Raw genomic sequence first — 288,358 nt, 5'->3', positions numbered from 1 at the left:
TACCATGAAAAGCTACAACATTTTTGACCATTCTTCCTAAATCAGGGAATTAGCTTTTTACAGGATTCCAGTACATATAACTTCCAGTTCTTCTGTTAAAAGACCTAGGGACGTAAGCTGACATTTGGAAAATGCCTGACACACAAAATTTGGGTTCTGACACCAAACTCAATTATAGGCCAAAAAAAAAAAGTTGTGCTAAGAAGGCAGAAAACCCACAGGGTTACCTGAGTTGTAAAGTCTTCAGAAAGAAGATGGTACATACCTTCTGCCTTATTTCCCTTCAGGTGTGATGAGAGCAAGTATATAGTCCTTTTATACCAGCCTAGTGGTCCAGGAATTGGGAGATAGGGTTTTAAAACCCTCCAGTCTCACTTTCTTCCCAGAAAAACGCCACTGACACCAGACTAGCCATTGGCAAGGGTGTGTCTTCTCCGCTTCAAACTGAGCAATAGGGAAAGTGTCAAGACTTGTAAGTTGTGGAAAAAGACAGGAGACCAGCAAGAACTAGCTTTTGGTGGTGGGTTTTGTTGTTGTTGTTTTGTACTTTAGTGTTTTAGTAAAAGAGTAAAGAAAAAGGGTTTCTGGTTCATGTTTCGGTTTTTCTTTCCTAGCTGAGCATCTTAACCATGAGCAGGCTCCTTCTTTGTTCTTGAAGACAGAGAAGACTTTCCAAGATAGTGATAAAAATGAGCAATAAAAGGGATTGGTGCCATGCCTTAAGTCACACACCAGCAGAATGATCCAGAGCATACTGAAGTCAGCCTAAACCCCAGGGTAGGTGTCCCCCAGCTCCCTCCAAGGGCAGTGTCTGAGCCAATGTCACACATTGGCCTGACTTCAGCTGTGAGAGACTGAGATAGCCCAGATCAGAATGTACCCTTCATGCACAGGTCCTCTTCATTTTGTTATTCCTTATGCTTTTAAGTGTATATCATTAAGCAGTGAGTCTCCAGAGAGCTGTAGTTAGTCTTTTTTTATTTTTTTCTTCGTTAAATTAAATTGTCTCCTAACTGCTGTATCGTGAAATTACACAGCACCACAAAATACAGAACTAGTTTGTGGGATACACATTTTTCAGAAAAAAAAATATTAAGAAATAAGTAGAGGTGTAATCATTTTCAGTCTCGCTGACTAATGATGGTACTGTCCTTTCCCAAGGGCACTTGTCACCTATTCTAATTCTCTGACACTTTGCATGCAAACCCAAACCGCTAAAATCTATGGGAAATGGAAACATCCTGACAAGGCCAAATTGAGCTCACCTAGGTTGTCAATGATTTTTTCACCTTTATTAATTCTGTGTGAATCTTCCTGGGTGTGCAGTGGAATATCAAACAAAGGCAGGGCAACATGGAGTGATGCAATGCCAGCGATGCAAGTGCCTACCCCCTGGAGAAAAGCCCTGGAGTTAGACACCTTGCAACACAACAGGGGGGTTAAGGACCTGGGAGTGGGACCTACATCAACCCCGAACTAAGAGCAGAGCCATCGTGCAAGTCAGTGGGTGAATGCTTAAGACACGGGTGTACTTCATACCCCACTGAAAAATAACCAGCTAACCTCCCTCTTTACACCCTACTCCAAAAGTTCATTTGAAGTTTCTTTAACTTTTCATTGTAATCCTTCAATGTGCTGACATGCAAAAGAAGGAGGATTTTTATGAGGATTCACCACAGAAACTATCCATGACTGTTATATAGTCATTTAGGAAGCTGGACTTCGGTCTTCTCTTTACTGTACCACATGGCATCTCCATATTCATATTTTGGAAAATTTAAAACTTACTAATTTGCCTTTCAGATTTCTCCTAATTAAAAATTAATATGTTTTAAAAATCAGCTCTCTTACACTTCTCTAATTAAATTTCCACAGGATATTTTTTGGTGGGAGAATTCAATTAGGTTTTAATTTTAGTAATCAAAAAAGCACTGGTGCTTTGAGTATTTGATTTTTAATTTAAAAATTTGACATGGCATTCCAATTAAAATGTTCAACAGTTGCATTGTAGCATAAAAAGTCTATTACATCTGGTAATCAGGAGAATCCAATGACCATAAAAAATGCAAACAGTATTTCAAGAACCCTCAGGTAATAACCATATTTAGCAAACACTAAACACTTCAATTACAGCTGCCTATAGCAACTGTGATCACTCAGCAGCCATGGTAGCGAGTGAAAGCAACTCTTTACCTATCCCACCTTTAGATAAGGTTGAAGCTTGGAAATATCACCTAAACTCGGATTCTGGAAATACAACCAGGCCTGTCAGTGGCAATATCAAAAATGAAATATTGACTCTGCTTCCCTATTCATGCAGGCTCCATTTTCTTGCCTTTTAGGCAAGACTCATGTAGTGTCTTCTTTATAAAAGATATAGACTGCAGCTTGATAATCTGAGGTATTACTGTACTCTCTTTCTTATCTTCTTTTGTTACTTGCCCCCAGATTTAAGTCTGCAAAGAAGTAGATCTCTCAGAAGGGTCCTGACACCCCTTAGGAAAAGAAGATAATCTGTTTCCATTTTGCAGACTTAAACCCTAAGCATATGACCCACCCCCACCCCCCCCAAAAAAAAAAAAAGGAAAAAAACTAGAAAGACACATTCCCATTCTAATAAGAGGGAACTTCTTAACTTCTTAAGAATTAAAACACTACATATATGAAGAATGAAGAAGGAAAATGGATCATGAATAGTCAAAGCAAATTAACAGTACCACCAAAAAAAAAAAAAAAAAACCTTCAGTTTTCAGCAAGTAGGTCTTTTATATAAAAACTATACTGGTACTATACTTACTATACTTGTGTCCAGCACAAGCTGGGCTTGCTGTAATTGTATAAAGAGCAACCCAAAGACTGCTTTGGTCCCTAAGGGCCTAGTCATTGTCATAATGGATCACAATTGGCTCCATCTAGTCTACTGACCTGCCTCTGACAATGACAAATGCCACTGAAAGATTCCAATATTGTCATTGCTCCCAACAAATTGCATGACATTTCAGAAGAATTGTATCTATCTGTCTCAGCTTTCATATGTCTTCCACTGCTAAATAACATAATATTCCCGTGTTAAATTTTTCTGTTTTCCTTTAAATGTCAATTTTGCCATGGACTCATCATCAATCACATGATTATTACAGATTGTTTTTGGAGCTCCTTTTCTACACATGACATTGCATGGTACAGACAAGAAGGACAGAGGTCAGATGCACCTGCATACTTAAACTTGTGCTTAAGTACTATGCTGCAGTGAGGCAAAAAACATTGGTGAAATTTTTTTCAAGATGGTCTATTTTTTGTCTAAAGAATGATATCACCCACTGAGAGAGAAATTGTGCTTCAAACATGATGACAGGTGAATTCAGAATCCAGCCTTGTACCATAGCAGGACTGGGATGACATTTGAGTGATGACGTTTGTGGGTTTGGCTTTGTTGAAGATGCCTGCTTTATGAGGGAAATGAGGAAAAAAGTTAGATTATCTCATTGGTGGTTAAAAGAGGGAATTCAAAGGAAAAAAAATGAAATTGAGAATAATTAAGATGAAAACAAGAGAAAAATGAACTCAGGGACCAGTAGGCAAAACTTCTCGACATTTCTCTGCCAAATAATGAACATGCCAGGAACAGGCCTGGGGAAGCTGGAGAGAAGCAAGGATAGTAAGAAGGCAACATTTGCTTTTATCAGGTCCAAAACGTGCTTGAAATAAAGGGGCTTCTTGAAAACCAATAGGCCCAGGGATGACTAAGGTATGAGACAAGAAATGAAAGCAAAACAGAATGAATGGAATTTTAATTAAAATAAATATATAAAGTAAGCTCAATGCTTGCCAGAATTTGCTTTCAGGCTGGGATGACTTCTCTGAAGTCAACACAGTTACACCAGAGTGGAACCGTTACATGTAGACATGACAAACATACAGCAAAGCCAATGTGTAATAAGAGCACAGGAGCACCCCAGCTTTAGCTCAGGTATCTGCAGGCAAGACAACACACATGCTGGCAGCCGTAACTACAGGTCACCAGCAAGCAGACCAAGGTTAGGTCTACTAAAGATGCCAGTGAGGACTTGTGGAGGTAATGAGAGCTGAAAAGTGAAGGTGGAAATGGCAGGTTCAGAATCAAAATCCTATGGAGATAGCTACAGTAGGATTGCTCAAGCAATGCACACCTTGGTGTCACTCCATCATCTAAGTGGAATCTTCGTACACTGGTGCCAGTTTCTACTTATTACCATGCTACATCTGATGGCAGCCACTGGGGATGACAGGCAAAAGTTTCCCCAGGCCCTGCTCTTGGCACCTGAGCAAACCAGACCAAAATTAGCGATCTGTGGCATGCTGGAGGAGCAGCTCTTTCTCCGTGCTCACACAACCTCTGTAGAAGACAGAGAAAAAGAGCAGCTGTCATTTTAAGGAATGAATATGAAAAGGGATAAGCTTAAAAAGCTAACTCAAAATTTAATAACAAACAAGAAAAAAGCCACCAAGAAGATTAAACAAAAGTTGAAAACAGGCTTAAAAATAAAGGAGCAAGCAAAGGAATCATTTACAAACCAAATGAAGAGGGGAATAGATGAGATAAACTCTGAATATTAATGAGCAACCAGAGGAAGGGGAAAAAGAAACTAAAATAGGTCTATTTTACCACAGGCAAAATAATGTACAATGTTTCAATCTCCCCAGTTAAATTACTGAATAAAAAGGAACCTTAGTACAATATCAGTGTGTAAATCTCTCTCCAAACCACCCACATGCTGACTGCTGCTAGAGACAAATAGGTACAATAACGGGTAGAAGGCAAAATGCCATTGCCTCAAATGCAGCAAGGTTTTCCTTCTGTGGCTGGTAAAGGAAGTATTTTAATAAGCACAAAACAGCAAAACTAAAGCAGCAGAAATGATCAGCAAAACAATTTTAAAGAAAGGAAGAATGCATGCACTAGCCCAACCCTGTCTGAGAACTTGAATGCATAGGAAAGCTGCTAAATAGTGTTGCCAAAATGTTTTAATATTTCCAGCTGGGAAACTCTGAGTTTTCTGATGGGACAACCTCACACATAGATGACACTGAGAGGTGGTTGTTGTATTCAGAGTCCAGCTAAGAAGTCAGACTTTCCCGCAAGAATGTTGCAGAGAGTCTCTGAGAGAAAATGTACTTATGGAAATTAATAATAATAATAATAATAATAAATTTAAAAAGTCATTTTTGCCCCTTTCATTGTTTTGTAGCTGTTGTTTTGGTTGGGCTACATTATTTTAGGGTATCCTGAGGACTGCAGTTCTCCTGAGAGTTGCTCTTGTTTGAAACAATGGCCTGTCTCATTTGTCGTGGGGCTAGAGCAAACCTTCAGCTACACAGCTGAAGTGCTCATGAGGCATTCTACAGTTCTGCATTTTATATCCTCAGGGCACCATACACACTAATAAGACAGGGCAGGAGAAGAACCTATGTGGAAAGCCTTTGATGCCTTGTGCTGAGACTCCATATGCAATCTGATATGTTAATCGCGGCATTATCCATTATAAATAAAGGAGGAAGAAGTGTATCACTTCTACTGTCATGCATGTTTAGTTTCCTGGAAGAGATTGTCCACTTTGAGTTCTTTTCCTGGCTCACTGGGTCCTATCAGTGCAATGCTAAGTCTCACTGGGCCATCTACTGATTCCTCACCATGGGAGAGTGTATCTCATTTCCCTGCTGGCAGAACAGTGCTGTAGAAATAAAAATAATGTCATCAGAGACTGTCTGCTGGCCTCTTCCATTCAAAGATCTTCCTGTTGCAAAAAAAAATGTGCCTTCACATTGCCAGGATATCCTTTACTATTGCCCTACAACACAACAGAGATGAGTTCAAAGCTTTGAAGTTCATGTGTCCTCTCCTGAACACAAATTCTGCAGCCTGAACTGGATGAGAGATGACATATGCTATTAAACTGACTCTGACTTTTTTTTTCTTGTTGCTTTCCAAAGATAATACTCATGAAAGGTGACAGATGGACATCTAGGAAAAAAAAAAAAAAAAAAAAACAGAGACTAGACCTACAGTGGAATTTCCCCAGCTTCTGATAACCAAGGTCTGGCCTTGGTGAGCTCTGTTTTCTTGTGGTTCTGCAAAGCCATGAGTCTTACCAGTAATGCAAGCTTACCAACAAGTAACTCTTACCAACAAGTTTAGTCATTTTTATTTGGGATCCTGCCATTTTAGTGGGCATTGGAGTCAGGTTAATGAGAACTTGTGCAGCTGTCATCCAGGGCTGGAAGTTCTCACACTCAGACAAGGTACTCTTAAATATTGAGGCACATCCTGTATTAATATATGTTAGACTGAGAAATACAAGGCAAGTAATAAAGAAAATAATCCTGCAGATGATAAGGGAGCAATCAGCATGTATTGTGTAGTGCAGAAGAAATACTTTTTTTTTTTTTTTCAAATTATCTTGTGATGACTGGCTCCAATGAGAGACCTTCTAGCTCAAGGGAATTTCAAATTAGCAATGTCAGTTAAACTCTAAGAGCTTTTTCTCCTGGGAATAAACATCTGTTTTGTTTATCTCCAGCCAACAGCTAATAGTACAATAATGATCCAATCCCCAGATCCCTTTGCCTGGAAACTGATACCTTAATCTCTGCAGTGCAAGTCTTATCAGTCTTTGCTCCTATGCAGTTTGAACATTTCCTTTATATCCATGATGTTCCCTGCAATGAAAGACTGTCTCAGATTCTGCTATCTTTGCCATGAATTTCTTTTTCCTGACCCCACTTACTCCTTTTTCACAAATATCTCCTTTGAACTATTTCCTAGATTTTCCACATTTTCTTCTGGCCCCTGTATGACTGTTACTGAAGCCCAGTGCTATTGTTTTAATTTTGCTCAAGTTCCTCTGTTGTTAGTTTTCTCACAGACTGGTGTTACCTTTTATTCAGACAATCAAGTTCTGCTGTTACCGTACCTTTACCCAACTGCAATCAACAGAGATGTGTAAAGCAAGCATAAAATGGACATTTCTTTTGAATCTCAAACTGCATTGATCTTCTCCGTGCTATCAGTTAGATCCGGTAGCACCTTAATGAAAGAGAAAATCTATGTTCCCAAATGTGCTCCTGTGGTATCCCTAGGAGGTACAAGCAAGCCCCAGGCCTAATTTCTTTAGACTAATAGTCCAGCCAAGCTGGGTAGAGACCAGGTTCCAGCCGCATTTAGGTGATCTTTAGCAGAACTGAATTAAAGCTTTCTGTTGAGGTTTGTCCACCACATACATCAGAACATAGAAATCATTTTGTGAAACAGCGAAAGCTCAGACAACACAAGGAAAGCCACTATTAAAATGAATTAACCTATCAGCAAATATCCTCCATTCTTCCCTCTGCATGCACAGACCTAGCTGCTACCTTACCCTGTACACCTCACACAGCTTTAATTCTACCCTTTAATTCCCTTACATAGACAACCCATCTCCTATCTACCCTCCTTCTGCATGCTCAGATGTTGCAGCTGTTTGATCTGATAATGATGCACAGGGAAGAAATAGGCTCATTTTGGATGCATAGGAATGAGCCTGATGAAAGCTTGCCTTTCTCGGGATACCTCAGCAGTTTAATTGTTTTACAGGAACACCATTAATTTGACCCTCCAATCAGAGTTGGCTTGGCAGACAAGATAAGATTAGATCTGAATTTCATTTAACCTTTTCCAGGTTATTGCTTGATGTGAGCACAACATGTATTTCTGTAGTCAGTGGTCTTTCAGAGCATCTCTGTAACTACCACATAGCAAATTTCACTGTTTGTAATGAGTAACAAGGAATGTCTTCCCTATTTATGCAGTCATTGTTTGTTAGAAAAATTTGATTTTTCTAGTACATACATCTCAGTAATAATATTACGTAACGATCAGGAGATGTGGCCACATTTGCCCCCACAATATGCTACCCTTCCATTTATAACATATGCCTGTCCCTGAAAACTGAAGTTCACTGAAGCCTAATTTTATCTAAAATATAGCAGAATGAGCAGAGGCTATAATGAACGCATAAAGCTTTGCAGAGACCACGAATGAGTCACACACCAGACAGTGACATTGTCCAGGAATGCAGATAACTGCATGGTAAAAGGTTGTAGAGCATTCCGCCTTGTTTTGCTTCCAAAGGAAATGAACTCAGAAATGAGTTGGGAGCACAGAGACTGCCAACCAGATGCAAAACTTACTCAAGATTTCCTTAAAATGAAAAAGAAGGCCCAGCATCCCTGACCAGGTAAATGCCATTTCTAACTGCACCTTTATCATACTTATGGTTAGTCAGAGGTCAGGATGTTGGGACCAAAGATTTTCTCTTGTTTAAGGAGGAGGGAACTGAAGAGGGAAACATGTACACTTTTTTGTTTGTTTGTTTTGTTTTGTTTTGTTTCTGTACGATGGAAAAGTAAATCCACCACACTCTTTATTATAATTGGTTCCATATCAGTTTGCCTGAGGAGAAACAGCTCTGTCAGAGTGTGTAGTTTACCAGTGCTGAGCTTGAAATTTTTAAATTATTTTCTTCTGCCTTGTGAAGAAAAAATAAATAAAGTGTGCTGCTGGATGTTGATTTGGCCCAAAATCTGGCTCCAAACAACCCTTCGCAAAATACAGGAAAAGCAGGAATAGTTTGGGAATTTCAACATTCCTCACTCTCCCTGTCCTCTCCTCCTTGTTTTTCAGTTCATCATTTACAGCCCAGTTATTGCTGATTTGAGCCCAGAGAAACCTGACTAGAAACCAGCTCTGAGTAAAAGTGAACCTGACTGGTTTATTTCTACAGCCGAGCCTGGGAGAACAGCAAAGAATATAAAGCAACCCAGCTAATAGAAAACAAATCATCCATTTAAAGTCCTTTCTGTTTTAGTAACTGCAAGTGTTCCTCATCAGTAACACGGATGAGCGTTTTCCTTTTAATCGCCCTACATCCTTGCAGTGATTTGGCAAACTCAGAGGTGATCCTGGGCTTGCTCCAGGTTTCTCTGTCATCCACACCTCTTGCAATTGCTATAAAATGCCACCAGTTTCAATTTCAAGTAGAGAGAAATCCAAACTTACTCTAACACTGGAGAAGAGGATATAATGAAGGCCTGCCTGGCTGTGTTTTAGCCAGCTCGAGATGCTTGGCCTCAGTGGGCTTGCTCAGACCTATAATGGGATTAAGTTCCTATTTACACAACGCAGACAGAGCCCGTAGATATCCAAGCTGTCTCTGAATGAGCTGCCTGAGAAACTGGAATTAGGCTGAGGAAGGGGAAAGCAGCCTCCGGTGGGTGAGCACCAACCCAGCCTGGATGCTCCTGGCAATCAGGAGCTGCTGTTGCAACCTCTGCACAGCTCTGCTCTGTGATGCAGGCAGGCACCGAGCCCCCGCTCCCTGCCTTGTGATCCCCACCAAGGTCACTGGGAACCAACAGTTTAAATTGGGCTCCAATCAGACAGCAGGTCAGCACAAAAGCCAACCAGCAGATTTCCTGCCCAGTGCCTTATCCACAGGCCTTTCCTCCTGTGGACCCTGTACAACCCCACTGTTGAAGACATTTTGCTGAAATGCTTTGCGCCATCCAAATAAGCACAGCTTGACACGTGTTTGGTAGGGGTGTGGGCAGGGAAGGACTCAGGAGGGAAATGGTGGGTGGTGGAGGAAATGGAAAAAACAAGGCAACGCTGGGAGGATTCGGGGGCATAAACATTACACGAGACCCAAGGTCTGCTGGGCAGGGAGCGAGGTGTTGTGGATCCCTGATGGGTCACTGGAGTTGTGGCGATTCACCTGGCCTGCTTGTCCTGCCCCAGCTCACTGCAGCCCAGTGGCACTTGCTGGGATGATGTAGCTTTGATCAGGGGGATGCCACGCTGGCAGAGCAACAAAGACACACATGTTGGGTCCTGTGCTGCTGCCCTGCCATGAAATATTGCACCGCTCTGACAGTTGCATGGTTTTTCTCATTTCTTGGTGACTCAGGAATGAAAATGTGGTCTACCACATGCATTGTATAAAACTCACATAGGAAAATGTTCCCTCACAGGGGAATCGTAACCCTCAGTTCCCCTTCAAGCACCACTGGGCAAGGTCTGGATGCAGCTTTAAGTCAGTGGAAGGTGGTGTAAGAGTGTGGAGGCAGAGGGGTTAAAATCCCTCATTCCAAAGTTAGAGTGTTGAATTCAGTTCTTGCCTTGGACTAGTGCAGAGCTTCTTTGTGAACCCAGCTGTATGCATGCCCCTGATCACTCAGCAGAGGTATCTGAAAGTCCACTGTGACCTAATTACAGAAATCGATTTGCCTGAGCCATGGTGGTTCAATGGGCTATTTTTTCTTGTGCCTATGGACTCCATAAGGCTTGAAGAGCTCCAGTTCAGCTCTGCCACAGCACAGGGAGCTGGGAAGCAGCCAGGAGGCCACTTTTCAGGCTGCTAGGCCTGAACAAGGCCCCAGCACAGTGTGAGGAAGTGAATGAATTACAAGCACTTTTTCCTATAGTGAGGGGAACTTTCCTCTGAGCTTACTGGAGTTCGCAGCTGCATGGCATGGACAGCAGAGGGATCTGGTGCCCTATCCCACCTGTGTGTCTATCTGTACACTAAGGCCCACCTGAGAGATGATTTATCAGCAAGGTTTTGACATTCGTGCCTTGGGCATACAGGAAACAATGCTCCTTACTTCTCCAACAAGCGGGACACAGAGGGTCAGGTGGCAACTGAAGTGTCTGGACCACATTCCTGCCCCGTTTCTGAGATAGCACGACTGCTCCAGCGGGCCTGCCTTGATGTTGGCTATGTCTTCCAATTCTGTCCCTCCTGCATGTTTCTCTTTCTGGCAAACATCATCACCTTTTTCTGTCAAAACTTAAAAGCAAAAATGGTTTGTCTATCACTTTGTAGAATCAAACTTAAAATGTGAGTTTCTGGAGCATCTTCCCCAAATGCACAGTCCTGCCCCATTCACACAGCCCCCACTAACTCCGTCAAGCAATTTAGTTGTAAATTTAAGACTTCTGCAAGCTTCCAACTCTGTATCCACTCAATCAATGTCCTGTGGGAGAAGAATGTCAATAACAAGCATTAAGGTTAGATTTGTAAAGATTGCTTTGAAGCTGGTTGAAAAAATGGAGTTTTGAAAGAATTCCAAAATCTTTCCCCCATAACTTGTCCCCCAGCCATGGACTTTAATGCAACCACTATACATTTTCTGGGAAGACTGTTTCTTTCTGTAAATGTCCCCCTGCCTTTTGCTCAAACCTTCTTGTTTAAGCTTGACTCTCCATATACTTCGCATGGCACAGTATAATCCCTACCCTCTAGGAGAAAGGAGGCAATACAGTTGGACAGAAGCAGATGTGATTTGGATGGGAGCTCCAGCCTGAGGTGGCTATTTGATTTGGATATTTTCCTCTATTGTCATGATTTCCTTTTGGACAACATACTTTGTGATATATCTGAGTCTTTCCTCTCGGGGAAAAAAGCAATGCATTATGGGGTGCATACTCTAATTAAGAAAGAAATAGCTCACAGACACAAATAGATCACTAAGTAACTGGTAAATTCCATGGTAGAAGACAGTTAAAATTTCCAGGTGTAAAATTATTTGGGGCTTTGGATATTTATTTTTTCTAGAATTCTTTCATGGCAAATAGAAAAATGGAAATGTAAGCCTCATTTTTGTAAAAGAAGAGTTTTAGGAGAAAGAGAAAGAAAGAAAGAAAGAAAGAAAGAAAGAAAGAAAGAAAGAAAGAAAGAAAGAAAGAAAGAAAGAAAGAAAGAAAGAAAGAAAGAAAGAAAGAGAGAAAAGAAAAAGAAAGAAAGAAAGAAAGAAAGAAAGAGAAAGAAAAAGAAAAAGAAAGAAAGAGAAAGAAAAAGAAAGAGAAAGAAAAAGAAAGAAAGAAAGAAAGAAAGAAAGAAAGAAAGAAAGAAAGAAAGAAAGAAAGAAAGAAAGAAAGAAAAAGAAAGAGAAAGAAAGAAAGAAAGAAAGAAAGAAAAAGAAAGGAAGGAAAGGAAGAAAAAGGAAGAAAGAAAGGAAGAAAGAAAGGAAGAAAGAAAGGAAGAAAGAAAGGAAGAAAGAAAGGAAGAAAGAAAGAAAGAAAGGAAGAAAGAAAGAAAGAAAGAAAGAAAGAAAGAAAGAAAGAAAGAAAGAAAGAAAGAAAGAAAGAAAGAAAAAGAAAGGAAGGAAGGAAGGAAGGAAGGAAGGAAGGAAGGAAGGAAGGAAGGAAGGAAGGAAGGAAGGAAGGAAGGAAGGAAGGAAGGAAGGAAGGAAGGAAGGAAGGAAGGAAGGAAGGAAGGAAGGAAGGAAGGAAGAAAAAAGGCAATCCTAATAGTTCCTTAGATGGCAAATCAAGAAATATCTAACTTTCTGCACAAGTGAATAAGAACAATTTTGTGAAGAGACTGTATTGAAATGATAATGTCAGTGATACAATGAAACTGTTGCCTACTTCAAAACAGAATCTGGGAGGTGCAGTGGATAAAAGGGATTATATACTATAGTTGTAAATGTAGCCTGCATCTCAGGTATTTGCCAGTAGTAGAGGAAGTAATTGATACATTGAAATGCAGTAATACAAGTCTGAAATTAAATCAGCTTATACCTCCTGATGGAGTAAGCAAAAGAAGTGTACTTTCTTCATAGATAGGAAAACGAACCAGAATTTCTCATGAAGCATATTCCATTTCTGCTCTGGGAGTGGTGCCAGATCAGCCTGGGCCCTCTCATGTGTTCATTTGCTCCTTTGCAATCCGGCCCGGGGTGCCCACTGAACAGCAGGGTGCTGACAACGTGTTGGACATGGGCAGTATCGAGTAAAGTGCAATACCTGGAGGTTGTATAGGCGGGGAGTGAACTGCAGGCAGGTTTAAAGTAAATACATTCAGAGCACAGACTAGCAAACCTTTCTAAATGTTAGTATCAGATTTTTTTAACAAATTAAAAGTCAGGCATGATTGAAGGTTGTTTGTTTGTTTGTTTGTTTGTTTGTTTTTTCCCTAAAAACAAAAATTTGGAATTAAAACAAGAATTCTAGCAATTTATTTAATTCTAAATGAAAATAATCCTCATTTATTTCCCTTTGCAGTAATTATAGCTGGAAAGTTCAAGTATTGGGCCGACAGAGAAGAACCTCCAAGTGAAATTTATTAGGATCAGGCTGTAAACAGAAGCGAGACAGACTAATCTATTTTCATTTCCCAAACAGAGAAACACCAAACTCTGGTCATCTGGCAGAGAGAATGGAAAGTAATGGAAATGGAAAGTACATTTGAGTTGTAATTGAATAACTCATTATCTATATTATTGGCAAGTAAACCTAGTGTTTTGGGGCTCTTTTGTTTTTTTAGTATACATTTAAAACTGACAACATCCCCTGAAAGATCAAAACTATCATTGTGTTCTATCCCAGGTGCAGTTCAGCAACAGAGACTCCACAAAACACAGATGTGTTTCACTGCAGCAAAGTCAGTGAGACATAAGTGCTTTGCTGAACCAGAGCCATAACCGGGCCAGAGTCAGAGACCAATCAGCCTCACGTCCTGGAGCACTTCCACAGTTCGTAGAAATCCCCTTCCCAGCTGTAATGTTACCTGCCCTGGCAGAGAGGTACACAAATCCTTCAGGGATTATGTGGAAAGGTGTTTCCACAGAAGGTCTGTTTCCTCCTTTGTGCTGACTGCACGTGAAGCTGATGTTGCAGTTCTTGTGTTCTCCTGCTTCTTTGTGATCTTTGTAATTTGTGCATAAATTATTTGTTTTATGGAGCTGTAGCATATGGCAGCAAAGAATCACTCTGTTATCAGGAACTCCCAGGTGACATAAAGAAAATGAATAACTAATTTGTTGATCTTCATGACTGCTATGAACATGTGAGCACTCTCCCATACCCAATCCTTGTTCTTACATGAGTGTACATTTCCTTCCAAAGAAAATAGTTGGGAAAAGAACTGTCAGATCCAGGGTAAAATATCAGTCAAAGGACTGGCTGAGGGTGATCATTTTAGAGGTCATTTCTATTGTCCTTATTCTTTGTAGCAAGAAAGACTGTACTATTTCAATTACAAAATGGGAAAAGGAATAAATCATACAAGCAACTGAATATCCATCTCCAGATTATTTTATCTTATTGTACAACAAATAGAAGATACCAACTACAAAGTTCACATACAGTTGTGGACAGTAGTTTAGAAGATGAGTTTAGCTTTCATACTGTAGGAAGTTGGTCAAACTCAGATGTAAAACTTAGTCCAAATCTGAAAACACAAGCAGGTTTGAAATCTCCCTTCAATTCAGTTTGGACTAAACTTTTATTAGATCTGAACAGGTAAATGCTTTTGTCTGTCCAATATATTCACCAAAGATCCATTTTGCCTATAAACCAAGCTTACATTTAACTGTTACATAATTTAGAGCAGAATTCATCAGCTACATCATGTCAGTTCTCTGGTGTCAGGTTGCTGCTAAACTGCTGGTACAGGTGCTGGGTGGATAACAGTCACACAAGATAGTGAAAAATGTTACTGGGGATATTTACTTCTAACTGGCTATTTAAAAAAAAAAAATGCTGTGCACAACTATTTAGTATTTATTTACTGCCAAAAATATGGTACGTTAGTATCAGAGTGTTCCCTGACCCCAAATGATTGCAGTATAACAGACAGACACAAGGGAGACATCATAGGCTGGAAAATCCAGTGGAAGTCTTGTATCAGTAGATTTTATTTTTGGTTTAATTATCAACTTTCTTCTTGTGAGTCTTGCAGGACTGCCCTAAGAGTGTCATGAAGGACGTATCATGGTGACTGTTTTTATAATGCCAAATGCCTAATAAACTGCTGTCATGTGATGGAAAAATACCGCATGGGGGATTGGTTCCCTTCAGCATTAATACTTTAACACAAGGGATATGAGCATGAAAACACTAATTTCTGCTTAAGAGCTGCTTATTTCATCACCTGAACCTCCAATCACTGAAGTACGACATGATAACATTTTTCCCAGTAGTCAATTGTGATGTCGAAAGAGGAGGATTATGACCTCAAGAGGGAATCAGCAGCAAGAAAATTTTCTTAAACCAAAAAACTGCTTCTTTATGCAAATAGCATCCAGTAATAAACATGAGCAGAAATATATGTTCCAGTTGGTAATCTGCACCTTTGATCCTACTCTATTCCCATGGTCTCTTAATATTGGTTATGTCTTTTCCTCGTTAGCAGAATGGAAGTAATTGCCCTTGTTGAAATGGGATCATAAAAACAGGGATCTTGAGAATTCACATTCATAAATCTAAGTATTGGCATGCAAATATTTAAAAGCAAATATTTACTTAATCAGCACTGTAAACCCTCCCCATCACATAAACATCAGTCATCTGTAATGATAGCTCAACAGAAGTACAGCAGGATCCACACCTAGCAGTCCCTCACAGCAGGTAAGTTTATTAAATGGGCAAAGTGTGGTATTCACTTTAAAATGTCCCCTTGAATTCCAGGACGTAATATATCATCTTAGACAAGGCCCAGACCTAGGGGTGTAGATCTGGTCTTCAGTCCCTGCTCATCCCCTTTCAATTTGTCTCTGACTTCCAGTCCAGTCTCACTTCCCTGTCTGTGGAACAGCCAGTTTTCCTATTTCCACATCCTGTAATGAGTTTTATTCCCTGGCTACCTGCATGAGGTGGCGAAGTGCCCGACCCTTCAGTACAATCAGCCAGAGCTATGTGCCGGAGCAGCTGTGCTGAATCCAAGGGGCAGTGGTTCCTCCTCTGATATGCTTTTTGCTGAAAGAATAATGATTCAGAATTTCTTCTGAGAAGGGCCAGAGCATCACAAAGGGGTTTTGAACCAGGGAAAAACACTTGCTTTGCCCATAGCAGTGAGAGTGCTCTCTGGTTCAGGAGGAGAAGACATTGCTTAAAGGAAAGACTGAACAAGGAATTACAGAACAGGCTCTTGGCCTGGAATGATTTTATCAGGTCAGGGCCTCAGTTCATCAGGAGGAATTTCTACACAATAAGCAGAAGTATCGTGAGGGCCTCCTCAATTTAGGATGCTAGCATAGCTTTGATGTTCACCAAGTCCTAGAAACTTGGTATTGACAAGGAATGTCTTGAACTCTGAGAACAAAAGTGTGAGCTGAATTTTCTTTCAGACTTTCTAACCCTAACTTCCATTCTAACACTAGGATGAAGCTTATCCTGATTTAGGATGCAAAAATAACTGGTTTTGGTAAAGAATTTTCCCTAGGACTTTGCATGAAATTAAGGTTTATACATGGAGGTTCATTTTTATGAAGCTCCACTTGGTGCTTTGTAATTTAAATTGACATACTCCTCGGGGGCTGTTAGCGGTAAAAATAAATTAACTGACAGAATTGCAATAGTAGCAGTGTTGTAACTGCGATGGTTCAAGAATATATTATTCTCAGCCTATGCTTCATTCTCTTCAGACTCGAAATAAGGTTTATGTGCCTGAAAGAGGTTGTTTTTTGTTTGTTTTGTTTTGTTTTGTTTTCCAGCAAGATAATATTTGTCCTCACAAACCTGGCCCTGGCTATTTGACATTCTCCCCACAGTGTGCAGGGGCTGCAAGATCTGGCTGCCTCCAGCATTAAGCAGCTAGACACAGTGACCTCAAGGGTTGGACCTGTGCTCCCATGGCCATCTTCATTATAGCTCGGCTACTTCAGTGGTTTCTTGGTCCTTTCTGCTCTCTTTCCCTTTGCTTTGGCTGTATAAACCTCTGACCCTGAAGATCGTAAGCACAATGCAGTGGTTTCCAGTGCTCAGAGATAATCACTGCTGTCAAAAATACTCAGGACAAGCCACAAGTTATTACTAGTCAATACACTGATTGGTGTTGCTTTTGGCTACTGTGAAAGCCAGGTCATGGAGTGGGGCTGTCCACAAAGCCTGTTCCTATGCTCTTTCGTAAGTGGGTAAAAAGAACTTGCAGCGTAATAGGTTAGAAGTGTTCCTGGAAGACCAGAAAACAAGAAAAAGAAGAAAAGAAAAAAAAAGGAATTATATCTTTTGTGAAAAGATTAAAATTTGTAGAGGCTTTCTGAATATAGTTTGAACATGGAGAAAATAGAGAAGGAAAGAAGGAAAGAAGGAAAGGAAGGAAGGAAGGAGGGAAGGAAGGAAGGAAGGAAGGAAGGAAGGAAGGAAGGAAGGAAGGAAGGAAGGAAGGAAGGAAGGAAGGAAGGAAGGAAAGAAAGAAAGAAAGAAAGAAAGAAAGAAAGAAAGAAAGAAAGAAAGAAAGAAAGAAAGAAAGAAAGAAAGAAAGAAAGAGAAAGAAAGAGAGAGAGAGAAAAAAGAAAGAAAGAAAGAAAGAAAGAAAGAAAGAAAGAAAGAAAGAAAGAAAGAAAAGAAAAAGAAAGAAAGAAAGAAAGAAAGAAAGAAAGAAAGAAAGAAAGAAAGAAAGAAAGAAAGAAAGAAAGAAAGAAAGAAAGAAAGAAAGAAAGAAAGAAAGAAAGAAAGAAAGAAAGAAAGAAAGAAAGAAAGAAAGAAAGAAAGAGAAAGAAAGGAAGGAAGGAAGGGAGAAAGAAAGGAAGGAAGGAAGGAAGGAAGGAAGGAAGGAAGGAAGAAAGAAAAAGAAAGGAAGGAAGGAAGGAAGGAAGGAAGGAAGGAAGGAAGGAAGGAAGGAAGGAAGGAAGGAAGGAAGGAAGGAAGGAAGGAAGGAAGGAAGGAAAAAGAAAAGAATCAGCAAAAATAGAAAAATGCAGGCCTATGAAAGAGTGCCATGATCATTCCTGGTGAAAACTATTAGAGTACGGTTTGCGCAGATACTGAACAACCTCATGCTGGTTGCTCTGAAATATTTGAAGATTGAATTCTGTCAGGTCAATATAAGAAATGCATTTTCTGCAGTGCGGCTGTGCTTTCAATACAATGTCAACACTTACAGTAATAGGCAGCAAAATGCTACATCCACGTCTAACTTCGTATTGCCATTTCATATTTGAGTTAAAATGTGTAAGATATTTTATTGCATGCCACAAGTGAGGGACATAGTTTCTGCAGCATGTAGCAAATTCCCTCTTAGATGTAATGCAACCTACTAACCCCTATTTGCATTTTATGTGTGGTTAAAAGCCAAAGAAAACAAACAAACAAATAAAAAATTAATGTCTCATTCTCTCTGCCTGCCATGTAGAGGTTTTCAAACACCAGAACCTGAACTCCTGTAACCAGAAGCACGCACAGCAGGCGTGGTAAAATGGGAGTCCCTGTCTGCACAGTGAGGTTGTTCTGACAGAAAAGGATAGATCTTCCCTTCAAACGTGGGTGATAGAGAGGCTGCTGAACAAAAGTGAAGATGAACCAAATGAATTTTAAACTCTGACATTTACAAAGCTATTTTCAAGACAAAAATGAATAGGCTTCATGTGTCGAAAGACTTGCTGTCACCTGTGTCAAGCTTAAAAGTCCGTGTCACATCCCTTTCTTCTTAAGAAAGATGCCTGATTCTAAGTCCTAGCTTGATCTCACCCGTCCACAAATACAGGAAAGGCTTTATAAGACAGGTTCTTCTTATTCTGAAAAATAAAAACAGAATGTCAGCAGTTTTTATTATTATAGCTCTAGGGAACTAAATTGGAATTTTTTAAGGTAAAGGCATCAGACCATTAAAGCGTATCTGTTTATGGTTATAGAAAATGGAATAGAAGATCTTTAGCATATACTGTATTCATAGTGTCATCAAAACGTTCATTTCAGGTCTGGAAGGTTTATTAAGTTGTTTTTATGGGTTGAAGGTGCAGACACGGGTTTCAGAAACAAGGTCATTTCAGGAGCCAAACTGCTCTGTGAGAGGACAGAGAAACTACAAAACTGTTTTTTAACATGTTATTTAATTGCACTTAATGTGTCTCTTGCCACATATTAGTGACTCAGAGAGATGTCTTTTTTCATGGAAATAAATTCACACAGTACTCCCAAATATAGTTAGCACTTTTCAGCAAATCTATGACTTATTCAATAGGGAGCTCATTTATCTTCCTATTCAAAAAAAAAAAAAAAAAGTAAGAGGATCTCATTTTCCTTTTTTTTTTTCTCTTTTGTTTGAGCCTTTGTATTCAATACTGGAGAGCAGGGAATTAGTAGGTCAGGAAATGGAGTCAGAGCTACAAATTAATCAATCATGCCCCATGTCCTGATATTGCAACACACAGACTGATGTCACTGGGAATTGATGAATGCCACATCTGCATGTAAAACTCATAGGCAATGTCAGGAACTCGTTCCGCAGCTATTTGGTGGTTACCGTTGAGTCTGATTGATAACATCTTCTCACTGCTTCATTCTGCAGCCCCTCATGCTCTGCGAAGGAAGGGAACTGATTCCTGACACTCTGCCCTTGCTAAGACATGGGGGCTCCATCTTTTTCTTGCAAATTCCTTCAAGGTTTGGTCCAAGACAAAAACAACGAAATAACAACAAAAAACATTTAAGACCTAAATTTTGACAAAATTCATCAGTGTTTGCTCAGACACTTTTGTTCAGACACATCTCTCATCTCTCCTCTGCTCAAGGTTCCTAAGAGCCTGTTGGGATCCACATACCACAGGAGGTGATTAATGCTTTGCTTGCTTTGTCTGAAGAGCATTCAGTAAGAGCAAACCAAGAACAAAGGACCACACACACTAAACCGCTAGACATACCACTAGAGAGGCATTCACTACAAAACTTTTATCACTTTAAGAGGAGGAGTGAGTTAAAAACAAATTAAAATTGTAAATAAATAAATAAGTAAATAAATAAATACCCTACTTCACTACTTCAGCAAAAATAAGGTTCAATCTAAAGTTATGCCAAAAATGAAAATTAAAGGAAAAGGTTTGGAAAAAAAAAATCTGACTGATAATTTCAGATTTGCCTTAGTACAGCAACATTTTCTGTTAATGGGAAGAGAGAGGATCAAATGCTGAAAAAAATAAATAAATAAATTATGAATTCATAAAAATCCCGTTGTCATTCTGCTGATGAGTGCTGCAAGCAGGGACCTGAGCATGGTGATGCTGTGAGCAGCTAGACCAAGAGCCTTGCTCTTTGTGCCAGAACATGCAGCCTCCCAGCAGAGAGCTCAGAACTTTCACACTCCAGACATGAGACCTTCATCTGATTGCCCAGCCAAACACATACATTAAAATGTATTTTTTTTTTAAATACATTTTAAATTGTGCAATGAAGCTATCCTCATCACAGGGTGGATTCACGTGTGTTCACATGGTGAGGCTCTGAGTGCAGGTCAGTTCGTGTCACCAGACGCTACCCGTATATCCAGACACTGGGGAGAGCCACAGTGTATGACAAATGTTTTCCATAGCACTGTAAGGAAATTTGGGTACAAAAGACCAGCCGTGAGCTCACAGGAATTATTACAACATGCAGTGCATTCATTACATGTATCCAATGAGCTCTTAGGGAAAATGTCAATCAGGAGCATGTTCAGAAGTATTAATGAGAAGAGCACCAAATCTTAAAGTCCAAATATTTGCTACTCACGAGCATGATGTCTGCTGGAATCCAGAGCAGCTTTGCATACGATACCCAAGTCTACAGCAAAATTAGCAAACATGCTTTGAAGGGCAGGTTTGGGGGGAGAGGTCCCTCATGGGAATTGAGTGCTGTGACATGTCTGTGGTTCTGATCTGAATGAATTTTATATGAGAAATAACTTTAATTTTAATTACTGCTTTTCCAAACTAATTTTAAACATTTCTCCAAAATGCACAGGCTGCTACAGAGACTCATGTGCATAATGAACATCTGTAGTAAAACTGCTTTATTATGGGTTGTTTGATGCAGTTTATTGCATACCCATTGGTTTTTGGAATGGCATTAGTGAGCAGCACTTTGAAGATGGATGCTGAATTTTGCTGTGGCAAATTAGTGTCAACCAAGAACATATTAGCAAATAAAAGAGTGCATCTGCTCCAAACAATGTTTTCGCTTTGTATCGTGATTGAAAGACTGTAATAAAGAAATGATACATATACTGTATCCCCCAAACTACATTAAAAAGCAGTTGCAAGTGATCAGTAACGCAGCAGGATAGACAACTGTGTTACATGTAAGCAGGTTTTGGTGGCAGGACCCCAAGCAGTTCTCCTTGTGTTTATGAGGAGAACACCATGCTTACTACCCAAACAGTTCAGTGGCGGGCATTCCCTGTCTCCCCTGCCAATACCTTTTTGTTTTAGCTATCTCCCATCTGTCCCTGTTTCCTGGATATCTCTTTGTCTGTGTTTGTCCCCCTTCCCTCCCCTCTAGTTTAATATCAATTCCAGACCAGGACACATATATACTCCCTTGATGATCATTACAGTAAAACTTCAAGAAAAATCTTTCTGAGATACGGATAGCAACATATGGGGACAGTTTGCTTTATGTCTCATTTTTCATATTAATGCGGTTATTTTATAGGAGTGCATCTCATCTCCTGTCTGACTAATGCCTGAGTTGTGTCTCATTCAAATGAGAGGTTCCTCAGGTTCACTTAAAGCTTTATCATGCATCAGATGTTGTGGTGAATATTCACTTAACATTGCTCAGTAGTGAGTAAGCTCCTTTCCTTAATTTCCTGAATTTTGCCATCTTGCAGGCAGTTCAGCTAAAACTGAAATGTTGTGATATATACACAAATTTACTTTTTTCTTAGAAGGAAATCGTGGTTCAAGTCACTCATGCGGTTTAGGTTTTCCTATGGCTGGAGAGACACTAATGCACAATGCCCACAGTCACTTGGCAGGCTCCTTGTGGGTGTCAAAAATGTTCTTGGCTTCAACTAAACATCTGAGCAAGTACATTTCCTTGAGGGCAGCACGACACAGCAAAAATGTCCAGTGCAACCACTCAGGACAGATAATATTTTAAAATGGGGATGTTGCAATGAAATTTCTGTTTCGAATTACTGGAGTAGAGGGAATAATGGAGGATGAATAGGGAGGGAGAGGAATTGTCCATTAGGAATTTGGAAAACAAAGGCTTCTTTTTTCTTTAAAATTCTCACTTTAAGTTGCTGCATTTTCAAATGCAAGTTCATTTATAAGAATAAAAAAGTCCATCAAAAAGATTAGTTAGAAATTCAGGTGAAATATCTCAAAGCCATTCACATGAAATGTTTTGATGAATCACATCTAAACCATCCATATGAAATGTTTCAATGAATCACATCTGGTTTTGGGAACATGATTTTGGGTTAAAAACATTTGCAAGATTTCCATTTTGTCTTGCCTTGAATTTGGGATATTTGTTTTATGTTAAATTTTCTTGGAAGCGGAAAGTGGGTTTGTACCCAAATCTATGCCCAAAACCCAGTTCACACTATGAATATTTCATGCCTGTAAGAAGTGGAGCCTTGCCAGCAAAGTATATCCAGGAAAACTGAATGCTGGAATGAATGCACAGAGGAATGTTAGGAGGATTACAAGTATAATTAATGAGGGTCAATTCATATATTAGTTTGTGCATTGTGAATCATTCCTCATACAAAGTTCGCAATATTACTCCAGCAGCTCACATGCTAAGGGATTAGAGTTAGGAAGTTTTACATCTTGACTCCCAGCTCTGATCACAAACATGACATCTCCACAGCTGTGTAAAGCTGGCGGCTGACAGGTTCAGTATGGCCACTTGGTTGCACAAAAGCTGGCCACCCAGGGTTGCATCCTGCCACCTCTGAGTCACCAAGACAGGCTGGCTGAAATAGGGCTTCTTGTGCAAGTGCACAGCAGTGATCAGTCATGGACACATCCCAAGAGTCAGACTCTGCACCATGATGAAACTTCAGTGCTCAGAGCGAAACTTACGTAGGAGTTAGCTACCCAAAATGACAGTACTCAAACCTCTTGTCTAGCCCCCTCTCCTAGCAGAGAGTAGTTTGCCAGCTTTATTAGTAACGGCAAAGGCTGGGTCTTTGTTCTAGGTACCTACAGCCTGGTACTTGGGGCACACTGGAGAACAGATGTGTTTTTAAATCTCTTATGATTGAAGAAGACAAAGAATGCAAATGGCCCACCTTCTGGTAACTCCCAGAGCAACAGGCTCTAGCATAAAGAGTTAACTATTACCTCCTCTTTCTCTGAAAGTTCTTCAGAAGAGTCAATCACCTAAAACAACCAGCTTGGCATCTAAATGAGGAGAGGACTGAATTTACATCCCAGCTTTTCATATGCTTTGAACCTAGATGTAGACATCCAAATCCTGGAAAACGTTGGATTTCAGACACATTCATCATTTCTGACCGGTTAATAAAGGCACCTAGAACACCATGAGAGGTAAGGAGAGGGGTAGTAGAGTAGAGCAATCCTCAGAATAAAGTTTGTATGCTTCTGTGTGTGTGAACCTGGCATTATGCACAATACAAATATGAATAATACAAATAGTAGCTAGAATGTGGAAGCAGACACCCAGCTGCTGGTTCTTCACGGTGTGCTTAGAGGTCCCTGGCATGGGATAAGCTCCCCACTGGTTAACTATTCTCTCCTACTGATGAAGAGTCCTTTTCAGGTCTCCTCCTGTGTAGTGCCCTGCTCATATTTTCTCATGCTTTTCTTTCTTTTTAACCCGGGGAGAGGCTGGGAGCCAACATATCATATTTTCATCAGCAGAATAAAAGCTGCCATGTGGCTAGTGAAGGGTTAAAGAAAAGCAAACACCCCCCTCAAGATGTTCCTTAAAAAAACAGTGTAGATAAGCACATTGAAAGCTCAGACAGCCGGCCTTCTGTTAAGTATGTGACAGAAATTTCCCATCTCGAGGTAAGGAAGATAGAGGCACTGTTAAATTATGTTTCCCGTGAGTGTTGCTAAGGCATACTTACACATATTATATGAGGTAGAAAATTAGTACTTTGAATTGTTATGGTTACGTTTGCAGTAAAGTGTAAGTGTTTGCAGTTTTTCAGAAGTTTGCCTATGGTTTGTCATGCAGTTCACCCACTGAGAAGAAAATTTACTTGCTGTAAAATAGCGAAACCGATTGACGGCTACAAGGGAACGATTACAAACTCTACCCAGCATCCTGGTTCTGGGAGAGCTGATTATTCTAGAGATGAAAAGACTAAAATGACAGCTCCAGGCTTCACATTTATCTACTATTTACCTTTAAAAAGATTTAGGCCTGATCCTCACTGCACACTCAGCAAGGCTAATGGACTCCTTGCACACACCAGCATCTGTCTCTCCCCCTCAGGGGTGTGAATCTGATTGTGAATTTGGGCTTAGCGCTGTGATGTGCCCAGGACAACACTGGGGTGTCTGTGACAAAGCTAAGTCTCTGTAGCAATGGTGGAAAATATGTGCTATTTGGGGCTCAGAATTTGTTAGATGTAAATGTACCTGCATATATACATATGTATGTTATGTGTGTGCATCTATACTTATATATGCACATGCATATGTAAATATAACAGTGATATATATATATATATATATATGTGATATACTTAAATTAGGTAGCCCCACAGCCATAAGGACTGTGAAAGAGACTGCGCTCTAGCAGCTTTGGGCAATGATGATATGAGTTCTTTCCCTCTCTCCTCTCTCTCTCTCTCACAGATAAATAAGTTAGGCACCTACCTTAGACTGGCTGAGCACAACCTGATAGCATGTGCGAGGGATTTTGAATAGGATAATCAGCTCTCATGCATGCAATAAATTACATGCTTTTACTCTATCTATGCAGCACATATGTCAGGAAAAAAAAAAAATCAAATGAAAATCTCTGAGAGAAAGTGTTTCCTTTTTGTCCACATGTCAGAACCTGGTATCCCCATCTTCATTCTGACACAAATATGACTGACTCAGGAGGCCTAAATTTCTCCAAAGGCCTTGACACTTCTCTAGCACTGAAGGAACCGTAGCCACACAAACTCCTTTCCATTACTACTCCTCTTACAGGTCCCTCTTCCCTGCAAAGGAAGGAAACAAGCATAGAAGCTGTTACCTACATACCTGAGGGATGACTAAGTCTTTTACCTTGGTACTGACCAACCATGAATGCTACCATCATCACACCATAACATAGAGGGGGCAGAGAAAAAAAAAAAAAAAGGAATTAATGTCTGGGACACAGAAGAGAGCTGAATGTATGTCAGCCTAAAGACCAATGTCCCATTCTTCCCCTATTGCACTCCTAAGCAATGTCATTTTAATGTCTTGGGGGGGGTGTCAGGTAACATGCGGCATAGGTTTGATGTGCCCATGTGTGTGAGAATAATTCGCCATTAAATTCCCATAAAATCTGCAGTGCCACCATTGTGTGGTTGAAGTTTGGCAACTTCATGCAGATATATACCAAAACTGTCAAGACAAAACAAGATCTTTCAAATCCATGTAACTTTTTTTTCTTTACTAGCTCTGTGTTTTTATCCCTGATGAAGATGCTGATCATACATTTCAGCTAAGCATTTAGTAAAAGATTCTTCACTTCTTGTTCCCTTGCCTTCCTGTTGCAATATCTTCTGAAGCAATTGCTTCAAAGGGAAATTTATTTTCAGTGTTCCTATTACAGGAACTAGTTTGTTAAAAGCTGTAAATGATTTTGTATGGAACATCAACCTAGTCGACATTTGCTCTTTGAAGATGATCTGCACATCTCAGTGATGGGACAAGATGAGTACCATGGACTAAACATATAGAGAAAAAAAATAAAAAAGTAACACTTACTTGATCTCATTTTCTAAGGATCTTTGACTTTTAATTAGCAACTGTAGGGCAAAGATGGAACTGCTGAGTTTGTCTGATTCTTGCTAGATACTAAACACTCTACTGAGTATCACAAGACCCAGTGTCTTCCCCATCAAATGCTGAAAATACTTAGAACATGTTGCTCAATGGAGGAAATTCACTTACAGGAGAAGCAAGGTTAGAAGTCAGTACCTTATTTCCATATTAACTTCCTTTTGTGGCAGTTGTGAGTGAGCAGACCCAGAGGAGCAGAGATGAGGGGAACTGACTGAGTGCCAAGCACTTTTCCTTCCCAGGTTGCTTCCTTCTAAGCAAGCTACTAGTTCACCTCTAAACCCATCACCTGCCACACAAACGGTCAGCTCATTAAGGCTTGTACTACAAACACCGAATGCTTACATTTAATCAGTGGTTGTTTTTTTTTTTTAACGACAAGGGCGGTTGGCTGGATTGCCATGCCCAGTGCTCTGAAGCTGTGCCGTTAGTTAAAAACAAAGGTCACCGTTCTCTCTTTGTTGTCCGCTAATATGATTTTGAATATTACTGCTTTCCAGCTATTACTATTTACACTGGGTGATTGGCTAGACTCATTAAAGTGAATGAATGCCAGGAGATGACATCATTTACACTTAATTGTCTTGTTTATCAGCAAAGTCTATATGGTTGTTTTAATAAAGGGCAGAGGAAGACAAAGGCTACATTTGCATTCTCTAAGGAGTCTTTGACAAGGGTGTAGGATGCTGTTGACATTTATTGTTTGCAAATGAGATAATCAAATAATGTTTTGTTTTGCAACTGTTGATTTTCTTTCAGTAAGTTATACTTTTTTCATTATTGTTATTATTCCTGGATATTAACAAACAGACACTCAGTTTCAGTTTTCTAGCAGACTCTTTCCAGGATTCAGAACAATTGACACGTGTTCAGCTTGCTTGGACTCCTCTTGCTTCCAAACGTACGATGAAGCACTAAGGCACCAACTTTGCTGTATCTAGCACAAAAGATTAAATGTAGGAATAAAGCTATTGGCATTTGTTAATCAGGGTTTACCAGCTTCAAAAGTCAGATGGTCAATATTTTCCGGGGGGGTGGTCCATTTTTCCTTTTAAGATTTCCAGACAATACAAATTAAGCGTGCAACACATTGCTAATTTTACACTTTTTTTTTTTCATCCCATATGTGATTAAAATACAAATGGTTTGATGGGCTCATATGTGCAGACGCCATAATCCTTCCTTATGTGACCTCACAGCAGAACTATGTCAGCTCTGGCTGCCAAATCTCCCACTCCGGAGCTTCCCTATTATGTCTCATTCACAGTTCATCTTTTTTCCTTATTTTCTACCCTCATACTCCCTTGAGGGTGCAGCTGTGCTAACTGCTTTTTGCATTTACGCATTCAGCCCAAAGTGTTAACTTCTTCCACGCTAAAGCCACTCATGCCATTGCCATCTATGGAGCCTTCTTATTTGATTTTTAATTCTGTCTTAAAAGAGTTATTTTGTGGTCAAAGGCACATCAGCCCATTTTCCTTTCCATAATGAGGAGGAAAGTGCCTGGCCTTCTCCAGAGAAGGTCTGTGGAACGTCCAGCCTTTTGGGTCACTGAGCGTCCTGACTAGCTGTCATGCATCCACTAAGAGGTTGCTGCTTGATAAGGAAAACTGGAAATAAATGCACACAAGAGAAAGAAGAAAATAGAGGCATGGAAGTCCATCTTAGGCTTCCACAGTAGGTGATTTGAAAAGCAGTAGCGCCTAGGTCAGATCAGTTTATTGTGTCTTAAGCAGTGCTTGGTATCAAAACCATCAGTAGAAGGACGACCTTCCACTAGGTATTTATGGAGCAACTTGCCACAAGACAATGGCTTTTTCGTTTCCATTCCATTAAGTTCTTTCTAATTCCATTAACAATTGTCTGGAGTAAATCCTTTGCGCCCTATCCAAACTTCTCAATGAATTTATTTTAATTTCTGATATAAGGGAGAAGCGGTTTTCTTTCATATTACAATGGGGAAAATGATCTGAGTGGTTAGGAGTGATAATTTCAATTAATAAAATCCAGTCTCTGAAAGGGACTAGTCCAAGGCTTTTTTTTTTTTTTTTCCTCTGCTTTGCTGAGAAACCTGAGGCACCAATAGTAGTATAGCTGCTGGTTAGATCCATGCCTATATCTAATGTAGGTAAAAATGTACTAGTTAAAAGCAGTGCTCATGACAATAGTATAGATGACATTTTCTATTCAGTTGTCAATAATCACTTTGGACTTGACTCTCTGCTCCAATTTTACACTGATTTAGCTTCAGTGGAGTTACACTGACATGGAGTCCATGTGACACAGCAAAAATCAATTCTTGCATTTGCAACAGGACCTAAGCTCAACCACAGGTATCTATTCATATAATTTTCTTTCCGATTAAAGAACAAACAGAACATGCCTAACAAAAAGTACTGTGTGGTTTGTACCTGGTAATTAAAACCAACTGCAGGAATACCTAAGAACTATTCCCAGTGGGCCCCTATATTTGGGGTGATCTTAAAATAGCCCATCATTTCTTAGCTAGTATTATGAAACAGTAGCAAGAAAAATAAGCAGAGTATTGCTTTACTTTTGTCTAATTACTCTGGCAGATGAAGGTGTGAAATGATTAGCCAGTAACATATGGGCTTGAGCTTGGACAGGTTCCCAGTGAGAATTCTATTTATTCCAGGCATATTTTATCATTTAATTTAAGGGTTTTAATCCGTGGGTGAGCCTCTGCCTGCCGTTCTCTCACTTGCTTTCTCACGCTTATCAAATATATTCCTAATCTTAATCATGCTTTCTTGTGCTTACATGCAAACAGTGTAAATAACCCCCTGGCCTGATGCTGATGACACTGGTGGTGGGGAGTCGCATGGTGATGTGGAGCCTGATCTTCATATGACAGCCATAAAACTGAGAAATTGCTGTTTGGGTACAATAAGGAGGGTTTCACAATGCTCATGATATCTCTCAGTCCCATAATGAAAAGAGGGTGTCCTTTGCTTCCCCTCAGAAACACATTCTTCGGTGCTGTGAATGGGGCTGTATCGCTGTTGCTTTACTTGAACACAGAAGCAGCCTCTTAGCTTGCTAAGTATAGGCAGCATTGGAAGGCACACCCACACAAATACCATTTTTTCCACTTCTAATTTAGTAGCAACATTCCCCAGTTAGCTATATTTAGCTTGCATTTGAGGTGCCTAAAATACTTGCATTAAAACAAGCGTGTGTGTATTCTCTTCATCCAGCCAGTCAAGACCACAAACAGAATTGCATCGTTTGTAGTAATAATGAACAACTTTGCATGTGCTCATTCATTTAATACCTGCGTTCTCTGGCTGTGTTTGCTGGAGCTCTGTAGCCAGCAGATAACAATGTACAGCGCAAAGAGACATTTCAGTTTTCGAATGTGGGAAACTTAATCCCTAATCTGGATGCTCCAAATTGCCACTTAGACATGTAAATGTCAATTTTATGCACGTAAGTGCCAATTTGAGTGTCCAAATGCATGACTTGGACATCACATTAAGGCACCCGTTGGGTCGTATCGCTTGTTTTATCTATCTGAGTGCATATTATGCGCTGTAAGTAATTATGCTCTGTTCCATACAAGTAAATCAATTCATTCAAGTACCTTTCCAGAAGAAAGTGATTTCAGCACAGCAGAAAATGTTAAAAACAAGCAGCTGGCAATGCATCAGTGTCACACTCACCTAGGCGCCCCTTCCACTCCCCATCAGCACCACGCAAATTGCTGGTGCCTGAGAGCTTCCATTTACCACAATTTCTAAAAAGTATCCTAATCTGAGCACAGCCATTTGGGAGCCCTGTTCTTGCTGCTGTATGTGCTCTGCCTGCTGAGATCCCCCAGCTCAGTGGATTATTTGGGGCACATCCAAGGAGGCAAGGTGGGAGCTGCACCGTGCCTGGGACAGCCAGCAAGCCTGCACTGTCAGGGAATCCAGGCCTTGCTCACTCCACACATGCCAGGATGCTAATGGACATCTTAAAATAGGATTTTTTCCCCCCTTCCCCCTTCAAAATAGTCTTTAAACGGCCTTGAGAAAATGAGAGCAGATAATACCCACCATGCTTTTCCCAGAGACTCCTTAAAATGCTGAAGGCAGAGAGGTGCATGCAGAGGCCACTTTAACCCCAGCCTTTTCTGAGCAACAATGTCTAATATCTCTTTCACATCACAGCAGAGATTGTAAAATGAGGTATAATTTGCAGCTTTAAGAGGGTGAGGAAAAGAGCAGCCAAAAACTGGAAGCTCATTCTCTTCCCAGACGAGAACTGCACAATGTGTTACCTGTTTATTTTCTTCACTCTTTGCCTGACCAAAATGACTGTTTTAAAATTTCCGAGGAAAGAAAAGAACCACCTGGAAATTGCCCCCGAAACAAGCCCATACTGTTTGTCTGGGGATTTGCCTGAGCTTTAATAGACATTTCCTTTGTCTCGGTTGCTTTTTGTAGGCATGCCATTGTAAAATCACAGTTCCTACAGGCACCCTCACAAAGAAAGTCAATATGGCTAATGAGAAATATTACCCAGTGTATGCCAGGCTGCTTCCAATGACAGATGCAAATGCTGCAAACCCTCACAGCTTTGCAAGGGGTGCAATTGACCTTAGCATAAGAAATACTTTCTGTCCCCTTCCTGGGCAGGAAGGACTTGGGAACGCCTGAAAGTGGGAGACCTCTGCCCGCTGTTAATGCTGCCTGAGCTCCTACAGATGCTTTGAACCCCAGACCACACATGGACTGAAAGTGCCCAGTTCTTGGAGTCTATCATGCTTATGCCCAGCTTGCTATTCCTCTCATGAAGTAGACCTAGCCAAAATTCACTCTAATTTCGTATTGCATTCTGGGCCTGATCCTGGAAAAGCACCACATCTTATGTAACGTTACACCTGTCCTGAATGGAGCGAGGAAATGAGCCAGGCAAAGGGGTGAGAGGACTCCCTTGCAATAGGACCAGCACAGAGGCAAGAAAACTGTGTCAACTACAGCTCAATGAACACAGGAATGATCTGCCAATCTATATATTTTGGTGGGGGGGGCCACAGTGATTAGCATCTCTTCATGATCTAGTTCCCAAGCTCCTTTAGCAATGTCCAGACAAAGATAAACCCATACACAGCAAAATTGTAGCTGCATATGCATGTGTGGTTAACTGCTATAAGCACAAATACAAAAGAATTAAATTTCATGTGAATGCTAGTCAGCCAATAAACCTTTGCATCACCTAAATTTCATTTCCTTTTAAACAAACCAAAAAGAAAAAGATAATAAAAGTGAGCAACCATTCCCCAGTCCTGCTCTACTTTCTATCCTTCCTTAGAGATTCAGGGCCTTGGCTCATTAAAGCTATTTTCCTTGCATGTGCTCCCCCATTGCAGAAATAGGATCAATACAGTACATATTACATGACCCATAAGAACAAGCAGTTCAAACTCTCTTTACCAGACATTTGTGGCAACCAATTTTTAGATCGATACTCTGTGGAAGAATACTTGTAAAACAATATACTGAAAAGTTACAGGTGTTTTGATTTTCTCATGGAAAAGATAGAGTGAATATATTTACCTAGCAGCCTCTTCTCTACCCAACATTCACTTCTGATATAAAACTGCAGAAACTTTCTTCACTGCAAACAGAAATTAAATGATCCATATACACTGACACTGCAATGCCAAAGACACTGCGCAATTCTCCCTACTGTCTTACAAGAAACATTAGAGAAGTTTCACCCAGTTTCTACACTAACTCTACTATGCCATTCTACAGAACATGAAATAAAATCAGAAGTCTACGATTGCTGGGGTGGGGAAAGGTTTCCTCCTCTTCCTGTTGCTAATACTTATTGAGATGTGGATAAGCAGATGGGGCATGTTAGCAAAAGAAGTCAGAAAAAGAACGTGCACATTTTATCAGCACAGCAAAGTGTCAGCCTTCTACAAAGTGTAAATCACCTTCTTTTCCCTATAAATTTGTGCCTTTGGGGAGGATAGTGTAGTAAGAAAGCATGCTTCCTGCTCCGCGGCAGTTCAAAGGCTTAGTGCAATCTGTGAAAGTTGTCCTCTACTGTCTACTTGTTGAAATAAGGTTTAGATTAGAGGCCAGCCTCAGGAGTCTTCAACACTGAAACAAATGGCCATCAGCCCTCAGAGAGACTTTCCCACAAAGTTTTATTACTTTTATTACTTTTTGTTCAGAGATTAACTCTGAACACTTACAAATAGAGGTCTGATTATGCAAAAAATTAACTTAGCTGTTCCGGTTTTAATAACAGGATTGATATTGGCACTTCATGAAGGAATTTAGGAATGTGACATTGTCTGACAGATTTACTTAAGCATAGCAGAAAATTTGCTAGTTCCTGTTATTTCTACAAGGCTTGACTGGGGAAGCTATGAACACTAATGGGAAGCTATGACACAAAATTGACATTATAATGCTTTCCAATAGTCTTGAGAGAAACAGGCAGTCAGGGTTGTCATACGTAAATGTATAGAAAAGCATGAAGTTAAACATGGAACATATGTGCAAGGTTTTCAAATGTACAAATGAATGCCAGTACAAGTCTCAGGGGCTAAAGCCACTATTCCCTTTGGAAAAACTGGACTACTCATTAACTTATTCAAGGCCAAAAATCAGTCATTGGATAAATTAAATTAAACTCACTTGAAATGGAATTAAAATGATGGAAAACTGCTGAATATAGTTTTTGTAACAATTAGAGTTGCTCTATGAAAATTAATGAAAAGCTCCATCTTAATCAAGTCTTAGTCCTGTCAGCATCCCTCTTTGTCGTTCTCTATTGTCATTTAAATAGCTAATCTTCCTCTTTTCCATGCCACAGTCTCTACCCTCCATATCAGCTAGTGTTGGTTTGCCTCCAAGTTCCATGACAGTTAATTAAACAGTTTGGAAAACCAGCTGATTTAGGCTTCCTGTGGCTGAAGGAAAGCAGATACACTCATCAGGAAGAGAAAACATGTAAAAGAATCGACGTGCTATTTTTATAAAACTATAGAAGGTAGAGCTCAAAACAGCCTCTTAGGTCCGCTAGTTCATCTCTCCAGAATTGTTTCCAACAGGAATAGTTTTTATGGTTTTAAGTAATCTAGTTTTAAGAATCCTAAGTAATGAGGCTTTCATAACGTTGCCAATTTATACTGATTACTCCTTTCATAAAATACATCCACAAACTCTTCTCCTTTTTACTATTTTTTTCTTTTTGCTGCTGTTGCAAATAGCATAAATAATAATTATTATTTTAGATAACATAAATATATAATATAAATAACTTCAAGCTGTGTGAAATATAAACATTTTGCTGGGTAAAAACATGCTTTCATATGTGTGCATAGGAGATTTCTGAGATATCCATCAACATATGTCACACCTCATAGATTCTTTAGCTTTCCCTCAATGAATGCCATTAACATATTCAGAGGCAGCTTTATCAAGAGAGAAGAACCAATTGCATGAATGACCAAATTAACTTGAATATCTCTAGGCTTCTGTAGCAAACTAATCTGTTCTGACCTGCTACTGAGAGGCCTGGATAAAAGTAAAGCTATGCCCATGCTGACAACATATTGTCTAAGTTATATGCATCCCCAGGCTAGTAAAATGGTCTTCTCTTTTCAGGTACTAGTGTAAAGAAAAGGATGATGGAAGGAGGGACTGAGTCATCCCAATAATAGCAAAAGATCTTCCTTAATCTTTTTCCCAAAATTCCAAGAAGAAGAAAAACCTTATAACTTAGTTTTAAAAGATCTTAAAATTTACAAATTCACATGCAAAAATATATATCAACCTTTATAAACTGGTTTTTGTGCCTTCCTGGCAGGGGAGCAGAGCACAGGATCCACGATTCCTAGCAAGGCATCAGCCTCTGAACTGTGAAAGGTAGCACGTGAAAAGTGCTCCCTTTCGCACTAGAAAGAGAAAAAGATGGGAAGTCTTTGCTCTTCCTGTAATAAATATAGCAGGACATAAAAAGGCATAGAGGTGAGAAAGCTGCACATTGAACACAGCCAGTGTGTGTGTGCAGACACACACCTACCCCAGCTGCTCTTTAAAGCACAGCAATAGCTGCTGGAAGGTTCAACAACCACCTGGAGAAATGCTGCCTTTCTTTTTTTTTTTTTTTCCAGTTAACAACACAAGTTTTGCTTTTCAACTAGAGAAACTGTTAGCTGCCATAAATCAGGACTTGCAGGAATGAATGGACAGCCAGCCAGTTTTGTTGCACAGAATTACCATGAGGAATACTCAGCTATCGTTGCATTGGGAATTGCAACACAGTAATGCAGTAAAACCCACCAGTTGATGCCTGCCTACATTATCCTCATCAGGCAGTTTTGGTGTTACACCCACTTCTCTTATTTGTCACTTGCTTTGTTTGTTTAAACTTGGAGGAGAGACCACTCTTTGCGTACAGTTTATATTTACTATATTTGTGTCTAGAAGTCCCTAGACAGTGTTCTCACACAGCTAAAGGATAATGGCAAAAGCAAATGAATACTGCAACCATCATCTACCCCAAACAAAAATCCAGCCCCTTCACTGTGCTTACACTTTGTCAGAACTGTGTTGCAAACATTAAGCCCAAGAGGCCTCTCCTGATTACAGAAGAGTATTTTTATTCAGCAGTGAAACTGGTATCAGCTCAGCTCCAAGGAAGTCATGAAGTCTCTCCCAGTAAAGATAACTGCTGCAAAGTCCTCAGGATTAGAAAGGACTGATTCATCCTCACTGCTCCTACTCACGCCACCCCAAAGGACACGTACTGATAGCAACTTACATCTTCCCAAAGACATAGAGATTATTCAATAGAAAGTCCAAGAAGTGAATTTTCTTAATGAGGACTATGTGCATTGAAACAAATGACCCAATTCTTTGAAAGACACAGGACAGGGACGAATTGGGCATTATACTTATTTTTCTAAACCAGGGAATGCAACAAGGCGTATTAAAGAAAATTCATTTTTGCAATGTCATAAAGGCTCAGTTTTTCAGCTGGGTGCAGTCTTGCTTTTTGCAGCCATGATTTTTCATCTTCAGACACTGTGCCTGTAATCTGGTGCCAATAGAAAGAGTAAATTAATGCCTGTTTGCTTTGTAGGTACAAGTGATCAATTAGGACAAATGGAGACCAACCCTGTAAAATTATTTTTCTTGTTTTAAGTGTGGATTCCAAAAAATATTTCTCAAAGAGCTCGGGGGGGTGGGTGTCAGTCATGTTCTTAGCTATTTCCACCTTTCCCAACACCATGATATCTCTGTTGTCTTCTGTTATTTTCTATCAGATTTTCTTTCACGCTGTCACTTTTATTTATTTATTTATTTATTTGCTTTCCCGCTAAGCTTTTTGCCCTGGCTATAAAAAATTAAAACACAGCTTTTTTTCATCACAGAGGCAATGCTGGTCCCAAGAACGGACATGTTACATTACTGTTTATCCTAAACGTATCTCACAATCTGAAAAATATTACATGGCTTTGCGTATTTTGTTCCAATGAATCCTTGTGATTTTTCCCTTAGAAGTCTTTTATGTATCAAATTGATTTGTTATGCTTCAAAGATATGATTACAAATCCCTGAAAACTAACCAGTGAATATCAGTAATTTGAATCTATGAAGCACATCAGTCAATACATTCACTCAGAAAACCCTGTGACATGCTCATTAGAATGCTTCATTTTTATCCGCTTCCTTCCAGATCAATATTTATAGTATCATTCAAACATTTATTATCATGGAACAGCAATGCTCAGGACCCAAAGAAGAGGAAGCAGAAAGCACCAGCTGCAGAGAGTGGGTTTAACTGCCTGCAGGTCTCTGAGCTTTCAGTCAGTTGTGGCTTTGCTTGGAGCTAAGACTGGAAGGCCGAGGTCTTTCCATACACAGCCACAGCAGAGTGTCTTGAATCCAGGTAAAAAAGCCTTTCTTGGTAATTTAATCATCGCAGGCAGGTTACACTCATGTGGTGCTGGTGGGAAAGGAGAGCTGCCCAGCTCTTCCCCATCACATCTGCATCTGATCTGCAGACTTTCCCTGGTGCCCCGAGATTTTCCTTCCTTCCCTGAATTTTCCTATACCTTAGCATCTCAAAGCTATTCTGGAACATTCAACTGCTCATCCAAATGACAGCCCTGCATGGCACAAAGCTGGGGGGAGAGGAGTGCGCGAGGGAGCACAGCACACTACAGGATGCGCAGTCACCGCTGCACCCTGGTAGGATGCCGCACCCTCACCACTGCTCGCTTCACAGCTCCAGCGTAAATGGGAGAGATGCTCTCATGTGAGCATTTCTCCAGGTTCCCTTCCAGATAATCCTTTATTCATGCTGCCTGTATGCGAAACTCCTGGCCTGGGAAACTTCAGTTGGAAAGATTAAACATTGGCGAAGTCGTGAGTATCTGAAAACAGGATCTAACAAGAGGAAGCACCAGGCAACCTTAATAGGCTGCGCTACCAGCCTCGCCTATAACATATCTCTGTGTTTATGGAGTAAGTAACATATAATTACGATGAGTGATTCAGTCTGCTAACTAGCCAGAGCTGTCAGAACTTGGCTGTCTGCACAGTTGACGGAAAGAGGATCGTAATAATTTCTAAATGTGACCGATAATGTGGTTTACATTTTTCACATTGTTAGCTCATGCACATTGGGATTTCTGGCTGGTAGGGAATAGATAACATTTCTATTACTTTTGCCTGGTTTTATCTCAGTTCTTAGCAGTTGGTTTGCTTTGGACAAGTGGTATTAGCAGCATCCTGGCATTCTTTCTGTGTCTGGCACTTTTCTGTTTTTATTCCTGGACAGTACACCAAGGAAATGTAATCTGGCATGTGCTCTTTGCCTTTTTCTGAGCCAAGTTAACCCATCAGTGTATGTCGAAATAGAGATACTTGCAATATTCATAGCTGTTGCTGCTAAAGAACTGAAGTAGATGCCAATGTTCAAAGAGCTTATAGTCACAAAGGAGGTGGGAAGAATCTCTTTTATTTGATTTCTGATGTGCATGCAACTGCAAACAAACATCCCCAAACTCTAATGGTTCTTGGAGTCCCTGCCCCCCACTTCAATATCCTTCCATGGGCAAAGATTAAGTATTGCAAGAGAATTCACCTATTTTAAGGCAGTTTCCTGGTCTTCAAGGGAGTTAGAAGAGCTTCAAGGCTGCTTTAGCTGATGGAATACTCTTCTCTGTTACCAGAGAAGGAATAAATTTAGCTCCATTGCTTCACCTAACAGTCTGAATATGGCAGGAACTTGGAGAAGAGGCACCATTCAGCTGACATAGCTCTGTCTTTGCTCTGTTCAAGATGTATTTTGAGGAGACTGGTCTTTCAAGACCCTTCTTCCTGTGAGTGAGGCTTAACTCGGAAGCAAGCCCAGACCTTCACTTGAAATAATTTTCAAGACATTTTCTTATTTGTGGCATTAAATATGTTATTTCTGAAGGATGACTCCAGGAAAGCAAATCATTATTTTTATACACAGACCTAGCAGAGCACAGAAACACAGGAGCACCAGACTGAAAGGGTCTTCAGTGCTCCAGCCACAGCTGTGCCACATCATGCACTCCATTTCAAAACCACACCAAGCCCTAACTTAGATTTTCTCTCTCTTCAGTCTGTAACCAGGAGACTGTTTCAGAATCTGTTTGCTGAGCTGGCAATCTGCTGTCTCCTGATCCCAAAGTCTGTTTCCATATGACTTATACCAAGAAAGTCATTCAGATTAAAAAGCTATTTTTTCTCCTAATGCTGAGCCCATAAATGCATCTGCATAGCAGTCATCATCACTCCAGTGTCACTGAGCTAAACAATCCAAGTATTTTGGTCTCCTCTTCTAAAATATGCCCTGCTTTCCCACTGCTGTTGGGAAAACTTCTCTGTGCCTATTGCAGACAGAAAACATCTGTCCTGAAGGTGACCAGTGCTGTACAGTGTCCTCGGATAAGGTACAAGAGCTTTGCTTGTGCTTCCACCTCTCTGCTGGAAACATTTCTGCCCTTACATCTTGGGAGTGCATTTGACAACCCCGCAGCTGCATTATGGCAATATTCTATTCTGTGGTGATCCCAAGATCAGCTAAATCCTTTTTTTTTTTTTTTTTTTCCCTACAGTCATTTCCAAATGATAAGCTGCTAATGTATAGCAGAATTACTATTGCCATATGCACAACATTGATCTCTTTTCTCAGGCCAGCCTTTTTTTGGTCTGCCAGTCCAATCCCCTCTATCAACAGTGCCTCCCAGCACCTTATCATCAGCACGATGCATTTGATATTAGTTAATTTCCTAGTAGTTCTGCCAAGCTCCTTAATGAAAATAGGGAACAGAATCAGTGCCAGACCTTATCCTTGAGGAACTCTGATAATGACCTCTTTTCAGCCTAATATTTCCCCTTTAACTCTATCTGTTGCCATCTCCCTGGAAGCCAGGTCTTTTTCTTTGTGAATCCCCATTATATTCATTTTATTCATAGTTTCCACATGATGGTACAATTGATACCTTCCCTAATTCCAGACAGACAAGATTTATCATTTCTACAATATCATTATCTTACTATAGAAAGCCATTGGTTAGTCTGATATGAGATACTTTTTGATAAAATCATGGTGCATTATAATCCCATTTTCCTTTAACCTCTCCCTTTTAGATTCCTTCCAAATCTGTTTCAAAATTATGACCCAGTACTCAGATTAGGCATACCCAGGTTATTTTCCATTCTCTCTCTCTCGATATCAACACTATAGTTGCTGCTGTTGGTTACCTGGTGCCTTCCTGCATCCATTAGGCTTGTTCAGGTTATTTGTACTGAAAGGCTACCACATGTGAGCTCTTCCACCTTGCTGGGGTGGGATGGAGAATATCTGTCCTTTCTGCCTCTCCCTTCCCAAGTACTACACTTCAGCAAATGTATGGCCTCATTCAGAAATGCAATTTTTATCTCATTATATTTGCTTGGTGAGGTTTATTTGGCCCATTTTCTATTTTTCTCTACAGCCAGATTTTCTTTGTACACAGCACTGGATGCACTGACCATGACCACCTCATATACGCATCCTTCCAAGGCCAGAAGTACATACAGTTTATGCTATTTTATTAGGAACTGTTCTGCCTACAGTTTCATTTCTGATCCTGGAAGGTCTGGTGGTATCACTCAGAATATTTTAGATAAATTAAGGATTGAGAGTCATTAAAAGAAGAATGTATGCAACTGTAGATTTGTTTTAAATGTTCAGTCCATATAAAATAGTGTAAGCAGTTAGAAATGCCAGAAGTCACTAGAGATGAAAGACGGCCAGGTTTCCTACATCTGGACTGGCTGTAGGAGGAGGCCAAGCGAGCTGAAGGTAGTTTGGTGCTGGAGATGGCAAAGCAGCCGTGGGGCCAGGCCGCCCCTAAGTGTGCAGGGCCACCACTGCTCTAAGAGCCAAGAGGTGGAAGCTACCTGCTCCTCTCCACACTTCTTCAGCACCCACAATAACAGCAATATCCTTAGATAAACAGCATTAGAGGTTCTTCATAACCCTCCATCACTGCTCCACCTCTTTATCTCACCAGTTTTTCCCATTAGTGGAAGAGGTGACATTTCCTGCTCTGACCTACACATACACGTGTGAAGAAATATAACATTGATTTTTTTTTCAAATTCACACACACAGATACATACATATACATTTATGTTGTAATTCAGCTAGTAAAATCATTCACTGTAAATTTACTTTAATATGCCTTATTTAAACCTCTCTTAAGCACTGTATCTTAATTCTTTTTCAAACTATTTCAGAACTTTTTAGTTGCTTTTTTTTTTTTTGAGAAAAAAATATCTTAGTAAACACTAATTGGAGAAGCCTGCCTTATCAGAGAAAAAATAGTTCTGATGGGGAATAATTCTTCTCCAATAGATTTTTTACTGTCAGACCAGTAAAAATGAGTTAAATGCAATTTTGACTCATCCATAATAATCTGCTTATAGCTATGATGGTTATTTCTGTTTTCCACAGAAACAATCACTTGCTAGATAGAATGATCCTGTAATCTTAATTTATCTTTATCACATATTTTTTTGTTTAAATGCTAGCAGTCAGCTGACTGCAGTAAATATCCCAGTCAGAACAAAGGTGCAAATAATCAATACAGCTGTTCCATTTACACCAATAATGGCACATAGTAAGATTTATAGCACTTAGTATAAAGGAGCTGCGCTACTCAATTGATTACTGTTCAATAGCTGACATACATTTGAGTTTCACTTGTCTGTAAATATGACAAGATGCTAACTATTCATGAAGAATGACTGAATGTACCAACTACATCCTCTCATAGTTTTTCACTCCTGTTTTTTTATGACATCCTCTATGGGAAAGAATACCTTCCTTTCCTTCCATAGGAAGAGATTTCAATTAGCTGGCTGCCTACATCCATAAACATTCCCTCCGCACACCAAAGACAGGCTTAATTTTAATTCAAACCCAGATGTATTCTTTGCAAGAGAAAGAATCATAGCTCATGACTGCAAAATTTGCCTCAGCTGTCTAAAAATGCTCAGAACATTAAGGGCTTTATTATCTAAATGCTGATATGATTATCAATACTTTAATCGGAGGAAAAGAAATAGTGTTGCTGTTTGGAAGCTGAGTATACTTCGTGGAGAAAATTTATGATGAAGAGAGCACCGAGAGCAGGGCCCTACCAAAAGGGAAGACAATTGTTTGTGAATGAAGCAACTTTTTAATGAACTCTCTTTTGACATCAAGAGCTACATTACATTATTTGGACTTGATCTTGAAGGTCTTTTCCAACCTGGATGATTCTGTGATTACCAACCCATCATTGTCTCTAAAAATTAGGTTAGTAGGAATCTAAGGAGTGCTTCTAGGAATAGTGAACTTGTTCCCCAGCTTTGCATGTGCTGTTTGTTAAAGGTGTCAGATCCAAGAACATTTTCTTTATAAACCCCAGCAAGGTAAAGTGAGGTAAGATGAGCAGCCATTCTAGGATGGCGGGCTGACAAGAAACCACTGTTATGTGTTTTCATATGCTTTTATTTGCTATCAGCTGGTGAACTACAGTACATAAATGCTGGGACAAGGGTGAAAATCACCAATATATCCCTTCTATTTAAATCTCTAAAATAATTGACTATACATCGGGATGGGCATGATGCACATTGATGAGGTACTCATGATGTTCCTCACTTCTTTTAAGGGTAACCCTTCTACTCTTCTCTCTACCCTGAGACAAGTTGCTCTTCACAGTTTCTCTGCACTTGTAAAAAGCAAATTAAGGTACTTATTATCCTTAGTTAGCTTTGAAAATCTTGGCTCAAGGCTCTCCACTGATCTCTGGTGCAGCACGATAAAATTACATTGCAGTCTGCAGTGGTAGTGGTAAAAAAGGGTGGCAAAAGATGAGCCAGTGCATTTGGCTAACCTGATGACCTGCCCCACGGCAGAGCTGAGCAGTGTGCTCACAGCTGCCAGCCCTTCATGGGCTGAGAAAAAAATGGATGAAAGAAGTTGATATTTTTTTATTTGCTTTTCATAGCTTTATTATCTCAAGTCTGCAAATAAGACTTTCATGTGTCTTCCTGCTGTTCCTCACCCAGCACACACAGCTCACAGGGAGGGTAGGAAGCCAAAAAAAAAAAGAAAAAAGAAAAAAGAAAGAAAGAATAGCACAGCCTGCTTGCAAGCTGTTAAACAGGTTAAACACTCCAGAAAAAAGTGCAGTCAACTCACGCCTGTGTTCTTATCAGCAAAATCCACCGTGTGACAGGACATGGGCTTGGTGATGGCTTGAATTACAGCCTCACTGCTGCTCCTGAGTCTACAGTAATCAGCTTGTATCATCTAATGGTTGATTTTGCCTTCGCAAAATACCCTTTGAGTAGGAGACAGGTGTCCAAATTTTTATCCAATCCAAGCTGTGGCAGCGCATCTAGGTGTGCACAGCAGCAGAACCATAAGGATGCTGAAAAGTGTTTTGCCAGAAGTCACAGGTGCCCAAGCAAATTGCCTGGGGATTTTGGTGGAGGTAAGCAAGAGGAGGTGGCAGAGAGATAAATGTCCTCTTGGCATCACACACCAGAAATTACACCGAAGTTTCAAGAGATGTTTTAAATTGTGTCCTGAATCCCAGTTCCACAGAGATGGAACTGGTGAGCCATGGTCTCACCATGGCTCTGTCAAAGTCCAGGAAAAGGGGACAGTGGCAGTCCAGCAGGCAAGAATAAGGGTGTGAGTCCACCCAGCTAAGCTTGTCAGTCTTCCCATGCTTTCTTTACATTTGACAGAGAAAAAGAGTCTCATCCAGCATGTAATTCATCTCACTGTATTCACATTGTTACCAGTGATATTCTCTGATTGCTTTAAAAAGCTGAAATATACCCAGAAATAAAGAAACCTAATTTAGATGGCACCCAAATGGTAGGAAATGTCAGACTTCTGCTCAGCCGCATTTTTTCCTTCTGAACAAAAAAGTGCTATTGAAAATGTGTATGGTCTAAAAAAGACCAGCAATGAGCATGAGGTTAAAGCTGCAAGGACAACTGGATGGTATATCTTCACTTAAATTTGCAAGCATTTGAATTTGTAGCTAAAAATCCCTTTTATTTTAAAATAGGCTTATTTGTTTGATTTCGTGAATGACTGTTCCCATGGTTCCTTTATCCATTGCCTGTCACGTACTGTCAGTGGGGGTATGAGCCTTTGCCTTCAGCACAGGCTGCTCCTATTTGCATTATGGGAGCTAATTAACGAGGAGGAAAGTGCTACTTTTCCAAAAGTGGGATGGATAGGTCCAGGTGTCCTGTCCAGATGCAAGGCCAAAGTGTGGGTTGAAATGAGAAGTCCGCCTCAGCCAAGCTCTTCCTGTCCTCCATTGATACCTGTAGGTGCGCTGGCATGAGGGGGTGACAGAAATAGATTACGGGATTTGAACAGGGCCAGTGGTGAGAGGACAAATGTGTTCCCTCCTCCAGAAACAAATATTTACTGTTCTGCCTGGACAGGGTGTTTAAAAAGAACACATTTGGAGGCTTGAGATGGAGCTCCTTTATCCTTGACAAATCAACCTTCTCATCAGGGTCTGTCCTGAGCAAGCAGGCACGTGCACATACACACATGCGTGTGCACACACACACACACACACACACTCTCACAACAGGAGATTTAATGCAAAACTTGTCTTTTAAGATCCTCAATCTAGAATCCCTCGACTCAGAATTTTTTTAATCCATCTCTTCCTGTTCTCAACTCTCAGAAGATCCTGCTTGTGTAAATGCTGCTACTCTGTGTGCTGAAAGCAAATAAGAATACTTGCATGAAATGTTTGGAAAAAAAAAAACACAACACGCTTCACCTATGGGTATAAAATGAAACAGCGCTGCTTCATAGCTTTCCTGGGCTTTTATAGCAGCAAGCAGTAATGGTCAACAGAGTATCACAAAGGAAGAAAATAATCCTGTGACATCGGGAAGCCGGAGGCACAGAATTATCAGAGCCCTCAGTCTCAATCTGCCATGCTTTTGCCAGAGAGAGATTAACCTGCCTCTGATCGCAGCTTTGGAAAGCTTGGCATGGCTTTTGGATTAACCAGATCCCACTGCGAACATAACAGGCACCAATCATACAACAGCAAATTATTTTCTGTGAAGTTATGTGGCCATTCAACTCCAGGCCCAGCTTGTGCTGCCAGAGCACTTAGACCTTCTCAGAGGCCAGGGCCTGAGCCTAATGCAATCTGTGTGATTCTAAACTGAATTTCTCCAGAAAGATGCATCTGATGATTGCTGTCTGCCTCTTCACAGGCTAGTGAGCCTGATTAGCACGAAGGCAGGGGGGCAGAGGAAGAGCCTCCCAACCCAGAATGTATTTATTCCCAAGTGAAGCACCATGGCTGACAAGAGCTCTCAGAAATGTAAAGGTTTATTGCCTCATAATGGAATAAAAGGATTAATTTAGAATAGGTCTGTAGCCCCTTGTAAAATATTTCATTTTAATAATTTATACTAATGGAATATACAATCTAGGGAGGGTCACATGGGTTGCTTCTGGGCAATTGTTGACGAGGCAAATGTGGCTGGGGAGACCTGAGCTGGACTCACGTTGGCTTGTCCCTGGTGGAGTTGTAGAATGCTGAAGAGAGTAAGAACAATCGAACAAGCAGCAGACAAAGCCTTTAATTCATCTGCTCCTCCTGTCGCTGCAGAGCGCTCATCAGATGGCAGAGCTGATCAGCTCAGCAGGTGCCTAAAAGATGCACGAGACAAAAAAAAACAAGCTTTTATCTCTGTAATACGTAATGAATCCTAATTTTCCCCTTCTAGCATTAAAAAAATAATAATAAATCACTTTCTTGTGTGAGCACAGAGATCAGTAGCAGCAATGATCTCTGCTCCAAGAGGCATGCAGAGGTTTGGGAGTCACAGAGGCTGTGTGTCTGAGTCTCACGCACACGGCTCAAACAAGTTAGCTGTGATAGGCAAGAATTATGCAGTCTGTTCATAAAGAGGGTTGTATTTCTTTCCACACATGCACTGTAAGTCTGCTATCTCTCTTTATCCATCTGAACTGTTTATGACGAATATTTCTGATGCTCAGCCCTGTCCAAAATCTGAAAAAGGACTTTGGGAGCTCAGCATTGTGCAGGGGCACTTAACTGAGAGATCTGCAGAAAATCTTCAGTTGTTTCATCTGTGTCTTGTTTTATAAATCCCTCTGCACTTTGGCAGTATCATGCAGAGTCCAATGTCTCAGCAAGACATTTCCCTCAGCCCTTTGGTATGAGTACTAAGTCCAAGTAAGAAAAGGCATCTCATAAATATTTTTCAGCTATTTCTGATTTTCTGAATCAGAGCCAAGAGAACCTGTGCTCACTTTTGTTCTTATTGAAAAAAAAATTACACAGAAATCCTAATTGTTCAGTTCTGTTTCATCCGACAGTGCAGACAAACATGGCACTTTGTCCTACCTTTGCCTCATTTTTAAACATTAAAACTTGACCTCTGCTTACTGCCTACTTCACCAGCTTTGCTTTCGTTAAGCTGCAAACATTTTTCTTTCATAACAATTTACATATGTAATTACTACAAGTACTTCAGGAATTGTTTGCTAAAGGCTCTATGTAAATACTAATTATCAGTAATTAAAAATCCACAGCTACTAGGAAGATACTGATAGGGAGAAAATACTGCTTAGGAAGCAACTAACATTTGTCTAGGCAAAATTAAACATCAAATAACTTTCTATCTATGCAATTATATAATGTGACTCATCACCTGCTGCATAAATGAAAGTGCAAATGGGAGAAAGGTGTCTGCCTGCGTGCACACACACATCCACACACACACACATCCCAGCTGCTCACAAACTGCGCGTCTTCAGCATTGCAAAAGTCGTTTCATGTCAGGAGCAGAGACCATTTCGAGGTCTCACATTACAGTTTCAGAAACATAACAGCTGCCTGAACGCTGTCTATGGCGTGCTGAAGTCGGTGCTTCCAGGCTGATGATATGCAAACTTAACTCTCCAGGTCATAAAATGCACTGGGATTCTTTCTTGTGCCAAGTAAGTGAGAAAAATATCCTGTGTAAACAGTAGAAATAAAATGCAGGAGCAAATGACATCTGCCCATATATCTGTGGTGGATTTTTACCCTCCTTTGTATTTTCCTTGATGTATTTTCTCATTGCTAATGAATTTGTTTCCTTATTAACTGTGGTTCAGCACCCATGTACTCAAAGTTGAATTTGGGCCCATCTACAAACGTCAAAGGGCATTTTGCCACTGTTGTACGTGGAATTATATTTTCATTTCAGTGATTTATTACAGATTTCAGCAGGCTTTGAATCAGCCTTGGTCCATCTAAAATTAATCAACTTTCTGAGCCTGATGGGAAAAGCAAACGGGTAATCTAAGTGCATTATACAGCAACCCCAAAGTTTGCTCTCCACCGTACCGCTCCTGATGGCAGGGGAGAAAACCCATTAAGCACACGGGCAGGCAAAGGGGGCAGCCATTTTATGCAGGGCACAAAATAGATTTCTGCTCTCTGAGCACAGGCTCCAGCTCGCTCAAACCCACCACTGCACTGGGGGCACAAAACCAACTGCAGTGCTCACCTCTGACAGGAAAAGGACACAGCTGTAGGCCCACGTTTCTTCTCATAACTCCTGGTCTTGGCTACAGTGTCAGCGGGAGTGAAACACTACCGGCACCACAGGCCGAGCTGCCTTCAGGATTCATTTCCCAGCACATTTCTGTTCGCTGCCGTGGAGCTTGTTTTTCCCTGTCTTGCTCTGCCATCTTAGGCCTGGAATCAATACAGGGAAACACTTCAATTATCTCTGGATCAGGCCCTCAGACTGTATTGTGGTTGAGGCTTTGAAAATTGCTGTTATCAAAACTATTAGCAGACTTGCCTGTGCTATTTTGAGCTGGACTGAAAAGGGCATGATGGGACACTGAGCCACTCATAAACCGCGAGTCAGACGGGAATAGCAGGAGTTTCACTGTCAGGGTTTGACTTTCAACTTTCACTTGGTTTTGTCCACAAGCAGCCACCATGTGCCCTCCAGGTGAGCTGCTAGACCCAAGGTCACCCAGGCCTTAGGCCAATGTGTGGCAGAAAAGAGCTGTCCTTTGGGCAAATTTGGACCTTGTCTTGATCTGGTTTGCTCCTGGCAAGAGGACACTACCAGCCCAATGCTGGGGGCTTTTCCCTCCTGGGATGTGAGGCCTGCACCACGCCAGCTCATGGGGCAGCTCCAGTAAACCCATCACTGGCCCATCTACCACCTACAGGTAATGGGGGAAAAGAAATCCAACCCCTGTGGCTCTGCATTTGCTTCTGCATCTCCCTCGCCTTGGGCCTAGAGTACACACCAAGCATGGGAACAGCATCAGGAAAAGCTTATCTGTCATACGGCTCCCTGAACCACAGTTTTATAACCTACAAGTGGTACTGGCTTCCTCACATCTGACAGTAACTAATGCTTTCGATCAATATTTTGTTAATTCACAGCATTTCCTCAGTCTTAGCTTGGCATTTTCATTCTTCCCTTCCTGCTTTCACTCCATTTTTTTTTCTCTTTTGCTTCAACAAAGCATGAAATCATTGTTTGTCAAAAGATAATCTGCTTGCTGCTGTATCTGGTTGTAACTAATGATATTTTCTTCAGTCTTCTAGATTGCTGGGGAGACATGCAACTGTACTGTAACTAATTTAAGATCAGTCAACCCAACTGCTGTGCTTGCAGGTTACGATTAGGGGCATGCCAATCAGAATCCCATGGTCCTGTTTTGCTTAGCTTCAGTTCCTGACGAAGGTAAGTGAAGCTGTCCCAAACAGAGAGACACACCCCCTGCCTCTCCCCAGCCCAGGCTGGTGTGCCATGGATAAAGAACACAGTGACAAACAAGGCATAATTTAAGCATTTAGTTACCTGCCTGCTTCATCTAGACCTCCTCACAAAATGGACATGGAGGTTCAGACACCAAAGCAAAGGCTACAAAAGGCAGCATGCTGCAGTAGGTGGAGGGGATTTATCTGTGGGGACCAGAAATAAATGTTTGGGGCAGGAATAGAAAGGGAAGACCCTTTGCAAGGATTTTTGCTTGGGGCTGGATGGAAGGATTACATCCATGCATGGCTTAGCCTCAACTCTCCCCACAGGTAGGTCCCTCACTTCCCAAACACAACCAGGTCATTCTTTTAGGGGAGAAAGAGAAGCCCCATACTCATCTTGCTCTCCAACTCACGGGCTAAAGCCCAGGCTAATACACAGGGCATGGGAGATGAGCTCAAACTCTGTCCTGCCTGAGAGTATCAGCACCTGCAGCATCCAGATACAGGTGGGCCAGCAGGCTGAGGGGAATTTGAAGAAGGGATGAAGAGTATTTTTTATCACCCCAACTGAAGCAATTCAATTCTTCGTGGAACATAAAAACATTCATTACGTATGTAAACAATGCATAACTCTGTGTGTTAACTGTTAGCAGCTGCAGCAAGGAAGAGAAGATCTGGCATCTGCTCAGTGCGTACAGCACCACAGAGTGGTGTGAGTGACTTAAAGAAAAAAAACATATGTGTGCTTCCAAGAACAAGAGTGAGATGAAAGTGTTTGTCATCCTCTAGTGAGTGGTGTGTCATGGTAATGGCTCCTGAAAGAAATCATTGCTGAGATCTGCATGACAGTGTATCACTCAGGACTGTGGAAGAGTGGCATACACAGGAAGAAAAAGAAAAGTAGCAAGCTATCAGTGTTTTATAGTGGCATCCATCATACGCTACAGGAACTGTAACTACATCTGGTGAAATGTTGTCACCAAAGCATACCTCAGAAAGCGGTCAAATCACGGGGGACTAACTGCTCGTCAGCACACCCAGGGTGAGGATCCCCCCTCCAGCCCAAATCTGGGGCCACCTGCTCTTGGTAGGGCAGGACATAGACCTGGGCTCCAGGTGTTGTTCCCTCCTACTCTCTTTCCCCTCCTTCACCTGATCTCTTCAGGTGATTCCAACTTCATATTTGCAGCCCTCCTCCAACTCACTTCTATTTGTTTTTCCTTTGCTCTAATGTGGAAAGTAAGCGGGCTTTGAAACCTCATGAATTGCTGGTTGTCCTCTGATCATGTTGAGCTGGGATGCCAATGTGCACCACTTACAATACTGGGAGAGATCAGAAAAGCACCCCAAAATGTGGACTGTTTATTCCAAGCTCTCATTGCTAAAACTAAGCTGGAAGCACAACAAAACCAGGTTCTCACAACAAAGATTATGAGAGAGATTTCTGTATTTCCAGCTTCTTAACGGACTATAAAAAACAAGAGTTCAGCCTCTCCTGTGGCTTCAGAGCATCAGTGTCCAGGTCTGCCAGAGACCTGGGCAATCTGAATAAGCAAGGGGAGAGAATTAATGAAGCTAAAACTGTTCTGAATCTAATTTTATATTCAACACACTACTAGCTTTCCATGTTTTGGCAAGGAGTGCTGTGTGTGTGTGCATGTGTATTTGTGTACACTTATGTGTGTTTACCTTGCAGTGGTTTCACTTGTGGTGGGAATTGTAAATGTGCTTGCTCATTCCTCATAGTTTCACTGTGCAAGACGAATGCAATTGATTTAGAAGGAAAAAGCCTTGCCAAGGACAGTAGTAGTGGCTTTGTGCTAAGTAAATTTAATACAGTATGCTTTAGCCAACAGCTGCAGCTTTGGAAAGAAGTGATTCACCTTCTCCCAAAATAACCATGAGAAGCTAAGTAGCTGGCTGAGAAGCTAGTTTGTGCACAAAAAGAAGTGAAGGCCCACAGTGGTAGCTAATCAGATCAAACAGCTATCAAAAATCATGGCCAGCTGAACGGGTGAGCCCCAGGAGGGAGGAGGAGAAAGGGGAAGAGACGAAAAGTTGTAGGAGTGGTTTTCTCTGTATATTGGATATATGCTCTTTTATTCTGGGAAAGAGAAAATGAAATAAAAGTGTCAGAGACTGCTGGCTCTAGATATTAAAATATTTAAAGAAATAATCATTATGATATTATTCCAGAAAGTATTATTTCATCTAGCAGAGGTTAATATATTTCATGGATTCTAAGGCCTGAAAAGGCTATTAGGATCACCTAGATTAAGTTTAATATAATTCAGGTTCAGAAAGAGATGCAGAGAACTATTCTGCCAGGCATGTCTGGAGACATGAAGTTATTTTATGACTCCAACAGCTTCCCTGAAGCAGTGAGGTCTGTTCTGCAGGACTGTCCTGACCCCTTTCAAGCAGAAGCCAGGCTTTGCTAAGGATGAACAGCACCTCCTCAAACCTCACCTATTTTCTTGCAGCATGCAGGGGGCCTCCTTTCCTCTCATCTCCCCCACCCACCTCCAGGCCAGGTGGTTTTTGGACCAGTCACCACCAAGCAGAGTCCTCTGCAATCACTGTCCCACGCAGCCCTTGCCATTTCTTCTCCCCGTTGACCCCTCCGGAGGCTGCGAGGGGCTGCAGAGCAGCTGGGCTGGCTCTCCCGCGGCTCCATCACACACAGCCGCCAGATAACTGAGCTGGATAGCACTGGTGGGTGGTCTGCCTGCAACCTGCGGCTCCTCGCAGCACGGAGCCAGATACGCGCTTCAAAAGGCGGTTGTGTAGGAAGCTGCCCCCGCCGCTACCCGCTGCAGAGATGGGTAGATAGGACGCAAGCCCTATCCTCCCCTGGGCTCCAGCACCTCCCCTGAGGCTGTAGGGATGCACTGGGTATTTTTATTTCCACACCAAGCTTACCCTGTTCACCTCGGGCTTAAACAGAGGAGTGTGTATGTTTTCCAAATTTACTTTCAGGGCTGTTTGTTCTCTAAACCTGTCCCTGTTTTGGTAGAAGAGAAAAAGGGTTACAAAAAAAGATGTGGCTGGGAAACTTGCCCCGGTTTATAAGTGGGAAAAAAAAAAAAAAGTAAATATACAAACAGAAAGAATCACTTTTATTTTCACCACAAAAGATGTTTCGCCATTCTTTTTCCCCAGCAGGTCGTTGCATTTACTACACAGACTACAGATTGCATTTACTACACCAAGCTGCAGGTACTGCGGGTCTCTGCTCTTCTTCCTTTTGCCTTGGGGCAACACAGAAAGAGCAAAGGAGAGACAGCAAGGCCACTTCTGAGCCTTCTGTGTTTGTGTCTCACCCCTGTGAGAGAGCTCAGGTGACTTTGTTCTCCAGCTTCATTTGTATGCTTGGAGCCAATCCTGCCATGGATCTAAAAACCAATCATTCCTATTGATTTCATTGTGAATTTGCCATGTGGAACAGCAGTCATAGGAGAAAAGGTTGTCTTATAGGTAGAGCACACAAAAACAAGACCAAAAAAACAACCCACAACCCAAGAATAAAAGAACCCAGAACTCTCCTTTGCTCTAAATAAGCATCTTGGCATGTTAAAATTACCTTTGAGCACCTCCCACTGAATATTAAAAGAAAGCCTTGTTTTTGTCACCAAAGCTGAAAAATGTTATCATTTAACAATGGACTGTGGGCATTGTTGGTGTTATAATATATCTCATTTCAAATCATAACAGATGAATGATCTCTAAACTGTAGGTTCAAATGAGATAATACTCTATGATGTTTTCCTTTGCAACACAAATCTACATAACTAGCACAGTACAAATACAATCCTGGATGGTATAAAAGCTTAAAATACTATTTTAAATCCTACAAGTATGGCTGGCACTCAAATTGACAGCTCAATGCTCTGTCAGTTCCCACTGCCAATCTCATTATGGAAGTAAATGGCTTTATCTTATTTTATCCTGTTCTATACATGATGCACTTAAAGGGACTTTAAAAATCTAGTAAATGGAAATATATGGTACAATGAACAGTTAAAAATGTCAATTGAATTAGTTGGTTTTGTGATATCTTTTCAGCATACAATGTGAACACAGATGCTGCCTTTTATAGAGGTTTATGCATACGAGGAACCTGAAGTGGAACAAATGAGATTTGAATTTTATTATTCTTTTATAGCATTGCATTGCAGATAGCTTTTTTTTAATTAGCTCCTATCTCAACACCTTTGGCAACTCTAAATAATTCAGAGAATCCTGTCTTCTGTTGTTGTTGCTGTTGCGGCAGTTTCTTTCGCAGAGAAGTGGTCCTCGTGAATGGCAGGAAGCTTATCTATCACCTAGTTTAATAACGAGCCTCCAATTACACAATTAATCGCACAGGGAGTGTGTTATGACCCACTCAGGTTCTTAAATCAGCCACTGGATGCATGGAGTGACCAATCTATCCCAAACCCTAGGAGGTGCCCAGATTGCTAAAAGTTTGCTCCACTTCCCTTGAGATTTCCTGCACGCTCCACCAAGCGGCAGGCACACAGACGTCGGTTTAACAGAGCAGGACTGGGGGAGCCAGGTCCCCGTAACCCCGCTCAGGTCACATACAGAGGACAGGAGGGAGCCCGTGCCACCACACAGCTTCATGAACCTGTTGCTGCCTCCTGCCCTGGTGCTACACCCTTAGCAGTAAAACGAGAGCGGGATATAAAACAGGCACGAAACCCATCGCTCCCAGGACTTCAAAGCACCGGGTGGTATTTCAGTTCAAAATAAATAAACAAATGCACATAGACAGAAGCTGATGTTTATGCTATGCTGCACAGTGTGTGCGTGTGTTGGGGGGGGGGGCGGGGAGAAGTCTGCCCAGCTCAATTTCTAGATAGCACATCTTTGCACAACTTCTTTGTTGAAAAACTTCAGGGACACGGTGTCTTACAAGGATTCCCTCGGGCTCCCAGCCTCTCCCTCGCTTCACAATGTGTGGGCAGGATACAGCTGTTCAGCTTCACTGCATGGTCTTCTCATCCAAACTGTTCACATAATGCAAAAATTACGTCCCTCAAGGCACTATGGAAATTCACATCCTAACACAGTTTCAAATGCCTATTTATTTCACAGCCTAGTGCAAATATTACATCTGCTATGGAGTCCACTGTTTCAAATGATACCACAGTGCCTCAGATTAAGTCTGTGGAATTTCTTTTGTACCTAAAAGGGACAAGGAATTCTTTATTCTTTGCAGAAAGAAAGAAAAAAAAAAAAAAACACGCTGACATCATTTTCGTTCTGGTTTCTTTCAAGGAAAATCCAAAGTTGAGGAAATTTCTGAATTGCATGGAATATTATTCTGAGAGCTTGGCCCAGCTCTACCAAAAGGAGGATTTGGGGTTAGGTATTGCACTATAGTCTGCTCACCTGCTGCAGCTGAGCAGCCTCCCACATCCAGAGGAGAAACAGAAAGGATTTCTGCTGCTCTACATCACAGAAATGCAACACGATATGAAATGTTTATAGGCCTGGATTTGAGAAATTTCGAACTTAAGCTTTCAGCGATGACATTAGCTTGAAAAAAAAATAGCCTTTTGGTATGTTTTTGGCATTCATTTCAAGCCTGGGAAGCAAGCAGAGCAGAATGAGCTCTGCTCAGGGGACCTCAGGAACCTCAGTCCAGTATCAGCCTTGGCCCAGATCCTTGTGTGGCCCCAGGGCAGTCACACAAGGCCACAGCCACAAATGAAGGGGCTCGCGTGTGCTCCCAGTGACACCGAGAGCTTAGCTGAGCCCTGGTTTTAGGGGGCGATGAGGCACCTCACAGCTAGGAGTTAGGTGGTGTCCAAGTCTGTCCACAGTTCTGATGCTGCTTTCTTTAGGACACCTAAGTGTTGCCGTTGCCAAAGGCAACATGTTTGGCTAACTTTGGGAGAAAACTACACAGGAAGCAGTCAGAAAGGGGGCTACAGCTTGTCAGGATGAATTGCTCGGGTAGGTAAAAGCATATTTTCTGCACTACATAAGTTCATCGGACAGTGCTAAGATGGCTGCCTCTGTGGCATTTCCCCCACATCCATGTGACACTCACATTTCCTGCTAGGCACAGCTACAAACCTTCACGACTTCTGGAAACTTCATCCTGAAGCTGGGGAAACAAAGGGAGACAGCCAAAACTGGGACGAGCCTCACCTCTGTTTGCTCCTTACCCCCAGCAGTGTTGTTCATATGCGTCCTTCATGTAGCCACTGTGGAAGGAAAAACACACTTGCCAGGCTAAGAAATAGGGAGTATGGGAAAAAAAAATGCAATCACAAATCAAAGGTACATGAAACGGTCAACAAATAGCCCTGGCACAGGCACCCTGTGTTAAGCCCAGAATTTAATTCAATCCAACAGGAAAAGAAAAAAAAAAAAAAGTGGGGGGGGGTGGTAGGGAAGAGGATAAGAGGCTGGCATTCTGGCAGCATCTGCCTCTTCACAGGACAGCAGGTGCTGCCAAAATATTAGGCTCTCTCATCTGCTTTCCTCTTTGCTTTTGTGATGGGGGGAGTTAAATCCTATAGTTGCAAGTGAATAAATGTGCCAAGGCTCCTTCGTGATAATTGGTGATTTTCTGGATCTCCTTTTCTGAACATGTCCTGTCCCCAGATGCCCATTGTCACTCCAGGTAGGTCCTGCAGGTTCTGCTTCTGTGGTGCTTTCCCTGCTACAAGTTTCATTTCCACTCCAGGTCTGTCTTTTCTTCAGGCTCCAGCTGTAGTTCAGAGGTTCACTGGTTGCTCACCTGAACTACCTTTTAATAGCGGTTGTTGTACCTGATGCCCAGTGCTCTGTGAATGGCTGCTTCACCTCTGCACCCATCGAGTGTTCTTGATGGCAAAGAGTGAGTATGAAACAGCAGCCCTGGGTTAGACCTGGAAAAGGAACTTGGACATCATGATACAGCATAGAACGTAGGTACCTGGTTTGCAAGGAGTTGGAAAAACTTAAGGATTCACAGAAACACAGCACACTGCTGGAGGTCAGCCATTAGCAAGCACTGCTGTGAGGTGAGCAAGGCACCACACTTCTACCAGGCAGAAGTACCTAGCCTCTGAGCTGGGGTTGGGACACCCATGTGACTTAAATCCTCCTCTTCTTTAAATGTCCAAGTCATGCATTTAAGGTCACAGGAAACAGCATGGATATTTCATGCTATTGCCTACCTTGTGGTTAAGTCATGGCACAGGAGGACAAGTAAGAGGAACCCCAAGCCTGGTGCCTAGGGCAACCAGTTAAAAAGGGGGAAACTGAATTTCCAGCTCCTGTGTTATGAATTTTCTAATGATTTTCTAATGTAAAGGACAAGGACTACGGCAGAAGCCTTCCCTCTCCCATATGACAGGCTTTCTCACTTGCCCAGAGTTGTGCTCTCTTTGGCTTGCTCTTGAGGTAGTCCCATAACTGTTTCCTACCTGGCTGCAAAGTTTCCTAGCATCAGCATGTTGTGCGAAAAGTGGTTTTGAATGCACTTGGCTCTCCCTGGCAGTGTGGTAGGTGTGTTCTGAGCATGTTTAGTGAACCAAGGCCTGCAGGGCAGGAGATTTTGGAACTGAGAAGTCTCTACCTGTAAGTCCAAACACACACAGGTAGGAGGTAGACACCCTCTTCTCTTGGCCAGGATGCCAGTACTCCCACTCTGGAGTACACCAGCAGCAAAGGCATCTATAAAAGGACACTTACCTTGTTTTAGGGTATGTCAGGTTCTGAGCTTCTAAGGTAGAGATTTGCTGGTTCACTCGGTTTGAGAGAGGCTCTAGAGAGGCTCTTCCTCCAGAGTAGTCAGAACGTGATCACAGACATGGTGCACGCTTTGTGAAGAGGCTGGAGAAGGCGCTGTAGACAGACTTCTCCATGGGAAGTCTGAATAAAAAGTGGTACACTGTGAGGAGGATACTGCTTAGAACAACCCATATCAGATGTTAGCCATAAAATTCCCCTGCCCTGCAACTTGCCAGCTGATTCCTAGGATCCTGTGATGGGGTTTGACATTTGCTGCTCTGCTCCAGCCCTCAGCAAGGAGAGAAGTTTTTCTGCTGGCCAAGAGCCCCTCTGGAAATGCAGGCAGCTTCCCTTTTGACTTCCTTTCCCTGGTTCCCTGCCCTGTGTTTTTTGGCAGCAGAAGTGGCAACTTTGAAGCAAGAGGTGGGAATGAACTTTTAAAAGGTAGGCACACAGTTCCAGCCACATTAGCAGCTGGCTATTTCAGAGAGCTTATTAAAAGAGAGGGGCCTCAGCAGCAAGGGATACATTAACAGCTACAGGGTACTTGCAGTGCAGAGAGAGCAGCCTGTTCTTTATTTATCAGCTGCCACGCTGGTAACTAGCTTTGGCAGAGTGGCAGACTAAGTCAGGAGTCTGGGGAACAAAAGAGGCAGATTTCTTTCTGCAGTGTTTAGATTCTGCATTTGCAGCCCATCTTGCTAAAGACACAAAGAGCAGAGAGATTATGGCTGTGATAATCTACAGTGATGCGAGGTCTGGGGAAGCTGGATTCCAGTTCAGCTGGGGCGAGGGAGGTGATGCTGAAAAGTGTTTGGATAGCAAATACAGTGCCCAATTTTACTGCAAGCGCACAGGGCTAGAGCGAGACAATGAGCCATAAAGTAGTGACAGGTACTGTGGAGGGGACAGCACAGGAATAAGGACTTTTAACAGCTCTGGGTGCTTGGGGCACACCCAGCTTTTCTGAACCCATTCAGCATAGCTTCTAACACGATTATCATAGGCACATTTTCAAGCCAATGTTATGTCAGGAGCACTCAGTATATGGAGCTCTTTGGAAAATTGGCTCCTACTTTTTGGCAGTAATTGAAAGCTGAGCTCTTAGGAAAATGGGAGGTCTAAATGCTTGGATGACATTTCTCAACTTTGCTCACAAATAGGAGAACCTGTAAGTCACAAAGGCAATGCCATCAGCCTTCCTTTAAGGACATAAGCCTCAGACTGACTATTATTAAATCCGTTCTTCTATTTCCTACTCATGAGAACTCTAAATACAAAGTTAGCAGAGTGACAGACCGCTAAAGCATTCAGATTCTAACATCCCCTGCTTTAATACACAGCTATATCTAAACAGAAAAAGCACTGATGTGCATGTAGGTAACCGTATGTGCAGTGCATGCCTGCTCCTTTAAAAGAAAGTAAACGCAAGGCAGTTATCTCCATCAGATTTTATTATGTGACATAGGATGAACAATTACATACTGTGCAATAAGCTAAGTGAGGTTTTAATCGCTGCCGCATTTATGGATGGTTTATCTTGACCTTTCATAGCCTTAAAAACTAATAACTGAAGCAAAACGAAGTTTACCAGCTCCTCTCAGAAACTAGCCATGTGAGCATAATCAAATCCCAGGCATTAGTAAAGCCTGGATTCCTGAGCTGGTGAGGAACTGAGTCACCTCCCATGTCAGATGAGAGCACAGTAGCAATGTTTTTATGGTTAAGGCCAAATCATCACCTGAAGTAAATTGCACAGGATTTTCAGCTTTCATTGTCTGCATACTTCATTTATAGGACAATCACAACTGGTGTGATATCCCTAAGGAAGATATTTTAAGATATGCAATGTAACTAAGAGTAGTTATAATTGAAATAATGCTGGATTAGATAAATGTTTTGCTGAAAAGGGAGGTCTGTGTCTCACACAGATACCAATTATATGGAAATATGCTGCTAGGCAAAGAGATTTGATGAGGTCCATGGGCAGGTTAGTAGCAGAGCTGTGAACAAAACCCAAAGTCCCACCTTTTTCTCCTTAGTCATTATACCACCATGGCTTTCCGGAGGGGTGAATGAAATGACAAAGTATGAGAGAGAGTATTTAATGCAGTTTTCAAATTCACATTTTTCACCTCATGCCCTGAAGACATGCCGTTGTTGGGACTCTCATATAGATTTGCTCCATTCCAGAGAATTTGCAGAAAGAGTTGCCTTCCCTTCCCATGTCCTTTGCATGACATTGATTTACAGACTGTCAGGCTTCCTGCAATCAAGTTGTGCTTTGCAACCCCAATGAATCCAGAAGGTGATCATTTCAGGTAAAGAAATAAAGAAGCAGTACCACTAAGGTAACTAATGAAATCTCTTTTTTTCACCATAGCTATGTTTGTAAACATAGGAATGCAAAGTTTCCCGATTTCAGCTTATTTCAGAAATGAAGGAAACAAGATACTCTGACTCTCTTTTTCCTTTTTTAGTCTCCAAGAGGGAAGGCACATTTGCAAACCTTGCCTGCAGCAAGCCCTGTCTACCTATGGTCTACTTCAGAAGCGTGGCTTTTCAAGGCCTCTCGTAGGCTACCTCATTCCAGGCTTGGTGACAAAATTGCCTACAGCAACACTTAGCCATTTTATTTGCCACCCTCAGCTGCAAATGCAAAGGAGCAGACATGCCTCAGATTAGACTTGCCACAAACATTCGGAGAAGTTAATTGTTATGATCCGACCCACAAAAGAGAGAGAAAATGCACATATCCGATGAGTTTGCCAGCATCGCTCCTTGCAGCTGCACAGCTGTCCTTCACACATGAAAGAAGTGGGACTGGCTACCAAACATCTCTTTCAGTTTTTCCTTCTGTACAGCCACGTTCAGGTTTCTCCAAACCGCAGCCGTGCATGACATTACAGCTGCCTGGGCCAGGTTCTCGGCAGTTGTAACCCAACCTGGCTCCCGGCTCCTGGATTTCAAACGCCTTTTCCACCCACTGAAGAATCCGTCTGCAAGTTGAAAGGACTTCCACCTCCTCCCTTCCCCGCCCGCCACACAAACATACACACGCACATCCACATGCATGGTAAATGGAATGAGTCCAAAAAGTTTTTCTCAACTCTGGTAGCATTTTTTTTTTTTAACTAACTTGGAAAGAAAACCTTGAACGCTTTCCAATGCAAGTGTTCCTGGGGCAAGAGGGCTGAATGTAAACAATAGCTAAGGCTTGGTTCTGCAAGAGCTTTTAACGTGGACTCCTAAGTCAAACATCTCTTCTTCCTCCTCTTCTTTACCTCCTACAGCTAATGTGTACTGTACACACTTGTGCATCGCTCCATCAGACACTCCTCACAGCTGCCAGGTCAGTAAGCACATAGCTTCTGCCAGGGAAGTACAAATGTGCTGGTCTGACATTTTTGATAATGATTTTCCCCCAGTGACTGGTGGGAAGATAGCCATTTTCCCTAGTTTGTGTGGTTTGCTGAGGAACAGGTAAGAGAAGCCAGAGAAGCATCTCCTCTTCGACTATGTGGACATGCAAAGTGCTGGGAAAACCAAAGAGAAAGGATCCTATCTTGCAGTAATTAGGGCGGGGGCTGGGGGTGGGGGGGAGAGAAATAGAAACTTTGGTCTCTGTTTCATAGTTTCTCTGGGCCTTGAAGTGGTCAAATCAAAGAGCTTCTGATTTTCAGAGTAGTACAATGGCAGCCCTCTCAGATCAAACATCATTACAGTGGGAGCGATCGCACGATAGGATGCTGGGCAAAGGGGTAAAAAGATAACCAAGGCTTCTGTTTTGATTTGCTGAAGAAAGTTAATCACCAGAGTAGGATCTGATGAAGTCTCTTGGTTGTATAGACCTACCCTTACTCTGCAAATAGTGTAACTTTCCACTAGAGGAGCTCCTGTTGGGCTGGCTGAGATGAACATGCCTTGAAGATTCCAGGCAAAGACCATGAACTTCAGCTACTCCATCAGCTGCTGCAAATTCAGAGCATCTCTGAGCATTTAGCGAGCTCTGTGTGACTTCCCGATAACCATTCCCAATGTGAACCCATACAGAGCCACCTTCTGAGCTCACACAGGTCTGGGGGCCAATATGATCCCATCCCAACATATGTACAGTGTTCAGCAGATGGGGCCTCTCGGTGCCCTTGCAAGACAAACCACAGTAAGACCATTAATGAGACATTATCTTTTAAACTAATCTCCCCATTACAAATTTGTTGGGGATGGGCTATTGATGTATTTTAAATAACCGTATTACCTGAATATTTTCTGGGTAAATAAAACTCATGCAAAGTTAGTAGCTTTGATTTCATCGTTCTCCTGCCTCTTTTCCCCTTTGCAAGGTTTTAGCACTTCTTGGCATATAGGTTGCTGTAGTTGCAAAACTTTTGTCGATTTTTTTTTTATTGGTTGATCAATTGGATTTGAAGGACCATGAGCTCATACAATCATTTAGGCTGGAAAAGACCTCCGAGATCATCTAGTCCAACCTTAAATGTAAGGCTGCTGGATGAAAAATGTGCTCGTTTGACTAGATAGAGTTGTGAAATACACTAATGATCCCCAAAGACTGGGGTGAATCCTATTTTCATATAAAAGTAACTCCACCTGCGGAAAAGAAGATGGCCTGTTGGAAACTCCAGCCATCTGCAAGGCTGGCTTTATATATGACTATTTCCTTTCTTCAGTAAGCAACACAAGGATTGCCAGATCCAGCAATTCAGCATCTTCTTGTAAAGTGTGCACCAAATTTGTAACATACCACAGTCTGACTTTATTAGATTAATTAAAGAAACCTATTAATTTCCAAGTAAATGAAGAATATTTTTAATCATTGCCTGTGAACCACTTAGCACATTAACTTGTCCCTCTGAAGTCATTTACTTAAGTGTGCCCTCAGTTTGCTTAATCCATAACTGGTCAATAGTATATTAATATTACAGTCTCATTTTGGATCTAAGCATGTCTGAGCCTATTAAACTGTCACCCTGGATTTACTTGCAGGAAAAAATTATCTGCATTCAGAGATAGAGGGAGAAAAGTATTAAAGTGAATCAAGCACTAATGAAATTAATCATAATCATTGTAAGTACTTTCAACTGCTATCACCCAGTGGGAGATGCTGTTACAGGAAAGTCTTCCCACTCTATTTTTTTTATGGCTGAGCTGTGGAGCATACTTCAGCTTTTGTTTGTTCCAAAGAGACCGATAACGCTATTGTGATTCTTTGGAATCATTCCGATTTTTTTTACTGAGAATCAACCTTAGAGACAACCTTGAAATACAAGCCACTTCATGCAAAGCTTGTTCTACTGAACTAGTTTAATGTAGGTCAGACCTACTGTAGTTTGTGTTATAATTCATTCAAACTGTGAGACTCCATCTCTTGCTGTTTACTTTTACTGCACTGCTTGTGAACCTAATATATATAATTTACGGGGGCAAGACAATAGGAAAGAGCAAGTCAGGAGAAAAATGATCTATTTCCCTGCAGTGTAAGATACATTTAGATATAAGGAGCCAGATCCTGAGCTGAGTAAATCAGAATAGGTATATTAAAGCCAATAAAGCTGTGCTGATTTATAATAGTGCTGTAAAATTATTCTTTACAGCACTACTCTTAATTCATGCAAAAATTTATTAATCCTTTAATAATACTTGAATTTTAAAAATGCTTTTTTTCTACTCTTAGAAATGCTGGGGTCTGTAATGGCAAGACACTAATCCATATCCTGATTTATACTTCATGAAACTTTTGAAGGGTTCCCCCATATTTCTTCTTTGAATTCCTCAGTTGTCTAGAAACTCTGGTGTTGTATGGATTAAACAGTTGACAGAAACCTCTGATGAAGAGAAACATGACAATGGGATAGACAAAAAATAGTAGCAGATCAAAAGCAGTTATCTCTAAAAACAAATTCTGTGCTATCCACAATTAAGCATAATTTGACATTTTAAAAATATTTGATCAGTGTTTTGGCTTACCGAACTGCTTAAGGGGCACTGTGATGTGTAAATTAAATTCAAATGAAGGTTAAATATAGTTCTTTGGGAAAGACTGCACGGTTTAAATTACCTAATTATTTGGACAAAATCTGTTCTCCTGTAATTAAATGTATACAAAAGAATATGTCTTTTTACTAAGTACATTTGGAGAGGAGATGTTTATCAGCAAATGGTTACTTCCTCTTGAAGATTGTAGAGATACTGTCATCACTCAGAACCGTGTAAGGAGTGAAGTTAGTTTATACATTTATTAGAGCTCTGCTGAGGTTGGATGGAATTGAGACAGAGCACTCCTGTATTTTCCTGTATGCAGCCCTCCTGCAGCTTCTGCAAATCTTTTTAACACATGCTTTGCTTTAAGTCTCTTCCTTGAGTTCATAACTATACAGGAAGGCATGTGCCAGTGCAGTGTGTCCGATGTGAAAAGAGCCGATCATTCATCTGATTCATGTCTGCTACGATGCAGGATCGCTCCTTGCAGCACCCGGGACCAGATTTCTGCCTTGCATCCAGCTCAACCCCTCTCAGCCTGCAAGGATTCCCAGGCTTCAAAAGAACGACTGCTGGAGTGAGTTACGGCCCCGTGTGAGTAAGAGGATGAGAGTCTGGCTCACTGGGGTTTGTTTAGTCTATTTTTAAATGTGTTGAGTGAAGGAATTTCTACATCTTTCTGAGGGAGACTCCTCCTGAGCCTAGCAGATGTCAACAGCAGGATACCTCTTCCATGGTATTGGGCATAAACTTTCTCTTAGTCTTGTCCATTTCTCTTCGTTATGTTCTCTTTTACTTTACTGCATCTCCACCTATATTTGCGCCCTTCAGTTTTCTGCTTCTTTCTACAGAGCCCACAAACTGTAGCTTTTTCATTCCATCTTTGGTATCACTCCATCTGGCTCCTTTCTGCTTTGGGAGGGCACCCTTTTCACCCATTTCTGCCTCACTCCAATTTGCCAACTCAGTTCAAATCTGTTGTATGTGGATGACAGACAGAAATGTCAGCCCTGCTTAGAGCTCTATGCCATCAATTTAATATGGCAATACAGGCATAATGCACTTAGATTGCTCAATTCCTGCTCATAAACCAAAGTCTTGCTCTCCAAAGCAAAGGAATTTAAGTCAGCACAGTATGCCTAAGCTTTACAATACCATTCACTGCAGGAGATATGTGACACGGAACAGAGGATTCTAAGAGAAAATAATAAGTAAGGTTGTAGTGCTTAAATTCAGAAATATCCAATATATACCTGGAACAAAGCAAGTATTTGTAGTTTCCCAGGCTGGAAGAAAAGCATCGCTTTGCATGTCTGGTCCCCAGCTGTACTGTCATAATTGCACTACGAAAGAAATTGCATGTTCATTAGAAGAAGTGCACTGGTGCACAAAACTTGTGTCTGGTGGACCCAGACCATCTGAACTGCATCTGGGAGGAATTGTTTGGGTTTGAGACATGTCAAGGAGGGATTTTCAGTGTGAGTGGGAAGTTAAAGGCAGCTTATCAAACTGTCCCACAAGTTATTTTACAGTCCACTCTCTTTATTCAAATTAATTCTGCAGAACATGAGATTACTAACGGAAAAGGAAAAGAAAAAGAGAAGACGGAAAAAAAAAGAAATAGATTTATTGCTAATAGTCATAAAGGGAAACCATAAATCTACTGGGGCTGTGCAGTGAGTCTCATAGTGAGTAAGAACACATGTAATCAATATGAATGTATTCATTTTTATTTTCTCTCAGCCACAATCAATATGCATGGTATCTCACTGCTAAGTAGGAAGGCACAGATTTTGCCCCAGTGAGTTTACAATAATTCAGCAAAACTCCCGCTGAGTTTTGATTGAATAATAAGTTTGGCTCTGGCTAGACAAAAAGCAGAGGCAGGCAGGCAATAAGCTGACGGGGAGCAAAACTAGGAGCCAGCACTTCTAGGGAAGAGCCGGGTACAGGAAGGGAAAGGGAGGCACTGAGGAATGGCTGCGAAGAACAAAGAGAGAAGTGCTGCCATAGTTTCTCTGGATGGTGGAAAAGCTCCCTCACACAGAGCAGAAGGAAGCTGTCCCCAGCCATTGCTGCAATCTTAAAAAAAAAAAAAAAAAAAAAAAAAAAAAAGATTCAAAGGTGACCTTTGCAGCACTGCAGGAAGGAGTTGCTGTCACGCCAGGAGCTGACCTCCACAGAGCTTCAGCCTCCACGTGACTCCTCCAAATATTCCTTTACTGTGTCATTATTAAATGTGCCCATAACGTCCCATGGTTACGTGTACCCAAAGGGCATCAAACAGTACTGACGGAACTGCCAACAGCCAGGAGGAGGCTCAGCCCGCAGGGAAGCCTGGAAGAGAGCTGGCTCCTGCTGCTGGTCCCCGGGCAAACGTCTCCATGAGCGGGCATGCACGGACGGGGCCAAGCCGCTCCGCTCCCTGCCACCAACCCTGCTGAGCAAGCAGCCTGTTGCACTCTCCACTGACTTTTAATTTGCAAATAGCCTTAAAGCATTGCAGAAAACAGCATGGGATTTTTTTTTATTTTTTATTTTTTTATGATGGTAACAAAGACTTGAATGTCTGTGTAATGCCTGTAATGTAATCACTGAACAACCAAAGAGTACACAAAGTGTCACACAGAAACAAAGGAAGGGGTCATCCTGACCAGAGCAGAGAAGGAAATCAGAAAGAAATGTTCATTTTTATATTCATATATTCATATTGAATGAATGAATTGAATTCATATTGAAATATTCATATTGAATGACGCTTCTGTACTATCGTGCTTGGACACTGAACCTACCTGGGGCACTAACAATAATCCACAAATAACCAAAGCAGTTTAATGTGTTCCTGAGCTTACCTGCCAGAGCAGGGACTGTGTCCTTCTGTCCACGCAAGCAGGCAGCCTGCAAACCAGTCAAAGGGCATTCAGGTATCCAACTTTCACTGACATTCAGGAGAGCTGACCATTTAGCTGCACTTTACCCTTTGAAGACACACACTCAAGCACACACTACTCTGTGTGCAAAGCAAGTTTCTCAATCGTCCTCTCTCTTTTCCTGTGAGAAGTCCCAGAAAAATCCCCCTGGATGAGCTCTCCAGGACTAATGTCTGTGCACTGCTTACCTATTCACTTCCAAGTCTGGTGAGACTCCAGGCACTCCACTGTGTCCTGTCACACCTTCAGTTTGTTAGCCTCCTAATGAAAAGACCTAATTCCTTCTCTGAGCACATTTGACTGGCAGGGAGGCTTGGCTAATGGTGCTGTGCAAATAAAGAAGACAGTTATTACTGTGATTATGAGTGTTACATTAATAATAACCAGGAACTGTGGTCAGGTATTTCAGATATAGAGGAAATGAGAGAAAATACCTAATTTAAAAACAGGTTAAAGAAGCAACTACTTTTCATGAACTAAAGAGAGATTTGCATGTGAAACAGAACATGTTGAGCTCTGAGAAAAAATAGCTATTAGCATTAACTCCAATTTAAAACTGATTTAATTTTGCCATGCATTTTAGCCCAGAGAACATTGGCTTCCTGCAGGCTCATGAATTGCTCATGGGAATACGTGCAGGAAGGGAATGTTGAGCTCATACATTTGGTGTCCGCATCCGGCGAGAACGACACTACTCTGGACTGAGTGGAGGATCCAAGGAGAGAGCTCCTCTCCTGTGCCGGAGAGACCAATGACAGGGAATAAGTAAAAGGCAAGTTAAGGATGGTCTTCCTCTCCTGCATTCTCACAAGTTTCAGCAGTCAGGTTTTCATCTCCCTGAAAGAGCTGCAGATGCATTTAGACTAATGTGTTGATGGTCCCATTAAAGGATCTGTCCCGTATGACCCTGTCTCACCTGTTTTGTTTGTGTATCTGTACTTTTGACCGACCCTCAATGTCCAATTGCAGTGAGGTCCCCATTTTAACCATGTGATGTATGTAACAAAAATCAAACTCCCTTTTGCCTTTTTTATTTCAGTGAGCAGCCCCAGCATTTGTGTTAAAAGAAACAGGAAAGAATTATTTTTTATTCACTTTCTCAAAGCTATTTATGTTACTACAGACCTCAAGCATCTCCCCTCTCCCATTTTCAGCCTCAGGACTGAAGACTACTAAGATCAATCACATAATTTCCATCCAACTGACACTGGAGCAAGCAGATGACTTGCAGAAGGACAAGGGAGTGCCAAGCCACAGCGCCAGCCAGAGGCCAAATTAATGGGCTGCTCACCTTCCTTCGCTCTTGAGCTATGGTGTACCTGTGCAGCAGGGCCAGATGCAGCCATATTTCACACACAAGAGTAAGGGGAAAAGCAGTAGTGTAAGCCCCACCTGTAGTCCTGGGTACAGTTCTCCACGGCGGAGATACCAGGGTAGCTGCCAGGTAGAGTTAGGTCCAATTTCACTCAACAAGGAGGGCTTTGGACGGTAGTGATGCAGTTATCTCCTCACAAGTGAGTTGCAGGCCCCAAGTATTTAAAACGTGACATGGCAAATACTTTTCAAATAGCTATCTGTTCACAACAGCTTGCTTGCAAAGTAAGAGGCAATATCTTTCTCCAGTGAATGATTCCTTTTAAGTCATGCACCAAGCCCTAAGCCAAAAATAAAAAAAAAGAAAAAGAAAAAATAGCCCACATGCCATGGAAAACTTCTTACCAGCTGCAAGGGGCTACGTGTAAGGTCCTTGCCAAACAGCAAGCTAATGCAATCACTGCATATTAAGGACCAATCCAGACTACCCCATTCCTTCAAATCCCCAACACACCAAAAAGATGCAAGTCAGAGAAATGCTGCTGTGTCCAAATTAAACATGTCTGGGGAAAAAAATGCAACAGCAAACATATCAAATCAACCATTTATTGTATTGACTTGTTTATTGTTTTTAATTCTGATGCTCATCCAAAAACCTCATTGTAATCTATCTATACCCTAAACACTGCCTGACATATTTTTCCAGAGAAAACCAGGAAGCTCATTAGCTTTCTTTAGAAGATACAAATCTGCAGCTCAACATAAACTTCAAGAAAACATACTTGATTTCTTGTACTGGAAGGTAATTTTTGCAAAACTAATAGCAGAGTAGTTGATACATCTTCAAGACTGTTGTTTGCTCACAGTCTGTGCATGGGACACCCCAAATATCTGAATGTAGCTCTACTTCATCTCCTCTGCAAAACCTTGGAGGAAAAACATACAGGAAGTGGTGGAAAAGGAAGATAAAATTATATAGAGTAGCAAGAAAAGCATAGGAATTACTTCAATTAAACAGGCAAATTAAAAATAATTAAATAAATAAAAAGTTAGTGTAGGTTCTTCATATTTTTACTGTTGGATAAAGTTTTAACAGTGGCAATTCGGCGCTTGTACAAAAGCATCTGCACAAACAGCTGCATTTCCCTTGTGTAAAACATGCTGCATGCAGCAGCGAATTTGCTTGAACTGGCTTTCACAGGCAGCCTGTTCTAACAAAGGAATGGTTAATGATTTCTGCTAAATAATGGAAAGCTTCAGAAACATGGCAGTGTAGGATGCGCCCTTCTCTCCCTTTGTCTAGGAGCACATCTGAAACCTTGCACAACCTCGAATCTCATCTTGGGGGAGCATAATGGACAGGCCATGAAGAGAAACCTTTATTCACTTTGCATAGATGTGGAGTAGACCACATGGTTTATCTTTTTATTTATTATTATTCTTCTATGAGTATTTGTGTTAAAAAAATAATAATATGCCTATCAAAAAGATTTACGTGTAATTGTCTTGATGCTCATCTTGAAACTGATGTTGGGTGGCATACCAGTGTGTTCAATTTAAGTTTCTATATAGGGCAGCACCCAGTAGAAGCTACTAAAAACTGAAAAACGTGTACATTATTCAGTTTCTCTGTTGTTTCTTCTTTTTTTTCCCTTTCTTCCTTTTTTCCTTTCTTCCTTTTTTCCTTATTTCCTTTTTTTTTTCTTTCGTTCTTTATTGTTATTTCCTTCTGCAGAGAAAAGGTGGAACATTTCTGGACTTGATTAAGACCAGTTGGTGGAGATTTATTGGAAAGTGTTGCCCTGTGGTTTTGGTATTAACCTCTTAGATCACGGCAAGTGACTTTTGAAGTTGGCTGGGGGCTGGAGGAAACTTCTTCAGTGAGCGACCTACCACACCTGCCTCCTTCCACAGTGGAGCTGTAGGGGGAGGAGAAAAGTGGGAAGGTCACTCTGTTCTGCCGGCCACATCATGCAATAAATATTAACCAGTGATGATTATTGAATGCAAAGAAATAAATAATAAAGAGCTCTTACAAGCCTTACAGTTTGTATGTATGTTGCTAGATGATTAAAGAAAAGCAAGTTTGGGACGAATGATTTTGCCAAATGAAATTTCACTCATTTCCTTTCTAGCTGGGTTGCAAACAAACTGAAATGATTTAGGGCTTTATCTGCCCTTACTTCTCCCTTTCCTTCTGACTCCTCCTGATCCCTTCCAGCATCCCGGTAGCCCTGTTCCTGGAACCATGCTGCCAGGTCCCCCACCAGCAGCAACTGGATTTCCTCCCTCCTGGGTGGTGCACAGAGCATCAGCACTTTCACAGTGGGAGTGTGCAGCAGTGCCACTTCTGCTGGAAGGGGACATGAAAGCGAGTCCTCTCCGTCCCACCAGCCAGGTGAAGGGGGACTTGCACAAGTTGTCCCACAAGGTGAAACCTGGCTGCTGCCACTGGAACTGAAAGAGCACATTAAGCCTGTGGTGTTTCAATTTCCCTGATTAAATTTCCCTATTAAAACAAAAAGAGAAAGAAAAGAAAAAAAAAAAAAGAAAAAGAAAAACGAAAAGGAAAAGGGAAAGGGAAAGAAAAAAAGAAAAAGAAAAAGAAAAAGAAAAAGAAAAAGAAAAAGAAAAAGAAAAAGAAAAAGAAAAAGAAAAAGAAAAAGAAAAAGAAAAAGAAAAAGAAAAAGAAAAAGAAAAAGAAAAAGAAAAAGAAAAAGAAAAAGAAAAAGAAAAAGAAAAAGAAAAAGAAAAAGAAAAAGAAAAAGAAAAAGAAAAAGAAAAAGAAAAAGAAAAAGAAAAAGAAAAAGAAAAAGAAAAAGAAAAAGAAAAAGAAAAAGAAAAAGAAAAAGAAAAAGAAAAAGAAAAAGAAAAAGAAAAAGAAAAAGAAAAAGAAAAAGAAAAAGAAAAAGAAAAAGAAAAAGAAAAAGAAAAAGAAAAAGAAAAAGAAAAAGAAAAAGAAAAAGAAAAAGAAAAAGAAAAAGAAAAAGAAAAAGAAAAAGAAAGAAAAAGAAAAAGAAAAAGAAAAAGAAAAAGAAAAAGAAAAAAGAAAAAGAAAAAAAAAAGAAAAAGAAAAAAAAAGAAAAAGAGGTTGGGATCAGACCATGGACTTCATCCCAGAGGGCACATTCTTTCCAGGCAAGGAGCAAAAAGACCTGCAGCTTTACTTTTACCATTATTAGGACAAGGGCAAATTGACAAAATTCACATCTTTGTTCAGTTTCAGGTAATGAATGTGCAATAAGATGCATGTTTAATTGACAAATCGTCTAATTCTATTACTTTTAATGCTGGAACAAACAATCAAAGAAACTATTTGTAAGCATCTAGAAGATAACGAGGAGATGAGTTACAGCCAGCATGGATTTGTCAAGAACAAATTGTGTCGCACTAATGTAATTTCCTTCCCCCACAAGATAATAGACCTTTCGGACATGGAAGAAGCAGTAAGTGTCATATATCTTGACCCTAGTAAGGTTTCTGACACTGTCTCATATAACATTCTGATAAATAAGAGAAGAAAATGTGGACTAGGGGAAACTAGTAAAGAGTGCGTATAAAACTGGTTAGAAAGCCGTACTGAAGAAAATAATTACCAATGGTTTGCTGTCAAAGGCTGCATCAAGTGGACTGCACAGAGGTCTCTCCTGGCCTGATAATTCACTGCTAATGAACTGGATGATAGAAGAGAACGTGGTGTTATCACATTGCACATTGCTGGGAAGGGTTCCACATCTACTGCAGAACAGGAGAAGCACTGCAGAGGGTCTTGACTGTTCTGAAATAGTCTCAAAAAATAGGATTCAAGTCAAGCGAGTCAGCAATAGTTTGTTATATGAATTAAGAATAATTGGCTTGGTACTACTTTGTAGGTAAAGATCTGGGTGCTACAGTTGGTCAAAAGATGAACACAAAGGTGTAAGAAAAATAGAAGTTTTTCCTTTACTCAATACCTGCAAGACCTCAAGGTATTATATCCAGACTACGTTTTGCACAACTAACTCTAAGGAACATGTAGGCCAATGAGGTCCAAAGAAGAGCAACATGAATGACCAGAAATCTGGACATTTATGAGAAAGAGGTAGACTTGTATAGTGTAGGGAGAAAAAAAGACTAATGCAAAACACAACAGGGATCTTTGAATTTGTAAATGATTTTTTTAAAGAGGCACCAGTCTCTTCTCTGTAACCTTGCTACACAGGACAAGAAAGAAATGGTTTATAATTCAGCAAAACTGTTTTTGGTTAGGAAAAAATTTCCAGCACGATACAGAGCTGAACAATCAAACAGACTCCTTTGGGATGCTGTAGAGGAGATATCACTGAGAGAAGATACATGTACAACTTGATGTTTTCCTGCAGTGGGGAATGGACTAGGTGACCTCCCAACCCACTTTTCTATAATCCCATGAATTCCATGAACACTACAATCCATCTATGTTTAATAAATTAAACTGTAAAGGAGAAAAATAATCTCCTAGACCCAGAGCTAGGCCTGAAAACACTAAACATGTTGTAGTAATAGGCCATAAATTTGCTTCCATTCCCTAAGGAGATTTTATAGCCACAAAGACTAACATACCAGAAGCCTCCTCTAATAGTCAAGTAACTCCAGCACACTGGCAGGTTCTTTGATTCATATTCTGAAAGAAGTAGTTTATGTTTATAGAAACAAATTGGTTGCATCAGAAATACAGGTTAGGTCAATCTTCTGAGCTCTATATGTCTCCAAAATGTCTCTTTGTAAATCTTCATGTGTCTCGAACAGCAAACACACAACTCCAGACCATTATTAAAGGGCACTTTGAATTATTTTCATCCTATTCCAATACTCACTGCTTCTCACTATAACATTCAAATACCCTACCACCAGAACGAAGACAAGCATAAAGCAGACAAGATGCAGTACAGCCTCAGCAGCTATTTGGAAAACACCACAAAACTGTACCTTTCTTCAGTGTCAGGCATCCATATTTTATAAAAAGCAGAAAGCACTTCATCTGTTAGTCAATGGAAGGGACCCTGAGAGGTTTCCTTTTGTCATCATGAGTATGACAGAAAGAAACTTTCTAATTAAAATATTCCCAAGAAAGTGTGGTTTCACAGAAAGAAGCAATTATTGCTGTAAAATGTTATTCCAGTAAAGCAATCCAAGTTATCAACCAAGGTGTTAATTTTCTTTTTGCATCACCAGACAGATTCCACAATCCAGTTTCAGATAAATGCCTAGGTTTTATTCTTTTTCACTTGGGCTCACTATGACGTTACAGGGGAATGAGCCCTCTTTTGCTCATTTTGATGTGCAAAACCTGATGGAGGGAAAACAGAAGACACCAACCACTTTTTGTCAGGAGTGAAACTCAACAATTCACTCAATGAGACTGAGTTTAAGAGAAAAAAAGGTCAGAATGAACCTCCCTTGTAAAATCCTGCCCCCCAGAAGCTCATGGGGTTCATACAAGCTGCATTTGTTCAGAGCAGTCCCAAGAGGACAATGCAAGTCCTGTTTTACTACCACGGGATATGAGGTGGTATCAAATAATGAACCCAAGCATTTCCTTTCTGAACTCAGCCCAAAGCACTTTTAAAGTTTTAAAGTTTTCTAATATAAAATAATACACCGTGAAGTGGAAATCTTTCTGATATTTTGTCATTTTAAGCTGTGGTAATATATTTTCCTTTGGAAAATATAACACTGTGCTCATTGTGTGCTTTTTGTTTTCTGTTTAATCTGTGATGCATATCTGAATGGAATTTTTGCCTATAATTCTATAAAATTTACTCTGAAGTGCTGCTTATGCTCTACTGATCACAATTCTGTTTTAAGGATTGGCTCTTATTTTTTAATCTTCTTTTCACTGCCCTTTTGTTGTATTACAATATGAGGAGTAAGAGGGAAGGAATTTTTGCACATTTAACACTTTGTTTCCCTTTTACTTCTGTCTAGGGCTATGAGGCTCTTGCCACCTCACATGAACAAACAGGAAATTATACCACTGAAATGACAGACTTGCATAAATCTGATAGACACACACACTTCTAGATAATTTTGTTTTCCAAAAATTTCAAGAGTTATCTGCTATGTTTCAGTTGTGACAGTTATGGCAAATGTTATAAAAGAAGGAGGCTAGACCTTCAGCTGGTGTAAATCTACCTAACTGAAATCTTGAGTTATGGTTTACATACCTGTATGTCAGGCCAGACTTAATGATGGTGCTAAGACCATAACCTCTGGCCATTGCCCTCTAACAGCTGCTGGTTCTAATGAGCTTATCAAAATGACATTGATTGACGAAGCCCCACGTCATTTCATTCAGCTTCTGCAGGAAATGGCTTGATTTGTTTTCCGTCCAAATGAAGCCTACAATCTCATCGGGACCATAAACTGGAAAGTATGACAATTACACCAAGGCTAAATTTGACCCTGCACTTACAATCACTTAGCAGCTTCCCAGGTGCAAAAGTATAGGATTTCATTAGCTGCTAAGAAGATCGTGTTCCCTATGGAAGTTTAACTGTTTATACAGTCTGTTGAAGCTGCCTCAACTGGGGACACTTTAAAAGCTCAGAAGTCGTAGGAAATGCCGTGCTTCATCCATCTTGAATAAAGTAAACCTTTAATCATCTCAGGCAGAAAAGTGATGTTCAAAGATGCCACAGAAGAAGGGACTGGCATGGACTTTGAGCTCCTCTGTGTCTAAACCCAGAGCCCTTGTGATGTGCAGAGAAGGTGAAGAAAGACTGGGAACTAAGAGGAAAGGTGACTGAGGTAAGGATAGGTTGGGGAAAGTAATCTCAGAAAGAGTTGTGAGCTTCAAGTGGGGCATTTCATGGGCAGAGTTAATGCCTGGAAGCTCCTTGCTGCTCCATACGTGGGACGAGAACAAAACAGATGTCTGAAGTCCCCTGCCAGAAGTAAACGTAGGACATCTGAAGTCCCTCTGCCTTTGAAGTAAACATGGCTTTAAACATGAATACATAAAACAGAGCACAGCTATTTATAGGAAATCAAATGTAAATGAAAAGGGACTGGACCTCTATGAAACAGCAAGAAAACAAAGAACACAAAGCAAACAAACGTGAATGTAAGGAAAACACACCATTTGTAAGATGGTCATTAACCATGCTTTGTACTTCTGAACGCCCTTCGTTTGCTGGCCTCAGTCTGCAAACATTAGGATTTGCCTGCAGAGACATTGTGGTGGTATACAATTTGTTTGTTCTGCTGCCACTTCTGTCTCTGATTATCCTTCTGCTGTATCAAGGCACAACTCTATGGATGTAGTGTGGTGTAATGTGTGTGTATGCAGAACAAAACAAGGACTGTCCCAGAGCATGCCCATTCATAAGCAAACGGGCTCTATCTGTGCAACGTACAGAAGGCACATCCACACCCAGCACTGCAACACAGCACCAACCCCACAAGCTGACTAATGACAAACTCCAGTTACCAACCACCACACCAGCACCAAATCCTGCTTCACACAGGTTTTCCTAGAGACCATCCCTCATGAGCATCCATCAAGCTGCCTGGGGAATCTGGGAAGATCTGCCCCAAACCCTCCTGCTGGGAGCTGCCAAGTTCTGCAAAGCTCTACGTCCTGTGTTTGCGTCTTTTCAAAAAGTCTGGGCTCTGTGCCTAGTGCTGTGGGTCTGAGATGGTGGAGAGCTCTCCCAGCCTCCAGTTCCCCACTTGTGCAGAGACACCATATTAATTACTTTCTGAGCATTAGGAGCTACTGTGAGGATTACTGGTACATAACTGCACTGGGAAAGAACAATTCTAAGTGATACCGGAAGGAAAACCTTCTTTTATTTGTGTTGGCAGGGTTTTGTTGTTGTTGTTGTTTTGTTTTGTTTTTTGTTTGTTTTTCTCCTTTTGTGCCTATAAGAAGGGCTCAGATATCCTGTTTTTGTAAAAAGCAGTTTGAAGAAATCAAGTATTGGTATCATGGTACGGTCAATCCCAACAGGTCACAAAAGCCTTGTCACTTTACATTACATACCCTGATGAGACACAAGCTGAAAGATCTGTATCTACATGGTTTCATGGGTGGTAAGAGGGTCACAATTAAAAGTAGACCATCTCCCTGCAAGACAGCAGGTTCTCCCAGGAGATAATCAGGATTTTCTTCCTGAAAGAGTCAGCGGATCACTCTGGTTAACAGCCCAACACACACAGGAAAAAAACAGGGACACATTTTTCAGATTTGATCGCTGTGAGAGATCAGGAAAAATCAGAGGACTTAGGAGACTGGATGCACGGGAACCTATATTCTGATATTTCTATTTTGCCACTACCTTTATATTTGTGCTTCCTCTCCAACAGTGATGGATTCATTACGCTGTACCACCTGCTTTAGGCATTCTGCAGCTGCCACAGCAGAAAATGGACAGATATTACATTGTCACAGAACTTACCCAGCTATTGCTTACTGCTTCCTTCCTACAAAGGGGAAGACGATAGACTCGTTTCCCCCAGCACATATCTTACATTGAGATGGTGCTTTGTTAATAAGCCAAACCCAGTATTTTAACAACTGCAAGGTGAAGGGTTGAAGCAGTAATATGCCTTAGGGTCATGTGGCACACGGTCATATTTTAATTATCACTGCCTGAGGCTATCTCCACAGGTATGTTTCCTTCCTGCATAAAACATGAAGCCGGGAGTGATTTCAAAACACCCTGTCAAATAGTCTGTGACTCCAACAGGATGTACACAGTATTAGACTTTAATCCAAGGGCAAATTTTATTTCAGTATTTTATCTCGGAGGCTCAGAGGGGCAAGAGAAAGAAACACTTGTCTGTTGGTAAACTAATAATGTTTAGCAACACAAGGTGTATCATATGTTCTAGAGATCTTTCATTTCCTTAATAAATATCCAAGCATAGCAAGCTCTCAACACCAATATCCTTTCAATAAAAGGTAACCTTATATGGTCACTACATGATACATGATTTATAAGATGTCATGTTAAAGTAAACTCAAACTCACCAAACACACTGAAGGAAGGAAATGGTTGTCTGGCTCCATATGGCGTTTTCATGTTTCTATTAAAACCAGACTATTCAAACGCTGTGGATACCGACACAGGTTTTAGCTCTAAAGGAAGGATAAAGAGAGTCTTATCCATACCATCTGTATCAATAGCATAAAATTTGCTGGCAGCACATGAATGTGGTTAAAACATTTAGGGTCACCTTACTGACGGGGATTAAAAAGACTTTGCTCCCGCAGACTAGTTTTGCACAAAGAGCTATCCTGAAAGTGAATCACTGAAACCCTTTGCTAGCCAAATATCATGGGGGAAAAAAGAAAAAAAAAAAAAGAAAGAAAGAAAAAAAAAAAGCATAGAGACAACCTCCTTAGGATATAGCATTGCAGAAACTGAAACCTAATCTTTGTTAGCATACCTGACACTTAAATTCAGGGCCCAGATTTTTGTGAAGTCATGCTCTCAGCTGTTCGGACTACAGATATTGTGCTGCTATTGCAAACGTCTTCAATCTACATAGTTATCATATTAAATAAATAAAAGGTTACTTATTTATTATGGATGACCAAAAAAAAAAAAAATCTAGGGCACTGAAATCGTTTTTTTCCCCTGGCTGTTCCCTCTGTTCTCATTCCCTGGTGGATCCTACAAGGCATGCTACTGCAACAGGCCACTTCTGGGAGTCCCAGGCTCAGCTTCTGCCAGTCTCCTCCCAGAAATCAGCAGAAGAAACCTTATGTAAATGAAGGAGGTGCCTGAATTATATTTTTCCTTCCCTATAGGGGGCAACCCTTCACCACAGCAGTGATTGAGGGGCCACAGAAAGTCTCAGATCAGGCCCTGGAACATGCTGCATCACAGCAGAGTAAATGAAATCAAGGAGGGGAACAGATTTCAGTGCACGTCACAGCAGGTCATTGCATCTGCTTGGTAGCGTACTGCATGAAGTTCACATAGTTGCCTTTTAAGCTATTTTTGAAATCGCTCCCAAACCATGCTGTTGTAAAGCCCAGCCGAGCTGAGAATCTGCAATAAACTCAGTGAAGTACTAGACCTCCTGTCTTTTGCAGGGGGACTCATCCCACATATTTTCAAGGTGGCCTTCCACACAGCACCTCAAGTTACACTAACATTTTCAAGCATTCCTATTTGCTTAGAGATTAATGTATTTGTCATGTACTTTTGACTCCACAAGAGTTTTGGCTCATTCACTTCAATAGATTAGTCTTTAGCCTTGGTCATTAGCCTTTTGTGCCTACTACTACTTCTACTTTATTAACACAAGCACCTTCAAGAACTTCTGTTAATGAGAATGGCGAAGACCCAGAAAATGCTCTTGATTCTTCGAACCTCACATCATATTACAAGGCTAATAATGTCACTGCTCCATTAAAATTTTAAGTATTACGGCCTTCAGAGCCAGCAGCACTTAACGACTTAAACACCTCCTCCTCCCCTTTTTTCTTCCTACATCAAACACTATAGTATGTGGCAGCTTTTCTTTGAGCAGAAAACGCCATCCATGTTTCTAGTGTGTAATGATCCAAATGGTTTCCATTTACCTTTCCACAAACAGGACAAGTTACATGCTCACTCAGAGCTCACTCAGAAGGCAACACATCTCCATTCTCACTGTTATCTATAGCACAGAGGCAGGGGAGCTGAGTGTATGTTGATGTATGAGCTGCAGCAGGCCCAGTAAAACTAGCTGCCTTCTTACTATATTATATTACAGGACTTCCAGCTTTTTAGTTCCTACACCATTGTACAAATCTTTAGAGTTTCAGCAAGAAGTTGGAAGAGACTCTGAGATGTATCTTAAGCATCTCCAATTTTGATAGTGCAGTATCTGAAGTGAGACCCCAACAGGGTGATTTAAGGGAATGGAGGTCAGCGCATGGAACATATCATAAAACCAATGAGGAGAGCTGGAAGTATCCCCAGTGTGGTTCACAGCATGCAGGGGGAGTCAGAAGGTCAGTGAACAGAGCTATGTGTGGAGCTGGAGCTGCCTGGTGCTGGCAATAGGAAATGCTGAGTACAGGGTATATCTGAGCTCCTGCTGTTTATCAGGAGCATTGGTATCCCTGTCCGCAGGATTAGGATACATACCTGGGAACTAGGACAGCTTTTATTCAAACTCCTCGGAAGACCACAGGCCATAGAAAAGTCCTCCTGTTACAGATGAGTCCTCAGGCCAAGCACAGGATTCCTGGGCTAAAAAACATCAAGCAAGAGGGCCCTGGGCTGTAATTCATGGATTAAAGGCAGGAAAAACTGATCTCACTCAAGTGACAGAAATTTAACACTGGTGAAGATGTGGCCCTGAGTCTTCCTAACTAGGTTTGTGAAAGGGTGTACCAGGAGCTAGGGCACATACTGGCATGTTAACGTTGAAATCTCTATGACTGGGTGAGCCTAGGTCTGCTTCAATTGCCAGCATAATTTCCTTTTTTTTTTTTTTTTAAATTACCCTGTGTTCTGACTGATGGGGCCGCTGCTACAGAGATGGGCATTTTAGGTGGGCATTGGTTTTTCAGGCTAACTGCTGTGGTTTGTTGCTGCTGTTTTGTCTATAGGCTTCTTTTCTATTCTTGTGCAAGAATATTTTCCCTTCTTTTTTAAACAAGAGGCATACGTGGGGCAACAGAAATCTCTACGAGCTGCTGACAGGGTCCTTTATCACTTGTTCTGGACAGGACATGAGTGTGCTGTGAGCTACATTTGCAGCCACACTCACCCACCCATTATGTAAGTTAGACTAATAAATTTCAGCACAAATGAATATGTTCATCTGAACTTCACACCAATTTCATCGCAATGACACAGAAATGAAGTGACAAAGGCGCCTGCCAGCAGTCTCAAGCACAGGGTAACAGTATGCACAAGCATTTGGAAGAGTTTTTAAAGAATAGTATTATTCCTTAGCTTATTATCTTGCTGTTTACTACATTGGAACCAAGATCAAAATGCTTTAGTGTTTACTGAAGCAGCATATATGGTATCTAACAGCATGTTATTTTGTGCACACTGTTTAACATTCTTTATTGCTCCAACTCATAAGGTTTATTTGAAATCAGTGGAGGAATTCATCCCATCTACTATTTACTCAGCTATTATCAGCTACTGCAAAAGTGTCATTCGGAGGGGAATAAACACCAGTTATTTACAAGCTTTTGCAAGCATGCAAACTCCTGACAGAAAATTACATTTTTAAGATCCATTATTATTTATGGCACGTGTATGTCCCTAAATACAGTTGCATTCTGCATATATGTTGCTCCAGAGCTAACCCTGAGAAGAACCATATCTACCTGGTTTTACTGTGCATTCCGATTGTTTAATGCTTGATTCAACCCCCCCTTTTCCTCTTGTAGCAAAACCCCTTTTTGCTACCCTTGTAGCAAAACCCCTTTTTGTTTGCTGGTAGCTACAACGAACATGGAGCTGATGGAGGATTACACTCTACCTAATGTTTTGATCAAATCTTAGCCATGTCAATGGGAAATCTTCCTGTCAGAGGGGAAGACTGAGCATGGAAAAATACTCCCAAAAGCCAACTCTTCTAGACCAGATTCATAAAATATTTGGTGAAGGCTGGTCAGGAATAATTTAGAGCCCATTTACACAGTGACTGAGAGGAGAGGTTCCCACTCAGTGGAAGATGAGCCACTTGACATGGGGACACTGCTTGACTCGATCTGAGCCACAGACAAATGCTCACCTGCAGGAAATTCCTGACTGCCAACGCAGTGAAAGAAACTCTTAAAAATTCTCAAGTTAAATATGGGAACTTCTGACCTCAGTGCTCTATATTTTCCCTATATTTCCACTTATTCTACCTGACTTTTTAAGTTTGCATTTTCCTCCTCCACCTTTGTGAATTTTTTCCTGGTCTTGCTACCCAGCTAGAGACAACTGTGCATTTATAGCTAGTGATTGCTTCAGATAAGCAATTTAAGTGTAAATGTTTAGCACAGCTTCGTGTTTCATCTTCCCAGAACCTTGGTGACATCTAGTCTGGAATACGTGGTTTGCATCATGCCTCTGTATGCGTACTCCTTGGTTTGATTATCTGAACTCTCAGAGAAAATAAATGCCAAGAGCTATGTACCTTTGCTAACTAGCATTCTTGTGCTGGTTTTGCATAATCAAGCAGCACCTTTCATCCAATAATGTATTTAAAATATCTTTTAGACAAAGCTCAATTTGATGAGGCTGACTCTGCAGCAGCAGGGAACATGCATGGTACATTGGGCATTAGAGTAATGGTTTAGATCTCTCTACAGCATGTAGCACACATAAGCTTTGAAGCATAAAAATCATAAATGATTAACCTACTTGATTTCACATAAATGACAGAAATATGCTCTTCATGGTTTATTTTAATGTCTAAAAACAAAGGCATTATGTCACCATGTGATGGGGTCTTTTTATGATCTTCAGCTATGCCAGTCCATTTTGTTTTAATTGCCAATTTTTCACTGTATTAATTGCTAATTATTATATATTTGTATACGTGACACCTCAATTATCATCATGTGATCATAACTGTTTGGACTGGATATTGTGTTATCTCCATGAGCTATTTTCATTATAAGCTAGGAAGCCTTAAAAATTTAGCATCCAAGCATTTCTCTTTTTTTGGAATAAAAAAACTTTTCAGATAAAAAAACAAACTCACTAAAACATCCGTTTTGCAAGAAAACAACAAGCGCCTTTGTAAGAAAATCTAAAACAGTATTTGTTAACTTTTCATTAAAGCAACTGTTCAAATCAAAATTTGAACGATTCAAATTATGTTTCAGATCATAATCAGATACAATATTACTAACAGAAAAAAAAATAAAAAACACAGTAAAATAAAAGGTTAATGCATGCCAATATAAACATTTCCTATAGCAATAAAAAAAAAAATAAATTACCACCCACTTCCCAAGAACTTCTCTGAGATGTACAAGTATCTTAAAATAAAGCAGTGCATATTTTTATATTTACCCGTTTTAAAAGTGGTCAAGAAGCTTCAGGTCGAGGAGCTTCAGGTAATGTTTGAAAAGAGGAGCAATCTTATGGACTGATGTTTTTCACAGGAACTACTGGCTTGTAAGACATGTCAGGAGTACACTACAGGTTGGGCTCAAAAAGGAAACAGAATTTGTGTTTTTTTGTTTGTTTGTTGGTTTTGTTTGGTTTGTTGTTTTTTTTTTTTCAACTTGACTACATAGTTCTCACATTGCAATAAAATTAATTTCAGAGAACAATGAAATTCCTGAGGAATTTTTGAAGCTTTACTGCAGTTGATCTTAATCCCAGTTGCAAATTGGATTCAGTGACTACAGGAATGCTGAAGCTAAACTGACCATTTAAGGCCTAGTTTTAAACACCTGTGTATGGTTCATTAGTTCATCTCCCTGCCAGGCCAGAAAACAGGTTGAAGATGGCCAAGAAAATCATGGGACTCTGGAGATAACCCAAAGATGGCCTAGTGTCACAAACACATGAACTCACCAAGACAAACTACAGCAGCGTCGCCTACAAGACAAGTTTACTCATACATAGGACCCGAGGGAACGGCATGGAGCTGGGACAGGGGAGTCTCAGGATGGGTGTTAGGGAAAGGTTCTGCAGCCAGGGGGTGGTCAGGCACTGGGACAGGCTCCCCAGGGACATGGTCACAGCACTGAGCCTGCTGGCACTCAAGCAGCGTTTGGACACCGCTCTCAGACACAGGGTCTAGTTTTGGGTGGTCCTGTGTGGAGCCAGGAGTTGGACTTGATGACCCTTGTGGGTCCCTGCCAACTCGGGATATTCTGTGATTCTATGATTCTATTATATGGTGGTGTACCTGAGCCTCATCTGGAGGCATAATCTAAAACACACAACTCTCCTGCAAAATAAGAGGCAAAGATAAATTCCTCCACTTTGTTTAAAATGCTGTTGTTCTTGACCTCTGGGATACAGAAAGATTTATATAAATAAAATTTCTATTTCTGCTTGCTTCCCTGTCCTGGAGAAATATGTATAAATAAGAGATCAAAGATCCTGCACAAACATTAAACATAAAGCTGACAGGCTGCAAAAGCAGAGCTTCTTCCTCAGTGTCTCAGAGAACGGTGACTAAGTAAGCCCCTGGGACTTGGCAGAGCTGCTTCCTCCACTATGCCCTGTGAGAGGGGCCCTTTTTAATTTTATTTTCCTTTCAGTGGTACCTTTGAAAATATAAATATGTCAGAATGGTTAGGTGGTAAATGGTTTGTATTAGTTGCTGCAAGATATTTTTGCAGCCTATTTGGAAACACACAAGCTATCTGCTACCTGATCTTGTCATCTTTATGGAGGCTGCTTAAATCCCACAGAGAAGACAGTGGACTGCAAAACTTTGGCTTTGGCTAGCCCCACAGAAAACACACCAAACTTTTTATTTGTTTGTTTTTAAGTTAAAATATATTCCGTCAGTCAACATGACTTTTCCTGGTTTATTTTATTTTGTTTGAACCTCTCATCGGTTACCTCCTGATATCCCAGCCAGCTGTGCAGATTCAACTGAGCAAATAAGGTCCGGTAGGAAGTTATTGATGGCTTTATCAGTATGAAATAGTCACAATGCATCACCTGCATGCTTAGGAGTGTAATGTTGACAATAAATATGATAATAGTTGTCACACATCAGTGAGAGAAATGTTGAGCTTCCAAAGTGCTGAATAAATTGCATTTCCTTTTATTTATTCAGTGCAATACATGGCACAAAGATGGTAGAACCAACCATCCATTTTGACATGTTTACAAGGCTTTTAAATCATGAAATGGATTATTGCAGTGCTGAAAATATTTGGCAAATGCATTTTATGCACAGCACATTCTGCTTGAAGAGGCAGGCTTTTTAATTTACATTTGTTAGAAGTGCCTGTGAGGAAGAAGGATTGTATGTCAAAGAAGCTACACGTCTGGTACTAAGCACAGTAACCTGCACTGTTGCACCCATGCTTCTTCAGACACAGCCACAGAGCAAAGCAGAGAGGATATAAAAGAGTTAATTTTGGACACCCAGCTCAACCTACAGGGGGATTCAGGTGCCACAGCTGTAGAGTGCTACAACAACTTCCTTAGGTATCAGAGCTACAGGACAGCCATCCCATCTCACAGCACCTTTCTGGGGCAGCAGTTGCAAGGTAGACAGCCACAGGCACCTACAACACCACCATATTCCTTTGTCAGGGCAACAGTCCTACCCTGGGTGTCTAAGGTTCGATACAGATGGAGTGAATCCCTTTGCAGTATCTCTGCCCAGCACTTGGGATCCTATCCCTTACAGGGCTGCAGTTCTTTAAATGCTTCTGCCTGAAAACTCACTGAATCCCACTGGTGTTATTTGTGGCAAAATCTGCTGAGCAGTCTCTAAAAAAATAGTTTTCCTTCAACCATTTCTTTTTCCCTTCAATTTCTGGATCAAATAAACCAGATCTTCAGCAGCTGTAAGTCAAACCCATTTCATTTCTGCTGGTTTAGAGCAGCTGATGGTGTGGTCAAAGCTTCTAAATCAGCATTTTCGTTTTATTTACTTTTTGCTCCCCTAAATATGGTGTTCAGCCATGGGAGCAGTTAACTTAAATGTGAATTGTTTGAGGAATTAAGAGGCAGAAAACAAACCTAATAAGAAACAAAGGGAACATTGTAAGCTCTTGGAAGACTTCAGTTGTACTTACAGGCTAAGTAACAGTGGCAATCTGCCAGCCAGAAAGCTGTGGGTTTACAGAAGTCCCTTGGTTTTATTTGGAACAAAAAGTAAAATAATTAAAAAAAAATCAGAGCACCTTACAACAGGGGGAAATAAATTCAATATGAAATGGAATGAAAAAGGACTGAAATCCCTAAAACTCAGTTTAACAAATGAACCGAGAGAGGTAGAATGTTAGGGAGATAGGTCAAAAATTATAAAAATAGCTAGTTCTTCATTCCTGTAAACCAGAAATTAAAAACCAGCATAAATTTAATATTTTCCGAGTTTAGGCATGGTACTGTTCACATTGAATTAGGCATGTATGCATTATTAACACACAAACTACATTAAAGTAAAGTGAATGGTCTGAATTAAAATCCAGGAATGCCTGGCAGTAATATATCTTCACATCAAGGAAAGAAGTGAGCAGAAACCTTTCCACAGGTTTCAAGTTCTGCTTAATAGCATTACATCCTTTGAATTTCAGGGCACACTAAAATGAATTTCTCTTCTAAGTATCTTTGAGATTATGACTATTTGCTTGGCCTTAGCTTTTAAGGAAAAGAGAAATACTACCAAGAGAGTTACTTAAGGCAATCTTAGAAACTACAGGCCATTGGCAGGACAGAGAAGAGGGGCTCTGAGCAAAGCCAGTGGCTGCTGAAGACCTTTCTTCCACTGACTCTTGATGCAGCAAGCAGTGAACATTTGAAAAAGCAATGTTGCACAGCCTGTGTACTCTGCTGCCTGTGCACAGCAGGCCCTTACACTAAACGGTCCCAAGAGAATACTGTTTGTGCACATATTGTGCACATATTGTGCAAGTTTGAGATTTAGTGGGCTATATGAAGGTGCAGGGAACAATTCCCTTGTCCCCCTTTTTCTCCACGTTCGCTCTGCTGCATGTGCTAGGATGCAGCCTGCGCTTCACTGCCTTTCTGTAGTCTATTCAGCTACTGATCCAGAACCAGAAAATTTTGTTACCACTACAGGAAAAATTTCCAGAAATGTGCTGATAAGAAGAGATTTTTTTCATCCCTAATGCAGAGTGTGACAGTAACATTCAAGAGACACCATGGAAAAATCTTTTAAAGCAGGAATGTGCTAAATAATGGAATTAGATCCAAGAACTGTTTTCACGGGTTTCCAAAAGAATAGAAGCATATTTAATTATGTCATCTGCTTGTATGTGCATAAATTTGTCTGCCTTTTCTGCACATTAAACTTGCTAGGCACCTTCAAGTAACTATGTCTGGATGGCAGGGATATCAAAGATATGCTTCTGCAGCTATGACGAACACAGGTACCTAGGTAAAGAAAGATCCCTTTTATGCTTCCACTGAAGAAATGACAGAAAGATAAACGAAACCCTTATTAAACAATAGAGGATGAACAAGGGAAAATGGTTTTAGTTATGCTCCAATGACAAAAGTTGTTTCTGTAGGTGATCATCTTGAAAAACAGTGGAGAATCCAGCACAACACTGCAGGAAACCATACTTTATCCATTCATCTCATGGCACTGCTTATTGTCTACTCAGAGAAATGTCCTTAAACTAATTTAGAACATTGCACAGGGGAGCTATTTTGCAAGTTTCAGTCTACTGAAACAATAGCAACACACTCTTGGAAAACACAGAAACCACAATCTGTTATTCACATACCGATCTTCAGATTTTCTGTGTTTGCTTGCTGTACCCAGATATAAAGTTTACCGTTGCCCCTTTTGGAGTAAACTAGCATAATTTCAGGAAAATGGATACAACTCCACTTGCCTACATTAAGCAAGGCTCTGAGCTTCAGTTTGAGATATTTGGCAAGCAACCACTCGAAGCAGTATTAGCAGAAGGTCCTTGACCTACTGGAGCTCATGTATTAGTGGCTTCTTTTGCTTTAAAATTTAAATTATGTATATTATTTATATTTTATTCTTAATTTAAATTATTAAAAATACCCCTGAAATAAAGAACAATTTGACAAAAATAAATAAGAGCAACCAGCATTGCTGATAAAGTATATAGGAAACATTCTGCATTCTGCCTCTCTCCTAGCATATTCCCCTGAGGGCAAGGGCGATGGCTGTCCTTCTAAACCCTAGTTTCTCCTGAACAGCTTCTTGCAGCAACAGAGAATCAATTCCTTATGTGCAGTTTCTTCAAGTTTTGATTTAACACAGATGCCTGATTTTCCATTGTTTTAAATTCTTCTTCCCCCTTGGACACATTTTTCTTTTCCTTGCCTTCTATGGTATATCTTGAAGGATCTTCTCTCTTTTTTTTTTTTTTTTTTTCAGTAGCTTTATCCCATTGCTTAATTCATTGCTTTTTTCAAGTCACATTAAACTTTTCCATCACCTGTCTGTCCAGGTTCTTTGACAAGACAGCGATAACCACCTGAGGGAGTCTAGATATCTGGATATATATTGTGCTGCCTCAGGTAGGAACTTGAAGATGTCTTGAGGTTCCTTCCAGCTTTACATTTCTGACATTTCCATTATCCTTCTTTCCTTGGCCCTGTTGTATTTTATTTGGCCATAGATGACATGACATCAAATTCAGCAAAGCTCTTAAGTACATGTCCACATTCATCCTGTTTAGAAAAACAATCAGGAATAAACTTGGATCCCACTGGAATGACTTCCCAAGAACCTAGGTAAAGCCTTTTCTCCCAGTTCCCCCTTTTCCTCCTGTTGCTTCAGAGCATCTCTCATCCCCATATCAGTTTGTGTGTCATACCTTCCAATCTTGTTCACAGCCACTTTCTACCTCCTCCTTTTCCTTAGACCTCCTCTCCAAGTCCCAGAATTATGTTTTTACCCTGAATTACTTCACTTACGTTCTCATTATCCAGGCTCTGTTGTGCCCGTACTCAGAACCTACAGGTGAGGGATTAGTGAGGATTAATGCAGTTCCAGCTGTGCAATTTCTACCAAGCTGCACTTTCAGCTTTCTCGCTCCTCCACTGCTCCTAACAACAGGTTTGGTTGTTAGTGCCCAAGAAGAGAAAGGAGCTGAAGAGATCTTCAAGCCAAATGTAAGCAAAGACTATGAAGGCCAAGAAAGGGGCAGGAAAAAACTGAGGACCAAAAACCAAAGACTGTGGTATAGGTTTCCCTGTACGGCTGCAGTAAAAAAGCAATCTTCTGTAGTTACCTGCTTCTGTCTCAAGTGATGTGTGGCAATGTTTTTTTCTTTTCTTTTAAAGCATTTAACATGATAGGAACCCAAATCTAGTAATAGTAAATAATATTCCTGTCCTAAGCCATTACATAATAAGTATGTCACCCCAGAATATGTTTTTATGGTTCATTTTGAGATGTCTGGCAATAAGATTTATAATTTAAAAGGTAGAGATGGGAATGGCACTATTGATCATTGTTATAATAACGAGGCTTGTGCTTGCAGGTTAAATCGTTTTGTGCTAGGGAACAAAGACTTACTGAAGAAGAACCTCTATTGCCAGCATAAACACAAGGACATTACACTGACGCCAGGAAGGACTGAAATCTGGAAATACTTTTCAGAATTCGTGGGTTAATTTTGCTGCACCTGTGGGTTTAAGCTTTCAGTTTTAAATTATTATCATTAGATTCTTTTTGTGTGTGTTTTTTCTTTATCTGAGATGAACAATTAGTGATCCTTCCATCTAGCAAAAATGGGCTCGTAATAGCAAAATATCAGGAAGATGATAACATGTTATAGTAAGTGACTGATTTACCCTTCTTCATGTGGGCCAATTGCTTGTAATTAAAGATTGCCACTTTAGCGCAAAGGTCAAAGACTAGGGCTTGTACAATCATTTTCTAAAGAAATTCTGAAGAGATGGGAGAATGGGCTCTCTGCTCCCTCCATCATTTTGTTCTGCCTCTGCATTATTAGCAAAGCTTGTGGCTAAAATGCATGATTTGCATGCACACAAGGAGCTTAATTCTGAACTCAGTTACGGATTTGTTATTACATCCAGAGTGAATAAAAGCTGCTTTATGTAACCAAAGTTTGAACTGAGTCCTGAGGGCCAGTCCTTCAAGATGCTCCTCATATGCATTTAAATTAAGCTGACTTGTTTGCAACTGAAGACAATAGTACAGACAGGGTCATATAGAATTGGCTGCACAATTGATGCTAAAGTGCCAAGTATTCTGCTTGGTTTCAGCCCTTACCTGCAGGAATTACTCACTACCATACCTACAAGGAAACTAACTCTGAGGCACAGCTCACAGTATCCTGGCCTTTGCTTAGCATTGTGTCAAAATTATTTGCTGATGTTGTCAACGCTATCCCATGCTGATGGGAGTAAAGAGGGATGGTATTTAGGAATATAACTCTTTGAAACCATCAGCTCAGTGTGCAGCAGCAGAAAAAAATAAAAATAAAAAAATGGCAACTTGGGCATCTTGAAGCAGGTTATTGAGAACAAGACAAAGGGAATCATTTTTCTTGGGTTGGAACCACATCTTGAGGACCAGTTGCTGGTCTAGTCCTGCATCTCCAGAAGGGTATAATGGAGTTAAGGAAAAGGTACAGACAGGCAGATAAATGATCAAGGGAGTAGAGCATCCTCATGAAGAGAGATGAAAAAAGCTGGGATTCTGGTTTGGGGAGGGGAAAGCCAAGGGATGTAATCAAGGTTGTCAAAGTCTTGAAGGTATAAAACTGAAGGATAAGCTGAATGCAGAACTCATTCACCCATATCTGCAGTATGAGGGATAGGGGTCATTCAGTGAAACTAATGGTATCAGTTTAAAAGAGGTGAAAGAAAGCAAGTACTTCTTTGCACTGGGGTAGTGAAGTTGTGGAACCTGCTGACACAGGAGGTTGTGGAGGCTGAGAGTATCTGCAGGGTCAGAGAGGGATTAGACATATTCATGTACGGCAGGTCCAGGAGTGGATACAAAAAGCTCCAGGCAAGGACATACAAACAGAACAAACCTGGATGCTGGTAGAGCGGGGGGCAGACCGCAGAAGGTAGCAGACGCCAGTGCTCATCCTATACAGCATCTCCAGCCTGCACTGCTGGAGGGACAGCCTTGGGCGAGATGAACTGCAGCTCAGATCTATTTCTTATGTACTTAAAAATCAACTCAAAAGGCATATGGACAGCAGTCTTAGAAATCAAAATTTTTAGCTAGAGAGGAAGCAATAACTGCCAAAGTCAGTCTGAGTCAGGGCAAGAAATGCAAAGGAAAACAAACTGTTCTTGCTATTCTTAACAACGAAGAAACTCTACAGAAATTTAAATGGAGTGGTTTATCCTGAGGATTATTGTATCAGCCACAAATGTGACAGTGTATAATAAGTCCCATAAAAAGGATGGTGTTTCCAGAAGATGCAGTACTACCATAGGAAGCACTGGTTAAACCCTCCTACAGCTCTCCTCAACCTTAGGTATAAAAAAAAAATAAAAATATGAAAAAGGTTAAAAAAAAGTTACTTCAGTGGGTATAACAGGGAATGGAGAGTCTAAATTAGGGGATGAAAACAAAGTAGTGTTGGTCAGCCAAACAAAGCCTGAGAGGTGAGATAATTTGTTCTCTGTAAACATATTAGTGAGGTAAATGTCAGAGGAGGAAGATGAGGTAATTAAGCTAAAGGAAAATGTTGTCACAAAAACTAATGAGCAGACTAACCAGAAATATCCTCCAGCTGGATTTGCTAATCTTCAGAAGAGTTCAATTCTGGAAGAGCTTTCTGTTTGGAGCAGAAGGGGGAAAAGAAGTAGTTTTAAACTGGTCCTTGATCAGCTAGTGAAAGGAATAACACACAGGGGTGGTCTGCAATAGCAGAAGACTGGACTTGATGACCCAAGAGACCCCTTCCATTGCTCTCTGTGTCCCTTAATTGTTGAGCACAGACATCAAATAAGAGTGGTGAGCCCTCTGGGATTCCTTGTGTCAGGGACCTTGAGGAAGGGGAGGAGCAGCTGCCCATTATTTTGCACAGCCCCACCATCAGGTCAGCAGCACTTCATGATCAGCAGTGTCAAAGGCGACAGACTAATCATGCATGAGGCTTTGAATGGCTCTACCTATTGCAAGCTAAAATGGGGCTCGTTAGCAGTAGACTAGCACAGAGGATGTGGTGTGGATGGAGGACAGCAAAAGCACTGGACATCACATTGTATTCTTTTTCTAGACCCAAGGTCACAAATCTTATTGAAAATCTGTACTGTATTTTCCACTGGCTATTTCACTGTTGTCCTTTCTATTGTTTTGGGATTTTCTTCATTCAAAACCTTCTATCTATTCAGTGCTTTCTCTTTCTCTATTCTCCTCTGCCTGAACCCCCTGTCCCCCCTTTTTATCCCTACCAGCTCTGCATCCAGAGGTAAGCAGAGATGCACTGAAGCAGCCACGTCCTGTTTTGGTTCACAAACTTCCTAAGCCTTACATGTCAAGAAACAGAGAGAAACAGGTGGGGAATCTGCTGTGGAAGTACTTTAAGCTCACATTGCTAAAAACAGAAAGCAAAATATATGGAATATTGGCAATATTTAAAATGGTAATAATTAAAACTTCACTGCTGTCTCCTGTGTTCTGCATCCCCTTTACAGGAAACCAGAGTTAATAAAGTTACCTCGAATATGGAAGTTCCCATATTTCCAAGTCACTGAACGTAGTCCTTTGATTACTGCTGTTTAAATACATTCTAATGTAGACCATTTAAAATCGACGGGACCATTATCAATTTAATCCACCCAATAGTACTTTGAACACCAAGGTGATAGAGAATAACAAAAAGGCCTCTAATTAATTTTAGGAGTCTATGAAATCTGTTTAATATTACATTATATTAAGAAATATATAAGAAATCTATTTAATATTGTATTACAACATTATATATTTAATAGGATAGCCAAAATTTGAAAAGACAAATTTTCACTGATAATGTGTCAGCCTTTCCAATATTCCTGTGACCTGTTACAGTCCCAAGAATGACATCTGCCCAAGTCTGTCTAAGGTGTCACTCCAAACAGAAGATGTGCAGAAGATATTCCAGCTGACTAAGTCATTCCTCTGCAGTCCTATCTGCAAGGCCATTTCTGCTCCACACCTCCCAGGCAGGAAATGAACAGCCTAAGGAATGATGTAATGTATCTATCACTGATGCAACCTGTCAAAACAAATGGAGGGCTGAAAGTTTGCATCTGGTGCCATCATTGCTATTCAGACTGTGTGCATGCGGTCAGAAAAGAAATGGAGCAAGTATTGACATGTAAAGATTGTGAGTACCTCCAGCCCCTAATAAAAAAATGGTATTAGCAAAGGTGTTGGTAGATGTATGGATCTAAAAATGGAAAAGCCTTGTACAGTGTGCGAGTATAGCAGATACTGGAAAACTACCAAGAGGGTAGAAGGGCTAATTCTTTTGCCTGACTTCATAAATGAACAGATCTGTGATGCAGCTGTTTTCAGCTCCCTGTCTCCCCGTCAAATTGTAAAACCAAAGTTGTCATACCTTTAGGGATAAGGAGAATAACAGCCTTTTAAACTCTACTCAAAGTGTCAGGGCCTTCCCCCCCTATTCACCCCCCACCCACCCTACCTTTAAATCAACACTAAAAGGTTCACTGATTTCCAGGGTAATAGGTATTTGCTCTTATTTGAATGTGACATTAACATGGATATACTGTTCTCAGGAGAACTGACTGCTATGGGCCAGAGCTGGCCATTGATTTCACACCAAATTCTCCATTGATCAGGCATGGTAGGAAGTCTATTCATTGAATTGATAGCAGGATATAGCTATACAGTATTTGTTTTCCTTTTAATATACAGCTTCAACAGCAAGCCATGCATGAATTTAATAAAAGAAGATAATAATCTATCCATTCTAGGAGCTATAGTCTGAAACTGGGTGGTTATCAGACCTGCCCTCACTGCTATAAATCATGTCAAATAAGAGACTCATTTTAGCTTTGCGAATGAAAAGAATTCTCCTTTTTTCAATATATGGAATCTGTGCTTTCTTCTCACTCACATTCAGTAAATCAGTAATTGTATTCAGTTATGGTTTATCAATGTAAAACCGTCAACAGAAGAGAATCAGACCTATTGTACTGCTAGACACCAAGCATTTGAGGGCAACAAAGTAGCTCTAAATAGTGCATAAAGGTATTCGTAGGATCTGTTGCAATCATCCTCAGTTGTTCAGTATACTCCTTCAGTTGTTTCTTCATGTTTAAGATTGGAGATTTTGTTAAGGTCATCTTACAAAACAATAGAAGAAGATGCTTTGAATATGCTAATGCCTCCCACAGAAGGAGAGCAGACACTGGTAATAGAGAAAATGGGCTGATGTAAAAGCCACTGACAACTATAAGGAAAACTGAATGGGCGGTAACAATTGTTAGCAGACTGCTGTGTCCACAGTTCAATCTGGGAATAGATCTTCAGAACTCATTTTCTGCTAGACACATGCTTGTAAATGATGGAAGATAGGCTGCGTGAATTGCACTGATAGTGCTTTCCAGAAGAAATGATCTGTACTTTTAAACATAGGTGGAAAGTTACATTTGAGATGCAGAAGTGGTGCAAATTCAACTCTTACTCCATTCGCTAAGCATCAGTAAAGCCGAGAAAGGGACACTGGGTGCAGAATAGCATAAATGAGATCAAATGCTGGACTGGCACATGTGAAGAGTGCTGCCTGGCAGACAGCATTCTCATTTCATAGCACAACAGCACGGCACAGCTGTTCCTACTACCAAAAATTAAAACATCAGAGTTTTGGTAAATTACATCATTTCATTTTTCTCCTTTACCAACTCATGTGGAAAGAATTAAAGATTTGCTTTCTACTTTACCTTTACCCAGCAAGTGTGATGCAGGTTTGCATAATGAAACTCTCAGAATAATACTGAATGGCATCAGACAGATGTTAAAAGTTAACTGCGGAGCTTTAAAGGCTGCTTGCTCTTATCCTAGGGCATGGCACTCCAGAAACTCTACAGTAACAAAAGTAGCTTGGAAACCTGATTATGAGCTTTGCTGAGCTATCTAAAGTAACCTATGAGCAAGGTAAAGGAATAAAAGTCTTTCTAACTTTCTCTTAATCATGGAGTTTTAGTAATCCTTCACAATTATTTCAAACCATAAAAGAAACGTTTGAGGAAAAAATTCAAACTCACTCACAGATTCATATATTCCCTCACCTTTAGCAGATGACTACTGTTGGTTACATGCAGTGCATTCCCCTAGTCAGCAAAAAGCACAGGACAAGATGTTAACAGCCTAAAAAGAAGGAACAAGAAGTGAACAGAAATGATACAGGATGGCAGAGCACAGGACACTGGGACAAACTAACCAGTTTCAGTGCTGTTCATCCTCACCTGGAGTAACTCCAAGAATAGCTGAGACGTTGGAAAAGGTGAGGTAGGGCTCTTTGAAAAACATTTAATTGAAGGAAACAGTAGAGGCAACGGAAGTACTGCCCCAAAGCTGAATGGCTGGGTAGAGCAGAGAAGAGGTCAACAGCATCGTGGGTGATAGCACAACTTGGAGAGTCTGAAAGATGAAAGGACAGCAAGGGAAAATCCTCTAAGTGAGATATAAGGTAGAAAAGACCCTCGAGACAAAGGGGAACAAAAAAAAAAAAAAAAAAGGAAAGAAAGAAAGAAAAAAAAAACCAAAATATTTCTTAGTACAGAATAGAAAACCAGTTGCTGTAGGAATAAAAATGCTTGTTTGAGACCAATACGTATCAGCAGCACCTATGGTTACCATTGTTTGCCAGACAAAATCAAAAGACATTTGTAAAACTACCTGTGTCCTAACTTATGTAAGAGCTTTAATCTATACAGCTCTAAGTGCTACTTTTTCAAAGACTCCTAGTGTTTGAGGCTGGAAGGGATCATTACATGACTTGACTATCCCATTAAGTTTTATCGAGTTACTAAGCCAAATATCTAGTGACTGTGTAAGAAATAACTTGTACTCAGCTAAAACAGAAATTCTCAAAAGATCTCTTACCTTGGACTCAAAACCTTGGGAAATGGAAAATCTGTCTGTCCTGGGGGCATATTCTAACATTTAATCATTCTGACAGTTAAAAAATTACCCTTAATCTAAATTCATCTAACTACAGTTTCCAGCAATTGATTCTTCTCAGGCTTGTCTCAGATTGGCTAAAGAGTTCTTTAGTATCTTAACTTTCTCCTTGTGAAGGTACTTAAACACTGCAATGAAGTCATCTTTATCCTACTCTAATAAGATTCAGCTCTTGAAGATCCATTATTATAGGTAGGTTTGACTGGAAATGAGACCTGTGTTTTGTTAAGTGTTCAGAATTCAGGTATTTTTCCGCTACTATGAAGTAAAACAGGATCTCTGTCAGTCACACACTCCCTCTGTCACTCTAAAAGAAGGATTTTTTTCTTATTCCCAAATTATGGATTAACTGTTTGATAGCATTAGAACTACCAGGAATATCTACATCCCTAAAATCTTCCATTTACCATACTTTCCCTTTGATGACTGTCATTGAAGATGAGCTGTCTGTGCACAAAACTGACAATGTATTTTTTAGCTTTGCAAAAACATATCACTCTCTCCTTTTGCCAAATAAAGGGATTGAGGTACAATGTGATAATGTACCAGTGGCAGGAATTTAATAGTAATCCTCCAATCCATTTGGCCTCTTGCAACACATTAACATCGCTGGTTCCTCCAAATCTCTTCCTCATTAGTCCTCTTTCTCTCTTCCTGTTTTGTATGCTGACATGTGCCATTGTTCTTTACCAAGTGCTACTAAGTTCTTCTGTGGAGCAGTTGTAAAATGGTTATAGTTAAGGGCTAGTTCTAAGGGAACAAAGGAACTAAGATTAAGATAAAAATCTGGAATTTAGATATGCATCTTCTATGAACATCAGTGGGAATGCAATGAGATGGTTGAAATATTCTGAATTTCCAGTTTTCAGTGGATTTTCTTCCCCCAAGAGTATGATTTTGCCTGAAAAAAGAACTTCAGTATTTCTAAAATGACATAGGAGTGCAGAATATTAGACTGTTTCAGCAGCTTATTAATTCCTTATTATTTTCAAAATAACAGTTCTTATCATAATGTTGATTCTATTAAATTCTGATAAGCTTTCAGAAGAGTTTGAAAAATTCCCACCAGTTTATTTTCTGAATTTTTCAGAATGTTTCAGAATTCCTTCTGCAACTCAATGCCAACAGAGAATCATTAAAATAAATACATCTGCACAACTGTTCTAAACACAGAAACAGAGCAGGAACCTAATTCTTCTTCTCATGGATTTCAGCAAATTCAACTCTTAATCATTTTTTTCAAATTAATGTACCAAAATATTAGGATGACTAAATATCAAATGACTTCATTATTGACCTTTAAACAAGAGTGCAGAATGGGAAATTAAACCACACAATGGGAACTGATAAACATCAAAATGTCTTTTTAAAAAAAGAAGTATTTTTTCTGTTGATAATTGAGGTGACTTATGAGCCCTGAACAAAAAACAAGCTAATGCCTAAAAGCTGTTCTTACTCACTTGGCAAAATGACCCAGAATAATAAACAAATCACAATATTTTCAGTGCTGTGACACTTCACTGGGGGAAAAAAATAAAGGAAAAAAAAAAAGAAAGGAAAGGAAAATGTTAAGTGTATTAATACCCATATTTTATACCTAGTGAAAAAGTCATACATACTTAGGCAGGAGAAATATCTCTTCATTTCAGATTTGGGTTCATACTCAAATGCAAAACAATTTATTCTCTAGAATTTGGTTCCAAACCATCAATATTAAAAGTAAAACAAACTAACCTTATTGAAGACATACAGGCAAAATCATTTGAAACCCTGTTTCTCCTCAATACTCTGTCCCAGACATTAGCACTACTAGAAATCACAGTACCCAGCGGCATCAAAGAAATAGACAGAAAGAAAAAGTTTATAGACAGAAAAACATAAGATCCCTCCAGAAACAAGAGACAGGGAACAGAAAGAAATTGTAGATGCAAAAACCTTGGCCCATGTCAGCAGATGCTGAGAACCAGAAGCAGTTTTCAGGGGTATGATGGAGAACAAGCTGAGGGCGATGTGTTTACCAGCTAGATTTTTGCTTTCTCCCTGCACTACAAACTAGGATAAATTTCTGTAAACATCATTAAAAAGCATAGAAATTGTACGATTGAAACTTGAACACTACCTTTTACTACTAGTCTTTTTCTATCTATTGCTATATTGGTTATGGTTAAACCAGGAAGGCACAGTTCTGGATCCATGCTGTTGTTGACTTCAGTTGGTGCAGAACCTAACCAAAAAGGCTGGACTTTAGAAGTTCTTAGTACCCTAAATAAAATACATCAGTATTTAACATGTCCCATTTCCAATGAGAGTTTGGCACCTTTGAATATCATCCTTGCCATTTATCTGTATCTTTGTAATGCAAAATTTCTTTTAAAAACCTAGTCCAATAAAAAAAAAGGGGGGGGGGGGGGGGGGATCGGTGAGAGTTAAATGATACTTCAAAATGAATGTTTAGAGGAATTTATAATCCTGCCACACATTGTCATATGTAATTCTCTATATCCTGGGCAGCTATGGCTCACCACAAGCAGGTCTTCTGCTGCCTGACAAGGGTTTTCTGTCCCAAAAACTCTTCCTTTCCTGAGCTGTCTGGGCTTTAGAGACTACTTGTGTATGGCAAAAGGAGTACAGCTCCTTTTTTTTTTTAATTATTATTATTTTTGTTCTCTGGGGACACAAGAAGAGTCTCCTGTCTCATGCTTCTCATGAGAAAAAAAATAAATAAATTGAAAACAAAATCTTGCTTTGTCAAAAAGGGCTATGAAGAACTCTATCTTGTTTCCTATCTGTGCAGTATAGAGAATTCTTCTACTCAAAAATTAGAAACTCTTCCCTAGTTCTGCTAACTTGTAGCTCTTGTATGCTAGCAGAGTTCAGTCCAGCAGGAGTTATTAAGAGTTGATATAAAACAGAATCTTAGGATCCTTAGTGAAATATAATTCCTATTAGTGAAATATAATTTTCCCACTGTGTAACTGTTTTCCCCAAAGAAAGCATCTATTTTATCAAAATAATTGCTGGATAATACCAACCAGTGTCCACATTTCATAATTCACGGTATATGCGCTGAACTCAAGTATTCAGTAATCTCAGGAGAGCACCTTATCCATCTTCTGCTTCTCATGTGTTGGGTCATTTTTATGATTGATAAATCTCATTCCTCAACATTTCTGTATCGTATAAAACCTTTCATCCCAGCCCCCTGCTTTCTTCCTGAGAAATTAGCACAGCATACACTTCTTGCAAGGAAGGACACCTAATATTCCTTTAAATGTCACTGAGATGGAGTTAAGGTTTTGCAACATAAGACCTATGGGATTATAGCTGGCCACATCAAACTCTTAGCTTTTATTTTTTCTTATTTTTTTTCCTTAGTTTTCTGCTGCTTGCAGAGAATGCAATTAAGCAAGTAGTGGGGTACTTCAGCTTATGTAAAAAATACGCCAAATAATGGAGTTGCTCAAAAACTTCTCTGAAAGTCTTATGTCCCAACAGCTATAGCTTATGAACAACAACTACTGCATAAGTTTCTTACATGAAAACAGGAACATCATTTTTCCAAGTGACCATCACACAAAACAACTTTACAGTCTATCAGGTCTGTTTCTCAGCAAAAGCATCCTGGTCAGACTACATTAATTTAACTGCTAATGAAGGCAGCAGTCTGTGGATCAGCATGTGCTAAGAGAGGAGAAAAATGGAGAAAATAAACGAAAAATACTTGAAGAAGAAACTTGTTAGTGTGGATTTTTTTTAGAGTGCCTCCTTTTAATTATTCTTACAGAAAGCAATCAGGTTTAGACTCATCTTTTGTACTCTACCTATATTAAGTCTTTCATTTTCCTCACTGACTTAAAGCAATGTTCTTTATTCTTCCCACTTCAAATGAAATATCCACATCATTTGTTAATGCAGGTTGTTGGTTGTCAAAGCTTGTAAGGGTCCTTCAGTTTTGGGCAACTCACTTACAGAGCCTTAGGCTTCAATCCATGAGATGTAATAAGGCAAACTGTAATATACAAGCCATGAACAGACTCATATCTATGGAAAAAAGGTTTCACTTTCTAATGCTCATATAGCTCAGGGTAAATTCAGCTAAAATCCCGTCCGACTCTGACATAGCATGAAAGTAATTCTTATTCATTGGAAATTAGATGGTAGAAGGAAAAAAAAATCCTTATTTTATATCAATATAAGAGTTTCCTCCAAAGTGGTTTTCATTTTTGTCCTGGGGGAAAGGAAGGGAATGAGTTTTAGGGGGATCCTATTCCATGATTTTTTCTTTGGGCATTCAAGTTACTAAGTTTTTTTTCTGTAATTTAGGGAAGGGGAAAATTGTTCCATGAGTGTTTTACCTTACTTTACACCCTGATCTCAAAGGATAAACTAGTGTTCATGGTTTACTATTTCTGCTTCTACTTTCGTATTACAAATCTATGGACAGAGGTTTCATGAACACTGAGTCTCATACATACTGATAAAGAATTCAGCCTTAAATTCACTTCTATGTCATTATTTCTGTGTGCTTTTTAACCTACTGTTCAAAGAAATACTAACCTTCTCCTAGTCACCAGTGCTAACGTACAAATTAAATCCAGGTTCCTGTTACCTGAGTTGAAAAAAGGCAATTTCTCACTGTCAATTTTCATAACAAATTATTTTTCTAATTTTTCTTGAATAAATATTGATCTTTTAATTGCCGTGTTCTTAAATCTCCCTATTGTGATTTATTTCTCATATCATGTATTATACTCTGCCCTTAAATGTCCCAAGCCATCACAAAGACTTGCCTGGTTGTTCAGCAAGAAAAGAAATTCCCCAGAAAATCAGTTCTTCCCAGATGTCTCGACAGTATGCTGCTGTCCCACATTGCATCCAACATAGAAGAAAGACACATTGTCCCTTATATTACAGAATAGACAGTAAAACATAGGTTTCTAAAATCAGAAATAAATCTAAGATAACTTTAAAGTCCCATAGCTTTGAATTATCTAGACAAAAGAATGCCAACGCTTAAATGTTGATGAACTGGGAAAAGATTTGGGTTTAAGGAAGTTTCAAGGAACTAGTTTCAAAGCATACAGCAAGTAGTAAAACTGGTTGAAAAACATACTTGCTATTATATTTCCAGAAAAAGAAAAAAAATACATTTATTGGAAATTAATCAGTCTTGACCAAACTCTCTTGACTCTAACTGAAATTCACTCGAAAGAGAGTCCTGCCAAACCTAGGATAGCCTTGTCAGTAATGAATTAATAAAATGACGTGGACGGCAACACCCTGAGTTAGGAGTATGACTGTACTGAGCGGTGAAGTGAGCCACCCCAGCTTTTTTGGGAGCCATTCCACTTTGTTACACAGCCAGATACCCACCATCCACAGCCAGCAGCTGCCTCCATAGCCCTGCCACAACAGCTCTGACCTGGGCCAGCAGAGATGTGTGTTTGACTTTATTCTAAATCCAAAAGAGCAGAGACCTGGTCCTGCCTCTTCACCGCCATTTAAAGAGCCATTATCACCACCTGAAGACATGACATAAAGTAAGGTTTTGTTTTCAAAAAGAATTTTTAAGCAATAGCAGCATCTTCTCAACAGCAAACTGAACTCACAGTCAAGAAGTGCATGGGAAAATATGGCTGTGAGCTCAGAGAATACTCCTCAGTGGTAAGACACACACATATCTGTGAAATACTATGAATATTCCCCAAAATCAAGCGCTACAGCAGGAGAGAGTGGGCTACACCCTGCTGGATTCATTCACATGAATAATCCCAGGTCTGTCCATGTGGCTGTTTGTGTCAATAAGACAAACAAGTTTCGGCCTGTCCTGAATATTGTTCACTACAGATTGCAACAGAGAAGATGTAATTATGTAAGTGAGAGAAAGGCAGCAGGAGCAATTCCTAAAGGCAGGACATCATTAAGATTTCACAACAGGCTTGTTTTCCCAAGGGATCCAGAGGAAACTAGAGCCATGGATTTCCTGAGGCCAGACTCTATGTTTGGATTCATACATCCAAGTGCATTCTTAATTACTGCATGCACTTAAGCATAAAGTTCCTTGGGAAGTGAACCAGAGTCAAAACAGGTCCTAAAAGCATGTCCAGTCTACCACCCTACACAACCTGAAGCATGCACTGGAAAAGAAAATCCCAGCATTTAGAATGGCCAGCACTGGAGATTTGCCACACACATTTTCTCCAGATAATAGACAAATAAATGTGTGCACTGCAAGGGGAAGCAGTTGCTGCATACCTTCAGGACCAGGGCACTGCCAATGAGAAGAATCAAGTCTGCAGGTCTTGAAACAAGTCAAGAGACATTAAGAGTGAAAGCAATCAGAGTTGGTCTAAGAGCTTACCACATCCAGGAGGAACAGAAAAAGGTACAGGCTGTGCTTGGGTTCCCATTCATTATAAGATGAAGAGTAAACAAAATACTTCGTTTTGTCTCAACATTATGGCAAATTCTATATTGCAGGTTGGCATTGGCACTCAAAGTTAGCTCCTCACATCTCTGGGTGAGAAAAGTTAACGTATACACTCAGTCCAGGTCTGGGCTGGGTTTATTTTTTTCTTTTTTTCTAGTGAAAACTGATTTAGACATTTAGAAAAATCACATGGTGACTGGCTCTAATTAAAGAGAATGCTTTAGAACTTACTCCTTGAAGAAGGAAACTTCCTGCTGGAAATAAACCTTGAGCAAAATTGCTGTGTTGCATGTCTATGTTGTGGTAACTAAAATTGATCATAATCACAACGTAACACTACCACAATGCCAACCGAGTTGCTTTGCAATAGGCAAATCAATGTTGTACCTTTGTATGAAACTGTGCTATATAGCTTTATAAACACACACACCACACATATATATAAGACAAATACAGTCCAGGAGCTAGAGCCCAGTTCTGGTGTGATAAAGAGAGAGCAGCTCTCTTTGGATTTAATGTGGCAAAACTCTGTGTGTGAATCTTGCTTAGCTCTGTAAGGTGGTACTACTATTTCTGAATTGCTCCACTTCAAATTTTAATCAAATCCACTCCTTTGTGACTATAATACACTGCTTCATAAATAATGAAGCTTAATGAACAGAATTAAAAGTTGATTAATTGTAAGCACAGTTAAACACAGAAATGCTTTGCTTCTTTGCCATAAAATCTGTCTACTGTAAAAACTTGTCACTTTCTGTACTCTCTGTCTTTGGATTTTTAAACATTTGAACTGCCTACAGTTCAAATACACTTCCATTTTTGTCCTCCTTGGCCCTTCCACATCACAGGCAGTGAGCAGATAAATGGCTGAGGAAGCTAAAATATTTACAAAGGATGATAAAGATCAACTTTGCAGGAAAAAATGTTGAAAAAAAAAAGCATGTAGGAAATTTTATGCAGGGGTGTGTTTACATACATTTGTGTCTGATTTAATCTCTCTTCAGTGGCCTTACCTGGACCCTGTTCTTCTCCTGGTCCTATAAGCACCAATGCATCCAAAGTTTCCACAGAAGCTTATTGAGCAGACCTCTCTCTCAAAAATAGCTGTTCTGAGACATCTGAGTGTACGTACATGCCTAGAGGCAGAAGAGTTGAAGTTAGGCAAATGCTACCAAAGCCCTCTTATATACTTAAGAATCCTCATCTTCAAAATACTAGCCCTTGAATGCTAACTACATTTGACCATTTAAAAATGATATTTAAAGTTCCTAAGTCACACAGCCAATCAGGAAAAGGGCTATTTTTCCTTTATAGACAGAAATCAGCAATTGTATGTTCTACTGTCTTTTTTTCAGGAGAGAAATAAGATTGCCCAAATAATTTCAGTGTCCAGGCATCAAACAGAGAACTATTCATTTTAAGTAAACTATTTTTATTATTCTTAACAGATCTTCACACATAGTCAAAAAGATTCAAAAGGATTCAAAAATATCCAAAAACGTAACCAGTAGAATTAAATAGTTTTAAGTTTAAAATGATATATTAAAATAGACATTGCTGAGATGTTTTGTATCTCATTTATGTACTTCTCAAAGCTGTGAAAATAGATGATATGAAGCCTTACCAAAAACTTAAATGTAGCGTGCCAAGTGAAAAATAATAGTGATTAGCTTAACAGCATCTTCAGTATGTATCTTTCATAACACATGATGTATTGAGAGTGTGTTTTACTCGGGCTACAGAATTAAACTAGTAGGAGGTCTAGTTTGAATTAATATCCAGGTTCACTGGGAAATATTGATAGACTTAAGTATGATTCCCAGTAATATGCGCTTCTATACATCTACAGTTTGGTCGATAGGGAAAATGAGCTGCCTACACTAAACATATACAGTATTCTTGAAACATTTTAAAGATGTTTTGAAGAAATCACAATACAACATTTGCTTTCATAAATCCAGACCTCAGTTCACGTGGCGCATGAAATCGCTGTGATTTTCCTTACTGTGTGCTGTATCTTTACGAGTCTTGGAGGTGCCTGTCATTTTTAAAGACAGATTCAATGGTATGCGCTGCATTGTCTCCTGCAAATTTGCTTTTGTTCTTGTTTTGTTGCTTTTATCTCTGATATATGTTATGCATCTCCCAGGAGAGGGGGGCTTTCAGGGCAGCGAGGACAAACAGACCACACTGGTGGCAATACTGAGGCTATCCAACAAATGTCATGCAGTTCCCACATCATTGACAAGGATATCCACCTACAGCACCATGTATTTCTAGGTAACATGAATCCATCTGTCATGAAACAAACCTAGAGTGACCATGAAGGCTGATAGATTGCACGTTGACCCTCAACCACCACAGAAGAGCGGGAGCCCTTGCAGCCCGGGAGTAGGCTGCAGTCCAATCATTGGTAGCTCTTTCCTGCAAACTGTCCAGGCTTCCTCTTCCCTTTGCTCTCTGACCTCAGTAGCACATTCTGAAGCTATGAACTTGAGGATTTAGCTACACAGCTCTGAAACCTGATTACCTCTGAAGGTTGGTTACATCGCCACAACAGTGCTGAAATCCATCTTTCCATCCCAGAGATCACATTCCTTTCACAGTTCAAATACCGAATATTAACACCCACCCACCTACGGGCACTGAATAGCAAAAGGGCTTAAAAATCAGACCCCTAAATTGAGATGGAAACAGCAGCAGCCATTACTCCGTAAAACACTTTTAATCGTCTAATTATCGGGAACAAAAGAACACAGGGATAGCACTGAGCTCTCGTCAGCCCGAGTGCCAGGTTGGAGTCAATCTGCAGCTATAGAGAAATACTGCAAATTTGCTCTAACAAAATGTCCTGCTTGCCATTAGACAGCCTGGCTGAGTGTTTCCTGTTCGGTTCCTGTCCTTACACTTGTGAATGCCATTGTTATTTGGTGAAGAAAAAAAAATGAATTCATGTTAAGTGCACAAGTGAAATGACAAGCATCTCACTGTTCTCTAAAAACCCTCCCTGATTGCATGTCGCTCACTTTAAATTCTGATTAAAAGAGGGCATTGAGAATCTCAGCTGGGAATGCAAAAGGATAAATAGACTTATCATCAGCTAGATTTTGCACAAACTACCAGGCTGGGTAGCATTCATTTCAGAGCAAAGTACTGAGGACCACCACTACCCAGATGTTAGTGTACGGTCTCACATAGCATTCTTTACAGCAAAGCATTATTTATTTTTATTTTTTTAAAGAAAACCCACCTCTCATGCAAATTAAAGTTGTCTGTAAAAAACTAATGGCAATATCACCACACAGCAGTAGGGACAGCTTCATATATACCCTTGAGATAGTGAAACAACAATAAACAAGGGAAACTGAGAAGTGTAGTCAGTACTGAGAGGCTAAAAGCAGAAAGACAATGTGAGTCCTGTCTTGGCATAACTTTGAAAATATCTTGTTAAAGCTTGGAGTTAGACACTAAAGAGCAATGGAGGACCAACTGTGGACAAAAGAGGAAAAAGTAGGACACAGACATGCTAATAATCAGTGTGACTGGGCATCTGCCATTTTTCATTTTCAGATGGTTTGGAGAAGATGACATCATTTATCTACAGAGACCAAAATGCAAGCCTTCAATGTGGTGAAGGCCAACATGAGAAGATTCATCAGCCAATATGAGCTTGGCCAAAAACTGAAAATAAACCTGCTATTGAACAAGTGTTAATCATGACTGAGGTGCAAAAGTAAATACTGAATGACTACAGAGGGCTTTGAAGGTGAGAAGAAATGCAGATTATCTTCTTAAATGTTCAGATCATGCAACAATGCTTAAGCAGTTTGTTACTAAAGGGTAGAATAAGGCTCTCCAGGATGCCATTAATTGTTATTGTTATCCTGGAGCAAGTGCTTCTACATATTCACTTGATCTCAATCTCTTTCTATGCATTATGTTACTACATTGACACCCCAGCTGTATTTGGTGTTCATTGTCATTTTCTTGTAGTGAGCTAATGACACTACTATAAAACAACTAGCAGCTGGTGGCACAGTACAAATAACTATTATTCAACATGAATTATGAATAGCATGGAAGCACTAAAGAAAACTTCTTGAAATACATGTGATAATGCATCCTAACTCTTTTCCCCTTCCCAGCTGCTAACTCATCTCTGAATGCTGCTGTAGTTCAGATGCGTCTCCACAATGTGTGTACATAGCACTCTGGAACAGTTCACTGAAGCACCAGCATGACGATACACCACCTCAAAAGATTGATATTTCTCACTCTGCTTAGTCTGTGTGCCACTGGAGCTTTTTGTTAATATTGCACCTGCTCGTATTTGGGAGTAGGTCCGTATCTCAAGCACCTTTTCAACCTAAAACTATAGAATCCCCTAGACTATTCCAGAGTCAAAAGTAAGGGAGCCATTTGGGGTTGCCCCACACAAACAGGCCCACCAAGGAAACACTGGCAGAACCTGAGGCATTGGCCTTTGAGCAGGATGAGAAGGGAAATCTAAATCCACCATTGCCATGGAAGCAGGCATGAGAAACGACAGGCACGTTAGAGTACAGTCACAACTGATCTCTTGAGATTGGTTTCAGAAGAGCTTTGGTTAGCGTTGTGGGATTCACTCTACTGTACTACATTTGCCATTCAAAGGTAAGAATGGGCATTTGAAGAGGGGGAGAGCCCCATCTGCTTTTATGTTGGCAAACGCCACAGAGAGGAGTAAAGAAAACCTTGTCTGTATAAACTGTTGAACAAGGATGTGTTTAATTTCAGTAGCTACTAATGATATTTAGGGAAAACTAAATGCACCTACCTATTTGTAGCATGCCATCAGGTCTTTACACCTGGCAATTTCTTTGAAAGGCTTTAGGTTTGCATTTTGTAAAATAAATAAATAAATAAATAAACAAACAAATAAATAAGGTTCCCACGCAATTTACAGTTTGTTAACCTCTAGACAATGGGCTTTTCATGATGCATAGGGTTTTTCGTTCTTTTTTTTAAATGACATTCTGTTTTAGAAAGATGGAGAGAATTCAGGGAAAAAAGCACTTTATTGATACAGTCAGAATACAGCCTCAGTTAAGTCTTCAAAATGGAGCCTTTAAGTTATACACTAAGGCCTTCAGCCTGCAAGGACTTCATGTATATACTTGTCTTTATGCACTGCAGTTAGCCCCACTGATGTCACCGCAATTACTTTCATAGATATAGTTAGTTATCTTCCATTTCTCTCAATGGATCATAGCCTGCACGTGTACACAAATACTGCATCACAATCTCACTTACATATACAAATGGTAAAACAATTCCCTGTTCACACATTTATATACCCAGCTCAGATGAGCAAAGATTTGATTCAAGAAAAGCCAAGAGTGAATGGGGTCTTTTACAAGTGTACATCTTCCAAACAGAAATCAACTTATAATTGAAGTTGAAATGAGAACTGCTATTCAATTTGATAGCACATAGAGGGTTTCCTAGGAGAAAAAAGGTTTTTTTGGGTTTGTTTCTTTGTTTTCCAGATAACCAGGTATAGAATTACCTCCCATGACAGTTCTCTCGAGCAGAGATTCAGTAAGCAGCTATAGAGGAGGCATGCTACTTTCATCTGCAGATACAGGACCTTCCTGAAGGCAGAACGAAGTATGGGTGCCCCCCATTCCCCAAGACGTCAGTATGAGCTCAGAAACCTTCATAAAACAAAGCAAAGCTTGATTACCACATAGATAACACCAGGCTACCACTGACTTTAATACAGTTTTTGTTATTTTTACTGGACCGCTGGGGTACCCAGAAGTCAGGGAATTTCAATACCCACACATCCTCATTGAATATTAATGCCAGAACCATAACAATAGTGGCTAATAATGAAGCTTTTCACTGCCATGTGAATTACACATCAATATTAATGAAGCCTTTGTTAACATTCAGTGTTCTTCCCTCTCTGTGTCTCTGCCAGGATTTTGGACTGTTTTATGCCAACAACACAGACTTAGATGTCAACCCTGAGTGGGTCCCAGACACTCAGAAAGGGCTTGCTTTTGCAAACATACATTTAAATTAAGAAGTATGCCATATAAAGGTTGCTTTAAATTGATGGTTGCTTAGTTTTTTTCCGCATATACATGGCAGATATGGCTTTATATGTTTGCATATCCTAAAAGTAACACACAGAGGACTGTCTTTTTATCTCAAAATGTTATTACAACAGCCTTTGTACACAAAGTCTGACACAACCATTTACAATCATTTATGATTCTCGTTCTTCCCAGAATCAGACGTATCAAGAAAAGGCAGTGGTTCAGTGATGAGAAATGAAGACAAGTAGTTTTCAGTTCTGTAACAAGTCCATGATACAGATCACTAAGCAAGTTCACCCTGAATTCTGCTCTTCTGCACAGGAAATTGTTCCAGTGCTTTGAACCTTCATATGAAATTTAAATGTAATTGCCAGAAGCATTACCTTATTAATAAAAGTAGAAAAGCATCATTACTAATTATCGTGAGCTTCATTTGCATTTTCTAAACATTTACATTATCTAATCTAACTATGTAACAGATGCTTGCATGATTTCTAACTCAGCTCTTTTCCAAAATGAATATACGACACCAGTAAATAATAAGGGTTGCTTTGGACTACTCCTGTCAGATGCAGTGTCTTACTCAAAAAGGAATTTCATCAGCCACAGAAGCAGTCCATTTTTAATGAATACCAAACCACTAACTTCATTTCAGTACAGCTGATCAACCTTGTTGAATGCTGTATCAACTGATCCCATTTCAATAGTAGATCCTTCAAGATATCTGCAACAAATTACCTCTTTGAAAGAAAGATCCAATTGATTTGCACTAATCTAATTTAGAGGAGGCTAGAATAAAATCATACTGGGACTTAATCTCATCTGAATACAAACAGTACAAAAATGCTGCTGATAAGTAGCTGATGTAATGCTCTAACACACCATGGGGCTGATGTACCAATCCTGCTCCCATTGAGGAGAGCACTCTGCAATTCCCAATGGTGCCACTCAGATTAAGACTTGAAATTGCATGTTTAGCATAGAATATCTGGAACTTAATATCACAAGATAAAGAAGGGAAAGAGAGGAGAGGAGAGAAAAAGCAGACTATTCTTTGCAACAGTTGTCACGAAAGGGACACGGGTGCATTGAACACAGCATATCCAGTCAGTCCAAAGAGAATATTCTCCCACTATATTTAGCATTGGTGCAGCCTCACCTTGAGTATTGTGTGCAGCTCTGGGCTCCACACTATAGAAGGGGTGTTAAGGCCCTTGGAAAGTGTCCAGAAAAGGGCAACAAGCTGGTAAGAGGGCAGGAAGGCACGTCCTGTGAGGAGAGGCTGAGGACACTGGGGCTGTCCAGGCTGGAGAGGAGGAGGCTGAGAGGCGGCCTCACTGCTCTGCACCTACCTGAGGAGGGGGAGAGGGAAGTGCCAGTCGCTGCTCCTAGTCAGCTATGGCAGGAACAGCACAAATCATAATGCCCTTAATAACATGCTTTAACTTTTGGTTAGCCCTAAAGTGGTCAGGCAGTTGGAATTGATCATCTCTGTAGCTCCCTTCCAACTGAATCATTCTATTCTATTCTATTCTGTTCTGTTCTATTCTATTCTATTCTAATCACCAACTCCCATCTAGATCCGCAATACACAGCACCAAGCCTTTGGCGAGATAATGTCCAGGAAGAAATCAAAGCTCTACTCCTCACAGTCTAGCAAAGGAGCCATAAGTAGTGCAAGGAACCAAACCTAACAAATCACAGGTGGTTCTTAAGCTTATTGTTGCAAGCTTAAGGTGAGAGTGATCTGATGTCATTACTAGCAATCATCAAAAGCAAATGAAACAAATGAAACCACTTTTCCTTCCTTTAAAATAAGCCCTCCAGATTTTGGTAGACAGGCAGCTGAATTTCAACAAAACCACCATTTTGACCCGTGCCATCAAGTCCACTGCAGAAAAGAATGGAACCAATTTTACGGCACAGAATAGGATGCTCTAAAAGCCTATATCAGGAGTAACTGGACTTTGAGTCAACAGATTTCATTTACAGACTTTTATTTGCTGATTTACTGCGTAGATTTAGGGTAATTCAACCCACCATCTCACTGTATCTGTAAAATGGTGATAACAATCCCACCTCCCGTGGAAGCTCTAGGTTAAACTTACTAATATTTGCAAAACACTCTGAGGTGCTGCAATACAGGCAGTAATATGAATATAAAACATCACTATACTGCCGCTATTATATTTAAATTCATCAGCTTCAATCAGAAATATACTTATCTAAGGGGAAATACAATAATTCCTCCTTATTCTACGCTACATAAATAACTATGTAATTATAAGGGAGCAATTATAAATGAAAATAATTGTAGCAAACTTGGAGAACTTAGAACTTGCAATAAATTCTGGTCATCTGGGACAGGAAACAAGAATAAATGGATGAAAAGACAAATAGATACAGGGATGCATACATAATCAAATTATGCAAGTGGAAAGGATCTTTGGATCCAACCTCCAACCACAAAAAAAATTTTTTTTTGTGATTGACTTTCTGGTTGTTCACTGTTCTGTTACTTCCATAAAATATGCCAAGAAAACAAAATTAAGTTGGTAATATCTGCAAGTCTGGGGACAGAGTGTGTGAAACCATTAACCACTGAAATCCTCTTCCAACTCTAAGCACACATATTCCCCCAGACCTTTGCAAATAAATGTCTCAGCTATCCTATTTCTATGTTTGGACTCCATTGTCCCTAAGTTAGTGTAAAGTTTCCTGGATGACCTGAAATCTTAAACTATGTTTCACGTCAAATCCCTGGAATGAAGCAAAATAGTAGATTAGCTTTCTACACAGACAAGAAGAAGAATGGAAACAAAAACCCTCATCTCTACAGCTCAAAAATGAAAAGCTATAACATTTGTCATTACTATGGCTGCAATTCAGTTAGTTTTCCTGAGTGGGAAGTCAATATGGTCTCTGACAACAGGCACTGTTTTGGCATTAACAGCTGTCCAAAACCAATTCCAGTTATAAGCTCTTCATAAATGTCTGTCTTCCTGGAGTGCTCACATTTGAAATCTGTATTTTACCTTCAACGTGATTTCAGTAGCTGTTTGGAAGTATACACTCAACAGACCAACTTCCTGCTTTTATTCAGTATTCATGTATTTGAAATACGCTACTGGAGAAAAAAGGATTTGTGTATTAAAGTGTTTACCTTATTTTCATTTCTATTTTCATTGCCTCATATAGAAAGCAGAATTTCCTGATAAACAATCCCCAACATGGGCTAAAACAATTCCCACTTATTATTCACAGCAGAGGTAAAACAGGATTTCAAAGGCTAAAAGATGCCCTCAATTTGCATCCTGCTTCATTTGTCAGTAAATCTGTTTGCTGTTGGGAAGGCGTTTGCCATTCTGTTCTATTAGTCATTCCGTTAAAGCAAGGCTTGTAATTAACACTTGTGATAATTAGGCGTTGGTTTGGTTTGGTTAGGAATCAACCTCTGAGTTTTAATTAAATCTCAGGAATTGACAAAAAAGGATATGGGTTTTTGTTTAGCCAAATGATTAAGCGGTATTTTCTTTATCATCTTTTTGTAGAAGCCATACTATTTTCTACCCTAACCAAGCAGGGATGTTTCATTGTGGGTTTAAATGAGCAGTTTACTAATAATTACTATTTCTCTATTTAATGTTAATAAGAAACTCATTCTAAAAACAAATCACTAACCTCACACAGAATGCTTCCCTCAACGGACGCATTATCTTTATGACAACGCTAGGTCAGCCAACAATACCATATATTACACATGACTTATTCTTTATTGGAAGATAGGGAAAAAATATCCTCACACTGAGTTAAAGCTATCCCAGTAAACCTGTTACGTGAACATTTTGTCCACCAGCAAACAGACAACCCAACCTGCCATGACAGATTCCAATTACAAGAAAATATATATCTTAAACAAATGAAACCCTTGTGTATCTAATGGTGCAATACAATAATTACAAAGACGATTGGACCATCTGTGCATCAGATTTATGGCCTTATCATGTACAGTCAGACCTTCCTAAAGTAGCTTGTCAAAGGAGTAGAACTTAAAAGGAAAGAGCTGTATGTGTGGCTACATTTTTAAGTAGCTTCTAAACAAACAAAGACATTGTCTTGCTGATCAGTTTTCAGAAGATGAAAAATCTAGGTCAAAACTGATACGGAGCTAAGAATCTGGTATTGAAACCATTTTTTATCTGGCAAAAAACTGGTGGGAAAAGATGAGTGGCAGGGATGAGGGGATGCACCCTGCAGGCTTTCTAAGAATACCCTGCAGGACGGCCTAGGGGCTCCAAGCATCGCCTCTCTTGTGGGTGAGCATGCCCTGGGGAAACTATCATCCATAGAAGAGGGGCTGAAGGAGACAGAGAAACAGAGAAGATAGTTGATTTGGAGTTGTTGTTGTCATTGGTGTGGTTGGAGGAGCTGGAGTTTAGGAAAAGCCCAAATATCTCCTGATCACTGACTGCAAGGGGGAACCTGGCTACAGGTGACTCACATTATGGAATGAGCAATGTGGGGAGCAAGGTTTTGTTTGAACAAAGTAATAGTATGGCGTAGATTACTTCCTAGGACCCAGCCCAGGTCTTTGTTCTCAAGCAGAACGTTCTTGGGAGCTGCACAAGTGCAAGCAGAATTAAAAATCTCAAAATACATTTTGAAAAAGTCACCAAGCTGCACCTTGCTTCCAGAATTTGGCCAGGACAGGCAGCATTTTATACTCAAGGTTTTTCTTTTTAAACTCCAAAGGCAGTAGAATACTCATTGCTTTAGTGCAAGAACATTATAAAACAATGGGCTGCTGCAAGAAGTGGTATACACAAGGTCCTTCCTGAGAGATGTAACTTGCCCAATTAAGAGCTAGCTTGGAAATCTGTATTTCAAAACCAACCAGTGCCACATGGAGGAAAGCCAGAGCAGCAGAGCCCGTCAAGCCCTTACAGCAAGTTCATGCTCCAAGATTCATTACAGTGCCTCTCTAAATGGCATTATGGTGAAGACAAGGAGCCCGCATAGAAAGCTGAGGAAAAGATATTCTTCAGATGGGCTATTCTGCAGCATCGAGGAGTCTTGTTCTCTTCCCTCACCTTCCCCTCCCCCCCCGAAAGAAGAGATTAAATAGTGATGTTTCAAATGCATACTACTGTTTCTTGTTAAGTAATTTTAACTCAGAAGTTATAAATATGCCAATGGATTAAGGGACGCATGGGACAGCAGAACAATGAAAGCTAATCTGTGCACAGAAAAATGAATAAAGGCAGTTTAAATTCATTGGAAAAAGATAAAGCAAGCAGAACCATCCCAGCCTCCATTGCAAATGGTTTATAGATGCATAATGAGCATAACTATTAGAGGGAGACAAGTTTTTAGAAAACTCAGTTGAGTTTGCTGTAAACTCCTTTTACTTCTCTCAGTACAGTTATCAATGAAATGGAGCTTTGAAAGAGGAGAAAAAGAGAGGAGACTGTGAGAAAACTAGGAGCAGAGGAAAAGAGCTAATACTGAGAAATAAAATAAAAGCAAGGAAAATATAGGAAAATCGAAATACCAAGAAAATGTACAGAAAAGCAGATAAGAAATTGGAGATAAGAATGAGGGAACAGAAGTCAGAGTCAGAGATAAAGCATGAAAAATAGAGAAAAAGGTAGAAAAGGGTTGAATAAGATAGGAGAAGACAAAGTCCAAAACGCTACACTAAGGCTGACAGTACTCCCCCCTCCCCCCCAAAAAATATCCAACCATAAAATCATAATAGAGGGAGGGAGGGAGGGAGGGAGGGAGGGAGGAAAAAGGAAATTTAAAAAAGAAGTTACAAGCATCACACCCAGAAAATGCCATCTTTCTTCAGCATGCAAATCCTGTTTTGCATAGGCACACTGAGGCAACCAGCAGTGAGGAGGCTTGCCAGTGTCTTGCAGTAGTGCAAAAAATGAGACTTTTTGCTAACAAGTCCCAGTCCAGCTGCTGCCAGCCTGCCTTTGGCTGGGACTTGCCAAGACGATATCATTCTACGACAAACTCTTATCTAAAAGCGAAAGGGACAACCACCAGTTGCTATGTGAAAATGAACCCACCCAAAGGTGGAAATGACTTAATGCTTTCTAACTTCAGGCTGGTCATGAGCTAAGCAATAGCCTTACTCAAGAAGAAAAATGAAATAAATGCCAACATTTTGTAATACGTAGAATCTATTTTCTCACCTGCCCTCTCCAGTAAGGAAACTGAATTCCAGGAATTTAACTTCGGGTACAGGTATTTGTCATTCTTCTTTGCTGCACTCAAGGGCTCGATGCTGAGGACAGATGGGTTTCACCAACTGTTCCTTACTGTCACAAAGCTAGCTTGGATTTCTGAGCTTGCCCCCTCAATTAGACAGCCATAGTCTTCCTCATGGATGAGGTCATTTTCTTAATCATCTTTTTATCTAAAGGACAAGCCTCTTTTATTATGTATGAGAAAATAAGACGCCCTGAAAAACCACAGGAGGCTGACAGAAGTGGGTGGCTTTTATATTAGATGAAGTCCCACATACAAAATAAACCTCCCACTGACTGTACCAGGAGCAGGACTTCAGCTAAGGTTCATCTCTGCTTTACCTTTTTTATCTCCCACTTCCTCCTTTGTGTTTGATACTCAGATGCCCAATACAGCTAAACCTCAAATGACATCTTTGCTCTATAGCCACATTGAGATACATACATGCAGAGAGAGACAAAAGAAAAAGCCCTATACACATTAGGGGAGTTTTGTGTATACTGCATAAGAACTGCAGCATGGTATCCCCCTAAGGTCCTGTGCAAAAGGTGATGAATTCAATGAGACTTTTTTGCTTGCCTTTGAAGTGCTTTCAGATGAAGCTTTAGAAGAACTGTAACATTGCCAGCTCTGCATGCTCAGTGTACCTACAGCAAGAGACAGTAACTTTTCCATCTCTGAGTTTGTCTTAACTTTCATACAAAGCAGAGGGGAAGCAATTACAATCTTGAAATCAAGCATAGGGTAGTGCCACACATGCCACCATTTGGGTCTTTTCAAACAGAGGCACGTGAAAATGGATATTAAAATATTTTCGAGGTGTTTTCCTGTCAATCACATTCCAACCTGTTTTTGGTTAAGAATCTGAAATGTTTAATTAATATAATTTTTTTCACTCCCAATTGGAGAGAAATCTTTAGAAACATGAGCTAATCATGGAATGCATTTCCAGAAGGCAAAAAGACTTGAAATGACTGATATTTTAATAGCTCCTTTGTTTAAAGTCAGCTGCAAGAATTTTTGTGGCTTTAATACTAAATAATACTATGGAGAAATGACAGCCCTTTTCCCTTTCTCCTCGTATGGGTTCCAGGCCACAGCTTATCGCTGCAGAGGCTGCAGAAATGGGGGCATTTTTTAACTTGCTTTTAGGGACCAGTAGGGCAGAAAGATGCTATCGGTGTAAGAAGTGAGCAGAGCCTTGGCGCCAGTCCTCAGCTGTGCCCAATAGCACTGACTAGGAGACCAAAAAGATTAGGGGAAAAGTTCTGTCTGCAGGGAGCAAAGAGAAAAGGGTGGGGAAACCAAGTCAGAGATGTCTCCCTCAGCATCTCCCTGCCTTCTGAAATATCTGTTTCTAGCCTCAGTCCAGGAACAAACACAGGAACAAACCTACAGGAACAAACCCACAGCACGTGGTTCTTTGCTACTTGAAGACCAACTGGAAGGCAGTACTGTGTTCTGGCTAAGGTTGAGGTGACATCCATCACCTCACTTGTCAGAAATCGGCTGAAATTGCTGGATGGGCATGTGGATACAGTGGGGTAGGATGAATGGAGCAGAATTTTCCCACTCTGGGAACAAGTTTTAGACAGAAAGCTTCATAAAGCAAAGCAAAAAATCGTAAATTAATATTTAAAAAAATATAGAAGTATCTCTGAGGATATAGTCTTTGGACCATGTTGTAACTTTTTCTTCCTAGCTATTATTTCTTAAACTGGAGTTAAGGGTTGATGCACCCACTTCACACCAGCTAGGCATAGCAGCTGTTCTCTTCAGCTATGTCAGTTCGTTTAACAGAAGATACTAACTTTTTATATGTACCTTGTCTCACCACCATGATCAAAGTATTTTTTCTTTGGGTATTCTTATTTTTTTTTCAATGTTCTGACAAAATAACTTAAAATATCATGATCAGTTTATATTTCAAAGCCAAAAGTTATTCCAAAAAAAAGTCATACTAGAGTAACTTCACAAATCTGTAAAATTTTCCCAAAATACTCTTAAAACAGGATGCCTTCTAATAGCCACTGCTTTCTGATATGGAATGAATTGACATAAAAAACAATCAAACATTAAAACAAGCAATTTCAACAAAGGGATTTTTTGTCTGAATAGAGAAGGAAGTGGAGAAGGATGGAAAGAAATCCTGCATCATCCTGGGAAGTAACAAAAGGAAAGGAAAAGAGAAAGGAGGAATCTCCAAATCTTGTGCTTGTCCAAGGGAAAAGCACATAAAGCATACATGTTAATGAATAACCAGATGTTTCTAAAAGCCAGGAAATCTACTCTTCCCCTTGGCCAATTTCAAATTAGCATGAACTCCTTTTCTTGCTCCCAGTTCATCAGTGAACACTGGATACTCAGATGCTTTCTTTATTTGTGCCTCCTGCAATGCTCACTAAATCCAAGGAAAGTCTTTGCACAGTTTGGTTTTGGAGCAGTCTCTTAAGCGTAGCAATGCTGTGGTTAACGCAACACTTCAGTTTGCTCTGAGACGTGACACCAGATTTTCCATTACAATAAGCTTTCCCAATTGTCTTTCTTGTGGCAATTTTAATTATATACAGAATAAACTGTTCTTTTAGCTATTGAGCCAATGTTTCAGAAGATTCAAAACAGTATCCGGTATTCAGTCAGTCAGTTACTCTTCTAAATTAACGTCAGAGACTGATCAAATGATCACCCTACCATTTTTTGTTTATTTAACTATAGACTTTGGCAGGCCTGCCTGTGTTAAGTTCACTTATCCCTAAGTGTTTTCAGATCAGAGCTTCTATTTATCATGAGACAGCAGTCTGAGGAATTAGTATCTTCTTCGTGGTGTTCAGCAGACAAGATGGGTCTGTAGTATAACATGTCAGAGAACTACAAAGTCCCTTTGGACAACCTTCTGTGAGAATTAGATCCTTCGGATAGCTTGACAAGCGTTGTTGCTTTTTCTTTTGTTCCTCCTGTTGTCCTCTATGGCAGGTAGAAAATGAGCAATTAAAAGGATCTTATGTCTTCCTGTATTCAATAAAAAGAGATGTGTAAGAGGCTGTCATTGTGTCAACCCATTTCTTCATCACTGCCTTAAAGACGTGCTTTCTCATCTCCCACCCCAGCCATTAAAGGGGCAGAAACTAATTTCCTGCACAATTTCTTTGGCCAGGCCTAAGCGGCTTAAAGAGCAGTCCTGCAAATGTGCTCAGAAAGAAGTTCCATAGCTTCTGCCTAGAAAGGAGTTCAAATAAATTAGAGCTCATTGAGCATTATTACAGCTTGTTGCCTATGGTATTTCCTCCCCCCAGGGTAAAGGAAATAATCTTGATTAATGACACCCAAAAAAATCATTTTTCTCTTTAATTCACTAATTGGTTAATCTTTTGTGACATCAAAGAAGGCTGCAGCATTTGCAAAAAATGGTCAATGCAAAAGCCAGATTTCCTGTGCATTTTCCATGTGTGCTTTGTTTCCTGATGTAATTTCTAACTGAAAAGGAATGAAAAATTGAAATCTCCAGTTTACATGAGAAATGGCAGTTTTGAGCTCCCTATCAGACACCTCATTTTCTGTACATTAGTCACAATCAGACAGACAAGGCTCTGTCTTGTTGAGCTACATTTAGTAGTCTGTCTGAACTGCAAATTTAGATGACATCCAAATTACACAGACTCAGCCAGTAGGTTACACTAATGCAAACTAGGAGAAAAAGAATCAAGACTATTGATTTTTTTGGTCCTTTCTCTGTCATATTCCCTTAAAGGCATTTACCAAGGCTTTTAAGATCTTCAGCATTTTCACAAAGGAAAAAATTACGTGCAAATAAGAGTGCCTTAATCTATTCTTCCCTGCTTGGATTGTTCTTTCTGTACAGTCATTATGTGTTTTTTACGCTGCTGCTGCAGTTTACTTGATCCACTTTCATGCACCATGTGGTCAATATATATGTTGAAGAGTAACTGTGGAAAAGCACATCTCTTGCACCTGCCTATGATAATCAAAATCTTGTTTGTTAATTCCCTGCAATCCAAACACATCACACATCTCTCTGCTCTTTCTTGCAGCTGTTTCAGCAATTTGATGTCAGATTCTGCAGAAAGCTCTTCTGACCACATTTTCATTCGCAGACAACCTGATTTTTTGCAATAAATATTTACAGGGGCGTTGTTAGAACCTCACAAATGTGAAAAGCAAAGACTACAGATTCTACTGACAAATAGAGCTGATTTTCAAAGTATTGAACCTTCACAACTCTGTCAAAGCCAAACATCCCTGTCCCTCTGACTACTCAGGCTAACATGACTACTGAAGACACACATAGCTCTACTGAACTCATACGGTAACATAATTAGCTGATGTGAATGGCTGAACTCCACTGTAGGCAACAAAAGTATGTATTATTTTTTGCCTACCAGTCTCTGCAGAGGAGCCATAGCCAATATCCAGCTCAACATAACTGTATATTACTGAGAAACTCTCAGACAACACAGTCCTTGGAGCAGTCAGCGCAGTTCAGTTCAGGAACGACAGGTAGCACAATCAGCCAAAGACTTAAGTTTCCAGATGCTATGAAAAGTAATAGAAATAATAACAGCTTCAGAGAGTTTAAGTGCTTCCTTCTTTGAACCAGCTACCCACCGAGAGAATTAGGAAGAGCTTTTTTCTATCTGATCTCACTAAGCAGCTGTATAAGCTTTTTTAGGCATAGTTAGCAAACTACAAACTCATTAGCCACTACATATGGTACTGTCACTTTCCATGAAATCTGAAGCTCACATACTTTCCTTTTAGGCTGTGCACATGCTTCCTGTCGGAGCTGAATGTATGTGCCATCAGGCAGTAATATGCCCCTTATGCGTTACCATTTGTGTTTGTTTGACTTTATTTTTCATAGGCTCCTAGGCTTCTGACATTATTTCAGCCTTCAAACTTACATGCCCTCTGCTTTTTTTCCTGCATCTAGGGAAAGAAATTGATACATTTGCCCTTTTTTCCTTTTTTTTTTTTTTTTTTTGATATGCCCACTAGGACTCCATCTTCCATCTTCTGTTCCCCCTCATATGTTATTAATTCAGACATAAACTGAAGTTCATGCTGGTTTTTGGTGCCTTTTTTTTTTTTTTTTTTACCCTTGCCAATTGCAGGGTTTGAGGTAAGTGAGTTTCTCACAAGCAGGTAAACTGGCCAAATGCTTTCCTAGTCCTTTTTTTTTTTTTTCCCTCCGCGAAGGTAAATCCCCCTTCAAAGCACTAAGAAAGGTCTCAGTTATTATTCCAAGCCAGTTTACCATGTTTTTCTTCCCCACATAAAACACAGAGCCATTTCCACTCTTCAGACTCACATTTTCCCTATCATTGATTTTTTTTTCCCCTGACATTTCTGTACTATTATTTTGCTACTTGGCTACCTCTTTGCTAACTCTAATGGAACAGAATTGAAGCAAAGCCCCAAAATTCCTCGATGTTTGTCCCTCTTCCTTCCTTCTTTTGCATCTATCTTCAAGAGTCTTTTAAAAATTTTCCATTCCCACTGATTTTTTTCTTCTAGATCTCATTCAAATCACACAAATAGCCTGTTTAAAGTAACTGTAAATTTTGCTGGCTTCTTATCTTCCTTTTTAATCAAAACTTCAAGTTTATACCATTACTATGGGCTCATGTCATCTCAGAATCACCGCAAGATAATGCAAAGATTGAATTGAATTTGAATAAGCCCTAAAAATTAATTAAAATTACAGAAGCATTCAGTCATCCTCTGAACTTTTTTTTGAACTTCTTTTTGTCTTTCCCAATATGTTTAGTCTGTGTATTTCCAATAGAAGAGAATTTGAGCAGTTGGAGAAGACACATGAAGAGAAAAGGGATGTTTAAGTAACTAGAAATGGAAAAGATGTGGCAGCTCCAGCATATTTGACTGGAGAAAGAATGAAAAAAAAAGAAGTTGCCTGCCTACAGTAACATTAGCATTCAGAGGACTACAGTAAGACCACTAGTTTGAGTTCTTGAATTAAAACATAATGTACAGAACTACTACTTGCCACTGCCACCCTGGGAATTACTTAAGAGACTGGAAACAATGCTGCCATGGTGAAAAGCAAATCAGCTGGCAACAGGACTTCATAGAAACACAATTTAGTAGATCTGGACTGCCACACTATGGAGAAATTAGAAGTAAACCTGCTTGGATAGGGGATACCCTACCACTTGTCATAGAGATAGCAAGTGTCACAAACGGAAAAAGAAGGCATTTAATGAGCTGCTGATAAGGATGATAGTATTTTCTAGAGCACCATTTTGGGAGAGAGGATAAGCCGCAGAGAGGATGGTCAGCAAATCCATTTCACTTCCAACTTAACACACTGCTAGCCATAAATGGTACGGACGGCTACTGCATAGGACTTGGATACTACCTATATCTGCTTAGCACCAAAGTCAGTGATAAAACTACATTTCAATACCACAAGGTCTCAGTTTAACTCCTGCTGAATCATGAAAAAAAAATGCCTCAATTCTTCAGTTCCTATAATAGTTCTTCAGCACTCACAGAATATCCCATTTTACACCTTCAAAGCTCTTTGGAAAAAATAACTATATACTGATATGGATGTTCTCTGGAGACAATTAAACGTTATTATCTTCTTTCTAAAGGTGGAGACACCAAGACACAGAAAGGTGAAGTGACTCTCTATGTGCCAGAAGTTTTAAAGTTATCACAGCTGAAGAACCCAAGTGTCCAGAAAACTAGTTTAATTGCACATAATACACGTCCCAACACCACCAAAAAAAAAAAAAAAAGGCATAATTTGGGGGTTATTTTGAGGCTTTCAGAAAAAGAGCTAACCATAAGCAGAATTTACAAATTATTCCTTGCAAATTTTAGAGATTGTATGCAAAATCTAGTTCTGAAGCAAACAGCATAAGTCTTAGTTTCCGTTGTTTATATGTAACAGGAATTAACTTGCCATGACTGAATGGGGGCAGGAAGAACAATGGAAACTTGTGAATGGAATATTATGTTTTAGATGTCCAAATGTGACAACTAAGTCTTCTGATGACACTAATTGATTAGCTACAGATCTGTACAAGAGACCCCTATTTCATGGAGTATACCAAGTCTCTGAATGGAACATCAGCCAAATTAAACACCAGACTTACAAAAAATGTATATGATCGATACTATATATACTGTGGTATCTTGTGTGTGTCACTAAAATAATAGTTATTCATACTAAATTAAAAAAAAAAAAAGTTCTCTTCATTTTCTAAGGTGAAATAAAATCTGTAACTAAGTAAACATTCACATTTACACTTGATGGATGACCTTTAGTATTAAGCAGAGGTCACCTGAATCACATTATCCATATTTGAATGGTTATATAGGACTTACTTCACACAGAGATCCCCAGGGTAATTATTTCATATCAGAACTAGGAAAGTTTAGTATCTGTATGCAGTATGTATTTACACTTCATGCCAATGCATTAAATAAAATTCTATCATATTCTGTCTTTGTATTTTCTTCTTTTCAAAGACATACAGTACGTGATCAGATTACCAATTCCTTCATAGTCTGAAAGGCCCTGTCCTGCTATTGTTAAAACAACTATGAAAAGGTTGGGAAAAAAATGGAAAAAAAAAAGTCAATAAAGAAACTGAAATTGTTTTAGAAGAGTGTACAACATCCTCTACAACCACTTTGTCATAAGTGAACAGGCAAAAAAAAAGTATGAGAAAATGCACTATTATACCATTAATGGACACACATACTTACATATACATGAAAAATGGTAGAAAACTTTAATGAAAACATTAGTTAAGAGAAACATCTGAGAATGATTTAAAGGCCAAGTTCAAACCCTTAGAAGCCAAAGGATATTTTTCAAAGTAACTTACACAACACTCCAAGATGTACTCAGCACAAAAAGAGGAAAACGCAAATTGAATAGCCTGAAACAGAGGGTGTTAAAGTCCTAATCAAGGGATTTAAATTCCACTGCTAGAGCCAAACCAAAAGGCCTAAGACTGACTTTGAATCCGGAGCGTTTGAAATCTAGATCCAGACACATTTGACTTCTGTGGCTAATGTGGACTCAGACTTGTTACAAGAGCTAGAAATTGCCTTGAGCTTCAACTAAGGAGGCTGGCATGAGTTTCCTTTCAAAATTTTGACACCTGAATATCCTGAAACCACACAGGAAATTATTCATAACAAAGCAGAGATGGTTAAAATATAAGAATCTCTCATCAAAACTCTGAGAAAGCATCTTCCTATGAAACTTTATGGACAGGAAAAAATGTCTACTGTGAGAAATACTGAGATAAATATAGCATTTTCACATTTTCCAAATACTTTCTACATTTCTTTCAGGCAGGAAGTAGTAAAACAGTGGTCAGGAGTTTCCTTCTCCCTTCTTTCTGTTCCAGTTTTCTCACCAGTTTTCAGAAATGTCCACATGGAAATAAGTTTTTTAAAATTAATTATTTTTTTTCTAGATTTTTTAACTCCTTTTCCAAAGGAAATTAAAGAGAAAAATAGAAAAAAAATAATAACAATAAAAAAGAAGGAATGCAGAAAAACCTACTCTGTTCAAAACATGCTTATCCTGTTCACACAAAGACACTGAGCTTTGCATGGTGGCCATGCACAGCCACAAATCTGCTTCAATCCTCTCAAATTTTGGCAAGTGTTTAGCAATTGGGTCACAGCTTTTAGCAAAGGCAGTCTGCAGAGAAGGGGACAGTGGGTCTAGAGGCCCTGCAGGGCCTAATGCAGCCGAGCCATTTAGAAGGGCAGGGAACAGATTGCTGCTGCAGTGCTTCTACTACTTCAAAATGTAGGTGGTAACATGTAAAACATGCAAAGTCCCCGTAAAAACAGAATTCACCTGAGGAAAGGCCATATTCCAAAATGCAGCTGCTTCCACTGTACAGTAGCAGAAGCAAGGCATTCCAGGCTTTGGAATCCAAATATCCTTTCCAACTTCATTCCAGCTGTTGTGTGCTTCAGAAAAACAGAAGTCCATTTGGCAAAGGGCTGGTAGGATCTGTTCCAGAGAGATGGGAAATGGGAATAGAAAAGGTGCTGAGGGTCAGGACAGAGGTATGTTCACAATGTTGACATTTGCACAGTGCTTGCCAGCATTGTGCCTGTTCTAAGCCAATACCATTAATCATTCACTCAACTCACTTGAAAAAATTACAAATAAAAATAATTAAATAGTGTCAAGGCTTTGTGTTTTTGTACCACAATCCACAAGCTTTGACCTTCATGTGCATATTACATGCAGACCATGCCTGCTTAAATAAAGTTTTGTAGCAGACAGAACATCTGTTAGGTCTATTTCATATTCATGTTTAAGATGGGATTAGTCTCTAGGCTTTGTCAAATAATGAAGAAAAACAAAAAGGAAGAAAGAAATTAAAATCTTAATTCCCCTTTGATTTTGTGAAACAATTTGAATCTGAGCTAATTAGTACAAATGCTTATAGGAAATTCTGTAAGATCTTTGCTTGAAATCTTCCAACCTTTCTGAGATTAACAACCCATCTATAGCATAAGCCCCTTCAGAAATGCAGCACATGTACGACTCCGCAGAATTACAAGGAAAGGTACTTTGAAGTCCAAGCGCTTATGTGGTGTTAGCTGGTACAGCTGTGTTGGAAGTAACATTGTTAGGCCCATTTTGCACCAGACTAGGAGCCAGCACCAGCTAAAATATTTTATGTATGTTTTTTTATTGGTGTGCAGAAAGCATTATAGCACTGTGTTTAGAAGTGATGCTGAATTAGGGACCCCCTGATTTTAAAATAATAGCCTTGTAGCTTCAAACTGCTAGTCAGAACTGCTAGTCAGTGCCTTAACACCCCCTCTGAAGGCTTCACATGGCTGAGGGCCTAGAGCAGAAGAATGCCTGACAGCTCAGCGGCCACTTCAAAGCTGGTAGCAGGAAGCCAAGTGACAGGTGAGCCACTGACCATCACTCAGAGCCCGCACAGGTGGCCAAACTTGGGTGAGAAGCTGAGGAGTGTAGGTGCCAGGTAAATTGTATGGGCTCCCTGGAGGACTGGGTCTGCAGCAGGGCTGGGAGCATGTGTTGGCAATGTTGAGCTTAAAGGTAGCCCGGGTGAATACTGACTGACATGTTACCAGGAAAGACACAGAATATTGGAAGCGTGAGACTGGAAAAAATGCCTCAGAAAGAGACACACAGGTAAGAAAGACCGCACCCAGCTGACCAGGTAGCTCACACAGGGAGGAGGGTCCAGAGAGCTGAGGGAGAGGAGGAGTGAGCCGTCCTCAATCCACAGATGAATGAAAGGGTTGACACAGCGCTTCTTCATCGTCCCCAGTACAATTCCATTTCCCACCCACTGGGAACCATCTCCAGGTCAGCTCCACAAGGCTAGACAGGTTTCCTGTGTGAGGTTCCTAGTTTGCTAAACTGTGGGATACCAAGAAAAGAGAATCAAGCAGAAATGGAAAGAAAGCCATCGTTTTACACCCCCTCCAAGCATCCTCCATACTATACCCCAAGAGGCAGGGCCAGTTCCCATACAAGCACAGATCTATGCAACAAAACAGATTTTCACTTGCATAATCATTTGCATGGCAGGACTTACAGCTTCTGCTGCATGCAGAGCACTGGAGTCAAGTTCTTTTCCAAGCTCTCCTCTCCCTACTTAAAACCAGGCTGGATATTCCCCAGTAATGGCTTTTACAGCAAGCACGCAACAGCCAATTTGGAAGGGTCACTTCACTAGTGGGGAAACAGATGGGAGCGGGCAATTATCAGCGGAGAAATACCGCACGTAGACAAATATCTACTGCTAGGATGACACCAGCAGAGCTCCTGTAAGAGTTAATCGCGCCCCTTTGCCTTCTAGACTGTGTTGCAAAGGTTCATAAAATAGTGGGTGTAAATTATTTGCAATTTCAAAGGGCTTTTGATAGGATCCCTCACTGGAGATTATCAAAGGGAACAAATAAGCATGGGATAAAGAGCAAGTCATGTTAAGGATTAAATCCCAGTTAAATAATAGGAAACAAAGAGTTATAACTAATGGGTTTTTCCCAGAATAAAGAGAAGTTAATAAGAGGACACCCTTCAGAGCATTACAAAAACTATTATGGTTCAATATAGTTATTAATAACTAAGGAGCAGGGCTGTGGGGTCACAGCATATGCCTGAGACAAGAATAACCTGGGATCTTGTCTGCTGCATTTTTTGTTGTGTGTGTCTGGGTTTTTTTTTGTTGTTGTTGTTGTTTTGTTTTGTTTTGTTTTTTGTTTTTTTTTTATACCCCCGAAGCACCCTGTGAAATCAATGGGAAAGTGCGATCATGGCTCATGAAAACCAGCTCCCATTCTCAGACCTCTGTAAATAGCCAGTCATACTGGGACAGGCTGTAAATCAGTAAAAGCAGCTCCTGAATACTGTTGCTCTAATAGCTAACAGCTTATCTGTATTTCAAAATATCTCTGGCTAGATAGTGATAAATGGGGTGTCATAGCTGCTTGGGAAAGCATAGCTGGGATGCTATAAACCACAGTGCGAACATTACGTCAACAAGCACGATGCAATAATTGGATGCAACTAACTTTGATCAATGATTAAACTTAACATAAGAAAAGTTAGAGCTTGGGGGCATTGTTTGTTTTTCGATGCATTAGGAATTGATTATTTAAATCAAAAAGACTCGTTTGTTTCTCTTTTCTGGTCCCGCTGACAATGGGAAGGCAGGGCTCTGCAGGGCTCTTGTAACCAGATACTTCGCAGCACTCCTTGTCTAGCACTTTAGGCGATTGATTTTTTCCTTTCTTTTCTTTCACATACCTAAAGCTACTTTGAAGGCAGCAACCTCCCTTACTCTGTCCTCCTGCTATTCCCAACCTTCTGCCCTGCAGAGACAGAAAAGCTGCAACAGCTGCTTGCCGCAAATAACTCTTCACATACACTAATTTTAGTGTAGAAAGAGCAAAGTAGCTGGGCAAGACAAGCTAGGCGTGACCTCGGATGTCACGGGCCCTGTCAAGAATAACACCAAAGAAATGTGCTCCTGCACATCGACCCCTACACACACAATCACAGATTGGGGAGCACCAAGAGGAAGAATCCAACTCACAATCGGTCTGAAAACTAATCTAAATTAGAAGCAGGTTAATACAGCAGTCCACAACCAAGAGAAAAAACAGAAGCAAGGCACAGTATTCTGACTTCATCAGCAAAAGGAAACGAAAGAATTTTAATGGGAGGATTCCCAGAAGCACTGACTGGTGCCTAAGTCCTGTTTACATCCGTGATAAAAACATCAGCTCCCACCAACCATTTCTAATATCTTGCCCTTGGGATATCATTTGTAATGTGTCCCTGTTATTTAGAAACAACACTTTCTAGAGAAAATACTGCCCACTTAAACCCACAAGTCTGGGTCAACAGGCAGAGTAAATCATTGTTGCTTCCCTACAGTTCTAGCAAACAGCATCTGAAAATAGAGAAAAAAGTCACATTTTTGAAGCAATTTCTCTGAATTTCTATAATACTGGTGGTAACTATAGTTTAATCGAATGTCTTTAAAAGTATGTTTTTAAAAGTTAACTACAGGATTCAGAATCACATAGGTAGTAATATATTGATATACATGCCTGTTGACTTCAGCACATTTTTTGAATCAGATTGCACTATTTTTGACAGTTATTAATTTTAAATGACAGAGAGAGGCTTTAACCTGGAGTGCCTAGAGATGACTGTTTATAGTTTTCAGTGATTTTTTTTTTCTACTGAAAAGGACTGATGAGAGCTTGAATTCTGGAATGCTAGACAGGGATTATACTTTTAGCTGTGCAAATAGGCTTATGATACTTGAATAGTATCAGCACAAAAACAGAGCTGTTCTCTTTGTAAAAGCTTTTAATATACAGCACCAAAGGTGAAAACCTTAATTGATTATCCTATCTTGTATCTTGTGTTCCAACCAACTGTTGGAAATAAATTGAAAAGAAACAAAAGACATTCACCAGAAACAAGAGATCCTGGGAATTGTATGATAAGATTTTTTTTCACCTTCGAGCAGAAAGTTGCAGCAGCAAAGCTTCCCTTTCCGTGTCATGCTATATGTTGCTGCTGCTAACCTTGGCTAGTCCAATTCCACATGTGCTGTTGCACTAAATAAGAATCTGGCCTTCACATTAACAATTTATTCAGATCGCTTCACTAACCAAGCGACCATTACGTATACACAAATCAGCAGAAGAGTCACACAGAATTAGGAAATGTCTTCTATTGATCAAAACAAAGCAAGCCAAGGCAATTCCAGAATAAATCACCAAGAACGTGCTGCATTTTCCACAAGCACCGATCTTCACCTGCATTTAAAAAAGTTGAAAGGTTCGTTCCTTCAGTTTACCTAAAATATTTTAAACATGAAAGAGACTGCAAGATGTTTGCAAAGCAAAGCTCCTCTCTGTGGGGATGGATTTCAGTAACTCCTATTTCACGAGCAGTTACATTGACGGGGGAAGCTGAAACTATCGGAAGAAGTAGCTGCAATAGCCCAGGAATATAAAACTGAAATAGCTATTTGGAAAGACAGAAAAAATTTAGGAAGTGGAGTTGGAGGCATTAAAAATTCATACGCTCCAGCACTTTAACTCTGATGTATTTGAAGCACTGAAACAGTTAAGGTATTTCACCGAGGCACAAAATAACCTCATTATCATTTCTAATACAGATCAATACTCTACACTGCCCTTTGAAAAATACAGCGTTGCTGGTCCGCACATTTATTGTGATCCTTGCATTAGCTCACTAACATTAAAGCTTTTGCATAAGCCCTTTGCTAGCCTCTAGAACATGCCTCTTTTCCCCCGCCCCCCTCATTTGATCAGCATATTCCTGTATCAAATTGTAAGGGAAACAAAATGCAAATCAATACCAAACGTATTGATTATTTCTTTTCCTTTCTTCCTTGTGACATTTTGTCAGGTGGGTTTCTCCGCTCCTTGGGGCTGCCTGGTGGCATTAGAGGGCTGCTCCAGTCAAGACTAATGGCACAGGCTCTGTCCCAGGTGGATGCCGGGTATTGTTTGAAGTAACTGATTGGTGTGAGAGCCCTCTAGCTCCCTCTCCCCAGCATGTGGTCCAAAGCACAACATATGCTTCCTGCTTGCTAGATTTGTCTCCAATAATAAAAACAGGGTTTCTTTTCAATTTTAGTCTTGTGCCCAATTTATCAAGCAAAATAACATCAAGGCTTCAAAAGGCTGGGTTCATAATCTGGTTCTGCATTGGATTAGTGGGAAGCACAGTGAATAGAGAATTACCGAGATAACATCTTTGGTTATACCATGAAAAATATATGTATGTGTGTACGTGCATGTGGGGTACGTGCATGTGTTTGTGAATTCTGACTCATTATGAGGGCTTCTCCTGCACAGAGCTGGGAATTGCAACCTGCAGCTCTCTAAAATGAGCTTAAAAAAAATAATAATGCAGGGGGAGGAGAATTGAAGTCACAGTAATGCTGAGATTCTGATATTTGTTCTTTTCATTGTAAATGCTGATAACATACGTTAGCTCCCTGGGGCCTGGGGGGATGCAATTGTTTGGTGATGTTTCATTCATGCTGCTATAGGTCTTTAAACACAGAACGGGAAGGAAAAGGGGCCCAGCTTTCTTGCTGGTTTTTGTTTGTTGTTTTTTGTTTGTTGGCTTTTTTTTTTAGAAGCTTGAACCATGAGAATAAAAACCTACCCTCTCAATTAACACAATGGCCCAATTTAAAGAATATTGTCATTGTTTGCTCAAACAGTAATGAACAATGCTACAGATAAATTTAGCATTCCTCCTGACATTATATTATAATAAATAAGGCAATAATGGAAAAAGCAAACTTACTCATATTAGAATATAGCATGCAAAATATTTATCTAGGATTTTCTTGAGAAAAACAGATTAAACTTCTAATAAAAGCCATTGTTTGGTGTAAGCAGTAAAGATGCACATAACTAACACAAGATGTATTTTATTTCAAGTTGTCTAGAAATCTCTCTAAATACTTTGTATTTAGATCAGAAAAAAAAATGCTTTTATTGATAGAATGAATTTGGGACCAATTAGACTTCTTTTTCTTCAGTAGAGCACGCAATTAAACGTATTGCTTCAGGGGAAGTTTTAATGCTGGGTGCACATTAGGTGAGGTAATGCCAAGCCAAACGCTTTCCAAGCTGCTCAAGGAACATGCTGACTTCACTGGCACTCGACTGCACAAGTATCTCAGTCTTCCAATGCAGCCACATTTGGTTTGACTGAATGAAAGCTGGAACCAGCCCTAGACATTCACTAAGCTCAATTTTAGCATGCAAGGATACCAGACATAGCTCCTGCAGAGCATCAGGCTATTCAATGGTTTATGCTTCACATGCCATATGATCTGTCTCTGTTTGAATATCTGATTTACTCTGTATCAGTCACCCTGAGTGATAAAACTTTACCATCCCTATTGTTCTTACACAGAGAACTGACCCACACGTGCCCACACATGCTTTCAGAATGGCCCCATTTAAATGTAGACTGGGATTTTCTGTGCAAAGAGACTTACAGAGTCTTTGCTAAGAATTATATTTTACTTCTTTTTTCTCTAAGAAATAAGAGGTCTCCCTTGTTTTTCTTAAAGATTTTCTCAACTGCTTCTGTTGTAGTTTAACCCAGCAGGCAGCTCAGCACCACACAGCCACTCACTCAGTCTCCCCAGCTGGGATGGGAGAGAGAATCAGAAAGGTAAATGTGTGAGAAATCACGGGCTGAGACACAGACAGTTCACTAGGTAAAGCAAAAGCCACGCATGCAAACAAAGCAAGACAAGGAATTTGTTCACTGCTTCCCATCAGCAGGCAGGCGTCAGCCACACCCTGGACAGCAGGGCTCAGCATGCAGAACGGTTCCTGGGGAAGACAAACGCCATCGCTTTGAACGTACCCCCCTTTCCCCTTTCTTTACCCCAGGCTTTATCGCTGAGCATGACGCCATGTGGTGTGGGATGTCCCTTTGGGCAGCCTGGGCCAGCTGTGCTGGCTGTGTCCCCTGGCAGCCCCTGGTGCACCCCAGTCCCCTTGCTGGCTGGGCAGCATGAGGAGTAGGAGAGTCCTTGGCTCTGTGTGAGCCCTGCTCTGCAACAACTAAAACATCAGTTAGCACCACTGTTTGCATCAAAAATCCAAAGCACAGCCTCTTATTAGCCTCTACAAAGAAAATTAATTCTGTCCCAGCCAAAATGATGACAGTATCTGATAAAGAAATGACTTCCAGGTAAATGAGGAAAGTCTTAACTTGGAGACCAACCATTTTTTGACAAGCGGACATGAAGATCTGAAAGCTCCAGCTTTAACATCCCTCTCAATAAACACTTCAATCTCATCATAAGACTGAGGATAAACACTAGGCCATTTGACAAGCTGTGGTGATGCTTTTGCTAAGTTTCAGAAAAAGTCCAGAAAAAGTCAAAATTCTGGATTTTTTGGAACATTACTCGGAGTCATACAGGGCATTATCATTCACTTTCATCCACTTTAAGAACTGGCACTACACACCTTTGGGAGCAGACTTAACCTGCTGCGAAAGGTTAAAGCTGCATTTAGGTAGGTGGAGCAGTAACAGCTCTGACCAGCAATACAGCTGGTATTTGGGTACTGGATACCTTCCTGCTGCATCCCAAAAGATGACAGCACCCACCAGAATGTTCCTGCAGATATTATTCATTTCTCAGATTTTTCTAATGGCCTGTTTTTGCCTGTGTCCAATGAGCTTGACTTGCTCAAATGCATGCCTGTTTTTTTCTCTCAACCAGAAATCTTCACCAAAATTAAAAATAAGTATATATATATATATATATTTAAAAAAAAAAAAGGAAAAAATGGTAAGAGAAGAGCTCATTGTGCAATGAATGGCTTTGACTGAATGGCTTTGTATTCATGACTGTTTTACAGAAAATGGGCCTTAGTCGTGAGGCCAAGTTAAACTGTAGTTGCAGAGGAAAGGCATTATCCTTACTAACCATCCCTGCTCAGGCAACTGCAAGCAGCCTCCGGGTACTCTCACTACGCAAAGCTGTTGCTTTGTGCCACTGTAAGAGAAGAGAGCAGAGCTGACAGGGCAAGGTCCAGCTCAACATGACACAAAATAATCCAGTCTGCAGTGGGGTAATATAGAGATGCAGGTGGATATAAAGGAGGTTGCAACTGCAAAAGGCTTAATATTTCTGAGTGTAGTCCCGTATACATCTTGCAAAGAGAAATACTGTGATTACATTTCTGTATCGTATATAAATAACTGCACTTCATCCCAACATATCTTCTAGGAAAGGCAGGCAAAAAGTACAAATTTGCAGATGCACAATCAGATGGGAATACTACACACTGAATACAAATATTCTGCTTTGTCTGCTTTGTTTACATTTAAAAATAATGCAGAGTAAACATTACAGTGGCTGAGTTTTGAACACACCATGTGATCTATATCCAAGCTATGCTTGGGGAAAGGTTGTTTATCACATTCATCTCAAATGCAGTAGAGCAATATCCAGAAACACAACCCAGTCTAAAGCAAAGCACTACAAAGAACAGCATTCTTGTCTTTTAAGTCTCCTCTGTTCATACATGCATCACGCAGAATCATGCATCAGAGACAGGGTCAGAGAGAAATTTTATGGGGGCAACATGAATTATTTGTTCATTTCCCATGAAATCTAGAGTATTGTATTAAAACCTATGGGATATGGCAACTCCACTGGAAACAATTACCACTGCATGATTTGAGATATGCATTATATTTAGTTAATATGATTATTTGTTCCCAAAGATCAGCAAGAGGAGAGAGAATGACCCCTGCATGAAGGAATTTATGGTACAATAGCTATTTTCCATGATTCTCAAGCACATAAAATTCCCACTGAGTATGATAATGCTCCATGTATTTAGGATGCACTTAGGGATTCAACATAGGTTTATTACATGCTGTAACTCTAGGAATAAGAGTTATTTTGTGGAGTGTTGCAGGCACTACAGGTTTATATTACTGAATATTCCAAACATTTGTATGATAAATGGACAAGAGTCTATTTATTCTATAGCCTTTTAAAGGGGTGGTTTAATCACAAGTAATACATACTAATTGCCCTGTTTACATTAATACACCTTTCACTTTGTACCACAGAAGCTGCAGAAACCAGAAAACTCAGGTTATAGAATGGAAAAAAGTCAAACTGAAATATATATATGTGTATGTATGTATATATATATATATACACACACAAATAAATACACAACATCTGTGGACTGAAGGAGCTAAGGGAAGAATGGAGGGAGTTCCAAATTCGGTCTGGTCACTCTACATACTACTTGACACTGTGAAGATTCACGATAATCGTCTTTTGTAATGGAAAGGCAATCCAGATGAAAAGTAAAGATGTATACATGCTACGTGATAAGAGAGGAAGTCATTTTTGCTATTCCCCTTTTTTTAGGCAGGTACATTTACTTTAATCTGCCAGTGGATATCTTCATTGTTCTGTAGATTAAATGTAATAGAGAAAAACCATGTACCCCCTCAAATCCCTGGACATTTGACAATATTTTTTTAGAATAAAATATAATTTTAGTACCAAGACTGCACCCCCAATAACTTTTGAAAATGAGGAAAAATGTGGTTTCATTTTGCATACAAATGCACACAGCACAGAATTCATTAACCACTAAGAAGAAAAAAACATTCTTTCCACCATTTCAAATACTAATAAGCTTTCCTTAATTTCTCTGAGATAATATTAGTCAAAAAAATGGAATATAAATGTTAATAAGACAACTGATGTCTCCAAAGCTTTGTTAAACACAATAGCCTGGGAAATTATAATTTATTTTAGATTTGATGAATCTGGTGAACACAGGCACACTAGGGAGAAGTTGCAGTCTTTAACTTGCAAGCCACATGGCAATATTTTGAGTCTGCCTCATCCTTTAAAGGAACAGATGCATGTCCTTCTTTATGTGCAGTAAAAATATTTCCCCAAAGCTTTACTGATCACAGAAAACACTGAAATTACCAATTTAACTGGTAAGAAAGAATGTCATTGCATAAGGGAGACAGTTCAGCAGAAGTTTTCCTCCCTTGCTGTAACTGGCCTGTTAATCCTTCAGGACTAGGCTGTGTGGCTCCAGCCAGGGGGCCAGGAGCAGGCTGGCAGTAAGCATGTTTTCAGCAAGACTTGGGATTGCCATCAGGGAGCAGGAAGGTGAAGAGGGGTTGCTTCTGCTCCCAGACCCATACTAGTTCCCAGTCTTCCTATGTCCTCATGCCTCAACTCCCTACACTGCTGTTTTGATGCTGATACAGAGAAGAATAGGTGACATCTTCTCATTTCTTGTGCTTGGCACAAGCCCTGGACGACAAGATGAAACAAGTACAAGGAGTCCTCTTCACCTCTGACATCTCTGAGAAGTGGAAATACTTCACAGAGGCAGTGTCCAGGGGAACTGTTGATGCCAAACTTCATGGGTCTCCTAAAATGCAGGGGTGAACTGAGATATTTTCAGCTACTCTAAATTTGAAGTTTTATTTTGCTAAGACAGACAAAAATGCATATTCTTGCCCACCACAAGAGCAGAGTCTGAAATTACTGATTCAAAGCATCAGTTTTCTAGAGCTTCTTGGTTATGTTTTTAAGATATACGTAACGTTTAATAAGGTCATCAACAAAGGGAAGAGATCTACTAATAGGAAAACACAAAGAAACAGGCCACTTTAATAACTGATTACCCTTCCAACTCTGCCTGAAATATTGCTGGAATCTCTTCTCTTTCCTACAGTGGGGAAGTTGCAGCTGAGACTGGTTTGAGATAGTGGTAATGGATATTATAACCAAGTGCAGATATTTAATGGATGCCACCTGTTCCCAGCTATAAGGGAGTCATAAGATACAGTATTAGGGTTCCAACTGCATTCAGTGTTTGCTGTGGTTTGGGTGTCTGGTACAACAATATCATGCCAAAGGATCCTGGCACCACTATGTTGCTTTCTTCAAAACCCATGGACCATAACAACCTAAATGAAATTATGAAATAAGTACAGAAGTCAGTTATCCTCATCACACAGAAAGCTGCTGTTTCTACGTGCTGACGCACAGAGCAGAATATAGGGTGAGATTTGGGCCACAAGAATTCCATTAGAACTTGGACTTCAGTGTAAATTAGAAGTTAGTGTCTCTGACAGTGCATGCTTCTCAGAACCATCCAGCATCCATAAGTATCTGAATTCTGGAATATAGATTTCCCTGGGTATCTAAATACAGGTGTTTTCATGCCCAAGCAGCTAGATGCTTTAGTTTAATAAGCAACAGGATTCAGAGGTAAAGCAGGGAGGTGACCAGATGAACCCCTTGAAGGGCCTGATCCATCAGGCATGCTTAGACCAAGCTCAGCAAACACTGGCAGTGCTGTACTCAACACAAAGCACTGCATCTCAACACTGATTACAATTTTTCCTCTGGAGACTGTGTATATTCAAAATGCATGAGCAGGCTCAGGTGTCATGGCTGGAAAACACAACTTCTTTTCCTGAACCCTCTCACTGCACTGCCCTCAAAACAGTGCCTATACAAACAGACTCTCTTGCTTCCTTTCACTCTTGAACTCTATTCTGCACAGTTTCAAAAGGATGGGTAGAGGTTGCCTCACAGCCAGGCCTGTAAAACGGTAAATGGAGTCCTCTCTTTGGCCCTTTTCATGCCAGCAAATGAACAGCACAAAGTCTCCACTTTCTGAGTAACTGCATTAAGCACCAGGCCGCCTACAAGGTTATTTCTGTTTACTGACTGTAGAAGGAGCACCAAATGCCTAAAACTGGCTCAAAAACTTTCTTCAGAGGGAGAGGGAGGTCAGAGAGGAGTCTGTCTGTCTGGTAATTTTCCAGTGAAACAGTTATGGTGACTGTCCCTTGAACATCACAATTTAATTTCTGCAAGCGGGGATGACAGAGGCTATTCTAAAGCTCAAAGAAACGTGGCTGGCACCAACCAATTCACTATCCTCGAATCAAATCTAATTTACTTCTCCAAAAAGGAGCATTCATTTTGAGTAATGATGCATGGATGCATCTGTAACCATGAAGGTGTTCAATCAAGGCAAAGCCAGAGGTAGCTAATCCACCTCAGAAGAGCGGCGGTGTAAACCTGTCAGTCACAAGATGCACCAGCTACAGCTACTAAGGGTAACAAATCTGAATTAACAGCCAAATGCTCCAGCTCACTCATATGGTGCCAGAGTTTGATCCACTGCTAATTCCAGGGCTTTTTCAAAGTTAATATATGGGGGAAAAGGTTGTGGACTGGGACGCAGGGGGATTTGGAAGGGATTGAGAGCCCCAGATGGAATTTTGCTGAGTCCTGATCAGAGAGGCATTGCCAACACTTTATGTCAAAGTTATAGAGGACAAAATAGATTTGCGGCTATGCTGAAGGAACGTGATTGATGAACGCAACTATGAGAAGCTAGAATAACACAGGGAGGTCACTGGAAGTCTTTGCAATAACTCCAGTGAGGCCAGGATCAGTTAGCAACCATAAAATTGTGTCCATCATAGTGCTGATCAGCAGTTATTTATTTTTATCTACATCTAAAGCTTCACTTTATATTAAACAAATGTCACTTAAAAGTACTCCAAAAACAGAGAAAAGCCAAAGGAACTAAAAAAAACACAATGCAGACAAATATGCCAAATTAATTCCAGGTGGAGGTGATGTATTCTTTGATACGTGAGAAGTAATCACTATTAGGCAGAGAAAAATAGAAGAAAAGACACCAAAGATCTTGGGATCTTCCCAGAACAGAGAGAATACAGTATAATCAAAAGAACGTACAGGCAGGTGCAGAAATCAGAATTCTGGTGTGTGAAATTATTAATAGGACAATCATGTCTACATCATTATTGTCTGCAAACTTTGGCCAAGAAAAGAGCTCTACTGTTTCAGAAGATTTGTACAAAGAGACAGTGGCCCTATCCAAACAGTTTATCATCCACGTAGACAAAGTGAATGGAGAAAAGAAAATGTTATCTTTACTTTGAAAATGAGAACACTATAGATTTTTTTGTTGTTGTTTTGCCATAGATGACATAGGAAGTTTGCAGAGAAGCTGGGATTTAACCCCTATTACATTCCTCATTTCCCAACAGAGCATTCCTCCTTCTCACACACGTGTTCAAAATCATAGTTCTTGTGGAAACAGAATTACAGGAATGGAAGAGACCACAGAATGACGACAGAAGATTTGTTAGAAGTACATACTCCACATACGCCTAGTATAATACTCATACTATTACCGTTCAAAAATTGTTTCTAATGTGTAGCCTGAAATTTCCTTACTTCAGTACAAGTGCATCAATTATTGTTTATTGCTATCAGACAAGAAGAGATCATTTCCTTCCTCTCCTCCCTCCAGCAGAAGGGGTTTTATGTATTTGAAGACTATTAGCCTATCCCCATTGGACTTTTCTTCTGTAGACTAAACAATCCCTATTCATTCAATTTTTAATCATACTGTCTAGCTTGCTAATTGCTGTTTTCTGGATTTCTTCCAGTTTATCCCCTACTCAGCTGTAGCAGAGAGCACAGAACTGAACAAAGTCCTGAAGCTAAGGCCTTCTGAGCACATCTCCAGAGCAACAACAAAACCACTCAATTCCCCTTCACAGAGGAGGAAGCTGCACAACTGTTCTTTCTGTTAAAGAAAGTTAGGAAACAAGGTGGTGTTTAAGGCCAGCTTTTCTTGTACAGGATGCCTGCCTTTAGCTTAGGTCAAAGAGCAGCCTGCAACAAGCTAGATATAAAGCCAGCCCTGGCGGCTTCACTGAGAGCCGAAGCTTAGTAGATTGGAGAGCCATCATACCCACACAGCTATATTCCTTCCAGCACCCTGAAAGAGCTGCAGAGTAGCACACTGTGCTGTGTAAACGCGCCAGCATTTTGGAGGTTAAGAGCTGTGCAACACCTCAGTTTATGAGCTTTAGTAACCCAAAGCTGATACACAACTGATGGAGAGAGAGGGAAGTGAACAAGAGACAAAATCTAATGCTGGGTTCAGGAAGAAGCTGCAACATTCAAGCATATGGCTTTAATATCACTGGTAACTCCCAAGCCTTGTTTCTCATACGTTAAACAAATAAAAACAACATTAATGGCCCAGCACAACTTCAAAGCTCTTAGTCAAAATCTGTTAGCACATGTTCACTTCCCCCTAATAACACACGCATGCAAAACGTGAACGTTTGCTTTCACTGAAATTTTATTGTATTTTAAATTTGGTGAGAGCAACAAAATACACAGAGGCTGTGTAACCTACATGGAGTCTCTGAGCGTTTAACGACTCTGTCCATGAGTACTGCAGGACCCAATTCTACTGCCTTTTATTCGCCTTTGAATCACAGGCTAAATTTGAGAAGGGACCTCTAGAGGTCATCTGATCCAACCAAAGTAGGTCCAATTCTGTTCAGGTTGCTGAAGGGATCATTCAGGCAACTTTGAGTATCTCCAAGGATTGGGATTCCACAACCCCTTGCATTTATTCAAAAGTATTCCTGTTGGTTTCAAAGGGTCTTGCTGGCTAAAATATTGCTGGATACCCACAGCAGAATCTGATGTAGCCCTCTTATGTTACAAGCAGCGTCCTGGTCTGCAGCTGCGCCTCTCTTTGAATAAAAGAAGTTCACCTTTATGTGTAAGGGCCAGATGATGAACTCTCTGTTCCCACAGCAGACATTTCAATGCAGTCAGTGAATTTCTTCTGGGGAGTATCTGGCTGTTAACAGCAGCAAAACAGACACACTTTGGCTGCTAATGGTTAAAGGAAAAAATACAATGTGTGATGTAGCATGTGGGGAAAAAAAAATACACAACACAATGAATTAGTGAAACAATTGCTTTTGTTGTGATTCTAGAGATAGAAAGCACGAACGAAAAGCCAGTCGAAACATACCTAGGCCACAACTAGCAGCAGTAATCTTGGAGGAGTACAGTAATTCCAGTGTCCATAGTTCAAGCAATTTCAGAAATCATTCCAGCTTTACTTTTTCCTCACTAATTTCCTCCATACTCAGTGCCAGCAGTCCTCGTTTTTATACCATCCCATACAGCAATTTTCATCAGCAAATCTCAAAACATATTATAGAAGTGCTCATTAGCATGAGAGTTCCTCTTTCAAAATCTACCAAGATCAATGAAAAGTACCCCTGCTGATGTCTCCCAGCTTGTTTCAGTTCTGCTAACTAGCAAGAGATCTACTCTATCTAACATCCAGAGGGTGTAAAATACTCACTCCTTGCCCAAGCACTAGAAAATTTATAGTTTGCAATGTAATTTGACTGTTGATGGAGCAATATGGAACAGCCCAGTGAATGTCGAAATAAGGCTGAACGTTACTTTTCTGCTAAGACAGTCAGAGAGCCCTTACAAAGTCATCTGCCCATACTGGCAGCAAAAAAACTTTGAAATATCAAGGTCAAAAGATATCTCTATCTTTCACTGTTGTCATTCTAATGGGGTGCCAGTTAGTCCAGTATCTTCAAGATTGGCTCCGAAGGACAAGTCTGGGTCCTTTATTTAAGAAATCAGCCATCTTAACTGGACCAGACTTCCAAAGAATTCATTACCTTTAGATTCTGAGCATTTGCAGAACACCCCAGCTTTGGCCCAGGAAAAAATGTACAGCGTCACTGTATTTGATAGAAATGGTCAATAGTCCCTTTAACATAGAGGGTACATTCTCCATTATCAGAGGTGTCTAGTATCAGTTGGCATTTTGAATAATTACAGAGCTTGCCACCAGCCTCAGCTGTGCACAGCTCTGGACTTTTGCGCAACTTTTATCTTACAACCACTGTTCTCTGCTCTGCAGCAAACCGTCTAGGCAGTAAGTGGCCAAGATTTCCATTACCTGGGAATTGGTTCAATATTTATAGATTTAGCTAGAAAAGCAGAAATACAGAGGGAAATTGCTGGGGAAAAAATAGACAAGCAAATCTTGATTAAACCAGTATTAACCAGCTCCCAGGCAGGGATCTAGGAGCAAAGATATTCTTAATCAACGGTCATCTCTTCCTAATCCTAGTTAAAAGTGTCTTCTCATGTTTACATACTGAGCAAAAAGCAAAAAATTGCACAGATAATTTGGATAAACTGAAGTAGTGGATTTCTGTGTAACGCTAACTGCTTTAGTCAATTCATACAAAAATTAGTTTGAGCTAATCACTCTGCAGCAAGGGTTGCATGAAATTAAGCTGACAAGTTATTTTTTTTTTGTTTGTGGTGCTACCCCCCCCCATTTTTCTCCCTTCTAGACGAAAGGGGATCCCTAAGCATCCTGGGTATTGTCAGCCTTTTTAAACACTGTGCACAAATATGAAGTTTGGAAAGTAGAGAATTTCTAGAAGACAGACCTGCATGTATACAAGACTATTATGTCCAAGAGCAACATGCCAACCAGCTGGTCTAAACAAAGATGGCTAAAAAGTATGTTTAAGGGGATTTTTTTTAATGGGAAACAAGACCAGGCGCTTCTTAAAACAAAAAGCTCTAGCAAATGAATCAGTTAGAAAATTAATCTAAAGTTGAAAGTATCTATTTACTATAACGTATAGAAACATAAAACAGTTCTGTTTTCCTGAGTTGCTTTTTTTTTTTCATTCACAAAGTATTCCAAAGCTAAAGCAATACTTTTGTCCTTGTCCACTGTAAATCTCTGCATGTATCAAAGTAGTGGTTCACAATACAAATACAGGGCTCAAAGCCGAAATGGTTCTTATGGGCTTAAATGGAGCTTATAGATAGCTCAGGCCTCTGTATGGAGCAATGGTAACAAAGCCAACGATGAGGAAAACAACACAGTGAAAATAGTGTTTTCCCAGCAGGCATCATTTCCCTGGATTTCTCTTTCACTTGCTGCACCAGGCCAGTACAAGAGGCTGTATTCATGCCATCAACTGGTAGCCAGTCCTCTGGAGAGTGCAGGGAAGAAAAACCAACCAACCAACAACATCTCTGGTTTCCTTCTACATTTTCCCAATCTACTTGAACATTAGCATAAACATCTCTTGATCATGTTTTAGCCCATAGCCAGACAGGCTGTTACTGCTCTTTGTGGATAGTTAGAAAGCATTCTTCCTACTTGTTTTTCATTTCTCAGTAATGCTGTGAAGATACAGTGAAAACCAGCGAAGATGCAGGATGATCAGGCACTGGGACAGGCTCCCCAGGACAGTGGTCATAGCACTCAGCCTGATGGAGTTCAAAAAGCATTTGGACACCGCTCTCAGACATGTGGTCTCATTTTGGGGTGGTCCTGTGTGGAGCCAGGTGTTGGACTCGATTTTTGTACGTCCCTTCCAATTCAGGATATTCCGTGATTCTACCGTTCTACGAAAACCTTCTGTATCCACTTCCTTGACTCTGTATATGAATTCTCTCTGGCCCTGTTTACTTTGTAATTGTGTTTACCTCCACACGTGTTACAGCCATTACATTTTGCAATATCATGAAAAGCAAACTGACTGCATGCCATCATTCATCAGTTCAGTATTGACTCTGAATAAAATACCACAACACGCAATGCTATTTGTAGAAACCTAACTTCAATTTGTGCACGCAAGTATCCACACTGGTTGTGACACTATCCAGTCAGACAAAGGAAACAACACCGTATGATCTATGTGGCAAATCACCACTAATGAAACAGAAGTGCCAAATCTGTCCTACCAACAAAACCATACCTCTTTGATGCACTTCCAAAATAACATGTTTATAATCATCTTCTGTCAAAAACCTAACTATGTTTAAATAACAAGCATTGTTCAAGTAAATTACCTTCTTCTTTTTGATATTGTTCCAGCAAAAAAGCAGGACTCAAATTATTTGAATGGATTATTCCTGGTGCATTATTTGTACTACCTAAGTGCTATCTGTTTGCAAATGAAATAGGTAAGATCTTAACATGATTGCAGTATTCTTGAGTCTAGCCAGTAATCATAGTTTGATTCCTTTGTAAATGTAATACTTTTTTTAACATTTATATTCTTTTCTTATGACACATTTTAAAAATATACCTGTTTTTATTTCTTCAGAGGTAGAGGAATAACTCATTTTCCTTCAGGCAGACCTCAGGAACCTCTTCTGCTGTTCCAAGCACCCACATTCATCAAAGAGCTTAAAGTCTCAATCAAGCAGACTCGAACAATACTCTGATCACTGAATGGAAACTGCCTTTTGTCTACTGCACTAATCAAGATACACCAGCCTGGAAGTCATTCCCATTGCAGACAGTTTGGAAGAGTTGCTCCTGATTTACACCTGTGTAAGTAAGATCAGAACCAGGCCTTTCCTTCTGAGCTATTTTCTTATGTACGTAAGGCTTGATTCGGGAATGAAATTAAAAATATATATAAGTATGCAGGAAGTGAAAGAAATCCCTAGACCCACTTCTGAAGAGCAATGCAGACTTCTTAAAGGGAAAGCTCTGTATGTATCTGTGCCATCGATGGCAGCACTGCATTTTGAATCAACTCCCATTTTCCCCTTAATTGTTCTGTCAACCTGTTTGGGATCTCATCTACCTTCCTCATTACGGCCTTCAGAGGGAGGGCTCCTACCACACTGAGAGTCAAGAGCAGATCATGTCCCTCATTTAGACCCAACACATCTTTCCACAGCCCACTAATTGCATGGCAGCTCAGGCTCATTTGTCTTCCTGGATCGTTAAAATTCATCACCATGCTCTGTGAGCTCTCACTCCTGCCCTTGGATGGGCAGCTGTAGATTATTTAGCCAGACCAATCCCTAATGTTTTTAACTAGGAACTGACCCCAGCACCTGAGCACCTGCTGGGCTCTTAGTCTCTGTCATGTTAAAAGAGTGCACAGAAGGACCCGAGCCATCAAAAGCATCCTGCTGCATTACATTAAATATTGATAAAAAATATGCAAATTGTTTATTGATCTTCTCCAGGAAGGGCTGAGATAATGAGAGAGGGACTGTTTGAGATGATGCTTGGGATTTTTAACTTTAAAAAAAAAAAAAAGACAGCGTTGTTGATAGCTGAAGTTAATGAGGTCTTTTGGTTCACTCGGTATTTCAGACCTTACCACTGGTTTGAAGATAAAAAAGATCAATGCACCTTTATTGTGCATCACTGCCAGCAAGCGCCCTGAAAAGGGCAGGAGTATTTGTACAGGTGCAGTGCCAGCACTGCTTACTAACTTTACCTGTACTGCCCTGGTTAATGTTAGACTACTCTAAATTGTCTTATCCTTCGTTGTATTTGTCTTCCAAGGCAGATATGCATCAAAAGTTGATGCTCATGCTGTCTCCAACTTATTAGCAGCTCAGTATATAATTAATACCCAGAGACTAGTTGTTTTGAATTTCCCCTTTGCTCAGAGCATTAACTGCGTTATGTATGCTTCCTACCCTTTGCATGATTGATGTGTGACAGGTTTTACTGTCTTTCTGGTTCCTTTATCCTCATGGTGGAAATTTCTTCACACTCAACATCCTTAGCCTTTTTGTTTCCTTTCTATCTCTTTCTCAAATTTTTGGGTGCTGTCTGATGCCTCTGGGCAGGAAGCAACAAGAAACCCAAAGCAGCTGGGCCAGAGCATGGTTGCCCCAATACCATCCATTTAAGACCATCCATTTAAGACCATTCCACCAAGACCATCCATTTAAAACCATAAATCTGCAACGTGTTTTACCTGCAGGATGCTGCTTCTGTGCCTCCATCAAGCCTAATTCCAGACAGAAACACTGTGGATGTGGCTGCAAGCAGCCTCCCTCAGCCATTGGGCCCCCATTAAACAAATTCCTGGAGCATCTGCAGCTTGTCCAGGAAACAGCAAGAGGCAGGTCATGAGGGTTTGCCAACACACAGTCCAGGCTGCAATGACTGTCTGTCCAGACTGGCACTGATTTGAAAGAGAGCTTGCTTTACCAAAGCAGCCAAAGCTTCAAATTCTCACTGCAATTATTTAAACTTCATTAGGATTTGGATAACACTGTCTAGGCAGAGATTAGTACTGTGGTTGGAGCTGTACAAATTCATATTAAGTAGCAGTCTTTGCCCCAGAGAGCTTACTGTTCTTAGATGAACAGAGAGGATACAGATGTGATTTGAATATGAAAGAGTGTTTGGTAGGAGGGAAAAGGACTACACTTTGTCTTTCTTTTCTTTCCCCTTAATAACCTGTACCTTACAACACCAAAAAAGGATGTGAATGCAAGCAAAAGCATGGAGAAGTAGGGTGACTTGCTGTAAATCACAACTGATTAGTGGTAAGACTACAAGTGTAACCCAAATCTCATGGGTCGCTTTCTGCTGCAGTGGTCCCTGGGCCACCAGTGTCCCCTTGGGCAGTTATGTGGGCACCAACAACATGGGATGCCATCCTGACCTGTACTCCTAAAAGCAAGCCTATTTTGTTAATGCTACTAGTTGGTATTTCCACACACAAAAAAAATAATAAATAAAATAGAATGTATTTTCTGAGAAAGGTCCTTCCAACACAAAGAGAAAACAATAAATAGTGGTGGACAAACAATGTCAAGAAAAGGGACAACACCTGGAGACAATGCACCTAAATGGCATGTTCAGAAAAGTCTTGGATTTGTCATGCCCAAGTTCAGATCCCTCCTGTGTCAGATTCAGAGTAACCTTGAATTAAAACCTGGCTGTAGTTTGGTCCAGGGGCCTGATCCAGGACCTACAGTGTACTCAATACACCTGCTACATGTAAATGCAGCTCTACAAATACTACTAACTCACCTGACAATCAGCAATGTGAAAGCAAATACTTCTACACCATCATATTTTTGTTTAAAACTTCTAAAGATTTGAATATATGAAATCTTGACTATACAGTCTCAAGTATTTTCTCAAGTATATTCAAGTATATAATCGCATTCTATCCCTAGAAGCAGTTACATCCCAGCACTATTAGGAAAAAAATTTAGGAGCAATTACTAAATATATCCTAATCCATACACTGAATATATTCTGAGATTTTTTTTTACCATTCAACATCAATTAAGAATATAGGAGAAATGATTTTAATAGAGCTTTGCTTTCTCAAGGGAAAATACTCCACTGAGAGCTTGAAGAAGTTGATTTTCCAGGTCAAATCAGAAAAATAGAAATAAACAATTATTCAAAATTTGATGGAAGAACAAAGTGATTGATGGACTATACTTCCCTCTGTACAATTACTAGACTGATGCCATACTATTGTGTATGTCAGGGTACAACAGACCTGAATTATTAATTGCTCAATGATTCCCATTCTGAATGATACACTCCCTCAGTGCTTCACTGAATGTATATTCTGTACATGTAAAACAAGAGCAAAGGCATTGCTGCATTCCCAGATAAACATAAGCATTGCTGGGTCTGACAGCATTTCGCTGCCCCCACCAACAGAAAGAGCCAACCAATTTAGAATTGCTAAGCAGCAGGGAAAACATTTTTTCCCCTTCTATTTCACACCAGAGTATTTAATTATGAATTTATGCAAACAAAAATTTCAGAGCTCTCACTGCTCCAACAGTCTCTTGCCTGAGGTGCTTTCAAGCCCACAACTGCAGAACAGAGGGGGCGGAGTAGAGCCCCAGCATTTCAGACAATCAGCTTTGAATGCATGTTACAGCCTGTTTAGTTGCAGGGCCCTATTCATTTTCTGTGTTTCAAACAAGAGTCATTTGCTTGAACGCTGCTTTCTTGAAAAAATAAAAATAAATCCATTTATTCAAAGAAATGAAAACATATGAAAACAAGAACAAAAGCTAAATGCAAGTAGGAAACAACAGAAGGAAGCTGTTACATGTGACCAAGGAAATCATAATTTTTTCTCTACTGGCTGCATCAAAACTGAAAACACAGACAAAGAACCTCTTAGTTACACTTCTGTAGGCTGAGAATAAAACCAATAAAGTCGTGGTATCTTCTTCGGTAATAAACCCAGAATAGGCCCAAGATATCTTTGTGTTTCTTTACCATAGTAAATATATTTGCAGTTCAAACCCTGATTCCCATTTAAACAAAGGCCACTGTAAACATTTCAGGTGATGCAAACAGACCTCAAGGTAGGAACAAATCCTATTTACATCTTCTAAATAACCCCTTTGAACAGGTATAAAGTGGACTTCATGACGACAGAAATCAGACCTTAAGTTCTGAAAGCAGAAGGCGAAGTCCACACTAATACATAGCAATGACCAATATTTTAAAGAGATGCTTTTAAATTAAATCTTCCAGATACTCTTCCAGGTTACAGTTTATCTTCACAGGTGGTTTAGGTTTTTCAGGTGCTGGTCACACACCATGCAACAGGCTGTAGAGGAGCACACCAACTTCACCTGCACATCTGTTTGGGCAGAGGTGAGCCTATTTAAGAGAGGATTTCATCCCTGTTTGGAACAAATCCTTCAAACCTTCTAGAAAACAGACAAGCTCCAAGTGTGTACACCAAGCAGGACTGTCTCACTGGCTGCCCAGATACCACTGACGGGCAGCAGTGGGAGCGCTTTGCTGACAAGGCCGGAGCCACAGGCCCCAGTGGGCCACAGGCCATCTGTGGGGTTGGCGGTTGCCCTCTGGGAGCCCTGCCCCAGCACCAGAGGTCCTGCACTCACCAGGAGGCCCCTACTCTGAGATGGTCTCTCAGGAACGACAACTCAAAGCTATGAGCCACGTGAATCCCAGGAAACAAAAGTCATAGGAGTCCCCCTAAAGAGCTGCTAATATCTATGAACTTAGGAAACTCCCAGAGCTTGGATGATTTCTTAACTCGAAACAAGACAGTCTGAAAGGAGGTCGGAAGCCCAGCTGCAGCACAGCTCCAGGATTGGCAGCTAGCAGTCTGGGCTTTCAGGCCCGCAAACCTTTTAGGTCTCTCTGAGACAGACCTGAGCTGCTACCAGTTGTGTATGGGAGCTAAGGAACTGGCTCCCAGCCTCCTCAGCTCTCAGCTGGGTGGTCAAGCTAGCAGGAAAACAAATGTTATCAAAACTCTTCCTGTGCTCCTCCATCTCTATAGATTACTTCAAATTTGACCAACAGGAATTTTCAGGCGGAAAGGATTCTCTTGGAAAACATCCAGTCGAGCCCAATTTCCAGTTCCCTCAAGAAACATCTATCTCCAGCAAACACAGCCTCAGACACACCTGAAAGCAGAAAGTGAATGCTACTGAAAAGGCATTCCTTTCTCAGGATTCCCACACTGCTAGAGAATTAGTGAGAAAACAAACCATATTTGACAGATATTAATCACATCATTTAATACACACACACCAGGTGTACTGGAGATGAAATGGCAGAAGAAATGAATAAATTGTTTTCAAGTGTGCTTTTCACACTAGAAAATCCTGTAGCATATGTGTTGTTGTTGTTGTTCTTTTAATAATAGTTAGTCATTCTTTCATCAATGAATTTTAAGTTAATATTCTGATGTCAGTTCTTTGGAAAGAAGAAAAAAGGTTTGTTCGGGAATGACAAAATACTGCTCAGAGAAGAGCAGTGATAACACACCTGCAATCTGCTTTGAAAAATCACCTACAGCCCACAAATAAAGCTCTTGAGAACAGAGCAAAATATAGCCAGTATCACCTTTAATAGCAGGCAGCATTCCCATATCAAACACTTTCTCATCACCCCAGCAGTCCACAAGGAGCATTGCTTATCAGGGTCAACCCAGAACTGCAGGCCAACTTTGGGTTACCAGCAAGGATGTCAGAAGCCACAGCACAGGATCTGAGGCACTGTGCATTAGCTCCCCAACAGCAGGTGGTTTTGCAGCACTCCAGTCTAGGCAACTTATTAGGGAAAAAGAAAAGGAACAAAAAAAAGTTACGGTGTGAATATTCCTCCCCCTGAGGAGACCTTTCTTGACTCCCTGGCTGAGCACCAGCCCATCTGTTTGTTTTTGTATTTGCAGGTAAGCATGGCAACAACTGGAGTGAGGTCACTGAAGAAACGTTTAGGTTAATGTAATCATTTCATCCCTTTGAAATACAGCATGTCTTGCCAGCAAGGCCACACACTGGAGAGACAAGATATTTGTTTAAGAGCGAGGGACCTTGCTCTTCTCTTCACTTCTGCTTGTTTTGTATTAATGCATCTCAGTACATTTCTGTGTTTGAAGGAAATTTCTAGAGACAGGCAGAGGCCCAGTGATGCCAAGACCCAATAAAATCTATACCAGCAATACAGGTGATTGAAGAAGTGTGCATGCAGGAGAAAGAGAGCTCTGCCACCTTCCCCAGCTGCAGTTACCAAGAGGAGAAAGCGATCTGGCTGATCCAATCCTTGACCTCCAATAGCTCCAGATCAGCATCAGTTCCCACCTAAGTCCCTGACTACACCATCCACGGTCACAAAGACAGGGTTGGCCCTGTCCAGCCTCAGTCTCCAGCACCTGTACCACACTGCACCTGCACCATACCTGCTCACAGGCACTCTGCCGCCCCATAGCCAGCAGAGCACAGAGGAACTCGCTCAGGTGTGACCTAGAAGCAGCAACAACCCCGAGCTCTCAGAGCTGGACTTTATCTATTTATAGGCAGATGCAACCTGCATCAAAACCAAAGGGAGAAGGACTTAGGAACTATGCAGGAGAATGATGGATCCTACTTTTGTTACTTGGATTTCCACTGTAATCTAGCAGGCAGCTTCAACACTCAGAACAGTGGAAGTAATGTACATAGTCTTCATTGCACTGTCCAGAAGAAACATATGTTATTTATTGACCGGGAAATAGAAAATTGAAGCATACCAACTCTCTTAATACTGCAAGGACATGATTTGATAACCAATGAAGTTTTTTTTTTTCATTATCTTTAATAAGTTTTAACAATCCAGATCCATAGAATTACTTCTTTATTAAATCTATGACAGAGCTATAAGCTATTTAGCAATAGTACTGGTAGTGCTGTTTATTCAGGATACATATCAACTGCTAAACACTTTTTTCTTTTCTCTCGCCTTCCTCTTCTGTTACTTTCATATTTGTTGTCAACAGATCTTTTTTGTATCTATAACCCTGTAATTCAACAAGTCAAAACACTGATTAGAATCAGAAACTAAGATTTTAATGATAAGCATATTTCCTGTTTAATAAAAAGCAATTGAGCCTTTATTTGAAATATATATACATATATATAAATCACATTAAAGTTCAAAACAAACATCGCCTTCATTATAGACACTGATAAAACCACCCGTGATTTTCAGTGGCACCCAGATTCAGATTTAATGATCAAGCTGATAACCATGCAAGAGAAGAGTATCAGGATTTGTACTGGAAATTCAAGCTGACGCTCTGGCGTTAACTCATGCTGTGGTGCTTTTTGAAAGGGAGGGGAAGGAGCAGCTCTTCTCAAAAAGATGAGTTCATACTGAAGTGTCAACCCGTATTTTCCTGTCCTTCCTTTACGTGGTTTTATTAAACATTGCTTGAATATGTTCCAAGGTGCTTAAATATTTAAAAAGGGGCAATTCCTTGCATTAGGCAGAGTTTAATCAAAATTATTCCATTTCAGAGGGACAATGCCTTTACTCATGCAAAGTCTGCAAGACTTGTTTTAGTGAGAACTCATTGCTTTTCAAGGGAAAAAAAAAAAAAAGGCCAGCTTGTATTGCCTGTTGGTTTATATCCAGTGATCCTTAAAATAACAGAAAATGTATTTTTCAAATGCTCAATTTCCACCAGAAACTAGGCTTGCCAATACGGAAAATAAAACGTGAGCTCTTGATCTTGCAAGATCTAGAGACCTTGAATATATGTTTTATTTTGATATTGCCATGAGTTGCTTAAATGCATAATGCTGATGAGATTGTTTGTCTGATTTTAATGCAGGTAATGTACTCGGAGCTCAGTGATCCAAGAGAAAATTTCCCAGCAGGCCACACTTGACAAGCAGGTGTCACTCAATCATGCACGTTTTCACCTCCCTGAGAGGACAGATGGTCCCAGCCTACTTAGCAATTCCATCCTCTGTTGGCAGCCCCCTCTCCAATGCAGTGCCGTAATAAAGATGCTCTGAGATTTGTGCTAATCTGTGGTCTTTGGGGTAAACTGTAAACAAAGTGTGTAGAGTTATCGTTTCTCATTATGAGCTGGACCTCTTATCTTCTTCTCTGCCTATAGCATATAGATATCTTTAATAGCCTATACCCCTGGACTCAGCTTTCATGGAGATTAGTTTCTATCATTTTAAGCACCACAGAATTACTTTGTCTGCAGAGACTTGACCTAATCTGTTTGAGGCTTTTACTATAAAGACAGTAAGACTGCCTTTTTTCTCCAAATTAGGAGAACAATGACTTAAATTGGCAATAGCTCCTGTTGCTGAATTTTATGCATATGCATGCATTATACTTGCTGATTTCCTGCTCTAAGATAGAAGAGGTAGCGTTATTTCTCTCATCATCATTTGGCAACAAGAACAGCAAGGACTGGGAGGGGAGGAAATAAAAAATCCTTACAGCTGAACACAATGTTGAGGGGGGTTATTTGTCGATTCTGTTTTTCACTGCTGTGATACATTTCCACTGCATCCAATTCCCCCTGTGTAGAACGAAGATTATCTTCTCCTCACAATCTGACAAGTGCAGAAGGGGAAAAAACAGACAGAAAGAAGGGAGCGTGTGCAAGAGTTCCCAGAGTCAAGTCTGTGCCTCCTATAATTTGTGCCATTAGGGAATTTTCCAGGACTTTCTACATGCAGAAAGGAAAAAAGAGGTCAAAGGTTCAGAGTCCTCATAACACTATTCAAAGCAAAGCCAGAGCTGCTTCCAGCACCACCATGTGCCACAGAATGAGGTTGGGAGGATATTACATCATTAAAATGAATTATCCAAACGCATGCCTCTATCACAATTTTAAGTCCCTTAATCTCACCCTTCACTTGTAACAGAGATTACATGAAAAATGATGAGCATCGTACTTCAGCTTTGGCCTGTGCCAGACACCTGAAGGGAAGGGTCTAAGAAAGATTTACAGTAATTTTAATGTGTTTTGGATCCAGTGAGAGCGCTTGGATGGACAGAACTCGATGTAAAAGGGATTTTGTCCACAGCTTAACTCTGAGAAGGAAAAGGAGGATTTTAACCTGTTGAAGCCAGAAGAAAGAACTAAACAAGATTTAAATTGTGTCATTTCAGAATTTCTTGGGTTTGTCATTCTTAGTCACCAATCTTGAAACTCATACACATTCCTGGAAAAGAAGAATACTTTTACGTATGATTTTGCCAAAGGTAAAAATAAATACCAAATACGAGTTGAGAAGAATCAGCTGACACACAGTGGAGTTGATTAGATGACGGGAGACGTCACCACACAACTATAGGAAGCGTTTTCTTGCTTTCTTAGCACCTACATAAGCACTACATTATTCCTCTTGGGGTAATGGAGGCTTGCAGACCTCACGCAAGCTAGTTCTTACCAACCAGCAGGACTAGAGTGCTAGAAACAGCCAAGAGGGCACCACTTAACTGACTTCATCCTCATCGCCGACCCCAAGCCATTAAAAGACTATCAAGCAAGATAGAGATGGAAATGGAAGATTTAAAATAAAAATCTGATTAAACATCCTGTATTAATGTCTGACTCAGCCCAGTGATCAGTAGGACATCGTACACCCCAGTGCCTATCTTCAGAGTTGAAAATCGGTGAAAGGCCTCTCTAGGATAGCATAATATTTTATTAGTACAGTGACTGAGCCACTGTATCCCTCTCCATGTGAACAAATTGCCTGGCTGTTATCTGTATTACAGTGGTGCCTAGAGGCTTTAGTAGAGGTTGGAGATTCAAGAGGCTCAGTGACATCTGGAGCCAGCACATGGGGCTGAGGGCACATAGACACGAGCACATCTAGCAGTCGCAGCCCAGCTCTGCCTGATCGGTAGGGCATAACCCCGATCAGGTCCTGGAGCTATGCAGACACTTTAATTCCCATGTTGAAATATCCTGCCCTCTATGACTTGCTTATTAGTCTGGGCTCACCAATAGCTGCAGGACTGTGCAATCAGAACTGGCTCAACCTCAGATAGTGAGGAGAGGAGGAGAAAGGGCACCAGACTTTCCTTTCCACAGCTGACTGTGGAGATATGCCCTGAGACTGAAGACACTGAGGTTTCTTTTCCAATTTTGCTACCCATCTCCTGGGTCGTGGAGCAGACTATTAGCAAGTCATTTCACTTCCTCCCCCATAACTGGGAATGACAGAGAACTTCCTGTGGACAAAAGGCACTGCCTCCCTGGGATGCTCACTGGAAGTAAAGGAAAATAAAAAATAACAGCACAGAGTAGTGAGATACCCCACGTGCTAGAATATCAAGATTCTTCCCTCTCAGCTCAGTGCGCTGCAGTCATAAAACTGCACACCACAGCCTGGTCCCTCCAGCACCCACCCACTTTGCCCACACAGCTCAGCAGTCTCCAGTTCTCAGGAGCCACAGCACTGTTTTCACAGACAGCTTGGGCATATGTTCCTTTCTTATTTTTCCTTCCTAGAAATAGAGCCTTGCTCACTTACTGCCTTAAACATCCAAGTCCACAAAGCATCCCTGTACTTTGCAAACTCAAGCCATGTGACCAGCCTGTGAGTATATTCTGGATAAACCACTTGAAGTTTCTCCTTCCCATCATTAGGAGAGCTCACAGGAAATTAGAAGCAAAGGACTCACAAGTTTATACCACTTCAAGTTGTTGCCAAATATTCCTTTCATCAAAAAGAGGAAATTATTATAGGATTATTTCCTGTAAATTCAAACCATTGTGAAGTGAAATATGAACAAAAGATCAGCTACACTGGGCCACACAAAATATTTGCCTAGACATACCCTGTCTCCAGCAGATGCCCAGGGAAGAATGAGTAAGAAAAAGGCAAGTAAATGGGACACTTCTTCCTGAGAGGCTCCTACCTTACATTATTTCAATTTAGGGACTTCTACAACTGGGAGAACAGGATAGAGAATGAACATAGAAGCAAAACCAGCAGATTCACCCTAATAGGATGAGGTAGTAAAATTACTTTCAGACCTATTTGAAAGGATATTCAGAGTTTAAATTAGCAAAAGAGCTAGCATCAGCTCACAGTTTCTCCTAGGAATTATTTTGTCTTTTTTTTTTTTAATTATTCAGTACTATCAACAAAATCTGGTGTTTGTTTTTTTGTTTTGTTTTGTTTTTTTAAATATTGTAAGCTATATTTCAGAGGAAGGGACTATATCTTTTTTCCATGTCTAGCAGTGTTAACAAATATAGAACACACCTAGTGAGAAACAATAATGCAATTTCAGAAGAAACATGAATGAAGCACGTCAGCAATAATGTACAGGCAGCAATATACCTTCAGTAATAGGCATGCACCCTCTGGCTCTGAATTAGAAGCTGTATGTGTATGCCTGTGTGCTAACATGCTCACACAAGTACATTTTACATGTGCAAAACCCCTTTCCGTCATTGAAAGAGGCAGGGCAAATATATTCCTGATCCATTGTGCAGAACAGCATTTTCTTTTTATCCATACACCTGAGGAATGGGGTACATAGCAGGGCAATTGTTTCTTTTCCAAGCTGTTATTCTTTTTTCCACTCTGACCAGTGCCCAATTCACTGAAGCATCAACTGACAGTAAAAACCAACTGTCTGTGATTTTATTCTGGCACAAGCAGAAGGAAGGAAGCAGTGCATGCCGTAATACATTACTTAGTTGCATATGCTCTCTCTAGCTCACACACAACCCTCTTCCGCTCCCCAAACCTCACTTCAAATCGTATCAAGGCATGGAAGCAGACTGCCTTTTAACACGGCTGGATTCAGTGACAGCCACGGAAGTGAAACATAACTTTCTTCTCAAACTTATGACGTCTGCCCACTTACATGGAAAGAAACAGATAAATTCCTCAATATGTTGGTATTTAAATACCCCCTTATGCCTCTGGAAGGAGTCATCTGAGGACCATAATCTGGCCTATGAAACGAGGCACAATGAAACCGATGAATTTAAGAGAGAGAAGAATCCTGCAAGACATTGTTATATTTAGGACTGGACCAGGAGAACACAAACGGGAAAGAGGAAAATGTTTCCTGCTGCTTAAGGACTGCAAGGGAAGAGAGAACCTAGATTAGAAAAGTGTTAGACAGGCAGAACTGCTTCTTCACTGCTAAAGCTCCCAGGGAAAGGTGGCCAGTTACTGCTAGTAGAAAGGATCAAGGTGAATAAGGGAAGCTTTACGACACAAACTGAATAGCTGATACAGAAATCTGCTAGACCAGAGGGAAATAAGAGACTTGGCTGTTGAATTCATTTGTGAAAAGTCATGGGATCTAAGATGATGTATCCAAGAAAGCACAAGGGAATGCACTGTGTATTAAATGGGGAGTCTAAATGGAGAGTCTGGCAAGGACCAGCTCTGGCTGTTACAAATATTGGTGGGCTCTCCAACTCCTCAACAGTTTTGGAGGGGTGAATCAGTAACCAGAGATACCAAAACGGCCCCAAATCCAAGTTCTGTCCCTTGTGAAATAATGAAGCAATTCTCGGACAACTCTTACTAGAATGAATACAATACTACGTATTACAGACCTAGTTTCTGTTGACTTCAGAGGGTTGTCAAAGAAGCAGCAAAAATGCAGTACTGCTGGTTAGTGAAGAAAACATATAATCCCCTTGTTTGTTGATCTCTTTTTAAGACAAACATTACAATACTTGTGGATACAAGGAATGTAATAGCTACAACGGATTTGGATGTAGTAAAGGACTGTTTTTCAATAGCTCACTTTCCTGAAACATCAAACTACTTTAGGAGCTGGGTGGCTGGCTCCCAGATTTCCCCCTTGCTCCCCTGGTGCCCATCACACGGTCCCTCAGCTGGAGAGCTGCCAACTGCATTGCAGATCTGCAGGCTGGAGCAGAGCGTGGATCCAAAAGACAGGCTAGCTAGGTGGCTGCAGAGAGGTGGTTTGGGAAAGAACAGGACCAGGGCAGCAGCCTCAGCAAGAAGCAATTGGTAAGGCACCACAACCAGCAGGAACTGGGGGAGCTCATAGCGCTGAGAGTTGCTGGGCCTCAGCACGGCTCTGCTCTTTGTCAGGTGGCAGATAGGTGAGCTTCTGAAGCAGCCCTGTAGTTCTCAGAGTGGTGGGCTTCCTTCCCTCTGCACTACCCAGATCTTCTTGCTCGAAGACCACTAATTGCTCTCCCTCAGCCTGAGGGAGTCCTGAAATAGACAAAGTATTTACTGAATCTGAGATAACCTTTGTACCATCCTTCAAAGATTTAAAACTGAAAGAGCACTGAAAATTCACCCAGAAGGCAAAAACCATATCTGAAGCTGCAAGCTACCACGTATTAGCTGCTCTCCAACATCTGCCCTTGGGCTGGAACTTTTTCCACTGACAGATCCTCCTGCCTGTGAAGCCTGTGGAAAGGGCAGGATCCTTCACACAAGTGATTCCAGTGGCAGCTTCTTCCTCAGAGACCTCAGTCATCCTCACAGCCTTGACCAGAGATAGCACAGTGCCCGCAGCTGGTGCTGAGCTTACTGGCTGAGCTCCTTGTACTCCTGTGAACAAGCGCTGTGTGTAACAGAACAGGCTGATGTTTTCCTTTTCTTTGTTGTTTTAATGCAAACTGACTTCTCACCCGCCGGGGTTTTGCTTTAGTCGGAAGGTATGTTATTTGTGTAATTCCTTCTTGCAATTTTTTTTTTCCCCAAAAATATCTCATTTAGCTTTTGCTAAGGGAAATTGCGTTATCATTCTCTTTTTATATTTTTTTCCTATCCTTGTTCTTCCCTCAATACAGAAGGTTTTCTATGTGGGAATATTATTAAAAAATACTAACAATAAGAAAAATAATGTTTTCTTTTTTCCAAACTACAATGGAATATAACTATTAAAAGGAGAAAAAGCATTGAAACTATTGATAAAACTAATTTAAAACATTTTCCTTCAGCTAGCCCTGAGAACTTATGAAGTTGTTTCAGATTTCAGATCATTTGGGATTCAGTTAAATACAGTAATTGGTTGTAAGTCCAGCCCATCTATGCTAAAAGCATTGCTGGAAACTCCTCATGTATTTGAAAGGAAGAAGTGAAAGAGAAAGAATAAATTAGTATATAGCTCAGAGGTATCATTAGTAGCGACAGCGTGATGTTAAGAACAGGGAAATTTAGGTTAAACAGCAGGAGAGGAGGCTGAGAGCAGTCACGGGTGTGATGAGGGGTGAGAGCCAACCTGTCATCACACAACCCCTGGCATGTCACTGCCAGGGGGCTCTCCCCTTGCTCAGCTCTTCACCTCCTTTTTTTCCCCTATGGATAACTCCCTGCCAGTGCTAAATTGCGGGACAGCCCACAACATTTCTAAAAACAGATTGCTCAGAAATGGGAAGTTGTCCTGCTACACTGAAAATCCACACACTTGATAAGAGACTCCGAGGCAATTTTCCTCTTGCTGCTGCCCCTCCACCATGATCACTGCTCCATGTTGACAGGTCTTTAAGTATATCACAGATGTCCCTACCTCTAACGAAAGGAACTGGGTGGGGGGGTTGGGTTTCAAGCTCACCTGCCCATGCTCCTCCTCCCAGTGCAGAGCAGGAGATTTTGAACCTTTCTAACTCTACTAGCTTCATGTATTTTAAGACTTAATCACTTTAACACCAGATGTTGGGGGGAAAAAAAAAAAAAGGCAGAATTATCTTTCCTCCTTTAATTTTTTTGTTTGTTTGTTTTTACTTTTTAACAGGCAAAATAGCATTTCCCTGTTGGGTCTTCTTCAGAAAAAAATAAAATAATTTAAGCACATCAACCTGACATCCACAAAACCTGCTACAAGCAGGGAAGGATTTAAGCACTGCATAATCTTTCCCAGAGACTTTTTCAAACAAAGATGCTGTGGTTTTATTTGGTTTCTATTTAACTCTCCTGAGAGGGCTCTCTTTAAATCCAGGCATGAAAAATATATTCTCAGTCCAGACACAGAGATTTTAGAAAAGAGAAATGCAGTGAGACAGCATTTCATTTGCAAGTCTTTTACATTTTAACAGTGTCTATTGCTTTCCACTCAGCAAACACTACTGCAACCACTGCTCCCTACAAAAAAAAAAAATCTTTTAAATTGAAATTTTTTAAATAGTGTGTATATATAGTATATATGCAATATAAACTGCCTTAGCACATTTGCAAATGTGAGCACATAGGATGCATGTATTTGTGTCTATGCATGATGTATATGCACAGACACAAACTATTCAGCAACATATACTCTATATTAATGTGTGTGTCACTGATTCTAAAGATAACGTACATAATTTCAGAAATAATGTTGAGAAAATGAACAGCTGAATACAACCAGCAAACACTTATGAATAGATACTTGGGAACATTAGAAGGGAAAAAAATACTTAGAGATGAGTTGTGATACATGAGGAACAGAAAGATTTTAGTCATAAAAAGAATTCAAGTTTTTCTAGTATTTAGTCATGTTACTCAGATTCTAAGAAAAGACAGAAAATTGAATAGAAATGACTGGAGTTTGCATGTTTTGGTGAGCTTTTCTGTAATAATAAATGTAGCTCAGACCCTTTTAAGCCAAGTAATTGTGTCTGGGAGTTCTGTTTTAAATATGCTCTGGGGCATCTCATTGTTCCCACTGAGTGTAAAGTAGATTGTTTCTATGCTTAAGGAACTACAGTGTGTGGGATTAAATAATACACTTAATGAAGAAGCTAAAATGACTGCATTCTTGCTATTTCAAAGGGATTCCGGGAAAGAAAACCACCCAGGATCAGTGAAAACAGACTTTTACCACCTCATGTTTTATTAATACACGTTCTGTAGTGCACCCTACTTAAAACTGCACTTAAAGAGTATCTAGCTATGAGATTACACACCACTGATTTCCTCAGTATAAATCTGAACATCTCATCTTTCAACTTACTTCTCCTTCCAACAAACCCGGTCCTGGCCAGATGAGCACTTGAGGTATGAAAAGAGTGAGTCACATGCTAGTGACCTGCGAAAAGAAGAAAATTGAACCCCTGTCTCTAAATCCTAGACTATTAACCTAATCATTCAATTATGGCTACAAAAATGACGGGCTCCTGTCTCAAACTTGGTCGTGGCTTTTGTCATGGCAAACAAAACTGAAACCTTTCCAGAATCCCATACATGTGATGCCTTCCACAGCCCCATGGATGAGCACGTTACCTTCCATAGCTGTAACGGGGGTGCCGTGCCCAGTCTTCTGCATTTTTTGGATAGGTTGCATTGCCACCAATAACCCTTGCCCAACTTGGGCATATGGGAGAGCCCCCAGGTCTGAAGGTGGGAGGCAGCCTGGCAGATGCACCAAAGCCACTGATTCCCCCCAAGCACAAGGGAACCACAAGAACTTTTGCCCAGCACTGCACTATCATGAAATGCCACAAACATACTGTTTTGTGGGGGTATTATATAGTTAATTCCTGCAAGCCATTTAGGAGACCCAATTAAACTGCACTACTAGATAAACAAATGCATCAGTGGAGTGATGGCCAAGTTTGGTCTATAAAACCCTAAATGACCTGGCTTCTGACAACCCCAACTCATTGTCCCATCTGAACTTTGCTGCCCCTTTGCATTTGATAAATCACATCAAAGGGGCATTAGCTGCCGTCACGTCTATTTCAACCACATTTCCACTTTGTCCTACCATCGGCTTCCAATGTTCCTTCAACATACTTTCTTATCTTCCTGCACAGTGTTAGTTTAGGAGATCTCAAACTTTCTTCATATATGGTAAAGTAACAACTATTTCAAAACAAAGGAATCTGAGTTCCTTCCCCACCATGCTTGACTCCAGGTGGAGAACGGAAGGACCTGGATTAGCAGCTGTAACACCACAGGGTAGGGGAAAGGAGGTTTTTTGCCCCACGTCAGGTTTATGTTTCTTGATGGTGTTTACTTTTGGAAAAGCTGAGGATAAGGCCAGCTCTTGAATATCCTCTTGTCACTTCATGGCATGTAGCACCATTTGCTCAAGCTTTTTATGACTGGGCATGTGCCGCATGCTTTGCATACCCCTTGTGCATGCCCCCACTGGCATTTGCCATGTTTCACAGATTGGCAGTGGTAAACATACAGATGTGCCTGTGCTTAATTCTGTCTTTACTACCAAGCTAGCCAGAAGCAGACAAACCCTTAATTTTTTGGAAGGGGAAGGGGTGGCTATGAGAAAGGAGGAGCTGCCAAATAACTCTACCACTGGCACTGGAACTTCTGTTCCTTGCTGAAGTGCATGGAGGGCGCAAGCCAAAGACATTTAGGCTTTTTGCCTGTCTCTGACTTTTACCCTCTGTTGGGTCATATAGACAGTGTTTAAAGAACAGCTCTAATGATCTCAATTCTAAAGCTTAATTCCTTTCAGAATTAAACCCAAACTGTAGACATCTGATCTTTTTCTTTCTCAGTATGTATACAGAAGTAAAAATTTTATTTATGAAACTCCACTCTTAATGCATTTATGTGTGAAAAATATTCAAGCTGTCTGTCCAGCATGTGCAGATAGTCTCAGTAATTTGTCTCTGATGGCTCAAACTATTGCAATTAGCAAAATCAGACAGTAGGATGGAGCCAACAAAAAAGAAACATTACCCTCTGCTGCCAATGCTTGCATCATCCTGCTGAGCTCATCTTATAAAATACCTAAAAGGTGAGCCAGTTGCTTGGGGTCATAAATTGTGCACTTTCTTTCCATATCAGCTACCAAAGTTCACTGTGGATGTTGTCCCGTCTCTGTTACTCTAGCTCTTTTTTTCTTTCTTTTTTTTTTTTTTTCCTGTTTTCCCAAGGGGACAGCTTTGGAATTCTTGTATAGCTCTTGCTGCAATACATTCCCTGCTCTGTGTGTGGTCACTGACCAATAATCTCTGGCAATGGAAGAAAGGGCAGTTGAAAAGTCTTCTGCTACAATCCACATGTCAGCGTGCTGCAAGGACTGCTCAGTCCAGGAAGAAAAAGGGAAAGTGAGTGTGAAGGAAAGGTTCATACCTTCCTGCCCCTGTGCTTACATCTGAGCCTGATCCTTGAGAATTCTGCATGAAACTTCAGGTCACAGGGAAGCTCTAACTTCATGCAAGTCTACCTAGACTTAAATAGACAAATAAATACAACACTACCTGAAACTCAGCAGACTGGTGAGTACATGATGCTATGTATCTATTGCTTTCTTGCTTCAACATCTTCCTTCCCAAAGAGCCTACGCCAACATGTGACAGCTGGCACAAGAGCTGGCTCAAATGGCTCCATACCAACTGAAAGCCCCCTAATCTAGAGGAATTCACTGACAGTTCCTTACACCCAGGTTCCAGACTCCTTGAGCTTCCTAAGCCAAACGCTGAAATAAAATCACATACACTCACACAAAGCTACTGAGAGGGTCACCTCTGTAACTAGGAGTAGCACTGTTTTTGTTTAAGTTAACATATCAGAAGTCAGGGCAGTAGAATATGATTCAGTAACCTCCATTATAAACAACTATATTTATCCTCTAAAGGTTGTATGGATCCTGACAGCTTTAGCCATGGACTTCACATACCACTCTAACATTAAACTGAGGCATTCAGGGAAAGAAAACACCAGTCTTAACAGTTTCAGAATGCATCTGTAGCTGCAACACACTATCACATTGACTAAACCTTGTCTGCTCTGACCACCATACTATCTGTCACTCTAAAGCTACTGTGGATGTATTGCACTGGCTTATCAGTTCCCCTAAAGCTTGGGGATTTATGGACTGTAAAGTCTATTTGTAAAACCTACAGTAGTGTGAGTGTGAATTCTTCACAATAAATTTTGCTTTCAACACCCTAGGATTTTCCTGCTACTGATTTGTCACATCCTGGACACCTTCTGTGAAATGGAGTCCCATAATATGTATCCAGAAGTGGGAAGATGACAAATATGCAATATCTGACTAGTGAGATTGTCGCACAACTGTTCTCTGAAGATTTTCACCAGTTCTAGGAAGATGCTGGATTCTCCCAGCCCTGGACCTTTCCAGTGGAAAGACTCAGTACACACAGAATAGCATAAGTTGGCACAAAAGAGAAATGGGCAAGTAGCTGAGGGGACTCTGAGTTCTTGTTACCTGATTCTTCTGTGTTTACTTACAAATGTCATCTGTCTTTATAGATCTAACAGATTTCCTCTGGGTGGCACAAATGAGCATATTCATTGTTCCTCCTAAACACTCTCAGTAAATGTGAGATGTAGATATCATAGTATTGACTTCAGGACCATTTTAACTGCTGGGGCTGTTAGGTGTTCTGGTGTCATCATGGAAAAAGAGCATGTAGAGGGGGACACAGTGAGGAGGTAAAGCAAAGGGTATTAGGTAGATGCGGTCTAAGGGTGATAGCAGAGCACTACAGGAAAGAAACAAGCCTCTGTAGAAGTAGTTCTTCTGTACTTATTATGACAAATTAATATTTGAACTCTTTCATAAATATTTGAACTGAAACTGCTGAAAGTGATTATGAAGTAAATACTCTAGCTAGAAAATGGATTTAAACTTGAGTTCTCTTTGCAGATCACCTGATCAACTCTTTTTGCACATGGGGGATAGAGAGATCACCAGAGCAGCGCAGTCACTAACACACAACCTGTCTTCCTGTCCACTTGTCCAGGGGTGCCATCCACCTCTACAAACCACGGTTTTGCTTCTGAAAAAAAGATCTCCTGACTTGTATCTGCAGAAATTGCTGCCTTGTTTCTCAACTCCTGTCATTCCTTTTAATATGTATTGTCAAAGCTGCACCCACTATTTTTTCAGTTTGGGGGGTCACACAACTGAATGATAACCCATGGGCAGGTGGTAGCAGTGGAAGATATTTCTCTTCCTGAAGTGATGAATGAGAAAATGAATCAATCTGGTTGTAGATCTGACTGTAAACTGCGCTGCCTCAGATGCATCTGCTTCTTCCTCTGCTTGTGACTGTCCTCCATTCTCCACGCTGCCTCAACAGCACCAGCTTACTGCTAATACAGAGGGGTCTCAACTCCTTTTTCCAGGCCAGAGGCAGAAGAAAGGAACAGAGCTGAGCAAGAGAGAAGGACAGCATAATAAAACAAGTGGAGGGAGAGAGACTTCATTAACTGGGGTGCCAGCTTTGAACTATAGTCGTTTAACAAGGCAAACTCCAGGCTTGGTCATCTTCTGTCATTACCTCAGAGCAGGAGCCAAGCAGGCCTCTACATGTGTCCATATGCACATGGCAGAGCAGCATGGGAAGCCTTTAATAATTAAGTTCAAGTACGTTCCTGCTCCCTTCTGAATATGCCCTTTCAGCACATTATATTTGGTGAAGCTGCCAACCCTGTCCCCGTGCCCGTTGTTGCCCTGGCCCTTGGGCAGACCCCGGGGCCTCCCGGCTGGCCGCTCCTCCTGCGGGGCCATGGGCCTCCCAGGCTCGCCACTGCCTCCTCCGCACGGCTCTGGCAGTTCCCTCTCCTTCCCTCTTTAAGTCATCTCAGCCGCAACTGCTGCCACCACAGACAAGTGCACGTTATTATTAATGCATTATTAAATTTTCTCACATTTAGAGCCTTGTCGATGGCACTCACTTATAGACACTGTGGTGATAAGCACTATAGGAATGGCTATAAATAATGAATACTACCCTTCTCATGTCTCTCCTAGTCTCCCAGCTCAGAAGGTATTAGCTGCAAGGCAAATGCAGATCAACTCCATCTCTTTTTTTTTTTTTTTTTTTTTTTTTTTTTTTTTTTACTGATTAAAAATATCAGGGTGGGTAGTTGCCACAAGGTAAGCAAAAGACTGCTTCTGCTGTGGGAGGCAGCCCAAGATACTTGAGAAGCTTCTGTTCTCACCAGGGTACCTTCCTCTAAAAGCAGCGCGCTAACTCTAATTTGCCTGCCGTGTTCCTGCTCCTTGCAGAGCTCCAGGAATTGGACGAGAGATTGGAAAGGTAGAGAAAGGGTCCAAGGGTTCTCTTGGTGTATGCTGTGCGCAGTGCAACTGCACAACACGATTTTTAATTGGGGGAATGCATCATCTGCAGAATTTGCCTGTCATCCGGCAAAGTTCAGACACCCACTGGTTCCATCAGAGCCCAAGACAGCAGAGTGCCACTGCCATTTCAACTGCAGCCCATCCTACCTCATTAATGCTCACTGTTTGTTTTTTCTTTCTTCCCTTTCTCTGTAGCTCCTGCAAATTATTTCTTTGAACACTGTTAACATTCCTGTGCATCTCCAGTTCTTGGTTACTTGACCACTGAAAGATGTAGGGGATCTTTGTTATTACCTAAGTGTCTACAGGAGCTTAGAGAGGAAAAATTAGAAAAGAAGGCTTCAGGGGAATACTGGGAGATTTTTAAAGAGGTGACAGAAACCCTTCAATAGTTTTGGTCTCACAGATGCCCAAACTAAAATCTAGACTAACGTTCTGGACAAAGATACCTTAAACTCTTCATGGCTTTATAATGGACAAAAGTTCACCATGTGGTTCAGATCTCAAAGAAAATTTTGGAATCAGAATAAACACCAGAATCGGGCTCTACTCTGAGCATCACTGAAGTTACTGATTAAATTTTGCTCATCAAGCAAGTTTTGAGCTGACAGTTTGGACAAGATGTCAGACTTAAACCTAGAATAGGCAGAAAATGGATTTTTAACTTGTAAAAAATATCTGATATACTGTAAATACTTTTTGTCCAAATGAAGTTAAAATGCCAAAAACAAATTTATTTTCATCAGCCAAGCTCCAGAGGAAAAAATAATAATAAAAAATAATAATAATAAAAAAAGTTTGGATCAGTTACAGCATTTTCCTTTGTTAATATTGCAATGTTTAATTTTCATTTTTACCTTTTTTTTCAGTTGCATATAGCTAGCTTATTTGTCAATACATATTTTTGAAACAGGAAATGACATTTTTTGCTGAAAATATCCCAGTATTTTCTCAAATTAACATCTTGGGGAAGGAAAAAAAAAAAAAACTTTTATAGTTTGAAGTCATATTTCAGTACATCCTTGTCTTTTGTTCATTAGAAACACAGATTCTAATGAAGAAATTGTCATCTGCGCCATCTCAGATACAAGCCCTGGAGGCCAGTCACCTCCCATGATATTAAGGTTAAAGTTACTACTGACTTCATCAGAGCAGGAATAGACCTTATCACAGATTCCCTTAGCATTACCACATGAAATCTGAAGGAATCCAAAATCAACATCTCGGATTTCCCATGCTTGAGTCCTGACTTCACTCCAACCCAGATTCATGCTTGCCAAACATTTGACCTAGGCTCATGAAAGCTTTTTTTTCTTAATATAATACCTTTGCTTGAGCTGCTTCAAAACCTGAAGTGGGCTTGTTTAAAGTTCAGGTTCTCCATTGCTAATCTTTTCTGAAAGACAAGCCGAGTTTTATAACATTATCATAATGAATGAATCTGTCTCAGCAGCCATACTGTGCACTGCTTGGCTGTATCACAACGCACAAAGAATATGTCCCACCCTGATACGTTTAATCACCAGCGTGTATTATATCACCACTCAGGGTGTATCCTCCTGTGAAGCTAGGTTTAGAACTAACATGGTTCCAAACTTTTGGTCAGCCTAAAGTAGAAGAAAAATGAGTTTCTGCCTGCCTGCAGAAAACTCCTTCGATGCACCCTCAGGAATACATAACAAAAACCACACAGAAATTTGATAATGAACCAAAGCATCCAGGCTTATTTAGCACATATATTCACCCTGATGTCATTTACATCTTTGGTCTCCCTACTTGAGTACCATACATGTTTATTAATAAATGTTCTTATTTACAGTTGTGGATCTCAAACTCAAACCCTCAGTACCAAGCCTGATTTTCAGGGGCACTCATCACCCACATTTCCCACCAATAGTGGGAAGTGTCTCCACCAATAGAGAGAGCTTTGAGAGTGAAAACAAGTCAAACAGATGGGGAACAGTTATCACTCAGCACTCCCAAGATCTGATCCTTCTCTGCACAGGTCATTATCAGCTGCCCTAGAGTTCCTCCAAAAGGCAAGGTACTAACTCAGCAGAGAGAAGGAAAAAAAAGTAGTAACAGCTGGGTTCAGTGAAATAATGCTGTCAAGATCCCTCTCCTAAAGTGGAGATGGCAATCAGTCTACTCCAATATTTACTTTGCTATCTGCCCATCACAACAAACAATAATTAGATTACCATGGGTCAGGTTTTTTTTTCTGGAGAGGTCACGCAATGGTATAAGATGTCCCTAGTGTTGTCTTGATAAGACAATCCTAGCATTTTCCCTTCAGATTGGAAGCATATTACATTGCAGTTTTATTGAAAGTGTTTCACCATCCTTAATTACGACAGTTATTGCACAATGTACAAACCAGTGCACACGACACAGGGCCATGAGTTATGCAAAGTGAAGGCAGAAAAATATCAAACGCTTTGCATGTTCAACTCGGTGCATAAAGGAGGAATTGCAATTGCATTTTTCAACCCAAAAGGGGAATGGCAGACTTCTCCAAGTGTACAATAACCCTCTCCACCCACCTCTTATTTGTCAGAGCTTTCCCTACACCTACACCTTTCTCAGGATTAAAGAGGATTAGGTAACTCCTTCCTCAGAAGTTTTCACCAGCTCACACATGTCAGAAGGCCTCAGAAATCATATAAGCTGTAAATGATGATGCTCCCCGTGCTGTACTTTTGGGAGGCAAGCTTGTCTGAGATAAATGTTGCTTAGAATACAAGTTATTTCTGCCCTTATCAAGGAAAAATTTTGTATCCTGAGGATTCCCCTGTAAATTAGCCAAGCCCCACTGCTACACCCACTGCTTCCCTACAGCAACACAAAGAATATGGTAACACTCATTAGAGCACACCACCAGGGAAAAGTCTAATTGCTGGATTTACATTTTGTAGGCAACGTGTATTTATACTAATAATTCTATTTTGTGCTGCTTTACTAGTCGGAGAAGAAAAGAGCATGTTGTATTAAGCTCCAGCCCCCAAGCACTGAAATAACACTAACAGATCTAGAGAGACGGGCTTTCATATAATTGGCATCTACCCACAGAATGCAGTTGATGATGAAGCATATTTCCAGCAGTTCACAAGAAGGGCATGTGATTCCCTGAGGATTTTCAATCTTTAATATTCGCCTATCTTTGGGACCATCTACTCATCTCATCATTACAGCAGTGCTCGTCACTTCACTGATTGAAGTGGGACTGGAAAAATCAGCACTTTAACCTTGCCCATTTGGATCATAAGCATTATTACCCTCAGTGGTCACCACCGGATTCCCACAGAGAAAATGTCTTATCCACTGTTTACGAAGAATTTCCATGAAAATATTTTTTATAAAGGAATAAGAAGCTGTAAAACTTGTCATCCAATCAGAAAGAGTACCGTAACCTGAGACATCCAAATATTTAAAGAGAGCTATACGTTTTCTGTTCATTTTACAATGGCCTCCATTCTTGGTCTCTTAAACATTAAAAACAAACAAAAAAAGTCCTTCTTCACTGTGTTCCAGTGTGCCTGCTTCCAGCTCCAGCTGACATGAGGAAGAGCTCTGCTGTTGGCAAACCTGCTTTTTTTTTTTCCCCTCATAATGGGTTCATCAAAACATTTTGCAACCTGCAGAAGGGATTAGATTTGATTCAAGATTTCCGCAGGCTTTAATTTTATCTGAATAGATTCAACTAGACTTAATATTTTCTTTTAATACTATAAAAGTGGGAGTTCCAGACCCATCAAACCAATGAAGGACAAGACAAGGCTTAAAGCCAGTATGAACTTTTCTAAAGATCAAAGATGTCAGATGCAGGGGTTTGGCTTGGGACTGTCTTGACAACATCTAATAAAAAAAGTTAAAAGCAAACAAAGAAAGAAATGCTTGTCTTACTCATAATAGCTTCATATAAACTTAAGAGTACATAAAAAGTAATTAAAGGCTTCTACTAAAAGGAGCTGGAAGCCATGGTGTTATGTCTCCCTTCATAGTTTCTTTATCTGATTGAGCAAACTCAGAAAAGCTACTTTGCACGTCTTTCTAAGTTACGGTTGTTTCACATTATCTCACATAGCTGTTTCACCAGCGCAGTACACGTCCCACTTCTGGCCTTTTTACCTGGAAACATGTTCCCACAAATTAATGCTGTGCTATTAATGCTTTTCTATTTGATGTTCTCCTCACCCTCATTTTACGTAACGTCACCAAATAGAAAGCATTTATTTGCATACTCCTAATTGCAAATCAGCCTGCTCCCCTTTTAGACCCACTTGGCTCCTACAGGGGAGAACATGTAGGTGAGAAGAAGTGAGCACTTCACCCATGCTGCAGGAGCCGTACGGCGTGGGGAGGAGGCAGTCCGGTCTGCTGGACACGGATCAGGCCTGCCACGAGCAGCACATCTTCACCCTTCCGGCTCACCCTCAGCTGCCCAGCCATGAGCCTTCTGAAAGCAAAGGTGTAGTCATATGAAACAAGTCCTACGAAACGACAGACCCTCCGCTTCCTCCAAAAGGGAAAAAAGGGCACAGTTGCGGGTACCACATTGAGCCGTAAAGTCCAGTAGCACAGCTGCTCTAGGTACAAGATGGGAAGACTGTGGAGCACGTACCAGTTGGGTGTACGGCTCCAAAAATACCATTTGGAAAAAGAAAATCCTTCATTACAGCGCAATAGGAAATATGCTGGGACACAAGAAAGCCAAGAACAACTCATTTGCTAGAAGTCCTTATCTTTCCTTTTTTATTCCTCATATAAATACTCCTTAAAGCAGTCACTCTGGTATAGAGAAAACAAAGAGAGAGCCCAGAAGGTCAATGTTTTTTCCAACTTTTGCTGGAGCTATGACTGCTAACGGCATCTTCCCTGGCACTGCGCTGCCCGTGCTGCATAGCGCCCGGGGCTGTCAGGGGACACAAAAAGTCCCAGGGGCTGGAGCAGATGCCGTGGATATTTGGGGGTATGGGCTGAGGGAGGGTGGGAAGTTTTACACCCTTACTTGATTTTGAGGCAGGGAAACCTGTATAGACTTATTTCCTCATTTGTAAAATAACTTGTTTCCTCGAGACTCACTAATGTTAATTATCTCAGGGACCCTGCATCAGCCAGAGATTCCTATTTGGTGTTCTAAAGGAGAAAAAAATACCAGCAGTTCATTGTAGGCTGTTGTATGTAGCAGCAGAAGGGTGGTGAGATCCTTACTTGGTCTCCTGACAAGTGGATAAGGTCAGCATGTCAGCAACACCCTTAATTCAACCTGCACACCAAGCCTGAGGCAAGGGCGGTTTGCAGGGCAGTGGCACAGCCCAGTTCCTAGGAAATCCCAGGAGGGCCAAGAGGCTGCTACACTGGATTAAATCCTTCGCAATTTCATGTATGACTGCTAACGGTGCCCCGTCTTCAAGGTCTTATTCCACAGTGAGGAGTTCCCTGCATGGCCCCTACCCAAGACACAATTCCACACAAAGACTCCTGGCTGTGACATAATCTGGCCCCCGACACGATTTCAAGACATGAAGAGTAGAGGCCTTATGCGTTAGGAAAACAGCAGGTACAGAAATCTGCCCAAGGCCTGGACTTACTGTTAACACCAGGCTTCGTGCATGGGATGGACCTGATGTACTCAGAGGCTGACCTGCATCCTGAAGAAGTGATGGCTCTCATCTAAGCATGTGTAGTTGTAAATCCTTGGCTTCTTCTGGCTGCCCAGTGACTGAATTTGGAAGGCACTCTCTGGCTCTCAGCATTAGCTGATACCAGAGGGTCCCTAATTGGGCTGCACACTATTTTTTTTATACACCGAATTTAAACGAATTATATTTTTTAACAAGAACAAATTTCACCAAAGTAAAGGAAATAAAAACACAACTCCTTTCCAAAAGTTCCTGACCGTGATCTCTCATTCCTTTCAAAATAATTAAGACCAGGAGCTCATCAGTGAAAATACCTCGTATGTGTTTGTCCATAAGGAGCTCTGAATAGCTAGTCAGTATAAATACTGCATAAAAATAAAAGTAACAAATGGAGGTTTTTTTCTTCATTTGTTACTTCTGGGGAGAAAAACCAACCATCTGTGTTCCAAATGTGTTGCTTTTCAATGATCCACAAGCTGTTTCTATGGTTTTAAATTATTTGACTTTGCTCTTCTTTTGAATTCTTGCCTTCGCCATATTAAAATACAGTGCCTCGTCCTGCTGAGTGCTGCGTTATTTGTCTGGCTGCTCTGCTAGATAAGCATTGTAGAGGTCTGGAAATGATAACCTACACAAGAGGGCAGTTTAGTTTTCACTGCTATAGTGCAGGAAGGAAGGAAGAAAGCAAGGAAAAGTTCACATTGCCTTGGTGATTCTACCTGAAGTGCAATTTTATATATTTTTTGTGACAGGGAAATTGTTTTAGTTCCTGTCTGCAGCCATCACGAACAGTTTCTCACCCTCCCTGAGCTAGTTCTAAAATGCCTTGCACTTAGATATTTAAGTGCTTTAAATGGGATATATATATATATGCATGTGTAAAAAAAAAAATCTTCCATTTACATTACTTGTACAGAAAGCATTTTATTTTGATTGAGAGCAGATTGTTCACTCCCACCCTCAATCTGATGCTGGGCAGATCCCACTCTATGCCCATTTCCACATTATAATGGTCTTTATGTACACACAGATGTACATACACAGATATACACATGGCATTTTTGTAAATTTAGCACTTTTAATTGTTTTAAGTTTGAAATCTGTACTTATGAGTTAGCTCAGTGCACGTTTATGACTAAGAACACTGCAGATTCAGCAGTTATTTATTAAAGGTAGAAATGCAAATGAAAGAAGATTTACATAAATATCTGCAAACACTACACATCATTCTCTTTGTCTTTAGGAACACAGCCACTTGCCAGGTCTTTTGTATATTAAATGACCAAATGCACTTAAATCAAATAGCAGTTCCATTCAGTCTGTGCTTTCCACAAGTCGTTAGACATGCGATGTTGAAACGAGTGACTTGGTGCACACTCAGCTTTTTCAAAGAAACATCTGTGATTTAATGACCAGATCTAAGCCATACAGAAGTCTGAACTCTGGGAAACTTTGCAGCCTGACTGCCATCCACCCAGGAAACTCCTGCTATAAAGGAGTCCATAAAGATGCCATTCACACCGTCAGTCACCAGGGCCCCGGTGCATAACAAACCTAAAAAATATTACTGAGGTCTGTCCTAGAGAAACTCACTGTCCCAAGTATGGGAGTCACCGAGACTGCTGGAAGCACAAAGAAACTCTTCCTCTGAGACAGGCATCTCTTAATGAGAGCAAACATTCCCCTCTCTGAAGGCAGCAGGAGACGCACGTGTGCAGGGACTAACCTCTCTCTGTCTATTGTACTTCCACAGTTCCCATTTCTGCATCATTTTAGAGCCTTGTGGATTAAATGTTATTCTCCCCAAAATGCCCCTAGGAGAAAGGGAAGTGCTACCATAATATGGGACAATAATTCCCTCCACAACAGGCAACACAGTGTAAAATCATCTGAGCTATTCAGGTCAGTCTAGGAAAATACAGATGACATTTCTGGCTTTAAAAGGTGTGCTTTTATGTTTCTCATTCACACCAAATTTACACCAAATATTTGTCAATGTTTAAGAACATTTGAATTTAATTCCACAACATAAGCACACTGAGATCATGTACAAGTATTAAAAGATATGCCCAAAATGTTCTATTCTTCTCCCCACACCACGTCCCTTTCCCAAGTTATCTTCTTTCTTCCCCACACAGACCAAAAGGGCTCATATTCACTTAACTCAGAGGCACTGAAAACACCAAAAGTTTTGGAGAATCTTACCAAAGCCATCTAAGCAAACTGAATTTGCAAAAATGAACTGGAAATCTCATGAAAGCAGGCATACCTCCTCCTGTCCTTTGTGTTACATCAGATATCCCTGCAGTACTTTTGCTCAGGAATGGAAATGAGAGAAATTGTGCTCTGTGTCCTGCAGAGACTTGCATGTGTGCCTGGCTCAGCACCCTCAGGGGAGCAGGGGTCTTCCTCTAGACCCTGACGTAGGCGCTCTGACTGGCCCTCTCCAAACGTAACTCCTCTCCCTGCAGCCTAGACAGAGACCTCAGCACCTGAACCTTTTTTCCTCAGTGACAGCACCAGCCATCTCCTGCCCCTAGGTTGCTCCCATGGTTGTGCCAGCTCAGCTTCCTACATGGTAACACTGAACTGCATCAGGAACTGGTCCAGCTGAAATATAGAAATATAATGTATTCTTTCATCGTCATCCCCCCCTCCTTTTTTTTTTTTTTTTGAAAGTTGTCTTCCAACTGAATCAGTGCCCTGATGTATTTCACTGCACAGCCACATAAATGTCGTGCTGGCACCATGGAGTGGAGAAGCACTGGGCAGAGACCGCTAAAACCAGTTTACGCAGCGCTGCTGTCTAATATTTAACCACAGCTGTAAGCTCCCTGCTCTGGTCCTCTGAACTGCAACCAAATTAGATCCAGAAAGTAAAGCAAACAGTGCAATCTCCTGCATCTCAGTCCAGGGTTTTCATCATCAGTCACCAAAAACAGTTGGAAATATTTCACAGCTTGCATGGTTTGTCCATGTTCCACTTGTGCAAATGAGAAATCCTGATTAAAATTGTCAACGACAAGAAAAACTTGAAGGAAAGTTCAACTGTATCTACCTGAACTGCTGCCTAGAGCCTGAAAGATTATCAAAGAGAGATACATCTAAAAAATATGTTTAATACACTGAAATCAGCTGCAAAACTTTCTATGTACAGTCATATACACAGATTTTTTTTTTCCAAATACATACAAAATCATACACATTTTCCTCAAGAATCCTATCATTTCTGATTTGTATTTAATAGAAGTGGCTCCAGAAGAATGTATAGTAACCTGGCACCTCAGTAGTTTCCTAAATGTACATCCCAAGAAGAATTAATTTCATGATCAGACCCTCCAAGCTTTAAAATCTTTCAGAAAAAAAAAAAGTATAAAATACCATTTATTACCTCGACTTTTACCTTCATAGCTTTGCAGAATTTTTGTCATCACAGTGAGCATCGATATTACAATGATAAACATTATTTCCGTTGTCCTTGCATATATGTTGCCAAATGGTCTTGGCTCTTGGCCTACAGTTAGCAGCAAATGTATTTCCCTCAAATACTGCAATAAACCCATTCACCCATTCAAGCCCACCATAAGGCTGGAATACTGCATCAGAAAATAAATAAATACCACTGAGGTGTAATGCAAAACGCGGTTTTTAATCCCAAGCAGTATGTGACAAAGTATCAACACTACTCACACTAAATGGGACAGATTCCATGCTTCAGAAAGGCTCCATGCAGGGCAGGTGGCTATTTCTCCCCTGAGCTCACTGGAAGTCTGTGTAGCTGCCTGGCCCTCCAGTCCCATTCATCCCTTCTCCATTGAAGGAAGCCTAAAATACTGGAATCATGCTGTTTCCTGTGCAATTAATATTCACTTGATTTCACTTAACTCTATATTAACTCTAACTTAATATGATTTCACTTAACTCTAGCAGATTAAATCCTTAGGGCAAGTAATACTGTGCCTTCCTAGGTCTGGATGGGAGAAATGACGAGGACAGGCTGGTCCTATAGAGCTGTCTTTCCCTAGAAGTCCTCCACTGAAATGATAGGGAGGCACCAGGCAAAATTTTCAATGACTATCAAGAGCAGGCTCCAAGCAAGCAGTTTTCCTGCTTGTGAATAAGCAGAAATAGGGGTTTGCCAGATCGCTCTGCTTTCAGTCCCTGTGTACAGCCATAAATGACAGCATCCACTTCTTCCCCTGAAGTTTGACGTTGCTGCCAGCTTAGGCAAGAAAATTTGGTCTCAGGGATACCCTTAAGGTCATAAAACCTATTCTCACTTTCAGTTTACAGTTAATTCTTCAACAAGCCCTTGGTACCAAACCACAGTTGGTCTCTTTCCCAGCTAAGTCATACTTTCATTGGATGATCTATAGACAGCAAATTCCTTTTGTGAAATCAAAAGGAATTCAATGGTGAGTGATAGTTCAGGAGTTATCCCGAGCTATTCCCTCTCTCTGGTCAGGGCAGGAACCTCCCGAGTTCAGTACATCCCGAAGAAGTTACAGTACTAATTTTACAGCAACAGCTGTACCTAGATTTTAAGAGCAGGCAGATGACTTTGTCTTTCAATATGTTTTAGTGATGAGATATCACTTGTGTTGCAACAACTTTAAAAAAAAAAAAAAAAAAGAGCAGTTGTTGGAGGAAACATCGGTATTACTCATTTTTACAATCATTTACAAAAGGAAAATTATTTTTTCTTGCCCCTAACTGAATGGCAAAGGTCAGCTCTTGATTTCAGTGCCAATGCTTCCTGAACTGTGATTCAGCTGTCTGCAATAAGAAGTAGCTTCAGGGAGAAGGTCCCTGTTTAAACATAACATTCCTTCAAGAATTAGCAGAAACGGGAGGCTAGGTATAGCAGAAATAAAAGTCCCATGCTTGTTCCTTTGCTGTGATCTGGGAATGTTCCTTTCATAGGATTTCTGTCTTTGTTAGTTGAAGCATTATTCATTTTTTATTGGAAAAAATGTTTCAGAAATCAATTTGCTCTCCAGAAGGGACCCTCAATCACCATAAAACCAAATGCAAACCACAACATTTCCCTAAAAGGCAGAGGGTTTATTTCCTTAATCTGCCAGGTTTAACAGGGAAGAGTTTCACTGGGATAACAAGCCATTTCAATGCTCTTTTGATTGGGAGGAGCCAGGTCATTTCATCCAGAGTCGCACTGCAAATATCAAGGTGTGAAAGCCTAGGGTTTCACCCTGAAACCTACAAATCACACCAGACCTTCAAAACCTGCTATGTTTCATGCTACCTTCCTACCCAAATCTCACCTCCTGCCACTCCTCCCTCCATGTTACACCTGATATCACCAGAGAGGCATTTCTTTGGAAAAGGCGGGAGGCAAGAAAGCTTTAACACTCCCTGTGTCTCCCCATAGCATGATCACCTGGGATTTCCATACGCCTGGTCATCCCAGCCTCATCCAGGACCTGCTGCAGACATCTCCAGGCACCCACCCTTCCCCAGAGACAGTCCTCACCTCCTACTGGAGCCCCCAGTCTCTCCTGGTGCAAGAGGGTAACACAAGCAAGAATAGCATAGCTCGCAACATAACTCCACGGCATCATCCAAACTTTTTTTTTCCTTTCATCTTTCCTTCTCTCAAAAATCAGATGCCACAGGACTCCCTGACTTTAAGTTTCTTGAAGCAGCCCATCTCATAGACCAGCCCACACAGCTTAACACCAGTTTCTCAGTCTGCAGAAAAAGCAATATATACCAGAAATCTGTTAAGCCATTAAGTAAAAATAGTGGTGTGTAAAGATGATCCAAAGAATATTTTACTGTTTAACTCATCTTGTCATAAAACCGCAGTAGGACCTAACTCATAAAATAGAAATTTCCCAGGTTCTGCACGCACTCAAGACAATTTTAAAAGCCTGGCTATGCAGGACATCCATTTCAGCACAGGAGAGCTTTTATATATATATATATATATTTTTTTTTTTTTTTTTAAGCGGCTAAGGCAGGGAGTAAAGACAGGGTGGTGGGAGCTGTGTGAAAGAATGCCGGCCCTGCAAAGAGAAGGCGCTTAGTACTCTTTCCTGCCTGGGATTGATGGTGACATAGAATAAATAACAGCTACTGCATGTTCAAAGCTTCTGGGTTAAATTCTCAGCCAACATAAATCATCTAAGCTTTGTCTCTGTCCCTCTGATTTTATGAGTGAAGCTTTTTATTCCACAGTCTATGAACTGCAGTGATCACATCATCCCAGGCAGCTGGTCAGAGAACTGTGTGTTCCTCAGACTATGCAACTCCAGCAAAAAAATGAAATACTAGAGATTTACTTTGAAAGAAAGATGGAAGAAATATTGCAACCCAGGTAAAAGAAGAGATGAAATGTGTCAGGGTGATGCATTTAAGGTTTTCATGTCATTTTTTTAATGGGAAGATGCATTATATATTATTATTTACACTTTAAAAGTTGTGTATCTTTATATATAGGGAAATGAAATGAAGCATTATCCCTGTGGAAGGAAAGCTTTTGAATTATTCAAAGTAATGAGGGGGATTTCCCCCCCACACACACACCCCATAATGTTCTTCTGTGGAAAATGTTCATTTCATATCTTTTCCAGTTTTCACTCCAACTCATCACAAAAGCAGGCTTCACCATTTCAAAGGGCATTGCAAACAGAATTCACATTTTACAGTTATCTGTAGTTACGCTAGTTCCTTTAACTAGAGAAAATAAATTAAGCATTTTGGAGTATAATCTCCAATTGCAAGGTCTGTCAACCAACAAACTTTTTTTACTGGACACTCAGTATAACACAGACCTCAAACTACCTTCAAGGAAGTACAGAAATCACTATCTAAATAAACAAGAATAAACCATTTTCACAATCTGTATTTTAAAACACCAGTTTTTCTCTCTTCTTACTTCCCTTTTATTCCTCCATTCTCTTTTTTCTCTCTCCTTCAGCATCACAAATCACACCACCACCACCCCACAACTTTGACTTTTCTGACCATATATTTGCTATCTCCTGCTTCTCTCCCTCCTTTGTAGCATTGCCCCTCAGAGTATAATTTTGTACTCCAAAGGATGAATGTTTTCAAAAAGCCTGTTTCAACCCAAAGAGTAGAAGGAAACTAGGGCTGGGAAGGATATTTGTGCAGAACTGTCTGTGCTTCTAAACTGAGAAACTCTAAAGCTATGCAGGAAGAAAAAAAGCATAGCTTAGAGGAGTAAAGGAGACAAGTATAATGAGTTCAGGATAAGATATATAGAGGTGCTATAAATCTGTTAAATATTAGTTTTGCGTGAGAATCTAATGATTAATCTACACAAGAATGGCTGCTCTATCCCAAAGGAAGAGCTTCCGTGAATTGATTAATTTCCAATGATGACACCTCAGGCTTTGACCATGATTTCCAAGACCTTAGTGTAACTTGTATGACCACGTCCTTGTCCATCCAGAACACATGCAATGTGTTTACACAGTTGCTGGACCTATCGAATGACTTGGATGGATCATTTCTTGCCATTTTCTTTGTCAAGCAAAGGAGCCTTAATCATTACAATCAGTTACTGTTACCAAAAAATCATCACGTTTGCTATCAGCCCCAGCTCTCTCCTGGATCCCTACACCACATCGTCTGCAGCCAGCACAGCAGGCAGGTCCTGCTTGGAGTTTCTTGCAGGCAGCAGACAGAAAGGGGCAAAGAACAGATGGACTCTGACTGTCATTCTGACCAAGAAAAATGAGGGACAGAGAGATTAAACTTGGGATTTTCAAGGTAGCCCACACAGACTCCTCCCTTCACTGGCTGCCTGTGAAAATCAAAGATTGAATCTCGTGCTCGAAGTCACACCAGAATTATATGGCAAGGCTGGATCTTAAATTCCAGCTTTTTGTGAATTCCTCCTCTCCATGGAAAGGAGTCGAGACTCGTGTTTACAGCAGTCTCTTGTGGAGAAAAGAAAAAAAAAAAAGAAAAAAAAAAGCCTTCATGGTCTGTTTGTTCTACTCTTACTGGATTTTCCCTTAAAGAAGCCAAAAGCTAACGTTTGTCCTTCTCTGACATCGCTGGCAACCACTCCTATCACAGTTTAAATAAGTTCCACAAATTCTTTCCTTAATGTAGTTTTTCAAGATTCCTGCAGACGTATTTCTTTGTTCTCTGTATCACCAATAAGAATATGCTGAACAGAGAGCAAAATTTTAATGGCTTTACTTTCATTCATAGATCTCACAATAATTTCTTGAATGCTTCTGGGATGCTCTCACCCCACACTGCCCAGCCCCAAGTCCCAGGCACAGTCGGTGTGGGATATTTCCCCCCCCCCCCCCCCCCCAGTATTCAAGTAACCTTGTATCCTGCTTGCTTCATCACTTTCTTTGAAGGCCTATAACAAACATATCATAACAGCGTTATATCATCTACTTAACCTTTGGAGCTGTTGAAGCTTCTCTGAGATGGAGATTCTCTGATTTATACTCTAATGTCCTCCAGTCTAAACTAATGTAATTCTTTCTAAAATGCCCAAGTTTAAATTATGAGATCACAGTGTCCAGAATGCTACTGCAAAACCTCTCATTCAACTTCTCTCAAAATCACTGAGCATTTTTTCCCGTGTTGTACTCATTAAATTGTCTTTGCTTTTGTATCCATTTTAAACTGTCTGTGATAGTTATATAGTCTAGTATATAGATATGTCTAGTATAGATAGTATATATTAGTCTTTATAACTTTAATATTCCTGACAAATTTGAACTTCAGGAAAAGAAACCCTCCATGCTTGCCTTGCTCTCTCAAATGCTTTGTCAGGCAAGTTTGCCTATTCCAAGGCATCATCAGAAAAAAAAAATTAAAGTAAATGAGCACAGTAGAGTCCCACCTTTTTTTTTTTTTTTTTTCCCTTTTTAAATCAAATTCTTTGTTCATGGAAGCAACAGTTCTGACACATGAAAAAGTTAGCAACCTAGCTTAGGCACACTATTAAAAACACCAGAAAAGAAAACGGACATTCTGACATTCCCAAGATCAATACCTCTTATAAGACCAATCACAGTGTGAGAGGCATGGTCCTTGTTAAAGTTATGACGGTAATTCCGAGTCCTTTGATTTCTTTACTACAGTTATCGTTGCAAACATTATTGAAATCCACTGGCGTTGGACATTTGCACATGAACTGAGGCCAACAGATCAATTTAGAGAAGCCACAGAAGAGTCACCAGCCAGTGGTAATAATTTCATACTCTCCACATCCTGGTTTCAAAGACAAGGCCTAGACGTAAAAGCCAAAAAGTCTCATTGTAATGTGAATCTATCACCAGGCACTATCCAGTTTCCCATGATAGCTTGTACTCAGACCTACATTTCATTGACATTTTAAAACATCTTTCAATCCACTGCATAAAGTCTGCAAAGTACCTGCCAAAGCAGTTGCATCATTAGTTGCCTGAGATTTTAGATTATGTAATTTCAGATAAAGTTAGTTAGAAAGGCATCTGGAACTTTTCACAATTTAAAGAAATCCCTATTGAAACATTCACCTGAGTTACATACTTAAAATTGTTGAAGGTATCCAATTCTATGTCAAATTGAATGAAACGCAGGCATGCAATTCTGCAGAGGAGGCCACAAAAATATTCTTTCTCTTGCTATAAACTGATGAGTTAATAAACATGGCCCATTTCTGCAGTGTGCTCCAGGTAAGTAGCCAACTAAACCTCTCTGACCTCAATGGGCACAGCAGGCTGCACACATCGAGTTGATTGCAGAACCAGGACCCATGGTATGACATTGCATCAGTAAAAAAAAAAAAAAAAAAAAAAAAGAAGCATCCTGTCAAGCAGAAAACAGATTTAAAACAAATCCTATCAAAAGAAAAAGAAAGGAAAATTTACTAGACAAAATCATCATGCATTTTGTCCCCATATGTTTTGTGTTTTTAACAATAGCTTTACCTATCAAAAACTTTGATGGATAAAGAGAAAAGAGTGAAGAGTTAGATCCATCCCTGCAGAATTAATTAGTTGTGGAGAGTTTTGCCCCTATAAAAAATTCAAGCAAATTGGTTCTGTTAGCCCATATACAGACCCCGGATGTAATTAGTGTGATAATCAATATATCAGTAGGAAACAGCTACTTAAGTGTACCCAGTGCAGTTGTAGATTTAGGACAAGTGAAAGGGGCGTACTCAACAACAGCAGGGAAGAGTATAAATGCAAATGAAGCTCATAAAAAAGAATGAGTGTTTATAGCTGTGCAAGCTGCTCAGAATTCATCTTTTTGTTGTTGTTGTTGTTTGAAATAGAAAAAAGAATAGGCTGCTGTGAATTACCCATATTTAGTTAACAAATGTCAATAAGTACCATAGATCTTCGTTTTCCCCACTTGAAGACCTTTTTTTTTTTAAAAGTGCTAACTTTCTTCTCTCCACGAATGCACCAAAAAAAAGTTCTAATAAAATGTGCACCTGTCACACTCATATTCTTAGTGTTAAAAATACTCCCTGTTGTGTACACAGGACCAGCTGTGCCGGCAGCTTCAGCACATGCATGACTGACGCTCTCAGAGGCATCCATGGCTGAAGGTAGCTTGCCTCCGAAATTCTCTCCTTACAACAGGGTTTCACGAAATGCAAGCTAGACACTGACACGGTGAAAGGCCTCTGAAGGAATGTTGTCTCGGAGCTCGGAGAATATTTAAATACAAGTGAGAGAGTTGGGATTTCTTCTAGATTGGGATTTCTTCTAGAAAATCTTCTAGATTTTCTTCTAGTTGGGATTTCTTCTAGAGAACCAGAAACGGGTTTCCAGAATCACCCTAGATAGCAGCTTTCCCTCAGGGCAGGGAAATAAACCAGGAACACCTAATGAATGAAATGGAGGTGCAGGTACTGTAGAGCTTGGGTCCTGTTTGTCTTTATTGAGTGAATCATAGACACCATTTGGCAGTGCATTTGTGAAGCCACAGCAAAATTTACCCCACCATCCCTTAAATATAGGAACTGCATGAAAATAATGAACTGAAAATAGCGCTATGTGATGGATATTATTCTTTAGGTCATGATACTCCTTTAAGGACAGAAACATCTGATTCCTGAGACTTTCCCCACCACCAAAAGCAATAGGAAGGTGGACTCTGGGCACTCCCACTGAGCAAGAAGATGAGGTAGTAGAAATAAATATGGCTCTGGTAGAGATTCACATTCATTGTCCCATTTGAAAATCATGCTCCTTAGAGCTATATATGAAGGAAAAAAAGGGGAAAAAGAGGAAAGCAGGGAAAAACTGGTTGGGATCAGCTTGTCCATTGCTCAGTGGAAAAGCACAAAGGCCCACATTTTTCTTAACTCACTGGCATGAAATTGTTTCCACAGACTCCATCCTTAGTCATATGTAGAGGAATCTCAAACAAAATATCCATCTCCGTGATGGTTATTTTGCAGCAAGATTTCTAGGAACAGCTCCACAGGTCAGAGTCTGCCTCAACAAAACCTTTAAGCACTTGCTTAATTTTTGCTCTGTGGGCAAACTCTACACATAGAATCAAATTAATGCAGCTGAACTACCAGATTCATCCACACACTCTGGCATAATGAAATGTAGTCCAGAGGCTAGCTCAAGCAACCTGCAACCAAAAAGCCAGTACCAGGATGCAAAATCCACAAGGCACTTTCAAAACCAAGGTACCTCAAATATTCTTCTGTCAATGTGTTATTCATAGCAGTACAGAAGGAAAGGTCAGAGACAAAAAGCAGAGCTGCCATTGTTTAGGGCATTCTACCTGTGAATTTCCATATTTTTTTAAAGTTTAAGAAAGGCCTTCCCTAAAAAACACAGTTTTTTAATATACAGCCTTATAATGAATACATTCTTTTAAATATTCTTTACCCTGCAGTTACTGGTAAAGATTTATCACCTCATGTGAAGCTGAATTATGTTTTTGCCTGGAAATATATACATCCACTAGAGAGAAACAGACGGTGTGTATTCATATATTTCAAAACAGGATTTAACCTCTGAAAAGAGATATCAAAGTGGCACTGAAGCGTGGACCTGCATTCAGCACTTTCACATTTGGTTCACAAATACCCAATTAGGTTTATATCTGAACCCACAGTACCTCAAATTTATAATTAATCATCTGTCAAAGTTACAAGGGCAACAGAGCACCATGTTATTTTGAACAGTGATAAAAAAAGATGTTGAGGTCTTATGAGAGAATATTTTAAGTCTGAACTGCAATATCAGGCTCTTCTTCAGTGAAGAGTTAATAAAGACCAAAACAACATCTCCACAGCTAGCTCAGCAGCCAGTTTTAGCTCAAAATGAAAACAGAAGGGACACACAATATTTAGTGTAAACTGAAAATGTATTTTTGTAAATGATAACTAATTTTGTAAAAAGTAAATTTAGGTTAGGAATCAACCCACATTTCTTATCCAATTCTGATACTAAGATTGATTCTTTAAAAGCTCAAATATCTTTCGAAAAATACTTTTTTCTTTTATTAATCACATGTGACTAATGACCTCTCTTTGTCTGGGTATGCGAGAGCCTGTAGTAAATTTTAACAATGTTAATTAACACCTCTGTATAAAGGAACAAATGTTTATAACTGCTAAGGATGCAGAAACCCTACCAAATCAAACAAACTCTTTTGTCCTAATTGGGGATATAATTGGAATTAATCCCCCAGGAATTTTGCTGTTCCTTCTACATAAAACCCTATTACTGGTTGATCCCCAAACAAAGATACTTTCCTAGAGATCCCCATAACCCTAATCCATACAGTTCTTTCCCTAGCGAGTACACAGGTGCTCATAAAAAGTGAAGGTCCCCATCTTTTTAAAGATGCTTTAATTGATAAGACCCAGACAGACTGCAGACAAACACAGCAACATAGTAGGAAAATGACCTCTTTCGCACTTTTCCAGTGAGAGAAAGATAGAGGTTATTTGGCTCAAAAGGTAGCTGTAAGGTTAATTTCAGAAAATGGGATCTGTCTAAAGGCTGAAATGATACTCTCGGTATCAGCAGCCACATACCGCTATAATTTGGGACCATATTCTACTCACTATGTATTCTCATAAACAGATCCACTATACACAAGGACAGCTGCCAGGATTTATTCCCTGATGTTATCTTTACTATTTCCCGTATTTCTAGAAATGCAGACCCCTTCTTCCTCGCAGCACCGGGCAGGCCTAACACAGAGCTCAATTTTACACTACACTTACATGGGAGTAATCCAATCGGGGGGGGTGGGGGGGTGGGGGGGTGGGCTGGAGAAAAAGAAAAGGACACACAGCAAGGGGAGAGAAAAGCGTGTCACACAAAAGACAATCCAGCACTCAGGCCCACAGCCTTATATGGCATAAAATTTCACAGAACCACCAAAATCCAATTCACTTTTTAGCAAAACAAAACATCTCAGAACCAGTCCAAAAGCCTCCCTGTGAAGACGCAAGCACATTTAACGTTTCTGGGGCATAATCACCTCTTATCTTAGTCTAATATTTTATACTGTGGACACATGTAGTAGGACAATGAAAGGATCCATCATCAATCTAGTTACCACCTGCAGCTCTTGCTTTCATTTGCCTTCCACTCACTGAGAGAAAAGCCACCCAAACTTCAAGGCAGCTCACAGTGACTGGGACTGTCCTCCACCAGACATTACGCCAGCAATCAGAAGTCCCTAGTCCAGCCACAACCCAAGTTAAAATGGTGTTGAAGTCTCATTTTGGGGACAGAAGAACGAACCCAAAGGGATGAGGCCTACCGAGCTGTTGAGACAGCAGTGCAACTACACTGTGGTTCAGATTGTGATTTTTTAATTGGATTATTAATATTCAGTCTTTAAAACACACCAGCAGTAACAATTACCAGAAACAGGGTGTAAGGATACCCTTTAAAAAAAAAAAAAAAAAAAACTCCCCTGACCACACACATTGGCAGACAGGAGGAGCAGACATACAAAAGGTGTCCTAATTAGTTTACTGTTTTATGGCACTCTCAAGTCATGAAACACAATTTGTTTTACAATGCATCATTAAAAATGTACCCTCCAAGGATTTCAAATCGTTTGAATCATATAATTATCAGCGTTAACACTTCTTTTATTGTTTTGACAGTCTTGATTCTGCTGCAGTCTCATTTGAGCTTCCTCCAACCAATAAAGGAATGAGCATTTCTTACTTCCTCTCCTTCCCCAAATGGGACATACAGTTTAGAGAGACACAACAAAGTTTTAGGCATTTTTACAATCCTGAAATTTTACTATGAGATTTTTAAAAATCTGAAATCATAAAGATGAAAAAGGAAGAACAGAAAGAGAAATAGTTTGGGGAAGGCAGTTTCTATTCAGGCCTCCCATATAGCTTAAATCATGCAGGCGTGTATTGCAACTCCACTTCTGACACTGAGAGTTTTCTATGGAAATAAGACAAAAGAGGACAATCTTAAATTTCTCAGTTTACTCTCAACTGCTAGAACAGCTTTATGAGCAAATCCTCTTGCAAATGAGCTCGCTAGGATACCTCATGCCAGGTCCTCGATTGGTGTAGCACAGGTGCTCCATTAGCACTTTTCTGCTGGCATCAGTGAAATCACACAAGCGAACATCCACTAAGCAGTAAAATTTTCTCATCATTTTAGACCATTCCCTCCTTGGACTGCTCTGAGGTCAAGTGAGGAGTAACTTTGAAAGGTATACTAGCATTTGCAAATGCAACATTCCCTTCTATTTCCCTCACGTGTACTTGGTTATTACACACTCAGCATCAACATGTGCACCAGTGAGTGAAAAATGAGGCTTTTGTTTGCCCAGCAGCATCACGACCTCTCTCCTGACTGCACAACTATCCTTCCTCCTGTGACCAGTCATACCAGGGCCACACAGGTTTCCCTTAGTCACAGGCAAAGTCTGAGATCATTCAGATAATGGGCACTCAGAGCATTTTTTTCACGGTATATACAACTTGGCTGTACAAGTCCTGTCTAGGATGGGCTTCTCAGGCCAATGAACCTTTGAAGCAGTGGGAAAGCACAACTTTGAAAGGTATACAAGAGAAACAAGAGGTTCAGACAAGTCTTTCACAGTTTTACACAGAGTTTAAGATGTTTATCAGCTGTTCATTTTCAAACTCAGACACTAGCACAAAATCCATGCGATATCCCAGGGGATGGGGTAATTAGATTTCTGAGCTAATCACATAAAAATCACAGCAAAGCAGCAAGGAAATCATACCTAGTGAATTTACACTCATATGAAAGGAGTGAGGGAAGAATCAGACCCAAAACCTGCAGCAGAGCTAAGCACAAGACCAAAGTTCCCTAACCACAGCCAAGTGTCTGATCCATGAGCATCACCCTCCTCTTCATTGCACCCCGCTGCCAGTCTTTCACATTTGGGGCTCTAAACAGTTAAATCAGAGATTAGTAAACTGGCACTAAATTATACTCAGATGACTTATTGAATGGAGGATATTATCAATATCACATCTGTCACAGATGAAAAACTACATATATGGATGAGTACTGTATAATCCGTTCATTGTTTCAGAGATGCAGAATTCCCCAGAGAAGAGCACAAAATCCGCGTGACATCCCCGAGCGTGGAATTTTACATTCAGACGTCTGAGCTGACTGGATGTGGAAAACCACGGCTGGGCAGCCAGCTCCCCGTGGGCTGCACCTCTGAGGAGGCTCCTCTGCCTTGTTTATTCCTGCAAGAACCTCGAGTACCTTGCACTCACAAAACAGGTCACAGCAGCACTTGTCTGCAGCAGCACTTCGCGCTGCTGACACACAAGGCAAAGTTTCCACCCAGAGGGAAATCAAGTCCTTTCACGATGTCTGAACAACAGACATGGTGGATCCAGCCATGGCTTGCAGAGCTGATGAAGCTACGCACAAGCTGCGCCCCTTCCCAAGGATAAACACATGCAGGCCCAGGCCCTGAACTATTTACATACACGGGGGCTCTTGGCACGTTAGGTGGCCAGCATCTCCCCCAGGAGCACGCTCCGTTGAAAGGCTCCAGCTGGCACCCTGCTAACGCTGGTGCTATAATTTGCTGGGCCTGGCGTTAGCGTTCCTGCTTCGAGCTGTGCGAAACTGCTTCCTGCCTCCTCTCTGCATTTCTCCAATGTAAACAGAAACACACAAATATATAAATAAACAAATAAAAATAATGTCGATTTGTCAATATTTGGCACTTCAGGGCGAGAAAGAAAGCCAAGAGTCAGGTTATATATGCTGTTAGCATAGCTGGTGTATATAGGTTATTATGCTGCTGTTTGGACCGGTGTAAACATTATCTGTCACATGCAGCAAGCTAAATAGTCAAGGTGGTATTATCCAATAATATCAGTCTTAACTTGCATGGCAAGATATGCCATGCAAGATCCCAGGGGCAAGGACTTATCTGAATGCTGGAAAATTAAAAATATTTCCTATCACATACCGAAATAACACATCAGAGCTGCGTGTTTCTTGATCCTTTTCAGTAAGTTCATTCAGTACCACACTTAAGCGCCCATCTTTAGCCAAGAACTAAGCAAGCTCTGTTGGGACTCGAGATCCTGAAGTATCCCACCATGCAGTGTCCTTCTCCAACTACCTTGGTGTGAGACATCTACTTGGTGCTCCTGGATACTGCCAGCTATTTTACTTTTCACAAAGGGCAGAGACTGATGCCAAGTCATGTTACTACTACTCTGGCACTTTTATAATTTAACATAAAATTTCAGTGTAATTCCTACTGACTATAGCCTTGGTTTCTGGGACATCAAGACTACAGAAAAGGGAAGGAAATTTATCTTTTTTAAAGATCTTAAGTCCTACCCTTTAGATCTTTCCTACAATTTAGATGTGTGTGTTCTGTTCATACTCATGAACAGAATTCCTAAATGTAAACATATTGTTCGTAGGATATGATCTGGCATTTTTTTTAACAATGCAAAGATAGTTATTTTTCTGTGACAAATAACTTGCAGCACATAACTAATGAGGTTTTTTGTGTTTCTTTTTTATATAATGTTTTAGAGGAAAAGAACTCTGAAAACCATTTATACCCTTGCATGTGCACACTGCTAAATCTAGCTGATCTACTCTAAAATGCAAGAATGAATTATGTGTTGTATGAAAGCCTGTTTTGTCCTAACAATTTATTATATCTTAATATTTAAAACAGTCTAACAAATGAAGTTTCTTTAAAATTAATTTGTCTCTAGTTATCATAAGGAAAAACTTTCTATGTAATAAAGTTAATAATTGCAGTCTATGTGCACATTCTGAAGCACTGCAGAGGATAATGTCAAGGGGTTTGCTATTATTTTTTAAAAAGCAGTGATAGTTAAACACCATTCAATTCAAAGGTAAGTTTTACATATTTATCTTTAGCTTACAGGCATGTCTCAGATAGGATTAGGAAGCCATTCTGTGAAATATAAATGGAGAAAATTTAACAGAATACAAAAATAAGAGTTTGAGATAAAAATTTTAGTCAATCAATTCAGGATGAGTTCTTTTTTTGCATCTATTGCAAAGGCAAAGAAAGAAAGATTTCACAGGACAGAAGTTAATGTGGTCAAAGATTTCTCAATATGCTTTTTCAATTCTCTCATCAGAATAACTTGTGGCTGTTCAAAAATACTACGATAAAAAGGAGAAGGGAAACAGATTAACAAAGAAAAGAAAACCAAGTCTGGTTACCTCAGCCCCAGTTATATTACCACACAATTATTACTTTATTGATTCCCCAGTAAAATTCACTTAACTAGTTTTCTGGGTTTTATAGCTAAATAAATTGCTTAATCCATTGCAGAGGAAAAACCTTATGCTGATGAGTTTATGTTAAAGATGTCTTAACCCCTTGGATGTTGCTCACTAACCGCTCATTCACGACTTCTCCCCCTTGAGACCACAGTACAGACATCAAAGGCACAGCTGGATAAACTGTATAGATTGGATCCCAAGCAAAAATTATCATAAATACTAAGAAGCCACAAAGAATGTGGAAGGAATGATCATTTAGATCCAGCGAGTTATTAAAATTCTTTCAGTCCATCTGCTTATTGAGGTATGCGACATTAACCAGCAACTGCATTATCACTTGCAGTTCAAAAACTGCTTGTGAGGGAGAGATTTCACAACACCCATTCCACAACAAGAAGAGGCCAGACTCAGAGCTGACTTAGTTCTCATGAAATTTCACTGTCCTAAGTGGGATTTCCTGACACGTACAATCACTATGTAATCAGTGACTGAATAAATCTGCTCTTTCAAAGATCTGGAAAACGGACCCCATATTATTCACCCCACCACATTTACCACTGATGGACTGCTTATGGCTCACAGATTTCATTATGGTCTCTAGGGAATTTCCCAAATCTAGGCCAAAAGAGAAAAAACACTTTTTATCAATATTCTTGCAATATAAATGAGATCCACTTTTACTGGTTTCCAGCCAGCTCTAACAGCAACTCTCATGAAGCAAAAGCAGAGCAAGCTTTTAGAGAATATGACAATATTCTTAATGACTCTCGTAAGAATTAATAGCATGTATAGTAAAACAACTTCTTAGTAAGTTTATCAGGAACAAGAAATTAAGTTGTTAGGAAACTTACTTTTAAAGTTCCTGGTATGTCTAGGATGGTATTCTCCTCTTTTATAGAAAATTATTAACAGAAAGATTAAAAATCTGCTATTTTCTATCATTATTAACATTACCTCCTGGCAGCCTGCAGCAAGTTAATTTTTCAAATCTGTTTAATAAAAGAGTAAAAAACCTTTCAGTTTCATATGTAACACTGATTAACCTTGATTAGACTAAAACCAGTTTTGCTTACTCCTGAGTGACCCCCCCTCTATTTTATTCATCCTAATTATATAAGCAATATGAGCTGAATCAAGTATTTTCCAGTGAACAGAAGTGAACATAGCAGTCTTCTTGGATACCCATGCATGTTACTGACAGCCCCTTCTGTGCACTCACACTGTGCTCCACTCAAAATGAGGTATTATTAGTACTCTGATTTTCCACCCATGTTCTGTGGGCCCCCAGAAGCTAGCCTGGGGGATATTTCTAAGTCTTGTGAAAGGTGCCTAGAAAAAGTGAGCTCCAGTTAGTGCTAGAGTAATCCACGTGCAGGAAAACACATCTTCCTGGAAAAACAGTTGTTGGAACAACAAGTCAAAAGTGGTTGGAAAAATATGGTATTACTCAACAAAAGGAAGCATAGTAAAATCTAGCATTGTATGGAGATTTTCAGTTTATCCACTAGGTCATACATTCCTCCATGTAGAAGAGAATAAATGACAGTGACCTGATTACGTCAGCTCAGCAAACCATCGAAAGTAACAGATAGTTGTGGGGAAAGGGTGCTTTCACATTTCATAGCAGAAAGATGCGCAGTCAGGGTGGAATAGTTCCCATCTCGGTGTATGTAACTGCCAAAGTGAAAGGGCAGCAGAAACACTGTGACAGCCACCAAATGCAATTGTATTTGAAGCTGACACAAACAAAATCTCTACCACCAAAACAGCAGAGACTTTTGAACTACTATACCCCACAGAAAACAAGGGCTTACAGAGCTGCATGGTACTGTTCAGGAAGACACTCCAAACCAAAAATCTCCAGTTCTCTGCTCACTGGAAAAAGACCCACTGGAAGGACACAAGTGCCAGTCTGTCCAACTGCCTCCAAGCAAAGAGGGTGAAACACACTGCCAGCTGACTAAGGAAATTATTTCTAAGCTCCAAAAGGCCCACCAATATGCTTGCGAACATGCTGAGAGAAAACATACAAATGTTCCAAACATTAATTAATCTCAAGATGGGGACACCCAGCTCTCTCAGATAAAGACACCACCCTATTTTGTTGGTCTTAGCCGCTAACATCCAATGTTACTTATCTCACCCAAGGAGGAAGGAACTGTGAGGAAAGGGTGTATCGCTGGATTGCTCAACAGGATTACCACCTCTCCCATTTCCCCTTCAGTCCAGGCCTGCTCTTTTCCCTACAAATACTTGGAAAGAGGAATGTCTGGTTTTCAGACCACTGCAACTTCCAAAGATCATTCACAGAACCTGAAGAAGCATGGTCCCACAGTCCTCGAGGGACCTCATAAGGCAACTGAGTTGTTCTTCATTACTATCTCCCTCTTTCTCTTTACAGGAGGGGAAACAGACAGATCTGTAAAACTTTTCTAGGAAAAACAGGATCTTTGCTAATAGCTAAAAAGGGTCGTGAATTTGAGCCATATTTAGATCATGTTTTGGGATCTCGAACAACATTTTCAGGTGACTCTACCTCTTGCCAACAGAAATTATGTGATATGGCTCTGGTTTTCCAAGTGAGAGCTGGCAGCCATCAGCCAAAATGGATTTAAATGTTAGAAAACTATTTGCTGAAGGAGCCTGAGAAGAATTTTAATATTCTTCTTGACATATATAGGTGAAAAAGTGGTAAGGCTTTATAATAACACAGAGATTACTGGGTAACATTTTCAAAAGCACCTGATTTTTACAAGTTTCTTATCTCACTTAGGCACTAAAATTCCAGTTTCATTTTTGACTAAGGCTTCCAAATAGCTTTGGGCTTTTAAATCCCCTTTCAGCTACTGATGCTATAATTGACTTTTTTTCCTCAATGCTGTTCCTATGGCTGTACACTGTCATAGTTGTATTGGTTTGGGGAATTTGGGCCAATCATTTCAGAAACTGGAGCCAATAGTTACAGTTCCTAAATCCATATGTGACTACCTGAATAAGTGTTTTGCTTTTCAAAGGCCAGAAGCAGCAGAAAAGCTACCATTCATTTCCAAGGCCGCCGCTGGATGCCCAGTGCTCTGGCATATCACCCCAACTACTCCAAAGCTGTAAACAAAACCTGCAAAGCTTGTAGGCTTGTCAGCAGTTATCCATCACACCAAGCTCAACTGAGAGGTGCACTAAACCCACTCTCACCCTGACTCTGTGATTGAGTTAGAGGAGGAGCAAGAGAGAGACAGTTTAAGGTAGTTGAAAAAAATAAATTATTAAAAAAAACAAACCACATTTGTGATAAAGAATGTGGTGTGCAGAAGATGATGCTGTAGGGAGCAGCAGTGGGCTGGTCTGCCTGGGGACATCTGTTTGTATTTGTGAGGGTCAGGATGCCAGAGGCTTCCAAGCTGTAATGAGAAGGAAGTTAGTATCACGCAAGCATGCAAGCTGCCTGCCATGCGCCAATGCAAACAGAAACTCTCCTTTTCTTCTCTTCCCCCCCCCCACCCCCATGCTTGCTTCCTATCTGACGTTTTCCTTTCCCCAGCCTGCAGCTACAACAGTTTTGTTTTCTCCAGGGATAGTCTCCATTCATCTCAACTCTTCTTTGCTCAGCAATAGATCCCGAGCTTCCAGAGGCGGAGGAGAAAGGGTGGATTAGCCAGGAAAGTAGCTACAGAAACTGGGAGGAGACGAAGGACAGAATTTTCTGCAATGTTAACAGAGGACAGAAAACATGTATCCCCTGCCCCTACTTTGAGCATGTTGCCCAGGGGGTGTTGCTGAAAACAGCTAGGTAGCACGCTGGTGGAAACTGCAGTTAACCATGTGTATTGTTGCGTGTTTATTTTCTGTAATTTATTTTGAAATCTCAAATCCATCAACTGAAAATGATCTAGGCAATCTACACAATGCTATTACACCTTCCTCCTTCCACCACATGGTTTCAACTGGCCTTCAGCCTCACATGAAGAACAGCCAAGCAGCAAAACCACCTTGATTCCATTCCCAAAGAGGCTGGGATTCAACCAGAAACCTGTGAGGCAAGACTGAAGGGAGCTAAGCTCTTTGCAACATACTGTTTTCCTTGCTGCCCAGTGGCACTTTTCTGACAGACACAAGCAGGCAGAGCAGCAGCTCGCCCATGCTCTGCAGCCAGGTGATTTACACACCAGGACACAGCTGAACCCAAGGCCAGGAGCCCTCTAGCCATGGCTTGGGGATGCTTCTCAATTACAATGCCAAGTCACGGTAGCTGGACTGCTCTAGCTAAAGCTCAGCTGCTACATAAACAGAAATTAACCATATATAGTTGCATCAAGCCTGGCACCATAGGGCCTTCTCCAAATGCAAGCATTTACACCCTGACATAACAAGAAAGCAATGTTTGCACCGTTCCTTCTGTATTAGAGCCTCCTATTGTATTGCGAGTAGCTGTTCTCACTACCACACGTTATATAGGACTGTTAGATAGACTCTCAGATTTCTCTTAGTAACCAAGTGGCTCATTAACCCCAATCCAACATGAATAGCCCCATTATTTAAAGTAGGAATATCTATAAGCCTGAAATGAAAAGTATTTTTCTGAGTTGGAGCTCAGACAGCCAGCCTATAAAGCTGCTTAATGTACACTACTACTACCTATCAGCAGCATCATTAACTTTTCTCTTTCTCAAAGCAACTTTCTGACAGTGGAGTAACTTCTATTCTTTTAAAGACCTTGATTTCCACTTCAACGAAAAGTCATTGGAAAGAAATTGTCTCACTATATGGCGTTTCCAGTTTACAGCTTATATGATACGTCTTGATCAAGCTTCATATCAGGTTTTAGCATTCAGATGCGGTATATACCCCTGCAGGGGTATGTCAACCCATTTTCCTTCAGTCTACATCATGCGTTCAAATGATCTTTACGTTATTGATGATCCTTCTTTAGATCAATGGGATACTCAAAATAATCCATCTTATTTTTCTGGCAATCCAGGTGTTATTCTGGATCTTCATACTTTCAGTGTTTGCCTCCAGGTGGTTTTTGTTGTTGTTTTGTGTGCATGTGTTTGGTTTGATTTTTTTTTTTTTAATAACTCTAGCCTTTTTTAAGTAGAAATATAATGACTAAGCCTAGTCATTCTTGCCTGAAGAACATCAGTAACAATTTTTAGCCTACAAGAATGTTTCTGTATGAGATACAAATTTTGGATGCCCTGGGTCTTTCTAAATTGAAAAGGCTAAATGATGTTGATTTAGTCGTTTTCTGCACAAATCACAGTTACCCACATATACTTTTTTTTTTTTGGTAATAACATTTGTTTCTTTCCCAAGATCTGTAATTTCGAAGCTCTCTCTGACCGATGTTTCTGTCACTTTTATCAGACTCATTGTTTGTTACCAGTTCTAGAATCTATTGGTGTTGTGACCCATTACAGTCTTTCTATGATTCTGATGCATATTTTTGTGATGAACTCATGGGATTACAGCAATTTATTATTTATGAAACTCCCAGCCACTTCCCTCTAGCAACTGAAGATTCTGCAATCTCAAGAAAGAAAAGGCTCTCAGAATGCTTATTGGAGGTAAATTCTCCCAGCTCTTGTGCTTACAATCCTTTCAGTCATTTTTTTATTCCCTTTTTTGTCTCATAGTGACAAAAATACTACTTCATATCCTTAAGGCCTTATGTAGGCTTGCTACTTTATGCCAAAGAGAGTTCCTTGATTTATACTTCCTGAGGTGAGCTACTACCATTCAAATACTAAGGACTGTTGGCTGCCTCTCTAATAAAAGCAGTACCTTCTTATTTTAGAATTAGGATTCCTGTTTTGTTAACCTGTTACTTAGCTCTGCTAAAGGGCAGACCATCTGTCAACCATGCTCAAACTATGAACTGTATTGGCTTCATTTGATGATGCAAGTCAAGCACACAGGCATCAAACTTTCCTTCCTTCCCCAAATCCCATCTCCTGAGTGAGGAAACAAGTTTCCCACATGCATATGATGGCCAAGAAAACTTGACATGGAAACCTTACAAGACCAATCCATGATTTTTATATTTCACCTTCTAAACTCAAGAAATGAACCCAAAATATTAATCAAAGCCTCTCTCAGAACTGTTTTCTTATACAATAAGAGCCTATTAAAAAAATGAGTGCTTGAAAACCAACCACCAACTGCCTTTGTATTTCAAGCAAATGTAATAAAAGGTTCTGCCTCACTAGCCTACATTTGTGAACTCCTATTTTTTGAGGTATTTCAATTCCATATAAAGTACAAGGTGAGGGATGATTCCCAGTGTCATGGTCACTATGCACGCACACAACTCTGTCAGTCAATCTGGACTCATGCACGAACTTGCTGAGCATCATCTAAAGACATTTAGGTACAATCATGGCTTGACTGCTGCACATGAGGCTGTTTGACTTCATGTGCGTAAAGCCTGGAAACCACTACCTGAGAACTCTGGGACCAGACACAAGTGTTCTCCTGCTGAATCCAGCCCCTCGAGCAGCAGCTGGAAATCCCTGACTTGAATAAGGCTGTCCATTTCTACCAGAATGATTTCTCTCTATGCCTTTAAAATGTCTCCCAGTAAGAGTTCCCACATCTGTCCTTGCTACTGTTTAGCAAAGCTGAGCCTATTGAAGAAGGCACAAACAAACCAGCCCACAGCATTCTTACCAGTTACAGCTCCTCAGTATCCTATCAATATTGTTGGAACAAGAAAGCGTTCAGGCTGCTTTTATATAACAATCCCTCCTTTGCCTTGCATTTATACACATGGCAAAATAGGTCTCCATCCCCAGGTTTGAAGCTAGGTGCCACAACATTATAAACAACAATAATCAAGGACATCCCAGGGCCACCAAAAGCAGAGACACCAAACAACTGGCCCCAGCGCTCATCTCTCCCTGCAAGATGCCTCATTTCCAAGTCGCCTACCTTTGTGCCAGCTCAAGCAAGAGGCACCCTCTTCACACAGGTGGATTTGCAGCCCTCGGTATGCTTGAGCGACCCTTTGAGTGCTGCAGAGCCTTCGGCGGCTTGCAAAATCACAGGCGGGTGACGAGTGAATGCCACCCCAGAGCTGACACCTGTGTGGCAGAGGCTTGCAAAATGCCTGACACCTTGGGGGGCTGTGACTTGTTTTCCTTTCAACTCCTCAATCAGCCTGACAGGAGCTTGCTTTGTGTTCACGGTATTGGCAGTGCCAATAAATTCCCCTCACACTGGGAGATTTCAGGCTCTGTTCCCGCTTGCTCACGACTGCTGCCTTTGCACACCGGGGCAATTACTGGGGCTGCATGGGACATATTAAATTCCTCATCAAGAAGTGTGCAATAATATTGCTGCTGCAGTGTCTTCTGCATCTCCTCCATAAAAGAGGATGCTCTGGGGCCTTGAGTTCATTTCATACCTACCTTCTAATTAGTTCAGACATTTTCCAGGGGGGTTTCATGTTGTTATAGGACATCTTTCTAGCCAGTTCCTCTTAACTTCTGTTAGAGAAAGAGCAGCGCCAAGAAAAGTGTCAGAAATATGACAGTATTTGCAGTCCTCTCTTTACCAGTACCTCTCCCTGTCCTCCCAGTATTTCACTGGATAATAATGAGCCAGAGTATGAATTCACCTGAGTTAATGGTATTATACAGTAGACACACAACATGCTTTCAGCATACAAAGGAACCCATTTTATCATGTTGAGGTCAGCAAGACTTGAATTCAAGGATGTCAGGGAATGCAGTTTAAAGGGATTGATCCACTCTCTTCCAAGCAGGGAAGAGGAGGAAAGCTGCCTTTGCTAACTGAGTTGTCTGAAGCTTGTATTCACTCTTGCAGCTGGTCTAGGTTACCTCTACGTGGAGTCTCCATTGTGATTGTTTTGCATTGATATACCGGTCAACAGTGGCATGCTTCACACAGTGGCCACAGGCTATTTGTTTTAAACAGTAATAGCATGCTTCTTTTATATTTTCACTTCCCTAATTTCTTCTCTTTTCTTCCCTGAGAATAACCAGATTTAGCTGTCACTGCCTGTTCCTACCAGCAGCTCAGGTGCTCTCATCAGCTCTGCCTGCCTGCCCTGAAACCCACAGACTGCCACAGGCAGCCTCCAGCAGCCACCACGGACGGTGCTTTTCTCTACAGTCGATGCACACTGCCCCCAGGATTTGTTTTCTTCTAAATTCACTTCAGCAGAGAGAAATCTCTTTTGCTGTCATAATGAGACATGCTGGTGCATCAGCATTTCTGGGTTTAAAAAAGAATAATGAACAGTGACATTTAAAACACTGGTAGGAAAACCAAATACCAGCCTCATCATTTGCTTAACTGTTGTTTGCTTGATGGGATGGATCTATTGCTTTTCCTAAGAGAATAAAGAAGAAATGATCAAAAGAGACTTTCCTTCTTTTTTTATTCTTTTTGACCCTTCATTGAGCTTTTCCTCACATTCATTTCCTAATTCTCCTAATTTAAAGTCACTGTCTCACAGGATGATGGCTGCCTACCTATTCATAATAAATCTGACCTTCTAGAAATATAATAGACAGCGTGGGAGAAAAGATGCATTTCAGCCCAGGGTGAGGAGGCAGTTACGCACTCAAAAAAAAATAAATATAAAACGATAAAAAAAAACACTTATCTGTTATAACCAGCCTTAACTCCATGCAGATCTAAAGAACTGTGCCCTCCCTACAGGGGATGAAAATCAGTCCCAAACACATTCACATCAAGTCTCATCTTGTGAGACAATAACATGCAACAAACATTCAGAAAGGAGGCTGACAAAAATATCTAAGAGATGTAGGAGCAGTGAATGAATTGCTTCGTATTGGGTTTTGGAATCCTACAGCCTCGAATTGTTATGATAACCTCCCTCCATCCTTATTAAAAAACATCAGGCTTCCAGGACATGAGGTTTCCACATGCCACTCGAATCTTTGTAGAAAGAGCTACATGACTCCAAGTGTAATACATCATCTGCAGAGAGGTCGACATACATTCATTCATTCTTTCTCCCTTTCATCATGTGAAGACACAGGAAAGACAGGGGGCATCAATTCAAGCAATTCCAGGCTCATCAGGTTTGTGGGGATTTTTAATACTGTCTCTTCACCTTCCCCAAAAAGATTTGCTTTCCCCTCACCATCTGTGCAGTTCTGGCAGCAAGATTTCCTTAGCTCTTGCCGTGACAGCTATCCCCTCGCAGAGCATTAATTTTAGACTTGCACCAAGGGGAGGAGAGTTGGTGCTTCTCTCACTGCTCATTCGCTTGGTTCATGCAAATTCTGCTCCGAGTCAAATGCTCCCCCTGTTAAACATCAGCCGAGCACTCACTGTCAGAGCCTCTGTCTCAGAGCAGAGCATTTATTTTTAATTTGTGTAGATGTGATCAAACTAAGTCCTGAAATTACATGCCAGAATTCGCCTGCTTGCTTATTTTGCTGAGACATACCACTTTCAACCTTTCCCCCTGACTTTATTATTTAATATTCTATAAGATAAACTTTCTCTTGAGGAAGTAAACATCTCTTTGCTAATACAGACCCCCAAGAACCACCAGAGGCAGATGTGTTCTGGGAAAGCAAGGAGGGCTTTGTGGGTTCGCCTGGTTTAAACATTCGCCCCCATGATGTTTGCCCTCCTCCATCCCGGGAGCTCCCGGCCGGGATCCTGCAGCCGTGGGTGGACCTGCCCTGCAGCTCTGCGGTGCGTGGCTCTGGGCACGTAGTGCAAAGCTGGCACAGCCACCAGGAAGAGCAAGGGAGTTTTCTGAGTGCCACTGGTCTGATTTCAGGACATTTAAAGAAAGTTAAGCCCATAGGTATGCATGGTAACAGTCCCCAGTTAGTTGCTTTTCCACAGCAGCACCCATCTGCATGACGACATCTAAACGGTACAAATCTAATTTTGTTTGCTCCATACTTCCCAGTCATTTCACAGACTTAAAAAAATACTGTGGGGAAAAATATTTTCATTCTAAAGTGGATATATTTACAGACATTAAGGAAGCATGAAAAAGACACTGTAGGACTACTGAAGTCAGTAAGAGTTTCTGTTGACGTCAATGAGGTTTTGGATCAGATTCTAATTTATTGGCTAGATTATTTGTTGACAAGTCTTCATTCATCTTTAACAGGAACAGACCATGACACAAATAAGAATCAAGGCAGAGAAAATGTACTTGTACAAAAGCATTAGGCGAAGTGTTCAGACCAAATAAATCAGCAGGGTGAAATGTAACGCTTCTGTGGACAGAGACATATGGCTTTTCATACAGGACAGACCAAAGAAGGACCCAACATGGAAAGATGTGCTTTTAGCATTTCCTGTGACATCTACTGCACATACTGTTACAGCATGGGGTAAAAACCAAAAAGGAATAGAAGGTACAACAGCAGCAGCAGCTCGGCCATGGTTTCCACTGCAGTCAATGGTCTGACAGCACAACCTGGGTTCTGGGACTGCCAGCCTCGGGAAGCTCTGTGGTACATGCAGAGCCACCTGAAGCACGGCAATCAGCAGGGCAACCTCCAGCAAGGTGGTTTTCAGAGGCTAAAAGACAACTGTGTGCCCCTGTATAGAAGGTGACAGCAATCTTATTCTCTAGGAGCAATATTTTATTCCCGACTCAGCTGCCTGATTTTCAGTGGAATGACACCTCCAGTCACCTGGAGACACTCAGACACAAAGTGGTAAAGGACAGCAGAATCCGGCTTTCTGATAGCTCAGGAATAGTACACCATGTGACTTATCTTGGTGTAATTTATATAAGCGTGTGTAATAATACTGTTATAGCTCTATAAAGGTATGCAGGTACCCGTAAACGTAACGTGCTGAGATCTAAGGGGTGTAAATGGGAAACAGCTGCTTTGAAGTGAATGGAGTAACTCAAGTACTAGATCTCTATTTACTAACAACAAATAGGTCACATTTTAACAGTCAGAACTCTCTTTTCACTTTTATTATTAATATTTAGTTAAGGCAAGAGAACTCTGAGCCAAAAAGCATGTGTATAATAAATTACATACACCAAGCATTTTGATTATCTTTTCTATAATTTAATAGGTACCAACCTAATCTAAGAATAAGTCCCTTTTTCACAAAAACTATCCCCTCCATGCATTCAAGAAGTTCAGTTTTCTACTTGGAGCTGCAATTTGTTTCCCTTCCTTCTCATGGGACAGAAGAGGCAAGCTCAGTATTTGAATCTTTGCACATTCCTTCCTAGCTATGCAAGATCAGAAAACTTCTCTGAAAGTTAGGAAGAAAGGAGCAGGATGCATTGGTCAAACAGTCTCTCGCAACAAGTCTTGGTACTATTGGAATGGAATCCAGTCCAATCCAATCACCGCTGGAAATGCAATTTTACTGCTCACAGAACTACTACGAACTTTGGAAAGTAATGAGCCTAGCTTTGCTCAAGATCATTCTCACTAACTCCCTGGCATATGTCTTACACTTAAATAGTTTAAGTTTTAGCTCAGCTGTCTGCTGAGGACATTTAAAGAACAGCTAGAGTACACAGCAGACTTTCTTTTTTTAAATAATGACAGGCATTAGACAACTTTTATTTATTAAACCAGACATAATTCATGCCTTTCTTAGAAAAGAAAGAGACATATTTTGAAGTACACAATAAAATTAAAAGCAATTCCAAGCAGAAAATATGTATGACTTCTAAAACCAAAACCCAACAAACAAGCCACTCCTTCGGCTGCTAAAGCCCAGCATACAATTTAGTAGGTAGAGCTTCTCACCTGATAGCCAGACTCCCATTAGACTCTTCCCACTTGAAAATCAAGACCATGAATTGTATCAGAGTTCATCTTCTCCAGGGAATGTACACCAATAATGTACAAGGGTTACTGCCAATAAGTCTATGGATTTAGCCTTTATCCACACTGCTTCAAACTAACATGAGTGACTAAAGACAGATCAAATCCAAACTATTATACCATGTTATTTACAGAATTAGCTACTCTTCTCCCTGTAATAATCAACTGTGTTTCCAGTAGCTGCAAGTTCACATGGGCTGTTTCTCGTTTTGCAGTCAATTCTTGTCTTTATGGTATCAACAGAGGCTTCACACTCTGGCCTAGTTGAGCTGACTCTAAACACTGCTTGATGAAATCAAAGCATGTGGCTTGCAGGATATCAGTCATACCTTAGGTGATCTGTGGGAAGATAAAAATGACCCAGCCACATAGGCTTTGGTGTCAGCAGCTATGCAAATTCAAATCCACGCAGTTAGCACAGCTGAAGCCTTTCCACATCACAGCTGCGCACACCTGGGCAGCATCTCTTCCCAGGCTGGTTTTCAAGCACTCCCAAATGTTAGGCAGCAAACAGGACAGTGCTGGTAGTATTTGAATTGATTTGCCACAGCCACAACGTTGTACCCCCAGTTAGGTGAAAAGAAAGCTCTCCTCCAGTTATCTCCACCTTGACTGAGAAGGGGCAGAGCTGCTCTTACCCCGCTCACCTCATGCATGGCAATACTTTTCATACCGCCTCTTCAGTCACTGCTCACAACAAAACAAGATTTACCTGGAAGGGAAGAGCTCATCAGCTCTAATGCAGACATCTGAAAGGCAGCTGTCTCTGTAAGAGATACAAGTCAATTCCCATAGTGATTCATCTCAGCTTGAAATGAGGACTTGATTTCTTGCACACTCATTCCTCATCCCTCTAACCACTCAGATCAGGGTCTGCACAGAGCATGCAAAGGCTCCTGCCAGCTCTGTGCATTTGCAATCCCTCAGGTGGAAGTGAGAAAGGGCTGGTGCTTGCCCCAGTCCTACCCTGTATGGGTCAAGATGTGGCTGAGGTGCCTCAAGACCTAGGCTCTGCCTATACTGCCTCACACAGCAGCAGTTCCCAACACAGGGCAAATAAAGCATCTTATGGTGATGTCTTCATCTTGCCAGTTAGGTAAGGTGTAACGGTGTATCAGTATATAGAAAAATCTAACATTACGTTACCTTTGTGGTGATTCCCCAGAAAAATCACAAAGGGAGAGCACGGTTGATCTTTTTATTTTTTCCCCCCCCTAGGAATTTCTTTATCATGAATCAGGAGTAGTGTGAGCCAATCCAGTGGTGTTTCTTACAGTTAACAATTCAAAATATGTTCCAGCATGAACTCATCTCATTCAGTGTTAACTACAGCACACTTCATATTAGCTGGAATACAGGCAGCAATGACATCAGTTTTCCTTGCTGATCATTTTTCCCAACACAAGAGGACATTTGTCCGGACAGTATTTCAGTGCCACACTGGCAACACTAATATTCTATGCTTTATAGACAATATATATATATATAAAGAAAAGCTCAGTGTTCTTGGGTTGCTTTCTCCTTGTATAGCACTTGTGTGTGAGTCAGGCACACATGCTTTCTGTGGTCCAAGTAAGAGAAACCCTCATTAAGTTACACATGTAATGGGCTCACAAGGTACATGAGTAATAGACACGAAACCTGTTCAGATACGCTGGCACAATGAGTTTTTTTTCCTACAACAAGCATTGCCCCACCTCACAATGATTTATTCAAAATACCCTTTAATTCAGAGGTAAGAATCGCAAGTGCAAGGAAAACTGAAAAGCCTAAAATCCCACTGGTGCTAATAAAGCCAAAGCACAAGGAAGCAAATCCCTCACTACCTATATGGCCAGCCATTACGGAGCTAAAAATGTTGAAGAAACACAGGCTCGACCCAAACGCTATACGTTCCTGTTGACGAGCACACAACATAGCAGCATTTCCCCAGCAGATTCACAAGAAAATGAAGCCAAAACGCAGTACCGCAGTTTGGCCCGCAGATTCCTACTTTGTGATTCACCAGGACGAAGGAGGTGATCCACAGAAATGGCTCCGGTCATATCACTGAATTTCATGGCTCTGACAGCCAGTGTGGGTGATTGCCATGCATAACACTGGAATTCCTTTCTGACCTGCCTGAATCAGCACCATTCCTCTCCATCACAAAGCTTGGACACAAATCCTGTTAGCCTGCAGGCTGTACTCACTTTCTCTCTGTTACCTCAATATTCAGAGACAAAACCAGGAGTGCCCACTTCATCAGGACAGAAATTGTGTTGCTGTTTTGCTGCAGATCAGCCATAGCAGTATCGCAACCAAGGCAAGTGCAGCTGTGTTACAAGACAGAGTCCTTCCCTAAAGGCATACAAGGAGCACTCCCAGATGGAGACCACAGAGCAGCAAGATCCTGGGAAAAGCTTTACATATTAGCAAGCTCTGCTGATCTGAAGGTCCTCCAGTGCCTCCAGCTTTGGTTCGTTTATCCTCAACTCTCCTTTCCCACTCCTGTTTTTTTTTTTGTTTTGTTTTTGTTTTTGTTTTTCTCCTCAGTAAATGGTTTTAATACCAACTACCACATTCAGCAGGGTACTTATGCTACCACCTAACTCAGCATGAAGAAGACACCAGTGTAAATGGTCCAAGCTTGCTCAACTTCACAGCTAAATGTGGATGGCACACCAGCAGATCCTCACTTCATGTATCATTTCATGCTCAGGTCTCTACACAGAGCTCCCCATGCTACGAAAGACAGAGCAGGAGTCCAGCCTTTGACTCACGCCTCTCATGGATGAAAGCATAAGGTGGGAGGGAGAACCTGTTGTGCGATGTGTTCAAGTTTCTCTTTGTGAAAAGTATGATATTATTGCTCAAAAAGCACAATGCAGAGTAACACGGGACACTGAAAGCAAGGTTCTCTCATCAGGCAATCTCAAACCAGTAGAAGAGCCAGGGTTCAATTTCATTAACGCCAGTTACCAGCAAAACGTGGCAGGAAAAGCCTGAATTAGCAAGTAATGAGGGCAGCAGATTTGGATGCTTTATATTCCTAAACAGTTTCCAACGAAGACAATAGCACGGATAAGCATATGTAGGCAGATCAAAACCAGATTTGGATTCTTTATATTTCTAAGCAGTGTTCGAACATAAAGATGATAGCACAGATAATTGCACGTAGGCAGAGCAACAGGGAGCTTCATTTTCTTCCAAGAGTAACTCCAAGCCCTGCACAAGGAAAAGTGATATTTTATGTTTGGGCTACACGTTTTAATGCATGGGTACTGAACCACAAAATGACCCGATTTAATGGGGAATTAAATCAATACAAGCTTTTGCATTTAAACTTAAGTTTACTATTACCTGCTGATTCATTATTTACTCAGACAGTGCAAGCTGCAGTAGCAACCCTTCAAAACCAAGGCATTTAGTTTTAAGAGGCTGAAAGGCAATGAAAGAAATAAACAGAGTCTCTTTCCAGATGGAATTAAATGCTTGACTCCTTGCTCCATCATATAAAGTGGACTCTGCTAAAAGAAGGAATGAAGAACAATTACCCTACTAATGTTGGCAATAGGACTTTAGCACTTTAAAAACCAGTTTTTCAGGTGCTTACTCCAAGCTCCACGGTCTGATTTTGCCTTTTGGAATCATTGATCTTCCCAAATAAAAAATAATACATAAAATAAATAAAAAACAAGCTGCTAAGCTCTCTATGTTGAGTTTAACATCCCACGCAATTTTGCACAGCATATGTGTTTTATGGGTTTTGTAAATTCTGAGCTAAACAGTTACTATATTGTGAACTTTTCTCAAATAGCATATGGGTCAGACCCTTACTTCTCAAAATGAACATGAAGATTTCCAAAGGAAGCAAGGCCTCGACGTGCACAACTCATTTAGGAGACTCACAGCAGTCCCCACTGTCGATGCAGATCTATGTGCTCCACAATGCCTAAGTGCACTGTCTTCTGTTTTTGAAAGACAACTTGCATGTCGTCTGTCTGCCGAGCACACCACACTGCAGGCACTCTGTACACACCCAACTGACACCTTCCAAACATTATTAATACGACCCAACTATCCTTCACAGCTACAACACAGTTTGCCTAGGCAATCGTTCTTCTTGCTTGAAAGAGTAAGAGTTGAGAGTTACAAACCATCCTTTCTACTTGAAAATCTCTGTCTACAGGAGCTGAATGGCTTCTCAAATGTGAAACAAAACTCATTTAGGAAATGGGCAGATTTCCAGAGGAACTGTCAGAAGGTGACAAGAACGTGTGACACAGACAGAAGTGCAATCATTGCACTGCAGAGAGGAAAACTCTCCGAATCCCACCAAGCAGCTACTATATTCATCAGATCTTACCAGTCAACTGTAAAACAGACTGTTACCAATTTAATTGCAAACCTCGTTGCTAATAGCACCATTTTCAGCTGAAAATTATTTTGCAATTATTTTATCACCAGAAAGCATTGCATGCAAGCCCCCCTCATTTTGCTAATGAGAAGGCACTGAGTCACTCCGTGTATGACAACGCCAGAATTTGTTTCTTTTGTAAATGAGACGATTTTTACCTCCCAGGTGATTCGTCTTTCCAAACAAAGAATCTGACACACATTCAGTTGCAGGGGGGTTATATATATTACTATTAATATTATGAAAATAACTGTGCATCAGAGCCTGATAAGTTTAGCTGAAAATAGTCAATAAATTATTTAGTTCGTAAAATGTCATTATGTGTGGGGTTTACTTAATTGAATAGAATAATTTATGGTAAAACCTAGAAAAAAGATCAATGCAGATGGCTTGTGAGAATGATTGAGTTTCAGTGAAGGCAATTTGATTTTTATCCCTCATTATAATAATGTTAAAGGGAAAGCATCAACTTTGGTAAAAATCAATATTTGATGAGTGCCTAGGCCATGAATTTTAACTAGAGGTAGAACTGAGGTAGGAATAGATGTAAATAATTAATAACTTCCATACCCTGAACAAATAACTGTTTTGTTTTGGAACAAATGCCTATTATCCAGAGATCCTTCTGTTCTCATAAAAGATAATTTAGTAATGAGTGTTTGGTTCTTAAAATTCTTTTTTTTTTTTAAATTGACTGGCATGAGCCTTGAAAGACTCTTGTAATATATTTAATAAAAGGTTTTTACAGGCAACAGAAGGCTAAAAAATATAAACATCTTAATTTTCTTAGTGAAGCAACATTTTTCATTTTCCTGTTTCTCTGTACACTAGAAGAATATTGCCATTTTTTTCCTTCAAGATGGAAGGAAATGGATATGATGACTATGATGGGTAGAGACGGATCGAACAAAAAAGATACACATTTCATGAGAAAAATTGTAAATTAAATTTGTACACAATCTTGTACACGGACCTGCAGCTAGCTGAGCTGTGCTACAAAAGCAACCTCCAAAGTCTCTTTCTGAAGAGCAATCTTACTGTGAAACACTAGCCATGAAAAGTTACCTATTTGTGGTTTTAAAAGAAAGCATTATCGAGTTCATGTTGGTGCTGTGTATAGCCTTATTTTTGCTGTGTAAAATATTTGCCCCCCCTCAAACAGAAACAAACAAACAAAAATCTCAGACTTTTCTAATAAACACCTTTTGTCACTGGAGTATCGAACGATCCCCCCGTCCTCAGTGCACTGGGAAAATTCCTCTTCCACTTTTTTTTTTCCTCTCCTTCACAGACACACAGGTGCAGGGCAGAAACTGAACACCCAGATTGTGCCTGAAGTAGTCAGAGCCACCCAAGTGGTACCACAAGCAACATCCATCTCTACACTTGTGAAACAAAGAAGAAAAACCGTGACACAAACCAACAGCTAATGGAAAGAAGACTTCTAGGAAGGAAGCACGAGGTTCAAGCAGAGCTGAATTTCCACTCTGGTTGGTTTCCTGAGTTATGCAGAGGTTCCTTTTTTCCTCCCTCCCTTTTTTTTAAGACTACAGTAAGAAAACACTGCTTGACAGATCCCTACATACATGCACGTGTAATTTCACGGGTCACGCACCACTAACATTCATTAGAGCAACTACACCTACCATTGGATCCAGGGCTAAACACTGTCACCAAGAAAACTGCCTTCCTTCAATAGCTTTCCGGGAAAGTAACAGTTTGCTTGACCTAAGGATTCAACAGGTCACTGAATTTTTCCATTAAACCTTTGGTTTGGGCTGAAAACAGACTGCAGATTACAAATTGTCCTGTTAGCATCAATTTGTGCAACAGATTACAGAATGTAAAGACACTGAGGGCCAATAAAGGATGGAAAGTCTGTACTCTAGGAACAAGGTCGGGAAGCACACTGCTGCCTTCAGTCCAGACTTTACGAAGGGCGCTGCTCTGTGATGTACTTTGAGGATGTTTACAGTCAACTTGTTAAAGTTTCCCCTTATCACAGAGAAACATCCCATATGTGGGCTTGAAAGGAAACGTTCCGCACAGCAGGGATTATAGGTTAGAATAATAAAGCAACTTCCTGCAAGGCTTGTGAATCTTCTGTTCCACCACCCTGAGCCTTATGGTTATCATTTACTTTTAACGCTTACTTTTAACATGCAATCCCTTTTAACATTCATTTCTCAGCTCAAACTTCCTTTCCATTTGTAGCAAGATGCAATATGGGATTAAAGCAGGTACCACAACATTTAGAAGCATAAATCAATTAAGCACAGGTCTTGCTATGCAGGTGATATGACACAGACAAAACCTCTGTTAAATCCTATACTAAGCCTTTAACTAATTCTTTGTTTATTCCCAGCATCCTCCTGGTTGTGAGTACTGTCTCTCCATTTAAAGCAGCTTTTTCTTGTGCTGAATCGTCTCCTACACAGTAAGCAGAGCTCTGTGGGCCACTGGTTGAGGAAAGGTGCAAACTCCGGGCAATTCAATTCTATCAGCCAGAGCATGCACTCATTTACATGAGATTACACTCCAAGGCACTCCATGGAAATCAATTCACACCTCTGTTACTCACCATAGAGTTGCATCAAGAAGTGACAAGATTAAAATGATGGCAAAACGGAAGCTAAAATTCATCCCTGACTTTATACTTCCATTGATTCAGGCCTGGTCCAAAGCCATGTTCCCTAGAACCTTGTCCATTTATTTTCAGTGGCACTGAATTGAATAGGAAAGGTTTGGAAAGGATACACTACAGATACAGTCAATCTTGAGCCAGATTTATCTCAGGAATTCAGTTATTGTAAATCAGCTTGGACACCATTGAGTTTCTTACCTACAGCTGGTAACTCCATCTAAACAACACAGAGTAATCCTGAGTATGTGAAGGGAAAGGTTATATTTTGGAACTAAGAACGTCCTTGTATTTATGCTTATTTTGGAAAGTGCAAAGAAAGCTCAGCAAGCTCAGGAGTTCCTGTGCCTCCCCTCATCTACTGCCATGCCCCCAGGCGCATCCTTTGCAGCGCCCTGCCGACCTGTCATGCTGGAGCTTTTCTTCCACAGCTCCGAGTCCGTGGGGAAGCATGAATACAGATGTGCCTCAACTCACACGGGCACTACCACTTTGTTTTCTTGCCAACAATATTCAGGAAATCAGTTGCAGAGAACGATCTTCAGAAACCTAGCTGGGAAGTTTCCTCACTCCTCCATGAATTTACACCCTAACTCTTTTGTCCTTAAAGACAGTAACACCAACAGTTACCCCATGGAAACACAGCAAAAAATAAGTCTTTCATGACAGGTTTTCCTCCTCATCCAAACTTTTGCAGACTTTCAGTGGCAAAATGGCAGTAAGAAGCCCTGCACCAGAGGCATCCCATAGCAGCAGAACATTGACCCCACAGTCATGTAACGCTTAACCTCTGCATGGCACAAGTGGAAAGAAGGGTACCCTGTGTTCAGAGCATGTAATTCAGTCTTCACTTTGTCCCAGAAATAGTCAGGCTGCCTGAAATAGTCGGTGGTGTGTGCAGCTGTGAGCAAAAGGATAAACAAGCCCACACATCTCTGTGCTTTCACATCAAGACTTGAGATAACTTTCTTGGAGTTTAATCATGAAGCGCTACAGCACTTCTAAAATTTAGTTATAGGCTCTAAAACAACCACCTAAAGGAAACTGAGCCGCCATTTTGAGATCCAGGATGTTAGGGCCATGTAGGGCTGACCACTAGCCCGAGCCAAGCCCAAGCTCAGCCTCTGACTCTTCGCCATGCCGCAGGCTGCCAGCCGCCGCTGGATGCGCTGCCTGTGACTGGCCTGCAAAACCCAGGCAGACAATCAGCCTTGGAAAAATGAGGATCGCTTGAGGAGGCCATCTCTTGAAGAGGCTTTGGATCAACATGACACAAGCCTGAAAGCTGTGAACAAGTCCGAGCCTGACTTTATTGTTAGAGACATGAGTACAACTGCAATCTCAGTTGAAAACCTTCATATCACATTAAACACCTCTAATCACTCTCACACATGCGCATCTCCCTCACTCTGAGCATTAGTGCATTAGTTAGACGTTTCACGGTGCCAATCACCCCAAGTACACATGTCAATCACACAAACATTAATGGGTTTCTTAGCTAACAAAAAAAATACATTACAAACTGCCACTTCTTTCTAAAAGGTGAAAAGATTAAATCTATATCTGTTTTTACTTTGAGAATAAGACTAGAAAACAAGATGTTAGTTCAGTTCATCTTTTTCTTAACAACTGAGATGAGAAAAGGACTGTATAGCTACAGCACAAAAGACAGCTTTTCCTGCAAGGCCGTCCAAGGACTGCTCTCTCCTATATTCTGTAGCCTGCCCACAATGCTGCTTGTGAAACACGCAGTATTTTCACAGGAGATAGTGTAGTACGAAGCAGTTTTATGGGCAGGCTGACACCTTGGGCTTCCTCTGTTGGAAGGCGTACTCCACCGTAGCACTATTTCAAGCTTTCAGGAGATGAAAGAGGTAAAGTGTTTCCTAATTCACACTGGTCAGAATTCCCTTTTTGCTACTTAAAAAAAAAAAAAAAATTAAAAAAAGAGACATCAAGCAAGTGTTCAGAAAGGCTACTTCAAATCCAGGGAAGACTCTTGTAACCTGCAACCCGATGATCTTTCCAGGTCCCTTCCAACCCCTTCAATTCTGTGATTCTGTGAATTCAGTCTCTTGTTGGAAAGGTCTCCAAGAGGTACTTCTTTTTCTCTACTGACTACAGGAGAGAGCCTAACAAAGAAAGTTCTCATGGACAACACTGTCGTGTATCAGTACGTCACCAATCCCACAGCAACAGTGCTTCTGAATTCCATTAGGTGCTTGGATAACTTCAGAAGCATGTCCAAAAAACATTTTCTTAGCCTTCTGTCCAACACACATTTTTAGTGCGCTTTGACTCAGTGTGCCATTATTAATTGAGCTAGCACCCTGTTTGGAAGCCCCCTCAGCAATCCAAAATGGGGCTACGAATTCTTGTCAGCCCAAGCCTGCAAACTTCAGTCTCAGAAGTATTTAACAGCCATGATTACAATAATCGTATTAATAACCCACGATGAATTTATGCACGTTAATCCAGAAGTTACAGTAAGTAAAAATGAAAACTCTGAGCATGTGATACAAACTAAAGCATATTATTCAAGCACCCATTGCCATCACTAGCCATAGTATAAAACAGGACATAAAAAGACATCATAAACAGCTTTAAAAAAAATCTAATATCTAGAAAAAAATCCTTAAGGAAAAGGCTCAGGAGGCAGTTTATTGCACAAATAAAACTCTCGCAATTCATAGCCACTTCTCTCTTAAACATCAAACCTTAATCAGAGTACAATTTCAGATTTTTACATTAAAGTTTGCATACATTTCTTACTAAGAATTTTTCTGAGGATGTGACGTAACCTCACACCTTTCATATTTCTGTTTTTCTTCACAGTGATTTTTTAAATCATTTTTTTTTTCTTTCTTATTGGTGATATAAGGATACAATGTTGGTGGGTTTTGTTTTGTTTGGTTGGTTTTTTTCCTTCTTTTTATCAACTCCATACACTGTTCCTTACAAGTAACCTAGAAAAATGTCTGGGCATATCCTAAGAAATAATCTAAATCACAGACCTTCATTGACCTCTTAAGAGTAATGCCGTACTTCACCTCGAGCAATACCGCATGCAAAAGTGGACATCTGACTGACAACCATATTAATTTTTAATGCCAGTATTTGCAGTTTTAGCTCTTGCACAAGACATTTTGATTATAATACACTGTTCAGTAAAGGCACTTGTCACTCAGATGGACAGAAAAACATACACAAAAAAGATGGAGGAGGTGTACTGGAAATACAGAGAAGTAAAAAGAAAGCCCCCATGTTCTTCTCTCAGAACAGAGCACTACGAGGGCAAGCTGTGGAGCTGAGCTGGCCAAGCACGTACAGTTCAGTACCATTCACAGCTAACAGACAGCAACAGTGCCTACTTGTTCACTAAAAACCAAAGACACAAGAGCAGAATGATGCAGTAATGTAGTGGTGACAATGGTACCCAGCCCTTTTTTTTTTTTTTTTAGCCAACTGTTTTAATTAATGGCAATTTAAACAGGCTGCAGTGTCTTATGAAGTACACTCAATGTTATATAGGCTGCATTTTATATTGTATAGGCTATATAGACTGGACACACACACGCCTGCTCCATTCACATATTTGCCAATTTTATGCTTTGAGATAGCTTTACATAATGAACTTGGCTGAGAATTTCAAAAGCAGCTTGAAGATCACATTCTTAATATGCTGCTGTGATTTACTTTCTGGTTCTCACAGGGTATATTTCGTACAAAAAGTTGTAGAAAGCCTTACCAGCTTGTACGGTGCAAGGTCAAGAAACACTTAAGTATGCTAGTGTTGGAAGCAATAATGCCCTCAGCTCATTCCCCTATAATTATTAATTAATAAATTGATATTGTCATTGTTGTTTCTGAACAACAGAAGTTGCAAAACCCAACTGAACAGACAGAAATTAAAGCAATGACAGTTCTCCCTTATCCCCTCCACACCTGCAGCACATTGTACCATAGACTAAAGACCTATAGGTCTACTCGCTATATTCAGATTGCTTTCAACCAATGACCCACTTAAAGCATTTTTATATTATTGCTTTTAGAATAATTCTCCCAAATCAAACCTGTTCTGCTGCAGAGAGGCTTTTGTGTTGAAAGGCATTTTCTGAAGTAGTATTTATCAAAACCCAAACAAATGATAGAACAATCTAATCAAAACACTGAAATGACTGCCTGATTGTATTTTAAAAATCATAACCTAATTAGAACCGAATTGATTTTTCCGTTAGCATGAAATTAAAACTAATTTCCCTGCACAATATTTACTCTAATATTCCCCAGATGCAAATACAGTCTCATAAAACATTTCATAAAATAGGTTTTCTAATTGTTTCCTGATTTTTTTCATTACATCATCAATTGTATTTATCTTTCTGAACTATCCTTCTTGTTGTCTATCTGGAAAATGCATTAACAAAGGGAGAGATGATGAAACATCATGGAAATTATTTAACTGCTTGGATACCATGGGCAGATAAAGAGGTATTTTTCAGAGGATCTAGTCTTTCATTTCCTTTCCTAGCCAAACCTGCTCCTGAGATGACTTCTCCTAAATTAATGTTACACTCAGGCTGATAGACAGCAAAAGGTGGCAGACGATCCCTGTTCAATTTCTCTTAAAGAAATGGGCTAGAAAAGTAGATTTGTCACCAAAAGGAATTCTTCTGTCATCCTTCAACATATTCACAGTTTTCTCATTCAGTGTCATGTCTACTGCCCTAGGCTCTTCCTTTCTCTTTTCCACACAAAAACTTCCTGAATTCCTGCAGCGTATGGCAGTTTGTACATGGGGAAATTGAACAGTGAGACACTACCTCACTCAAGCACAGACAATCAGATTTATAGGACTATAATTTCATTTGCTACGATCACTGCCTTAATGAGAAATGTATGTTTCTATCCAATAAGGACTATTCTTATTGTAATATACTCTTGACCTTGACCATCCAGTGGCCTATCTGACCAATGGCCAATCCTAGGGAGTCCCCCCTCTTTAATGCCAAGATAACGAACCAAAAGCACTAAGTAAATATCAAGGAAAAAAAATATAGAATAGAAACAAGTTTTTTGTTTGTTTGTTTTTAAGATTGCACATGTTTGTACAGAAACACATTACCTTTTGCAAATAGAAAGGTGATTCCCAAGCAACTCCAATGCAATTCCCTGACTAAATGTCAAACATCTTCCCAGTTCCTCATTAGTTCAATGGAAATATGCAATGGTCAAAAAAAAAAAAAAAAAAAAAAAAAGAAAGAAATTCCCAGAAAATTCTGTCTTACTCTTTTTTCAGATTTTTTTAAAAACTTTTCTTTAACCATTAGAGTGAAGCAGATACCTTCCTTTAGATATATATGCATCATTATTTTCACACCTTCTTTCTTCTTTCATGAATGCAGATTTTCTCACACTAAATGACGTGTTGTGTCATTTGCTTTAATACAGATAATAAAACATCCCTTCTGATTAGGGGACTTCACACACCTTTATTATAAAACTGTGAAGGCAGCATCTCACAGGGCAAGCCTGATGAGGCAGTCAAATAAAAGAGCAACACCCTTGTGGTACAGCCACTTTTCTGTACTTGGACCACAAGGACCTGGTGGGAATCTTACCGTACAAGCATACAGTTCATCATGCAGAAAGGGTCCTTGGTCTTTGAGAGGGGCATGCCTATTCACTGCAATGCAAGTAAGTAATAAATGGAGACAAGGGCTTGGGAAGTTTGATTTCAGTTCACACCTCTGCCACAGACCTTAGGGAAATCATTCCTTTTCTCTTTGACTCAGCTCCCTGAATATAAAATGAGGTTAATGATATTTTTATCATACCCTTTGTCTGATTCATCTACTCAGAATTCAGGCTTTCTGGGGGGCTCCCACTGTGTAATTCTACAGTAGCCACTGTAACAAGGACAAAACTCTATTATGGTGTCTGCTCTCCTCTGTCACCCATATAAATATGATAAATCATCCACAATCAATCATCAGGGCTAAAAAAAAAATAAATTATCCCCTCATGAAATCATGATAACACAAAATGATTCCAGCAATATGCCTGCAATTTATCAAAAAAAAAAAAAGAGAGAGAGAGAGAACAAGTCAGGACTTTGTTGGTGGAAGCAAGCATAATCTAACTGATTCAAGAAAAAAAATCCCATAACAAAATATGGATAAGAGTAAGTAAATTCTCATTCTGACTTTTTTTTTTGCATTTGTTCTCTGTACTTTCTTGAAAGAATTGATAAGAGGTCATGACTTACAAGGAAATTAATCTCTCAGAAATACTTCATGATTTTCTCCCTTACAGAGGGGCTCTGCAGGCTGTAAACACAAGGAGGCTTGTGCAGATAAGTAAAAAAGTTTGAATGCCCCAAATGACAATATTTTAAGCATAGACCAGACAAACTTATTTTAAAAATAACGACCATGCAATGAATGGATTTGAAGATGGATATCTCCCATCTAAGTGACTACTGTCGTGAGGAAATCTCCCTCCTGAACCAAGCTGTACAGAATGAGTGAGTTCCGGGAGCAAGGTCCTTACCCTCTCCTTCTGCTCTAAACAAGAGTAACCTAATGCTTAGATTTCTTTAACCATGATGGTGGATGCTATTTTGCCTAGCCTCATTCAGCTCAAAAGCAAGTCCTGTAACACTAACAAGTGCGCAGGTTTGCTCACCTGCTTTGGGAACTCAACGGCACGTATGTGTTTCAGTGCAGAATAGCACTCAGTTATGCATTTTTGGCATTCAGCCAACAAAGTGCTCCACGTTTTTCTCTCATTGTGCAAATTCTCACATGTTGATGGCACTGTTTGGCAAGGCATTAACCAAGCCTTTTTGTGCTTATCTTCCATGCATTTATAGGACTCTGTACATAAACCTGTGTGTATTTTCCTAGGTCTATGCCTTTAACAACTTACCGCACAGCACTGAAACCTGCAGCAAATTCCATTTGCGAATGCACTGAGTCTCTCACAGGTCCATGCACAAAGCACTTCCAGCGAAAGCGGTCCCAAGGAGACAGATTGTCAGTTTTAAAATGCATACTGCAATCCAGCAACACAAATAATATTGCTATCTTGGATAAATACAGCATCATTTAAAATCCTTTGACTATGTTACCAGCCTAACACACACTCTGGTCCTGCTTTGTATGACACATTAAACCCATTACAGTGTGTTTATTCATAGTGATTCTTATTTCATGAAATGTATCTTTAAAAGTAACACTGGAAAACGAGCATTCAAAATTTGTCTATACCTAGAAGCTGCAAGCTAAAATAAGGCAGTAGAAAATTATTACAAAAGCTTGTAATTCTTCAGCAGACAAATATGTGTAAAAAGGAGCAATGCTAGTTCTGGCAGAAGATTGTGGATGGCTGTGTCTGTGCACAAAGAAGGTAAAACTTGGCTCACATGGAGACTCAGTTGATATTCTCTCCATAAAGAAAATAGGCTTGGTGGTAGCACTGCACCACAATGCAAAGCCAGATGGATCTTCTAGGCTTGCATCTTGCTCTGTGATGAGGCATTGAAAAAAAAAAAATGGAAGAAGGGTTGTCCTAATGCTTCCACCTGAGGGTTCTGTCCTATTCAAGAACATTAAGCCATTCACATGAAAACTTGGTTAGATAGCAAGCTTTGCTCTCTCCAGTAAAACTATGAAAATTATAATGAATGTCTTTTAGTTGCTGCCATCTCTGAGTGATTTTGAAGTGTTTATTATATACCAGATGTCATGTGAAGGATTTGGGTTTCAAAGTGACATGAGAGACTTTGGAGCAGCGTGAATTCTAGGACAACATATTGCACGTGTCTGTCTCTGTCACAGTAATGATAAGAAAGGGCAAGCATGCAGCAGCACTTGCTCCTCTCCAAATAGAATCACCGTGCTCAGAAATTCCTAAATAACGGCCTCTGCTGGGGTGAACAGAAATGGTAATCCTCGGCTGGCCTAAATTAACTTGAGACCACGGTGCAGGAAGCGTGTCAGGAAGCATGCTGCAGGCTGAGAGGCTGCCTGGCTCTCCTTACACATCCGTCAGCTGGGTAGCGCCCAACAGCACAGGCAACCACCCAAGTAGCTCCAAAGCCATGAAGAACCCAGGGCAGTTGTTGCATGAGGAGGATTTTCAGAGCGGGACAAGCAGGGTAAAATTAGGAAATCAAGGAACCCAGTGAGCAGGGGAAGAAAACACTTCAAGCTGGAGTTTGTTTCAGAAAATCCAGATTATTTAATTTGCACAAGCTAATACTTTCAGAGGCTAAGGATACCATAAAATAAATGAGTGCGCACTGCTTAGGGTCTCCCTCTTGGAAAACGACAAAGATCAAAGACTCCCTGCCTATTTTCTCTCAAAAAAAAAAATATTGAAAATTAATTGCCTGAATTCACATACCAGTTTATTCAAGTCCTGCCTTTTCCAGTCACACAATTTGCATTGACTGACAGATATTTTTAGGACGCTAACATAAATAGCTGATCTAATACTCTATGTCAGGGTATATTTTAATTGGTAAAAAGCAATCATCATCTTTGTTGCAGCAGGGTCATTTCCTGAATGTCAGATATCAAATTAACACAAAAGGATAAGGTCCCTATCAAAAAAGTTGTGTATCCACAGCTCATGAGATATAAGGCAGAGAATAAAATCTACCAGGATTGAAGAGCGGACTCAATCCATAACGAGGACAATGGTATCCAACATGTTCCTGATTGGTCGTAAAATTAGGAAAAAAAAAAAAGGCTGAGATTAAAGCTATATGACCGAGGCTGCAACATGTATACAGATGTTCACAGCACCACCTGTGCTACAGAAGCTGAGCATTTGACAGTAACCCTAATTAGCCATAGCGATGGCTGTCAGAAGAGATGAACTCAGACACTCTGGGTGCTCCCTAGATGGGCTGCCCGCCCCTCTCACATTCTTAGCACTTAGTTACCCACCTGTATTGCAACACGCTACATTTTATTACTTTATAAAAAGGCAAGGGTGACATCTGAAGCCTTAGGGTATTGCTGTTCATTCCCTTCAAACAATAAGAAAAGGCCTGTGCAGAAGCCATGCATACTTGTTCTCTAGCTGCCCTGTGACTAGTTAATTGTCATGAATATGTAAATTCTAAGCACCTCAGTGGGTTCTTTGCTTTCCTTTCAGTTCAGCACAGCACTAATAGACCTGAGTCTGCACAAGTAAAAGGCACACCATGTCTGTATTTTCGGATGATGAATAATGCCCGGATAGCACCAATCTGTCTGCAAAGCAGTGCAGTTTGTGCCTGTCGGCATCCCGCCGTCATCACCATCCTGCACAGCTTACCGGCAGCAAAGTCATGTCTAAGACTCTGGTCCAGTGGTCCTACGAAAACCAAAACTGACAGATTTATCATGCAAAACTTAGTCTCTAGCTCACACTAACGTTCAACGCTTTGGAGTCAGAGACCACGTACCCCGTTCCCAGGAGTTACTACTGTTAAAGGCTCCAGAGCCAGAAGTTACAGAAGTGTCCTGGAGCCCGAGGGTTAAAACACTGGATGTTCTTGTTACCCATAAACATACAATCAGTTGAGATCCTGGCTGCCACCCTCTGAATAATGGATTTTTGTTCAGCCGGAAAACTCAAAGGAGAGTTTAAAGAAAAAAAAACACACACACACACACGCAATGTTTCAAGATGACCTTAAACCATTTTTTTTCCTCCTGGTTTGTCCCCAGAATTTTTTTTATAGCCCCAGATTTGACTTATTAGCCCCGAAGAATTCTACATAAACATACCGTCAAAACAGAACCAAAATGATTTATTTGAAAAATGTTGAAACTAAGCATTTTGTTCTCCTTTCTTCTTGTAGCTGAAGCTATTTATTTAAATTTGCTGAGTAGTTTTGCTGCTCTTCTCAAAAGTTGTTTTTGTTCATCTCTTATCCTAAACTTTCCTGATTCCCTGACATTTAATCTTGCATGTTCATGTGCTATGTATAAACCTTGTTTGTTTCAACGAGCTCATTTTGAAGTTCCCACTACCTACCAAACATGCATTTTTCTGTCTGTCTACCAGATCAACTTCTCATTACTCCATTCTACTTAAGATATAGTGAGCACTGCTGCCAGGAGACAAGACTGTTAAACAAATTACAGCAGATGCTTATGGATTACACCCAGGTACATAGTGTTGTTTAAAAAAATAATAACAGTAATAGATAATCCTAAGCAACACAGAGGGTAATTTCTGACCAATTTTAAAATGCCATCTTTATCAAAATTCTCCCTACAGAGTGTGAAATCAATATATGGATGTTGCTGTAAAATTAACGAGCTCTTCAATAGGCTGTTTTGAGATTTTTACTGTGAACCATCTCTGATTTTTCTTTTCCTAAATTGCATAGACACCTACATTGGTTGACTAATACTGTATCATAACGCAGGAAAAATACTCCAGGAGGATTTGTCCCCTATAATGATCTCCACCAGACATATATTCTTATTTCTCTGAACAGATAGACAACAAAATTAAGTACATTGACTTAATTCAGTTGCCATTGCAAGCTCAAATGGTATACAAAGTGAAATCAATATTAGTGAAATAGATCAGACTAGAATTGGAAGGTAATATAATTAGGTTGGCTTTGCTATACCTTGTAATGCTTATCTGTAGTATTTTAACAAATATAATATGAATATCTATTTTCTTAAACTGTAGGAAGTTTTCGAAGCTGTGTTGTCCTTATTTATTCCACTTGGAGGGAGCACTTCAGAAAGACCTGTCTCTCCATCTCTGTGGGATTTAGGTCCGCCACGTCTCACTGAGCGATCTGGATTTCAGATGTGCAAGGGAGATTTGCTTCTTAAGCAACAGCATTAAGAACTGTTTCAGCTGTGCAGTGCAGAGAAAGCATTGCATGTTCTGTCCACAGGAAATGTGCTTTTTGCCTCTGAATACGAAGTGTTTGACTGACAGTCTCAAAGCCCGGGAACGAAGAACATGGGACCTTGTGCCTCTGCCTCTCAGACTTCACCCCAGCCAGACCAAAACTTGCTGCAGCAGCCAGACAGCTTTGCCGTGCATCAGTGAGATGAGGGCTGTAACACAAGCTAGCATCTCTGCAGGGCTGCCAGGGGCCTGAGCAGTCCTCCTGCACCTTTCCTTAGCTCCATTCTTCTTAGGCTGAGCCCAGGTGCAGGGCCAAGCCTCAGCTTCTACACAGAAGTGGTCTCCAATTAAGAAAGACACTTCTGAGCAATCAAATGCAACCATGGGCTGCTGCCAATGTCTCTGGTGCACATCTCTTCCCCCAAAGAACAGGGAATTTATGCCTGAGAACCAAAGAATATTTCAAGGATGACTGAAGCTACTTAATACTCAATTACTTAAGTGTTACAAGCAAATTGATTAAGATTTAGCAAAGGTAAAATACTTTCTAAAGTTGATATTAAGAAGCTACATAAACGGTGGCTGCATGCCCTTTTAATTGATAGAAAGCACGCTAAAGATTTTACTAAAAGAAACTTGAAGAATACTCAGATTTTGCCTCAACATAAAGTTTGATATTCCCCACAAGGCCTGCTGGATACACAAGGAGAGCTCTGTCTTGCCAAGGTGGAGGCACATCACATCAACACACAAATGCTGTAATATGGGGGCAGAAATACACCACCCTGCGGGCACGTCAAGCAAGGAATCACAATGCTCTCACATGCCTTGCCCAGGGTCCCAACAAGAGGCAGTGACACAGAGATGGAAGTGGCCTCGCAGAGCGCCCCTGGGGCTGAGGAGCCTTCCTGTAGCGAAGAGCAGGCTGAGGAAGGAAGCACTCCTGCTCCTCAGCAAACACTTTCTGAGATTAACAATTAAGCACCAAGATTTTAATCAGAATTCTTCTTCATGGATTCACATTCACTCTCACATCCTGGGATTTAATGCTCTCACTGGTGGCAGAGCCACTAGTATTTCTGATGCAATTCTTTTTCTTTTATCCTTACTGCTAAAAGTAAGGAACAGGGAGATAAGTCATTTTCTGTGCCTTTCTCCCTTCAAAGCTACCATGAATGATTTTATCCCTTTGGACCAAAACTTGTGAGCTCAGAACTTGGTTTAGTGCCACAGCATGGAGGAAGGTGTGTAAGAACTAGGAAAAAAAAAATTATCCAGTGAGCTACTGTGGAGAATTACCTCCTGAAATCACTGCAGTCCAGCTGCTCTCCTGTTACATGTCTTGTGAGGTGGTATGATGGTGCACAGCTCTACTGGGAGGCGACTGTCACCCCCAGTGGCTTGCATGCTCCCAGATGGAAGGTCTGCCCTGCTGCCATATAGCAAGGAGCAGAAACCTACACCACTGAAACAACACAGGGAAGTCTATGCCATATGCACACCACTTGTGAAATTCCCCAAGGCCTCAGAAATAAAGAGGAATGCAATAAAGCACTTTCAAGGAAGGGGAAAGGGAAGCAGGGTTGACACAAGGCACAAAACCACTGCAAAACGACTTGCAAGAAGCTCTTGAAAGGCTGGCATTTGTGGTTAATAACCCGATACGGAAAAACTTGGACCCATAAAAGCAAATCTGGCAGCAAATGACAAAACCTGTTTTCCCTGTTTCTAACTCAGCCCTCGAGGGGCAAGGAAGAACGACCTTCTTCAGTGGGTGACGCAGTGCAACACAGGAGCAATAGCTAGAAGTGGCAGGGCAGTACCGCAGGGGCACCAGTGCCATCGCGCTGACGCACAAGGACAAAAGAGCTAGGAGGACACGGGAAATTAATATATGAAAGTAAGAGAAGGGGACTCATTTGGAATCAGGTTTTAATCTCTTTAAGGACTGCCTGTTTGTTTCTTCCTTCTGCTACCCGCTTTCACAGGGAAAAAAAAGCCAGAAATCAGAATTATAAGACCACCTCACCGATTTATCATAATTCTAACGTTCCTGCCTGATTGAGGGAATGTTATAAATTTCAATGTATGTCAAGGATCTCATTTAGATAGATGTATCATAGACTAGGAGGAAAAATAAGATTTCCTGCTTTTTAAGCACATTAAATCGAGTAAATCATATAACATATAGCATCAATAACATGTATTATCTCATATTTTGATTATCAGTAAACATGCTCAGATGCAGAATACGTCACACCTGCCATACATCCCAACAGGCCTAGACAGGGATCTGCATCACATACCAACTCCTCAATTTTGTTTTATTTCTTGAAATGCAGCAAGATGCTGCATATTACAGTAAAACGTTTACAAACCCACAGGAAAATAGCAAATAGTGATGAGCGTTTGAGAAGACTTGAAGGTGGAATAAAGCTAATACTGAAGTTTCTTCCATCGTCCAAGTCTACCCAACTGGTTATCTATTCACATGCAGTCTAAAATCTGATCATGTTGTCTACGACTTTTCCAAGTGTTCAGACACTGTGCAAACCCCAAGTTATTCTGGGAAATACTTCATTATTTTCCTCCCAGTGTTTTGGATTGCTGCTGAGGTTTCTGCTATCCAACACGATAGTACCTGCACTGCCTGACCATCCCAACAGCACTGTATCTGGCAAACTTCTTCCAAAACTACTTCTTTCTGAAAGAAATTATTGGATCTCAAACAAATTAATCAGTAGACTCCGCAGGAACGAATAGAAATGCTTTACTCTGTACCTGTGGGACTCACATCCTACACGAGAATGCCCTGCTGGTTAATCACAGGCAGTTTCCAGTAGTTTAAACATTTTTGGTGGCATAAAGAGGTGAGTAAATAAGGGCAATTCAATTGCCATCTACTATAGCATATATTCCTTTTGAGGTGGTCTGACCAACTTTTTCTCCAATCTAGAAAGAAATTCAGCAAAGCACTTAACTTCACTGGAATAGACTGTTCTTAAAACTCAAGGCAGAAAAAAAATAGTCATAAAATCAGCCAATAAAAGTGCCAACAAAAGTATAAGCTTACAAAGTAACGCTCACCATACTATATAACACTTTACTAATGAAAGTGTAAAAGTATAAGCTAAACATAACACCATTTAAACATTTATATATTTCTGTTAACAAGAAAAGGATGAAAAACAAACACAAAAATGCTAACATTTGCAAGTGCAGCTTGATGCAGTGAGGAACAATATTTGAGCCGCTGTTGCTTTTGTTGTTTTTTTTTTTTTATTATTTTTTATTAATTTTAAAACTATTGCCTGCCATGAGAAAAAGAGAATGCCCAGGACTAAGACAGCCACTTAGTACATAAAAAAAGCTCACATTTCCTATTCCCTTGCAAGATTTTTTCCATTTCTGTTTGACCACGGTGCCAATCTAGACTCAAGAAACTATCCTGATGAAAATTTTGCGGGAATAAGACATTTTACACTGCTGTTACTTTCCAAAAGAAAATAAAGTCCATCAAGTACATACACCTAGGGCTCTTGCAGATCTCAGGTTCTTCCCAGGACTCAGCCTCTTCCCAGCTGAACACAGAACAGTACTTCACCAAGAAAAAACAGATTATAGTATGGATTATAGTATCTTCTCCATTTTAAATTTATAAAAGGCTTTATCTCCCCGTGCTACTCTAATGGCCCTCGTGGCATTGTAGGGAATGTTGCAATGAGCTCTACCATATTTCCTTTATCTAGAAATTGACTCTCTGATCAAGAAATGCCATTAGGTTAGTCTGGTAAAAGCTATCTTTGATAAGCCAATTATACATTTTTATCCCACTTCATATTTATCTTCACATATTTAAATATTTTGCCCTCATCTTGCAGTACAGCATAATCTGGCTCCATTCAGTACATATATCAGATCCGGTATTTATTTTACCACTCTCAGATGGCTTCAACAGAATACCTTGCTGCCAACATTTCTGATTTATAAAGTAATCTCTCCCAAAGGCTGAGGTGGAGATTACCTGGGTCCCCAGAATTTAACATATTGAACCCTGCAACTACCTTCAATAGAGATATAATCTCCATTTTACTGGTCACTTGTCTTTGAGTATATGGTCAGTATTGTCATTCTTCCTGAAATAATGACGCCAAGTATACATTTAATTCTAGGGCTGTTTCCAAAACTTTTTTTCTCTACCATTCTTACTGCATAGATATGTTTTGCCTTTCCTTATTGTTTTTTTAGATGACTCCTAGATTTCTCTTGATGAAATAAAATCCTTTACCTCAATTTACTGTCCTGTGCAAGTCAGAAGTTATGAACATTTCCGTAAGTGTAGATAGCTTCTTTTTCATTACCCAGATGCCTTGAAGACTAAACCTTGTACTTCTCTAGTGTTAAGGAATCCAAGCAGAAAGTTGTAAAATATCACTAGTGGATGACTGCTAACCTAGTTTTAAAGCTATCTGATATATCAGAATTTTTATTTTTTTTTAGAACATACAGATGCTTTAACACCCATTTTTTCCATATAGTATTTTAATCTAACAGTCAAAACAAAGGAATCAAGTTACATTTCTTACTAGTTATTATTTTTAAATAAACTTGCCTTACACAGAAGTTTCATTTGCAATACTACAAGAAAATACTTTAAATTGGAGTTGCACATTGCAATTTCTTTACCATGTTACCATTATACTGTATCCAGCTCATACATGAAAGGCCATTAATAAATATTGCTTATTATTGTATCCAAACTGCACAGAGGATTTAAACGGGGAATAAAGATTACTGAAGAATGAGTATACATAAAAATGCATTTTGGACCACAGTGCAAGTTAGACATTGATTTCTGTCTGTTTATTATGCAAACTCAACTGGGCATGAAATAGTAAGTATTTGGAGAAAAAGCATGGATAAGATTTGACTTCCACCTGGAAAGAATCTCAGCTGAGCAAAAAATCCATAATTCAGCCCCTATGAACTGATCTGCTTTTATAGCTCTGGCACTACGTAGAACAGGAGAGTATTAAGCATCTCTGAAAGTGAAGCTGTTCTTTGTAATTATGTCTATTTAGACAGATGTAACTAACTTTAAAACCTCCTCCTCAATTTTTTTTCTATATGACAGTAGTAAAAAATTATGTGCATTAATCATGTACGCACAAGCCTCAGTTAAAAATCAGAGCCCCATTGAGTGAAGCCTTATGCCAACATACTGAAAGATAAGTGATGGAATCATGGCACTTCAGAAATTGGTGTGGGGCCTGCATTTGATTTCACCTGTATCAGGCTTTTTATGACTACACTAATTCCCAGCCATGTAAGAAATCATTTCAAGATATAGCTAGGATGTGGAAAAGGCAAAAAGGGTGCCCATAACAGCTTCATGAGCACTGAAATGAACGATGCCTTATTTTTGACTCATTTGTTCCTCATGGTTGACTGATATATATATATATATATATTTACTGAATTTTAAGAAGGTGATGGTCTGAGACCCCTACCACTGCTATTTTACCACCAGAAGCTTATTTTTGTTCAACTTCCTTCTCAGATGAGATGCTTTGAGCTGCTGTCTGCCTCAAACCGCACATACACAGCCTGGCTAGGAGGCACACAGCGCTTCCCAAATGGTCAGCTGGACACCAGCAGTCAGTGACTAGACAGAGCAAACTATTTACCATCTCTTAGTCAGTGGCAGACCAACCTACTGTTTTTAAGGCTAAACATTATACTTGATTTCCATAATTCAATATTTCACAGGTTCATTTTTCCCTGTTGCATTTTGTTGAAATTTGCCAACAGGTTCAAACATTGAAGGGAAACCAAGGGAAATATGCACCTATATTCATGGAGTGACTTCAGACTTCCATTTTCCATAGCAAAACTGAACAAAAATTGCTTTGCTTGTGCTCAGTGGCCAAAGGAAGTCATTTGAGCAATATTGAGTTATTGGAGCTGTGCAGACCTAGCCTAGCTCAGGTTCTGGTCTGCTTTGTAAATAAACAGCCCCGGGCAATTTTGTGAAAACAAAAGCAAGAGCAATTAATAGCATTAGTAATGTCCATAACATCACGATGCTGTCACCTCACATTAACAATTTGCATTAAAGTCATTCAAAAGCACCCTTGCAGGAAGAAGCTTAAAAAAGAGAGCTTAATCTAAATCAAAATACAAGTATTCCAAAGAGGGGACTGGAGTTTTTAATTCTCATGCACAGCACACAAGGTGAGAATCAGCACCATTTTTCATGCAAGTCTCACAAAAATTAAGTGTAAATAAGATGTATTTCTGAGTATATAATGTGCACATTAAAAACACTGTTTACAGCTATCAGCTGTACAGAGCACGAATAATACACTGCCAAGCTCGTGAAAGACTGATGTTCTTTGAGCTCATCATTGCATACTTGAACAGGGTATAAATATTTTATATTCATGCTGTCATACTGCAAGTTGAGCTGTTTGTACTAGAAAGGCGTACACATAGCACTACTATTCAGGTTTACATTTACCCTGCAAACGTCAGCAAAACGTTTCCTTCATGTAAGCAACTCTTCCTCCTCCCTCAGTCTTTTTAATTCAGACATAAGATTATTCAACAGGGCCACACAGCAGCAGGTTAAAATGGCAGATAAAAGTGGCTTCTGAGTATCTAACCTAGACAGGAGGCAAAGAGGACCTTATCATCTGATACCCATGGTACACAGCAAGTATAGCTGCATGGTATGGCATTCCACTAATGACTGATGGAAAAAGCCCTTGCTGAAAACAGTTTAGGGAGAAGGAAAAAAAAAAAGTTGAAGACTAAATAACATACCCATCCATATATCTTCCGAGGAGTCCATCAGAATCTGTAGAAACTAACATGAAACATCGAAATGATCCCCAGTGAAAGCAGTCCTATTAACTTCTATCCCAAATGATCACAGCATTATTTGATTGAAACATCTACCAGAGCTGACACATCAGGATTGCTAATGTTCTTTATTTAGCAACTCTCTCCTATCACTAGCTTTCAAGAGGACAAAAAAAAAAAAAAAAAGCAGATTCAAAAGCAAGTACCATTCAACTATAAATTAGCATCTATAAATTAGTAAGTAGCTAATTTATAAATGCTGGATGTTTTCCCTGAAGGACACTAGAAACATTTAAGGGAAGCAACTAAAAGTTTAAAACTTTCGTGGCTTGCTTCCATGGGAAGCGGAAACTTCTCATGAATTAGCTGGCCACCTTTCAGACAACCCAAACTACTGAGGGGTACCAAGTAAAAAGTTTTAAGTGCTCCCAACAACAGCAAAAAGGCACACCTTAGATCACTCTCCTCCCATCAGCACATTTGCCATCGAGGGAAGGACAGACGACGTGTCTACTTTATGCAGTAAACCATCCGGTAGCAGACTGTGCAGCACTCCCTCTTTTGAAGAAGCTCACATTATGCTCACAAGGACCACCAGAATATTTTTACAAGAAACCACTGTGCAGCACTGTCACTAGCTTCCTTCCCTTGCCAATTTAAGAGATCAATGATCCAACCCACTGCCAGGTCTGCACTGCCACTCCACGCTTTGCAAGACTGTGTGTGTGACTGTACACATTTTGAGCATTTTTTTCTCAAGTAGCAAGACAGGGCACACTGTGACTTCATTATAGAAACCAAGGCTGTACTTCTTCCAGTCCTGACCTACTGTATGGTTTATATCACTTTTTTTTTTTTTTAAACCAGTTTTTTAAATCCTACTGTAGGGCTATGATTTGGCTTCTCTTGACACCTGCATAGAAATCAGCTTCCAGACTTCTGACATAATCATCAGGGCATAAGCAATCCAGGAGGTTCCTGGCATGCACTGATGACAACTTCCTTCTCCAAACAACAGAGGAGCCAATGAGGAGAGGTGCTGTGCTAAACCTCGTACTCACCACCAAGGAGGTGCTGATAGGGAATGTGAAACTCAGGGGTAGCCTTGGCTACAGTGACCATGAAATGGTGGAGTTCAAGATCCTTAGGGCAACAAGGAAAGGGCACAGCAAGCTCATTACCCTGGACTTCCAGAGAGCAGACTTTGGCCTCTTCAGCAATCTGCTTGAAAGAGTACCATGAGATACAGTCCTGGAGGGAAGACAGGCCCAAGAAAACTGGTTAGGAATCATCTTCTCCAAGATCAGGAGCAACGCATCCCAACAAATAAGACATAGGTAAAAATGCCAGGAGGCCTGCATGGATGAACAAAGTGCTCCTAGACACATTCAAACTCTAAAAGGAAGCCTACAGAGGGTGGAAGCAAGGAGAGGTAGCCTGGAAGGAATACAGAGAAATTGTCCAAGCAGCCAGGGATCAGGTTAGGAAAGTTAAAGCCCTGATGGAATTTAATCTGGCCAGGAACATCAAGGGCAACAAGAAAGGCTTCTATGGGTACATCAATGATAAAAGGAAAACTGGGGAAAATGCAGAGTGGGCCCTCTTCAGAAGGAAACAGACCTGGTTTCACAAGATATGGAAAAGGCTGAGGTACTCAATTACTTTTTTGCTTCAATCTTTGCCGGCAGGTGCTAAGTCACAGAAGGTAAAGGCAGGGACTGGGGGAACGAAGAACCACCCAGTGCAGGAGATCAGGTTTGAAGCCATCTCAGCAACCTGAAGGTGCACAAGTCCATGGCATGTGATAAGATGCATCCATGCGATGAGAGAACCGGCAGATGAAATTGCTAAGCCACTATGCATCATATTGAAGAAGTCATGGCAGTCCGGTGAAGTCCACTGACTGGAAAAGGGGAAACATAACTCCCATTTTAAAAAATGGACTTTTTACAAGAGCACATAGTGCTGTCCCTTGAGCAAGCAGGCATAGGCAGGCAACTCATTGGTTGCTTTTGGTTCCATCAGTCAGTAACACGTGTGCACAAGCTCTAGGTGCCAGCTCATTAACCTAAGACTCATTATCATGTCGCTCATTATCATGTCAGATCTCCACCCAGGGGTGTGTGTTTTATCTTTTTAATGAAGCATAGGTTACTCTAGAGCATCCTTGCCTTTTCTTTTGTGCTGTCATTAACACATACTTGCAGTAACACAGTTGTGTATCCCTGCCCTTGCATTGTTTCAATGCAACTTTTCTTCCAGGGGTGACTACAGTAGCACAAAGGGGAATGGCTTTAAAATGAAAGAGGGGAGATTTTGGTGGCATCCCTGCCCATGGCAGGGAGTTGGAACTGGGTGGTCTTTAAGGTCCCTTCCAACCCAAGCTGTTCTATGATTCTGTGATTCTAAAGTTTCAGAGACTGTACTGAAGATCTGGGAATCTTATCTGAATCTGTTTCACAATGACTTACGTTTTTTAAACCAGACTACTGCAGGGAAAAGATATACAGATATATATTTTAATGGTTCAGAAAAAGTCAAACCATCAGATAAACAAGGAACTACCAGAGCCTGATGGCAGTAAAACCTACAGTGAAATATGAAAAGCTAAATTTATCCCCTGCACTGATGGCAGATCATTAAGTGCTCTTACCTGTGCATTCCTATACATACTGGCATTTGCTACTTAATCTCACTGCTCAGATTTATTGCTTTCCACTTACTAAATGAAAAAGAAAGAATTTTCCTTTTATTCTTCAAATATTTTTACACACATCATAACCAGAATTCATGCTATTTCACATATAGTGGCTTGAACTACATCAGACTTCTCTATCCTTCTCATCAGATTATATAATCAAACAAGAGGAAGTTAATTTCCTTCTCCCTTACACTGAATTCACACAGGTGCCTTGGTCAATAAGAATAACTCAGCAAATTGATGCTCCTTTGGCCCAGCGTGTTCCCAAACGATAAAACAAGAACCATGCATTTTTCAAAGGCTGTACAATTTGAAAGTTGTGAAGATTATTTGACTTCAATATGAAAAATATTTTCTAAAAAATTAGCATATTTTATAATGGGCCTTTATTTTATTTTTCTAATCGTGCTGCACAACATCTTTTCAATGAGTCATCTTCACTGTATTGCTTATAGACTAACTCAGCAAAATTACAGAATCACAGAATCGTCTAGGTTGGAAGAGACCTCCAAGATCATCTAGTCCAACCTCTGTCCTAACACTAACAAGTCCTACACTAAACCATATCACTAAGGGCTACATCTAAACGTCTTTTAAAGACCTCCAGGGATGGTGACTCAACCACCCCCCTGGGCAGTCCATTCCAATGCCTAACAAAACCTAAAGAATTGCATAAAAACATAAAGAATTGCATAAAAACCTAAAGAATTGCATAGAAGTTATTTCTTCTTTTTCTCTCTCTTGCTCTCTCTTTTGACTGGGGTATTTTGATAAGCACAAACAGATGATAAACTCATAACAAGATTACCAAGCCAGTCAAGATATCTAGGAGGCCCAGTGATTTCTCTTCTGCCTCCTTTGGCCTCTAAAATCATTAAAAGGGTGGACAATAATCTGAGATTCCGTAATCGTGCTTTAAATTCTTACATCTCCATTTATGCAGGAGACATCTGTAATTTCTGGAAGCTATTGAGATGCACCTAAATGTAATCCAGTCTCGTCAAGATAAAGTAAACCTTGGCACTACTTCTGTGGGATCAACGATAAGTCCCTGATTTGGAATATCAGAGGCTGCCCACGAGTCAGAAAACCTTTGAGTTTCACCAGAAGAGTTGGGCATATGCCCAAGAAGAGTTTTTAGATTACAGGGCTGTAATGTATTATTTTTTTTTTCCTCATGTCAACATACAAAAGCTTTCTTTAAAAACAGTTATCAGAAGAAGCTGGTGAATCTGTCACACACAGCTTTCACTGGCCTACAGACCTGGATTCTTCCCCAGGGTCTACAAGAACATAAATTTAACACTGAACAGATGCAAGAGAAAACTGCTGACCAGGTACTATGACGTACTGCCTGCAGATTTATAGGGCCCAGGACAAGCCTAGCACCAGTCGCCCCAATGACCTCCACAACAAGTGGGTCAGAGTACTTTCTATTGCACATGCTCCGTTCCTTTTTGCACAGTCCCTCAAAAGTCCATCAGCTGCTCTATTTTCCGAGGTAACAGCACATATACTGTCCACAAATGAACACATTAGCTCATAACAAGCCGTGAATCTATAGGCCTTTTCTAGTAGAGCCACTTGAAAAGGGAGGGTGGGGAGGGAGGAGGGCACCTTCGCTGGTACCAACTACTTCTCTAAGACACAATAATATACCACTAACATTATGCAGAGGGAACTCTTTTGGCTCCATTCTTAGGTGGTGTTTCTAACCCTCCTTTACAGAAGGATATTCAATAAATGAGGTATTTCTGTGACCCACAGCAAGCCTGCACGCAACTGTTTGTACTATATACTGTTTCGCTTTGCTCCCTGGCACTGCTCTTTGGTGGCTGTTACAGCCCATAAAGCCATCTGTTAGGAACACTCAGTCATAAAATTATTAATGCCTGTAGCCTAAAACCAACCCTAAGTAAATAAACAGTACCAGAAGGCCCAATGCAAAATTCTGGGATGTTAAATACACAGGAAATACACAGAACCGTAAATCTTCTTAATAGTTCTACGTGCAATTATGTATTCACTTGAAATTCAAATAACACACAGAAAGGCTAGACAGAAGTTGCTTCTAAAATAGCTCACTGCAGATTTGCTTCAGAGTTGAGCCCCACATGAAAAAAATCTGCAATACTGTTGTGAATCCTTGTGACATTTAGAGCTTCTGGAATTATGCAATTATGTAAGAAAGTTCCTAACAAAGAAGCTCACAACACACAAATCAAGGCTTAAAACACAGAACAAAGGAAGAGATTCCCAAGTTAGAAACATTCAAATTCTTTAGAGGGGAGGGTAAAGTTACTTGTTTTGGATATGGGGCATCCTAGGCACAAAGAAAAGGCTAAGAAATTCAGTGCAGCTAGATCTTTGCCACTATAACGGCAAGTCTCTTGGTTGAAATAGCCACAGGACTGCCACCTTATAGTCACTTGGTGCTGGCTCCTACTTTAATGTAAAGATGGAGCCTCTTCGCCCTCCATCACAGCTTCCTTCAGCTGTTCTTGCCAAGAAGGCTGGGGTGGCAGCCAGCTGGTCAAGTCTCACACACGGGTACAAGACAGTCACAACCAGCTCTGTTCCCCAGCCCCCAAAAGCTCGGGACATATTTCTTGCACAGGCAGCCTGTCACTAGCCTGGTAGCCACAGATACCAATATCAGCTGGAGATGTTAGGATCTAAGCATCTGCCAGAGCAGGAGAGAAGCTGCTGTGCTGCAGGCATTAAGCCTATATTTTAAGAAGGCCTGATGATCCTAATAATGCTCGTTAGCTCCCTAGCTGCAGCTTAACATCAACCACAGTAAGGCCAAATGCCTGCAAGCTGGGCACGTAACAGGGGATCTGGTTTGCAAATGCCAGCCTGGCAAAGCAGGCCAGGGCCTGGCTGGAGACAGACAAATACTCACTGCCAGGCAGCCTGCAGACTCCCAGGGCCGCTAACAGCCACCGGCTCTGTCACGATGGGGCAGAGGACTGACGCTCGCACCTACCTGAATGGCTAAACCCATACAGCTACAAAATCAGCCAAGCTACGGCCAGCAGCAGGCACAGCTGACATAAATATGCTGTGTGACCAAACAAGCCTGCAATGCAGCCACTTGACATGCAACACAGACAAAAGCCATTCCTTACAGTGCTGCTCGTGCCAGCTGCCTGCCCCACCAGAAGCCTGGGCTCCGCAGGGACCCTGGCACTGAGCTCTCCACCTCCAGCCACCACCTCCCCCTGCATGAAGACCTCCTTGGGACACCCATGGGGTATGACGAGTCCTGTGGGGGACATGCCACAGCATCTCCCATCCTAATGGGAATGCCAGCACCAAGCTGAGACCAGGGTGCGTGATACCCCTCTCAGTCCTACAGAAAACATGGTTGGTCTGGGAATGTGCCCCCCTTAAGCCCTAACCCCAACACCATCACCCCTTCAGGAGCTTACTGAAACAAACAGCAGCATCACTCAGTTTAGCTGGACTTTACACCACTTTGAAGAAATTTTAAGAGAAATCCTAAAATGTGTCTTTTATTCCACAAAAAAGGCCAATTGAGCAATTCTCTACTTTAACAAAGAATAATTCCTACCTCCTAGGAGCCCCTGCTAAGCTTTAAAACCACAGTAATCTATCAGAAACCAGGCAACAAGTTACTTTGTTTTATTCTCTTAAATAAAGGTTTTTAAGATCTTCCAATGTGATTTTACCACTGTATTGAAAAAACAGGAGGCTTTTGTTCCCAACAGTTGCTTACATTTTGATGCAGTTTAGTGCCATTTCTACCTCATCTCAGCCGGTTTGTACCTACAACCTATACAGCTTTCACTTTTTAACTTAAAGCTTTGTTCCTTAATCACAGAGGCAAGAAGATTAGAGCTGTGCAAGTCGGAGACACAGGGGTCTTTATTTACAGTACAGTGCGTGTCTGGGTTTTCTCTTAAACTGCCAACTTCCATAACTGGGTTGTGACTTTTACTTTGAACCACATTTTGATATGCCACGTAAGGAAACAAGCACCTTTGATTTGTCTGTCAAGGTTAAGACTTTGAATTTCCAGGAAACATTCCTCTCTCATCTCCCTCGTTCTCATTCTCTTTCTTTTCCAAACAAAAATAAAGAAAAGAACAGGCAAACAGGAAACATACCGCCACCATAATTCAGCATCACATACTCTGAAACTGAGATTTGGCTGACTGAAAAGTGACTCTGTGGAATAATGTAACAATTCAACAGCACGGACGGCACCAAGCACAAGATAGACAGCACAGACCAAAACTGGGGGCAGGAACACCATCAGATGGACACGAGTCAGGAGCTGGGGTACAGAAAGCAAGGACTCAAGGCATCCTGCTACAACTATCCTGCAGAATTTCATCCCCTCCCCATCTCCCAGCAAAGCTTGCAGTTTAAGGAGAGGATCTGCAGGATTGCTGAAGAGGGCAGCAAAGCTGACACAGCAGGGGAAGGCAGAGCCAAGTATTCAAACAACGGATGGCTGCACACAGGTTGAGCGTGAAGGTTCTCAGAGTTTTGTGTCAGAGCTCCACAGGTAAGAGATTGAAGGGAACAATCCAGACTGGACCTAGTAACACAGGAAGTTTGTTATGAAAATGGAAATAGATAGCAATAATCATAAATCATCCCCTACACACAGACCAAGGCTGCAGTTCAATTTCCAGGTTAAGACTTCCAAAGTCGCATCTCTGTTTCTAGCTCAAATGAAAATTTCCATTGCAACTGTTGATAATGGATTTCATTTCTCTGTGCTTCACATCTGCCAAACACGAATAACTCCTTTTACCTATCTTGGGTATTCAGAAACTAAGATTTTGTGGAAAGTGGAACAAAGAGTGACAACCCTGGTGGAAACTGTTTCTTAGCTGGGTCCTTACATGCCTGAACTAATCAACTTTCCCTGGGACACAAAGAAAGGTAATACTGCTGCCATGGTATATTTTGAACAGAGGAAAAGCTTTAAGCAAACAGCAAACGTCTTCAGTGACATCTTTTGATGCCTCAACTCATGCTATAGTTGTAAGCAGGATCTCCTGATGTATGTTCTACTTTATCAATGAGGGTGTTATCGTAACGCTCTTTTCCAGACCAGACAGGTGCACCAATCTTTCTTACCTATCATGTGTACTACTGTGTTCATTTGCAACCACAGGGCTTCATACAAAGCTGTGTTTTTACATATCAACCACTAATTTTGGCAGTTTTCATGTCTTCTACCCCCAGCCTACCTAACCACCAGGATTCCCCAGTGAATCCAGGTCACACCCTGCATCCTCTCAGGAAAGCTTTTTCCAGTTTTCTGCCATGCAACAGGTTTCCTTCGAGAGCAGGGGGACTCAATAGATCAGTATTTTCTAAATTACATATGTCGAAAGATATTCTAGGCACTCTATAATTAGCCAGCAAGGAAAAGCATTTCTGATTCATTAGGTCAACTTTAATGGTTTCCTCATTAAAAGTTTTTGCTGTTAAGCTGACAGAAGCTAGAATTTAATAGTAGCTTCCAGCACTTTCTTTATTAGCCGATCTCTATTGAATCAGTCTTTATCACCTGAGGAGATATTTTAAATGGAAATTCCTCAGCCCCAAGCAACCTAGATTGACCAAAGGCCTAGAGATTGCTCTGTCCCTGCTTTAATAAACTGACTGTATATATTGCTGCAAAGGTCAGTCCTCATTAGTCAGTGATGGCCATGCAGGATTTAACACATTCTGTTCCAGTCCTAGTTTGTCACTTGTTGATACTACCATATCCTTGTTGATATTAAATGGCTGTTACATAGGCTGGAGTTTATAAATGTGAATCTCTGGAGAGCTTTTACAAGAAGAATTGCTTCCCTCCCAACCATTTCATAACAGTTGGATAGTTCTCTGGTTATCTGACAAACCGCAATAATTTGGCAAAGTATACAATTAACTCCTTTAGTGTTTCCCCCCTCTGAACACAATGTAGATCAAAGAAAAGCAGCAGGCTCGTCTCTTACACACCTATGCTAGAAGGCTATCATAAGAAACTCATTGAAACTTAGATTCTCTTCTGTCACATTTCAGCCAAACCAAACCATATCTTGTGTTATTATTTTGGGGACAGCATGTGGGGAGGATGCTTTCTTTAAAAGAGCAAAACTGTGTTTCTTCCAGTTCTCATCAATGTCCCAACTACTAGACACTGAATTTTCAGAGACAGCAAGCTCACCCAGCTCTTGGCAGGGCTAAGCTTGTACAACTCTGTTATTTCAGAATATAAAAATTGCAAATGCAGTAAGAATTAGCCTCACTGAATCCAATCACGATTGCTCTATTTTAATTAAGAGCCATCCTCCTCCACAGGCTAACTTGATTTTTGAATGGCTCCCTAATAGGCATCTTCTCTGAGTCTGCAAGTTACTTAAAGCTAACTCCTGTTCAAACTTCTACTTTCTGTAGAGAATTTAATTTGAGGAGCTTATACGGTATTGTAGGAGAAATGCTTGCCTAATGACTAAGGTATTGTTCCAGGACTTGGGAGGTGAGGACTCAATCCATGCATCTCTCACCAAGTCTGCATGACCTTGAAAGAAACTCTCAGGGCTTCATTTTCCTCAGGTACAAAATAAAGGTGACATTTGCTTTCCCTCACATTTGATCTTGTCTATCTGGATCATAAACTCTGTTGGCAGGGACTCCCTCTCACAATTTGTTTGTAAAATGCCTAGTGTGGCACTTTACAAGCTGTAGCACTAGCCTATTGTAAATTAAAAATAGTAATTCATATGTTAACATGCAACTGAATTTTCCCATCATAAACCTAGGTAGTTGCCTTAAGTAGGGGTGTTTCTTTCAAACGGTATCAGATGAGACAATGGAGGAAGAGAGGTCACATAAGACGCAAAGACAGTGCCAGAGGCAGTTCGGCTCCACTTTCTCTCTCATCAAGCTACCTCAAATGCTAATTGCATTAATTTGGAATTTAGCAGATAATTAACTAGGAAATCTTCTTTGGTTAGACACCAAAAAAAAAGGCATGGAAAGGAGAGGATTTTGGTCTCCATAAGGGTGGTTGCCTTTGCAGGATTCCCTCATTTCAGTAGGAAATTGCTGCCCAGCTGGCAGCAATATTTTGCCTGGTAATCTCCTGTTGAGGAAAAATAAATCAAAACTGGCATGCTCGGCGTTAAGATGTGACTGTCCATAGCTGCAAAAGCTTGCTAGCATAGGAGTGACCTTGGCATGCCATAACACTGTGCCTTATGATGTTAATGGAGGATTAACGTAGGGAGGAGGGGACAGCAGCAAAATAGGGAATAGAGGGGGAAATGTGTGGGCAGTAAAGTAGCAATGAGCTGTCAAAACCCCTCCATACTGACAGACCATAAAAAGCGGCCAAAAGGAGTATTTACAGAACCATTCTCTGGAACCAAGATAATTCAGCATGACAGCAGCTTAGAGACTCATTGGGAAAAAAATAATTTTAATTACAGATGAAGAAAACGATAAGTTCCAGGTTAGCAAACACTACAGTAGCATCAGCAAGTGGACACCTTGAGCTCCTCAAGCAGTCTCTTTATTACTGGCGACACTTCTAGCTGCCAAAACAGCCCGACCTCCCTCCTTTACATTAGCATAAATGTTCTGAACAGATTCTGTGCATTGCCATCAGCAGCATCAGAATGGAAGTTGAGGTTAGCTGTGAAGGACTGCAAAAGTGGCATCCAAGTCCTAGGCCCTCTTCCAATTTTATTTTTTATTTTTAAAATAAAACCTAGACAAGCTGCACAGTGGCAGACTTCTTGCTGAACAGAGCAATCCATAAAGTAGGAAATAACAGGAAGGCTTAGAGGCATATGGAACCCATTAGAAATGGCATGTTTGCAGGGACAAATTATAAATTGGATCAACTAGAAAAGCATCTGAAAAAAGCCTTTCTGCAATTCCATGTTATGTGAACTGCCTGAATCCAGCTGAAGTATGTTTCTAACCGGAGGCTTTGCTTTTCCATCATTTCTTCGTCTTACCACATTTGGAAAACACCCATAAAGGATGACAGCAGAAACCCCACGAACACTGTAAGACCCACCCTGGAGGGAAAGGGAAGAGGGACAAATGGCACGCTCACCTGGGCACCATAATGTACAACCACTGTATCTTCATCTCTAGTTGGAACCACAAAGGAACCATTTTGAAGGTCTAATGGGGACATTGTCCTCATTTGTGTGGACCCAAAAGGTCTCCATGCCTGCATGGGATAGATGGGGCTGCTACACTAACCCCAAGCAGCACGTTGTTGGGTGCTCTCCTACAGCCCCATGCTCGCTGTGGGAGTGGATTTCACCTCCCCAGCCCCCTCTGCCTTGCAACTTCTGGAGTCTGACTGCTAACTTCCCTGTTTTATGCAGATGCAGTGAATTTCACCCTAAAAGAATAACAAGCAGCCATTCATTAACATCAGACATGCAAAACAAATTTAGCTAAGCTGATTACTGTAATGTAGTAGCCAAGAGCACTGTTCAAATTGACATGGGAGAAGAAACGCCTTTGATACTCTCAGTACAACGAGCTGTCTATTTTTGTGAAGTCTCATGTTTCCTAATTACCTTAATACTCTAAGAATTAGGTAATGCCGATGTACAATCACTCACACCGGGCTGGGTTCACAGCCTCCCATTCCACAGTGCTTGCAGGGAATGCTAATCTGATGCAAGAAGTCTGGCTGCCAGAGAAGCAGTATCAGACAGCTTCCTTGCAATCATCAGCCACACCTCAGGACAAGGAAAACCCTAAAACGCCACAGGGCAGAGTTCAGAGAGGAGGAGAGGAAACGTGCAGCTGCAAGTGCCCTTTTAGCTGACACTGCACTATGGAGGACCATCCCTTTATCCTAGGAAGACCCCTCATTACCCTGCCACAGCCCAAACTGCCCTCAGCTCAGTATGCCAGGGGATACCTAACAAACCCTCCCGCTGCCTCCTGAACCCCTCCCAAACCTATACACCCCCCCCTTGCAGGCTCTGTGTGAACCCCACACAGCACAACAGGGCAGCTGGAGACGTGCCAGCAGCTCCTGGTGAGGGTTCAGTTCCCATTCACCCAGCCCTTTCCTGTAACCCTGAAATTTAGGCCTGATGGGGTTGCATTGGTGATGCCAGATGATATATGCTGCAATAGCTGAGCATGTCTGTGCCGGTGGGGATGAAGTGAGACCTTTTGTGCTCACCCCATGGTGTGCGCTTCACACCCTAGTATTTTTCCTCTGTGTTTATTTATGGGCAGATTTTGAAAAAGAAAGCAAAGCATCCTAAAATGGGAACAGATGGGGTCTGCCTATTATCCCAAATCATTCTATGACAGAGAACGAAAACAAGCAAGGCTCATGTGTGGCAACCTGCAGTGCAAGACACTGAGCAGACCCCGCTAACAAGCAGTATCTTACTGCACTGAAGGGACCCAAGCTGGCTTCCCTCTCACGGACTTCAGCAGAGTTAGGTTTAGCTGCAATAGTAAGAGCGGGGAAAGAATCAGCCTTTGTGTGCAACAAATGAACACAGCTGAGACTCGTACTTGGGCTCTTGGGCATAAAGAAAACAGAAAACCGAGTAGCTAGGAGCAGCATTAAACTTTCCACAGCTACAAATTGCTCTTTCATGCATGATACATACAATTACTGCATGCTTAAATCCTGGATTATTGAGACAATAGGTTGTAGCAGCCTTAATCCAAGTGAGTCATTAAGCTGTGCCACTTCAGTAGGAATCTGCATACTTAAAAAGTGTCTGTGTATCATACAGTCCATCTGTGTAATACAGTCCATACAGCCCAGCTCCAGTAATTAACTGCACTTCCTCATGAACATATTGCTACCATGTGTATACATTAGCATCTTGGCAATATTTTCTTTTTACAAAAAGATTGAAAGTATTAGTGCCAATGTGGTAGATCTGTCTACGTCTGTCTGTATGTCTAAGCCTTACGGCTGTTCCCGGAGATTGTCTCTCTCTCCTTGTGTTAGACTACCAACTGCTTTGGAAACTTCTTTTTCCATTTCAAATGCATTTTGTGCTTCCATATTGAGATAAAACCCCCAGGAGACAACTAGCAAGACTCTAACATCTGACACAAGGCTAACAAAGGAGGACTGTTAGCTGCTGATGGTGAGTTGAGTTGGAAAGTTTACAGGGAATGAGGCAGTCACCATCCAGTGCAAACCAGGTTGTCAGGCTGCACAACCCAGGGAGGTAACCATACATGTCTTTTGGGAACTTTCAGTGGTTTATCAGCCTCATCATATAACCCGAGAAAGGGAAAAGGAAAGCACAACGTGCAAGCACACTAGCAGCTTTAGATTCACAATTCAGGGACAGACTCTGGAACTGGAAGAAACCTTGTCAAAACCCTGTTGAAACAAGGCCCTTCCAGAGACTCTGGCATGAACCCCAAAATGCTGAAGAGTAACAAAGAAAACTAAGGAAGAAAAGAGTTTCTCAGTTTCTCTGATCTCCAGTAACCAATCTAAACTGTTAAGTCCACACATCACAGCACACTGTCACAAGGATTTGCCATCTCAGACCAGTCCTGCCCTGCGTGGCAGCCAGCTCAACGCTCTCCATCTCACTTCTCGTGTGTTTCTGGGGGTAAGTACAGTATGAGCCAATTTGGGTGTCTGAAATCTGGACAAGCTGTTTTCTAACACTGTCCAGAAGGACTGGTGTCAGTAAAGCTTAAAGGTAGCCTGTTTCAACATCTAGTGCCCTAGATAAATAAGCCGCAACCCAACAAATCCTTTGGGAAAGCGCTTACTCTACTGGGGTCTAGAAAAGGTACCCTAGCTGTTGGAAGATGCTGTCTCAGTCTTATGAGAAAATCCTGCAGAGAAGACCTGCACCTCCCGATGGCATGGAACCTTCCTCATCTTGTGAGCCCTGGAAGAGGCGAGTGCATGGAGCCCAGATGAATTGTGTGGTCCAGAGAGCTCCAATTAAAAAATAAGTAATTACTTATCCAGACAGGTTTTGCCATAGAACTGCCAGAAAACTTACAAAAGCACAAAAGCAAGAAGCATTAATTCTGTTTTGTTATATAACCGTAAAGCGTCACAAAAAAAATCTAAACAATATTTAGTAAATCATTGCTCCCAAGCTGCAACTATACATGCCAAGTTTTACCACCTGGAAATAAATGGGAAGAATACATAGGAAAAATCCATACAGACCTCTGGCTCTCAAGTCTTAGTGATCTGTGCCAGAATTATGATTTGACGTTACCTGCTAATCAGTGCCATGAGAATTACCTCCCCCTTCCCTTCCAGTATCTCTAAACAGAAAGATACACTTTAGGAAACATATTTTAATAATAGAATGCTAATTAAAATCAAGCTTGTGACTGCAAGTAGTGACCTCAGATTTTTGCATACTAATTAAGATTACTAATACGTAGCGCAGACTAAAAAATGATTTTTTAAAAACTTATTTTGTGGACTCCCCAAAATAGGACAAAAAGCCAGAATGTAAAAGTTTACAGAATGAAAATACCATGCTTCCCCACATACACACCACCATCCTAGCCACAAAATAAACTGAATGCATCTACTTTTTTTTTTTTTTTTTTAAGTCTGTCTTGATGTTGAGTCATGTCTACTTCAGTGCCTTACAGGCTTGAGTCCTCCCAACAAGGCAGTGCCCAGACCACCTCCAGCTCCAACCACGTACAGCAGTCACTGGATTCCTACAAAGTCAGTCCCAGTGGGCAGCAGCTGAGGTTCTTCATGGTGCCCTGCAGAAGATATAGTCCAGCTAAGGAAAGGACCCCAGGTAAGAAAAGCAAAGGAAGATGCAAAAAATGAAACTGTGGGCACATGGAAACTGAGCAGGTGCAGATGCACAGTGAATTGACATGACACATTCTGACTGAATCACCTAAAGTAAGGTATCTTAACTCTATTAAAACCAAAGTGAAATGGATTTTTATTCCAAGTCTACCTGGGAAAATCCAAATGCTTACTGATTTCAACCTTTCAGATATTCCCACTGAAATTTTTTTTAGTTTTCCTTCCATTTGGTGTTTCAGGAGGAAAGGAAAAAACACAGTACTACTCTGAGCAGCATTTAAAGCAGTAGAGGTATTTAAAAAATAGGAAGAATTCAGAAGAGGTAGGGTTGGCACCACTGCTCTTTGAGGCTACTGCTAAGGACTAAACGCTGCTGGTGTCCCAGCCTTGGCACTCACCTGGACCACACTAAGGGACAAAACCCAGGGTGCTGCACACAGTACCTCTGACCATCCCCTTTCCCAGGAAAAGGAAGCAGATTCTGTCCTTCATAAAACAGCAGGAACTGCTGGAGGGGTAGCCAGCTCTGCCACAGGGTCTGTTACAGGCAGTCTATAAACCCTGTCCCGCACACAAACCTTTTGGGAAGCAGTACTGCAAACACACCTTCCCTATTGCCATGCTGACAAGGGTCTTCACTAGGTATTTAAGGAGGCTGAGGTGTGTGTGTGTGGGGAGGAAGCAACAGCAGTTGACTCCCAGACCCAGACATGCGGAGCAAGACAGTAAGCTGAAGCCCCAATAGCAATTTTCATATTTCAGGGCCAGATGACTTAAGGCATCTCAGCAAAAAGCCAAAGGTGCAGACATTCTGGATTCATGCCAAAGGAAAGCTCTCATGGCAGCAGCTGTAGAGGAGCACCTGGATTTCCCAGCCAGAGGACAGAAGCCAGATGTGGGCTGGCAGCTGCCACGTGGCTTGGCCATGCTGCCTTGGTGGGATGGGCATCGGATTGCTATTGCCTGTAATTGAATTCAAAGGCTGTTGCTTCATTTGGTTTGGGGTAATTTCATACGCCTGAACTTTTTGTCATGTTAGCAAGTTTGCTGGTTACTGTTTTTTTTTTTGTTGTTTTGGTTTGGTTTTTTTTTTACATGAAAAAGCACATCTGAATTTCCTGTAGAAATAGGCCCACTTTTTTTTATTTTATAGATAGCATTTGCTCTGAAAAAATGGACTTTAAACCCAAACCTCATACCTGTTTGAACTCACAGGTTTAGAGTTATATACATTTTACTTCAAATACACCCTTGAATTCTGACTTTTTCTGCCGTTAGTAGTGAAGCTGCAAGCTTCTCAAATCCTCATCCCCTGAAAGAAGGCACTCCTGGCTACAAGCACTAGAGATGGGATGTATACTTGCCACATTCAAGCACAGGTATCTTTTATCTATAGAAACTACATAAAACATTTAAAGTCATCAGCAGACTGATGTGCCTCAAACCACGATACAACACAGGGCACACGAACTGTGCCTGCATTTGCAGAAAGCAGCAGCTCGTACTTCAGTCACTGCTGTACACCAGGGCTGAAGGTGAAGATGAGCCAAAACCACTGGGATCTCAATCTGAATTCATTCTTAAATCAATTAGCAAAACTCACTATAATCACTGTGCAAATACTGTGCCAAATATCTAAGATTAAATCAATTCAGTGTTTAATACCCGTAAGAATTAAAAATAGTTAAACTTGACATAAAAGAATGAATGTAAGGGGATTTGTTAGCTTTCCAGATGAGCCTGGTAAACATTAAGACTGCAGTCTGTAAAAAGATCTGTGGTACCTTTGAAAACCAGCACAGCTCTGCTGTCTCTACAGCCTTCACAAACACAGGGCAGATGGGTTTAGAAACAGCACAGATCTGCTTAAAGTCTGTTTTGGCATGGACCTGTTCCTGAGCCATAAATTTAAAGATAAGAATAGCCTTCTTTCTCCAGAGCAGTCAAGGCCAACATCACCACAAACATTTGGACAGCAATGACTAGAAGACAGCAAAAGCCATTGCTGACCTTACCAGAGATATTCTGCTAGCTCATAACCATAGCATACGTTATTTTGTGGCTTTCAGGTACAGCACAAACATCTGTTTCGCCACTGCACTGGTTACCATACTCACAATGCTGTCACATTTCAGGCCTCATATTTGATACCAAATATAAAACATTACAGCAAAGGGACAGCCCCTTGAATATGTGCACCACCATCACTCTCCAGTGAGCCAGTATCTGGGTGTAATCACTGTCTCCATGTTTCTGGAGATAAGGCACATTTTCTTGCACAACCTACTGTCTTTGCCAATGACAACTTAGCCTACAATACGGAGATAGAAAACTTTGCTGATAAAAAATAACAAAGGAAGCGTATTGAAGCATGCAGACAAAACTCTGGAAATCTGGCAAGAAAAGAAAGAACACAACAAAGAACGAAAGGGACATGGTAAGACAAAGTCAACATCTTGGGAAGCAGTTGGTAAAGCGAGAGACAGATTTCAGCGTAGTAAACAAGCTATAAAGTTCTCCCCAGGAAAACCAGTCTGCAGTGCTGCAACGTCTAAGACATTTCTCTTTTGTGATGATTTAAAAAAAAAATCTCGTTTTTCTGCCTATTTGTTTACAGGGAGACATATATGTGGCTGTCTGTTTTGGAATGATACTTTGAAGTCAAATGCTTTAACTTGGCCTAGACACATTCTCTGTGATGAACAGGCTTCCCACTTGTGGAAAGAAAACAAGGCTTTTAAAACAAAGCAAAACAGTATCTGGATTTTTTAAAAGACATTTTTCTATTTTGAAAATAGTTAGCTCTATCACTCACTATTACAAGTGCAAAACTGCAGAAGAACTTGATAGCAAATGATGGCTAGAGCTGCAGGAAGAATATATTCATAGAAACCTTGCTTTGTCAGTGTGTTGCAGAAACAACAGGCATGTTATGTTATGCTCCACATTCAGGGAGTTTCAGCAGGTCTGGCTTTGTGGTGTGAGGAAGTCAGAGCAGAAGGTAACAGTGTTGAGCTTCCCGTCCCCTAGCCCTCACAGAAGTGGTGTATCTGGAAAGACATCAAGCTCCTACACAGTAGACCAATCAAGTGAAATTTCTGCGGCGATTACAGTGAAGAAAACCATCTGCATCCCATCCTAGTAGCTGCAGGAGGTCTGTGACAGCAGTACCAGTGTGGCTCCATTGTACAAATGGCAAGAAAGCCATTCACAGACTTGGACAAAAATAAGGTGTTTCTGGATACTGATGCATTTGATCTAATCCCTCAGAGATCTTCTCTCCAACCTTTTGACCGGCAACAGATACATCAGCTGGGCTCACAACAGGTAGGTAACTCTCTGAAGACAGTGGGGAGCAACTATGAAAAAAATAAGGAGAAAGACACCTCCTCATAAATCTCCCTGGCAGAAATAAAGTACCAACCTGTTACTCAGCCCAGACCCCAATTCTTTGTTTTAGAGTTCCAAGGTGTAAGCCTCATGCCCACAGTTCATCTCCTTATTTCAGTTCTGTAATAGCCCTCACAGACCCAGAGGAGCTGGGGCAGATGATAACATCATCATTCATGTTTTGCTGACAGCCCTCTTTCATTTCAAAATCAACAGTTTTGGAATGGTTCACATATCCCACCTATGTCTGAACCTATTTAAACCTCACAGGAAGAAGAGAGAACTTCTGAAGACAAGATAATTACATTCCCCAGGTAGATGGAATTCAGCGAATTCAACATCCACGTAAAGTATCTGCAGGCTGCACGGGTACGCCAAAACCCTCATTTGTCTTCCCAAAAATCAAAGGGCTTGCCTTACAAGAATAATATTATCCCTGAAGTTTAGTTTTATAGAAGTTACATCATTCACAGAGGTAGGGAAAGCAGTGAAAGGGAAAAAAAAAAGGCCCCTTCTGTGTCTCAGTTTAGTTGCTTTGCCATTTCTAACACAAGGAGTAACGTCACAGAACTAAAACAAACTGTGCTTTACATCACTGGGGAAACCACTTGCAGTCATTTCATGTGAGCAATGAAACCCACCTTAATGCTGATTCCAAGCGCCGAGAGAAAACTCCAAGTAAATTTGAAGGTAGTTGTTAAAGTCAGGTTTTTGACCCTTAGCCTGCTCTTTGTTTGCGCAGTCTGACTGGCAGTTCATTCTTCACTCACACAGAGAAACAAATACACTCACGTGTATTGGCTCAGACAGAAAATGTCCAGTTAACACAAGGGAAAAAATGTGTCTTTAAATGTAAAGCTTGCTAAAATGTTCTTGCCGAGTAGCGTGAAAGTGTGCTGATTATAAATATTTACTGAATGGAGTAGAAGTAATAAATTTAATATGCCTACCAAGGGCTGTATATTTTCGTCTGATTTTATTCTTACTGGAAGGCTTTATAATGTATTTATGAAGATAGGCTTACAGGCAGGATTAAATCTCTCCTGTTTGCACAACTATAACGCAAAATATGCAAATATTGTGGAAAATTAAAGCAGTTTTTGTTGGCTTTTCTCTTCCGAGGAAACTTGATTGCAAAGGAGTTTTCCCTTCTCCTGCTTAGCTTATTAAATTCAAAACAAAATAATAAAAACACCTTATCCATAATTCCTACACCCTGCAACCATCTTTGCTTATGCACCACCTTCCAGAGAAGCCATTGTGTGTTTTGTCCAGGAAAAGACTGCAGGACCTGCCCTACTCTGAAGTGACAAGCCTGCAGCATGAGCAAGCCAGGGCTTGTACGGAGACAAAAAGAAATAAAACAACTTACACTTAGCCATTTTACACAGATACTGATCACCAGGAAGAGCATTTACCGTATTAAATTGAAATCCATGAATAATTCACCAGTTTCAGCTGATGACAAACCCAGAAGTGGCAAAGTACTTGATGATCAATAATTATTTCGGAGATTTGAGGAAGCCTGGCATCTTATAACTGAACAATTTAATTAAGCATTAGATTTGATTGTTTAATTGCACACACTATATCAATCTCTTCTTTCCTTTTGAATTTTGTGCAGGTGCTAAAAATAGTTCCTCACTTCTTGAACAAATGCATTTCTCATCATGAATTATAAAATCTATTCTCTAATAAGGTTTTCAACTACTGCATTTTGTGTTTCACTTCTGCACTCTGCTAATAGCCTTCAAATAAGTTTACCGGAAACTGTATTTTTACTGAAATCACACTTCAATCTCATCTGTTGCTAAGATTTATAATAAGTGATAGTGCTAAGACTGAATCTGATTTTGCTATGACCTTATGTCCAGCACTGTGATACTCCAACAACAGATAACATTCCTAGCAGTCAGAGCCAGACCACGTCCAGGGAATGTCCTGGAAACATTCTTCAAAAGTGAAGCAGATTCGTGTATTTATCTAAATGGCTTTTCTGCAGGAACCATTCCTTTCTAAAACAACTCCTTTTAAAATGTGACAGGGTTATTTCTCACACTTCACAAATCTCACAAAGTGCCAATCAGGTTTGTTCATTGAGAGCGTCTTCCTGGGTCTGCTGGCTTTGTGGTAGCAGCTTGGGGTAAAAGAAAGCCAGCTCGCTTCTTCCCATGCAGGGTAAAACAAAAGGGCTCCTCACTCTGTGTCAGAGCAACTTTATCTACCATGGATTCCAAAAACTTTGGGGGTTAAGTGTCTCCTTGGATGAGGATACTGCTGTTTCTTCTGAACCACTGTGAAGTTTCTTCCCCCTCACTGTGTGGCTTTTTTCTTGCTACTCAGCTCCACTCTTCTTTTGCCTAGAGGTCTTTCCTACTTACGGGAAACCTCTGTGCTGAAGTGAATGGTTCCTCTTCCTCCCAAAAACACTCAAGTCTCCTCACACAGGTATATGCTTCACCACACCATCCTCACACCTTTTATCAACCCCCTTATCAGACATCAATATATTACTTCTTTAAATCTTCTCTCCTAAGTCACTCTCCCAGAATCTTCGCTTGTACGCTCTTTAAGCCCAGTTCCTCTACACTATTTTCAGAAGGAAGCACCAAAAGGGCAGCTTCTGCGATTCTATATCCCTAGTCAAAACCAGACGAATTTTTACAAAAGAGATGACTTTAGCAGCCTTCTGTTGAGGTCTTTGGTGAGCAACCACTGGGAGCCAGTGCTTCCGAACACAGGACTGTACAGATCCTTCAGAAAAAAATTTTCATTAAAAATTAATTTGTCATTGACTGTCATTTCCATTCATGGCTAGGTTACATTGAAATAACTGTAAGTAAAAAGCTATCATCAGCTTCTTACACACACTCTTGCTGAAAACTTCTCCACCAGCTCTCTAACTTTTACTGAAACAGACAGAAATGAGAAGTCGATTCACAACTCCACATTCATCTAATTCTGTTGCATCTCTGTGCATGGTAGCTGAGGTGTTGGTGCAGCATGAGACCTTTCTAACTTAATATGTACGGTAATTGCTCCTGGAACTAGCCAAAGATTAAATGTTTACAGGAGGATCTGAAACCCTGTTTTTACTAATCAAAGGAGCCATTTATAAAAAGCTTCTTGAAATAAATAATGCCAGCTCCAAGCTGGAAAACAAACACATACCACCACCACTCTAGAAATCACAGAAGCCCTTTAACACCAAGACTTTTCGCACTAAAATATTCCAGTCTGGTCTCAGCCTCCACAAGTACAGCAGCACCTATGGTTCATTTTCTTATCTGTCATGAGAGCTCATGTAAATTATGTCTTCTGCGATCCTGAAACCAAGTTGATGTACTGTAAACCATTATTTCTGTCCTGGTAGAAATAATTTCTTATAGCTGCAATGACACATACTATCCCCGCTGCAAGAAAGCTGTGGTGATTGATAGGAAATCAGCCCCTGTCACTAGACATCCTGATGCCGAAGCAGAGGACTGAGGACAAAAAACAGCATTGACAAAGGTTTTTGCTGTGTTTGTTCCATGCTGCCTTTCAAACTCCGAGGATTTTTGATGAGATCTTTTTTCCATTTCATTTTCTTTGACCATTCTCATAGCCCTTCTTTTTGTCCAGTTGCTTAAAGCATCCTGCCTCTGCAACCTTTACTGTTAACAACATTCTCCAAAGCACATTATTGCTGAACAGTTGTAGGCAAAAAAGCTGTGCATGCACACATTTGCCCCAGGAGCCTCCTGTAAGCTGGGAGCAGCCCTAGCCTGAAGCACAAGGACCACAGAGGCACGTGGTAAATATAATTCCATGTAGCCCAGCGTGAGTAGGCTATGCCAATTAGTAGTAGGGGTGTTTCATCATAGCTCAGAAGGTAAATCATGCCTGCGGTCAGCATTACGTTCATACGGTCACAGCACATGTTTGATCTAATCAAAAGAATCTGTTTTCTGTGGCCCAAAGAAGGAATAATGCAGTACACTAAAAAAAAAAAAAAAAGATGCAACAGTTTTATACAAACATTCTGTCAAATCATAATTATGGCTCCCGTGGCACTTGTTCATGAACTGAACAGAGAAAATCATTCTGTTAACATGCAATTCCTTGCAAATGGAAATAAAAGGAGCTGGCAACCCTGAATTTTGAATATTTTTGTTGGATTCATTGTTCAATGCGTGGTTACAGAATATAAGAACGTAGCTGGGAATATCTTTGCAGATGTTTCAGTAGGCACATTTCATTTATAACTAGTAGTGATCACTTAAAATAATCTGGACATCACCATCTAATTTGGGTTAGTGCCTCCAGCTTGTGTATTTCGAGACATCATGTGGCAGAGTCTTCAGTGTTCTGCAAAATTAAGAGTCTCTTAAAGGCTTGTGATACCTCTTTGTATTTCTTAGTTAAGAAATAGTTATTCCAGCATATGAGGACCATATTACTCCATTAGCAATGAGAAGAGTTAGCAATTTGGAAATACCACAATTAATAACAACTGAATCCATATTTGCCTTCAGAATAACATCATATGAAAGCAACTATCAAAACTGCTCATCTTACACCTAAGAGAGCATCTGGCTGATGCTGCAGAGGTTTTGCCCCACACTTGCACCATGCCTCCAATATATTACCGTAATTCTTTCTTGATAGGCCTTCCGAGGAGTATGTACCACATGACCAGGCAGACAAATATCATCTTATAAACCTCATTAAGCAAAGCCACAAGAACACTCACTTTCAGGCTGAGTCTTATCTCAACGCAAATTAAAAAGACCCTGTTTTTTCTTTTTTGTTGTTGTTTATTTTTTTTTTGCTTCAGCTGTTGCTCATTTGTTCTTACAGTGCAATGTACCAACAAGCTAAACCAAAAACCTACCCTTACTTTCATACCTGGAACTGCAGCAAACGGTCCTGCAAACACTGTTAACAAAGGGTTTGGCCCCCATCAGAGCAAGGCAGAGAATCTGACATACCAGCCATCACCAGAGGATTGGTAATGTAACAGACTTGAATTACTCTGTTTAGTAACCACCTGCATTCATTAAAACAGCATGTCACAATCCTGTGTTATAGTATTTGCTTTTCAGATACTTCCCGTAAAAGAACTACTGCAGTAACATTTCTCCAGCTGTAAGGCATCTGCACTAAATGCACTAGCAGAAACTTCTTTTGCTCGAGTCCCAGGACAAACCACAGTAATTACCAGGATAAGATGTCATCTCAATGGGAAAACGTGCTGCTGCCTAACAGGTTTAGCAAAGTCACTCTGGTACAGCTAACAAGAGCACTGGACAGCAGATATTAGATGCCGGGCTTTGAAGATGGAGAAACCATGGAAGGCAGGCTGGCTCAGTATCCCTGTCTCAACAACTTCCTGTAATATGCAGGCACTTTGGCATCTCCCAGTTGTTCCCAGTACAGTTTCTGCTACCACCATTCTGCAGGCTGTCTGTAGGCATGTTGCTGTCCTGATACTCATAAAGAGCAATGGCTACTCTGCAAAACATTTTGCAGCATCACCATCATTCTCCTGAATACGTAGGGAAGAAAGAGCACTTGTGTATTGCATACATATTTTCTAACCACAGCTAAGTGACAGTTCCTGGAACAAGGAGACACGACTTCTGTAGCTCAGAGGCTTCACCTCTGATAAATATCAAAGTTGTTAACACTTATCAAAAAGAAAAATGGAACAGAAGTCTTTCCTGATGGCAAGTCTTAGGAAAACTTCAACAGAGATCACTATCTTTGACTGTAGTAAGACCCTCCAATTTTCTTGTCATTGATTTGCAGTTTCTTGCTGTCTGGCCAATCCAGAAGAGTGTTCAAGCACCATATTGTAAGCATGTTCTGGATGCTCTGTGAAATCAATGCTGTTATTCAATTGGATCTCACCTTAAGAAATGCTAATTCTTAAACACAAATAGTTAACCCTGTGGAGCAATTGATTTTTTTGATCTAGTCTAACTCATCTGCATTTTTTTAATGTTTTATATCCTTCGTGCTCCTCTGCTGCCTTTGTTAGTAGTAGAATAGATTATTAACAGGAATTTAATCACTGATTATTCCTCCTTTGTAAGTAGCTTGTAGCTCCTGTATTCCATTCTGGATGATACGTACTACTCATATTTTGGAATTACTGCCACTTATTTTGCACCTTTTTATGAACCAGCTCTAGACATATCTGCTCTAGGGGCCTTAATGATTTCAACTATAAATACTGTTATCATAAAAATCTAGTGTGTTATGTTAAATGCAAAATTATATGAAGCTCTACAACATTGAAAAAATAACAGGTAAATAGTCACCATTTTTTCGCAGCTGTTGTGTAATAAGAAAAGCTCTTTGTAGGGTTGCTTTTTCTCCACTGAACAATTCTCAGGTATCCCTTAAACACTCACTGTAGCTATTACAGCCTTAAAAGGATCATGGTAGTGAATTCAATGTGTCCAATTCTGATGTGAAGCAAGTGTGGAAGTGAACTTTGTCCACCAAGGGTGCACGCAATGGGTAGCTAATGCAGGCAGTTTAACTGGAGAAGGTGAGAAGCAGAGCTCAGCGCTGACCTAACAGGAATGGAACAAAAGACCTCTAAGGCTGCCCATTCAGGGTTCTCCAGTCCTCAACAGTTCTGGCCATTTTTGAGTACTTGGTACCATGCAAGATGGAGACTCAGCTGTCTTCCTCTACAAGTTACATAGCTAAGTGTATCAAACATTTTAGGAGCTTTGTTTCCTTTTTTAACCAGAAACTCCAGCATTGCTATTCATTAAGTAAATTACTTGAAATCTCAGGTTTTGGCTGATGCCCAGATATTCTGAATACCGGATTTTTTATCCGGATTATGTGCCATCTACTGTGGGACTTTGTCAAAATACTGCCTGTAGAACTGAGACGATCAGCAGCAGCTGTGCAGGCTGTGATGGAGCACCAGGAAAGGAGGAGAGCCCTTCCTTCCCATGGGGGAGCTGGGAGCCACGCTGTCGCAACAAAAAACAGCCAACCGGTCTGAAGGGAATAAATCTATTACCACAGTCTGCTTCTCTTTGCGAGGACAGTCTGGAGAAAACATTCACATTAGGCGTGATTTAAAAAAAAAAAAAAAGACTGATAATAAAAACAAAGCTTCACATTCCAAGGCTTAACCTATTAACTGGCAGAAGCTAGGCACGTCGCATTGTGAGATTTCTCATGTACTTTCAATCCATCTGGTACTGTCCGATATTGAAAACAGGATATTGGACTAAATGGGCAATTAATCTCATCTTCTGCAGCAATTCCTATATGTTTCTTTTCCCCTAAACATATGCCAATACAGAATTATAAACAGTGTTGGAAACATCTGAATTTGATGTACTAGAGGTCACCAAAGAGCACACAATTCTTTCTTCCTCCCTCTCCATTCCACACAACACTCAGTGTACTTTGTTTTCCCAGAATTAATTTCTATTTCATAAGTAACTGAGCCTTTCAATAACTTGTTACTTAGAAAAAAGTCAGATACTACAGCCTGTAAGGTTTAAATTGGTTTTTTTCAATAGTAAAAAGCAGCATGGTAAATGATCCTGATTTCATGACCAAGATGCATAACTCAGAGTTCAAGTAGTAAAGCAATTCATCTTCAACAGAACAGCTCATGCTAGGTCTGAAAATGGAGCTCTAAATTCTATCGTCCTAAAATATTTAACATGATCTCTTTGGAGATTTCTGCTAGAACCCAATAGAAAAGATTTGTCTTCTACTCACAAAATAAATGCAAATCCTTACAAGGCTGGATAACCATAAGATGGCCCCAGGCAAATCTTTGGTTCTTTCTTACTGTCTGCTCCTGAGAGAATCGCCATACACCCTGATGCGCAGGGAAAGCTCTTTAAATGGCTGCTTTTTCCACTCGCTTCCACCATTCATTTTTTAGGCATCACCTCTTTTCCCTTTCACATCTAACACTTTCATTAATGATTAAGAACTGCTTTTTATACCACGTATAATGCACCAAATTTTGGTGCATTAATCCAAGCAACTTGTAGCTTACAGTTTTCATGTTATTCTATAGTTTATAAAGACAAGCTGAAGGAGTAATTTAATCTTGTGCACTGACCAGTTACACAGTTATTTACAGTCTGTTCTTGAAAGGGATTAAGACCACTTACAGTTGAAGCCTACACCAGCAGTACCACGAGCAGAACCTCCACGTTCTGCTGCTCTCCTCACGTTGAACACACACCCAAGAAGGCAGCAAACCTAATCCCCAGACATGCAATGTACGCATCTGAATGCCAAACTAACCTTTGGTTTGAAATTGCCAGTCTCCAAAAGGCAACATGACTAAAATGAGAAAACCCTAATTTACGTTCTTCCTCTCACTGATCTGATCATTCTTTGTTTTCTTGTCTGGCCTGAGTCTCTTACTTAACAGCTTTGGAATCCCCTTCAGGACATATGTTTCACTACATAGGTGCAATGATGAGCACAGTAGCTTTATTCCAGCTGTGACCTCCCAGTATTAATAAAAAAGGTAGTTTCAGGACAAAACAGTAAATGGGTGAAGGGCATTTTCTCAGCCCAAACTCAAAGTGTTCTCATCCCCAAGTCAAACAAATTACTTTGATGAACTATGCTAATTCATATCAGTGAAGAGGCCAACAAAAATAGTTTAAAATATAGAGGAGGGGAAAAAATGAAGCATCTTATATGCAATATTTATTTGACATTTATGAGTTCTTACATGATTTCACTTCACTACGTGCCTTGCCCCAACCAGAAAGTCTAACAAAGCACACCCTGACATGTTAAAAGTTCATCTCAGTTTGGTTCTGAAATTAAATATGAAAGAATTCTTCAGCCTTCTTTTGTCATCCATGCTTTCTATCTTTCTTACCCTTCGTGGTGAGTCCTACGTACTCTTATTTCCTGGCTGTCAAGCTTCCTGCTACATCACATCTTAATACACTATGTGCTTCTTCAGTGGATCACTTAGAAATCATTCCTGCTGTGTCCAGCCAAATATATATAAGTATATATATATATATTTATATTTATGGCTTAGACTTTTCAACTAGAGTCCTTGACAACAAATTAGGTGTGCAAATCCTCTTTCGATTGTGATTAAACAGACAATAAAACTAACACTAACTCATACGATGCTATTAGAGGGTTTTAATCTTGTCTGTATTTGCATGAAAATAGTGCTTCTTAGCTTGTATATTCTCATACAGGTTTCTGAGAGTCATTTCTACAGTAATAAAGCAGCAGGTCCAGTCAACCACATATTACTGTTGCAAATCAAATAAAAAAAAGTTTCATGCTTGTAACGGGAAAAATATACCAAAAACAAAGGTCAGAACCTAACCAAAGAGGAAAAAAAGAGAGAGAGAAGAATCATTCAGAAAGATGCGCGTGCAGTTACAAAACATTTAGTGCTCTTGGTGAGACTATCATCAAGACATTTGCAAGGGCTCAGGTGGCCAACTACTATTAAGGAAAACAGTCTTGAAACTCTGAATAGCTGATTTATTAGGCTAGATTCTCTGAAAACTCCAGAAATACAATTTTGATTATATACTATCCATCATGAGTTCAGGTTACTATTTTTCAGTCATTCAATTGTAAGAAAATTATGTGGTTCCTGTTAACATGATTCCCATTCAAGTGAGTATCTGGCAGTTAGGAAAGCTTGAGCATAAGCAATTAGTTAATGCTAAAAAGAGCAAAATAGCTTACAGTGGCAATGCCTGGGGCAGGATAAAAACTACATGTGTGCTATCTTCCTGGCAGATATTTAGGAAAACAGTATGTGGAATAAGGCACCTACAGATGGTCCTTGCCATGGACCATTGTTCTCAGGTGCTGTGAACCAGTGTTTTAGATATTATTACTCATTAGACCCTGACAAAAGAATCAACATAGCTGTACTGACAAAAGTTTTTGTCTGAAAAGAGCTGCACTGGAAGAAGCCAGAGTCAGAAGTGTGTTTATCACATTCCCTTTTAGCAAAACAGGGTTGTTTTTTTCGTTGTTTTTTTGTTTTCTTGTTTTTTTTAAAAAAAAAGAAAACACAAGTCTTGCAATTATCTATATTCCTACCACCAATCCTGAAGATGATCTTTGGTATGAAACTGTGTCTCAAATGGTCTCCTTTCATTAACCATCTCCAGATGAATCAATATGAGGTGAGAGATGTGGGCAGCATCTTTCAAGAGAAACAAATTGCCATTGTAACTTTTAATATGCAATTAGTCATGCAAAAATGAAATGCTGTGAAAATACAGCATACTTTATAAATGCATCGCTGTGAAGACTAGATGGTACTTCACAATGCTGGCAGAGCAATAAGTTCTTGTTTGTCAACATAATATTCCCATATGTAATTACAAAATTGTGTGCAAGCCGACCACTTTACTTTGCTCCATTAGTGAAATTGACGACTAGCATAAAGAATACCATGACAAAACAGCTATTTTCAAGTATGAAATGAACAAGAATTGCAGTCACTAAGCTACTTTCACTGCTTTTCTTTGACATCTATGTGCTTTAACCAAACCCAACCCTCTTCTCAAGCCTTCCAGGAAAAAATACATTAAGGAAAAGAGGGTCAATTATTCCATTAAAATGTATTTACTAGCGTAAAAAAGAAGAATCAGCTTAATTGCATCTAAAAGATTCAGTCTGAGGTACAGGAAAAACTTTCAACCAGTAAAGTTGCTGTGCATTAGAACAGGGCTGCCCATAGAGGTCATGCAGTCTCCTGTGTTGTCCCTACAGGTCCCTGAAGGTTTTTTTTTTGTGTGTGTTTTTGTTTTGTTTTTTTTTTTTAACTGCTGTGGAAGAGATCCATCCTGTGTCAGTGCAGAGCATTGGGCTCAGCTTCCTCTGGAAGCCCTTTCCAGCCTGACATATCCATTATTCTCTGCGTATATGCACCTTGCCGCTGTAAGCACATTACTGGACTGCTGCGCTCTGATACAGCTGAGGCTGACAGGGCTTGGCATAAGCATAGGGCACTGTCAAAACACTTGCAGAACCTGAGCTTTTCTTCAGTGGCCCACGATTAGTCATTATTAAGACATGCGTGAGGTCTCTACACGCTTCAGTTTCCTGCGGCATCTTTTAAATTACCTCAGTACAGCTTGCTTTTTTGTAACCGTAAATAAAGACCTGCCTGAATAATATCAAACTATGTGTTAGCTGTCATTTAAACAGCAAATTACAGCAAATAAACTATGCAACAAGACATGTTTAAAAACACAATTTCCTGGTACAGTTAATAAAAATAAACCAAATTCTTAGTGAGTCTACCCTCAAAAGAGAGTCAAGACCGGGTATCATGCTGATTACTCTTTTTTCATCCTCTCAAAAATCATTGCATCTTTCCCCAGCAAAATGTGACCCAATTTGAAGATAACACACAAAAACAGGTAAATTGTACTTGGTATAGGAGTAATCACTTCTTTAGCTATATTCTGGGGTTCCGCAGGTTGATGCCAGTATCCATTTGCCTGTTATTTTATTTTACAGTCATAAACCAAGCTGTTGGCCTCAGGGAGATTCTACAGCTGGCCCACCAAATACTATTCTTGGTCAGTACAGCATGACTGCTCCCTTCAATACGTACTCCCTACTTTGCTCCATTGCCCAAGAAAGCACATTTTTCCACTAGCCTAAGATAAAAATCAGGTAGCAGTCATGAGATCTGATGGAAAAATATCCTTTATGTAACCAGCCTTTTATGTTCAACAAATAAAAGATAGCATTTCCCTACAGTGTACATAAAGTTTAAAGGGTTAGTGCAAGAAAATTAGAGAGGTTCCAAGGGATGCTGAACTGGAAAGGCTCTTATAAGTTTCAGAAGTGGTAGGGAGGAGATGGGGAGCATTATCTTCCTACCTGAAGCAAAAGCATTTTAAGCTTAAAATTTCAAAATGCTCCCCTCCATGTACTCATGCCTGTTGACTAGAGAAGTGTGCGTATGTAACAGGTGCCTTCAGAGAGGCTGGTACTGGTAAAACCAGTAAGCTTTCTCGCATTGCTACCAAAATGTTGTTTTGTATTGAGCATGTCAAACAACTCTTCTGGGGTTGTTTTGATTTACTCTATTGACAGCTAACATAAGCAGGATTTTACCTGACCAGCAATCCTGTCTGTTTTAATTGTATTAAATGAGCAAGGCGAGCTTGACATTGGAACATTTCTTGACATTAGAAAGAAAGTGTCCTTTCTTCAAATATTTTACAGTCAGATTAGTTTTCATAGAGTAAGCCATAACATCCATGGAACTTCCCAGGTTTATTAAAGTCTAAAAACTAGCTAGATGAATCTAAACTCATTTTCAGACTGCCTGCAAGTCAGTGCATTGCAGGGTGGTCCTCCTTCCCCCTCACTGCAGCTCGCAGTATCTCTCCACTTACTACACAGTCCATGTTAAACGAGGTGATCTCTGGCAGTTACCACGTGCTATACATTCACACAAAGGATTACAAATCCTCTTACACCAGCCCAAGGCTGCTTTGGCCATGTGTCTGCAAACATAGGAATAAGCAGGATCATGTGCTTTTTTCTTTCCTGAATTACTCAAGAGAAAAGCAGAAAGACTAGTCAAACCTTTTCCCCTACAGACACAGAGGTACACACAGGCTCATTAGCCTGCACAGACAAAGGCTCAGGAAGTTTCCTAGGGTGTCATTCCTTAGAACAGGGGAAAAGCATTCAAGTGGTGCAATATGCCCTGCTCCTTGCTCACTCAAGGGACACAAAATCAGTTTCTGTATGATATTAAAATTCAATGGATTTTGTGTTGCTTCTCAAGCTGTAGAAAAGACAAACATACTAACCTAGCTCAGCTAAAGGGCTTCATCTGTTGCCCTTTCTTCCTTTAATGCTGAAAAGGTTTCTCCTCCCCTCTCCTCAACTCAGAAGAATATCATATATTTGAATATCAATATTTGATCAGCACGTCCCCTGCTATGTGGCCTGTATACTTGTCTAAATTTGCCCCATCACATTTAAGCAAACAAATTCACCACTCTACTGGTCAGATCCACGTTTCTTCTCTTCTTTCTCTCCAAAGACAAAAACAAATAAGTTTTTTGGCCTTTTCAAATAAAAAACATGAAGTGTTTCTTCATTCTCCATCTTCAGCTCTGTCCCCAGCTCCCCAGGGAATCAGCCCTCTACATACCTACACAGCCCTGTCAGTATATTTGGAAAACCCTTGACCTCAGGTTAGAATGTATAGCATGGCTCCTTAGGTTCAGTATTCGTATTTACTCTTATTGTCTTTAAAAGGGATTCGTTTATACAGTCAGCTGTACGTTGAAAGCTGCTCACTTGTTGCTTACATCCTGCTGTGAGCCGTGATCCCACAACAGTATCTGGTGCCCTTTTGCCCACACACTCGCTCAGTACAACTGGGATGAATGTCAGCTGCAAGCCCCCCAGCTGCCGTCCCACTCTTTGCTGTAAACTGATGAGTTCTAATCAAAATACCTCAGGGCATTTTACAGTCTCTCAAAGTCACTTTCATGTTGCTTCATCTAGTGCTCTCTCTTAACAAGTATTTCAAATTGGATGATAGCACTAGAAGGTTTTACTCAAATACAAGCAGTGCCTATTTTCCAACCTTATTAAATCATAAAGCACTTGATTCATTTCCAAGGATTAGGTCCAAAATATCCTCTGGCTATATTGACCATTCAACAAATTGCATTATAAAGGCAGTGCTACACTAGAGTAGCTCTAAAAGCCTGACTTCCTTGGATTTTGCATGGTTATTATTCCAATCAATATTGGAGTGATTCAAATCCCTCGTGATCAATCTCCAAGCCTTCTCCTTGGTGCTTCTCTTGTCTGTACAAACATTTCCCAGATAATTTTTGTGAACTGCCCTAGGGGTCTATAACTTCCACCAGCCTTTTCATCATCAACTGCTCCCTATACCACCTCTGGTTTATGGGACACAATGCAAATCCCTTGAGAAATCCATTCCCATCTTTCAGTATAGATGCTTGCCAGAGTCAGTTTTGTATTCCAAGTCTCAAAATTATAGACTTTTCCTGATTGGTTAGCTAGATATCACACCCCTTAAAATGTTCATTCATTCAAAAACGATAGGCTGTTGAAGACTAACAAGCCTCCTTACCATTCCCTGTCATACACGAGAGCAGCTGATGTGGGACAACTTCTTAGCACAAAAAGCAAGAAGCTCAAAATACAGCACTACATTTAGTATTTTGGTCAGAACATTTTAGTTCTGAAAAAAAAAAAAAAAAGACCTTTTCTCCCGTGTAAAAGATACTACAAATGTGTGGTCTGTCTCTAGCCAGGAGTATGGTTTTTTTGTTCCCTTATATTGACAAATTCATACTTCTAATGGGAAGAAAGTTTATGGTGTCTATACTCCACAACCAAAGGAAGAAATCACCCCCTTTCTCCATCATTCATAGAAACGCATGGGTGTTTCTAGAACCCAATACCATGATAACATATCTTTTGAATTTGTACCTTGATGCAAACCCCACCTTGACACCCAAATTAAGGTTCACTGTAACCTAACTGCAGGGGCTAAATCAGTTAAAATCCAATGGAATTTCTATTCCATGCTCTCAGTAGTGTGACAAATTGAGAGAAAAGGCAGGGGCACATGAAGGGTGCACAAATTTCAATCAACTCACTTCCAAGTGTGTGAATACCAGAGGATGATTGGCTCTCGAGTTTCATCATATGTGCAAGTATTGCTTTATTGTGAACATTTACATTAGCAGTTTAATCCCGTTAGGAAAAGAACACTGAAAATTGGTTTCAAAATGTTCCCTTCATTAAATCTGTTGCAATTTCTCTTGAAATAAAAAGCACGGTCTGAGTGAGTAAGAACCTAGCAGACAAACTGTTAGAAACATTAGATAAGGACCTCTCAACCTGTAAAAGGAAAGAAATTGTACTGTACATTTCCCAACTGAATTGTTGCCACATTTTAACATCATTTAGGGGAATAGAATTTTAAATAAAGGCTAGCAAACACGTATCACATGTTTAAAGAAAATCAGCCACAAAATAAAGAGCTTAAGATGTGCAAGGAAGCCCCATTCATACACAGCCACACGTTTTTTCTAACCTCTCTTTTCTGCTCTTTACAGTAGCTTATTTACAGTACTTCACTGCACTGGGAGACAGAATGATACTGTACCACCACAGGAAATCTATCTCAGTTTTGTGCTTCAGCAAGTTCCCCTCTCAGGGAAGATTTTGTACAATCGTCTTAAGCCTTGATTTCTTGCATCTCATCTATTCATCAGCGTGTCGTGCACTGGATCCAGAGATGCATATAGCACCTTCACTGTCATGTAAATGTAAGCAACCCAGACATGCCACACAGGCACCAATGTTGGGTGCAAGACCAGATGTCAAGTGCAGAGTTTACTTTGGAAATGGTGCTTTGGACGAACTTCTTGTAGCAAGCAAAAGCTAATCCAGTAGCATTTGCTTTAGTTAAATTAGTTCATGCTTCCTTCAGTCCTGAGACATGCATACAAGTAGTTATTGTGACCTGTTGTATGTTCAGTAACCTGTTTCCATCTGTCTCCAACCTTCCCCAAATGGCAAACTATGAGCTATTAGAAATATCTATGATTTCAGCCTTTGGGCTATACAAATTCAAGTTATCTAAGATAAGCCATACACATAAATATGAAGACTACTATAAATTAGCTGAGGCACCTGTTACTCCATAGTAACTCATGAGGATGATTAGGCTCTAGTCCCTTCCCTGAAATTGAAATTATTGCATTTCTAAACTTTGTTTCTCCTAAATATGAGGGCATTTTGATATGGTTCACACACTGTCCAGTTCTCGCAAAAACTAAACCAAGGGAAGTATCACTGAAGTTAGTCTATTCTGTGTTCAAGCTTCTGTTTGGATGCATTTACACTTTCCAATTATAGAATACTTCATTTTAAATTTCCAAACACGTGTAAAGGCAACACACTTCAAGCCTTTTGAGGAAGCTTCTTCCATAAGCAGAAGTTATAGATAAACCTCCTACAGAAATTCTTAGCTTTTCTACACAGCATTTTAGCACACTGAATTAAAAGCACGATGTTACTGGATGAATGGCATCAGTAAATTATTTTGCTGATGAAATTTGTTTGCATCTCCTCCACCACTCAAATTTCCAATTTGTCTTTCTGTGAAAACCACTTTAGAACATCAGTACTATTTAAAAAAAATACATTTAACAAAATCACTTTTCTGATCCACATGAGTTACAGAAAAGACTTAAGCACTAATCTATGAATGAGATTAAACTGGGTGACAGAAGATTAATCCACAAAGGAGGAGTATTTGGTAGTTGTGTCAAAAAAATCTCACAGAAGTAACATCAAAAGTAGCAGCAGACAGCAGAACTCACACTCCTCCGGTTTCACTGCTGCGATAATGTGTTGGAAATTGGAAAGTAGGAGTGTACTTACATTGGTAACTGCTGCCATAACGGTGGCTCGATTAACCGCACGTGAGAGGGAATAAATAGCTTGGCAGAAACTCCCAGTGTTGTCAATCTCTGTTGCCTCTTGTCTAAAAGCAAAAGGGGCAACATTGTCATTGCTCAGAACAGCCACCCATGACTTTAAATCTGAAAAAGTTAAAAACTTCTGCAGACCTGTTTTATTGTATGTCATGTGCAATGATACTGACAATGGGAATAGTGAGGGTACATTGAGACTAAATTAACTTTTCCATAAGCTCACTTTTCATCTACCCTCTGACATCAGTTGTTCGAAAAGACAGCCAAGGAGAAAAAGTCAGTTTGTAGGGGTGGAACTGATATGGAAAACACAGGCACATGCCATTAATTTTTCCTTGGCAGCTGATTTTACATTCAGAAAATGAACCTTTTAGACTCGGCGCTAACCTGCAAAGATGCAATGAATGTGAGAATGTTCAGAAAACATTCCTCAGGACCAAGCTCCTGTTAGGAGGGAACCACACAAAACAATATGCAGAAATCCCATTTGACTTGGAAGAGCATAAAAGCTTCAATACAACCTAATTCCAGAAAGTACGCAGGAAAGCATTTGAACATTTTCTTATGCTCTAGTGAAGCATGTGGTTAAAGTTAGAGATTTGCTTTCGTTCTTTGCAGAAGTACAAAGCAATGAACAGAACAGAAATATTCTCTTTAGTCTTCATGAGCTCTGTAAGGAACGCCAAACCATGCCCTCTATGACTGAGTCCATAGATATCACATATCTCTAGAAGATATTCCAAAGCAGGACTCTAACACTGTAAAACAGAAATCCCAGACTCTGCAACATTACCATTTAGCTCAAGAGCTATACTAGTTCCAACCAGCAAGAAACCAATTTAACAAAAACTCTTACACAAAATTTCACAGCAAAGGAGGCATTACTGAAAAAGCACTTCATATAAATTGATTGTATTGTATCTATTCAGTATTGCTGTTTAGTGCCAGAAGTCCAGCATTAGCTCAAAAATGGCTGGGTCTGTGCTTACACAAGACACCCAGTCAAACAATTAGGAACCTAATCATTAAAGAGTTTAAGACAGAAAACAGATGTTCCAGCCAATTTTGTTATAGCTGGGAGCCTCTGAAGAGAGACGTCTGGATTGTTTAGCTTGCTGATTTCTGCAGCGCCAGAGATTGTTCTCGTTACTGTGTTTTGAAGCGGTAATTTCTGAATGATGATGCTGGCAGAACTACAAACAAAGAATTACACTAATCCAATCTGGATGTTACTAACACATGTAAGACCATCTTCAGATTTTCACAGGTCAAGCAGGATTAAACCCTACTCCATTAATAAAACAAAAAGACACGCTTCTACAACTTTTTAAAGTGTTTTTGCCTAAAAAGGCGCAGGAGTCCAGAGTAGTCCCTAGCATTTTGTCCTACAACAGAATCTCAAGCAAGTTACTAGACTGCAACAATCAAATTGCTTTAACTAGATAAAGCTCATCTTACTCTAAACATCTGCCAAAAAATAACCTTACTAACACATAAGGGCCTCTCTAGAGCCTTTCCACATAAAATTCCAGTGTAACTGATATCCAACTGTTGAGGAACAACAAGCATTAAATTAGCTATGAATTGCAACTTCACATTAGTGCCAACCCTCCATTCCCTGATTTAGGAGGAAAGGACTGAGTGTTGATTCAAACTTCTGGATCCAAAACACAGCTTTTTGGGGTTTGATTGTAGGTTCTAGTTGGAAACAGCGATTAAGTAAGATTGCACAACGAACCGTGGTTGCCACCCTTCTGAGAGTCAGCTGAGCTAGCTATGGAGAGTCAGCCTTAACACTAAAAAAAAACAACGCCTGTAGTTGTTGATGTTAAAGTTTCTCCTACAGCCAAGAAATTCCATAAATGTTGGGCTGACAGTACTTTATTTTCTTAGCATGAAAAAAACTATTGTAATTGCACAAGAAGTATTTTCTTGACAGAAACAACAAAATACCCATTCATCTCTTAAATTTCCTGGTCTTTTTAGTAAACACAGGAAATCTGTGTTTACTAAACACAGACTGCATATCTATCTCGCCTGTGTTTTTTCATATTAGGTGAAAACCCAAGTAGCCACCAACAGTGCAGCTCTTGCAGATAAAACTAAGCTCCAAATCACAGGGAAGTGAGCAATCTTTTTTCCTTTCCATGACTCCAAATGCTTCTGGCTCATTAAAACAATCACTTCACAAGTTGAGTACCAACACAGTAAATTAACAGCGATATTAGAGGACAGACAAGCATCAAACTGTGCCAAGCACAGGTCTGAATTCTAAGAAGGAAATTTCATTTCCAGTTACCTATGTTGATCATTTAAGGCAAGACTAAACTGGCTTTTGAGGCTGCATTTCTCATATTTGAAATATTCAAAATTCTCAACCGACAATATCTTCCTGTGCATTGAAGGAAGACATTTATTGTACAAGCCTCTAACATCGCCCAGTGCATAACCAAATAAATGGGAGTAATTAGAAGAACAAAGTAGGAAGTTGTCCCATTCACATAAACTCCTTGCTGTTTTTACCCAGGGGACAGCAATGGACAAGGACTTCTAAGGTGCAGAGCGCTACAGAATATATCCGGAGAAGGGAGTAAAATAGAATAAAGTTCTCTCAGAGCCTTTGATACAGTCCTCGGATCTTAGAACCCAGCAGAAAGAGTAATTACTGCTAAGAACATGTGTGGAAACAGGGCAAACCAAAGGTTAATATGCAAAGCCCTAGGGAAGCCCAAGATGTACCTCATATATAGCAGTCCCTGCTGCTAGTCATAGCCTGCTGCATTTCACATATTATCCCCTCAACAAAGCTTACTTGGTGTCTCCATCAGTAAGAAAGCTCCTTTTCTTGACTACAGCTAAGCAAGCCTGCGTGTCTTCTGCTCCCATAGCCTCCAGTCTGTGTCCAGCCAAAATAAGCTGGCAGCAGTCAAGAAAAAGGGCTTACTAGCACACCATCCTAGACAGTCATACTCGTTCACATCTGGCTCACACCTGGCCAAATAAAACCATAAGCAGAGTAAGCATATTGTCTTCTGCTCTCCTGCATGGGTGTACTAGCAGACCTTGCTAAAGGCAACTCTTTCTTTGCCTACCTAATTAGATTATTAGCCATTTTAGAGCTCAGGGTGTAATGAATTAAACAGGAAGCCAGTGGCTTTAACCATTTATGGTTTTGCACCCCTACAATAGCAAGGAAAACCAGAAACCTTCAAAGGTGCTTTAAAGAAACCTTTAAAGGTTTCTGATTTTCAGTCACTACGTTTCCCTACCAGCACACAAGCCAGTACAACTATAAACTGCATAATTAGGAGATTATTAAAGACCTGGAAACAGATGAGAAAAAAAGACAGAAAAAGCAGATGTTATACCATGCTGAAATATTGTCAGGAATCTAACCTCAGAATTCTCATTAGCCACAACCACCTCAAACAAACTGGAAATGAGTAGTTATACAATAGCATAGCATTAAACTAAAATACAGTGGGCAACTGGATTAAAAAAAAAAAGAAACCAACAAAAAACACCCTACTCCAGTGAGGGGCACACTTCCCCCAGTCAACAGGAAACTTTCCCCCAAACTTGGTAGCAGCTGGATCAAATCCTACTAGAAGAAGAAAACACACATGATCTCTCTAGGACATGTCCAGTCAAGATAAGCAGAAAGATTCCAAATGCTTTTCACAAGACCAGAAAAAAGCCGCTGGCATATCTATTGCCAGATCCTGAAGAAGCATAAGTGTGCTTAACTTAAGCCAAGATGTCCCACAAAACAAAGCTGATAACTCTTATAGAGCAGCTCGAGAAAGGATGGTCTTCACCAAGTGCTCCATGCAACCAAGCCCCCAGATTCTGGATCTAACATACAAATAAAATCCATTAAACAGGTTTAAGACACATAGATCTACTGCAGGTTTCAGTAAACAGTACCATGGGATACACAATATTGAACTGCTTGGAATGACAAACAAACAACACTAGAAGCTTCTGATGCTTATGAAGTCTTAAATAACACTAAGAATGGGAAGAGGTGAAATTGGGAGAGGCTGAGGAATAGCTGAAGAGTATAAGGGGATATTTAAAGAAGGCAGCATAAAAAGCAAGTAAGGCACATGATGCATTTCTATAATAAGGTGGACATATTTAGTTTCTAGTGTATCGCATCAAGGTTTTAGCACACCATCAAGTGTGTGAGGCTGTACGTGCTGGTCAGAGAGTACTCAATGCCTGTGCAGAGAACAAGAAGCTTCTGTTTCTCCCCCTACTCCTCCATCCCAAAAATAAAAGCTCATGTGCACTCCAGACTTACTCAAAGAGTCTGGGGAGGAGAAAAAAATTAGCAAACAAAAACGTAAAGCAGAAACAAGAAGACAAATTCCTCCATTGCTCATGCCACAGAAGTGGTGGCCCATGGAATGCACCACACATCTATGCCAGGCGCAGCTAGGAAAAGGGATTCACATGCTCACGTTCAAAATGCTTTCAACCAGACTGCCCAGCTGTTTGTGCACAGCTGCATATTAGCAATGTTCTGTGGGCAGAATGCAACAGACCCAACAAGCCTGTCTTGCTGTGCAGAACATCTGCAGGAAAATGAAAGACACAATTATACTCAATTTACAAAAAAAGAAAATGGAAAGGTAACACAGATGAAGACAGCTAAAGAAGAAAATACATCTTTGAATTATTTTTCAATTTGGGTTGTGCTTACAATTCTTTTCCATTGCTCTCAGCAACCCTTTCTCAGATTCTCTCCTCTTCTCTTTTTGTTCTATATTGTCAGTTTATGCTCCTTCACAGAGGAATTTAATTATTTGGAAAACTTTAAACAAACAAACCAAGTAAAAAAAATAAGAGTACATAGGCTGCAATGAACTTCTCTACTCAGAGAAGTTCTGACCAAGCAATTTCTGTCAAGAAATGTTATTCCGTATTAAGTTATGGATTTCAATTACATTTTTTATGGCAGATTTCACAAAGCCCACAATGACCTTTTCACTCATTTTCAGTCTCAGAATGAAAGTTAGGCTCTTCCAGGAAACTGAATTTTTAATCCAGCTTCAGTTCACATGAGAAAAGATACATTTTGCTCTTCTGTCAAGCAAAACACATTGTCAATCTTCTGAATTTGTTCTCTGACAAAGATTTATCTCTGTTATCTGATCCAGAGGCAGCATTTTCAAAAGCACAGACTTGCATACTTGAGCATGACAGGACTTCGGTGAATCTCAGAAGAAAAATCCAGAAATCTTCATTACTACAAGTCATTGCTCTGACAGCTGCTCAAGACATCCTGTTGAAGGCATTTACATTTATTATAAGACCATCAGAAATTACATCTTCCACCATTCAAAGCAGTTAAATGAACAGAGTTGAATCCTTGCCTGATACTCCATGCCCCTGAAAAAACATGCATTGCTGTGCCTTTGCTGAAGATCTGTTGAGAACACTGCATGCTCCTTTTTCTCTTCAGATCTTCCTTACAGCAGGTACTTTCAACCAAAACCTTCCCAAGCCACTGTAATCTTCAAAGCTCAACTACCAAGAGCAACAGAGAAAATCTGAGTGTATGGAACACGAGCATTAACTTGGCCAGGTATTCTAAGCATATGTTGTGTAGAAACCAGTTTTATGGCCATAGGTAACAAAAGCAATTTACTCTAGGAGAAGAACCTACAAACTCATCCCAACATACCAGAGGCAGCATGAGCAAAGATCAGGATTGTTTGCTACACCTGTCCTTTGGACAAAGAGAATCCTCCACAGGGTTGTTAATTACTACCAGCATTAAAACAATAATCTGCTTCAATGCTGGAGTTGCGTTTTAAATGGCTTAGAAACAAACTCTTCTCAATGGGGAATTTCACAAAGGGAGCTTCATGCTTGAGAGATCTAAACTACATTCCCATTTCATTTAATCTTGTGTAAATCTGCTCAGGAAAGGAAACCTCAACTTCACCTGAACCAATAGCCTCGGCATTCTAGACAACATAGGTTATTTAGAAACACCAAGTATGCTCATATAAAGTAGACATCACAGCAAGGACAAATGGTCCAAGAAATGCAACAGAAATGAAGCAACAACAGCAAAAACATTAACAACTTCAACAGCTGAATTTTCTAGTTCCTTTGCCTTTCACACAATAAAATTAAAAGAAAGTTCTATTTTATATGATACACCAGAAGCCTAAGGGTCTAAAACAAAGCTTATCAGAAGATTCCCACTATCACGGCCTTTGGACTGCCATGTCTTCAAACCAGAGCTATTGTCTTCTGCTGCACATTTTTAGCATCTAGAACAAGCATCTTCTCCTCATGCCATCACAGGCTGCTCTTCATTGGATCTTGCTCAAACCAGTTCTGCCTGTACTCATCACCTGCAACTCACTTTCAGTTCCATCTCACACAGATGTTTCTCAACTTCCTGATTTTCTACCCATTGCTTCCTCAGCAAACACCTACCACTCCCACACCCGTTTTCATCCCATTTCTTTTCTTATGGACGTCTCTGGCAGTTTTTACCCTTCAGTTATAATTAGTTAAACTCTTTACAAAATACACCTTCCACTTCAGTTGACTATCCAGCCACCAGCTTAACATTAACTATTCTGTCTAGTCTGCCTGATGTAGAACTGGATAAGAATCAGTCTTCCCATGCCACGAAGTTTACTGAGCTTTGCCTTTTTTGTTTGTTTGTTTCACAGTGAGATAAAACCAAGATTGTTTGATACTTTTATTAAAACGAGAGAGAGAGAGAGATGCCTATCTCAGTAGACAATAAGTCTTGCAAAGATATTCATATGGGAAAAACCTCAGTCTACCTAATTAACTGGAGATTTAAAATATCACCCAGATCCCAAGTTAATGTTTTTCCTATTGTGCTGAGAGAGTCAGCACCACTTTACCTCCTTTCTTCCAAAATTCAATTTTGAGCTGGAAAAGCATTCCAGATAAAATACTTCATTCAGGTGAACATAGTCTCATGAACCCTTACGGTTTCAACAACAGAGTGCTAAAATGTTCAACCGCATTAGCCTGGACTTCTCTACAGCCCTTCTCAAAGAAAGTCCAGTTCTTCCTAGCTAAAGCTCACGTGAAGACAGCTGTCAGGCCTAACACCTCCACCTTAAATCCAGTCCTCCAAAAGTATTTTTGACCATGTCAAAATTATTCTTGCATTCTCCTTCCTAATCATTAACAACGATATCCTCTGAAAGATCTTAATTCCATGCAAGAGCCACAGGACCATCTTTGGGCAGTCTTACATGGTTGCCATAGATCATTTCTGAGCATTAGCCCAAGGTGCACATACCTTCTGCTGAATTTGGCTTTTAGCCATTTAAGATGTCATTACCTCCAACTACCTGGGCATACATAAATACAGATTGGCACCTATCAGACACCAATCCTTGGTACAGTGTAGTATCATTAGCAGATTTTTTATGTATAGAACAAGATTATTCCAAAGAAGATCAAAGGACACAAAGCCAAGCAAGTTCTCAGGTGGTGGGTAGCAGCAGATGCTACATGAAGAGCATCCTACTGTATATTTTAAGTTCTCCCATTTTATTTTTACTATTTTCTGAACCAGAGGTCTCTTCTCTAGTTTAATAGAGATTTTCCATTAATGTACCTAAACATTTTACAGCTCTCACATGTCATTTCTCACCTAGCTTCTACTTGCACTCAGCCCACCAGCCAGTCTATCACTCATTACTAAGCTCTCAAACACTTATGTTTTTGCCCCATGAAGCTCCCCATGGTTGGAAGATGCTGCCAGCAATGCCTCCTTTGTCATAATACATGTATGTGGGTGCCTGACGGGGTGAAAAAAAATCAAAACAAATATATTAATACAAAACAGGCACCACTGCTACTACCAGATATTGCCTCTGACTTCTATGGCAAGACTGCCAAATCTCATTTCATGGTTATACAGATTTTTGAAGCTATGCATCTTACAGAAGTGTCATTGAATCTTCACCTTCGTTTTTACATCAAAAAAGCTGAAGGACATTAAAATGAAGGCACAGAAACAAGACAAATGGTGTATACCTTTATTTAGATCTGAGAGAAAGAGTAAGGAAGATGGCAGACACACTGACTTGGAAGGTCAGCAGTTCAGACTTTTGACTTTGCCAAGTCAGGTGTTTTCACAGTGTTAAGTCTTTATTAAATACTATCAGACCTAATTGTTCCGCTCTCTTCTTGAAGTTCAATAAACTGCAAAAAGGTTTCATTAAACACAGACCTGAAAATTAAAGCTTGAAGAAATACAGAGTTAGATCTTGGGAATGGTTCGGGAGCGGAGAGAGGCTGGGAGGAATACAGGGAAGGGCTCTAAGTTGAATATGTAAACATTCATAGCTGGAATTATCTTGAAGGATGCTGCATTCTCACAGTTCCTGTCTCATCATTAGCCTCTGTTTCTTCTCCAAGAAATTTTGTAATTTTTCCCTGGTTTAATTATCTTCCTAACTGAATTAGTTTGTCAGTATGCAGAAGACAAATAAAACTAGTCATGGGTGATAAAGCCTTGTATATCTTCTATTGTACTGCTCCAACTCCCTATCATCCCTCCTAATTTTTAATTGAATGTTGCCATTAAGTGGTTCCCTTTAATATGCAGCCAGCAAGCTTTCTTCAGCACGCAAACTCCTGTACTCCCAGAATAAGCATCACTGGCATGACATCCCTAATTCTAATTATTTTAGATTTTGTAACAGTCATTAAAAATGGAGAGGTTTTCAATATTCAATTAAGAAACAGGCCAACAGCCTCCAAAAGAGCCTTTGCAAACACACTGAAGGTTTTCTCAAATATTAAAAAAAAATGCTGCCAGAGGAAATGAGCATGATTTCTAAAGCTGTTTTCCGAAACTGCTGTTAGAGATAGCAGGATAAGCTGTTGTAATCCTAGGTCTGGAAGCAGGGATACCACAGCTTTCAGACTGCTGTAGGCAGTAACCGGGAGACCTTTCCCCCCCGCGCAAACCTGTTTCCAGCCCACTGAAGTGGGAAACGCAAGCAGTGATATTGTGGCCAGTTTCTGCCACCAAACAGATGGTGACTGCTGGAAGCCAGCAACGCAGATCCTAGTCACTGAAACTTTATTGGGAGCGCCCACCAGTGTGAATAAATGTCTTTAGACGGACTAATTAAAAGGACTCTCTTCATTAGTTAGGACCATCTGTTAGGCCACAGACCTGGTGGAATTGCATACAGGTGGACATTCCTAGGTGGAAATCTGGGAATCAGCAAAAGAGCATCTCATGGCTTGTAAAGCTATTGTGTCCCAGTAACAGACTAATGAGGCTTCATGCAGCATGTTCCTTCAGTCTGTAGCCGCAAAGATTTTTACCCCTCTGCCCCAAGCTCAGTTGGATAGGTACTGACTGGTGCACCAAGCTCCAAGGCAGCTGAGCTTTCCTGGCCAAACCTGCCAAGTGTTTCTGGATGCGTCACAAGTGCCTGTATCCTTTCATAATTCTCCAGGTGTTTCCATGCAGCAGCAAAAGGAAAAGAAAAAAATAACTTTTCAAAGATGACAAAAGACCAGCTAGTAAAAGCTCAGGAAAAAGTATACATGGATGAATGTGAACTCCATGATAATGAGCTTGTTTGCAGAGAGGCTTGTGGTAGAAAATACTTCCCAGCTTTTGCTTGAAGTCTTTCACATATTGCAAAGTAATTCATATAAGACTCTGGATTAAAGCTCTATGCCCTCTGACTCAACCTTCCTTTGAAACCCATATACATAAAACAGGTATAGTGCAGTGGGCCAGACCTGCACTTCTACTTATTCTTGCCCCTCGCTCACCCTCAGCCCAGGGCACAGCCCCTTGTCACTACCAGACTGCCTGTATTTGACAGCCATGCTATGGAACAAAAGGGCTAAAACCCAGCCCCAGGCAGCTTTAGATTTTGGATGTCAGCATTTTCTATTACAGTTCACAAGAGCAGGTGCTTGCCTCATTGCTGGCAATTGCCACAGGCACTCAGAGCCCTATCAGGCTGGTACCCAGCTCCCTAATGGGGACAACCCCTTGTGGGTCTTGGGTCTACTTCAGTGGCCAGGCTGCCAAGGATTTGCCTTTGTTACAGGCCCCACTGTCTTTGTCATTGTACAGTCAGCTACTGCACAACTGCTTAGGGCAGCTATAGATTCTGCTTACCAGCCAGAAGTACCCAGAGAAAATTGGGGTGTTGTAACTCATTGTGATCATAGCTAGATCTTGACTACTGCTTTTGGCTTTTTTTGTGCCATTTTCACTTTTTTTATCCAGGAGCCTTGATTTTAAATTATGCACAGCATTCACCAGACTTCAGTAATAGCAGAAACTGCTGTTCGAGAGTGCCACAGGTTTTGCTTGTTACTTTATAGGAACATAGTTCACAACTACCTTGCTTTGCTTCTGAAATTTAAGCACTAGCAAACAAGCCAACCTCTACATAGTAACCAATTATTAACATATATTTTCCATTGGATATGGCTATAAATGTAAGAAACAAATTGTACAGTACAGAATTGCACAAGGCATCTATTCATGTACTCTAGAGCAAAACCACCGTGCTGGTTCGGAGAACGGCTGGAAGCAGTCGTGAAGACAACAAATGAACCTTACTTGTAGTGAAGACAGCAAATGAACCTTACTTAAGGACTAGATAGAGGTGACTTCAGAAATTGCACCTTATTTCTGGGCTGAGGGAGCACTTAGGCACTCACTAACACACCAAACATACTAAGCACGTTACAAGACTAAGTACCTAGACAGGGATTTTTCTGGTTTTAATAACCAGAGGAACATCCTGCTATTTTATAAGACCTGTTTATTTAAAGACCAAGTTTTGATCTCTATCTGGACCCCTCAGTCCTCACACAATTTGATATTCAAAGTCATTAGTAACTGAACTCCTGCTGAAGCCCACAAGATCTTCTGAAGGCTCGAGGCTTTAAAAATGCCACCATGCTGTTTACCACACTTACCCCTGTGGAAGGTTAAAAAAACAGATCTAAATATGTTAATACAAGTACTCTTCATTACAATTCCACAGCACTATGTTTTATACTACCAAGATTTCTGTGGGTGACAGCTGGAAAGAGACTTCATTGCTAAAATAAGAAAGGTCTGGGAGGAAACATTTTCAAGAAAAAAGTTGTTTCAGGCCTTAAAATATATAAAAGGTCATTTATTTTTTTCCATTATACATCACCCTTAGATGGACAAAGAGTTAAGGCAACACAGACATCCAGGAAGCTGGCTAGCCAACATACAAAGAGCTTTAAAAAGAGCAGAAATGCCAATATGTTCCTATTTACAATATTTTGTGACCCTAACCTAATCATCATGTTTTATTATTTCCTCATTTTATAGCTGTGCTCTTTCAAGTGAGCCAGCAGCCAACATTTCATCTCCACTGGCCAAAGGAGCAGCCAAGTGCCTGCTTCACAGCCAACATCAGTAACTGAGCCATAAGCAGCTAATATAAGGTTGTGAATGCACAAGGTAGCAGCTGATGCCCTTCCACTGGAAAATTAGACTTGAGTTTTAGGCACCTAAGGATTCTCTTTTGACTTTAATTCGTGCTGGGACCCAAATATTTGATGAATTTTGGATTTAAACTAGGGCAGCCAGCGGAACTATGCTGATTTATGCCAGCTGAGGAACTGACTATATTTTAATACTACATTCTCTTGTTTTTGTGCAGGAATAAAAACAGACAAGAATTCAAGCCTAAAGCAAAATGCCACTGTGCAATTTCAAGGCCAAATAGAAGCATGTGTGCTGAAATAAGAAGCCTCCAATTTAAAAAAAAAACTTGACAGAACAAACATGATTTTCCCAGACTACAGATCTCAGCAGAAGGCCTTCAAGAGCCAGCAAGAGGATTCACATATATCGAAAGCTGGTCAAAAGCTGTAATGTGGTGTGCTCCCTTACAGTGTACAAACAATCCTCACATTTCTTCAGGGGATACCTCTACAAGCAACCAAGCCACTTCTAGCTGAGTTGTACAAAACGGTAATGGTTCATTCTCATTACCTGAGAATTGCATATTGCTCTGCAGAAACGTGATTTCTTTGCAAGACTTTAAGCCCTAGTAATGACCAGCAATCCTGTCCTCCTAACACTGTTCCTGGGAGCATAACAGAGGGGGACACCAACAGTAAAGCCTGTTTGAGTCCACTATACCTGGATTCATAGTAAGACTAAAAACTAGCAACCCATATTTAAAGGCCATCTCACCCCAAAGCTTTACAAGTCCCTAGAAGACTTGAATCTGAGCATGCTCTCAACAGACATGCCCTTGGGGATGCTCCACCAAGAAATACGCTGGATGGGGTTGCTGTCAACATCCAGTTGTAACTTGTCTATAGCCAGCAATGTTTCCAGAAGAGACAGAGGCTGAAAGATCTTGTTAAAGTTTATGCTCACTGATTGACTCCTAAGGCTGGATAGAGCCCAAATACACTAAACTCATTAGGATCTTCATCTAAGCACTTGCAATGCACTTCAGCCCTTACTGACCTCTAACACAGGACCAAGCAATACTCCCTCAAAGATGGAGGCATTCTAAAGCACTGGCCTTACAGAGAGACAACAGTAAAGTGAGTATTTGCAAGGAAAACTGGGCATCCCAAACTCAAACAAACCACTTCTGCAGCATCCATCTCCTCTACACATGCAACTCAAATGGAGCTTGATACATAAGCTACACAGAATTCCTAAATAGGAACAGCAATGTGATTTCAAACTTTTGCTAGAACATGAAGTAGACTTCAGAGAGAACTTAGAGCAGTTAAGATGCACGTAAAGCAAGAAATAAAATGCTTCAGTTAACAAAACCATTGTCAACTGGTTTGACAGCATATTTTTATGGGCATGCAAACATAGCATTGAACTTATAGCACATCTGGAATTCTATGTTAGCCTATATATGGAGAAGAAATAACAAGGTAGGATCAATACTGCAATTTCCCCTTAAAGAGATTTTTTTCCAGTACACAACTGAAATGCCAGTCAATACACCTGAGTCACAAGTTTGTATTCAAGTGCATTCCTTATAAAGGCTTGTTTTGTTTTCTGACAAATACAGAAGAATTTCTGCCTAAGTGGCTTGCACATGATGCTATAAAATATTTTAACCTGAGCCTACACCAATAGTAAAGAACATTAATTTTGCCTTTACCAAGTACATTGCCTGTTGAGGATACTCAGTTATGGCGCAGTGACAAATTGAGGAAAAACAAGTCTAGAACAGAACTTGAGCAGGAGTATTTAGAGTAACTAACCCTACATAGACCACAATTTGTCATCCCAACTCAACAGAAAGCTTGGGAGTAGAAACAAGGGCCTAAGAACAGGAATGACTCATGTGGGCTTAGTGTATACTCTAATAGCATCCTGAAACCAACTGCAGTAGCAGAAGCCCAACAAAAGGAACAAGACTGCTCAGCTAAATATGCCATTACAATGCATGCACAGTTGTTTTATTATACACAGGCCAGTAGAAGATTGGTGCTCATCACCTAACAGCGTATGATTACGTTCGCTTCAGAAGCAGATACAGACAGGCAATGCAGATGTCCACAGATGCTACACAAGCAATGAAAAGCTACATGCATGGGAAAAGTGGACAAACTTTGCCCTCTAACAGATGATGTGCCTGGATAAAGGCAGACTGATATTTTCCCTCACCACATATCAAGGGATAAAGAGATGTTATAAAATCTTCCATTTCTTGATTACATACAGCCATAAGTGCCAGCTTGTTTTAATTAAAAGGCTAGAACATCAGCATTTAACAGGGTTTATAGACACTGCTCAGCAGAGAACTTCCCTTTACCCTCCTGTAATATGCCACTCACTACAACATACATTTCCCCACACCACATGTGACACTTGCTTTTCTCTGCAGTTTTGTTTGGGACTCCCAGCATATTTTATAAGTTCTACACAAATTAAAATAATGTGGAGATGACAATGCTCATCTCAGTTACCTAGATATGGGCTTGAATGTACTCCATTTACTTCCACAGCACTGCAGTCATTGCCTCTGAGCAATTTTGTCTAAAATGATTCTTCAAGAGCAGAATAAAAGATAATTTCCTAATGCCTTAAGGAGGCTGTTGCTAGCCTCCAGCTGGGCTGTAAATATTTGCTGTCCATTATATAACATCATCGATCACTATTTTGTACTGTAATGGTCTTCATTACATGAGCCTGTTTTCAGGACCTGTACCTCAGTTTGAGGCATTTATTCATGTCCATCCTTCCCCCCCCCCCCCTTCAAATAATGGTTTTCAAAGCTTGACAGTGGTAATCAATGTAAAGAGTTAATTTTATGGTACAGTTTTGTACTCACACTGTTCAAAAGCAGCTTTGATATAAATAATAGAAGCAGGCAGAGACCACACGAAATACCTAATTTAATTTGATTAAAAAAATATTAAAGACTATTTCCATATATTAACCGAAGGCTTTAAGATAGGTCTTCTAAAGCTGGTGCAATAAGCACAGTAGTATCCACCTTTAGCAAGACAAAACCCAAGAGTCAGGTTTCCAACAATCAGGATGCAGTTAGAAGTGTCATCACCACTCAAATGCGTTTGGACATTTTTGTGTGGGTGAACCCCCTTCGGTCACTTTTTCAAACTTCTTACTAAAAGGTAAACCAAGGATCTCAGGTACTAGCTTGAAATAAGAAAACTGGGCATTAAGATTAGCATCAATATTAAGATTAAAAATGAAAGCTGAAGAGCTGGAAGTGGCAGTGCTTCCCTATAAAAGCAAGGGAGCTGACTCCACTGAAGGCATAGCATACGTTACCATTTCTGCAGTCAACAAATAGCATATTTTCACCTAGCACTCTGAAGAAGCTATTAGGAATCAAATCTCGAGGTTTAGCTCGCACTCTCCCCTTTATCTCAGGCAATTTACCTGGATGCATGCAGTCAGTACAAAACGGAGTGACAAAATACCCAAACCTGGCAGCCCACAATTGGACCATCACCCACTAACAGTGAGCAAGGTCTTGCTTACTTCCCTGACCTCAGCCCACACACAGCTGAGAGTTACCCATGACAGTATAATTGTTTTGGGAACCTCTAAGCCCTTAACCTCAATGCTCGTGGCAATGAGCTCCAAAAATTACCATCAGGAGTGAGGTAAATCAATTACCTAACACATAAAGTCAGACTTGCTTATATGTATATAAATGTTTATATATACCCAGGGATACACTGGCACAGCCTCAGACACAAATTACTGAGAACTCAGTGCAATGAAAGGAGGGTAACCATGATGCTGTGGAACACAAGAACAGCCCTGAGATTCCTGTAGCACATCAGCCTGTAATGACACCTTAAAATATGACATCTTAAGCCAAATGCACTGGTAAAGAGCACATACTTGTCTATAAACACCCCTCCAGTTCCTGAAATGCAACCACTTCCCTGCAGAGCCCAGGGGGCAGTTGCAGTTATACTCACTGACACCTGCCAAGTTTTTCCCTCTTGTGTTGCAGAAGTCATCAGATGCTGCTTAGAATAGCTCAGACGTACTTTTGCACAAATCCAGCAGAATGAGCTGACCCTGAAGGAGACAGGGTCTAATCTTATGTTACAAGACACTCACCATCCAACTGCCTTTTTTTTTTTACTGCATTCCTTCCCACTCCACAGCAGAGACTAAGGATTTATTGCATATTTCTGTTACTGTTCTAGATAGTGCTGTTTTATATTTCAGTATATTTTTTAAATAGAAAAACAAAAAATTTAAAAGCATGCATCCATCTGAATAACATTAAAACAAATGTTAAAACAAGAGCTGACAGGAAATTGTGAACTAAGCTTGCTACTTGGTTCGTTCTGCAACTCACATCAACGTTCCTTCCTGTCCTTCCCTCTAAATCAGATGCATGTTTACTTAAATACATTTATTTCATTTAGCTGTGAGCTGCTCCTTCCTCTGCAAAGCAGATAAAAATCAAGCAGATAGTGATCAAAGACTTTAAAAAGATCAGCAGTCAGAAGGACATGGCTATTTTATCCTCCCTTCTCTACCTTCCTCCTAGAATAAATTGTGGAGGCTTACTGAGGACAAAAGGGAACTGGGACTCTCCAGTTGCTTCTGACTCCGTAATTACAGCAGCAGGGTAGAAATAAACCCTGGCTTTTACCTTTATGGCCTTTGATTTCTGATCTGGCAAGCCAATCTGAAGAAACATTTTAATAACAAAATTCCTCATCAGAAGGAGGGGGGGAAAAAAAGTGTCTGATCTTCCCCTTCTGGTACAGTAGATTGGAGACAAGAACGTGACCTTTCTGTTCAACAAAAAATTAATGTTTCTTTCAGTTGAAATTGGTAGTGGCTACTTCATATTACACTCCTGCTCTTTAGTTCATAAGAATCACTTCCCAGTCTGAAAGTTCTGCTTGAATGTTACTGTGACTGATGTGTTAAATGCAGTGAGCAACTCATCCTCATAATGAAAAAGAGCAAAACCTCAAATTGACTAAAACTACCCCATAATACTATTAGAAATAACAGGTTAAAAAGTTACTTTGGGTTCAGACTGAATTGTTCCACTTAATTTTGATATAGTTCTGTAAAGCTTTTCTTTGCTACTTTGATCAATTTTTAAATTGAAAACTCCAGCTTAAAAAAACAGAAAATCCTTAAACGTATAAAAATTATCAGCTAAATGAAATCACTGAATATACCCTGAATTTGTGACAGCTTTGATTAACTTGGTTAATTTTCCAGCAATTTTTTTTTCCTAAAGAGAGAAAAGCCACTTTATGTAGCCCTTAATAAGGGCTTATTTACAGACTCTACTACAACCTGCAGCCACTTTTAATAACCTCTGTTCTGTTCACATAAAAATCTTTAACAGAATAATGAGAAGTCTGGGACAGATCCTCAAGCCAGTATAAACTAAAGCAACTCCTCTGGTAGATTTATGCTAGCCTGATATTCCAGTGTTTCAGTTCAGCAGAAGGCATTGCTGGTTATGATTAGTTTAAAATATATATATATTCTACAGAATAGTATACAATACTTGTTTAAACAACACAGCTAAAATTATATGGTGTCATTCTTCCAAGTGTACAAAGCCAACCCACGTACATCAGCAAGTACATGGTCTGTTATGTACTAGAGATCCAAGCATAAGCAATGACAAGTGAGTGGGACAGCCCCATAACTCGCAGCAGACACCTATTTCAGGGCCCCCGCTGTCAATTTAGATCAGACAATCATTTATTTCAATAATCTTCCTCTTTCCCTCTGTGCAAATTCTCACGTAAGATACATTTTCAGAGACTAACTTCTAAGAAAAAAATAATTTATTTGGGCATCTTTGCTGACAGTATACTAGATGAATAATAGTAAAACTTCACTTCTCATAGGGCATCCAAGAAATGACCTTTTTTGTGCAAAGAAGCAATCCTTCATTTCTCTCTGCAACAGAAGAAAACCTCCCTGAAGAGCTTCCTACTATTCTGCAGGGTGTCTGAAAAGAAGGGGAATTGCTGTTAACCATGCCTTTCAGGCTCCATTGTTATCAGCATTCAGGTTTTTTCTTTACCCATTTTCCCCTCACCTTTTGCTATTTATATTTCCTCAGGCAGAATTTCCTTGCTTTCTAAAATGGAGAGACCCACTTGCCTCACAAGAAGATTTTCAGAGGTAGAAAAAAAAGAATTCAGAGAAAAGTCACCTCAAGTTTTACATGCAATTTGAAGATACAAGGGGTTCTTTCTCCTGCACGTCTACACCTCCATTTTACCAGAGATAAACCCACAGCATAGGAGGAGGTTGCATGTAATTCCCTTCCCTGCCACTAGCTCCCCATGAAGCCTCGAACCAATTAAACTCACACATACCATATCCTCCAGAGGTGCCAGAAACCTTAGGTTTTGTTAACTCCCACTCTATGCCTACTCTCAATGATAAAATGAAAATGATTTTTAAAATTAGTTAGAATCCCACTAGTCCTAGTTGTCACTAATGAAAACCAAGGCCTGTACCACCATTATAATTCTTTAGACCCAATTTAGTTATTCTGTTTTAAATTAAGACATTTGATATTGCTTTCATATGAAACATGAAAATGAAAAAGTAAAATTCTTAAGTTGCCTACATATCAAACTGAAAAACAAGGATAATGCGATTTAATCTAGATTGAATCTCTGCTCTTTCAACATTAAATACAGCTGAGTTAGTCTGCTGCAAAGCGACTGCGTAGTCTAAAAGCTAGAAGTCATCCAAGAAAGGACTGATAGGTGCCAAACATGTCTTTTCCATGAAAGAAATGCTTCTACAACCTGAATGACCAATTTCTCTGCTAGTCCAAAACAAAAATATGCTAGGTGAACTTTGCAGCTAGCATCTGATGTATACCACGTTCTCACCTTAGTAACAAGATCAAAAGAGAACATACAAGGGGTGTAATTTTCTCCTCCTTTGTCACATCCCAAAATGTTAAGTACATGTTCTTTTCGAGCAATCCTTATACAAAAGGATAAAATGAACAGTAGTGAACTTCAGTCTATTAAATGTCACCCCAAAATAGGTAATTACTATATGCACATTAAAACGATGCACTCCTTTTCTTACGAGGTTCCCTTTTACTATCTAAAGATATTACTAGATCTTAATTGATATGTCAGTGAAAGCTCTTAGAGCTGCAATTCAGACATCTAAAACTTCACCTAGCAGCTAATTCTAAACAGTGCTGACAAAACTAGGCCAAAATCAAACAAAAAAATCACTAAGCACACAGTGCATGTGTTAGAGCTGGAATTGCATACAGAAGTTTGAATTCATGTCTATGCATATCATCTACATGAGTCACTTCTGTTCCTCTGTGGAAAGATTTACTGCATCCCTGTCTGTGCCCTTACCCGTGAGCTTCACTGTGAAATACAGATACATAAAAACATATCTGCATCTTGAAAAACATCAGAAGAGCGGGTAGGTACCATCATAAACATCAGTTGAGCAGTTCATATCAAGAATTACAGACGGACTGCTTATGAATCTAGTACTTGGATTATTCACTGAGAAGAAAAAAGGAAAGGCACACATTTTGGTTGTTTTCAAAGATTTCTCTGTGAAATTCTGGGCTATTTAGACAAACTGATTTAGCTTCATCCTAAAGAAATACTTAACAGGGAGTCTCTTCTCCAACACTTCCTTCCCCAGCTCTTTCCTAAAACACAGGAAAAGGGAGATAAACACTTAGGGAGTTAACACGGATCATAAGAATGGCTGTATTCATGATGCATCAAGGGGAGCCATGAGAAAAATTGGATATCAAAGTAGAAAGTGGAAAGCTCTCCAGGCCAAAGAAACTTTTTTTAGTTCAAGATGTCCTAGCTAGTCTTGTTCTTGTATAAATTGACAAAGCTGTTTGTGCTTATACATTATTTAACAAAGTAGAGGGTATATACAAAAATACACTGACAGGCTGAACAAACCCTCGCATGCTTGAGATCTACATTAACTTTCAAATACTCATCTACACCCTTCCAGATGTAAAGCAGCTGCCACTTACCGTGAACAAAGAATTTTCTAGAGGGCCTGGAGAATCCAAAAAGTTACTTCAAAAGGAAGCAAACATCTGAAAAGCCACATCTACATGTAAATGCTGTAATTATAAGGTTGTGTCATATCACAAATCAGATCACGTAATCTCCAACAAAAACAGAAGTCACATGAAGATTGGCTACCATCTTTCTGACAAAGTTTCCCTTATCCTTTCATGCACTTTCTTTTATGCTCAATACTCAGAAGCCATTGCTTGTAAAATTTCCCCAAGCCCACAGTTTTCTGCTTAGCTAGAAGTTCTCCTTAAATGCCTATGAGCACCTCTCTGCTCATAGTAAGAAATGTTTCATTGCTTCCTCACTGCAGAGTCCTATGTAATGAATGTCCACCATAACCCAAAAAAAAAGGAAAATTTGGAAGAGACCATGGGAAAGCTACAGGTCTCCAAAAACTTTCAGCACGGAAATGAGCTTCCATATGCCTATTCCAATGAGACAGTTATTTTCTCCATCTGAGTCAAAAGACAAGTGTCATCCAGTCTCACAGCAGACCCAGCCCAGCTGGCACTGATGAACTCACACAAGCCTGATGGACAAAGCTACCACCTCTGACATGAGTTATGGTCCCTGCTCCACAGACCTGCTTTCTGCCAGAGTAACAGAAAAACACAAGAAACCAGTCTTTTTTTTTTTTTTTACCACTCCTCAAACAGCTCAGCATGTAGGCACTTATGTGTTGGGACAGTCACTGCCACCATGCTAAAGCAACAGAGTTACAAACTAGGATTGCTGGTTTACACCTGCAGCAGAGAGGCCCAAGATCAGCACAACATGCAGCTGAACAGCAGTATGCAATTCCTGTACCTAAAGCTTTTTGGGGAGGGTTGTCTGATCCTACCTCCTTCCCAGCTTCCAGTCTGCCCCTCTCCAGAGGGGGGTGTGAGCTCCCGGGCCCACACTCCCCTCTGCTGTAGCCTCTGCAAGGGCTGGAAGTCAGCCCCAGACCAACAAATCTCACGAGCACCAATTCCACATAGTTTAAACCTTACAGCTGCTCTTCGGCACCCAAGCCACAGCTCAGACTGATTCATCTGGGACGCTGCCTTGCCAGCTCCTGCACTTGGTTCTGCTTGAGGAGTGCAGCAGCAGCAGCAACAAGGTCATGGCTGCCACTGTTCAGCACGCGTGTTTTCCATGCTCAAACAGCATTTGCAGGAGTTAGCACAAAAATAATTCCTTGCTCCAGGATGCTGGCAAGGAAAATGATTCCCTCTACCAGCATGTTGGCAAGGAAGATTTTTACACAGCAGTGCATTCAGATGCGAATTTTTCCTTACATCAGGATGCTGGCCAGTCTAGCACAGCCCACAAGCATCTTAAAGGTGCCTTCTTCCCCCCCCCAGCAGCAACAGTAAAATCTTTCGATAATAGCTTCATTAGCCAAGTCAGACTTTAGAGAGGATTTTCAATACATGTATTTTCATCCCCCAGCACCTTCACACAGACAGACCTCTAGGTGCATGAACCATTATGCCATGAAGTTAAGAGACAGCTAAGAGCACAGGTTTTGTTTTGTGCAGATAGCAATTTCTGGCCAGCTGGAAAGGGGAATGCATTTAACTACTTGCAATGCAGAAGGGAAGGCTTCTGCCCAGATTGCCAGTCACAGCAGCCAAAACACTACAAGCAGATGAGTTATATTAGGGCAGTGCCCAAGTACCCCACAGGAGCAGAACACCACACCATGCTCCATTCCCACAGGCAGTGACAGCCTCTGCAGCCATGGAGAGCCAGAAAAGCAAGGTGGGGAGGACATGGGGAGGCCACAGCCATCCCCTGGTCAGGTAGGAGGCCCACAGCCGTCCCCTGGTCAGGTAGGAGGCCCACAGCCACAGTGAGGCTGGAACCCCAGCACACGAGCATGGGAGGAGCCACCTGGCACTCTACTTGGTCATGTGCTGCTGAAGGGAACAAAATGGTTGAAATCAGCTACAGCATTCAACCGTCACTGGAAGACAGTGATCAGATAGAACAACTGAGAATTAGAGCTCAGGCTAAGTTTGTGGCACTTGATCACACAATGCTCAGTCAACTTGCCATGAAAGCTTGCTCAGCGGAGATGTGTTCAGGCTACAGCACTGACAGGTTGCATATTCAGATCAGCTTTCTTTTCCATATCACAACTTTAATTTTGAAGCAAGAACATACTCAGTTTTGCTACTAATATGCTATGAGCCACAAGATTCAGAAAAAAACTCCCCCTCACATTGCTCTGTAAATGAAAGAGGACTTGCAGGGGCTGACTCTCACACCCCTCAGACACTGCCTAGTGCAACAGGCACAGCTTCAAGTTCATGGGGCATACTTTTTGCAGCATTAAGGGGAAATTACCTATAATTTTTCCCCCATTTTAGACCCAGAAACAGAAGCTCCCTCATTCCCTTGAAGCCTGCCCACGACTCCAAAATCTCAACATGCACATAACTGCACCTCTTAAGTGTGCCATGCGCTACTTCTCAGCAGGTTTTATTGGATTAGGGTCACTAACACCTGCATGGCTTTTAAACAGAAGCAGGCTTGGGATATTGTTAGATGTGTATGGCCCCATACCCATATTAACTGGTGTCGCTTTCTATAGGTCTTGCATGTAGGAATCTGCACCAACGGTTACTTTTGACTTTAGGCAGATCACAGTGAGTTTAGCAGCATTTCACAACAACCCTACATAAACAATTCCTTCCTGCAAGGTGAACGCGGACTCCCTGAACAGCAAGTAACTGGCTCCCTGCAAAGTTAGTTCGCTACACCCTTCACATTAGTGAAATTGCAGATTTGTTTTCATTATGAGAAATAAACTGATTAGCAGATGGCTATTCATTTCTCCCTCTCTGTCAACCCTATTATATATGTGGAACTATTACTTAAATTAACATTCAGAGAGCTCTCAGAAAAATCAAAATTCTTATATATTAAGTGTATGTTTTTTACAAATGAAGTAAAATTAATCTTTGAAAGTCCATATTTACATTTGACTGACTGCCTACAATACAATTAAAATACATTGACCTGCAAGCTTTGAACAGATGATTGAAAATTAACTTAAACATTAGACCCACATTAGCTAGGTTTTACACATTGAGTGGATGTTCTTCAGGCTGCACAAGCACCATTAGTTGTCTTTATTTTAGCTCAGTATCTTTCTCAATGTGATGAACTGCACTGATGTGTTAAAGCACAACTCAGGCAAGAAGGCTCCATTTTCAACCTACCACACCCTTTGGGGCCAACAAGCCTGACACTTTTGCCTGGACTCGTGTCACTGATATGCAGCACACCGTGGAATGTGTTTGAAGCATGCAGGAAAGACCTCAAGCAGGAGGCACACCAGTGTGCATGGGGAAGCCTGAGCCCACAGCTAGGGGAAGAGGTAAAGATTACCTGTCATCCCATTTATGTCTTTCCATGTTTTCATCTTCCTCTGTTTCTCTGCCTGCTCCATTTCAATTAGAAGCATTTATTTGGGGCTGCCCCTCACTGGGCGCTCACAGTAGCCCAAGGACACCTCACCTAAGAGGTGCTTCCCAAGCACAGCACATTATGAAAGGAAGCAACTCTGGAGGGGACTTACTGGGCTATAAAAACACAGGATACTTCATTTCCTCTAAGCTGTTGCTGAGGAATCACTGCAAAAGGACAGTATCATTACAGTGGTGCACTCCCCTACCTGTTCAGCAGATGCTACTTTAGTAACAACATGATCCAGCCTTACCATCTGGTTATACAAAGAAACACCGCAGCATTTCAGTGTGCTGCTATCAGGCTTTCATGTAGCTGGGGATCAAGAAGGCATAAGTTATCACCCATTCAAGGAACTGCCACCAGCAAATACAAATCCAGCAGGAAGTACTATTGCCTGCTGCGCTAATCACCATAGTTCCCTTCTCTCTTGTCCAAATGAGAGTCAGAGCAGCAGTACACCAGGCTCCAACACCAATCCAAAATATTAAGTCACTATACTGCAACTGGACCAGACAGGAGACCCAAGGGGCAAAGCACATAGTAAATGAGCATGCTTACCCCTCATTAGGAATATACCTCTGGTCCATAAAGCACTTAAACATATGTGTAAGTCCCCTTGCAGTCAGTAAACCTTACAATGATTTAAGTGTTTTCCTGAGCAACAACTTAAAGAGTAAATAAAGTATTCTCCTGTATTTTTATAGTTGATTTCAGAAGAAAGACCCTTGATTGAAATTACACTGTTTGCATTGTAACTACTTGGCTCACAGCTTGAATTTCCTGTGATAGAGTTTCCCCAAAGAACACCTGGAAATGATGAAATAGGGATTTGCCTTAATGGCCATTTCCAGGCTTAAGCAAAGGCACCAATTACCTGTTTCCTCATTGTAGAGGATGATAAAATGGTTATCTCAATTCAGATATTAAATCCCATTCTGTAGAGCAGAATAAAATCTAGAGCTGTCATCTTCACCAAAGATCTGGAAAATCTGGAAAGGAGCTGGACATGAAGTCCTTGGGGGCTCTGAGGGAACAGAGGAACACAGAACCCCCTACTTCCCTTCTCATTCACAGTACCTGTGATCTTACTCTCCAGTTCCCTGGGTCACGATACAATTTGTGTTTCAGCTGATAACTCCGTTAGTCAGACCCTTTTTCAAAACTGGGTTTACCTGCTATCCGCAAGATGTGTTCAGTTCTTACCTCAACTTAAGCTCCAGAGCTTCCCAAGAAGTACAGAAGTAGGAAAGGCACAGCACCTTAACCCAACTACCATCCTTTAAGGGACTGTACAAAGCAGATAGGGCTGAGCGAGCTTTGGCCCAGTCTGTCATGCACAGCACCCACACTTCCTAAGGAGTGCGTGCTCAGAGCCAGGGTCAAATGGCTACAGGTACAGCAGTGCTGGGTGACGGGACCTGGCTCACTGTCCACACTGCAAGGCTTGGTCTTTGTGCAATACAGAAACTCCAGGGTTACCTCATCACCAGGGATTCTTACAGCCTTTTTCAAATTACATGGCCTCAAAGCTTTAAAAGCTTCCTAGTTATTTTACCCCAGAGAAAGAGTTAAAGATTTTTTTTTAAATCAGTCTATTGGCTTTAACTGTGTGAAACATTCAGCCGAACACAGCCACTTGGTGGAATCCCTAGACTTCTTTAAATGAGCCCCTACAGCAGATAATCTCTTCTTAATCAGTTTGATGCTCTGATAAATCAGCTCCTATTTCCTAGCACGGGGAGAAAAGCAGCAACTGAGTCAATGCTCATTTGAAACAGAACATGCTGATAGGAGCTATTTGAACATGTAAATGCCAAAAAGCCTCTAATTTACAAGCACAGGCAATTCATTTCTATTTCAACTCCATGTTTATCTAATCCTAGGATATTTTGAGGGATTTTGTTAGCCCATGTGCATATCATTCCCCTTGCCTGCACTACAAAATTTGCTCAAGTATACAAAAACTTGTTGGACTGAGTAATAGTAATAATCCATCTAATCAGTCAATTCAGCTGCTGGTTGCTTATGGGCATCTTTTATACATTAATTTCAAGATTGAATAAGCAACATCAGAGTAGCTATTTAACAAAAGCATATTCATAAAGTTACCAGCACTGAGACTAATTTTCCGAGGCTTGTGATCTAGGAACATGTTTTTAAAGTAAGTTTACCAGCTTTAACCTTTCCATCTGTCACCCAGGAAAGAAAAAACACCAAAGTCAAGGCAGGGAATTTTACTTAATTTATTACTAAATAACACTTCTGATCACTGATTTGTGCATTGAGAAAAAAAGGACACGGTTACACAAACACATAAATGAAGCATTTACTCTATCTACTCCCCAGTCACAGCTTGCCTTGTTATCAGTGAGTCATACTCAGAGGGTCACAATTACCCCTGAGGTGATGGCAGCACAGGATGCTGAGGTGGCGCATGCAATATTTTCTTGAAATATTTCTTGTCTAAAGATGTTTGAGCAGGGATACCATGTGCTCTGATGTTATGTACAGCAATGGGCAGGCTGCACCCTGTTTCCAGCTGCTTCCATTGGCAGGCAGAGGTGGTGAGCAGCACCGAGCAGTTCATGGCCTACTCACAGGTCACCACTGCAGCCCCATCTGCTTCAACCTGGTGACTTGTGCCTCTTGCCATGTCACACCGGAGAAATAGTGCAGCCTAATAGTTCATGGCCTGAAGGATGGATGTGGAAGAATCACGGGTCAAATTCCCCCAGACTGTATGGATGTTCCCACACAGAACAAGCACACCCTAGTTTGGGTGCCTGGAGGTGGTATGGCACAGCACACTACTACACAGCACAACTCCAGACCTCTCTGCCCAAACATGGGCCAAAGGCAGCTTTGATCCATGGCACTGTAGACAGATCTAGTCACTTGGGCCACAATTCAGAGGTGGCTGGAGGTTATACCTCTGTATCACCCCCAAGTGTGCTTCATGAGCAGCTGTGGCTCAACTACAGCAACCAGATCATCACAGACAGCATGTGTCTGCACAGGTGTTGCCACAGCCATACGTACTAGAGAAGATCAGGTAATTCCTCCAAGACAACAGCACAGCAGTTGGACTGCAGGAGAAGGTACAGCCATTTGCTAAACTCAACACTAAAGGTACTGGAAATGAAGTGTCAAGAAGAGTGGAGATCCCTCTGCCTTTCCAGTGGTACTATATAGGAGGAACATCAACAATAAATCAGAAGGGGGTTCTGTGAAGGCATGGGTGAACATAAAAGCGACTAAGAAGCACTTGAGTGAAATCTCATGCATACGTACAGCTCTTTCTGAGAAGTTTTGCATGGGTTTTCACTTTAAAGGCTGAGACACTGAATGCATATAGAAAAATGCCAAGGATGAAAAATGGAAACATGGCGGAAAAGCTGCAGTGACCATAAATATCTCTACCTCTGCATAGTAGTTTTTCTTAAGAGTGTCTGGACCACCCTTGGCAAAATGCCATTCAAGAATCATGTTTTTGTAACCAAGCTCTTCGGACTGACGATGTTTTCCACAATACTGTCACAGTAAGCAGATCAGGAAATGCATGGATCAATAGAAGAGCCACTGGTAAGGCTTGATCTTTCCTGATAAGGAAATTCAGGTGTGAAGCATGTTTTTTTTGTTGTTGTTGCTGAACATTTCAAATGAAAAGCAGGTATGCATGGAGAATTCACTAGTTCAGGTCCAATATCACATGCAGAACCCAAACTTCCAAATGAAATTTTCAACTTGGAATTATGTTTTACTTTCACCCCTTCTTCTAATTAGAAAAGATACTAAAAATAGTTTGATTCACAAGAACACCTTTAGTCACATGTAAATAAGCAGTTTCTTTTAACAAAAGGCATGCTACATCCCTTTTCACCTGTTTAAAGGAAATTCACCTTATTTGTCAATACAGCTTTTGAATTGTTGGTTTACAAAACAAAGCCCTCTGCCTGGCTACAGACTTCCTACATACAACAATTAGACACTTGTAACAGTGAAGTCTTTGATCATTGAAGATACCACTGTTGCATCATGTTATTTGGCATACCTGGCATCCAGGTTTCGCAAGGAGGCTTACTAATCACCATAACCCTCATAATATTCCAGTAAGATGTATCTACTGTACCACCTAATGCAGAAGTAAACAGACTGAGAAGCTAAGTATCTTGCCCTCAGGTCCTTTAAATAGCCTGTGGCACATTAAAGTGCTCTTTATATTAATGAAAAGGAAGTCTGCTTTATAGTTAAGTCACCAGATAGGTACTTGGGAGATCTGAATTCACTCCTTTCCCATACACCTTGTCTTGTGGCTGGCATGCTTCCAAATAGCTCCAGGTTCATCCCTTGTACAAGTGGGAGAAACTAGTGACAGGAGCAAGATCTAGGACACTTTAGATAATGACAGAAAGTGTCAAAACACCCCAGCCACAAAAAGCACAAACAACCTCATGCAGTAGTGTTGTTTTATATTTGAAAGAAGGGGAAAAACTCCTGTCTAAATTGTTAACTGTTTATTTAATGTTACATAACAAAAGGTAAAGGACAGTTTAACCCAAGGAGGCTACACATTACTACCCCCATGAAGAGGGACTTTATCAAGGCAGCTTATTCCACCATCCCTTTCAAAGCATAAAATGCTTTCTTGGAGCCCCAGTAACATGGACAAATTAATGCTAATGCACTGTAACTTCACATCATAGCTTACTGCTCATGCCTATCAGCACTGCATAGGCTGCCCTGTGTCCCTTCGTGACTGTGCAGATTCTGTTTCAAGGAAGCTGAGGCCTCTGGACACAATACAGCAGAAGACATCAAGAGAGGAAAAGAAATCAACATGCAAGGTGAATTTCTAATAAGAAATAATGGGGTGATACTGGCTTTGACTTAATAATTTTCAGTTATGTGCTTCAATAGACTTACTGAAAGATTTGCTTAATAAGAGAGCACTTCTCGTATATATGGTCTTCTAATATATTGTGTTGATTTCAGCCTTTGATATGTTCCCAGGGCCTCTGCTGTACAATTCGTATCACACATTAACTGCAGCCTTTTCACTCAATCAGCTGTCAAATGCTTACTACACATTGAAACCTCTTTCCTCCTCTACAAGAGAGCAAAATTTAAGATTAACAGAGAAGACCCCTGGGTCAGGCTTAGAAAAAAGGTACAGAGAAGATTTGGCATTTCAAGCTTTCCTCTATAGCCTATGTGTGTTCTTCGACAGCTCTCCCAGTATCAGTAAGTCTGTTCATCTCAGGGGAATTACATTTGATAGCATATTTAGTTCACAGGACCAGCACAGTTACATTAAACAGAGGCTGCTAATAAAACATTACATCTCTCTCCCCCCGGCACTCCATTTGCCATGATGTAAAAGGCAGACACCCCATAGAGAAATTAATCAGAAAGAAGGAGAATGAATCTAAGGAGTGAAAATTAAAGACCCCATGACATCAACATCCATCTACTACATTCAGATGAAACGGTGTCCCAAAAACTCAAGGATGTATTAAGAGCCTTCTGAGAGATGGAAGTGGTTATAGAATTCAACATATTAACATCATCAATATAAATTATAGTTTTAAATGAAAGATTTCTCTTCGCTCATCACTGAGGCTCCAGAGAATGCAATCTTTTAAGAGGAAAGCACACCTACTCTGCCCTGCAAAATGATGAAAAAGACTTAAAGCAAGATCTGGTAGAGTCAGTGTCAGTCTAACATCAGTAAAGCCGTGCTGCTTTGCCTCCACTGAGGATACATCCCAAGAATCTACATTTCTTCCACAAAGGGAAGTGTGGAAGAGGTGCTCGTGTTCAAATAAAGAGACATAATTGGGTGTCCCCAAATCCCAATACTTCCCTTGTTGATCTAAGTGCTCTCAGATCTTTTCACAGCACCAGAAGTGTGCTCAAAGACATTTCCATTTAGCCCAAATTCCCTCCTCAACCTCATTTTCTATGGGGAAAACACCAACCTGTCATACCTAAGACTTTCTTGGGAACATCTGAGCAGAAAATCATAATGTCAGTATTCCTTCCCTGTTAAGATGAAGCTTCTTGTTAATAGGAGAACTCCAAAGAGCCAGATATCTCAGGACAATGAGACTAACCTAACTGGAGCACTGCAGTCGCAGTAGTCTGATAGGTAACACCCTTGGAAATAAGAGGCTGAGGAAAACTTCAATTTTCCATGAATAGTATGTAAAGGTAGAACATGTCATTGACTCAGCACAGCTAGGAAGAGTCAAGTTCCAGGTCTTTTACCTGAATCAGGAATATCAAATTTGTAAGTAGCATTTCACACACTCCTCCACTGACTTCTGTTTTCAGGAGCCTTGTTTTCCTCTCACCCACCCAACATCTCCCCACCACCCCCAAAATAATCCAACAGCACTTTGGTGTCATCCAAGTTAAAAAAAACACATAGAAATTGTGGGACTGAAGACCTTTAAAGCACAGGGAAACAATTTTCCACCCATTTTTGTCACAGTATTTTATTTGGCTAATAAAGCAGCAGCAGCAGCACGACCTTCAGTGAGCTGAAATCATATCCAACTTCAGCTGAAAAAAATGCTCCCCAAATCAGGAAAGTAAGAGCTGATATTTTTTCCTTTAGCTCTTCCAGCTGTAGGATCTCCTTATCAGAAGCTTCCCTATGATTAACAACTAGAACAGTTGCAGGGTACTATTTTCCATTTATTACCTACCTACAAGAGTGGTTCCCAAAGCTTTTAGGCCAACAAACCTGAAATCCTCAAAGCTTCAAGAGGCCTACTCCACAAATTCCGCATCATCACTTCTATTGAAGGCACTCAAAAGCAAGATGTTATTTATATTGCTTAATATAATTTCTCAGGCACACAATAGCCCATAAACCTCTAGACTAACAGTTCTGCAGCTACCCATCTTGGGTTTCCGCCATAGTTAACCCTTCATAATATTAACTACCACAATTGAGAATACCTGGTGTTAACAGCATCGCAAGTACCAAATCTGAGTACAGATGTAGCAAAACAAGGACCAACAAGCAAGAAGTGAATAAGGGCTGACTGTTTAGTAGGGAGAAGACTGGGGCACAGAAAGGGAGAATAAAGAAACAGAAAAAGCTATAAGGTATGTCAGTTGTGCAACAAACACCACCTGAGAATGCTTCTGATCTGCCTCATGCTCGATCACCCAGCCTGGAGCAAGGCTCTAAAGCAGCACGCTGAACCAGCTTCTGCAGTCAGGGAGACTGGTGTTGCTTTCACTTACCAGTGAGGAAGACCCAAAACAGACAGATTAAAGCATATATATATATAATTTATATATAAAGCATATATTTTATATAAGTTACACGCACACATATATAACTGTCAGTGTCCACTCCAGTCCCAACGACTAATACCCCCCAATTACAGTTGAATTTCTTCTAGTTGTCAGCATAAAATAAAAATCTTTGGGGAGGGGGAGCAGGGGGGGAACAGAAGCAGGAAGAGCCTTAAGTGTCACCCCTACACAGTACAGGATGCAGAATAAACACATTAATCAATATTCAGATTGAAGAAGTTCAGTTGCATCACTTCGGATGCTTGCAGGTGAACAAGGATGACTCAAATGTGTAGTGCTAGGACCCTATTTTAAATTTAAGCTCAACTCTTCTAGACACACACAACAGACAAGTCACTTTGTAGACTGCAAAAATCAGCAGAACAAGTATAAAGCTACTTCTACTCCCAAACACCAAAGATTATTCTGATCAGGCAGCTCTGGGTCTGAGATCAGAACTAGGCCCTGAGTGGTTGTTAAACCAGTATTAACAGAAGATGAGGCCTACATTACAGGCTCTTACTAGACAGTCACATACTTTATGCATCACAAAAGATAGATAGAAAATAGCTATTCTAGCTAGAGATGACTTTGAAAACACAATTTATTCAGAGTGTAAAAAAAAAAAAAAGCTTCTTACCTCATACTCTGGCGGAGCAAGTTAGAGGAATGTGACAGTGAACCTCCTCCATAAGAAGGGTGATATTGTGGGGCTCTGTGAGGGTGGAGAGGGTCCCCCCCCATTTGTTTCAAATCCCTGCCTGTATCCACACCCCAGTACAAGTCAGCCATGGCAGAGACTGCAAACAAACAAGAAAGAGCTCCCATTAGCTGTTACCAGCACAAGCCAGCTACTTGTCAGGAACGTCTGTGGTACAGTCTGGCCTAGTTACAGAAGACACGCACCAAGTGCTGCCACCAAAGCACCAGAGGAACTAAGAGCAGCAGTCAGTTACTTCACTACAAAATACAAGCCTGCCTTCCTGACTTTGTCATGCAAGAAAGGTTGACCCGTTTCCTTCTTCTCCAACAACTGAGCAATAGACCCAGCTCTGTGTTTTTTAGAGAAGCCCCTCAGAGCCTTTCAGATAAGGAGCCCTCTGCCAGGATTTACCAAGAAGTCCAGCACCTGACCAAGCAGCCTCCCATTATTTCAGCTCTGGTAACACTACAGTCACTTCATTTATCAAGTTTCACTAGGCCACTACTTGTTTACAGATCAGACACTTGATGGTAACAATTCCTCTCCTAGTATTACACCAATGCCATCAACAGAACAACAACAAACCACATCAGAGCATCATGGCTATGTCTGATTCTGCCCCAGTAAGTAGTTATGGGTGCTGAAATTATCTTGGGCTTTGGCTCTCAATGTCTCCCTGTGGTAACATTGTTGATACCAAGATACCTCACTCCACCACTGCAGTGATAGCAAAGCCCTACCCTGGTTAGGTGATATGCAAGAACATGTACAAAGGGAGCACTAAAGTAATATCACTTAATAAAGTCATTTATGCTGCACCTTCTTCTGGGAGTTAAGAAACATCCAAATATATCCTATAAAGCTTCTGGTGCTGTTTTTGTTAGAAATAAGAGGGGAAGGGGCAAGAATATTTGTAACTAATGTTCCTGACAGATGAAGTCAAGATAACTATCTATGCTTAAGTGTTCTTTGGAGGATATTTTATTTACCTGGTAAAACAGTTAGGTGGACTAGATCTTCGTACTGATCAGCACTGTACATGCAAACACTCTGCAAAATATTAACTAAGTGAAATAAAATGAGTTGGAATTTGCCACATGTTTCTGACTGTCTGATGCCAGAGTTTTGCAAGTTAGCATTCACTGGCTTACTTTGGCCATTTCCCTTAGTTATTTTCCACTACAGCCTTACAAAACAATAAGCATTATTTCATTAATATGTTTGATTCTATAACTTCTTCCCTTCTTAGGCTACCAGAATAAAAATAGTAGGAGGAGGGCTATACCTTATACCTTTTAAGAAATAGGTCTAGCACCATAGGCACTGGAGGAATAGAAATGTAAAGTTTTTTTGCCTTTGGCACATGAAACAATTCCCTAATAGAGCAGGCAAACCATAATTAAGATAACAGCTTGCATAGGGGAAGTTATTCATATACCTACATTAGATGGAGTTCAAGGGTAACTTCACACTCAAGGGTTAATAAACTGCCCAGGGTTGAGGCCCAAGTGAAATGTCAGGGTTTCTAAAGTTGTGAGGAAGACTTGTTCTAGCTTTCAACACCAGCAAATAAAACACCTTATTTTAACAAGTTCACCAAGCAAACCAATTTTGTTGCTATCACAGTTTTCTGCCTGAATGTGCATCTGTGCATATAATAAAGTGAATCATTTTGTCCATATCAGTTTTCTCCAGGAATATGACAAAAACAATTCTAAGAATATTAGTGAATTCCTACCCAAGGCAAGTTTAGCAGTATTCAAGTTTTCTAGTTTTACACTGACAGGATGAGTATCCTTTTCTCAGAAGCACATATTTGTCCTGTAAATAATATTTCCACATTTGTTTCAAGATATTTGGGCAGGTCCAGGCAGCATTAGACTGGTAGCTCTGGGATGTAGACTGTTTTCCAATATCCAGAGTGAAGAACAAGGAGCCAAGTCCGCTATCTACTAGTTTCACTCACTTGCATGCCTTGGCTTTCCCCCTGTTTACCCTCAGTAGCATTCTTCTGATATTAATAGCTTGCTTTAATGTTTGCAAAATATACTTCTTGCTAGGAACAGTGCACCTAAACACAAATACCAATAATTTCTCTTCACAGCAGGATGCTCAGCTCTGAAACCAAAGTATTTTGGTGTGCCATACAAACATGGGAAAATGCTTTTTGCACTGCTATGAGAACAAGAGAACTCTGGTAGGAAACGCACACATCAGCACTTTCTTCTCCCTATAGCACAATGCAGCCTTTGATGTAACAACAAATAAGAACAGGTGTATTTTGTAAACAAGTTTCTACATCAACTTTCAAAATTACCATGTGAAGTGATTAAAAGACTCATCAACTTCCTTACTGTAAGGAGTAACGTAAATAAACTTTCTTTTTTTCCCCAGAGAAATTAGGTTGATCAATTAGGCCTATTGCAGAAAAACTTGAATTAGTCTGATTAGTCTCAGTTACTTAAATTCAGAAGCAGATGCCTTGCTTTGCAAGACTAATGATTAAAGGCTGCATTCACTAAAAAAAAAAAAAAAAAGAAATTGGATTATGCACACTTAAGACAATACCCACCATTTTCAGCCCTCCCCCCACAGCAGATGGATGGTACAATTAGTGACTTTAAAAAATTCTCACTAGAACTCCTCCAAAGCTGAGACGTGGCTGCCCTCACTTCTAGAGACAAAGGTGTGTGCAAGCCAAGACTATTTCAAATGTTCTCCTCATCTGATCACACAGGTGAAGAAAAACATTCAATCCATTTATACAAGGGTGTGAGTCTAAATACAGCACTTGTATGTTCCCCAAATAGCCACCCATATGGCTACTAAGAGAGGCAAAACAACAAAGCAGGCAAGGAAGCAAATAAAACTCACATCTCACCCTCATAATGCTCCAGCCAACACAAGCAAGTGAGAAATCAGACACAGAGGCACAAAATGGCTCATTATCCACCCCAGAAAGCACTAGCCTGCCAACACTACTCTTTATCAAGTCCTTAACAGGTGTAAAATTAGCACTCGTTATTAAAGACAATGGAGTTACATGTATTGCCAGCAGCTGAAGAAATGTGCTGGAATTGTTTTCACCTCCAGTTAATTCGCTACTATTCAATAATGTGCATGAAGCCCGTAAATTAGGGAAGTGCTTTCTGAAGCATGGAAGTAAGTCAAGCCAGTGTGTGAGTGCCCTTTCTAAACAGGTGCTTTCCTCAATGAGGGCCTAAGGACCAAATCCTGCTTTCATCAATACCGATTTAAGTTCAGGCAAACCAAATTTACTTGAGCATACTCTCTCTTGATCTGCTCCAGCATAATCTATGGTCAGAATCTGTAAGAAATTTTCACAAGCGAATTCCACAACAGGGTAATTTTCAGCTTGTCTAACCCCACTGAACACAGATCGAGCAGCCGCACCAATATCCTCTCTCCTCAACTACTTACAATTCATTCCCGGAAGCAGAGAAAGGAGTTATTTACTGAGGGAGGCAAAACCCCATTTCAGATGTGTCTCATTAAAGGAGATGACCTCAGGTTTAGGACGAGAAGTCCCCGAATCACTCAGGAGGGCGTAGCTTCCTTGCGTCTTTTTCTGTTTTAATACCCTGCTTGGCTTTGAAAGCAAATTATATAGATTCATGATGCACATAGGAACTCCTCTGACTGCTGAGCCATTTTTATTCAATAGCAATGTCTCCCCCTTATCCCCAGTAACTTGGAGGAGCTTTGGCCAACATCAAACAAATCTGACAAAGGGCAGAAATCTCAGTGATAATTACATTCCCACAGGGTTTCACGAAAACTGGCTGCAAGGTAGAGGAGGAAATTAACTCCTCCATGAAGGGGAGGGTGGACACAAGCCAGGCATCACGCAGTCCCGTGGCAGCCATCGGCCGAGCAGCCAGCACGCAAATTGCCCTGCACAAGCTGCAGCACACGCTGCTTTTTGTCTGCTGGGGTTGTCACGGGGAGCGTGTCAGGAGCTTGACTTCAGTGGGAACGGATGAAGGGGAAGTGCTCCTAAGTCCATAAAAAATAACCCGCTTTGTTTCTGCTGTCAGATACAGTGCTCAGCCTGAAGCCCAAACCGTGGGGCAACGCTCTCTTTTATTAATATATTCTATTACTGGTGTGTGTGGGAATGGTCTGAGGGAGCACAGCAAACTCAGAGATAGTCAC

General features: G+C 40.5%; 1 protein-coding gene across 17 annotated transcripts; it reads right to left on the bottom strand.

Moving 5' to 3' along the window:
* Positions 1-65,151: 65,151 nt before the first annotated feature.
* LOC310900140 (uncharacterized protein) lies at positions 65,152-287,857 on the bottom strand. 17 transcript variants are annotated; one of them, XR_014584851.1, is made up of 9 exons: positions 287,057-287,156; positions 284,120-284,279; positions 253,046-253,148; positions 119,474-119,632; positions 99,274-99,396; positions 76,182-76,286; positions 74,069-74,176; positions 68,670-68,747; positions 65,152-66,992 (listed from the first exon to the last, which is right to left on the bottom strand). XR_014584851.1 is itself a non-coding variant. In XM_083837618.1 (6 exons), the coding sequence occupies exons 1-5, from the start codon at positions 287,067-287,069 to the stop codon at positions 90,978-90,980; spliced, it is 492 nt and encodes a 163-aa protein (XP_083693744.1). In that variant the 5' UTR covers positions 287,070-287,857; the 3' UTR covers positions 81,707-84,374; positions 90,936-90,977. The 17 variants fall into 17 exon arrangements, 9 of the variants coding, with proteins under 9 accessions (XP_083693745.1, XP_083693744.1, XP_083693737.1 ...); XR_014584852.1 differs by lacking the exons at positions 65,152-66,992; positions 68,670-68,747; positions 74,069-74,176; positions 76,182-76,286 and adding exons at positions 81,707-84,374; positions 90,936-91,014; positions 91,113-91,287; XR_014584847.1 differs by lacking the exons at positions 65,152-66,992; positions 68,670-68,747; positions 74,069-74,176; positions 76,182-76,286; positions 253,046-253,148 and adding exons at positions 81,707-84,374; positions 90,936-91,014; positions 91,113-91,287 and having other exon boundaries at positions 287,057-287,857.
* Between the last annotated feature and the right edge of the window lie 501 nt (positions 287,858-288,358).

This window comes from Anser anser (assembly GCF_964211835.1).
Source record: "Anser anser genome assembly, chromosome: 5".
NCBI classification, from domain to species: Eukaryota; Metazoa; Chordata; class Aves; order Anseriformes; family Anatidae; genus Anser; species Anser anser.
The sequence above is the reverse complement of the archived record's forward strand: the minus strand, read 5'-3'. Positions and strand labels throughout refer to the sequence as shown.

What these genes read in the sequence shown, in the direction of transcription:
- LOC310900140 (XM_083837611.1), bottom strand. An exon ending in TTGCTCCGCCAGAGTATGAG is followed by an intron (nt 119,633 to 284,119) that starts GTAAGAAGCTTT and finishes TCTCTGGAACAG; the next exon opens with ATCCTACCAGCCCTTTGCCA. An exon ending in AGGAGAAGAACAGGGTCCAG is followed by an intron (nt 84,375 to 99,273) that starts GTAAGGCCACTG and finishes TTTTCTAAACAG; the next exon opens with GATGAATGTGGACATGTACT.